We start from the raw sequence: 268,895 nt of genomic DNA, 5'->3' as shown, positions 1-268,895 counted from the left end.
AGTTCAATCTCTGTGTGGTTCAGGTAGCCGGCTCAAGGTTGACTCAACCTTCCATTCTTCTGAGGTCGGTAAAATGAGTTGCCAGCTTGGTGGGGAGTAATAAATATAAAAAGGTACCTAAAAGCACTGTGGAACAAGTTGGCACTTTACAAAAAACAAGATTTATTTTATTTAAATTTTTTTGCACAGTACTGTATATCACTTTCACGATGAAGAAGAAAGCGGAACATAAAAGTTGCTAAATTTGTTGCAAGCCTTGTTTGGGCCAACATTGTGTGACTTTTTGCTGTCTGCATCATCCAACAACACTTTTCAGAATAAGGCACATGGCTTTTCGGGCGGGGGCATGGTCACCTTAACCTGACAGACTGATGTGTATCGAGGGTACCATTTCTTGCTGTCAAAATCCTGGAAAGTCACTGGCGGTTGTCAAGAGTTGTTGAGAATCATTTGAGAACAGATGTCGTTGCTATGGCTGCGCTGAGTGTTCCGAGCGTAAATGCTGGGATTCTGCTTCCAGTCTTTGTAGAGCGCTGAGGAACACGTTGGCGATCTGTAAGGAGTAAGGAAGAAATCCTGGGAATCTTTTACATTGTTTTTACCATTAACTGCAAACACTGAGGATCCCTCATAGCGGATGAGCTGCGAACACCACATAGATGTACAAGGCCGCACGTTTTCAGTTTGACTGTTTAAAAACCCATTATTTGATTGTCGATTGATATTGACCAGGCGGTAGCTGCAAAACTGTGCGTCCGCTAACAAGTAACGATCAATTAACAGCTGTGCTGCGTAATTATATGCTATTAAGACAAAGAATAACTGCAATCCGCAGAAGGCCCACATTGCTCATAAATACACGGATACATTTCCTCCATGCTAAATCCTGTAGAATACAATGTAAAACCTGTACAAAACCTGCATTATTTCCATAGCTCCTTCTGAGTTTGGCAGGATCCATTGCAAGTCTATGTAGCCCTGGGGGGCAGTGATGTGGAGGGGACATGAATTGGACAAGTGTGCTCAATCATAGGGAGGTAAGTGGTACCAGGCAGGACTACATGATGAGATGTGGAGGTCGGTAGGCAAAATACTATGTATGGGATCCTTATAGAACGAGCACATCTCATGCAATCTTCAAAGATAAACGTTGGGTCATACTGAGAAGCTCTGTGACTTTAAACGTGGCACTGACATAGGATGCCAACTTTGCCATAAGACCAGAGATGTGTTCCTACCCCCAAGAGCAACAATCCACTTTATCTTCCCCTTCCTTTTGACACCCCCTGTATTAATAACAGTGTGAACTTTGTGGACTGCAGTAGTAGTAATAGTGCTTCCTCTGTTATCCCCAGTGGTGATAACAGTGCTCCTTTTGTGACCCCAAATAGTGATAACAGTGCTGCCTTAATGCAATTCACAGTGCTGCAGTCAGTACTGAGGGCCAGAAGGAGTAATGGGGGGGGGGGGGGGGGGATAACCAGAGTGATAGAAGGGAAGATAGTGTATACAGAGACATGGGATTAAATAATGTGAATGGGGTGAAGCAGTGGGAGGGCTTAGTATAGTTAGAACTGGCAGAGCAGTTAACCCCTTAAAGGGGTTGTCCCGCGAAAGCAAGTGGGTCTATACACTTCTGTATGGCCATATTAATGCACTTTGTAATGTACATCGTGCATTAATTATGAGCCATACAGAAGTTATTCACTTACCTGTTCCGTTGCTGGCGTCCTCGTCTCCATCGTGCCGTCTAATTTTCAGCGTCTAATCGCCCGATTTGACGCGCTTGCGCAGTCCGGTCTTCTTCTTTTCTGAATGGGGCCGCTCGTGCCGGAGAGCGTCTCCTCGTAGCTCCGCCCCGTCACGTGCCAATTCCAGCCAATCAGGAGGCTGGAATCGGCAATGGACCGCACAGAAGACCTGCGGGCCACCGAGGGAGAAGATCCCGGCGGCCATCTTCACAAGGTAAGTAAGAAGTCACCGGAGCGCGGGGATTCAGGTAAGCACTGTCCGGTTTTTTTGTTTAACCCCTGCATTGGGTTTGTCTCGCGCCGAACGGGGGGGCTATTGAAAAAAAAAAAAAACTGTTTCGGCGCGGGACAACCCCCTTAAGGCCAAGGCCTATATTAGGTTTAAGGTCACAGCAATTTTTGGGGGAATTTTCACCTCCACTTTTCGAAAGCCATCACTTTTTTTTATTTTTTGTCGACATGGCCGTATGTGGGCTTGTTTTTTGCGTGATGAACTTTATTTTGTATTGGTACCATTTTTGGGGGTAAATATAATGCATTGTATAACTTTCATTAAAAAAATTTAAGGGTTTTCAACTTGCAGTCGATATTGATGCAGATATACCAAATGTGCATTTTTTTTTGTTTGAAAAGCAGGCAAAAAAGTTTTTCTTCACTACTCATTTTGCACATTTTTTTTCCCCACTATTTTTATATTTTGTTAAACACTTATTTATATCCCTATAAGGGACTTGAACCCACGATCATAAGGTTGCTATGATAATACATTGCTGTATGTCAGTACCGCAATGTATTATTGCTATTGCTAGCAACCCTTCGGCCCTCCGCATGTAAAGGGTTAACAGCAGGGATCGTGTTCTCATCAATCCATGCTGGTGCAGCCCGGAGGCATGGGCTCAGTTGCTCTGAGCCTGTGCCGTGCAAAGGACGTAAGTTTATCTCTTGTTAACTCTTTGCAATTCAATTTTGGATTCAGGGTTTCCTAGGGCGCTGTCTCTTTCTGCCATTATACAATGGCGCCATCTGCTAGCTAGAGCCAGTACTGCGGTATGGGAGTTAATAGGGATACACTTAAAATAAAAAAATAACCAAAACTTTCAAAATTGTCTGGTGGTAATGCTAGAAGTCTGCCGAATTAGGTTGATGAATTGGAAGTGTAGTGGCCTGATGTCTATATTTCTGACCCCTCCATACAATGTCATACGTGTCATGTCTTCAATGTGGATGCACTGTGCAAAATGTCTTGTCTGCTGTTATGTGTGTTGCACAGCTGCAGCATGTGAGAGGATAATGTCTGAAAGTGCCTGGGATATGTCTGGGAAAGTATCAATTTATGTCCTGTAATGTGGTATGTTTGAGATTATAAATGTGAGTGTCTAAGATCGGGAAAGGGTCTTCTGTTTTCTTCTATGGTTGAGTGTGAAGTGGAGTGCTGGCCACATGGGGGTACCTTTAACCCTCATGTGGTGAAGTGATAGAGGAAGAGGAAAGGTATCCTGGGATCTTTTAATCCAATTACCACCTCTAAGGAGTGACTGCTGTGAAAAGTTCGCCATGCAGAGCTGCCTGCAAATACTGAGTGAGTGTCTGTGGAGTGATCCTACCCCTATCCTCCTCCGAAGTGTTCCCCTTCCAGGAGCTGTACCCTACAGATAACGTGGACTGTAGGGCCGGTGTCATTCTGTGTCTCCTCCTCACCTCACATTCTTCGTCTTTCCTGCACTAGTGTGTGTAACGTTGTACTCTGACAAGCTTCCAGTAAAGTTCACCAGTCATTGCCCATTCCCAGTGACCAAGTTTCAACAGTGTGTGTGGACTCTTCTCATTTATTTGCCAGGTACAAGCTGCAGTGAGAAGGAACGATGCCGTCACACGTGACAAATCTAAAGTCTACCACACGTACAGATAACAACTGTCCCAGCATTGCCTGGAATAGGCCTAGTGGTACTTGGGCCGAGGTTGCGTGCGTCTCTCTGGGGAGGAGTCTGGTAGAGCTACCATGACAAGTACCAACTCTACCCTGCCAGCTCCTCAGTGTGGGCCTCGTCTATGAGTGACCGCTGGGACGCTGCAGAAGTAATAATGACTAAGTAAAACTATAACATAGTGGCAATAACTGAGACCTGGTTGGATGGAAGCTGTGACTGGGTGGTGAACTTACAGGGTTTCAGTCTGTTCAGAAGGGATCATAAAAAAACACTAAAGGAGGGGGGGGTTGTCTTTATGCAAAATCCTGTTTAAAGCCCACATTAGGGGAATATATATTTGAAGTAGATGAACATGTGGAGTCTCTATGAGAAATACATAAAAGGAAAAAATTATAAAATCTGTATGCCACCATATATACCAGAAGCCACTGAAAATCTATTACTGAGGCAAATTGATGAAGCAGCAAATCACAATGAGGTCATTTATTATGGGGGACATGTGGAACTCATAAAGGTAACACATTTCTGTCAATAACTAATAATAATTACCTTATCCAACTTGTACAAGACCCGACTTGAGGGACAGCCATTTTGGATTTAATATTAACCAACAAAACTGAAAGAATAGCAAGGGTGCAGATTCATTGGCACCTAGGAAATAGCGACCATAATTAGGGGCGTAGCTAAAGGCTCATGGGCCTCGGTGCAAAAGTTTATCTTGGGGACCCCCAACTTCTCTTAACCCCTTAACGCAAAGGCATAACTTGAAGCTCCTGGGCCCCAATGCAAAACCTGTAACAGGGCCCCAACTATAATGCTTTCTTTCATAGTACTGGACTCTCTACATAGGGAAGAGAGGACCCCGAAGGCTCCTGGGTCCGGTGCAAACACATTCCCTATAGTTACGCCAGTGACCATAATATAATAAACTTCCACTTTCAATAGGGAGTTCTATTGGGAAGTTATAAAAACCCCTAAAATTTAGGAAGGCAGAGTTAGATTGGCTTAAATATGTCTTTACTGACTGGAACAATATCCTCAAAAATAAGAGTACAGACAATAAATGGGAAATGTTTAAAAACATCTTAAATACTTACTGTGAGCAGTTCATATCTTACAGGAATAAAAGGGTTAGGCCTCATGTCCACGGGTAAAATAAGATTTTAAATCCGCAGCGTTTCTCCTGCACGCGGATCCGCGCCCCATAGGGGTGCACTGGACACCCGCAGGTAGTTAAATACCTGCGAATGTCATTTTCCCTTCAGGCGCGGATTGCATCTGCGGGAAAACACCCGCAGCATGCTCCATTTTAGTGCTGGTCTCCCGCGGGGATGGCTCCTGCAGGCTTCAATTGAAGCCTATGGAAGCCGTCCGGATCTGCGGAACACCCGTACCTGACATTCTGCTCTCCGGCGCGGGAGAGCAGCAGTTTAAAAAAAATGGAGTGCCTGGCGCATGCGCAGTACGCTGCCGGCGTGCTGAGCTCATCCACCGGGCCGAAGAAAGAAGATCCGGCTGCGACGGAGGAAAGATCCGCAGCGTCCGGACAGGTGAGTTTAATCTTATTTTCAGGCCTCATGTCCGCGGGGCAGGAGGGACCCGCTGCGGGATTCTGCATGGAGAATCCGCGGCGGGCCTGATTTTCCCCGTGGACATGAGGCCTTAGTAGTATGAAAAAAACGGAAGAGAAACTTATTGCCAAGGAGAGTAAAACCAACCCTTAACTGTTTTTCAACTGTGTAAATAGCAAAAATATTGAAACACAAAGTTTTGACACTTTAAAAAGTAATGAGGGAAAAATAGAAAAAATAGGAGAAAGCAAATCTGTCACATAACTTTTTGCCAGTGTATTCACTTAGGAAAACGAAATGACAGGTGAAATGCAGAGTGATAAATTAAACTCTCCATTAATCCCCTTCCAGCTATACATTTACGTCATACAGCGACTTCTTTTCATACAGCGCGGACGTCAGCTGTTTATTACAGCTGACACCTGCGGATAATAGCTGCAATCAGCTGCACGGCCGAACCCATCTGTTAACCCTTTAAATGCCGCTGCCAATTCTGACAGTGGCATTTAAATCCCCCAAACGATGTTCGGTGGTCCCCTACAGCCCCCCACGGTGAGATCGCAGGGAGCCTTGTGGATGTCATGACAGTCGGGTTCCTCCTGAAAGGCCCCAGGGCTGTCTCGGCAGACTGCCTATCAAGCCATCCCCGTGGGGTGGCTTGATAGACTGCCTGTCAGATTGCAATATGATGTAATGCTACAGCATTACATCATACAGCTAAAGCAATCAAAGCATTGACAGTTGTGGTCCCCTAGGGGGCGCTAAAAAAAAGTAAAAATCAGATCAATAAAGTTTAACTATTTGTAAAAAAAAAAAAGGAATAAAAGTTTAATTCACCCCCCTTTTCTATCTAAGAGATGCTATCCTGGAGGACGTCAAGGAAAATAGAAACTAGAACTTTATGATGGGTCGCTCCTGTCAAACAAACCTGGTCAGCTTCTATGAGGAGGTAAGTTCTAGACTGGACAAAGGAGAGTCACTGGATCTTGTATATTATGATTTTTCCAGAGCGTTTGATACTGCGCCGCATCAAAAGGTTAATATATAAAAAAGAAAATGCTGGTCTGGGTTAGAATGTGTGTAATGGGGTAAGTAACTGGTCAGTGATAGAAAGCAGAGGGGGTTATTTATTAATGGTACATACTCTGCTTGGGTCAAGGAAAATATATGTCACCATTACATGCTAAGTAGGAAAACACTGGGTTAGGCCGGCTTCACACGAGCGTGACGGGCTCCGCCGCGGAATACTCCGCGGCGAAGCCCGTCACCGCGCCCCCCAGAGACCCCATACTTACCAGCAGAAGATAGTGTGAAGACGCTTCCCCGCCCACCGCCGCCGTGTCACGTGACGCGCTGACCGCGTCATATGACGCGGCGGCGGTAGGCGGGAAAGCGTTTTCACGCTATCTTCCGCTGTGTTACAGCGGGAGATAGCGTGAACGGACTGCTTCCATTGACTGCAATGGAAGCCGTCAGCGCGTACACCCGCGGCAAATAGAGCATGCTGCGGGTGAGGACGGGAGATTTCACGGTGCGGAATTCCGTGGTGGAATTCCGCATCGTGAGCATTGTGCTATTAGGTTCAATAGAACCTAATAGCAGCGGGCAACGCAGCGGATTTTCGCCGCGAATTACGCGGCGTAAATCCGTTCGTGGGAAGGAGGCCTTACACTAACATGAAAAAGGACTTGGGGATTTTTGTTATATGTAAGCTTAAAGGGGTTGTCCCGCGAAAGCAAGTGGGGTTATACACTTCTGTATGGCCATATTAATGCACTTTGTAATCTACATCGTGCATTAATTATGAGCCATACAGAAGTTATTCACTTACCTGCTCCGTTGCTAGCTTCCCCGTCTCCATGGTGCCGTCTAATTTCAGCGTCTAATCGCCCGATTAGACGCGCTTGCGCAGTCCGGTCTTCTCCCTTCCGAATGGGGCCGCTCGTGCCGGAGAGCTGCTCCTTGTAGCTCCGCCCCGTCATGTGTGCCGATTCCAGCCAATCAGGAGGCTGGAATCGGCAATGGAGCGCACAGAGCCCACGGTGCACCATGGGAGAAAACCCGCGGTGCATCGTGGGTGAAGATCCCGGCGGCCATCTTACTAAGGTAAGTAAGAAGTCGCCGGAGCACGGGGATTCGGGTAAGTACTGGACGTTTTTTTTTTTTATAACATGCATCGGGTTTGTCTCGCGCCGAACGGGGGGGCTATTGAAAAAAAACAAAAAACGTTTCGGCGCCGGACAACCCCTTTAAGTGGAGAAACCATTGTCAGGCAGCTGCTGCCAAGGAAAATAGGATCATGAGGGCATCAGAAGAGGTCTAGGGGCACATGAGAAGAACATTGTTCTTCCTCCTTACAAGTCACTGGTCAGACCACACATGGAATATTGAAGTACAGTAAATCAAAGTTGCATATATTGCAGCAATAAACACACGCTGCTGATGAAGCTTGAGCGAAACGTGCGTCGTGGCGCAGATCATAAGGTTGGCACTATTGTTATGTTCATGTTCCTATTATTGTCCTGTACATGTGAATATGTACTATTAAACCACTTAGCGCCTGTTTGCACCTTAATGACCAGGTCAAATTTTGGAAATCTGACGTGTCACTTTAACATATAATAACTCTGTAAAGGTTTTGCATATCCAAGTAATTGAGCACGTTGACCAATCAGAGGCAGTGCTTCCAGGAGGCAGGGATTTTTTAATCCCCGGCCACAAGAAGGACAGTGGCGTGGGCCTGCTGAGAAGACTAGTCAAAGCCTGACATCGCTTCTAGGTGATGTATTATTTATTTAACTTTTTTTCACCAGCATCTAGGGCTAATTTAAGGGATGTTTTTGTGCGAATCGCAAAACGCAGTCGTATTTTTTGTACTTTTGAATGAATCTAAGAAAGCAGATGGAAAAAGTACGAAGTTCATTTTTTCTGGCAATTGTGTAATAATTACAAAAACAGGGGTTTTTTTGTACAGCACACATATGAATGAAGACATTCACCCCAAAATGGATCCACTTGTTTGTCCTGTGTTCAGAAACATACCCCTCTTAGCCCTAATCCACTTACTACATGCATGGCTATGCCTATAATGGAGGGAACACCCATTGGATTTCAGGGCCCAACTGAAAAAATTCCAGACCCAATTGCTCACTTGTGCAAAAAAAAAAATTGACTCCCTAAAAAAAATCCCCCCAGCTTTTTGGCATTTCTTGAATCTTAGATAAAAGTGATAATGTAAACTGTGTGGTATGTCTGAAGACAGGGGTAATTACAGAAACTGGTTGGGATGGGCACATAGAGCAATAATACCAGGTATCCCTCCTCCTCCCATAATTGCTGCAAACCCAACACTTTTTTGGGGGGTATTTCTTGACCTCAGCGGTAGGGATGAGGTGTAAAAAGTGTCGCTCTATGAGTCTTCGCAAGCTTGCTGAGGTGCGTCGGTCTCAAACAGAAGGTTCAACAAGCTGCTACTGGAACTGCAGAAAGGCGAGCATTCCTGGGGCTTCTTGTAAATTACGTATTACAGGTAGCGGTCTGAATAACACTTGGCTCACACAGCCAAATGTGGAATCTGCGTGCGAAGGTTTGCAACAGATCTGTGACGGGAGGTGAAACTTTAACTTTTTTTAACTTTTACATAACTCGCTGTTGTCCAATGGATCAAGTGACCAGCCAACCGCGTACCGCCGCCAACCGTGAAATCTCCCAGCTCTCAGGTATGTTTGGTAGCCAGGAGCAGGGAGATTTTGAATTACTGAAGCAATTCGCAGCCTTTGCGCATGCGTTTGCCATTCTGGTGACAGGTGCGAGCACAGAAGCCCGGGTAAGGTCCAAGGATAAATTCGGGGGCCTTACGTATGTAATTTCATCTCAACTTTTGGATATGATCCATGAGAGGAGATCAAACTTAAACTTTTTACACTTTTTTTTCACTTTTTTTAACTTTATATGATCATGTCACTGGGAACCACATAGCGCAGCCCCAGGTAACATCTGCCTGCTCTCGGCTACTCAAGCTAACTGGGAACAGGGAGATTTCAAATCTCGTGGGCCAATTCCGTCTTCTGTGTATGCATCGCCATTTTTCCTTCGGCATGTATGTGCAGAAGACAGTGGCAGGTCCTTATCAGACCAGAATGTTGTAGGACATCATGGAGGACGGAGGTGAGTAGTTTCAGTTCCCCTCGTGCATTTGATCAGTGAGGGGAGCTGAAACTTTAACTTTTTTTGACTTTTTATTTACTTTCATGCAATTGCCGTTATTCACTGGATTGCGTGACCGAGGGTCGAATATCCCGGCCCCTCGTGAAAGCTCCAGGTTGTCGCCTACGTACGTCTACAGTCCCCGTTTATACAGCCCTGGGGATTAAAGCCCACAAAGACAGGACGTAAAAACACTATGGGGTGGTTACTAAGGGGTTCATATGCTTGTTGTATTATTGTCATCATTGTAAACCTGACTGTGATAGCATTGGATATCTCTTGCATACACATTTCTCTATTAACATGACATGCTATATGTCTTCTTTTTTTGATGCATTATTTATTTTTATTAAGGCTTTTGCGTGCTGCTGAACTCTTTTTTTGTCCATACATGAAATACTGTCTACAGTTTTGGCACAAGTACTCAAAAATAATGCTACTCATCTTGATTAGCCAGTAATAAAATTGTCTTAATTTTCAAAAAAATCATATCAGATAAGCCAAACCAATTTTTGGTGAAAATCACGGAACAATCTAATTTCCCATAATGCCTGTGCAGCTAATCAACAGCCAGGGTGCCTTCCGGATGTTACCAAATTTGTCCTTCACCTTGCATATGGGCATCAGTTTCATTGGAAGCCTGCATCACATGGCCTAGCCGTATATAAAATCGACATAGTTTAACCAGCACCCATTTTAGAGTTGAGCACAGAACAGACAGGCTGCATCATGTTTATATGCCTATATAACATGTGATCTGTTGTTGTTAGGGACAGATATTCTACAGAGGTTAAAGGGGTTGTCCCGCGAAACAAAGTTGGGGTATACACTTCTGTATGGCCATATTAATGCACTTTGTAATGTACATCGTGCATTAATTATGAGCCATACAGAAGTTATTCACTTACCTGTTCCGTTGCTGGCGTCCCCGTCTCCATGGTGCTGTCTAATTTTCAGCGTCTAATCGCCCGATTAGACGCGCTTGCGCAGTGCGGTCTTCTCCGTGTTGAATGGGGCTGCTCGTGCTGGAGAGCTGCTCCTCGTAGCTCCGCCCTGTCACGTGTGCCGATTCCAGCCAATCAGGAGGCTGGAATCGGCAATGGACCGCTCAGAAGACCTGCGGTCCACCGAGGGTGAAGATCCCGGCGGCCATCTTCGCAAGGTAAGTAAGAAGTCACCAGAGCGCGGGGATTCGGGTAAGTACTATCCATTTTTTTTTTTCAACACATGCATCGGGTTTGTCTCGCGCCGAACGGGGGGGCTATTGAAAAAAAATAAAACCCGTTTCGGCGCGGGACAACCCCTTTAAATTACTGCTGGGTGTGAAAGCTTATAACCAGCAGAGAACTTAAATGGGGTTCTATTGGAGGAAGCAGAGAAAGAAGCTTTATCGTGTTTATATGCCTATAGGAAACATGGTCTGTACATTGGGAGAGGGGATATTTCTGCTGCTGTCAATGTATATAGCAGCAAAGCAGACAAACAAACTATGCTTTGGCGTGTGGAATATTGGAGTTTTTTGTTTGTAGCCTCAGACGTCGTTCACTGTCACCAGTCTGTGTTTCAGTGTTTTGTTCATCTTGCAGAATTTATCCTTGTACATTTTATGACATTACTTTTAAAACAAGCAGAACAGACCTGTTCACTGGATCAGGACCGTGCTTGAGTATTGCCTTCATCCGGCAGTATCTCTACTTTTAAAAATTATGACATTTATTTTTTTTAAAAAGGCACACCTGCTGTTTTGCATAGTGACCTTTTTGGCAGCTCTACAGCTGTACCTTGGAGCAGGCCAGTGCTTGAGTGTTTTGTTCATCCTGCAGAATTTCTCCTTGTGAAATTGATAACATCGCTTTTAAAACAAGCAGCACACCTGCTGTTTTCATTGGTTCAATTTTTGATCTAGGAGACCTTATGTGGGCTTCCTTTTGCTTTTAATGACACCAAGAGTCTGACTGTTCGAGTCCTGGAGCCGATGCATATATTTTTTGTTTGGATGAGGAAGTGGAAAAAAAAAATCTAATATATCACCTGTTTCTCTCCTCCCAGTTCCTGGCCTCTGCAGTATGCCCGACATAGGTCCAATGCATCCTTCCGCATTGCACCGTCATGTGATCAGTGCTTCCAGCATGGCAGTGCACTGGACATAGCGATCACCTGATGCGTGGTATGACGTCACAGGATGGGTCGGTGCTTCATGATCACAAGCAAGTCTATTCTAGTCAGCTCTTGATGAAGTGTCTAGAGTTGCTAAAGGGAGGATCTGACAGGAGGAACTCTATTCTAGACTCAACCATGCAGCACGGACTGCAGAGACCGGAAGTAGAGACACAGTTGAGTTTTTTGAGTTTACCGCCCTAAAGTAGAGTACAAAGGGGAAGGGAGGGGGACTAACAGGGGTAAGAGTTAAACATGTTGAAATAACTCAAATCATGTTGTTACACAACCTCATCAATAGAGTAAAATAAACAGTATAAACAAGTACGGGGGATTTGTAGTGAGGTATTCCATCCGGAGAGGCGAAGAGGAAAATGTAAATAGAAGTGTAAGACGAAAATATTCCTGCGCTCAGAGAGTCTATCCTACTGTCTGTACTATATTGTAAATGCAATAAATCAAACAGACTTACTTCAAGGGAGGATCTATGGAAAATACAGACCCTCCCTATGTTCCAGGAGGCTTAAAATCAAATGCTGACATGATAATGTGTGCAACTGTGTAATAATAGTAAAACGAAAACATAAAAAACAAAAAATACATTGTGAAAAATAAGTCCTATATGAACAACACGTTTCGGAGCTCCTGCTCCGTCCTCAAGCATAACCAGCTAATTGTGTTTGTTTAAAGCATAAAATGTGGAGGCCTTAGTAGCATGTCCATAGGAATATACTTCTTCTAAATGGAACAGAAAATTGATAGATATTAATAAATTCGCAAAGTATGCCTGAGGACTTCTATTGCCAAATGCGACACGAGAAAATATGAGAAACGGTAACTGAATAAAAAGGATGGCAACCAAATTCATATACAGAAAACAAAGAGCCAGTGCCAGGCCGGGGCTATGTAATGACATGTTACAGTACAAACCAAGTAAAAAAATCAGATTCCAAAAAGAATCACAGCCCCTCCAGCATGTTTCAAAATAAAGTAATTCATTTTAGCAAGTCTAGCGGGAGTTCGGTATCAACACATAAATATTTTCTGCAGAGACTCCCAATGTTTAATTCAATTGGGAACTTTTTTAGTCCAGATGAGAGCAGATCTCCCATCTGCAAATTGAAATTGTTGTCTAAAGTCTTGCTCCCGCAGTAGCACATGTGGAGACTTACTTTGAGAAGCTAAAACAAAAAAAGAGTCAGCATAGAATATAGAAATATGTCTGGATGCATGAGTGTACAGGGAGAAAAAGGTAAAAGCTGAGCGGGGAAAATGGGCTTGTGGACATCAAGAAAATGCAGAGTAGGCTGCAGCCTTAGGGTGGACACTCACTAGCGATATTTTCTCTCTTGCGCTGCGAGAGCACAAGAAAACTCTTGCCTCGCAGCGCAAGAAAGACGCTGAACCGGCATAGAATGTATAGAACCAGCATATCGCTAGTGGTTTCAATGGGGCCAGCGGCAGCAGCGCTAGCCCCATTGAAAGCATAGGGAGAATGCCGCGGACTTCTGTCGCAGCTGTGACAGAAATTCGCGGCATTCCCTCCCATTGCTTTCAATGGGATCGGCACTGCTGCCGATCCCATTGAAAGTAATGGTTTCTGGCAAGCCCCGCAGTAAGATTATCAGGGAAGGGCTTGAAATATAAGCCCTTCCCTGAAAATCAGTAAAAAGTGTGTGAAAAATTTTTTAAAAAATGTACTCACCTCTCCGGCGCTCAGACGCGTCCTCCTGATGGCTCCCTGCACTGCTATTAAGCTCTTTCAGCAGTCGGGGATTTAAAAATCCCTGCCTCCTGAAAGGGCTGTGCAGATTGGCTGAGGGCTCAGCCAATAGCAGCTACTGCTTAGCTATTGGCTGAGCGCTCAGCCAATGACACACTGCCCATAGCTATTCATTCAGCTGTGGCAGAAGTCCCCGGCATTCTGCATGTCTTTTCAATGGGGCTAGCACTGCTGCCGCTGGCCCCATTGAAAAGACTGGCGATATGCTGGCGTCATGCCGATATCCCGGCGTGATGCTGGCTTTTTTCTCGCACCACGATGCGAGACTTTAACTTTACTCTCGCAGCGCAGTGGAGTAAAAATCGCCAGTGTGCGTCCACCCTTAAGTAGACAAAAAAAAGCTGCTAGGCAACTGGAATGATTTACATAATTTAGAAAAAATCCAGCATGGAGTTATTTTCATATAGATTACAATTTTTTTTTTTATGCCCAGAGTTTTCGTAGTACCAAATTCAAAGTCTGCAAGGATGGGAGAAAATAATGTAGAGTTAAGACGAAGACTGGAACCGAAGGGGATGATGAAGAAGCAAATTACTTCCAAACAGAATCAGAAATTTGCAAGATCAATAGAATGCAAGTCAGCAAAAAGGGAGGCCTGACCCCAAGGAGAGAGATGAAGGGAACTTCTAGGGTAGTTGTCTCGATTGAAACCCATTTTTGTGATAAAGAGGTCCACCAGTTTTCATTTGATTTAGAATCGCTACAACAAAATAACACTTAATGTCATCTGCCTTCATACCATCTAATTTATAGGGCTTAGCTAGTAGGGAAAGCTTAATTCTGGCATGGGAACCATCGCAAATAAAATTGTAAAACAATGGTTTGACGTCTAATAAAAAAAAGGAATTTCGGATGGGAATCGCTACAGTTCTGAAGATATAAATAATATTTGGGTTATGATCCAGGGTTGGAGTCTCTTATTATAACCAGTGTGGATTGGTAGGATGGTCAGGGAAAGCGAGAGGTCGGTATACTGGTAGGTATCGGTTCGCAGTACTAAGGAGCAAGCAGGTAGCATAGTCAGGGAAGCCAGAAATCGGTACACTAGTAGATATGTCAGATAGCAGTATGGAGGAGCAGCAGGTGAGAGAGCTTGACTACTGGGAGCACAATAATCACACAAAGAGGAAGGCCAGGGTCAGGTTTATATAGAGTAAGGTAGGGTAGGGGAGCTGTCCAGCAGGCTGAATAGCTCACTAGGGAGAGACATCGCCTGGAGCATGGTTCGAACCCTGATCATTATTTTAACTGCTGCTATCCTTCCACTCCAAATGAAGGGTTTATGAAAGTTACTTAAAAGTTGTGGCATGTAATTAGGCAAGGGCAGATAATTTGTATTAAATGTATGGAAGCTAGGGCTTGTTAAATAAATAGCTAAATAAGGTATGGAATAATCATTCCAGACATATGGAAAAGAACATGCTATCTAGTCTTATCATCAATACCAAACTGAGCAATTGAGATTTTGTGTTGTTTACCTTGCAGTACAAAATTTTCCCAAAATCAGAAAATACAGATTGGGCTAGTTTTAGAGAGAAGATGGGGCTTGTAAGAGCCCAAAAGGCATCATCTGCATAAAGCTCTATTTTGTGTTCCTGGTGGCTCAATTTAATTCCCTTAATATCTTTATTAATTCTGATCTGCTCCACTGGGGGTTCCATATGGAGAGCAAAAAGCAGAGATGAGAAAGGACAGCTCTGACTATTGCCAGAGAGAAGACCCGTGCAGATAGGGTTAAGTACAATGAAAGAAATTGCAGTCCTAATTGGCCCTGAAAAACAGAATTCCTCCAAAGTAGCTTCTAAATAGCCCCAATAGATTCTGTCAAATTGTTTCTCCATGTCCAGGGCTAAAAATAAAGAATGTAAATAAAGAAGGTGTCTTAATGAGATTCAATAACCGGCAGGTGCCATCAAGGGCCTGTCTCTTTGTAATGAATCCCACCTAATCCATAGTAACCAATATTGGGAGAATAGAAAAAAGTTGTCTGCTTCGAAGTTTGTCGTACATTTTAGCATCAGTGTTCAATAAGGAAATGGGGTGATAATTAGCTGGAGCGATAGCACTCTTTCCAACTTTGGGTAAAGTAACGAGAAATGCCTCCAACATTTCCAATCATTATCTATTGCTGCATTGAACGCCAATTACAGATATGGGTCCAAAAGGGAAAATTTATTTTTCATAATAGCCATTAGAAAAACCATCTGGGCCCGGGAATTTGAGGGGTTTTAGTGCTTCAATGACCTCTGGTACTTCAGACGTAAAGTTCGGTGCAGAAAAGGGAGGCTAATTGGTCTGGTTTTGGACGGGGAAGATTAATGTTTTGTGAAAAGCTCAGAATTTCCTACGGTTGTTGTGTATTTATATGTTGTTTTAAGGTATGAAAGGAAGAGTAATACGAGGCGAATACATTAGTGATTTATTGGAGGTGAGTAATCTTTTGCCCTTCAGAATCTAGAAGAAATCAAATTCTCTCCTTATATTTAAGACTTTGAAGTCATTTAGCTAACAGCACTCCAGTACGACTATCATGGGCATAAAATTAGATATTTATGTTCTGAAAAGTAATGTCATGCTTCACAACCAAAAGACTTTGTAGCTTGGCTCGCAAGTTAAATATTGCTTCAGTTCTATGGGGAGTGGGGTTAATATTGTTTATAGAGTCAATAGTGTTAATTTGGGATATCAGGAGAGTTAACACCTCTTACTCTTAGCTCTAGAATGATATTTTATGAAAAGGCTTCTCATATAGGCTTTGTGGGCACCGAGAAAACCCTAGGAACAGATTTATATTCTGGGTGTGAAAGAACATATTCATTGAGTCTCGGCGCTCAAAAAGAACAAATCAATATTTGAATAAGAAAAGTGAGGCAATAAAAGAAAGGTGCAGTCTCTCTCAGAGCCATGAAGACAGTGGCAAGCATCATGTAGTTCCTCTCTTTGTAAAACCAGGATAATAGAGAAAGTTGATCAGGATCCACAGGAAGAGTCTACAGACGGATCCATAAATTATTTAAAATCATACACAATTATCAAGGCATCCTTTCAGATTTCAGCTATTTCTTTCAAAATGTAGCTAAAAAAAATCTAACTTGCCATTTAGGAGGGAAATCATAGAATGGTAGAGTTGGAAGGAACCTCGAGGGTCATCGGGTCCAACCGCCTGCTCAATGCAGGATTCACTAAATCATCCCAGACAGATATCTGTCCAGCCTTTGTTTGAACACTTCCATTGAAAGAAGGACTACCCACCTCCCCTGGAAGCCAGAAAGTTTTATTTAATGTGTGTCTTCACCCTTTCAGTTTAATCCTATTGCATCCCAAGTATAGATTTACTAAAGTAAAAGGGGCATTGTTAATTTTGCAGACAAGAATCATAAAACAACCCACAAAGTCTAAGTTCGAATTTTGTTGGGATATGACCCTCATTTAGGGTGGCTTCACACGACCGTGTTTTTGCGCGTACATAGGTGTGCACCCATGTAGGTGCAAAAACACGCGTGAATGCAGGTCCGTGCATTGTTTTCAATGACGGGCGAAAGCTGCCTGTGATTGGCTGAGCACCTCAGCCAATCACATTCAGCTCTTTTAGCAGCCAGGGAACCACAGTGCAGGGAACAGCAGGAGACGATGCAGCTGAGCCCCGGCAGCTGAAGCAAGGTATCTTTTTTTTGTTTTTTTTAAACCACTTTTACTTGATTTTCAGGGAAGGGCTTATATTTAAAGCCCTTCCCTGAAATAAATTGCCGGCAGCAGAATCCTTTACCACAGCTGTCATGTGTGACAGCTGTAGTAGAGAATTGAAGAATTCCTCTGCTGCATCTGTCACAGATGTGGCAGATGTAGCAGCAGGGAATTCTTTTAACTAGCGGGGGTGAAGGAAACATCTGCCGCATGCGAAAAATATGTCAGCGTGTAGTTTGAAGGCCTCGCGCCAAAGTAAGCTGCACTTAAATGGGCTGTTCAAACCCTTAACATTTAACAATTTATATGTAAATTTATACCTTCTTGGTAAATCAAAGGTGATGGACACTTAGCAAGAAAAGAAAGCCTCTCAATAATATGAGAGGCAAACAGAAACAAAATAGCAGAAGAACAAATAAGAAAACTGAACAGCAATATAATAGCCTTCCCCTGGTGCAGACGGCACTGAAGGTGAATAAAGATTAGGAGCTATTAACATAACTAAATGTCTTGAATAGCTCCGCTATCTATTCTCCTTAGGGAGAGCAACTATAAACTAAGTAAGGAGACTCAAATGGTCATGCACACTCCTCTGGGTAATATGCAAATAAGGGAGATGGAATAAATCCTCCACAGGCCAATAGGTGGCACTGTGGAGGATTTATTCCATCTCCCTTATTTGAATAGCTCCATAATGAAAATAAGAGTCAAATAATGAAAGCAATGACATCATAATCAGAATATCGATTAATCAGGAATAACGACAATTCTTAGCTGCAGAGGACCAATCTTGAGTAATCCAAGGTGGAGAGTTCCATGTTGAGGGGAGTGCAGCTCGGACGACAAGGATATCCTATGTCTTCAAGAGAGACAAACCATCTGCTACAGACGATGCAACATAAGACACTCCATTCCTAGAAATAGGATGCTTAGTAGGGAAGCCCCATTTGTACTTGCTATTGGCACCACAAAGATCAGGGGTGACTGAGGAGAATTGTCGGCAGAGTTGCTGGAGAAAGGTCAGGAAACATCAATATGTTGTCCTATGGGGCTGATAGAGATCCTCTTCGCCTCCCCTCAAACTACAGCCTTTCCTTCATTTAATAAAAAATGGATCCAAGACAGGACATCTCTTGGAAGGGCATCTGGAACAAGAAAGCCTCATGAGTCCTCTGTCTTCTGTCAATGGCATACTCCGGTGGGGATAAAGATGGAAGCAAAGTTTGAAAGAGATTAGGTAGATTTTGAGAAAGGTCAGCTGGTGACACTGATTCCGGTGTACCTCGAAATTTGATGTCTTTTCTTCTCAAACTGTCCTCTAGATCTGTAACTTTTTCTTGCAGGCAAGAGACCTCTTCTTCCAGGACATACGGAGCGTCAACTTACTTATGTGCAGTGGAAAATTCTCCCATTTTCTGTTCGATATGAGCTGTACGTGTGGTGAGATGATCAGTATGGGACTGTGATTGACTGAAGATCTTCTGCATATCTTGAAAAACATCCTTCTGCAGTGATAGGAGAAGCTCCTTCACTGTGTTAGTAGTTAAGGGGCTATCTGTACCTGGATAAGATTGAAGGTTGCAGGATAAATCTTCCGTGTTTAAGTCCTCAGTATTTGGGGTATGGGATCCTTGCTTAGACGAAGGCCCTTTAGAGTTGGGAAAGGTCTCCAAGGAGCCAGGAGCACTTATTTTAGTAACTTCTCTGGAGATGAGACTGTGGTCTGTTGTTCCGGGTGAAAAGGAGCGTATCTAGTGTAAGCAATGAAAGAAATTCTCATTGATCAGGACTGATTACAGTCAAACCTCTAGTTTCATTGTCTTCTAGTTTAGCTGGTTTCCAGTTTCACAGATTTTTCAAGCCAGAATTTTGCCTCTAGTTTCACTGGGTGCTTCTAGTGTCATTGGCGGCTGCCGGATCCCGTGGCCTCGCTGCTGACGCGGCCCACATGATCTCCTGCTCAGCGTCTCCTCCTCCTGACGCTGAAACACTCCCCACCCTTCTCCAGCGTCGCTGTGGCTGCTTGTAAAACAGTACTGTAGTGTAATATAAGTGGCCACGTTTGCCCAGATAACACAGTGATAACTTAGGACAGAGTCACCTGCAGTGCTATGTAACACCACAGATAACACACAATGATAATACTGAGGACAGATAATGATGCCACCTGCAGTCCTATGTAACAACACAGAGAACACAGTGATAATACTGGGGACAGATAATGATGTTACCTGCAGTCCCATATAACAGCACAGAGAACACAGTGATAACGCTGAGGACAAATAATGATGCCACCTGCAGTCCTATGTAACAGCACAGAGAACACAGGGATAATGCTGAGGACAGATAATGATGCCACCTGCAGTCCTATGTAACAGCACAGAGAACACAAGGATAATGCTGAGGACAGATAATGATGCCACCTGCAGTCCTATGTAACACCACAGGGAACACAGTGATAATCTTTTTATTATAAAAGTAAAAAACATTACAGGGCGTAATAACAAAAATAGCAAAATAACAGAAACATTTGCCAAATACAATCGCAAGAAGCATATATATATACACACACACATTTACAAAACAGAAATATTTGCAAAAATAACAGAAAATAACAGAAATATTTTCAAGAAATAATAGCCAAACATTCGTATTTACAAAATTTTACAGAAACCGTACAGGATTGGAAAACCGGTCTGGCCGCATCCCCAATCTCACACGTCCCATTTACACTACAAAACATATCACAACAAAAACAAGACAACCTATTCCATAATCCCGTCGTGCTGCATATTCCAACCTACTAAACAGAGAAAAACACACATTAGTAAAACAAGAATATATATAAATTTTTTATTGTTATGTTTTTTAATTTTTTTAATATATATATATATATTTTTTAATTTAATTTAATTTTTTATTTTTTTTAAATTTTATTTATACCCCCCCCCTCCCCTCTAAACTACACACGCATTACCCTCTACCCATCCCCTGGTCCGCTGCCAATACCTGCCAATCATGCTTATGAACATATAGTTTTTATTTATTTTTTTATTTTTTTTAAATACACAGAACGTAATACTAACCCCCCACCAAAACACATAATACCACCCATAAAGATACCACCCACGAAAACACATAATACCACCCATGAAACATGATACCACCCACGAAAAAAACAAACATATTATACCACCCACAAACCCATATAATGCATAATAATCCACAGCCTAAATATACAGAAAAATAAATAAATAACAAAAATATAACCATTACCTTCAGCCCTGGTTCGGGTCCCGTAAGCCTTTTATTCAACTTTTAACTTAAAACAAAGCAAAAAGCTAGGGTGAAAGAATCCAGCCCCCCCCCCCCCCCCCCCCCCACGGGAAACAGTTCTCCAGGCTAGGGAAACCCAAAGCAAAAACCCCTCCAAAGGAAGGCTGCTCGAGGCCTACCGAACCTTTCGAACTCCAGAGAGCGCACCTTCACCAGGTCACCGAGAATATTCCTACTTACCTCGATCTCGAGGAGTATTTTATGCTGCGTCGATACTACACACCGTGCGCGCCACGTGTGATACCTAACCACTAGACTTACTAAAAATAAAGTGCAGCGGTCCCTGCCACCCAGATCTCTGAATGCTCCATAACACCACTCGGCGTAGGTAAGGTCAGCCAGCCAAGGCCAACCGATGGAAGCCCCTACCCTCTTGTATACCTCTATATTAAAGGGACAATGAAGCAGGAAGTGGTCCATGCTCTCCAGAGTGTTGCCGCATGCCTCCCGGGGACAACCTCTGTCCTCGGTGTTCTTGTGCTTCAAGTTGTCCACCACATACAGCTTACCATGGAAGCAGCGCCAGGTCAAGTCCCAATACTTTGAGGGGATTCTTACCGAATTTAAAAGAGACAAACCCCCCCTCAAATCCCCACCTGGGCAGACTCTGAGGGCCAATGGATTCTGAAAGTGGGTTGCCAAAACCCTCTGGTCCAGCACACGCCTGGCCAGCGTCCTGACTTCCCCCACGGTCAGCCCCCATTGGCGTAAAACCTTCAGAAGCGGTGCAACATAAGCCGGAAGATGTCCGTGGTGTGTACGAAAGTCCTTCACACGCCCTCCTGTCTCCCACTCCTGGAAGAACGGCCGAAACCATCCCTTACAGGAGGATACCCATGGAGGAGCCCTCTCTTTCCAGAGGTTTGCGATATTAGCTTTCAAAAAGGTATTCAAGAGGAATACCACTGGGTTGACCATACCCAACCCGCCTAGTCTCCTCGTACGGTAAGTAACCTCCCTCTTGAGTGGGTTCAACCTATTCCCCCATAACAGCTGGAAGAACAGGCTGTAGACCCGTGACCAAAGAGGTTCTGGCAAAATGCAGACACTTCCCAGGTACATTAACAAAGGGAGCAGGTAAGTCTTGATCAAGCAAACCCTTTCTCTCAGGGTCAAAGACCACCCTTTCCATTGATCCACCTTTTGAGCGGCATTCCTCAATCTTACAGGGTGCTTAAATAATGCTATCATACTATAGAAATAAAAGATGGTAATATACAGCATAAAAAGAAAACCCCAATACAGTAAAACCTCTACTAGCATTGACATCTACTAAGGCAGATTTCAAGTAAGGCTGCTTTTTTAGCCAAAATTTTGTCTCTAGTAACATTGGTTGCCTCTAATAACACCGGTATGTGCCGGCCCACGTGACCTTGCTTCTGAACCCAAGTGATCTCCTAATCGGTGTCTCCTCCTCCTGCTGCTAATACAACCCGCCCATCTCCATCATCGGCGACGGGTAATACACTAGTACAGTACTGTACAATTGCACTCCAATGTAACAGCACAGGGAACACAGTGATAACACTGAAGACAGATAATGATGTCACCTGCAGTTCTATGTAACACCACAGAGAACACAGTGATAATGCTGAGGACAGATAATGATGCCACCTGCAGTCCTATGAAACAGCACAGAGAACACAGTGATAATGCTGAGGACAGATAATGCCACCTGCAGTCCCATGTAACATCACAGACAACAGAGTGATAACGCGGAGGACAGATAATGATGTCACCCACAGTCCTATGTAATAGCACAGACAACACAGTGATAATGCTGAGGACAGATGATATAGTAGATGCGACCTGCAGTCCTATGTAACACCACAGATAAAACACAGTAGCATGTTTAATAATATGTTAAATGTTCATTTATTCTTTACAGCAGTCTTTTTATATTCATTTATTATTATTGTTATTGGTTTTGGTATTTAAAAAACATATTTATTTTTTATTAAATGTGGTTTGGTGTGTTTTTTGGAATGTCTAGAACAAATTAATTGGATTTACATTGATTCCTATGGAAGTAATTGCCTCGAGTTTCATTGGTTTCAAATTTGGCCAATTGCTTCCAGACAGATTACCAACGAAACTGGAGGTTTGACTGTATTTTAGATTCATATAGATAATTGTTTATGGGGAAAAATTAGAAACTGCTGATGGGAATATATTAAAGGCGTTGTCTAGTTGTAAACTATTGGTGGCCTACCCTCAGGACAGGTCATCAATAGTAGATCAGCAAAGGTTCATCACTCAGGATCCCCACCGATCAGCTGTTCATCAGGCTGGTGTGCTTACATACTGAGCTGATTTTCTGCAGAAAGCAAACAGCTCCATTCTTACAGCAGTGGTCAGGCTTGGTATTGTAAATGGTGTTGAAATAAATAGGAACTTGGCTTTCAATACTCAGTTTGGCCACTGTAGTAAGATCGGAGCTGTCCACTTCTGGCAAAAATCAGTTCAGTGTACAATTGCAACAGTCCAGTGAACAACTGATCGGCTGGGATTCCGGGCGACAGATCCCACCTATGTACTATTGATGGCCTATCCTCAGCATAGGTTATCAGTAGCTTACAACTGGGGAACCCTTTTAAGTTAGAAAGCATCATACTGAGGTATAGCTGCCATGCTCGTTGGCATGTACAGAGATTGGAGGAGGTGAGTTGTTTCCACCATATTGTCAACAGTGGGATTCAGGGTTATCTACCTCCGACTTTATAATAGAGGTCTTACCTATCATTATAATCCAGCCTGCCATTATAATGAGATACCTGCTCCTTGACATGTACAGAACAGAAGCTAAAAACTGGCATAAAATCTGCATACAAAGATGTGATTAATGGGGACTATACAAACCATGGTTCGGAGGTCATCTTGATCTTGGTATATGCGCTCACCAGCACACATTAAATATACAATCTGTAGTAGGTAAAATACCGCCAAAAGAGACATCTGTTCTCTAATTATGTCATTGGATGACTCTGGTTGTGTTGGATGACATGAACGTCGTAACGAAGAAAAGTCTTGGAAAATCAAGGCCTCTGTACGGCCGAATTACAATAAAATGGCATTCTGGAAAATGTCAAAATATTATGAAGATATTAGGTCTACATTTAATTGGCATTAAATAAGACTCAGCAGATTGACTAAAGCCATGATTTATCCACAGCCTTTTACTGGTTGTGTAATTTATTCAGTAGCTCCGGGCCTAAACTGATAACGTAATTTTAGCTTAAAGGGAATGTTCACCCGTAACACCATTTCTTTTTAAGTGCAAAATTTGATTAGTTATTTTTCTAATTAGAGATGAGCGAGCGTACTGGGAAAAGCACTACTCGCTCGAGTAATTTGCTTTATCCGAGTATCGCTGTGCTCGTCCCTGAAGATTCGGGTGCCGCTGCGGCTGACAGGTGAGTCGCAGCGGGGAGCAGGGGAGAGCGGGCGGGAGAGAGGGAGAGAAAGATCTTACCTCCGTTCCTCCCCGCTCTCCCCTGCAGCTCCCCGCTCCGTGCCGGCACCCGAATCTTCAGGGACGAGCACAGCGATACTTGGATAAAGCAAATTACTCAAGCGAGTAGTGCTTTTCCAAGTACGCTCGCTCATCTCTATTTCTAATATATCTTTATGGCTGTTGAAACTCTATTTGTCTGAAACAGAGCCTTTATATTCCTTGTATAGACATCTAGTTACAAGATCCAATCCCGGCTACCATCAGCCACCACTAGGGAAAGGCTACTGCATGCAAATTAACCCAGTATGCAGTAAACTCCTAAGCCTTATGGGTCATCAATTGATTGTTTGGTTGTCAAATGTTCCGATGATGCTATTAAGCTAAATATCGAAATAACACACTGAATAATGTTGACAGAAATTACAATAGTTAAACACAGTTACCTTTACCCTTTTTATACTGAAGTTGGCCCACCAGTTGCTGATCGCCACAAGAACAATTTCAGAAACTCCTGCTGGCTATACATCTCTCCTACAATGACAGCTGCAGAGTAAATATAGTATTGCATGGCCAGCTATTCAAATGACTAGATTGACCCAATGTTCGCTACACAAAATGTTTGGAAAAACGATTGTTGTGACTCTCCCCCCTCTTTCTCTCTCCATGCTGCTTCTCTCTCCCCCTTCCCATGCTGCTTCCTCTCCTCCTCTCTCTCCAAACTGCTTCTCACTCGCTCTCTCTCCATGCCACTTCTGTCTCCCCCCTCTCCACGCCACTTCTCTCCTTCTCCCCCCTCTCCATGTTGCTTCTCTATCCCTCTCTGCCCCTCTCTATGCCAGTTCTCTCTCCTTCTCCCCCTCTCTTTCTCCATGTCACTCCCTCTCCCCCCAATCCCTGTCTCTCCATGCCGCTACTCTCTCCCTCTTCCACCTCTCAACTCCCCCCCTTTCCATGCATCTTTTCTTGCCCTTTCTGCATGCCGCATCTCTCTCCATGCCTCTCTTTCTCTCCATGCTGCTTCTCTTTCCCTCTATGCAGATTCTTCCTCTACCTCCATGCCGCTTCTCTGCCGCCCCCTTTCCACAATGGTATTCTCTCCCCCCTCTCCATGCTGCTTCTCACCCCCTTCCCTCTCCAGTGTGTGTGTGTTTGTCTGTCTGTGTATGTTTGTTTCTCCCATGGGCGCTTCTGTCTCTCACAAGTGCTTCAGCCAGCTGTGACATTCATAGCCTCATGATGGTGAGGGAGAAACGTCGCAAAACTATGAATCTCCATAACACTGCTCGCTGCTATACTTAACATGGGGAACTTTGGCATGGCCCAACGGGTCACTCAATGTACCTACCTCAAATTTTTGGATTTTGCAGCGAGGCTGAGGATCTAAGAAATCAAATGACACCAAAATCATCCTCTTAAGGTGAGGCACAGTGGTCAAAGACTGGTGCAAGAAGAAGCATGTAGGATTTGGTGTCCATAGAAATTAGGGATAGGTGAGTTTGCTTCAGCTCTAATCTCCTGGCTCAGAGCAAGGTATCCTGAGCAAGGAGATCTCCTTTATGAAATCCTTAAGTCTTAACAAAGCACGTGAGAACACTACTTCGAACACTCTGCACCGTGAGGCCGCCCATGCAACATTGAAGGTGATATTCAATATTGAGCAGGGTGTCCATGCAGAATGCATGGAACGCTTTGTCAATTCTGATAACTTTACTGAGAAATGCGGCTAACAGTTTGGCAGAATTTGTTTGCTCAACTTCACCTGCAACCCCAGGAAGAAATGTTCATGAAACATCTACAGTTGTATTTGCCTCCATAGATGGGACTTTTATTATGCTATCTCACTCTGCCGAGCAGGTTAAGCATGACCCTGTTTTATATGCTTCATCTCCCTTTGCAAATACTATTATACAGGCCTTTTAGCACAAGTTAGCGCTGCGAATATGCAAAATGATGCACAAAATGAACCCCCTTTATACAATGCCTTACTAGCTGTGACTAAAAGTAATACTGTTTTGGCTTCCCTCTCTGCTCAGGTTGCTAGCGTGAAAGAAGATGATGAATTTATAAGACATGATTTGCAGAAAGTTACTGAAAGATTATCTAAAGCAGAAAAATAAATTAATGAAGTGGAAGAAAAAATTGTTTCTCTGCAGGATACAATTAGTAGATGCGTGCAGTTTATCTGTACTTTGCAATATAAAGCCGAGGATCTGGAACATAGATTAAGGAGAAATAATTTGCTGTTGGCGGTTGTAGGTGGAAGAATTGTATCTGGGAGAGCTTTTTGAGGGATGACTGAAATCAACTACTGGGGAAGATACTTTGTCAGCCTTCTTTGCTGTGGAAACGTCTCATAGAGTTCCTGCTAAACGACCTCCACCGGGTGCCGCGCCGAGAATTGTTTTAATAAAACTCTTGCATTATAAAGATTCGAACATTATTTTAAAGAAAGCAAGAGAAATGAAAGAGTTAACTATGGAGGTCATCGTATGGCTCCTTCCAGATTCTTCAGTGGACATACAAGAAAAACAGATGCAGTTTCAAGATGTAAAGAGAAGGTTATGGATTTTACAGTTTCCTTATGCTAACTATTTGGCATGACTGGGAGTTGTGATGCAGAAGACCCATTTTCTTTGACAATTCTAGGGATGCTGCCTATTAATGAACAATATTTATATAACATTAATAAGTAGTCCTTTTTATTGACCTCTTGCAGACGGCCGGGTCAGATCCCGCTGCAAGAATTCTCGCAACGGGATGCATGCCGTGCCCCAGCAGTGACCAATGCGGCTCACCTGCACTGCTGTCTCCTCGCTCTGCTATATGCCGGCTGTCACCCAGCCGACGCATGCGAAGAGCAGAGCCGGCGCGTCAGCCGTGACGTTTCTGTGCGGGCCTCTGCGAGGCTAGCACAGAAATACGGCATGCCGCAATTGTTTACCGTGCGGTCAAATCGTGGCGGTCTGCATAGGATTGCATTATCTAATGGAATTCTATGGCAGCGGGCACGGGCGGAAATTCAGCATGAAATCCCATCGCAAAACTTCCGCCCGTGTGCAGGGGGCCATTCATGGATTATTGATAGAGTATTTCACGGCCTGATATTAGATTATTTGTTAGATGGGTGGGAGGTTCCTGGGTAGTGTTCCTTAGTATTAGTGCATAGGTGATTAGAGCCCTAGGGGATATGGGTATGTGTGTATGGGTTGAGTGTGGTGGGGTGTTTTTCCCCTCCGCTCTCCCTTTCTGCTCCTCTATCATGGAATGCAGCCAGCAGTTTGTTAGATGTGTAAAACATAACTATTGAACATCACTTAACTCAAGCGGTTAATATCATTTCATGCAATGTGCGGGCTATGGGAGACCAAACTAAGGCTTCATGTCCACGGGGAAAATCAGGCCTGACGCGGATTCTTCATGTAGAATCCGTAGCGGGTCCCTCCTGCCCCACGGACATGAGGCCAAAAAATAAGAATAAACTCACCTGCTCCGGACGATGCGGATCTTCCTTCCTTCCCTGACGGATCTTCTTTCTTCGGCCCGGCGGATGTGCTCGGCACGCCGGCAGCGTGCCGTGCGCATGCGCCGGGCACATCCGCCGGGCTGAAGAAAGAAGATCCGGCCGGGAAGGAAGGAAGAACCGCAGCGTCCAGAGAGGTGAGTTTTAATTCTGGTACGGGTGTTCCGTGGATCCGGACGACTTCCATAGGCTTCAATAGAAGCCTGCGGGACACCCGCACGAAAATGGAGCATGTAGCGTTTTTTTTCCCACACGCGGATCCGCACCTGACAGGAAAAATTACATCCGCAGTTATTTAACTACCTGCGGGTGTCCAATGCATCCCTAGGGGGCGCGCGATCCGTGTGCGGGAAATACGCTCCGGATTTTAAATATTAATTTACCCATGGACATGAGGCCTAAAGGATACGCAGTTTTTTCATCTATTCAACAATTTAAACCAGTTATTGTTTGTCTATTAGAAACACTCCTAACAGGAGATCCTGTGCACTTGCTTCACCATTCTGTATGGGCACATTCTTTTTACCTTGTGAATATCTCTTTTAAGTATGAGCCATCTTTTATAGATTCCACGGGGAGATTTGTTTATCTTAGATGTATTATTGCACAAAGAAATATTTTTTTGTTGGCAATAAATATTCCTCCTTCGTATTCCAATGAATGTAATAAGATGGAATGATGGATTTTGTGGCTATATCTCCTGTTGTTCCTACATTAATTGTGGGCGATTTTAATAATTGTCTGGATCCCTGTTTGGATAGATTTAATAAGTCCCCCATATTGGCTTCTCCTTCGCCAATGGATTAAGGTTTGTGTGATCTGTGAAGGTTGAGAATTCCAGAAATTCGACAATACTCCAGTTGACATAATACACTTTCTAGAATAAACCTCCTAATAGTTACTTCATCTGTGCTTCCTTATGTTTGTAGAGTAGCATATCCATCACGAACTGTGTCTGATCACTATCTATTTCTGGTTGATTATGGATGGTGGGGTATCTGGTTTACATAGAGTTTGGAGGTTAAATCCTTATTGGGTGAACCTTCTTGGTGGTAATGCTACAGCGGAGGAGGCTTTATCGGAATTTTTTCAGATTAATATTGGCTCTTCCTCAGTATCTATAGTGTGGGATACTATGAAGGCATTTATATGTGGTCATTATATACAGAACATTAGCCTACATAAGTCTAAATCTTAGGATGCAACGAGCCTTGGATGCAGAGCAAGTGTATAAATATTCTCCCACGGATCAGGCGGAAAAACATTGGTAAGAGGCATAGTCTCAACTTGCGGATCCTCGGAGAGATGTTGCAAAAAATGTGCACCTCTTTATGAAGCAAAAGATCTTTGAGGAAGGGGAAGCAGGGGGTCATTTTTTTGTGGCTCCTATAATTAAAGGGGTTGTCCCGTGCCGAAACGGGGTTTTTTTTTTTCAATAGCCCCCCCGTTCGGCGCGAGGCAAACCGATGCATGTGTTGAAAAAAAAAGCGGATAGTACTTACCCGAATCCCCGCGCTCCGGTGACTTCTTACTTACCTTGCGAAGATGGCCGCCGGGATCTTCACCCTCGGTGGACCGCAGGTCTTCTGTGCGGTCCATTGCCGATTCCAGCCTCCTGATTGGCTGGAATCAGCACACGTGACGGGGCGGAGCTACGAGGAGCAGCTCTCCAGCACGAGCAGCCCCATTCAACACGGAGAAGACCGGACTGCGCAAGCGCGTCTAATCGGGCGATTAGACTCTGAAAATTAGACGGCACCATGGAGACGAGGACGCTAGCAACGGAGCAGGTAAGTGAATAACTTCTGTATGGCTCATAATTAATGCACAATGTACATTACAAAGTGCATTAATATGGCCATACAGAAGTGTATACCCCAACTTTGTTTCGCGGGACAACCCCTTTAACCCTTTCCAATCCAATTTGTATCCTGGTTTCCCTAGGGGGCTTACTCTTTTTTTCTGCCGTTGTACTGCATGAGGTGACACATTGGATAGGCTCCGACAGCAGAGAGGCTGGCAATATACAGTAAGAGAACTCAGATGAACGTCTTCCAACATCGGAGCTGTACAGCCTTAAATCATAATGTCTTCAGAGGTCAGACAGTGGATTGGAAAGGGTTAGGACACAGAAATCATTATCTTATGTTGCAGCATTGAGGAGGCCTGATAATTCTTTGGTTATAAAGGAGTATGAAATTTTGGAGACATCTTTCTCTATCTTATAAACATGTATGCTTTCAAGTGTGGACTGTGAAGATCTTTATGAATATTTGGCTCCGGTACAATTGCCAATTTTGACTAATGATCAGAGAGTGATGTTAGAGTATTTTGACACTGAATGTGTTGCAGAAGCAACAGTTGCTAATGAAAAGTCGCCAGAGTTGGATGGACTTCTAAATGAATTGTTTAAGCCCTACTATGATATGCTTCTGCCATATTTATTGATGGTGTTTAAGGAATCATCACATGAAGGCATACTTCCACCATCAATGAGAGATGCTATAATTGTCTTAATTCCTAAAACCTTGAAAGGATTTGTTTCTTCCCCATTCTTATAGTCATATATCTCTGTTGACTACTGCTGGTAAAATCTTGGTGAAGGTACTTGCGAACAGTTTGCTTTTGATAATGACTCATTTAATACATGGGGTTCAGTCCGGCTTCATGCCCAAAAAAATTATTTAGATCCTTTGCCAGTGGACTGGTCATTGGAACATACGCAACTACAAATAGTGAAGGAATTCAAATATTAGGGAGTTATGGTATATTCTAAGCCAAAAGAATATATTTCTTCCGATCTACTTCCATTGGTACAAATGTTTGAAGAGAAGGTCAAAGTCTTCTCCAATTGTTAATAATTAGTAGGAAATCTTATTAAAATGTTTCTAATGCCACAACTCCTTTAAATATTTCTAAACTGTCCAGTTTGGATTCCATGACAATATGTTTCTAGACTCCATAAGTTATTTAGGAGTTTATTATGGAATATGAACTCTTCTAAAATTAAATTGGAGATTCCTCAAAGGGATGAACGGCTGGAGGAATGGCAATTCCAAATGTTTGAACATATTTTTGGTGTCTCAATTGCAACAGTTCAATCGGTAGGGAAAAAGAAATAGGATGGGGTTAAATGGTAGACTGGTTTCTAAAATGACAGGTTGTAGCTTCCCCTATAACAGTATGTTAGGGAGGGATGAAAGGAGGATAAAAGGGATTACATCCAACAATTCTTAAAGGGGTTGTCTCGCGAAAGCAAGTGGGGTTAAGTACTTCTGTATGGCCATATTAATGCATATCGTGCATTAAATATGAGCCATACAGAAGTTATTCACTTACCTGCTCCGTTGCTGGCGTCCCCGTCTCCATGGCTCCGTCTAATTTTGGTGTCTTCTTGCTTTTTTAGACGCGCTTGCGCAGATGGGTCTTTTCCCTTCGGCTCGGCAGCAGCTGTGTTTTGGCTCCGCCCCCTTGCACGCATCATCGCGTAGCTCCGCCCCCGTCACATGTTCCGATTCCAGCCTCCTGATTGGCTGGAATCGGCACATGTGACGGGGCGGAGCTATAGGAGGAGTTATAGATTGCCAAAGTTTAAGTTGGAATGATTTTCACCGTGGGAGAAGAGAGGGGTAATCTTTTTGGAACTTTGGGGGTCTTTTTTATAGTTTTGAACAATTTAGAGAGCTGTATGATGTTCCCCATAGCTATTTTTTCCAGTTTCTTCAGTTGTGACATGCTTTTGCTGCTCAGACCCGGTCAGTAGCTGTGGTTACGGTCCATCAAGACCCTTTGGTGAATTTTCTTGGGTGTTCTGGAGCTATGAAAGGTTAATATCGTATTTATATAGACAGATGCTTTCTTACAGCAATTCCCGATAAAGGTAACAGTATTTACAGTATTACGTATAATTCCAAGGATATCCCTATCTGAAAGTCAATGAGTATCACAATTGTATTTAGCGTAGTTTATTATACTCCATTAAAATTGTTTAACATGGGTTTTAGATTAAATTCAAGACTGTCTGAAATGTTATATGGATGGTGCAGATTTAATGCATATAGTCTGAGATTGTGTAAAATTGCGTAAATTTTGAAATGGAGTACTAGAGGTATTTAAAAAATATATTATGGCTATATTTGTCTTAATCCTAGAACTTGTATATCGGGTATTGTTGATGGGCATACTTTTGGGGAATTTAGAAAGCATTGAATCAGGTGCCGATTACTGCCCGTTGTATGCAGCCTCCCAACAGTAGGAGATTTTGTCACAAAGATAAGAGCGATTTGACGGTCTTCTTCAAAAGGAGGATATATCAAAAAAGAGGCTCTTTGACTAAGTCTGAGGAAATTTGGGGAAGATGGTCTGATATATTAGGTAGTCTATATCGAGTGTTGGTTGCATGTCATAGAAAAGCCAATGGGATTTGCAGGGGATGAGGTAGAGAGGAGAAGGTAAAGAAGAGTTAGGTCTTTTTATGTGTCTACATTTTTTTTTTCTGGGGAGTGGGATAGGGGAGATCATGATATGCTTAAATATAGTTATGATTAATTGCATTGTTTGGGTGGGTAATGCTATGTTCTATGTATATGATGCTTATACATGTAGAAATGTGTTAAAATAAAGGAGCAATTGTATTCAAAAATCTAATAAAAAATAATATACTAAATTATCATCCATAAGCCATAATTCTCAATTTGAAAACCAAGGTAAACTTTAAGAAAGTTCAAAATCTTCAAAAAACTTCTACAAAGTTAGATATTTCACACTTCACAACCTTTCCTCTGTAATTAGTAATAGGAACTCTAACCAGACAGATTAGTTTACTCCACTGGTCACTGTAAATGCCAGACAACTTGCAGGAAAGCTTAAATGAGATAAAGAGTAATTGAATTTGAGAAGGGTTGAGGCAGTCACTGTTACATATGGCAGGAAAGGAACAGCATTGGGAAATGATCCAAAAATCAGAATAAGGATTTGTTGACTTTTCTTTATCCAGCAAGAAAGCTCAGTAGAGGGATGATATCAATTACATAACGCAATGACATCCAGACAGCCGGTCACTCAGGTCAGTACAGGTCAGTACATTTGGTGATAACAGTGATAGAAAATAATTGCCATTCCACGGCACATCACGGGAATTGATAAATATGGTTGCTTTGCCATCTACAAAAGTAAAACAGTTTTTAAAGAACCACCGTATAATACCCAACAACATAAATTAGCAAGCAAAAAACAAAAAAAATTCTAAATTACTGACATTACTGTGTCTTAGTGTAGTCAGAAGCCCCTATTATCTGTCTGTAGTGGTCTAATCTACAATGCAGTCATTTGGATCGATACTTTGTATTTTGGAACAGACCAGTTAACACACAAAAGTAGGGGTCCTGACTACACTGAGAAAGAATATTCATAATTCAAACACAAAGGAAGTAAAAAGCCACAATTATTCACACATGCAGTAGAGTATCTATCCTTCCTCAATTAGACATGAATGAGAAACAGCTTCTTTTTAACTTGCTTTTTTTAATCAATAAATGCAAGAATATTAAAAATAGCAATATTTCAGGCTTAATCACCCAAAGTGCAGATCATTGTCGTATCAACCAAAGCCATTAATTCCAAAACATCTGATCATCCTCACAGCAAAGTTAAAAAGGTATTCCCATTTAGGCTTCTCATAGCCAAAATGGGAAACTGCTGCCATGGATACCAACCACCCAGCTGGAGCCTGTGTAAAGAGCCGAGAACTTAGTGTAGTGCAGTTTCCGTAGCTCTCATTAAAGTGCTTTGTGGTTTCTGTAACTACCATCCACTTCAATGAGGGCCATGGAAACAGCATTTCTCTAGCCAACTGGTGGTTGGGACAGAGCGTCCAGTTTTTCCTATTTTGGCCATTAAAAGCCAAGATAGGAATACCCCTTTAAGGGAATTGGAATAAGGCTGACCACATTTCAAAGAAAGAAAATGTCCCATAAAAGCATTTGTCTAGACATTTTTTTAGATCTCAGATCCGCCTGTACTGGTTGGTTGGCTAAAGATTTCTCTCTCCTGTAAGCCTGTTTGGATGATGCCCAATTTTTTTCCATATCTAGAGCCTGTTTTTAACATGTATTCCCCACCAACTCCGAATGGTGGTCATGTGTGAAAGTAAAGAATTTATTCTCCTTTCTTAATATTTCTTATTTTCCTGATATTCTCATGGGGTATTACACCTTCGTTAAATCGTACCCTTTCATCCTCCTCCTGGATGCCAATGGTCAGTAAATTTTTCAACAAGTTTTTCGATCTGATTTGAATATTCAATATCATTACTTCATATCCTACAAACCCCGACAAACTGTCCTTTAGGGATCCCTCTTAAAGCATCGGGGAGCATGATAGCAAACATATCTTGGAAAATTGTTCGTCTGAGTGTAGAATACATGGTAGTGGACAAACCATCAGCATTATTCTTCATAACCTCAACATCCAAATAATGGATCTTCTCTGGATGCATTTCCAGAGAAAACGTAATTATGTTGTGACAGTCAATTAGACATGTCATGAACTCTATCTGCGATTCTTCACTGCCACGCTACAGGATGAAAATATCATCCACATAGCCATAATTGTATCTGTGTACAAGAAAGTAACATCTGAGGTCTGTGTTCTATGCAAATAAAAGTCAACATACATTACAAGCAGATGCAATACAGAATTGACTCCGAAAACCATTGGACACCTAGAGGGAGTTTGCAAATCCTTTAATACTTTAGGTAGGACATATAAAAAGGTCTTCTTAGGTATTGATTATTCTCTCAAAGCATCAATATTTCCACTAATACACCATCAATTTCACATTTGTTAATATGAATAGGGTCTCCTATCAACCTCCTACATACATTGCTATGAGTCAATTGATCTAAACCTTCCTTACAATATTGACTCTTACTCATGTTAACAGTCACATCACCCCTGGTCTTTTAATGTAATAGTCGCATCATCATTCTTTAAAGTGCTGACGGCCTGTTTCTCCTGTGGGGACAAAGTTTGCTTAGCGAATTTAATACTCTCTTCCGATTTACTCCTAACATCACTCAACACAACTTTTTGGAATTATTGGAAACCTCTGGGTCAAACTGGCTCTTAGACCACAAACAAAATCAAGTTTCTAAAGTCTCTGGGTGGACACAAACCCCAATCCTTTGTTGATAACTGATAATTAACTATTCATTAAAGTCCTTGATGAAATGTTAATAGTGATCTCACTTATTACTTCTTATTCTTTGATCTTGCTCCTCCTTGACTAAAACTGCCCAAACACCTTCAACAACTGTCAGGCAGGCGAACCTTTGGCCAACAGCGGTTTCCTTCGGTTACTCCTTACAGATGAACACTTGACTTGGTAAACTGCAGCAAAACAGCACTAGAGTTGGCTTATCTTCCTGGAAACGAAAAGAATGGGCGCTAAAAATGTAATGTCCCCGATTCTTCTATCCTCCAACATCATCTGTCATTTCCTAATTTGGATGACTAAACACTAATGAGTATGTGCCCTTCACCTTTTGTGTAAATAACCCTTCATTTGAAGAATCTGTATGCTACTGAATCTTTGTGTCTTCAAAAAATTGAGAACTCTTGATCTTTAAAAAAAAAAAAAAAAATTAAAAATCAACCTGTCTCCTTTTCACCGATGATACCGTATGCATTGAGAATCTTTCAGCACTATTGTAAAAGTTCTTCAGCCATCAAATTCTCTTGTCCGAAGTGTAGACATGATTAAAAAAATAATAATTGTAAACATCATGTTCAAAATTATTCAGTTTTCCTTCCAAAGTAGAGAACTTCAACTTCTCAATATTAAAGGGGTATTACCACCTCTTTTCATAGCAGAGATGAGAATCTACTGCTATAGTTACTGGCCACTACGAAAACAGCCGAGCGCGTCAGTGAAGCACTATTTGTATAGCTCCCATTGAATTGAATGGAAGCTAAGGAAACAAAGTACATTTTTCTGTAGCGCTCATTCACTTGAATAAGAACACTGCACATAGCTGTTGTGACAGGTCATTGGGAACAGGGAGCCAGGTTCTACCTTCTCGGCTCTGAAAAGCCAAGATGAGAACACCCCCTTTAAGTTCTTCTTGTACAGGACTAAACTGATCTACTGATCCCGCTTCCAACTTACTTATGGCCATTTGTGTATTAGTAATGGCAATTTGCAGGTGCTGCACAGTCAGTAACGTAAGATCAAGCGAATCTAGGACACAAGCTACTCTACGCAAGAAAGTTCAGTAAGAGAGATGATATCAATTACATTACACAATGACAGAGAGTCACTCAGGTCAGTACATTTGGAGATAAACTGGGAGAGGTGATAACATATAATTAGTATTCCACAACACACCATGGCCATTTCTAAAAATAATCATTTTTCCGGCAGTTTTCCGCCTACAAAAATAACTTCTCCAGTATTGTTTGTCCGAGATACCAAAACTGATATATACACTGAATAAACCTCCTTTGGCCTTCAGAGGTGTAGCTATTCATGGTGGTGCCCATCCACCACATAATATCTAAGGTGTGCCAAGAAAATGCTCCACCTCCTCAACCTGACAGGAAGGGTTCATCGATTCATGCTGCTTGCACCAAATTCTGATTCTCCCATCAGCACGGTACAACAGAAATCTGGATCCATCTGATCAGATGTTTTTCCACTGCTCAGTGACACAATTTTTGGACACTTTTTTTTCCCCCACTGGAGTCTCGTCTTTCTGTTTCTCTCGGACAGTAATGACACTGGAACTGGTTGCCTGCTGTTATAGCCCATCTATGTTAAGGAACAATGAGTTTTGCAGTTGGACATGTTAGTTGGAGCAGCAGCGTTGTATTCAGCTGCAATTTGCATGACTGTACACCACCTGTTTTTCAGAATCATTTTTGACATCTTCTTCTGACCCCTTTCATTGATGACTTGTTTGCGTCCACAAGATCTTCCTCGATCATGCCATTCTCTGCATATAGATAGCAGAGTAGAGGTGACAGCATACATGGTGCAGTTAAAATACTTCCTTTATTCCTCCAAACGTTAGAAAGACATATAACGTTTCGACTCGAGAGTCTTTCAAGTATAAAATCATGACACATACATGCACATTTATATAACAATCAAACATAATGAGTCCACAAATCAGAATGCAGTATCCAAACTAGGTGTCCCCACCCTCCATAGTTAGATCCACCTGGACCCGGAGTTGTCATGGCGCCCGTCCCTTTAATCTGTGTGTCCATAGCTCGCTATTGCGCATCCGTGGCATCCCGCAGTGCATAGCGTGATCACGTGATCCACATAAGGTATCGCAATGCTTTGGCTTGGATCCTTGCCTTTGCAGAAACATTCGGTGCATGATGCAGTACACTCCATAGCAACACCAATATACAAACGCTCCACCGGAGTACCGCGCATGCGCGAAACATAAACCATCCCCAAATGGTGCAAATGGATTCTTACAAGTCTTTTTGCAGCAGTTCTGGATCACTTCCTTTCTAAATAATCTGATACAGGTTTTGTATGTGTTTCTCTATTTTCTGGCTCTGGTGGGAGTGATAGTAGGTGAGACATGCTTAGTATCACCTATGGGTAATTTGTCAGGACTATTTAGCCTGGCCTTGTGCTTAGCTCAAGTGCTGTTTAATTTTCAGTCTTCCTCTGATTGTGACAGAAGTCAGAGCTTGGAGCTGGATGTCCTGTTTGCATGAGTCTTTTCAAAGCTAAAGGCCCTTTTACATGGGACGATTATCATTCTGATCATTCAAACCCCTGCGCTCACTGATCAAGTATTTATATAGAACCCAGAATCAATCTATTTTCTAATTTACTCCTAGTGTACTATCTTACTAGAATTAGGAGCATCTACCGGTCTTTAACTCGTGCCCTTTTTTCCAGTAATGTTCTGCAAAGCAGCATCAGTCCATATGAGACAGTGCCACATCAGTATGACGCTGTAGTGTCTCATCCCCTTTTATTAGAGACTATTAACGTTACTGAAAGTCTCTTTTTTGGAGAATGCAGATCTACTGTAGTGTCAGGAAATAAGAACCTCTTAGACTGGTGCTACACCCTTATGACAGACAATAAGCATTTTTGAGGGCTGTATACTGAATCTTTCCATGGGTGACGTGATAATCACCTTCAGTATTTGAGAACCTCAGTATATTGTCATCTAAGGACCCCTCGCTAGTGAAGGTGGGGCCTTACATTATTACATTGGACTACAACCTCCCTGTTCTATTGATCTTACAATTAGTGTATATGCAGGCAGGACACATGGAAAGTATGCTTGGTGTCTGAAAGTTTTATTCGTCACATTGGTGTTTATTTCTGTAGAATTCAGACACCATTGGCGTTCTTTATATTTACATTTCGTGTTTAAGCCCTATATATATTATAGAATTATTGTATTAATAAAGGTTAAGTTTTAGGAGTCTACTCAGTGAATGACTACTACCACTACTGGAACCACATTGGTCTTCACTTTCCATCTCCTCTATAGTTCTTCTTTCCCTTACGCCCATGACAGTACCAGTAAAAGACTGCCTCTCATCCAAACAGAAACTAGAAACCTCCCAGATCGCTTTAGGCAGGCACACTCTTCACCTCCTCAGTTTCTGTCCATAAAACAGGTTGGAGGAGGTAGCTGCTGCTTGGCTGCCTCTACTTTTTCAAGGATTCTTTCAGATCTCTGTATTTGGGCTTTTAGTCGGTGACCTCTGATTTTGACAGGTGATCTTCAGTGGAATGACAATAGACGAAGGCTTTTTTTCCTCACCACATATCTTCAGTAAGGTATCTATGGTAAAAGTAAATCTAAGGTAAGACTGTTCTGATGATCGCATAAGATGACAAATAGATTGAGGTCACAATTTATCTCCGATGGGGAATTTTTATATAAGAATCTTTCTTCCTGAAGTTGCATCCTTATGTGGAGTAGTGATAGGATGTTTTTATACTTTGGAACATTTATTTTTGATAAGCTACATGGATCCTCCTAACTTTAAAATCAAGTACTCAAGGTAGAATTGTGGTGTGGATTCATCCTAAGTACAATATATTGGTATAAATAGTGTGTTCCTTTTTGGCAATCATACTTCCTAAGAAGAGTATCATAGTCTAGTTGGCTCTAATAGAGAAACCAGTGCAGTGGGGACAAGTTGGATCTAGGGGGCTAAAAAGCCGTAATTTATAAGATCTATTTGGTTGGCAGTTTTAGTCATCAGAAGAGAATGCCGATACTTCAAGGCTACAAGTCAGTTTTGGAGTTTCACTGGTACTTTATTGGTGGATTCTCCAATTCAATGGTTTATTAGCCATCGGTAGAATATTATTTCAGACAGCACCACTAGTTTTCCCTCTACTGCAGTATTTGAGTTTATCTTTATATAAAAAATGTATTCATTTTTAAGTGTAAATAAAAAGGGATAGGTTCAATTAGTCCATGAATCTTGATACGGAACTGAGGAGGTGAAGAGTGTGCCTGCTTTAAAGAGATCTGGGAGGTTCCTGTTTCCTGTCTGGATGGGAGGTGGTCTCTCACTGGTGCTGTCATGGGCTCATGGAAAAATGATGACCGATAAGTAAACGTATGTTTCAGGCCCTGGTACTTCTCCAGCTTCTCATCGTAGTTCTTCCTGATGTTGCTTAGTACCGCTATATCTATAACCTCTGCTGTCTTCTGTTCTTAGTCAATCACCACAATGTCTGGTTGGTTGGCAAGTATCTGTATGTCCATCTGTATCTGGAAGTCCCACAGCATCTTAGCTCTGTTATTCTCCACAACTTTCTGTGCAGTCTCCCATCTGGATTTAGGAGGATTAAGCCCATATGTTGCGCAGATGTCCCTGTACATAATGCCCTCTACTAGGTTGTGCCATTCAGCATATGCTATTCCTGCTTGCATCTTGCCATTTAGTGTTGGACTGTCTCTGAGACCTCTCAGCACCTTGGATTCTGTCTAGTATGGTAGATTTCTGTATTTATGGATCTAGTACTTAGTGCCTTTTCTATTGCTACTATAATCAGTGCCTCAGTGCTGTCTTTGAGTCCTGCCTTCTCCAGCCACTCGTAGGACTTCCCAATGTCAGCCACTTTAGCTGTCAATGGTATGTCCTAGCAGGGGCTTATCTTGCCACAGTCCTGCTTCCATTTGTTCTTCCTTCTATGTCTGCTGCTGCAGCCTCAGGCATTCTCTTAGCAGTTCATCTTTGGATACCCTCTTATTTGTGTACTCCTGGATGCTCTGAGTTGTATTTAGGAAGGTGGCTTTGAACACCATCTGAGCTCGTCCCCCCTCTTTAAGCTTGGTGTACAGTCTCTGGGTATGGCATGAATAATGACCAGGACCAATAAAATCAGTATAACAAACTTTTATTAAAACAAAAAACTTTTATTAAGAAAACATTTGAGCAATTTACAGAATCTAATAAATTGCAGCCCTGACAAAGCCTATTCGCTACTTACATAAGATGTAGGCTGACACACACCAAACAAAACAAAAAGTTGTGTACTATGAAAATGACAAAACAAACTAAAATCCCAATGTAACATGTAACAGCATTTCTACATTCCAGGGAGTTAGGATGAATCATGTATTGGGTCTCCGCAAACAACCTCCATTATATTTAACATTTCTCGCAGCAGATCTGCAGGAATACGATGTGTGTTTATTGAACGCTTATTCAGGAAATAATAGCTGGAACGCAGGACTCTGCTTCCATAGAAAAACATATTGCTTGCATCTGACTCATTATTGCTTTTATATTTACAATACCCAGGGCTAAGTAAATGGGGCGGAATAAATGCTTGTTTAAAATGTACCAATCATGCCAAGGCTGGCCATCATGTTGTGCATCGATTACTGGTAGATTACTAAAGCTAACAAATCCACAGAATAGCAGATTCCATTATGTACATATAATTGGGGGGAAGTACTAACTTTAAGCTTTGGTCAAACAAATGTATCATCAGTGTCACGTCCATGCAGGGTCAGTATCTGGTCTTAGGTATCCATATAAGAGCTCTCACCTCTCCAATGGCATCCATGGAAGTTACAGTACAGTACATGAGGGGCCTTACAGGCTTCCATAGCACTCATTCACTGCAATAGTGAAGCTGCACTCTGTATTGTGCTGGTGGAGTCACTGTGTACATACATTACTTATCCTGTACTGATCCTGAGTTACATCCCGTATTATACTCCAGAGCTGCACTCACTATTCTGCTGGTGGAGTCACTGTGTACATACATTACTTATCCTGTACTGATCCTGAGCTACATCCTGTATTATAATCCAGAGCTGCACTCACTATTCTGCTTGTGGAGTCACTGTGTACATACAATACTTATCCTGTACTGATCCTGAGTTACATCCTGTATTATATTCCAGAGCTGCACTCACTATTCTGCTTGCGGAGTAACTGTGTACATACATTACTTATCCTGTACTGATCCTGAGTTACATCCTGTATTATACTCCAGAGCTGCACTCACTATTCTGCTGGTGTAGTCACTGTGTACATACATTACTGATCCTGAGTTACACCTTGTATTATACTCCAGAGCTGCACTCACTATTCTGCTGGTGGAGTCACTGTGTACATACATTACTTATCCTGTACTGCTCCTGAGTTACAGCCTGTATTATACTCCAGAGCTGCACTCACTATTCTGCTGGTGGAGTCACTGTGTACATACATTACTTATCCTGTACTGATCCTGAGTTACATCCAGTATTATACTCCAGAGCTGCACTCACTATTCTGATGGTGGAGTCATGTAACTCAGGATCAGTGCATTTAAGTAATGTATGCACAAAGTGACTCCACCAGCAGAACAGTGAGTGCAGCTCTGGAGTATAATACAGGATGTAACTCAGGATCAGTATAGGATAAATAATGTATGTACTCAGTGACTCCACCAGCAGAATAGTGAGGGCAGCTCTGGAGTATAATACAAGATATAACATAGGATCAGTACAAGATAAGTAATGGTATATACACAGTGACTCCACCAGCAGAAAAGTGAATGCAGCTCTGGAGTATAATATAGGAACTCAGGATCTGTGTGGATTTTATAACAAATGTACACGACTCCACCAGCAGAATAGTGAGTGCAGCTCTGGAGTATAATACAGGATGTAACTCAGGATCAGTACAGGATAAGTAATGTATGTACACAGTGACTCCACCAGCAGAATAGTGAGTGCAGCTCTGCAGTATAATACAGGATGTAACTCAGGATCAGTACAGGATATGTAATGTATGTACAGAGTGACTCCACCAGCAGAATAGTGAGTGCAGCTCTGGAGTATAATACAGGATGTAACTCAGGATCAGTATAGGATAAATAATGTATGTACTCAGTGACTCCACCAGCAGAATAGTGAGGGCAGCTCTGGAGTATAATACAAGATATAACATAGGATCAGTACAAGATAAGTAATGGTATATACACAGTGACTCCACCAGCAGAATAGTGAGTGCAGCTCTGGAGTATAATACAGGATGTAACTCAGGATCAGTACAGGATAAGTAATGTATGTACACAGTGACTCCACCAGCACAATAGTGAGTGCAGCTCTGGAGTATATTACAGGACGTAACTCAGGATCCGTACAAGATAAGTAATTATATATATATATATATATATATATATATACACATACATACACACACGCACGCGCGCACACACACACACACACACACGCTGGTGACTCCACCAGCAGAATAGTGAGTGCAGCTCTGGAGTATAATACAGGATGTAACTCAGGATCAGTACAGGATAAGTAATGTATGTACACAGTGACTCCACCAGCACAATAGTGAGTGCAGCTCTGGAGTATATTACAGGACGTAACTCAGGATCCGTACAAGATAAGTAATTATATATATATATATATATATATATACATACATACACACACGCACGCGCGCACACACACACACGCTGGTGACTCCACCAGCAGAATAGTGAGTGCAGCTCTGGAGTATAATACAGGATGTAACTCAGGATCAGTACAGGATAAGTAATGTAATGTATGTACATAATGACTCCACCAAAGAAAACGCCCACATCCTATGCAGAAAAGTGCAGGTACAATCAGAATTCTTTGGGTTCGCACTCAGCAGCCATCCACAAGCTGGCATTTCTTTGCTACAGTAAACTGTATAAGAATGCCAATGACCTCTGTGGTGTTTACATGCAAGTTAATAAGGGTATGTGTTAATCAGCCATCATTTTGTAGCTGGATGCTGAGTGGCAGAAGAGTTTTAAACATTCTTGCGTATGTGGAGTTTACCCTTAAGTAATGGCAAGGTGAATGCATAGAAGTAGCTATCATCATGGTGGCATGTTGTACAGTATAATTTAGGGCGTGGGATATACGATGCACACCCCGTAAACCGGTCTAACATTAGAGGAGTTCTATGAAGACGTGACTGCAAAGCTCATGGCACCTGAGTGAGAAGACATTCTGTGCCATTCTTAATGTATTGTCTTTGGTTGGAGGAGTCACCGGTGATGTGGAAATCAATGGGAATAATGTTAAAAGCGGTAGTCACATCTTGTTGGGAACAGTCATAACATTCTTACTGGTGCACATGCGACCTCTGGAACCCACAAAAATCTGCAGAAGGAATGGGTAGGGTTAGGCCGCCTGCACACAAACAGGTCAGATACCCCATGGAGGAGTCTGTAGCGGAATCCGGCCCTATGTCCAGCCAGCAACCGCGCGTACCTGTCTTCTTTCTTCTTCATCTACACTGTGGATGGACCCGGCGTCTCGCCGTCGGACATGCACAGTACAGAATTTTTTTCAAATCTTTTATTCCCCCATGCAGTCGCTAGGCGATGACGCAAAATCTGCGACCTTTCAGCAATGTCAACTGCGGATGGGCTATGGGTCGGACAGCTATCCATTGACTTCAATATGCTATGAATCGTATTTGCTGCGGAACCGCGGTGCAGACGCCGACCACGGATTCCACAATGCAAATCTGCTCGTGTGCAGCCGGCCTTAATGAGACATGGTAGAAAAAATAAACAACAATGCTAAAACAGCATCTCTCTTACTGCAGGACCCACCATGTTCAGGTTTCACGCGGACAGCCGATTGATCTGAATTGGAAATTGTGTAATACCTCAATTAGCCTGCAGAGGCACTATAGAGGGAATCAAACACCTGTCAGTTTTCCTTCTGGTTTCAAATGATCATTGGGAATAGCAGCAAACCAACCTATGATCGGCGTATTTTCAGGGGGGCAGTTCTAACAAAAAGGTAATCAGACAAAACATCGAATGAAGAACCTCTACGGCTTTTGTCAGTGTTTCTTACTGCGAAGTACCTGCCTTCGAGTTGCTTCAAGTCTACATCATGGTCAACTAGTAGTTTTAAAGCTGTTGTCAATCTTAACTATTGTCAATTATGGGTTCTTTAGCTGCATATTAGTCTTGGCTGTTGTCAACTATCAGCTGTACAGATATTAGTATGGGCTGTTGAGCCATTTCTACAGGCAGCTTCTCTGCACTCACAGGCTGCAGGCTGACAGAACTACATACACTGATATGTATCTGCACAATCCTTGCCTCTCCTGCTGTTAGAGCATGTGGGTATGTGTGTGTACACATATTAAAGTGCGTTTACCAACCATTTGGCCATCATGCAACTGAATGCCTGAATCATCCTGGGAGAGCGGAGGCGTGGGTATACCGATACTGCATCCCTGCTGATTGGACCAGAAACAGTGCAATGCAGCATGGAAAGTAAGGGCAAGGAAATCAGGACAGTGAACTACTGGCAGAATGCTAGGCTTGCTATATGCCCCCTCTCTGAAAGTCGATTACGAACAGCAGAAAAATGGGGAAGACCACCCAAACACCAGAACTTACAGACGTGAAACAGGGTGCAAACAGCAGCAAATGAGCAGGTAAGAAGCCATGACGGCCTCTCCCTGCTCACATCATGTACAGTGAGAGTGTTTGTATATAGGGAGAGAGCTGTTACTATGCATGATGTATGTTCATTCTGAAATTCCAAAGCACTTCAGAATCAATCATACATGGGGTGCAATGTACATACCTGTCTCAGGTTCATGCTTTTCATGGTTCGGGCAGCATGACCCTAGTGACAGGTTCCCTTTAAGATAATTTGTTACAGCATGTTATCACAGTTAAGCTTTGCTATATCTGTACAATCAGTCTTGGTTGTTGATAACTACCGGTTCTTCAGCTGTCCCGAGTCTTGGTCATTGTCAGCAGTTCTACAGCTGTTATTAGGCTACATGGTTGTCAACTATCAGTTTGTCAGCAGCTGTCAGTCGTGGTTATTGTCAGCTATCAGTTCTGCAGCGATTGAACATCTTTAGCAGCATCTTCTAGATACATTGTCTCCTGACGATGGAAGACAAAGAATGCTGAAAATATAATTTGAACAGAAGCTGTAGAGTATCGGGTTGTGCGGTACACATTCAAGAGTCATAAAGGAATAAGGCACAGCAGGAATATGAAAAACATATCAAGATTTATCATTGAAAACCGATTATAGACTAATTCTATGAACAGTTCGCTACAGCTTAGTACAGCAGAGAAGACCGTACTAACAGGCTGTGGGTAGGAGATGACTTGGGCTTAAGATCAATACCTGTCAAGGCAACAAAACCTTCATAATAATAGTGCATACTGGAGTGAAAACTGTTTAGAAAATGACTGGATACTTCTCGGATGCCTCTTGTTATTGTATGAAAGCCTTAATGGGGCTAATAACATCTACCGTCGATTTCTTCTAGACGATGCAGTGTTCTTGAAAGGATCAAACTCATCCTGGAATGAAGAAGGAATAAAAGGAAACATTATAATCCAAGTTTTCAGAATGCAGAGTTACGGCTTGCCTCCAAATCATAAATCTATACCAGATTTGCAGAAGAGTTATCAATCCCCTTAATTTTAGGCCTTAATGACCAATCAAATTTTTTGTTTTTTTATTAAATTTTTGACCATTTTTATTAAAGTTTTTGTTTTGATTTTTATTTTTTGCCTTTCTAGGGGACTTGAATTTCATTAGGAAGAATCTGTTCCTTTAATACACCGCAATACATCAGTACTGCAGGATATTATATTCGCCTGAGACCCTGACTGGGTCTCATAGGCCACTGTAGTTGGCAGTCCTGAAGGGCATTTTCAAGATTTCCATAGCAACCCATTGGCACAGCATGAAGAGGGTTAAACAGCTGGGATCAGAGGTTTCTCTGCTCCCAGCACATAGAGCTGGAGCCCGGCTGTCAGATATGTGACCCGTGCCCCAAGGGCACGGGAGACATGTGCCAGCCTTATTCCGATGCGCCGTAAAAGGGGGCATGCATCAGAATAAGGCCCCTTAGTGACCTACATAATGCCTTTTTACAGCGGTGACAAACAGGTTATGGTTTCTGTACCCCAATGCAAAATCTTTACCATCTCCACATGATTTACAGATGATATGCATGAATATTGCATATCATCTGTAGTATTGATCTCCACATATGGGGCAAAGAGAGATTTTAGGACCAAGTGTGACTGCAAGCTCTACACCCCCTGCATATTAGTAAATGTATTACACATATGTATATGCAGAAGAGAACTTTGATGTCCAGGGCCTCTCCTGAAGGGCCTCGTGTGGCGCAGAGTGTTAAGGCAGAAGAAATACAGTCCTAAGCTCTCTCTCACAGCCTGAAGTTCAATCCCCACTTGGTTCAGGTAGCCGGTTCAAGGTCGACTCAGTCTCCCATCCCTCCGAGGTCGGTAACATGAGTACCCAATAAGAGATGACTGGGGAAGGCAATGGCAAACCACCCCGCAAAAACAGTCTGTCAAGAAAACGTCACGATGTGACGTCACCCGCGAAGTCAATCATGACTTGGTGCTTGTACCTACTTACCAGCTGCTATGCTAATCCATTAAGTGGGACATCTACCCACACTGTGCAGCTCAAGAACATTTGAAGAAGAGTTTCTGATTAGCTATCCTCTTCTTAAATATTACTGCCCTTCGCAGTGTCTTGCTAGTAAGCTATAGGCATTTAAATTCCAGTATTATTTGTCTGCTAGTATCTTGTTCATGGCTTGGCCTTGTGATTCTTTGTATGTTTCTAGTGTTTTGTTTTAGCCTAGCTTTTCACTCATCAGAACAGCTTGCTCCTGTGGGCATTTCAGGTCCAGCGCTTGCTCTTAGCCTTGTAACTTCTTTATTTTCCCTGTTTGCACCTACCTGAGTTTGGTTTTCTTGTCTCTGGGTTCTAGTGCTCTGCCATTGTTTGTCATAGTCAGGGTTTCAGTTAGGGCTGCTACTACTGTGTTTCCCAAAAAATAAGACACTGTCTTATATTAATTTTTGCCCCCAAAGAAGCACAGTGTCTTATTTTCGGGAGGGGGGGCTTACACACACCTGGTCAGTGGCGTCCCGATGCCTTGCGATGGTCTACTGCGGCACGGGGCAAACCGCAGTGTCCTCACTGTCTGCCATCTCAGCTTCTTCTGGTGACAGGGCTTTGAATACCCCACCTCCAGCAAAGCGAGCGCTGTGACTGGCTAATCGATTGCTAGCAGCCAATCACAGCCTGCGCTCGATGAGCCAATCACAGCCATTCAGTTACGTCATTCACAGAATGGCTGTGATTGGTTGCTGGCACTTGATTAGCCAATCACAGTGCTTGCTTTGCTGGAGGCAGGGTATTTAAAGCCTCATCACCAGACAGAAGCTGAGATGGTAGACGAGGAGGACACTGTAGTTTGCCGTAGGAGACCATCGGGACACCGTGGACCAGGTGAGTATTGATTTTTTTTTGTATGTAGGTTAGCTAGGTCTTATTTTCGGGGGAGGCTTTATATTTCAAGCCTCCCAAGAAAGCCAGGGTAGGTCTTATTATCGGGGAATGACCTATTTTTGGGGAAACGCGGTATGGATATCTTTGGATTACTCAGGGATAGGGGTGGCTGATGTTAGGGTCAGTGTCAGAAACAGATTAGGAAAAGACTCAAGACACTTTTACGCGGCCCGATTATCTGGCACGGACGTGGTCTCAAATGTCCACTCATCTGGCCGTGTAAAAAGGACAATGATCAGTTGAAAAATAAGCATGCATCAGTAATTCTTGGCCCACATAAAAAAATGTAAATATGTGCTAATCTATATATTTTGTCAACTGGTGCTCATTACATCGGGCTGAGAATCAGCCTGTGTAAAAGGACCTTTATAAAGAGCCAGCATTAGGGTTACATATTGTCAAGTTGGTATTTCTCTTCTAACCATCTTTTTCATTATCTGTTTGTGATATCATCTGGTAAAATCAGAACCTTGTTCCTGTCATCAACTGAGGAGTTCTTATTCCTAGTAATCTTGATACGCGCTTTACATATTTGTTCATTCAGCTGATTGTGGCTGTATCACAATCTGCCGTCAATTAATATGCTGGGGTTCAATAGCCAAAAAGTGACAAGGGCGCTCCTAATGACCGAGTGACATTGCCAACAATGACATGAATGGACCTTGGACACATGGCAGAAGGTCATCTGCAGTGATAATCTCAATTCCTGCTGAACCGTATGGATGGCTGAGTCTACGTCTGGCATAAGCAGAATGAAGCCGTACCCCATGGGTGCACCATTAGGGTTCAACAGGCAGGTGGTGGCGGTGTCATAGTCTGGAGAGTGTTTTCTTGGCATCGCCTAGGACCTTTGGTTATCATACCACAATCATTGAATGGTGAACCATACAGATACTGCTTAGCAGTTAGCATCCATAGGACTTCCTAAGTACAATCCTTCAACAAGGCAATGCCGCTGTGTCGTCAAGGTCGAATCACTAGGGAGTGGTTGGAGGAACACAACAATGAATTCTCAACACTGCTTGGGTCCTCAAACTCATCAGACTGTAACCCCATTGAACATGTTTGGGATATGCTAGAAAGGCCTACGAGATCTGCTCCCACTCATCTGCAAAATGTACAAATAATGGAGCTGTTTCAGTGGACATTCGTCAAGTTTAGTATGGAGGAAGTTAGTCACTTAGTGGAATCTGTTCCCCAGCATCTGAAAGCCAGGACTGCTCAAAAAGGTGGACCAACTCATTTTTAAACAGGTTTTCCTAATTCAATAATTGTTCAGTATATATGAGTCTGACATTTTATTACGCAGATGGCCCCTCGTTTGATATTATATTATCGGGAACTAAAGTTTTGAAAAAGTTTTCTGCCCTAAAAATGTGCAGCACAAAAAGAATACCTTAAGAAACCCAGATAACACTGCCATTTAATTCCCAAACCATATCATCGTGCAATACTAGATAACAAGGGATGGTTTAAGTTTGCTCCCAAAATTCCTGTCCTCAAAGAGACTCTTAGGAAACAGGGACAATGCCACGTCCTTAAAATGGGCTTGCACATTTCAATTCTGCATTTTTTATCTTACAGCTACAGTAAGCCCAATATCTGTACAGAGTGATGAAGGTGCGGAGGGAAAAAATGGTTGACAATGAATACCCCATAGGGGGTGTGATGCTGCGACGAGCAGGGATTAGATTTAGGCTAGTATATTAAAGAGGTTGCTGCCAACCTAGATTATGCCATACTATCAGTAGTGGGTGTGGTAGTTTGATGAAGAAGCAAAAACCATTGCGTAGTGCAAATGAATAAAAGATTTAAAGACAGGTTAAATTAGCCTGAATTCTCTTAAATTTAGTAGAAATGCAGATAAAAAAGATGCGTTTCAAGGCGCAAACCTCTTCCTCAGAATATGCTGGAGGGAACACAACTATGGCGGATAAAAGGAATTAGCTGTGTGACCAGTTACATAGGAGAAGTCATTTTTGGCTCGATTTATAACCAAATAAAAGAGAAGTACGACTGACTTATCTTGTTATCGAATCCTCAATTTACATCGCATTTGAATCTCACGTTTGCATCGCACACCAGTTTTTGCTTCTTCATCAAGTCTAATACGCTCACTGGGAAGAACATAGTTTCTCCTTAGGGAGAACACCTAGAAGGTGTGAGGAGACTTCTAAGGCCACGCAGGCTTTTCTGGGAAATGTATGTAAATAGGAAAATGGGTCTATGCCTCTACAATGCCACCCAGCCAAGATAGCAACCTATTAAACAGGTAGCGCCATCCAGCCAAGACAGAAACCTATTGAAGAGGCAGCGCACCAAGCCAAGACAGCAACCTATTGAACAGGTAGCGTCACCCTGACAAGACAGCAACCTACTGAACAGGCAGTGCCACTCAGCCAAGACAGCAACCTATTGAACAGGTAGCACAACCCAGCCAAGACAGCAACCTATTGAACAGGCAGTGCCACCCAGCCAGGACAGCAACCTATTGAACAGGTAGCACAACCCAGCCAAGACAGCAACCTATTGAATAGGCAGCGCTACCCTGCCAGGACAGCAACCTATTGAATAGGCAGCGCCACCCAGCCAAGACAGCAACCTATTGAACAGGCAGCGCCACCCAGCCAAGACAGCAACCTATCGAACAGGCAGCGCCACCCAGCCAAGACAGCAACCTATCGAACAGGCAGCTCCACCCAGCCAAGACAGCAACCTATTGAACAGGCAGCGCCACCCAGCCAAGACAGCAACCTATCGAACAGGCAGCTCCACCCAGCCAAGACAGCAACCTATTGAACAGGCAGCTCCACCCAGCCAAGACAGCAACCCTTTTGAACATTGATGAAGGACAAAAACCATGAAGCAGTCTGTCCGTATCTTTCCCTCTGGCTTTAGCTCATATTCCTAGTCATTGTTACAAAGCTTGTTACATTGACTTGCAGAAATGCTGCCCTCTAATTGGTGGCGCTGTAAAGGTATTGTTCCTATTTGCAATTTGGCCACCTTCACAAGATCCTTGGTAAAAGCACACTTGTAATTAAGGACATGACTTTAAAGGGTTACATAGAGCAGACATGACACAGTGATAGAAGTAACACTATGAATTTAAAGCTCTATGACTCGGGGTCACTGAAGCTGTAAATGACTTTAAAATATAAGAAATTAAATTTGGCTCCCTCAAGCTGTGGTTACGAGTGTGTCTGATATCCATCATGGATTGCTGAGTCTAAACCTACGTCACACAAACAAAATCTACGTGACATGAGTACATAATGATGCATGTTAATAGCTGGCACTCCTCAACAGGTCATTGTGTCCAGGGCAAACTGGGATTCTTAGTTCTTCACCTGCGTACTAAGTAGCGACTAACAGCATTCATGTCGCCTTTTTAGAGTATTATGTATTTTTTAAGAATACTGAATGCCCACTTTATTAGAGGCCCCCATCTTGCAGCGCGTTGTGTGGTGGCAACCCCAATATATAAATCTTTATGTATTGGGGTTTGGTGGGCCTTACGGGGAAATTTGTCAATTCAAATGCTTTAATTCTGTTTTGATTCAACTATAGAAGTGTACGTACAATTATGCAATACTTATATTAGGCAATGCTTATATGAAATATCTGTTTTTCATAACTCTGCTGACAAAGATGGAATTTAGCACGCAACCAAGATATATAAATATCTGTTTGACCAGCTGCATGTGTGATTAAGGGAACTAGAAATTAGACAATTAACCGCATCTGAGACAAACTACCGTTTTCAAGTTACCGCAGAAGTTCCCCCAGCGATTTTACTGGAAACAGACGCAAATAACATGGGCGGTCTATGCTATTACTAACTCATGATGTAACAGCCAATTATATCGAAGGAACCACACGTGGGCCTAAGACAACCCAGTCATTTCATCCACCACCTGATGGCCAATCACAGATGACCGGAGGATGGAAGAATTGCAAGATGCTTATCCAATAATTAAACAGTACGTTGTATCTATGTAATCTTTTGACCTGCCCAGATGTTAAACTCTTAAAAGAGGCTACACGCCCAACATTAAAGTTAGAATTGAGGAAGCTATACATGCTGAACCTTGTGTCAGTGTGAAAACTTCTTATGCGCATTATCAATTCAGAGTTAATATGGAAGGGTGTAAACATTCCAAATTGAGTAAGCCGTGGTTCCACAAAGGAATGCCACGACAGCTGGACCTGGGTGATGAAATCGCTCTGCAGGAATATCGGCCCCTGTGGACAGGAAGCTTCTTGCAGTTGCTGCGAATTATATGAAGGTGCTGACATGCTCTAACCAGCTGACAGGAAGGGGTCATTCTCCTTGTGCCAAATTTTGACCCTCCCATCAGCACGGTGCAAAAGAATTCTGAATTCATCTGACCAGGAGATGCTTTTCTGCTGCTCAGGGATCCGATATTTTTGTGCTCTTTTGCCCCCCTTTCTGTTTCTCTTAGATACAATGGCGGTGGAGCTGGTTGTCTGCTGTAATAACCCATCCGTCCTAACGAATGGTCAGCTGTGTATTCAGGTACGTTAGTTGGAGCACCAGTGTTGTATTCGTCTGCAGTTTGCTCGACTGTGCACCCCCTGCTCACCGCCACCTCTGACCCCTTTGGGGGATGAGTTGATTAGGTCTACAGGAGCCCCTTTTGGTTTTCTCATTTAAACGTGAATTTACACTGAAACTAATTCAACGAAAATTTGGTCATGGGTCTGATTTTCATACACGGAAGCTCCAACCATGAAAGGGCTGGGAGGGGGGCATTTCTAATAATGTGTCCATTCAGTCTACAATCAGTTGCAATGACTGGGGACTGTTGAACAACAACACACAAATGACTAATTGATCTCCGCAGCTTAGGGTTCATTGTGATGAGGTGGTCATGATGCACCAACCAGTATTTCTTTTTGCCTAGAAAACGGTACAAAAACCGATATTGCTGCCTCCTTGTCTCCTCCTTCAGGTGATGCTGGAGGTACTCTCATCCTGTAGACACAGGCAGTACTGCCGGCGGTGAAATATGTAGGCACAGATAAAACAGTCTCTCTATAAATTCTGTAAGAATAGGTAGAACTTGTTCCCACTCTTTTCCTGTAAATCCCGCATAAACACATAGCACTGCCTTCCTGTAAAAGTTGTAGGCACAAACAGAACTACCTCCCGTCTCACCCAGTTCAGTTGTGGCCAAAAGTTTTGAGACTGACACAAATTTTGGTTTTCAGAATGTTTGCTGCTCCAGTTTTTAGGGTGGTGATTTGCATTAACTGTAAATTGTTGCATTACCGGCGAGGACATTGCTGCTTATAAGGCTCTAATCATATATAGGATCGTCAAGAACCTCAAGGAGAGACGCTCAATGGCTGTGAAAAAGGCCTCAGGGAGCCTAAGAAAGTCCAGTAAGTCCCAGGACCGTCTCCTATAGAGGGTTCAGCACCAGTGCGGAGCTGAGGAGGGGCAGCAGGCGGGAGTTGGTACGTCCAAACGCACAGTAGGACGAAGGCTTTTGGAGGCCGACCGGGTGTCAAGAGAGCAAAGAATCCACTTCTCTCCAAGGCAAACAACAAGGACAGACTGACATTGTGCAGGAAGTACAGGGACTACAGAGGACTGGGGGGAGGGGGGCGGGGGAGTTATTTTCTCTAATAAAGCCCTCTTCATAATTTTTGGAACATCTGGAAGAATGATTACCCGGAGAAGAAAAGGTGAGCGCCACTGTGAGTCCTGTGTCACGCCAACAGTAAAACATCCTGAGACCATTCATGTGTAGGGCCGCTCTTCATTCAAGGGAGCGGGTGCACTCACAAATTTTGCCTAAGAACGCGGCCATGAATAAAAAATGGTAGCTAAACCTCCTCCAAGACCAACTCCTTCCGAACACTCAGGGGCAACTCGGTGATGAACAATGCTTTTTCCAGCATGATGGAGCTCCATGGCACTAGGCAAAAGTGATAACTAGGGGGCTTGGTGAACAGAACATTGACATTTTGGGTCGATGGCCAGGAAACTCTCCAGATCGCCATGCCATTGAGAACCTATAGTCAATTCTTTAAAAAATAGGTGGACAGACAAAACCACAGAGATTGTGATAAACTTCAAAAGCTGATGAGGCAAGAATGCATTGCCATCAGTCTGGATTTGGTCCAGAAGCAGATATCCAGCACGCCAGGGAGAAAAATAGGACATGTTGTGTTTCCTCTTACGTGAATGATCAGTCCACAACACCCCCCCCCCTCCTCATCTGAACAGACCAATGCAAATCAATGGTGGTGTATGCTGTCCATTTTACTTCTGTAAAAATACGGACAAAATACGCCTCCTGTAAAAGAGCCCCTTACTCACGTAGGCACAGCCAGTACTGCCTCCCTGTCTCTCTCCCTAAATGATGCACCCTAGGCACTTACAGTACTGTTTACCAGTTCCTCCTGATGCAGTAAATGATTCAAGCAATACTAAGAACCACATACAATGGACAACATGTGATGACTCTGGACAGAGCTGACTGCAAATGGGGGGGAAATAGGCAAGTATCGCCCAGTAAGTATAGAGTATGTTACTTTTAAGCTTACTGACATTCCCGTAAACCCTTGAAAATGGCAAATGATTGTTCATAGAAGATAAGCGTCTAGCAGAAGACCAAGCTACATGTAATAGTCGAGGAGTTTATGTACTTTAACTATTTGTGTTTTACAATACATATACTTTTTATTACATATAGTACTGTCCCCAATGGACAAAAACAGTGTTCTCAGTATACGGCCCCCCCTACGAATGTAACTACAATAACTACTATAGTTCTCTCCCCATGTAAGTATGAGAATGTGTGCCAGAACTTTCCAAATTGCCTGAACTCATGAATATTCTTCCCACTATTATTTATTATCTTCTTTATGTTCGCTTTATGACTTTCTGGAGAAGTGATAAGTGTTTTGTTAATTTCCACTTCTAAACTGTTTATTGCTAATAATTGCTGACAATAGCAGGCAGCCGGGTAAGATAAGGCTTATTTTTCTTCTGGGCTTTTATTGCAAAACTAATTTTAATGCAAAATTCTTCATTTTTTGTTGTCAGATGTCTAATATGAGAAAAGAAAAGCATTCAAATTAATGAAAAAGGGGAAAAGCAGAGGAAATTAAATACCATAATACAGCTCTGAGTACACTTCTAAAAACATGTGTTTTGTATGTATCTATGCGTGCATCTTTTGTATGTGTGTATATATATATATATATATATATATATATATATATATATATATATATATATATATATATATATATATATATATATATAGGGCTTTTATCTATCTAAACCCTGACCTCTGGTTCCAAAGACGGATCTGCAATAATCAAGGCTGTTGCCAATAATGTTTTTTTCCCATATCTATCCATCTACAACCCCAATTCAAAAAAAGTTGAGACACTGTATAAATAATTGTTAAGAAAAAAATATTGTATTGATTTGGAAATCTCATATAACCATATTGTATTCAAAAAGGAACATAAAAGACAAATCAGAAGGTGACTTAGGAAAAAAAAAAAAAACTCATTTAGAAATTGATGGCAGCAACACATCTCTAAAAAGTTTGGGCACGGTTAACAAAGGGCTTGTTAAAGTAAAGGCCCTTTTACACACAATGATTATCGCTCAAAAGCCATCTTTTGAGTGATAATCGTTCTGTGTAAATGTGTGCCCATCGTGCACTGTTCGTCCATCGCTGAGTTCAGCTCAGCATAAAATCCATTGGGACTGATAAGACGGACCGCACGCTGAGTCCTCAGCGGGCAGCATTGATAACATTCTTTCAGCAGCTGTCCAGCTGGAGAATAGCAATGTATTATAGAGAACAGACCACCTGCTGTTCTTTAAATATATGCAAATAAAGCTAGTTGGCTACTAATGGGCTGATTATTCCATTAGTATCTAAAGCAAAATGATCACTCAAAACTGTCAGTTTGTGACGAATGTTGAGCGATCATCTGTGTGTAAATGCACCTTAAGTGGTACTAAATAAAAATAGCTGGAAGATCAATTTTCTACTGAAGCACATGACTGTATAAAAAGAGCATGTTGTAAAGGCAGAGTCTCTCAGATGAATCAAAATTTGAAATCCTTTTTGGAAACCATGGACGCCGTATGGTCAAGGCTCAAGACGAGTGGAGCCATTCAACTTGTTTTCGGTGCACAGTTCAAAAGCCTGCATCTCTGATGGTATGAGGTTGCATTAGTGCCTATGGCATGAGCAGCTTACACATCATTAAAGACACTATTAATGCTGAGCAGTATATAGAGGTTGTAGAAGCGCCACATACTGCATCTATCACAACAGCATGGCTTCACAGAAAAAGAGTCCGAGTGCTGAACTGGCCGCCTGCAGTCCAGACCTTCCACCAATACAAAACATTTGGTGCATTATGAAAAGAAATCGGTCAAGGAAATTCCAGGACTATTGAGCAGCGAGAATTCTACATCAGGCAAGAATGGGATGACATGCTTCTCCCAAAACTCCAACAATTGGTCTCTTCTAGAGATAAGAGAGCAGACTCGGTTAAGGCAGCTACTCGAGCAAGCATCGCTCTTCTCGAGTAACTGCATACTTGTCCGAGAAAATGCGCGCCCGCGCGGGGGAAGGGAATGGGGCGGCGGGAAGAGAGAGAGAGATCCCCCCCCCCGCGCCCCCTCATTTACTCGGACGAGTATGCATTTACTCGAAAAGAGTGATGCTCGCTCGAGTATCTGCCTTAACCGAGCGTGCTCGCTCATCTCTAGTCTCTTCATTTACCAGGCATTTACAGACTGTTAGAGAACGATGGGATGTTACACAATGGTAGACAGGGCTCCGGCCCAACTTTTTAGAGGTGTTTTGCTTCCTTCAATTTCTTGATGTTATTTTTTAATTAAATGAAATGGAAAAATGTCTCCCTTTCACCTTCTGATATTTGTTCTATGTTCTACTGTGAACACCATATGGTTAGAGGAGATTTACAAATGACTTCATTCTTTTTTTCTTTACATGCATTTACGTAGTGTCACAGCTTTTTTGTAATTGGGGTTGTATATCTAGTTATATCCATCTCATATCTACTGTATCCATCTATATTGATCTATCTAGACTGTAGATACATTTGCAATCACAATTATTCAACCCTTGTTGCAAATTACGATTATTTGCCATACTTACAAACTTTGAGCTGTTTGCCAAGAAACAATCAAGCAAGAACAATGTAAATATCTTGCCACAACTTATATAACAAGTGGCTTCTTCTAGCTATGGAGCACTCTACAAAGCCTGTTTGGTAAACCCGCCCAAACTAGACATGTCCCTCAAGTGGTTCACACATCTTGAAATGGGCAACCCCACTTTGGGAGAGACTGAGACTAGGGAAACAGTCCGAGACTAACAGGTGTCTATTATGAGAATAACAGAGCCTTAGAATCTACTGTAACTGAACCACACATACAGAACTAACAAACTCTGTAGGATGACCTTGTGACATCACCATGGACCAGAGTCCACAACCCAGAGGTCAAGGTGCAGCTGGTGCTGTGACAACAACTATATAAAGAGAGTGGTCCAAAAAGTTACAAGATTATTGCCTTGTACAAACAAGGAAAAGGATACAAAAAGATAGCAAAGGCGCTGACTGTCCTAGAGATACAGCTGGGAGCAGTTCGCAAGTTAGAGGCACATTGACTACATTACCTGGACGTGGCAGACAGCGGAAGCTATTACCGTCTGCCACCAGATTCCTGAGGCGGCAGGTGATCAAAAACCCTCAAGTGACTGTAAAAGACCTGCAACAAGATTCGGTGGCAGCATACACTGAAGTTTTCATTTGCACACTAAGGTACATACTAAATGCTGAGGGTCTTCATACCCGAACTCTAAGATGTACACCTCCACTGACCCAGTAGGACAGGAAAAGTCAGTTCCATTATGCTGAAAACCATATAAATAAGCCACAGAGGGTTGGGGATTCTGTTCTGTGGAGCGATTCAACAAAAATTGAACTTTTTGGGCATATGGCTCAGTGGTATGTCTGGAGGAGGAAGAATGAACCATTGGACCTTTCAAGAGAAAAATGATCTCAAGCATACCTCAAACTCCACCAAAGCTTGGATTTAGAAGAAGTTCTGCAATATTCTGGAGTGATCGTTACAGTCACCTGACTTGAACCCTATAGAAAATTTTTGGTGGGATGTGAAGGTGGTAGCTGTAGCACACAAACCCAAGAACATTAGTGACCTGGAGGCCATTACCAATGAGGACTGGGCTAAGATTCCTAAGGAACGCTGTCAGAAGCTATGTGTTACATCTGCTGCTTTACTAACTACTAACGATGCTGGTCATGAAGGGATGAATAACCCTGCAGTAGGCAGTAAAAGTGATATTCTGTGGTGGATTTGGAGAAACCGCTTGCTATATTAGTTGTGCTGAGATATGTAAAATGTTCTAGTTTTATGGTTTTTTATTTTTATTTTTTGCAAACAGCTGAAAATTTGTAAATCCAGCAAATAAACCAAATTTGCAATAGGGGTTGAATAATTGTGATTGCAACTATATATATATTTCCTGCATGTAACAAATAAGAACAATAATTTAGATAAGACACTACTATTAAGGTTGCTATTCAGGAATCAATCTATTTCACTGCATCTCTAATATCTTCTGCCTCATGTATCTATCTTATATCGGTCTCATGTCTGTTTCATATCTCTCCATCCATCCAAATTGAATACATGCAATATATAAATGAATATTTCAATAGGACATTGCTATTATGGGACTCTGAGAAAATGAAGTCTTCTGTAAAGGTGCAAGTCATAACTCAGACTGCAAATAGTCTAATTAAGTCGGGAGGCTGGGTGGAAGGTGAAAAGTTATATTTGCCATTGAGTCCGTGCTCAGCTCCAGACTTTTATCAATTTAATTTAGTCTAATATCTGGAGCTGTGAGGGAGAAATACAGTTCATTAAAGTGACAATCCCGCTGAGCGACAGAGGTGATAAAAGATTAAGAAATTCAGCTGCAGGAAAAAAGAGAAATCCCATATTTTTTTGGATTACAAGACATACCTGACTATAGGAAAAAGCTGGAAAATAGTAGAACCCCAATTCCAAAAAAGTTGGGCGCTGTGTAAAATGTAAATAATTGTAAAGAAATAAAGAACGCAGTGATTTTGAAAGCGCCTCTAACCATATTTAATTCATAAGAGAACATAGAACATATCAGAAGCGGAAGGGAGACATTTTTCCACTTCATCATAAAAAATTAACTTTTTTTAGAAATTGATGGCAGCAACACATCTCACAAGTTGGGACAGGATTAACAAAATAAGTGGAAAAGTAAATGGTACTAATAAAAACACCTGGAGGCTCAATTTTCAACAAGTCACATGACTGTATAAAAAGAGCACGTTAGAGAGGCAGAGTCTCTCGAAAGCAAAGATGGTCAAACATTCACCAATCTGTCAAAAACTGTGTCTAAAAATTGGCAGTCACCGGAGTGATTCTAAAAGTTAGCTTTTAATAATATAGGTTAAAAGTTGTTTCTTGCACTTTATAAGTAGAGTAAACATATACACTATTCCCAGCACTCTACGTATGGTCCGCTAAGTGAGAGAAGGCAAATGAAATGTAGAACAAATACTTTCTAAATGATCAGAGAGCCTAATACAATCAATAGTCGTATATTAGATCAATAGGGGTTTCCAAAATAAAAGCTTTTCATTTAAAACCCGGGTAGGGAATAAAGAACCCCTCGGATAGTTAGATAGGGTAAGATGGACAGGGTATCGGTCCTCGAATAGGAACAGAGGCATCCAACTAATGCTAGAGTAGTTATGGCCTGTTAGGTGCTAGTGCATTCAGTTTATTGAGGACCAGTGACCCACAACCCCTATGGTGACCAATGTATCTTAGTGGAATATAGTGTTGAGTGTAACTTCAGATAGTGTTTCACGATATACAACTGATAACGATTTACACATAGATCCAAGAAAAGCTTAGATTGTGGGAGGAGCTTCTCCGGAGTATTGAATTGCTCTAACAGAGCAACCATCTATGATGATGAATTGATCTATGGTAATACTACAGAGCACTAGCATTTTTTTTATTGTTATGTGATTCTAGATCTACAAGATCAATGAAGATAACTGCCAGTAGCTTAAATAGTGCCACTAGCAGCTAGGTTCTTTTAGTTTTTTTAGTTCAGGTTCTTTTGGTTCAACGCAGTTCTGCTGAACGCTCAGCTTCATCAGGAACCAAATTAATGTGAATATACAGTCATCAGATAGATAGAAAGGTGGCTGTATGTTTAAAACCATAGGTGAGACAGATACAGTCACCAAATAAATAGTCATGACTGTATACCGCACATCCTACGTAATCACAAGACAGAACGTAAGGTATTCATAGGCGTCTAAATCTCTAAATACTAGTCTAAAATAGATCCACAAACAGGATCCTACTCTGATAGAGGACTACCTAAATAGATAATAGCAGTCCTAAATTAGATCAATATCTACCGGCTAAGCCCCTAAATGGTCATGGTATAATAACCGCAGCATCTATCTAGAACTCTTCTGGTGAGAACAATTTCCTAACTAGAGCTTAAAACCACAAAAACCATAAAAATAAATGAAAAGAAAAGAGCCTAGCAAAACTTCCAGCCTGGATGGTAGGCTGGAGACCAAGGGTGTATATGTTTACTCTACTTATAGAGCCCAAGAAACAAATTTGAACCTATATTATTAAAAGTTAAATTTTAGAATCATTCCGGTAAAAGTTACTATAAATATTTGATCTTTCTGCCTCAGTGAATTGGTGTCTAAAAATTGGGGAACAATTTCAGAAAAATGTTCCTCAACGTAAAATTACAAAGACTTTGCACAGATTATTCTATTATCTACAGCACATAATACGAGTCATGGAGAAATTCATGTGTACAAAGGACAAGACTGATGGTCAATATTGGATGCTTGAGATCTATGGGCCCTGAGGTGACACTGCATTAATAACAGGCATGAGTCTGTAATACAGATCACTGCATGGGCTCAAGAATTCACGGGAGGTGGCGAGTTCTCCTTCAATGGAAGTCTTCAAACAGAGTCTGGACAGACATCTGTCTGGGATGATTGAGTGATCCTGCATTGAGCAGGAGGTTGGACCCGATGACCCTGGAGGTTCCTTCCAACTCTACCAGTCTATGATTCTATAAGTACTTCCAGAAAACACTGTCTGTGAACACAGCTCACCGTGCAATCCACAAATGCAATTTAAAGCTGTATCATGCAAAGCAGAAGCCATAGATCAACATAAATGCCAGCTTCTTCTCTGGGCCAAAGCGCATTTATAAAGGACTGAGACAAAAGGGAAAACGGTTCTGTAGTCAGATGAATCAAAATGTGAAATTCTATGGTTCTATTCTGAATAAAATATGGTTGTATGAGATTTCCAAATCGTTGCATTCTTATTTTTTTGTTTACATTTATTTACACGGCATCCCAACTTTTTTGGAATTGGGGTTGTAAAACAGTAGTAGGCTGCAGGGCAGGAGTGAAAAAGAGTGCATAGTGATCATTGTGTATTCGACTGTGGCATCCTCCTCGCATAGGGGATGGCAGGCGGGACTACAACCTGTGAGGGTCAAAAGGTTACAAAGTGCCCAGGAACTCTGAAATGGGTTCAAAACAAACTGGTACTATACTGGAAAAGAAAAAAGGAGGAAGGGGGCTGGGTGGACAGAAGAAATGAACGGCGACCGCTGTATGCAATAAAGGCATAGCCCCAGTAATGGATGATAGGACAGTAAGGATGGTAATCGGTAAGTACGCTCAGACTTATTTAGACCTGATTGTATTTCAGCATGCAGGTATGAATCCAGACATGAGCATAAAGTCTACAGGCACTGATGGACTGACAAAGGTAGCTGTTACATCACCATGGAGGAGATTGCTGCGGCTCTCATGTCAAGCAGCGCCGTTCCCTTTGTTGCTTTCATAATGACTTCTGCACTTAGGCACTACTGATCCACTGAGGCTGGCAGCAGCGTTATTGAATGGCTTTAACCACCTGCTACTCCTAATTGAGGATTGCGTGCAGAAGACTTTAGCGCTATCAAGTGCCTTTTTAATCTTTATTGTAGTTACATCATTGTGACATTTAAAGGGACTCTGTCGACATATTTTTGCAGCCCTCACTGAAAGCACCATAAAGTAGAGCCTATTACGCCGACTACAGTGACATATCTGCTTATGTATCTGTGCAGTAGTTTTGGAGAAACTTGCATTTTATTAGTAGCAGAACTAGTCTTAGATCTTCAGGGGCTGCAGCCTAGCCACACCCAACCCCACCCTCCAGCCAATGATTGGCAGCTGTGTCTCTATTCACAGTAATATGCAGACAATAGACAATCAGTGGTTGGAGAACAGGGTGGGTGTAGCTAGCCTGCAGCTCCTGAATATCCAGGACTACTTCCTGTAGTCCTCTATGCATGTGCTGCTACTGATAAAATGCACGTTTCTCCAAAACTACTGCACAGATACACACAGCAGACATATCACTGTAATCTAAGCTTTTAAAGTAAACCAAGATCAAAGCTCTAATTCTTATATTTAGGGATCATTTTAAAGTAATGGAGCAAAGTGAAAGTTTTACTTCCTGGTTCTGTGTCTGTGTAGGGGAGGAAGGAGCTACAACTGAGAGCAGGAAGGAAAATCCCAGACTATCATCCCTCTCCTTGTCCAGCCTTGCAGTTATCCTAAGGGAATGATATGGGGACTTTTTGTGTTCAGGTTATGAACATCGTACCAGTCAGAGGTGATCTATACTGAAGGCTCACTTTATCAGAGACAGCCATCTGTAAGCATGGGACCTCCTTTGTCCTTTAGAACTGCAAGAAATAACCATGACATCCACCCATCCATAGGTATCAAGAGGACCCAAGGTGTTGCAAAGAAAACATTGCCATTACTCTACCTCCACCAGCCTGACAGGAAGAGGTCATCGATTCATGCTGCTTGCGCCAAATTCTGACTTCCCATCTGCCCGGTGCAACAGAAGTCTGGATCCATCTGACCAGGAGATGTTTTTCCACTGCTCAGTGATACAATTTTTGTGCTCTTTTGCCCTCCTGAAGTCTTGCCTTTCTGTTTCTCTTAGCAATGGTGCTGCAACCGGTCACCTGCTGTTATAGCCCACCCATGCTAAGGCAACTCTCACATTTTACCGTATTTTCGAGCTGAGTTTTTGAATGCATAGTACGGCACTTGACAACACTCTTTAACACATCTAAATCATTGTGATAGGATGCGTTAAAAATGTGAAAACGGTGAAAAATAGAACAGACAGTGTTTGAAAATCGCAGCATGAGAAACGCCAGATTCGAGCACAGGTCTGCGAGGCCCAATTGAAAGTAATGGGAGCGTTGTGCCACGCTTATTGCAAAAAAAGCGTCCAGTGTGCGAGCGGCCTAAGGAATGGCAAGTTTTGCGTTCAGACACGTTAGGCGCAGTACTAGCGCTGGATTAGTTTGCCGTTTCCTTGACTGTGCAGCGCCTATTTAGCAAAATGATTGTTATTATCCTGTTCTGATCACTTTTGCTGACGAGTTGTTTACATCCACAGGACCCCCTTTTTCTGGATTTTTTCCCGCAATCACGCCATTCTTTGCACACTCTCCACACCATAATATGAGTAAGCCCCATAGGATTGGCAGTGACATCCCGGCCCCGGCTAGTCCAGCACTGATGACCCGGCCTCGTTGGAAGTCGCTCAGATTGCTGGATTTCACACTAATGTGGATTCACACTGAAACTCACTTGTTCCGAGATTTTATGCCGCACTCCGGGGTCACGGGGACAATCTCCATACAGGGAAGCTCCAATCATGAAAAGAGTCGGCATCTCTAATAAAGTGGGCATTCACTGTGTTCTCCCCGATTGTCACATTTAGGTCTTTTTTGTTTCCTTCTGAAGGGGAGAGCAGATGAGCCATGGCACAACTAATCACCTCCTGCAACTAATCAGGCCATTTGTTGACTTGGTGACTCGGATGTTTACTGGCATCTGGACTGCAGAGATTTTTGGCCTCATTAGCAGGGATGTTAATTTTAGGAAGTGTAGTGCATCACAGGCTCAGCTTGGCCGAGGCTTCGCCAAACACATGATTCTTTATAAAATTATTATGCCTTAATGCAAAATTGCATGAAGGCGCCCAGGAATATAAAAGGAGTAAAATTTTCATAATGTACCAGTGAAGGGGCTAAAGTAGTAATCTGGTAGAAAACCAAAAGAAAATATGGTAAAAAAAAACTACTATCAGATCATTCATTGATAAAACAAAAATAATCAAAAGTTTTCCTGTCAGTTTATTCCTTGGGTGGTATTAAACAGAACGGGTCACGGGACTGAATCAGTAGGGTTGCCTGCGTGGGTCAGTGAGTTGCTGAGGCCCTGCTGACTCTATAATGCCCACACCGTCTAAACGGGCTTCTCTTAGGTCCAGCTCCTAGTACTATCAATGTGTCAAGTGGGCAGTGTCCTACATTCACTTTTAATAGGTGAATCTGGACTATCAATCAAGTCTGACATCATTTTTTTTCTTGGATACATGGTGACCAATAAAGCGCAATTCTGGCATGGCGGTCATTTTTTTTTCTGATGGTGTTCACTGTGTGGGATTAATAGTGTGATGTTTTAATAATCTAGACTTTGGTGGATGCAGTGATACCACATACCCGTATGTAACTTCAACCTGCTCATACAGCATAGTGCAATACCATAGTATTGCATTATACCATATTGCAATACTATGGTATTGCATTATATTGCATTCTGACGAGCAGTTTATCAAGAGGTGCTACAGGCACACCTTTATAGACAATCATTCATGGCAACGTTAGGGGCCTTCTGAAAGGATGCTAGGGCTGCCTTGACAATCGAACTGCACTCCGCGGTCACGCTGTGGAAGGCTGCTTGGGAGATTGGGGCATTTAAAGTGTTAACACGCCGTAAACAGTGTGAACGCTGATTGTGGTTGTTGTCAGTGGGTATCAGCTGTTAAAGATGGCTGACACCCGCTATGTATGGAGAGGCCTCAGCTTTCAAGCCTAACTTCATACACCTGACGTGTAGAGTACATGTATGACACACGTTGGGAAGTGGTTAACAAGACCTTGACTCTGCAATATGTGGACTCTCTACATCCCCACCTCCCAAACATACTGGATCTGTCCTATAATTTTGGAATATTTCACCTCTCCCTACTTTGTACAGAGTTGTCATCTCCAGGTGGGAAAACCTACAGTAGTGCCAGAAGCCATGATGGTGTTTGTGAAGACGACATTGCTGTTTGTCATTGTTCTTCTCACAGTGACATTCATTATATGTAATTGCAGAGTAAACTTTGTAACTTTAGACTTTTACTGTGTCAATCAGACGTCGGAGTTGTTATTATCATCCAGTATATCATATTCGAAATTGTGACAATGGAAGATCTCACCTCATCATCATCATTGTCAAGAAAGACAGCTCCTCGAGAGGCCAGGCTTTGAGAACTTTGCTTGCCGAAGCTGGATGAGGCGCTGGAAGATCTGCAAAGAGAACAACAAGGGGTTGTCACATTAAAAGATGGCATCAAAGCTAATATAGCGTTTCTCATTCAAAGCGGATCTATACATTATTGAAGAGGGAGACGAAACAAAACAAATTTAATTAAATAATTAAGAATCAATTGGCACTGTACGGATGCATTAGGAAATGACGCACTTACTGTCTGTGCCGGCTGATGGATAACGGGTAGAATACATAGAGTGGTATTCTCAGCACGCTCTACTGATGAAGAATAAATGACTATATATTGGGTGATGTTCGAAGAGATTCAGGCAAGTTCAAGGCAACGCAAAGAAAAGCTCAGACAGTGCGCCCATCAGCTCTACCTAAACTGCAATTTTCATCTTCGTCGTGCCAATAATGCACTCCGGGGTCACAGAGTGGTGTAGCCTAAGCTGTTGCCTTATGTGTATAGTGCCCGTTACTGAGACCTGCAGGCAATCCTTCATATAGCCATTAACCTTTTCATGCACTTGGGCATACATTTACATCCTGGGTGTGCAGGGATTGTATGCTGCTGACATCGGCCTGCAACACCCGTAAACACTGATCGTGGCTGTTAAGCCTTTAAATGCCACTGTCAATGGTGGGTCAGAGTTGCTATAACTGTGGCATGGCTTCATAGACTGCCTGTCTGAACACAGTATGATGCAATACTAGGTTATTGCATTATATTGTGTGAGCTATCAAACAAGTCCAAGTTCCCTAAGGGGACAAAAAAAATCTGGAAGGATGAGGTTAAAAGAAAATGTTGTTAATTACTAGGAAGAATAAAAGTTAACAGTTAAAAAAAAAAAAAACTTTGCCCATACATATAATAATAAAAAAAACCCAAATAAGTAAAACCTCTACTAGCAGTGACATCTACTAAGGTTGATTTCGAAAAGACAGTTTTTTTCCCCAAAATTTTATCTCTAGTAACATTGGTTGCCTCTTATAACACTGGACCCTGCGGCCTCGCTGCTGAACCCACGTGATCTTCTGCTCGGAGTCTCCTCCTCCTGCTGCTGCTAATACAACCCGCCCTTCTCCATCATCGGCGACAGGTAATACACTAGTACAGTACAGTACTGTACAATCGCACTCCAATGTAACAGCACAGAGAACACAGTGATAACACTGAGGACAGATAATGATGTCACCGGCAGTCCTATGTAACAGCACAGAAAACACAGTGATAACGCTGAGGACAGAGAATGTAGTAGATGAGACCTGTAGGCTTATGTAACACTACAGAGAACACACAGTAACATGTTCAATAACATGTTAAATGTTCATGTATTCTTTACAGTAGTCTTTTATATACATTTATTATTGCCATTGCTTTTGGTATTAAAGACCACATTTATTCTCCATTAAATGTGGTTTGATGTTTTTTGGAATGTCTAGAACGAATTAATTGGATTTACATTGATTCCTATGGAAATAATTACCTCAAGTAGCAACGATTTCAGGTGAAGCCGATTGCATTGGGACGGATTACTAAAATTACTAGAGGTTTTACTGTACATATTTGAGATCACTGCTTCTGTAAAAATCTGATCAACCAAATAGACACATTATTTACCCCGCACGGTAAACATCAGAAAAAAAAAAAACACAACCCCAGAATTGCACTTTTTTGGTCATCCCAACTCAAAGAAAAATTTACTAAAAAGTGATGGAAAAGTCTTATGTACCACAAAATGGTACATATAGAAACTACAGGATGTCCCACAAAAAAAATGAGCCCAACTATATCTGCAGAAAAATAAAAAAGTCAGAGAATGGGGACGGAAAATAATTTTTTCTTCACAAAGATATATATATATTTTTAAAGTAATACAGCAAGAACAAAACAAAAAAAAGGGTTGCATCATTAAAGGGTTAAAGTTCTTTTAGACGAGATGAAAAGGGTCGAAGGTTCCTTATAATGTTAATTTGACATACAATTGGGCCGCATAAAAGAAAATGAAGAGTTCCACTTGACACTTGTTACATGAGGTTGTGAACTCGCAATATGACCCCTCCCACAGATTGAGGAAAACAGATATAGCTTCCAGTGTGATCATCACCCTAAAAATCTCTGAAACGGCAGTAATGTATACATTCTTAGTAATAAGCCAAATCTGGCATAATAAGGAACTTAAATGAACTGCTTAAATGCATCACACAGAAAGCTAGTGGCCGGTACACAGAGCTGTGGCCGGTACATACACTTTGCAATCATAGGTCCTTCATCAGGCTTTAACAAACAAGCAAGATCCATGACCATCTGTATACAAACAGCAGCCTTTTCACTCTTTATTCTCGGCTGTTACATTTTCTGGTATCAATCTGTGTTTTTATCCTGATGAAGGAACTCTGTGTCAGAAACGTTGCCTGGCAGCAGTTCAACTTTTTTAAAATGACCCTCATGAGTAGATGGCTCTAAAAATTAGGACTTCTGCAACTGTTACGAAACTTTACTACATGAAAAAATTAATTCTTGGTTCAGGAGTCCAGTGGGCGGTCCTATTCAGTGACTGACATTTTTTTCTTGTACTGTGCATAACTGTCAATCAGTGGGAGGATGGCCTACTTGACTACCAAGACCAGAAAGAGCAGCAACTAAAATGAAAAATTACAAGCTCTTCCTGCTCTATAAAGTGCTGCCCACAGATTGGACGGCATGTTCGGAGTAACAGGTTCCCTTTAAGACAGTGTTATTTCTTGAGCAGTCGTCTTCTGCGTACTGTTGACTAATTTAGAAGGACTGAAAACAAGTCTGTGCAGAACATGAAAGCAGACTGTTGTATGCCGCAGGGGTCCCCAACTCCAGTCCTCAGGGACCACCAACAGGTCATGTTTTCAGGATTTCCTATGGTAAGAACACCTGTGGCAATGTCTGAGGACCGACAATAATGACATCACCTGTGCAACACTGAGGAAATCCTGAAAACATGACCTGTTGGTGGTCCCTGAGGACTGGAGTTGGGGAACACTGGTATACTGGATAGAATTTCCCGTGACCAAGTCAATTCACCTATAAGACAACTGGTGGTCACCTAGACAGAAAGCCAAGTGCCCTCGAGGCAAATACTATTGCCTATCCTATCTATTGATAGTTCACCGGGGCCCCACCGCTTGAGATCCCTGGCCTGCTGTCAGTATAATGGGGTCTGACGTCGTCATCAGGTGCTTCACTCGTCATTATCAGGGACTCCACTCCCATTTAAATCTATGGGAGCACTGTCTCCTATTACACTTCCCTGTCTGACTCCGGTTTCAGAGCTGGAAGTGTAAGGCTGGATTCACGCTTGGCAGAATTGCTACAAAATTTCCGTGTGGACTCTCCACGCGGAAATTCCAACGGCATCTTTAAACCCGAGACTAAGCAGCGAAATGGATGAGATTTGCAAAACTCTTGTTAACACGCTGCCAACAGCCTGCTGCGGACAAGCTGTGTGGGAACAGACATGTGGCGCGAAATTCAAGTCCGCGACATGTCGGTTGTATCGCCATTTCTGCTGCAGGTGCTCTTATCTAGATGGGGAAAGTTTCCCGCAGTGGAATACAGGCGGAAAAGCAGCTTTAAACCCGGCCCAGAAGGTGCAGGTTTTGAAGCAGCCTTTCTGCTGCAGTCTTTCCGTCCCGTGGGAAGCCAGCCTAATAGGAAACTTCAGTTCCCATTGATTTCTATGACACTTCCGCCTCCAACCCTGCTGCACGGACAGTGGGCTTGGTGATCAGCTGAGTGCTGGGAATCCTGAGTCGTGGGTCCTCGGCAAGCAACTATCCTGAGGATAGGTCACCCAACAGCATATGCCCGTAAAACCACTTTAAAACAAAACTGCAAGACGATAAATAAACACAGACTCTATAAAAGCAATATTACTCCCACCCCTCACTGCAACATACATGTATGGCATGAGCAGGAAGTTGCAGATGAGTTACCAAAGCAGCAGAGGCCTAACAAAGGCTTCCAATGTCTAAACCCATTAGGCCCCGAGGAAAGACCGAATAGGTAGCCTGCTAATGATATACTGCAATATGGAAGTACTGCAGTGTACTATAAGAGTGACCGGATGATCCCAGGTTCAAGTCCTGTAGTGAGACTGAAAAAAACCCAACATATAATAAGTTTACAATAGGAACGTATAACTTGGTATAGTAGTAATGGGGGATTTGCTTCTTTTTTAAATAAAGCAAAATACTAAAATTAATCAATAAATTATATGTTCCCAGAAGTGGCACCATTCAAAAATACAACAGTTACCACAAAAAAACAAGATGCCCTACTGATACATTAATAGAAAGCTAAAGAAAAATGATGGCTCTCAATTTGCATTGATTCAAAATTGAGAAAAATTGGTTCATCCTAAAGAAACCTTTTTACACGGGACGATTATTGTGCAAATCGCTCGTTAAACCAAGAGGTTTGCATGATAATTGTGCAGTGGGAACGTTAATTGGATCTTTCATGAAGACTAGAAAATCCTTGTTGGTCTGCCGCTGCGTCGTCCTGTGTAAGCAGGCAGTCGTTCTTCTATGAATGATGGCCCGTTTATCGTGAACGGAGGTAGGCGGCCGGAGCGATCTCCAACCTGCTCCGCCTCCATTCACGACGCCATCATCCTTATGTCTAAAAGCACAGGAGTGATCATCGCTGGGACAGCTGTCAGGGGCTTCACACCCAACTGTCACCTAAAAAGGGGGCTTAAATGGCGAATTAATCTAATTCCCAACAAGTACTGCTCCTTATACTGACATAACCAGTGCAGATCAGTATTTTTCCACTATTCTTGTAGCTAAATACACCCTGTATTTGCTTCGGTATTCATTTTTCCATGAGGGATAATACTGCTGGTCATGGAGCACACACCATTAGCAAGCTTTATGCCGACTCAGCTCAGTGAGAGGATCGTAATAAGGCAGTATTTTCCATAGATAATTACTTCTACTACTTTGTATTCTGCTTTCTTGGGTTTGGAAAGTCAAATTCAAGTGTATTTACTCCTTGATAAACAGTGGCCACCAGGACAACAGCGGTTGCATCTTGTTAGAATCGTGGTCTACAATGAAACTACTGACCTTTCTTAGACAGGCTATACACATTAGATAGCGGCCGGTCTAACACTTGTTCAGTCGACAGGCTTTCCCCGCTGGCACACACTTGCCTCAACCAATTGTGCACATGTTCACATTGAGCAGAGAGAAGAAAGCCGCTGCCAGATTCCTCTGGCGGCAGCTTATCTCCACAACGAGTTGAAGTCAAACAGCTTATCTCCACTGACAAAGTCGGAAGGCTCCCATACATGTTAAATGATTGGTGGATTTGTCTAGCATACATGAAATGCATGAGGCCAACCTGTCATCTCCGAACAGTACCATTAACTAAGCTATGGTGTAGTTGGGGGAAGAGACGGGAAGCCGGGGGATGTAGTTTTTATACTCACCCGCTCTTCGATTTCTGCGTTGTCCCCGATGAAGTTTGTGTGTAACACAAAAATCGGACTCTTTTCAGATTACAGTGTGCGCACTCTCGCATAGAAATCTGAAAAGAGTAAGCAAGCTCCTAGTATTGCATTTGCTTCACATCGCCTCTCCCATCATCGGGTCTCAATAATTCAATTCCCTGGAACTTGAGTCATTCAGGGTCCCCGTGGTGTTTTTCCCAGACCTGGTTCGCTAGGGGGGGTTCTTTCTTTTCATCGGACATTGCCCACATGTCCTAAGATGCGACATCTGAACTGTGGCCGTGTCTTACCCACATACTGTTTAGGGCAAGGGCATGTTACCAGACAATATTCATAGTGCGGCAATTTATGAAGGCTCTCATTTCGTATTGTATATATGTTGTAATTGAGGTGAATGAGTTACTTTTCTGTAGGAAGATACAGGCCGCACAGTAGGAACATACAAAAGTGCCCTTAGGTTTAGAACTAGACGACCAGTCCTTTAGAGATTCATTAGTGCGTAGGAGACTTTTGACTAGATGATCCCAGATGTTCCGTCTAAATGTAATACTAGGAGCTTGATGAATCGTGGTTTGTAAATCTCTGTCATTCTTCAGAATGTCTCAATATTTTTCTAAGATGTTTCTAACCTGAGCATGCCTGGTGTCGAATGTTCCTATAACTCTTAGCTCTGTTGACGGTTCTTGAGCCTGGGGTATTAAGAGCTCGGATGTCTGCTGCTATCTAGCAAACTCATATGCCTGATCCAGGATCTCTGTAGGATAATTCCTATTCTTGAACCTTTCTGGTAATTTCAGTATGGAACGATTGTTCATCTGAGCAATTGCATCTAGTGCGCAAAAATTGTCCCTTCGGGATACCTTTTTTGAGAGCATAAGGGTTGAAGCCATTCCATAGTAGCAAGCTGTTTGTAGCTGTCGTTTTGCGGATTGGTCTCTGCTCTTCTGTGATGTCGTCACGTTACGTCACTGGGCGTCCTACGTCATTACCCCCACTAGGAGAAACTAACTCCCTGCCGATGTGCAGCCGGATTCCGCCCCTCTCTGACACTGTGTGGTTTTGGACCCAATCTCAATCTCTTCGCTGATTTGATTGGCGGTCACCAAGACAACTGTGAAACGCCCACTACAACTACTTAATAATCCACGGTATTTATTTCAACATCTATACCTGAGAGTACATTGTCTCTACTGTGTGTAACTGTCTAAGGGTCATCCTGGTGTTTTACTATACTACGGGGGCCCAATTAGGCACCCCATAAGTTATCTGTGGAGTAAAATATAAGTGAGGTCATTAGCATACTAATTGTTTCTCTCCTCCTGCCTACAGCTGATAGGATCACTATTATATCTACCACTCTGGGGGTGTGAATGAACACACTATATATTCTGGGCTCGCCTGGACAGTTTCCCATACCCTAGTCTACCATCAAGACCATGGGTCTTTTCCTTTCTTTTTTTTTTTTTAAATTCTTTATTTTCTCGTTTTCAATTTTCATTTTCAATGACAGTGACATAGTAACGGAAAAATATGACATTTTCATTAAACATCTTCAAACATTTGTCTGAACATAACTTGGACATCCTGTACATTGTCTCGTCTCAGCTGCTATTATGTAGCGTGGTGTTTTAGGGTTCTTCTGCATTCGCCTCTCCTCAGGCGGAGTACCGCCCCGAGGACAGCGAGAGCAATCATTCTCTTATTATTAGAACCGTTTTCTGTGGTGCTCTTTGCCCGGCTGTTAGGCGTATAACCATTGGCTGGACGGAGTCTTTTTTTCCTTGATATAGGACACTCTGGACAGGGCGATCATGCTCGCCATTTACCTAGGAGATTAGATACTAAAAAGCTTCCTCTATTGAGGGAACCTGAGGATAGCTTACCTAGTTAACCTGATCTTTGCAAGCACTCCAGCATAGGGGTTGAGCAGATCAGGTTACTGCACTACAGGCTGGGGCCTCTGGCTGAAAGTTGCTCCCGTCTATGACCCTATTTTTAGGTGGACGGGTCCTGTGCAGCGAGCCCGAACATTTCTCTGGCCTCAGAAGTTACAGATCGACTTTCTATTATACTCTGTCTGGGCCAGGTGTATTGCATCTGAGGAAACTAGAATCTGAGGCTGGCAATCTCTTAGGTCTTATGCTCTCGGGTTATTGGTCCCACATGCTTGCTGCAAAATATTTTTTGCAGTTAAGCTCTCAGACTTGATCTGACTATATAGTTGAAGACCTCTTGGATCTATCTTACAGTAATAGGTTCTCAGTATTGGCTATGGAATTTCCTGATGAACCGCATAATTTGCGGAGAAACGCGTCAAATATAATGAATGTAAATCTGACTTCCAACTACCTACCCAAGTTCTGAGAATTTTTTAATTGAAGCTCAAAATGACTTCGAGTTCTGATATGTTTTACCTGGCGCTCTGTGTTTCTACTAGGGTCATGGCAGGGCTAATGACATTTCACTGTAGCCCTGGACAGACTATTGCACCCTCGTAGAACCAAGGCACTACAAATGTTCCGTTTTTCTACTCTCCTGTAAGGTCTAGTTGTATTTGTATCATCTTAGACCCACAGAAGAGGAGGCAATTGCCTTTGATGTTAGCTCGTCTGAGTGTTTGTATTGTTCGTTGACGTACTGTTCTTAGCATATCTTGTCACCAGTTGGACAGTGTGCCCCTACGATGTGCCACTGGTGCCCTGAATGTGTGTGTTTTTAAGTATTTATCTTAATAAAAGTTAAGTTTTTATATTTAGGTCTACTCTGTGAAGGGAGGGGGGGGGGGGGGGGATTAGCAGAAGTGCCAAGTGTCAGTCCCCTGCCAATTTGATACTGAGGACCTATCTTGAGGAGAGGTTTAGACAAGCCACATGTTTAGCTAAGCTTAGCGAAGCCATATTTAATTTCATTGAGGGACAAAGAATGCTGTCAGAGACGTCTGATGGCTGTTGAGGGGAAATCGCTATGGAATTAATGAGTTTGGCCAACAGCTACATTAAGGTACCTTTACATGGGGTGATCACCTGAATACCACCACCAGCTGTTCATCTATAAACAACTGCCTGTTTGTAGTGAATTGATGCCGGCGGAAGAGTTATCCACTGTACCCCACCTCCATTCTACCAGAGTATTGCTCCTGTGTGAAAGCATGGGGGTGATAGTAATCCTATGTAACGGTACCATTACTGTATATGCATTGACAGCTTAATCCATTAATCTCTTGACTACCATTCAGACCGTGTAGATATCAAAGGTCAATTATGACTGTTTTGGCCAACATTTGGTAGAAAATGTAACGAATATAGATGAGCGAGCATGCACAGATAAGCCAGTTACTCGAGCGAGTCTCACTCTTCTCGAGTAACTGCAAGACATTCAATGTGGTATTCAAAGGAACTACATTTTTTGTTTTTCTCTCACTCGTCAATCAACTCTCCTACAACGACAATACTATCTAACATTTAGTTTTGTATGTCAATTTGCATAAATTTGGTTTTCTTACCACATGTAGTTCTGCGGTGATAACAAGACAAGCGGTAATAACTGTAATCCCAACATCTAGCAAAGATTTTCCTACTTCACAAATTTATTTTCTTTTCCATTAACTATAAATACTACGAAAAAACCATTTCCATGTGCAGCGTTGTTTTGACAGAGTTTCTTCTGCCTCCTACTAAATCACAGCATACAACCCACGGATTATCTGCCGGGAGCTGCAGCGCTGATTGGCTATACCCGTTTATGGCACTTAGAATGCCATTTACGTTTTAAAGTAATTATTGTCGATATTTGTTTTGTATTGAGTAATCAGTAAAAGCGGTTTTACAAAATCTTCTTTCCATTACAATGAGCTTTACCTAGAGAAAAACAAACATAATTAGAAAGACAAAGGCGATCTTAGGAGGATCATCTTTATTTATGGAAACAGCACCTCTCCAGTTTAGGGGCTATGTCTGGTATTGCAGCCTGACCTTAAAGCGACTGTCGATTTCCAGGAAATTATTTATCCAGGGACCGGAGGGGGGTTGGGGAGTTATATTACCTACTACTAGAGATGAGCGAGCATACTCGCTAAGGGCAATTACTCGATCGAGCATTGTCCTTAGCAAGTACCTGCCCGCTTGGAAGAAAAGATTCGGCGGCTGGCGGGGTGCTGCGGGGGAGAGCAGGGAGAAATGGAGGGGAGAGCTCTCTCTCACTCTCTCCCCCCTGCTCACTGCCGCAACTCACTTGTCATCCGCGCCGGCAGCCGAACCTTTTCTTCCGAGCGGGCAGGTACTTGCTAAGGACAATGCTCGCTCAAGTAATTGTCCTTAGCGAGTATGCTCGCTCATCTCAACCTACTACTATCCTTTCTCCCTGTTCTGCTGCCGTTGATCCACATTGGAAGAAGAAAAGTTTTCTTGGACCACAAAGTAAATTCACAAACACTAATGAAATCTGATAAGCCAAGCAAAAGGTCCATACGTAATTTTCGTGCCACCACAGATAAGCCCAAAAAAATCCTCACATAATTATCATAATCCGCAGTCCTCCAAACAACCTCATCGTTCTCCAAATATCCACATTGTTCTAGATTCCTCCAAACAACCTCATAGTCCTCCAGTTCTTCACACAACCTCCATCGTTCTGCTCAGTTCTCTAAATAACACCCATCGTCCTCTGCACTCCTCCAAGCAGCCTCCATCATCCTCCAATGTACCCCCAAACAAACCCCATCTTCCTCCAAATAACCCGTGCCACCGGGCAATATGGACTCCAGACCGGAGTCAGTGTCTGTTTCTGCTTGCAAGTCTGGACGCAGAAACCTGTAAGGGCTCACGTGCAATTTACCGCCATGGGCCCGTTTTTGACAGCAGGGGATGGGGACACTCTGTTGGCTGGTCGAGATGAGACCATCTCTAGTCCTCACCTCAACACTGGAAAGGAGCGGTCAAAACTAAGGAGGGCAGGAAAGTTGAATCGCCTCCGCATGCTGAACTCAGAGTGACTAAATAGGTCAGGTAAGTTCTGCCCACTGCCTCGTCATCTGTATGAGCCTATCTGTGAGCAGAAGCTCTCATCCTGCTGCCTGGTACAGTCTGCCGACTCAACCCCTCCATATTCAGCCTCCCCGCTGTGTTGGGCTGCATTCATAGCCATCTTGGGCCACATGTAGGCCGTGGGTTGGACACCCCTGATCTAGATGGTCTACGGATGCCGGATTACAGGATTTCTCCTAGTTAGAATCACCAACATCAGACTGATATCTGCTCTATATGTAAGAAAGGACGAGTGGGGCAGTTTATAGTATATATGCACAGCGATGCCATACGGCTGCTTTCCCTTCAATGAACTCTGCCAATGTGAGATGTGTGGCAGTGCGGAGGATGAAGTTCTAGATTTAGTACCAAAATGTTTATGCAGATTCCGGTGTCACAGGGGAACATGGAAACGGAGCCCAGGGTTATAGCACTCCAGGGAGATGCCAGGCGGGCCTGCCAAATGTCCATTAGTTTGTACACATTGTGTGTCGTTTGTATCAGTGATGTTGGAAGTTTATAATGATTAGTCAGGCTGTATCCTCACATAACAGGAGACAACCTTGACTACTGTTGTGTCGTTGACCATAGCCTAGCAATGAGGCACTTAATGTGCCTCATTAATCAAACTCATTTAAAGGGAATCTGTCACCTACTTCTAGCCCTATAAGCTAAGCTCATGGGCTGAAAATAGGTGACCCGTGGAGTCTGGGGAGGTAAGTTTTATACTTACCTGCCCCATTGTTCCCCCCGATGTAAGCGGCTGCTATAGTGCATTGAACAGCACTGCTAAGGTGTCCAACGGGCGGACTACTTAGCCTTTGCATTGTGCAGTGGCTTTCACACTGCAGAAATTAAGGAGGAGGTAAGTCTTTAACTTGTATCCACGGACTCCACGACTTACCTGCTTTCAGCCTAACAGTAGGTGACAGATTCTCTTTAAAGGAAATCTGTCACAATGAAAATTCCACAGGGAAGGCTTATTCTTTCAAGCCTTCCAAGTTCAAGTCCCCTATGGTGACTCCAAAAATGTAAAAATGAGTTTAAGACCTGTTTCACGCAAGTTATTGTGTTGACGATTTTCTTGCGTTGCGACAATGCTACAAATCGCACATATGTGAATCCCATGCTTTCCTATGGGTTCCTTCACATTTGCCATGTTTTGTAGCATGCAACATTACAAGTCAAAACCCTTGTGGGTTTCGCGATATGCCAGCAACTTGCGAAGTTTTGTAGCCCATGTTTCCCTATGGTGCCTTCCTCTATGTTGCATCGCATGAAAACTCAGTTTTCGTGTGGGGCGATGCAACTTTGACAGTAGGAAATCCTACTGCATCCCCAAAAATAAGCCCTAGCTGCAGAAAAGAAAAAAAAACATACCTAAAAAGCGCTGTCCGGCTCCACAGTATCTTCTCCCCGGTCCCCAGCAGTTGTCTTCAGCATCTTTTCTGGGCAGGAAATAGAAAATCCCTGCCTCCTGGAAGTGATACCTCTGATTGGCTGAGCACCACAGCCAATAAATGGCTGTGATTGGTTTATCAAGCACTGGCTCTGATTGGCTGAGTGCCACAGCCAATGAATGGCTGTGATTGGTTTATTAAGCGCTGGCTCTGATTGACTGAGCGCCAACGCTTTTCTGAAATTGGGGGAAAAAAATTACAATGCAAAACCAAAAAGAGGGGTTAATCTGCCAAGGTCCTCCTGATCTATAACATGAGGCTGCGATACCGAAGATTAAAGACGGTCCAATACGCTACTCGCATAGCCATTCCTTTTTTGTACTGTACGAGAAAAGAGCCATTTACATGTATTGTCAAGACAGTTAAAAAAAAGGCACAATGTACAAACGCATTGTATGCCAAAAGCAGAAGACTGAATAATAAAAGTCTATGAGGATGCGTTTAATATATATATATATCACATGACATAGACCTAATGCCTAAAGGCAGAATAAATCCTGCATGAAAAGCGCCAGAATAATTCAACATATATTACTATTCATAACTGCAAGAGCCGATGCTACTAATCTGTTTATAACAGAATACAGGATTATCAACGGTTCCCATAATCCCTTCCACCTTCAGCCCCCGCCATTCTATATAGCGCAAGTCCCTGCAGCAAACTTACAAAAACTTTGTAAGAAAATAGAAAACAAAAAACAAGAAATAAGTTTTTTTTTCCAGGTCACTGATCTGATAAATAATTAGCGCATGTAATATAGAAAGAGCATTCCCCTTTGTCACGCATAGTTTAGCGCATATTGGTGTAATCAGAAGTATGCAGGCTTCACGGGCGAGTACATATCTTCGCTGCACGTGGAGCAGATTGGGGTCTTGTGTGTAATTGGCAAATTGGAGAATTCAGATAAATCTGGCAGGAATCCCTGGCAGGTTGTATAAAACTGTAATCTTATTTGTGAGGATGAGAACGAAGCCGCGCAATATGTTGCTGGAATAACAACCAGCTTCTGTTAAAGGGAACCGGTTACCATTGTCTCACGCCTGAAACGAAGTTCACTGGCTGGCAGGGAATGAACAATCAATCCCTTTTAATGCCATCTCTTTTCCTAATGAGCCCATGTACCTATACAATTAGGTTCCAAGGTTATCCTGCACCGTATGCAAATGAGCAGAGAAGAGTCGTGTAGGTGAGAAGAGTGATGCAAATTCATGAGCTAACCAAGCCACTTTCTCTTGACTGAGGATTTGCGGGGGATGTGTGGAGCTGTCTATCAAGGGAAAGGGGTGAGGTTGGTTTATGAATTAGCATGACTCTTCTCAGCCAGATGACTCTTCTCTGCTCATTTGCATACAGTGCAAGATAAGTTTGGGACCCAATTGTGTAGGCACATGAACTCTTTAGGAGAAGAGAGGGCATTAGAAGTGATGCTTCCTCCTCTGCCGGCCAGTGAAGTTTGTTTCGTGGGTGAATTGTTGGGGACAGGTTCTTTTTAGGTAGGATTTATAATGCTATATAAGACTTGGCGGTAGAAAGTACTGAAATCAGCACAGAGTCAGGCGATCTTCACATCTTCGTTCTTTTATGCGTTTTTAGCGGAGCAATTGTTTTTCTTTTCAAAATTAAAAAAACTGATATCTAACTCATGCAAACTGAAGCAGAGAGATCTGGTATTTTGATGGATCCATTAAACAGATCTGTCAAAATGCAAGCTTCCCAGATAAAGGCAAGCAGGTGAAATGCACATCAGGGAGGACGCCATCTACACGAGTCCCTTTTTAACTGGTTTATATACGGTTTAATAAAGTTCTATAACTTTATATACTCATCATTTTCTTTTGTACATATCTTTTTGGGGGTATATATTTGTGTTTTGTGCAGCCAATGATTTTATTGTTGGCCTTCTGTTGACCCCAGACATGAGCTATTACTATACACTTGGGATCAAACCTACCTATTGGTTAAATATCAAGTTAGAAAATTGAATAAATGCTGCTAAAAACGTAACTTTTTTTTTCCTGATTGGAGAAGGTGCTTTTCCCTGAATCCCATTGGTCCTGACACTTTCTGAAATGGCACACAACATTCGCGCTTTCAGAACATCTTGTTACAGACACTGGTGCCGTTTCTGGAGGAAAGCAGCCATGTTTTTCTGATACAAGTCCTTTAAAAGGGCTGTACCATGTGAAGAATTTACACTGGATATAGGATAGGCGAAAAGTATATGATCTTTGGGGTTTAATCGGTGTCCCCCTGATCAATTTGGAGAAGGGTCCCGAATGACAAGAGTGGCGTTCATATGGCTTTTTCTAGCAGCCCTGCAGAAATCTTGTTATTTGTATAGCACCAACTTATTCCGCTTTCAGGTAATTTACTACCCCGTCACATTTTACCGACCTCGGAAGGATGGAAGGCTGAGTCAACCTTAAGCCGGCTACCTGAACCAAGCAGGGATTGAACTTGCAACCTTCATGTCGTGAGCGAAAGCTTAGGACTGCATTTCTGTTGCCTTAACATTCTGCGCCACACAAGGAAATGAATAGACAGGGACATCCAAAATTGGTGGGGGTTCCAATGGTCGTACCTCCACCCATGAGCAATTTATCATGAATCCTGTGGATAGGTGATACGTTTTTTTAGTCAGAAAACCCTTTTAAATTATGAATTGTGTACAGAAAGTTGGGAAGTATGGATCCCTTTTCAATAATGATGCATTTTGCATCAAGGACTTTGGAGGAGGTAGTGGGTGAGAAATTCACCTAATTCACTTAGGGCCCTTTTACACTGAAAGATTATTGTTCAGTGTAAACGCCCGAGCAATCAGAACAATTAACTATGATTCATTCCCCGTTTGGATCGTGTCAGCACGATCAGATAGTCGTTCATTTCTGAATGACTGCCTGTTTACTGTGAATGCAGGCAGGCGGGCCGGAATGTAAAAGCACAGGAGCGGTTATTGCTGGGACGACTGTCAGGCGAACCTGGGCCAACAGTTGTCCGGTGTGAAAGGGCCCTCAGTTGGAGCAGTCGTGCACTGGCGTCACTGGCGTGTGCTTTCTTTACCTTTGTCTTAGATCAAGAACTCTAGAAGGACCTTTACATCCTGGCCACGCTCACTGTTGTTTTATAGTGAAGTTTGAAGGTTGCAACTTTTTGTGACATTCTGAGTATAAATTTTAAAAGGGAGTCTGACAGGTGGAATACGCCAACCAAACGACTCAGAAGCCTGGTAGGGCACGTTCAGACAGGACAGGCTCACTTTAACCTGCGCAATTTATGCCAAAATCTAATGGAGACTGAATAATACATCTAGCCAAGTGACGGTTTTCTTGCAGACTGCAGCAGGTTTTTGTTTTTTTGCCGATCGGTGTCGAATGAGTCTTAAGGGCCCTTTTAAATAGGCCAATGATCAGGCAAGAATGTTCCTAGAAATATTTGTTTGTCCAATTATCAGGATATATGAAGGTCCTGCCAATAAGCCAACAGGTGGGCAAACATTTGTCGAAGATTGCATCTTTTCTGTTGCACAAAATAATCCTAGTTGTCAGCAGCACATCCCCCCATGTGTGCGGCCAACAATGATGAAACTATGGGGGATGAAATGGCAATATGAACCATCGTTCATCCCTTATACTCTTAATAGAATCGTGAAAAGTCCAGGTAGATGAGAACCGATCTGGTTGATTGGCGCTCGTCATCTGCAGCTGACTGCATTGTGTAAAAGGACCCGTGGCCATTTATTGTTCTATAGTAAGACAGCGGAATATATTGAGGCACTGCATTTGTTAAAAGCTACAAAATGATGGCCATTTACTAGGCAGCATGCCCCTTAAGTGCCTCCTGTGCTAAAAAGAAGAAGAGGAGCAATACTTACCTGTTCGTTGCCGCTGCGATTCAGTGTTGCAGCCCGGCTGTAGTCCCCGAATACATTGTGACAGATGTCATCAATGCAAGTCAGGTGACTGCTGAAACCAATCAGATCACAACCTATTGTCCTATCCTGAGTGTCACGATGCCAGGAGTTTTGGATCGTGACGCTGGTGCGGTCACCTTACGTCCGGTGACATCAGCAGGAGCAACATACACCAGGACCATGTCAGGGAACACTAAGGTGGATATGTTGACTAATAACGGAACAACCCCTTTAAATTTAAGCCCATAGTCCTGATGCCTCTTACACCAAGGACTAAGAAGCAAAAAAACAAATTTTAGCATGCAAATGGCTACCATCAGTAGAACCTGATGAGAGAAGAGACCCAACACGAATTATTCTTTAGTTCTATATCTTCTACAGACCAGGACATCTGATTGTACAGACATATTTGAGTGCTATTTTTCTTTAAGAGTCTGGGCTCAGGAGTACTTAGGGGCTACTTTAGACAAACTTATAACCTGCCTTATTGCTGATGTCATTCAGCAGAGATAAATAAAGCGTATTGCAATCAATACTTTATTGGGATGTTGAAAAGGAATGAAGACTAGAAGCCCGCGGCTATGGATGGAATTGCATTAGAGACTTGGGAAAGACAACGAGCAGTGAATGTCATGGTTATGTGGAAGGTTTCGCCGAGCTCAGCTAATGTACTATGACAGTGGTGAGCAAAGGCCGGTACCTTCTTTACAAATTTTGTTCATAAGGCCTCCTATTACTCAGCTGTGCCCTTCTCCCCTGACGAAAAATCAATTCTCTAAAAATTAGCCAGATGATTCTTCGTTAGGAAAGAGATATTCTGCTAGACTCAAAATACAGAGTGGTCTGATGGTATGGAGGCACCTGAACGAATGGAAAATGGTGGGTGGAATGCCATCCTGTGTGTGGCATGGTGCTAGGGGAAGGAGAGATATTTGGGGGGGCGATGTCCATCATGGTGGCCATTTTGAAAGGTGCCATCATGGAATCAAATGGGAAGGGGTGCATGTGACATGTGTATCTGATGATGAATCCAAATTGTTACCAATTTTTCTCTTTGTTACAGACACAGATATTAACACACGAGGAGAGGACAGAGATTGTGCAGATCTCCAGGGAGCGCGGTACCCAAGTCATTGCAGTGGACTTCTACAAATGGCACCCTAACAGACCGCCCATCAGCCATGGCACAGTTGGCAAATGGCTTGACGAACTTCATGAAACAGGTTCTGTCTTGGAACGGCTAAAAAGTGGATCTACAAAACTGCTACAGATGAAGCAGCAACAATGTCCGTCTTGGCATCCTTTTGCAAGAACCCACATTGTAGCACCCGGCTTCTGTCACATGAGAGCAGAGCAAGTCAAACCACCATTGGGCAGACATTGGCTACGCACAAATAGCACCCGTACAAGGTCCAGTTGCTGCATCATCTCAATGAGGATGATCCTGATCGCTGTGTTGAATTAGCGGAATGGGTTTCCCAGCAATTGCAACTGGACCCACATTTGACAGAGACGGTACTGTTCAGTGATAAAGAAAACGTCTCCGTGAACGGGAAGGTGAACAAACCAAATCATGGTGTGGTGCGATGTGTTTGGTGGGAAGATAGCGGGCCCATTCTTCATCAACGGTAACCTTACTCCTGCCAAGTATTTGCAATTGTTACGTGATGAGGTGTTCCCATTCCTGTGCAACGAAGATGGTAGATTCCCAGTGTTCTTCCAGCAGGATGTGCCGCCCCACATTATGGACATGATGTCTGTAAGTTTTTGGATCAGCAGTTTCCGGAGTAGTGGATTGGACGTCGTGGAACGGTGAAGTGTCTCCCGTGCTCGCCAGATCTCACCCTCTTGGATTTCTACCTGTGGGGTGATGTCAAGTCCAGGGTTTACACAGTGAAAATCCAGCGTGTGGCGCACATGCAACAATCGATCCTGGACGCCAGTGCAACCATTTCTGCTAAGGTGTTGCTTTCAGTGCATCATGAATGGGAGAAGAGGACAACCATGACGATTCGAAACAAAGGGGAGCACATTGTGCACTTTGTGTAGGGTATCATCGCTGTGTCCCTTGTCACAGACAAATTGTTAATAACTTTGGTAGGAATAAAGGTGTGTGACATTTAAGCACAGATACATATGTCACATGCACTCCTTCCCAATTCAAAATATCGACTTGGTTCCAAGATGGCGGCTTTCAAAATGGCCACTGTGTTGGACACCGCTCCTCACATACTTTCCCTTAGCAACATGACACATGCAGGATGGTGCTCCCAACCACCGTTTTCCATTTATTCAGGCGTCTCCTTTGGACCACGTCCAAACTGAACGCACAGGATCCGTAATCATGAAATACTCATGGGCTGTGGACAAACAGACCGCAACGACACACAAAACAATGGTAAAGAGTAAAGACGACAGACAACAGGAAAACAAACACTCACTATAAACCCCTTACCCAGGAAAGGGACCTGCCTATACGCAGATAACGCACCCAACAAGGGCGAACCTGACCACGTACCTTGGCCAACGTGGAACGCAGCCCCTACATGGAGAAAACCACAGAAAACAAGATATAAATAATAGTAACCACAGAACTTAGTTTTGTGGAGAATCAGGCCCACAGGAGATCCAGCACCAAGCTCTACCTTCCACCACAGTCAGAGGAAGACTGAAAATAAACAGCAAAGCACAAGACCAGGTTAAATAGTCCTCCAAATCACCCACGGGTAATTCTGACCTAATACCACTCCTACCAGAGACAGAAGATGGAAAAAGAAATGCAAGACCAGAACCAGATTACTAAAAAGGAACAGATCCCAGAACTGCCGCAACAACTCTGTATAGGAGCATAGTTAATATAAACCCACTAAAAGGGATCTTACAAAGCAGGGGTGCACAAACTTTCCCGAGAGCCACATTCTAGTTCGTACTTCTAACAAGGGTCAAAATAAAATTTGAAGGGATTATCTGGTTCTAAGTGTCTTAAAATAACAAAAGGGCAGTGCATACCCGTCCTCTAGCGCTATTGCCCCACTGTTCTTCCGGAGATTGTTGTGAAGATGATGCCATAGGAAATCACCTGACCGCTGCAGTTACCTGAACTGCTAGCACCATGATGCCCAGGATGTTAGTGCCGGTTGCCAGGAGGGCAGGCGGTGACGGCTTAAGCAGTGAGGTGACATTAGCTGATGTCATCCGCCACAACAACCACTGGGAGGACGGTGGAGCAACACCACTGGATCCCTATGACAGAGGAGGGTTAAGTACTGTGCTAATAGAGATTTAAAAGTTTTTTTTTAATGTTGAATGTGTAATTCGTTCATGCCTCTGCTCGCTGGTGTCAGCCATATGAATTTGTAAGTATGTGTTTCATAGCGAAAGGATGTGACCAAATCCCAGGCTACAGTATGTAACTTGGCTTGCCATTGCCAGTCATCTTTACCAGCAAGCTGAGTACTCCTTTCACCGAAATCGGAAGCATGGAAGGCTGAGTCAACCCTGAGCCGGCTACCTGAACCATGCGGGGATTGAACCCACAACCTTCAGGTCGTGAGCAAGAGCTTAGGACTGCATTCTGCAGCCGTAACATTCTGCGTCACACGAGGCTCTTCAGCCACGTGATATTACTTTACAAGATACAGACTGACGCCTGCTATACTTAGCAAAATGTGAAATCACGTGAACAGGAAAAGTCGCTTGTCCTCCAATAGCAATGTGACAGAATGCAACTCGTGTAGGAAACCACAAGTGTAAAAACGGTGTCAACTTCCTCATTAAGGCACTCGGGATTCGGACAAACTCCCGAGTCAGCCGGCTTCAAATAAACCTGCAAACATTCCTGAAGAATCTGTCAGTATTTCTCTTTTTGCCATTTTAAGACAATTGGAGTTATAGCAGGAAAGTTGTCTGGTAACTGGACAAACCCTTTAACCCCTTAAGGATGCGGCACTTTTTTTTTTTCATTTTCGGTTTCCCTCCCCACTTCAAAAAAATAAAAATAACAAAAAATCATAACTCGTTTTTTGCGGGACGAGTTGTATTTTTCAGTGCTGCTATTCAATGTACCATATAATGTATTGAAAAACTTCAAAAAAAATTCTAAGTGGAGTGAAATGAAAAAAAGACGCAATTCCGCCATCTCTGAGTGTGTCTTGTTTCTATAGAGTACAAACGGCAGCAAAAATGACATAACTTTATTTTACGGCTCAGTAGAATTACTGTTTACTTCGTGTTTTTGTTTATGTACTACTTCTTAAAAAAAAATATCTTTGGAAAAAATAAAATGATTTTGTGCCGCCATCTTCTGGCAGCCATAACTTTTTTTTTTTTTGTCGACATAGTTGTGCGCGGGCTCATTTATTGTGGGACGTCCTGTATTTTTTATTGGTATTGTTTTGGAGTACATGCGACTTTTTGATCGCTTTTTATTACATTTTTTTTTTGCAGACAGGGTGACCCAAAAATTCTGACGTGCAATTCTGCCATATATTTTTTTTGACGATGTTCACCATGTGGGGTAAATAATACGTTACTTGGATAACTCAGACCTTTGTGGAAGCAGCAATACCAAATATGTTTGTGGGGTTTTTTATTGCGATTTTTTAAATATACTGTAAATATGGGAAAACTTTTTTTTTTTTTTTTTTTAAATAATAAATAAAACTTTTAAACTGATTTTTACTTTTTTTAAAGCCCCCATAGGGGACAAGAACTTGCGATGGTTTGATCTGCTATTGCAGTATGATGTAATAATACCACAGGCATGGCTTGATAGGTAATCTGCAATGGTAGCCCTGGCAGCCAAACAGCACCTTAAAATCTCATAGCGGGGGGGCGTTCGGGCCCTCCGAACTCCAATCAGCGCATTTAAATGCTGTTGTCAGAACTCATGGTGGCACTTATAGGGTTAACAGCTGCAATCCCTCTCCATACAAACCCCGAACCTCTATAACGTAACTGTACGTCATGGAGTGTTAATGGGTTAAAGAACTTCTTCGGGTAAAACTGATAAACAGTATTGTGCTTAGGCCTTAAATAGCACAAGAGAGAATTTCTGTGTGATGCAGCGCTCCTTCAGGTCAGGAGGTATAAGTGCTGCATTCTGCGTTGAACAGAACGGTGATAGAAATCGTCATCCCGTAGCCGCGAGCAACAGAAAGATGCAGCTGTTTTTGAAAAAACCGCTTGTGTTCAGAGATTTATAGGTCATGCAGAACAGCCGTGGGCCATGTTATAAGACTATTATTTATTATAAGACTGACTCAGTGTTGGAAAACTGAAGATTCTTTTTTGATAGCAGGGTTCACGGATGCTAAGTGGATCACTTGGACCTCCAGCAATCAGTTGTGGGTAATCGGGCAGTAAGTGTTCAGTTCTTCTACAGCGCCCCCACAGTAGAAATGAAGTATTGCACAGCTTTTGTTAAAATCAATCAGTTATCTATAAAAAGCCTGAATGTGCCAAGTCTTCCAAAGTGATAAGTGCTCTCTGTTCTAGTTTATAGATTAGGGTCCTTCTTTTATTTACCAACAATTCCCAAATAGGGGGTTCAAAATGGGTTCTCCAACCAGACACTCTCTTTAAATTAAACATATGTAAACTGCCCTAATACATTTTGCAAATGCCATTATTTAATCCCGTTGGTGCCATCCACCAGAAGAGAGACGTGCGCCTGGTTGGAAACCAAGCCCGCTCCATATGTGGCGGGTGCCAGCTGTCAAAAACAGCTGACACATGATTGCAGCGGCTGGGATTGGAGAGAACTCTGATCCCGGCTGTTAAACCATTAGATGCTGTGGTCAGCGCTGACAGTGGCAAATAAGTGGCTTGACAAAGTAAAAAAAATCATATTTGATACGGATTTTAGTGTGGAGTTGCTACTGCGGAAAATTCACCATATGAACGCACCCTAACAAAAGAGGATCCCTGTATAAATCACATGTAAAGTCCCGACTTCCTCAACAAATCAATTGTCTATTTAAAAATGTTAAAAAATTAACCGGAACAAAACATGAAATTTGCCTTTTTTTAGTGTCAAGTCCCCTTATGACCATAAGTTCATAAGATCAAAGAACCCGGAGCTGAAAATCAAAGTTGCAAAACACTACTTCATTTAAATAGAAGTTACAGTCTGAGTGTATACATCAAAGTAAGTGCCCCCCACCGCAGATTGATAGGGGGCAATCGTGATCTTTATACATTATTAACTTCATCCTAAGAGGAAGCAGCTGTCTCGTTAAAGTCAACCTCTTCACCCGCATACAACAAGACATGTGGCTTGTATGTAACGTGACACCCCGCTGTACAGGACCAGGCAGCAAACATGCCAATTACCGTACATTAGACTCATTAAACGCAATTACACTATGCTAACAATATGGAAAACAACATTCTATTATATGACACACTGTATAGCACTAATTACGGTTATAGTCAGCATATTTAATACTGTAAGCTGCATGCTGCCCCCAGAACCCATCTGTCTATATGTCCTGTTAGAGCAAATGGGGACCTTGGAGGAAGGAGTTCCCTGCTTAAAGGTGATGTTTATCTTCATTTCCAAAGATACATTGACTTTAAAAAGTGCAGACTTTTTGTAATTGGATTTATTTAAAAAATTCTGATAATTTGATTTGTATGCTATTGTTTTCCAATGTTCTGTAGACTGGAGGACTGAAATCTTAGCAAATTCTGTCTGGCTGTTTCTCAACTCCTCCCGTAGCCTGCTCTCTGCTGTACAGGTACATTTACGGTCTTTCCACTGAGCTATTACAGAGGGCTGCATGACAGTGTCAGGGGATGGTGGAGGAGATCAGGAGAGAGAGCAGGGAAAGCTACTATTACAGAGGGCTGTATGACAGTGCCAGGTGATGGTGGAGGAGATCAGGAGGAGAGAGAGCAGGGAAAGCTACTATTACGGAGGGCTGTATTACAATACTGAGGATGGTGAAGGAGATCAAGAGGAGAGAACGCTACTATTACAGAGGGCTGTACGACAGTGCTCGAGGATGGTGAGGGAGATCAGGATCTCTTTATCAGCAGTGAAGGGTAACAGACCCAGCAGCCACTTGCAGAGAAGATGAGAGATAGCTGTGTAGTAGAGTGGGTATGGTTATAATATACAGCTCGGAAAGAGACCAGCTTATCAGTGCTGGGAATGCCCCGATCCAGAAACTTCAATCCGAAGGTACTGATCAGCCATTTTCACAAAGCGTTGTAGCAGCTGGACCCCTTTAGGCTGGGTTCACGCAGGGAGGAAATCCTGCAGAAATCTGGTGGAATGTCCGCAGTTTGACAACACGGAAATTCCGTGAGATTTCTGCAGTGGAAACGCAACTTTCTGTGAAGTGGCTTGTATTCTGCTGCCGGAATCTCTTCCCGTAGACTCGTCAACTTTGCTGCTCAGTCTCAAGATTTCAGGTGGAATTTCCGTGCGGAAAGTCTGTACGGAAATTCCACTGCAATGCCGCCCCGTGTGAACCCAGACTTAGGGTCAGTTAAGGAGGCTACAGTCACTAAGGAAATTAAGTGAACCCTTTAAAATTTCCTGGATTTCTGCATAGATTACTTAGAAAATGTAATCTTCTCCACGAGGTAACTGGTCACAGGTGTTTCAATAAAGGAGAGATTAGAAGTGCAGGTTTCATAGCTACTTTGCCTATGAAATAAGGGCACAAAAGCCTGGTTAGTGTCAAATCTGTTTTTCTCAAGAAATATTGATTGTCAGCCATGCCTCGATGCAGACAACTTTCAGAAGACCTCAGAAGATGTTATAGAGATTTATGAAGCTGAAAAAAACTGCAAAAGCATTACTAAAGACCCGAGTGTCCATAAAACCATGGTTAGACAAAATGTCTACAAATGGAAAAAATTCAGGACTGTGGCTAATTCCCTCGGAGTCAGCATCCTTTTATCATCAATTCAAGAGCACAATAGCCAATCTTTAAATAGGTTATAAAGAACCCAAGGGCAACAAAAAAAGACCTACGGAAAACTCTACAAACTGCAAAAAAGACGGTCATGTGCCCGCTATTAGAAAAGCACTGACTAACAGTGTTCATGGAAGGGCACCATATACTGGAAGAGGTCGCTGCTGTCCAAATAAGCCACTGCAACCAGTCTCAAGTTAACCGAGACCACCTGGATGTTGCACAATGCTTCTGGGAAAGTGTTCTATTGGAAGATGAGACAAAAGTGGTACTTTTTAGCACAACGCTATATATAGAGAATGAAGAATACTGCACACCAACACCAAAACCTCACCCAAATATTGAGCGCAGCATGGTGGAGGGAGCTCTGCTGCCTCGGGGCCTACACGCCTTGTAATCACTTAAGAAACGATGAATTCTAAGCTGATCAGAACATCTAATAGGAGTATGAAGGAGCAGCCGTCCATGGCCTCAAGCTGAAGAGACAATGGGTGATCCAACAAGACAATGACTCATACCAGCAGTAGCCAAGTAAATCAAATAAAGAATGGTGTAAAAAATGATTTGTGTTTTGGAATGACCGAGTCAGAGTGGATTTGAACCTTTCTATAGGTGAACTACTTTTTCTCATACGGATGTGGCGTACATATATTCTTTGGATTATTTCAGATAGATTGTGTTTCTCTGTATGATTATAGATAACAATCAGACCACATTTTATTTATCAGTGCAGAAATCCAGGTTGTTGCAGAGGGTTCACTTACTTTTTCTTCCAATGTCACCTTGGAACAGGGCATTGTCTGTGATGGACGAGCTTTTTAAAGGGATAATCCAACTGAGAGAAGCCTGTTTCAGTACCTCCACTAGAGTTGTATGGCTGTCTGTGCACATGCTCAGCCAGACTTAACACAACTATACGGTGAAGTGATACGAGGGGCTGGGTTTGATACATTGCGGTGATTTGCGGGGGCTCAGAGCTCAGATCCCCATGAATGTAAAACGTATCATCTATTCTGTGGATTAGTTATAAATATTAACAGATAGAATACTCCTTAAGGGTGCGTTCAAACTTCCCCGATTCGGCGTGGATTTAGGTGCAGATTTTCCTCCTTCAATTTGAATGCATTGAAAGGGTGACGTCTACCGCAAATCCACATAAAAATCTGCGACATTCACACAGAACCTAATTTGGATTCACGTCAAAGTCAGCAGCATATTTTGCGCTGCGGATTTTGATGCAGTTCTGCATCAAAATCCACACCATTATGGCGTATTGTGACGCAGATCCGGAGCAGATTTCACCCTTCCACTGGAGCGAATTTGGAGATTCTGACATGGGTTTTTGGGTACGTTCGAATAACGGATTTACCATGGTTAACTGTAGGTTCACATGGCATATTCCACCATGCGGAATTTTCGGAATGGAATCTGCCTGTAAAACCGTTTCAGAAATCCGTGTCTACTCTGCAGTGGTTTTTGCTGCAGATTTAGCCCTGTTAATGGGCAAAATCCGCATGCAGAATTTCTGATGCATTTTCGTGTGGATCCACATGAGTATTACCTCTTTATGCAGATCCATGCAGAAATGTGTCACAAATTCCGTACAGGAACGTGGATCCACCTCAACAACTGCAGCAGAGTAGCTGAGGGTACTCACATTTAGCCGATCTTGGTGCAGATCCACAGCAAAATCCACACAGTTTTGTGTGGATTTTGATGCATTTTTTGACATGGATCCGCAGCAGACTTTATCCTTTGGATTGCAGGGGTGAAGTTTGCTGCAGTTCCGTATCAAAATCCGCACCAATGGTGCCCTTTTTGGTGGGGATTTTCCACAGCTTAAAGTGGCCTCATGAAGACTGACTGTTTCCTTATTCCCTATTAGGACACACTGACATATAAGGAGAGGGGGTTCCACACACTTGGGAGCCTCCTCTAGAAGGTAACATTGAGGATTGCTAAATAGCGGAGGAACTCAGTTGAGCATACTGGACCCATCCATGGAGTGCCTGTATTATTATATTTCTCCGGCAGTGGCCACAGATTTGCCATTGATCTGCAGCAGATTTTACCCTTTCAATTCAATGAGTGAAGTTTGCTGTGAATCCGCATCCCTGTGGAAAATCCAAAGCAATTTCCCAATGTGTGAACATACCCTAAGGGAGACTTGTCTAAAACGCATAGTGCCATACTAACATAGTATATTAGGCTGAAGGGAGGCAAAGCCGTGGAAATCTTGTAAGGGCCATTCCAACAAAAACACATTTTTCCATGTCTTTCCCCCTCACCTGATTGCCTCTCACACTTTGGGGGTCTTCTGTGTATAGTGCAGTGACTTCCATGCACTGCTGCCTCCTGTCTGATGCTTATCAGGCACCATCTTGATGATGAGATTTTTTTTACTTTCACATATCCAATGATTCACCAGCACAGCATTAGCTAGAGGCTATAACATTTCTGCCTGCTGGGCGGACAGTTTAATTATCATGACCTGAATAAGATACAGACCTTATGCATACAGTCAGGAGGATGAGCTGTGATCTCCTCTATTATACCTGTGTGACAGGAGCTCTAATCATCAGTAAACTAGAGGATATTCTGTGTCCCCCCTCTAGTTTCTGTGGTAGGGTCCATGTAATATCATCACTCAGACTGAGAAATTGACTCGTTTCAGACAGCATAACCTCAAGTAAAACTGAACTGGTCAAAAATGAGATCACATGACTAAATGTGGAAAAGAGAACAGGAATTTCTGATAGCAAGGAATAACTAACCAACATAACACTATACTGGGGGATATCTGCATAGTGAATGGGGAAAAAAGCTGGAGTGGCCCTTTAATACCGAGATTACTAATATTTACAGCATGCCTCCATAGTTCTATACGGAAACACTATTATTCAGGCTGCATTATTTGACATATATAATACATCACTGATGTTTATTTACATGGAAGGAAAAAATGAATTCTGAGGGTGCCTTTCTAGTAGAGAGAGCACCCAGCGAGTGAGCACGGGACCATGGCTGATAGCCGGCAGGGCTTTCTTGCATTATTTATTCATGAATTACTCAAGAACATATATAATGTACATTTTCTAGGGGACGGAAACGGCTATAATATAGTGCTATAATATAGTAACATGGCTAAGCACGAGGCAGCAGTAGAGGTTTCAGTCAAACTAACAACGTCGATTAATTACTTGTAGGAAGTAGGGGCTCATTTGCATTCATAGAAAGCCAAAAGAACGCAACAAAAGAAGCTGTAGATGGTCTATTATAACGAGGATAGGCCATCAATAGTAGATTGGTGAGGGTCTGTCATCTAGGATTCCCGTCGATCAGCTGCTCAAATAGCCAACATACTCAGGCACTGAGCTGATTTATGCAGGAAGCAGACAGCTCTGTTCCGACTGCAGTGGTGAGGCTTGGGATTACATATAAAGTTTCCATTAACGTAAGTGGGATTCTGTGTGTCATACCAAGCCTAGCCACTGTTTTTGGTATGGAGCTGTCTGCTTTCTGCAGAAATTACTTCCGTGCATGAGCGTACTTGCCCTGTGCACGGGTGATCAATGGGTGTCCTGGGTGCAGGACCCCTGCTGATCTACTATTCATGGTCTACTCTAAGAATAGGCCATCAGTAGTTCATAAGTGGACAACACCTTTAAAGGGTATGTATACTTACGCAACCAATTTTTTAAATTGTTTCAGTGCATTTAAAATTGCATATGAAGCAACTTTGCCAATAGTCTTCCCAAAAAGTTTGTATCCAGCTGTATAGTATGCTGACCTATGTGTCTCTATGGTTAGAGACCACAACAAAAACCAGTGCAGTCTGATCCCGCAGTCAAACCGCCTACTTCCCTGGGTCTGCTCACATTTGTGCTCGTTTCCATTGGTCGGCTCTAGAGGAAAAACAATGAAAAATAACAAAAAGGCTGGCGGCACAGGCACGAACTTAAAGGGGCTACGCCAAGATAGGCTTCTAGCACCTGTTTTATGGATAGGTGATATCAGACTGGTGGGGGGGGCTCACCATGGAGATCGTCTCTGATCCCAAGAACGGACATCCTGTAGAGATTGAATGGGACGGTGGTTGTGCGTGTTGAAAAACGAAAGCTGTGCCGTAATTGGTTGCAAAGGGCAGCTAAGCTGTCTTATCGTCAGACACGCCTCCTTGGCTGAGCTCTCTGCTGCACTGCATTGTGGGAGAGTTAGTTTTTTTCATACATAACAATGAATTAAACTTAGAGTATTGTATATTTGTCCGGTGTAGGGATTATAGCTCGGGCGGTACGACGACGGCACAATCACGTGTTTTGGGGTCGTGCGCTGTCCACATAATTTAACACACAGAACTCGGACCTATTAAGCCTGTGGGGCTCTACACATGGGCGTCTTTTCCCGTGGACCAACGGTTCGGATAAAATAATCTCATGGCATGTCCTATCCCTGTCCGTATCATAGATGACAAATCGGACATCCCAATACATGTCAATGTGTGGTCTCTGAGTATATCGGACAGCAAACAGACCGGAGTCTCCTGGCTACTATGCACCGAGCCTGAACAGTCATTGGAGTGAGGAATGGACATCCCAAAATACAAATCACCCAAAAATGGACGGTCTTGCCGAAAGCGCCATCCACAGACTATTAACTTCCATAAACAGACCTTGCTTATCGCTCTACAGATATCTTCCTCATACACTAATAATGTGCTATAAACTCGGTGGGACTTTAATTTGGCACACTTCCAGATTTCTCTTAGTCGCGCCCCGTCCTGCTGACACTTTTTAACATGCTGGTGACATTAATAAAATAAAATACATTTAGCGCATGCCATGTACTGCGTGCCCACACAACGCGCAGCGTACCTCTTGTTCACAACTGAAGACGGGGTGAAGGAAACCTCAAGATCGGAGTCGTCGTCCTCGATCTCCTAAACAGATGAAGCGGAGCAGTTATTAGAGACGACTGAGCGCTGGACGCATCCATACAAATCTCAGTCGCGTCAGTGTTTGCATGGTCTTAAAGCGATAGTCCACGTTTCTAAAAATGGCGCTACAATACATAGAAACAGTGGGGAAAATTCACTAATTTTGTCAGAGAAGTTTAAACTAGACAATCATAAAATGCGTTATGACAGCGGCTCATACAGCGACTGTCAACAGTCGTGGCCAAAAGTTTTGAGACTGACACAAATTTAGGTTTTCACGAACATTTGTAGTTTCTTTTAGAGCTTCAAGGGCGGGTTCCACTTTCCTGCTCAGTTCTGAACAGCGCCGGATGGACCCCACTGACTATAATGTCTGCTTTCCGCTCAGCTCCCTGGCTTTTGCAGCGCTTTCTCTTACGTGACAGAACTTCTGACCGGAAGTTCCAATGCAGATGTGAAACCGGCCTTATGCGTAAAACGTTGCGTGAGTCACACATCATTTTACCCCCATGGAGCCAGTGGTGACCTGGCCTATAGCCGCATATGTAACTCAGGCACGGTCTTCCATGGTTTCTTCTGGTCAAAATTTCCTGCGCTGTCGCTTCACATGGCGCGTATATAGGCCGCCCATAAAGGAATCTACTTGCGTATGGGCGGCATTGATTACGGCTTTGGGTCATTTTCTTTTTTATGTAAACATTTTTATTTTATTTTGTCATTTTTTAAACTTATTTTTGTAACTATATTTTTTTCAACATCTATGTCCCCCCATTGTGTCATATAAGACCTCTGGGAGTCATTCACATGGTCCTTTATTTCCCCCTTTCCCACTATTGCTGGGGCAGCCATAAGAGCCGCACCCATAGGAGCCCCCTGTTACAGGCGAAAACATCCCCCTGCAGTGACAGTAGTCACAAACAGAGCCAATGAGAGTCTTCTAGGACCCTGCAGCTGTGCTGTAACAGGGGGACACTTCGGTCACGTGATCGGCGGGGCGCATTGTGGTAAAAAAATACTTCCTCTTTCACTCTTTAGAACATGGCGCTCATTGAGCAATATGTAGCTTGGAAAAGAAAAGGCAGAAGTGGTTAAAAAACGCTTCGCCCTTCTCCTCCGGGTTCTCAGCTGTGACAAACGGCTGAGGGCCCGACCTGCTTCTGCTTGAATGCAGCAGATGTTTTAACCCTGCGCTGCTATCGGCAGGGATTAAAGCCCAGGACCGAGTGCGGTATATTTACAGCACTTGGCCCATAAGGGGTTGAAATTTGCCACATGCGAACACACCTCTGCACAGAAGCACAGGCTTTACTGTGTGAAACGGTGACCACTCTGGTCTCCGCTTCACAAGGTTTCAGTCTACTGCCTACTTTTCCGAAGGATAATAAGGCGTCGTCCACTTCTCTATTCCTCTAAAAAGACTAAAAATGCACAGAAACCTTGTGAAACGGGCCCAAAGCCTATGCTTCCATTCAGACCCCAGATGGATAGTGGGGGCGGGGGGGGGGGGGGGGGGGGAGTGAAGGCGCACTCACAAAAGAGCCTAACACTCAGGCCTAATGCTCATGCCTTACTATAGCTCTTTGTTATACGGAGTAGTTACAGGGTCCTCATATGATAGGGACCTACTGCACCTCCGTACGTCTTCGAGAGAATATCTGAGACGTTTAGCACCTACCGGAAAGTCATGTGCTGATTTCCTTACAAGCGCGAATCTACATAAGGGTCCTACCCACCTCGGAATACTTCTTTGCAGGGACGTTTCTTGAAGAAGGTTGTCTTGACGACGAAGATTTAAACGCTAGAGGAGAAGATAGACATAAATGCTTGTTTAAGAAGTCATTCTCTTACAGACACGGTAAAACCGCCTAAGCTCAGGTTATAGCATGGACAGAGTTAAGCGCTGAAGTTCGCGTACTTGTAAAGTGAATTTAATCTCAAAATGAGATTTTCCATGAATGGCAATCATCTGAAGACCGTATGTGGCGCACAATTAACTCTGCACAATGGTAATTACAGAGGCCAGCAATAATGAGTAATGCGTGCGGCTGGCTCAAGAATACTTCAGACTATAAAGAACCTCGCTCTATGTGGTTACCATCGATGAGTAACCATGAAGTCATGTTAGAGGACGGAACAGATGACGTCACAGAGAAGATTGGACCGCCGCCGTAAAAAGAGAACAAATAATAGGGCTAAAAATGACAATAGATGACAGTTCAGGTTCCTCCAGTCCACCATTGGGCAACACTTTAAAAGGATTGTCAGACATAAGGACACTCCTGTCACCAGGTTCCCAATGCTTTAAAATAAATAATCAGTGGTTACTCACTTCTTCTCGCTCCCTTGTCCGTCCTTTCCTTAGGATAGGCCATCAATAGTAGATCAGAAAGGGTCTGCAGTCCAGGTCCCTGCTGATCAGCTGTTCACTGGGCCGGGGTCCTCATGCACTAAGTTGATTTCATCAGGAAGCAGATAGCTCCGTTCCCGCTGCAGTGGCGAGGCTTGGTATTACATTCCAAGTTCTCATTCACTTCAATAGGAACTTTGGCTTTGTCCATGGTGCTGTGTGGGGACCCTTTTTCTGCAGGGCAATCTGTAGCTTTTATTGGTGCCATTATGGGGAACATATAACTTTTTGATCACTTTTTGCTCAATTTCTTTTTGTAGCGGAGGGGCCAAAAACAGTGCAGTTCTGGAGTTACAGAATTTTTTCCCTAACGTGCAGGATAAATAATGCAATACTTTAATAGCTCAGACTTTTAAGGGACATGATGATACCAATTTGTTTTTTTAATATTTTGATTTTTTACATGAAAAATGGAAAAGGTTTTTCAACTAAATATTTTAATTTTTTTTCTAATATTTGAAAACTCATCTTCACTTTCTTTTTTAGTCCCCATGGGGAACTTGTACTTGCAATCATTTGAACACTCATATAATATACTGCAATACTTCAGTATATTGTATTTCAGAAGGCGTTCTATTTAGTCCTGCCACAAGCACGGTTTGATATGCTGAAACACGTGTCCTTCACAAGGCCCCAGGCTGCCATGATGTACAAATGGCGCCCAACTCCTCATTGTGGTCGAACCATTCAGGAAACAAAGGGAGCTCTTTATGGTTAACGCTAGCTCCAATGGAGGCAGATGCCAGCTGTATGAAAAAGCAGTTAGCTGCTGGGTATAAAGTGGACTTGGCTTCTGAGTCCACTCCATACTCACCCTGCAGATCAGTAATGTACATGTACATCACTGGTCGTGTTAAAAGGGTTGTCTTATCAGAAACTGATGATTATGCAAAAGGAAGCCATGGCCAGCCAGGCTACTGCAGGACAAATGTAGTATTATGTGGCAAATATTCAGATGAGTGGTCATCCAGCTTAAGTGTGCAAGAACTGAAGCTGCACACTCAGCTGCAAATGTCAATATGCCCCAATAAGGCACGCTTTAAATTTGGGTTTCTTCAGTGCACTCTTAGGCAACCATTTACTAATATTAAAGTGGTTGTCCTAACAATATCAGTTATGCCCTGTCCGCATGACAGGAGAGAACCACTTGATCAGTGGGGATCCTACCACTGGGACCCCTATCCATAAAGAGAATGGGGATCCTGAAGGCCTTCAAGTAAATGAAGCGGTGGTCACACATCTGTACTATTTCAGTCAGATAACCAAGTTCAAGTGTATGGTTATCTCCGGTAATCTCGGTAAAATCAATGAAGTGATGGTGAGCATGCTCGACCACAATTTTATGCATTTGGATATCTCAAGGGCCCCCGTTCCCCTAATCAGTGGGGATCCCAGTGGTCAGAGCTCCACTGATCAGATAGTTATTCCCTATCCTGTGGATAGGGTATTCTGTTTTTCATGGACAACCCCATTTAGGGTTCTCATAGTCATATTTAGGTAACCGTTAAGTTTTGTTTCATCAGTCTTCCATTAAGCAAACCTTTATTAAATATAAGGTTCTCCTAATCAACACTGGCTATGACTGATTGTAAATGGGTTCCTCTGGTCTTCCTTTGGTTCATGTGATTTTAAAAGTAAGGTCCCCCAAGCCAAATTTGGAAAATGAATTAAAACTGGTTCCTGTAGTCTACTATTTCTGAATATCCACCTGGAAACATGGCATGTACCCCCCGAAATACACATAACACAGATTGAGAACCTAGATCTAGTTCACCATTGGGCCACTCATCATTAAAAAAATTAGGGTGACCTTTTCCACATTTGGCCAACAACTAGTTGAAGTTGGGTCCTTCGAATCCACTGGGACTACTTCACTTGGGATACCTCACTTTCAACAGCTGACTCTTTCTGTTAAAACAAAATCAGTCTTTGTGTGTGTCCTCACCATCATACCTCTAAGGAGATACCTCTTGTAGGGCTTGTGTAAGAGTTGCCATACTCATTAGATTGCTCGAATTCGCCGATTTTGGTGGTGTGTGGCGATCTCCCAACTCTCCCCCTATTCCAGATGTTGAGGGAGATAAGGATTGCACAGTTGGATTTCAGCTGCCCGATTCTTTGGTTCTTGGGAGATAAGCCACTGCCATAGGTGTCCAGCAGCAGCTTTCTCCCTTCAATACACATGCATGTATATTGGGGGAGTGCGAACTGTCCACTGAATGAACGAGCCTTAGTCTAATAGCCATCTTGTCTATGGGTAACTTAGGAGTCTGATACCTTCCACGAGTCACAGGTAGCGAAGGACGGCCATGATAAAGTGTGTATATAATTTTATGTTCAGTGACTATAGTACACGTAATAATACAAAATTGCAGGTATTATGTGAGCATTGTAAGAGCCCCTTAAAATTCAATCTTTAAAAGCTGTTTATTTCACTTGTCCCTTCCGCCCATCATAATGCAATATGCTGCCAATTACCATCCATCAATGCACACTATGTTGCCATGACAGAGGCGATTACAAGCGTTGAATTACAAGTATTACTTTTACACACGTGTGCTACATTGCCAGGCCGCACTCCATCCCAGTAAACAAATGCATTTCGGAGTCATTACTGAGAGAACAGTACATTGCAAATCGGTAGAGGTCATTATCTTCATATTTTTGCATGGGAACATTTTCAATTTAACGTCACATAATAGTGAGATATGGGTCCCGCCAGTTAGGTTTCTATATTATGAAGTTCTTTTTTTTTTTTTTAAATCTCCATGCTTTTGGCATTTTCTTAATAGCGCCATAGGAATTTTCAGTAAGGTAAAGATGGATAATGTAATTGAGAATTTAAAGGGACATGGAACCTAAAGTATCTCCATTGCTAAACCAGGTATGTCTGTGCTTCAGCTCCCCCCTACCCTTTCACAGCATAACTTGGAGCAGGGGTCCCCAACTCCAGTCCTCAGGGACCACCAACAGGTCATGTTTTCAGGATATCATATGGTAAGAACACCGGTGGCAATTTTTCTGGATATGGATTAATAAAGAAACATCATAAGATGGACTTTTAAAGCCTACCACTTCTGGCGCTGCTCAATTTCCTTCTTTCACCTGTGGCAATGTCTGAGGCACTGATGATAATTACATCACCTGTGCAATACTGAGGAAATGCTGAAAACCTGACCTGTTGGCGGTGCCTGAGAACTGGAGTTGGGGAACACTGACTTAAAGGGGTTGTCCCGCGAAAGCAAGTGGGGTTCAGCACTTCTGTATGGCCATATTAATGCACTTTGTAATATACATCGTGCATTAATTATGAGCCATACAGAAGTTATTCACTTACCTGTTCCGTTGCTAGCGTCCCCGTCTCCATGGTGCCGTCTAATTTCAGCGTCTAATCGCCCGATTAGACGCGCTTGCGCAGTCCGGTCTTCTCCCTGGTGAATGGGGCCGCTCGTGCCGGAGAGCTGGTCCTCGTAGCTCCGCCCCGTCATGTGTGCCGATTCCAGCCAATCAGGAGGCTGGAATCGGCAATGGACCGCACAGAGCCCACGGTGCACCATGGGAGAAGACCCGCGGTGCATCATGGGTGAAGATCCCGGCGGCCATCTTAGTAAGGTAAGGAAGAAGTCGCCGCAGCGCGGGGATTCGGGTAAGTACTAAACTTTTTTTTTTTTAACACATGCATTGGGTTTGTCTCGCGCCGAACGGGGGGCCTATTGAAAAAAAAAAAAAAACCCGTTTCGGCGCGGAACAACCCCTTTAAGAGAATCTGCAGCTGCATCCCCCTCTTATTCCTCTTCAATGTGTTCTATTTACGGAATCATATTAAATGGATTTTTGGGGGAACAGAAAAGCTTTCTGAAAGATTAGGGCAGGGGTGAACAACATGCAGCCCACAATACCATTCTGTGCAGCTCCAATTACCTGGACACAGAAATATCTATGCAAGGTACGTTTGCTCACATGTAGTTTCTATGTCAGGGTGATTGGGAGTGGCACATAGCAAGAACAGACAAGTACTAAGGGTGCACTGTGAAGCCATATCTGGGCCTCCTATATAATAGGACATCTACTAAGGGTGCACTGTGTAGCCATGTCTAGGTCCCCTATATATTAGGACATGTACTAAGGGTGCCCTGTGTAGTCATATCTGGGCCTCCTATATATTAGGACATGTACTAAGGGTGCACTGTGTAGCCATGTCTGGGTCCCCTATATATTAGGACGAGTACTAAGAGTACACTGTGTAGTCATATCTGGGCCTCCTATATATTAGGTCAAGTACTAAGGGTGCACAGTGTAGCCATGTCTGGGTCCCCTATATCTTAGGACAAGTACTAAGGGTGCACTGTGTAGTCATATGTGGGTCTCCTATGTAATAGGACAAGTACTAAGGGTGCACTGTGTAGCCATGTCTGGGCCCCCTATATATTAGGACAAGTACTAAGGGTGCACTGTGTAGCCATGTCTGGGCCCCCTATATATTAGGACAAGTACTAAGGGTGCACAGTGTAGCCATGTCTGGGTCCCCTATATCTTAGGACAAGTACTAAGGGTGCACTGTGTAGTCATATGTGGGTCCCCTATGTAATAGGACAAGTACTAAGGGTGCACTGTGTAGCTATGTCTGGGCCCCCTATATATTAGGACAAGTACTAAGGGTGCACTGTGTAGCTATGTCTGGGCCCCCTATATATTAGGACAAGTACTAAGGGTGCACTGTGTAGCCATGTCTGGGCCCCCTATATATTAGGACAAGTACTAAGGGTGCACAGTGTAGCCATGTCTGGACCCCCTATATATTAGGACAAGTACTAAGGGTGCACAGTGTAGCCATGTCTGGGTCCCCTATATCTTAGGACAAGTACTAAGGGTGCACTGTGTAGCCATGTCTGGGTCCCCTATATATTAGGACAAGTACTAAGGGTGCCCTGTGTAGTCATGTCTGGGTCCCCTATATATTAGGACAAGTACTAAGAGTGCACTGTGTAGTCATATGTGGGTCCCCTATGTAATAGGACAAGTACTAAGGGTGCACAGTGTAGCCATGTCTGGGTCCCCTATATCTTAGGACAAGTACTAAGGGTGCCCTGTGTAGTCATATGTGGGTCCCCTATGTAATAGGACAAGTACTAAGGGTGCACTGTGTAGCCATGTCTGGGTCCCCTATATCTTAGGACATGTACTAAGGGTGCACTCTGTAGCGATGTCTGGGCCCCCTATATATTAGGACAAGTACTAAGGGTGCACTGTGTAGTCATATGTGGGTCCCCTATGTAATAGGACAAGTACTAAGGGTGCACTGTGTAGCCATGTCTGGTCTCGTATATATTAGGTCAAGTACTAAGGGTGCACTGTGTAGTCATGTCTGGTCCCCTATATATTAGGACAAGTACTAAGGGTGCACTGTGTAGCCATGTCTGGGCCCCCTATGTAATAGGACAAGTACTAAGGGTGCACTGTGTAGCCATGTCTGGCCCCCTATATATTAGGACAAGTACTAAGGGTGCACTGTGTAGCCATGTCTGGGTCCCCTATATATTAGGACAAGTACTAAGGGTGCACTGTGTAGTCATATGTGGGTCCCCTATATATTAGGACAAGTACTAAGGGTGCACTGTGTAGCCATGTCTGGGCCCCCTATATATTAGGACAAGTACTAAGGGTGCACTGTGTAGTCATATGTGGGTCCCCTATATATTAGGACAAGTACTAAGGGTGCACTGTGTAGCCATGTCTGGGCCCCCTATATATTAGAAGCATGAAGTATCTTGACCCGTTTGACACTTCCGAAATGAGTATATGAGTTAGAGGCATTGCATAGGTATGCAGCTCTCTCCATTGTAGTTTATAGGAAGAATGCCGGCCCGTTACCTCGAGATCCATCATCTAAAATGCAGAGAGCTACATGCGTTGTCTACTCTCTAGAGAGCTGATTGGGAGCGGGAAATGACCCCCGTTCTTCCAATAAGTGGGAGTCCTGGAAGTGGAACTTACTTCAATCTATTTTGGCATATCCTTAGGATATACTAGAAATGTCTCAGATGGGAATACCCTTGTGGCCCTTGGAAGTGGATCAGTATGGTAAGGTGGCCCTTACACCAGAAAAGCTGTGCACCCCTGGTTTGTGGTGGGTTCAGAACGGGTGGATATGCTGTATTTTTCCTTCACAGTAGTGGTGAGCGAACTGAAACAGTAGACCCTTTGCTAAAAGTTTGGATAGGCTCGAACCCGAATCTTAGACAGTTTGTCTCAGCCGAACCACTAACATGGTTTCTTCTTATTCCTTTTTCTTGTTTCTCTTCCTATTCCTTTTCCCTCCTCTTCTTCCTTTTCTTTTTTCTTCTCCTTCATTAAAGGGGTTGCCCAAATGTAAAAAAAAAGATCAGGATTGATGGGGATCTAAGCGTGGAGACCCTCAATGATCAGACTTTTATCCTGTGGGTAGGTGATACAATCTTGTTAATACCCCTTTAAGGGAAATGCCAGTGCAGTACTTGGCACCTTTGTAATTGTCAGTTTTGCGCCAATCTGATGCATGAAATGGTCTTCATATTGTAAAAGAACAATAGAAGAGGAGGTTTTAGGATATTAGAAACAAGGATTATCTGTCCAGAAACAGCGACTCTCTTACTCACAGATTGTATGTGGTATTGCAGCTCAGCCTCATGTGCTCGAATACACTGCAATACCAGACCAAGCCTACAGACAAGGGGGCGCTGTTACAGTTTTTAAAAAAATAATAATAATAAAGTGCCTTTCTTTCTAGTCTCATACAAGGAAGGTACAGTTGTACCATCAAGAAATCCCTGCTCAGAAAGTCAATTGTAAATTTGATTTGCATTTGGCCATTTTGAGTGGGCATGCAGTGTGAATTCTGTGAATATCATGTACTACTATGGCCAACAATAGGTTAAGCTAATGGAAATCACTTACCACATGTAGAGATTGAAGAATCGGCTAATTCACCAATTAGGGGCAGTATTGAAGTGAACCATGGGGGGGGATGAAAGCAGAGTGATTAGGCAGAAGCTGGCTGATGAATGACTAATACACTATTAAGTATAACTGGCAGCAGATCGCGCCCATACGATGACATATGCCCGCGCTCTCCGAGAGGCTTGTAGACAGATATTACAGCAAGGTCCCCAATTACATAACCACTACACAAAGATGAGAGAACAACTACAAAGCACCCGGTCAGGGATATCTTACTGAAGGTCTCAACATCAAAAGCGGACCGATCCTGCCAAATGGGAATGTAACAAATATCATAAACAGCGGGCAAATATTAAACAAAAGTGAGCCCTCTTAACACGCTGCAACCGGCTCGCGGAAGCTAGTCTGCTGGTAACTGTACCGGTAATTAGCCCTCGGCACAGACCTTTGCCCCACCTTCCCCCCAGTAGTCACAACAGTGCTGCATCCAACTTGCATTTCATTCGAGCCTTAACCTTCCCCATAGCCAAATTAACTAATACGCAACTGTTCCACAAAGATGAACCCCACTACATGCTTCAACCTGCTTGTAGAAGCTGGTCTGCCAGTAACTGCACCAGTGCTTACCCCTCACCACTTCCTCTAGAGTAGCATCTTATCCTCCTGTTCCCCCATAGTAGTCACAGAAGTGCCTGAACTTTTTATGTCCAAAGAAGTCTATAACCCCCTAATGGTGCCGCTTTCAATATTGTAATAGTCCCTCGCCTCTCCTTCATTGGCCAGAGCACTAAGGATGCTTATCCCATCTTCTCCCCAGTAGTCACAACAGTGCTGCATTCCACTTACATTTCATAAGTGTCTTATATCCTCCGTCATGGCAATATTAACAAGTAACTGCAATTGTTCCACAAAAACGAGCCCCCATTACATACTTCAAACAGCAGGTGGAAGCTAGTCCCCTAGTGGTTGCACCAGTGCTTACCCCTCACCACTTTCTCTGGAGTAGCGCTTCTTTAGTGCCATATCCTCCCACATAGTCCTATTAACAAACAACTAGGATTGTTTCACAAAAACATACCCTTAGTACATTCAGCAACCGGCTTGTGAAAGCTAGTCTGCTAGTAATTGCACCAGTACCTACCCATCAACACTTTCTCTAGAGAAGTGCCTTATCTTCGTGCTCCCCCCTCAACCCCCCAGTAGTCACAGCAGTGCCTCACCTTCCTACGCCCAGAGCAGTCTATAAGCCCATAATAGTGCCTCTCCCATATTGTCGAAGACCTTTGGCAAAACCCCTTTACTCGCCAAAGCACTAACAGCAATGGCTTCTACTCCTTTCCTCACAACAGATGCTTGTCCCATCTTCTCCCCAGTAGTCACAAGTGCTACATCCCACTTCCATTCCATTATCCTCAGTCATAGTCATATCAATAAGTACTTGAAATTGTTCCACAAAAATTAACCCTTACTACATTCTAAAACCAGTTTGTAGAAGCTAGACTGCTAGCAATTGCATCAGTGCTTACCTCACTACTTTCTCTAGCGCAACGCCTTATCCTCCCGTCCCCCCCACAGTAGTCATAGCAGAGCCTCACCTCCTTAGGCCCAAAGCAGTCTATAGCCACACAATAGTGTCACATACCCATATCCCATACTGTAACAGTCCTTTGGCTCAATCATTTGCCAGGGCTCTAACACCAGTGGCTTTCCTCGCAACAGATGCAGACCCGATTCTTTCCCCAGTAGACACAACAGTGCTCTATTACACTTCCATTTCATTAGTGCCTTATCCTCCCCCATAATTATACTGACAATCAATTGGAATCGTTGCACAACAATGAACCCACACTACATATTGCAACCGGTATATGGAAGTTAGACCGCTAGTAATTGCGCCAGTGCTGACCTCAACACTTTCTCTACAGCAGTCTATTTCCCCAAAGCAGTGCTTTTTCTATCTTTCTCATATTGTATTAACAGTAGTCTCTTGCCCGCCTTAAGCCACCAGAGCACTAACAGCAGTGGTTTATACCCCTTTGTAACAAACGCTTGCCCACCCTCTTACCCCCAGTAGTCACAATAGTGTTGGATCACCACTTTCCCTTCAGTGGTGTCTTACCCATTCACATAATTGTTAGATTATTGCCTTGAACGAACTTTATATTAAGCGGGGTTCTAGTGTACTATGTCTCCACCGGAAGTATGAGTTGGCCGGGCTCAGTTACAGGTAATGCAAGGCCACGCCCAAAGCTGCCAAAAGCTCCTGATTGGCTCCCGCACACACCTTCACAGATTCCCGAGGTCTGAGGTAAGCTGCCGAACGATCAGCTTCGAAGCCACAGCCACGGCAACCTCTGAGCTCCCGACCCAAGCAACCAGCCCCAAAGCTATAGCCACGCCAACCTCCAAGCTCCCGACCCAAGCGATCAGCCCTGAAGCTATAGCCCCGCCAGCCTCCGAGCTCCCGACTCAAGCTCTCGAGCAGCCACCTCCCGAGAGCCAGCGAGCTAGTTTCGGCAGCAAAGGAAACGTTGGCTAACCGATGGGAGCTCGGCTGTAGCCTCGGGACTGATCGATCGTCAGCTCAGAGTGGAGCTCGTGTGGGCGTGGCTGTAAATAAATTACCTGAAAGCTTGCGGAATAAGTTGGCGCTGTACAAATAACAAGATATAGTTTACTCATCCTCTGATATCGGCTTATGGCCGCCACAATGAATTGCTGCAGTTCTGAAGGTCAAAGGACGACCCATGTGCTACTAGATGGCTGTCTGGAGTGGCTATTGTTGCTATATAACCCATGTAATGAAATAAATAATAAATATTTTTACACAAACCGGTGGTGACCGCTACACATTTACGTTTTGTAATGCCGATGGATATGGCGCTACAGCATTCGTGGAGCAAACAAACTGGCTGCAATCAGAGGATGAACCGTTATACACAGCTCTATGTCGCTCTATGTCACTATTTATGTTTACTGCTGCTTGCAAATGTCAAGAATGTTGTGCCTCCTCAGAATCACCCGCTGATCCCATGCCAGTACGCCATACACGGGGCTGTTAGCGATAATTATGGCAGAGGACAATTAAGTGTTTATCAGAGCTTCTATACAGAGATGTTCTTCCCCATTTAATCTCCGCGAAGCTGAAAAATAGATTTATTGATGTTCTAGGACTAGATTAGAGCTTAACTGGGGAATTCAAAAAGCAAAAAAAAAAACAATTTGCAAACTTTTAAGTCAATGCTACGTACAAGAAATAAAAAAAAAAAAAAATCAATAAATGTGATGCGCTGCAGCCGAGAACTCACTGCCACAACGAGCCGCTACAATAAAAGCCTTGATGAAAGAACAATTATTGAAAGCGTACATGTTGTCTACAATGATGGCTCCTGCGAACTCCGATACCGCAGCAGCTTTCCTCCTCATCTCTTCATGGATTGATGCACTTACAAAAGGCCTCTCTGTGCCGCCAATTTTCTGATATGATTTGCATTTAGAATTTTTTTTTACAGGGTTCTCGGTTGGCGGTCAGCAAAAGATGTGTATCACCAGCGTAAAACCACGATAAGGCGGCATCATCTGCTGTGGATTCCATAATACGCTATCCTCCCAAAAGGTAATTGGACACCTGAGCAGGAACCAAAAGTAGTCATTATTTCCATATGCTAATACTTAGTGGGGCTCCTTTGGCCCTAATGACATTGGATACTCTCCGTGGCATACTAACGTCTTATACACTTCAGATGTTATTTCCTTCCATGCATCCTGCAAATGTCTGGCGAGTTCTCTCAGAGATGCTGTTGATATTTCCTGACCCGATGTTTTAGTTCATCCCAAAGATGCTCAGTAGGTTCAGGTCGGGACTCTGTGCAGCCGATCCAATCATCCATATCCTCAAACCAACGTAAAACAGTATGGGATCTGTGACAAGGCTCTTTGTCTTGTTGGAAGTATGGCCGACCATTCCTAGAGTATTGTCACATGGTTGGCAGCACATTATTGTCTAGAATGTCAAGGTACACCTCCATGTTCATGGTGCTTGTCCCTATAACCAACGGGCGAGACCATGCCACGTAACACATCCCCAGACCATAACGGAACCAAGATGCGTTCCCCAGCATCCCCCACACCCACTGTTTTGAAGATGGAGTAGTGCGATTTGGCACTCCATAGACCGTTCTTCCATTGCTCAACTGTCCAATGACGACGCTTCTTGCACCATTTTAGATGGGCTGATGCAACCCTTGTATCCAATAGTGTGCAGTTCCCATCACAGACTATGGCAGACACCTCCAAGGGTCGGCACCTCATGTAGCATGGTTTAGGACATGTGACTTGCAAATTAGACATGATGATTTCTAATGATAACCCCTAGCAGCATATATGCAATAGTGTATTAGCACGGAGGAAGACTGCACCACAACCCTGCTGCAGAACATCTCATCTATATATATATAAAGACGAAAGCCCTCACTGACTCACTGACTGACTGACTGACTCACTGACTGACTCACTGACTCGCCAAAAGTTCTCCAACTTCCCAATGTCGTAGAAACGTGAAATTTGGCGCAAGCATAGATTATCTCCAAAATAGGAAAAGAAATTGGGTCCCAACTCGATTATTCAATTCTAGCGCAAAAGAATTGGCGTCGAAATTTAACGTACATAATCTAAATCACTCACTTCCCAATTTCATAGAAACGGGAAATTTGGCACGAGCATTGATTATGTCATAATAGGAAAAGCTAATGGGTCCCAACTCGATTATTCAATTCTAGCGCAAAAGAATTAGCGTCCAAATTTTACGTGCGGAATGTAATTTCCTCACTTTCCGGTGTCATAGAAACAGGAAATTTGGCACGAGCATTGATTATGTCATAAATAGTAAAAGCTAATGGGTCCCAACTCCATTATTCAATTCTATGCGCAAAAGAATTAGCGTCCAAATTTTACGTACGGAATCTAATTTTCTCACTTTCCGGTGTCATAGAAACGGGAAATTTGGCACAAGCATTGATTATGTCATAAATAGGGAAAGCTAATGGGTCCCAACTCCATTATTCAATTCTTTGCGCAAAAGAATTAGCGTCCAAATTTTACGTACATAATCCAAATCTCTCACTTCCTGATGTCATTTTATATGAAGGAAACGTCGCATGGTTACCTCCACGTGGTGTTTCCTCGGTAACGCAGAGAACTATGCAAAATGGTGAACATATGTTTTTCCTCAGTATCTCTAAAGTAACCACGACTTCATAAGATTTTCCGTGTGAACACCAGATAAACACCAGTACCAAATTAACTCGGGCGAAGCCGGGTATATCAGCACTATAGTCCTAGTATAAATGAATGCTGATGAGCTTCAATTTGCAAGTTATCGTGACCTCCAACCGACCTTCACAAGAAATCCATCAGGTTTCCAATTGAATCCATGTCTGATTTTTCCAATGTGCATTTCCCATGAGAAGAGAGCTGACTGTATGACAATGCCGGCACATTGGGGACCTGCAAGTTGCCACGATCACAACCCAAGAATCACAAGAAATCGATCAGGTGTGGATTTTTTTTTCAAGAGACGACACCACTACATTTACGGCCTGAACCTCTGTGCTCTGATTTTTTCATAGTTGTGCGAGATTTGTGCGTCGTGCAATGCCGAAATTGCGCGCTATTTACTCGCCGGTGTGAATCTGGCCTAAGGTCACTCTCACATGAGCGTATTCTTTTTGCTGTGTATGGTACATGTGATATGCGCACTGAATCTCTCTGTATTCCAATGCGGCCTCTCACACTCGTGCTTTTGTGTCGCGTATTTTCCGGTTTTCAGCATTTTTGTGCGAATTTCACACATTAAATCGCCGACTTAAATGAATACGGTGTGTGAAAAACACAGTAAATACGTAATTGCATGCATAAAATGTATTTTTTCTACGCAGGTTGCTATGCCACCGGAAGGGGGAAAAAAGTTGTCACATCAGCTTGCTTGTCTGCCTTTGTAACCCGAAAAAATATGCATAAAAACGCAGTTTTTTCACACACGTTGGTGTGAGAACGGCCTAAGGGTTTATTTACATGGCGGGTCCTCTACCCGTGTGTTTCACAGACGGCACATCAGCCCATTACAGCCTACGAGGCTATACACAGCACAGCAGCGATCACACGGACTGGCCGCCACACATTTCCTATTCTAGTCCGTATCATGGGTGAGAATAGGAAATGCAATGTTCCCTGTTCCTGCAGATTGGACAGCATGCCGATGGGCGTCTGTTCGCTGTTCAATGCAAGCTGCTCCCCAAATCCTTGGGCGCAATTCGCACTTGTCCATCTGAATAGAGCCTAGAATTTCCCAGTGTTTCTAATTTAAGTACCCCATACTCATCGGATTGGAAAGGGTTAAAAGGACTACCAGAGATAGTCGAGTGGTAAGTGTTCGGGAATCTCCGCCAGCCCCATTCAAATGAATGGAGCGGTAACCATGCATGCTCGGCCAGCACTCCATTCATTCTGATGTGACTGAGCGGGATGAAGCGAACCTGCAGTGATAGGCAGATGGGGACCTCTGTTCTCAAGATTGGCGGGGGTCTCAGATCAGCAAGTTATCTCGTTCACAAGATGGGGAATAACTTGTAATCCTGGTACAACCCCTTTAAAGTACCCCCAACACTATGAGCACGGTGCAAGAAATGTAGCTCCGACAGACAAGAAATGTCCCCCTATGTAGATGTGCATTTAGGTCTCCCAACTGCCCCCTAATGGCAAACAAAGAAAGAGGAAGCTATGGGAATAGCACTGGACATAGGGAAAAGCCAGAGGGCGGTGTATTGTGTGCGGACCCCCCTCTATTATTTCCTTTAGCCCTAAAAGGGCATACGATTGCTCCTTTTAGTGATTCCCCATACATTTTCGGGCTTTCCCATGGTTCCCAATTGGCTGAGGTATTCCCGCACACTGCACCATCTACTTGCAGTTCTATATCGACCCCATGTGTACAAATCTGTGTATTCTGATGAGCGAATATCAATTCATAAATTCTAATATAACCATGACCGTGAAATCCAAGAGCCGGGAGCAACTGTATCAGGGCAGGATCTACCAGAGGATATTGCAGGTTTGAGTAAACACGCAGAAATATTTTGGCCCCGTTTTTAATATCCGTCTCCTGATTTCACTTATCGGAGGTGTCGTCACTACGAGATCCGCTGATCACAAATACGTCATCATCCAGATAACCTTCCCCCCGGCCGCACAGAGGACAGCATCATCTCTCCACAGTCTGCGCAGGTCGCCTCTCGCATGGCCTTTATAGGCGATGTACGTTGTGTTCCTGCTGCCTTTATTAGGTGGTTTAGTGTATTTTCTCACGTCTTTATCGCAGTTCTTGTAAATGGCCTCGGAGTCAGTTCTCTGGATGCCCATATCTGCATTATTCAGTCAGCACTAAAGCTGCACGAATGTGGCCGAGAAAATGAGAAAACAGATCCGTTCATATTTTTAATAAGTTTTAAATGATCCTTAAGGGCATGTTATGATAGAGAAGGAATCTGGGCATAAGGCGAAAGTTTTGGTCTACTCGCACCCCCTACTGCCCATTCTGCGTCCTTTTACATATTTGTCCGGGCGACAATGCTTTTAGTAATGATCGTCTACCCATCACCGGGCCATGCCAAGCTGCATCCCATCAGTCTACGAATGAACACAGTCATCAGCTGAGAAACATCATCATGGTGAGCAGCACATCTCCCCGCATGAACGGGGGATGTGCTGCCAACAGCAATGAACGAGTATGGGACACGACTTATACAAAAGATCGTTTGTCCCTCATATAGCCAGAACTGACCTGTGTAAAAGGCCATTTAAATGAACGTCAATCCCGATGACCAGGGTGCCCGTGTAGAAGGGCCCTAAACGTGTTCCTGTGAGTTTTTCAAAGACCCATCAAGGGTCTTCCTCTAACGGAGTGCAAGATACTTCTGCTTCTCTGCACCTATATTCTCCAACTGCGCCCATCGTGACTTGTGTACCCATTTCCTCTGATCAGCTTTCCTGGACGTCTGTCATGTGACTCAGGTACAAGGCAATTTTACGGTCATGTCCATGCTCGCTCTCATCTGCGGTCTTCCGATCCAGTCTGTGTCTTCTTACATCCAGTTGAATGCACATTCGGAGGATGGATAGGACTGGAAATGTTAGCATACCCTGAGCATGCGCAGTCACATCTGACAGAGTACCAACTGCGCATGCTAGTTTAATCACGTATTGGTGGAGATGTGGAGCGTAAACAATTACAGCAAGTGGCAGGAACAATTGGCAGAGGGATAACATTGGCGGGAGGCAATGGATACATGTACTAGCAGAGCTGATGGAATACCTTCATGAAATTTGGTCAGAAAACCCCTTTAATTGTTTACTTTTAGTGGATAAAGACGTGTCCCGGGCATGTGATAGGCACACAGGTGCTCAGCTTGTTACAGCCCCCATATACGTCATTCGATAATGGGGGGCCGGAAGATTTTCTAATGTGTATGGGGCAGCTCAACTTTCTCAAGACAGATGACGTTGGTGGGAAGAGAGTATTGGGGAGGTTGAATTTCAATGCCCGATCCTTTTGTTTCCCAGGAGATAAGCCGCTGCCAGAAGATAAAAGTAGGGCGTACCCACCAGCAGGATCCGCGACTCTGCTGACTCTCCCTGGCAGATGTCGAGGCAAAGAAAGATTGAGCAATGTTGAATTCCATGTTCGGCAGCCATGAATAGTCAATTGATGAAGCATTTGGACATCCGGGGTGGTCTCAATCTGGTTGGACATCAAGAACATCCAAGACCCCGAAATATCGGCCATCTGGCCAGTCTTGAGAAGGTAGACTGCCGGTCAGCATCAGTTGTAAAACTACAACTTTGGCTGTCAGATAATGCTGGGAGTTGTAGTTACACACCAGATTCCAGATCACTGAAGTAGATTGTGAAACGATGAAATGGTTAATAATAGCGGGCGCATGACTTACTGTGATCGTTCACCCCTGCAGACTCATTACTAGGAGGCAGGGAGCCATTAGTGCTGATTTCACAGCGTGTGACCAGACTATCAATATTTCACTCACTATCAGAAGGAACGTCTACTGATTGGGGTGACCCCTGAATATGTGTGATGTGTGTCATAAGGCAGCGGCGATGAGGCTGCTAAATATACTCCGCCGGGAGCGGAGGGCAGACGGCCGGCTGTCTGACTACTGATTTCATTATTTTTAGAACTTTGCAAGAAAGTCAGTCTTACTACAAATCATCCCAAAAAGTAAATGAACCCTTTTATATAACACCTGTGTGTACTGTAGGCTTTGAAGTAAGTGTCCCCCATCAGATCCAACATTCTGCGCCGATTTACGTCTTTATGCATTTTTATAGCAGGTACCGGAGTTCTATTTTTCTGACACGGAGCTCCAAATCCTCTGCATAGGAAGTGTAAAGCTATTACTGTGCACTAAAGCTCTTAAGGGGGTTTTCAGGGTATTACAATGAAGAACTATGTTTAGAGTAGGCCATCAATATATGATCGGTAGAGGGGCCAATAACCGAGACCCTCACTAAAGCCCCATTTACACGCAAGGATCATCGCTCAAATTTCATTCAAACGATGGCATATGAGCGACCACCATTGCGTGTAAACGTTGCCATCGTTTACTGTTCGGCTGAAAGCTGATTTTAAGATGAGCATAAAATCCATTGTTTAGTCAGAGAGTAGATAACAGGGACCGCAAGCTGTGTTCTCAGCGGGTGCTGGAGATTACATTGTATTCAGCTGACAGCCCAGATATCTGGATCCATCTGACCAGGAGATGTTTTTCCGCTGCTCAGTGATACAATTTTTACGCTCTTTACCCCCTGCAGTCTCGCCTTTCTGTTTCTCTTAGGCACAATGGCGCTGGAACTGGTCGCCTGCTGTTATAGTCCATCAGTGGTGATTAACAGCGAGTTCAGACATGTTACTTGGAGCACCAGAGTTGTACTTATCTGCAATTTGCTTGATTGTGCAGCCCGTTTGTCAAAGCGATTCTTAACATCCTCCTCTGACCCCTTTCAATAAAGAGTTGTTTCCGTCCACAAGACCCCTTTTTGCTCCAGCACACCATTCTCTGTATACTCTCCATACCGTTATATCGGTACACGCAAAAACCTGCCTGAGCAGGCAATATCCGCAAGCTTAAGTGGTTTTCGGTTGCGTAAATCCGCTACATATAGAACTGAATTACACTTACGCCCCGCGTTAATGAGCGCTAAAAAACGGGTGGGCAGAATATATAACAAGCTGACAGAATAGACGAAGCGAGGAGGTTCTTTGTTGCTGTTGCTTTAAGCGAAAAATCCCCTTTAACGAGAACTGGAAGATGTCTGTTGCATACAAATACAAACTTGGGGAGAGAACGCCGGTTTGTGAGAGAAAACAAAAGTTTGAATTGATTGCTTAGAGAAAAAAAAAAAAAAAATCGATGTCAGCCTCCTATTATACCGAGAGGGAAGAGGCGCGTTATCTGCAGCCAGGAGGCCCTCGGGTGAGGTTAGACTATTCACTAATGATCAGACATATGTAGAATATCTGCGGAGCAACGTACAGCCAATAGTTCTTTCTATATGATGTGAAAATGCAAACAAATCTTATCTTTAGGCCTATAATACAGGGTGGGCCGCGGCCCCCACCACACTGTTCTACATGGGAGCAGCTGAGGCGTGTATTATGATGTCCTGCAGCAGCTGAGGTGTGTATTATGAGGTTCTGCAGCAGCTGAGGTGTGTATTATGATGTCCTGCAGCAGCTGGGATGTGTATTATGTTGTTGTGCAGTAGCTGAGGTGTGTGTTATGATGTCCTGCAGCAGCTTAGGTGTGTATTATGATGTCCTGCAGCAGCTGAGGTGTGTGGTATGATGTTCTGCAGCAGCTGAGGTGTGTGGTATGATGTTCTGCAGCAGCTGAGGTGTATTATGATTTTCTGCAGCAGCTAAGGGGTGTATTATGATGTTCTGCAGCAGCTGAGGTGTGTATTATGATGTTCGGCAGCAGCTGAGGTGTGTATTATGATGTTCGGCAGCAGCTGAAGTGTGTATTATGATGTTCTGCAGCAGCTGAGGTGTGTATTGTGATGTCCTGCAGCAGCTGAGGTGTGTATTATGATGTCCTGCAGCAGCTGAGGTGTGTATTATGATGTCCTGCAGCAGCTGAGGTTTGTATTAGGATGTCCTACAGTAGCTAAGGTATTATGATGTTCTGCAGCAGCTGAGGGAGTGTATTATGATGTTCTGCAGCAGCTGAAGGAGTGTATTATGATGTTCTGCAGCAGCTGAGGTGTGTATTGTGATGTTCTGCAGCAGCTGAGGGAGTGTATTATGATGTCCTACAGTAGCTAAGGTATTATGATGTTCTGCAGCAGCTGAGGGAGTGTATTATGATGTCCTGCAGCAGCTGAGGTGTGTATTATGATGTCCTGCAGCAGCTGAGGTGTGTATTATGATGCTCTGCAGCAGCTGAGGAGTGTATTATGATGTTCGGCAGCAGCTGAGGTGTGTATTGTGATGTTCTGCAGCAGCTGAGGTGTGTATTATGATGTTCTGCAGCAGCTGAGGTGTGTATTATGATGTTCTGCAGCAGCTAAGTTGTGTATTATAATGTTCTGCAGCAGCTGAGGTGTGTATTATGATGTCCTGCATCAGCTGAGGTGTGTATTATAATGTTCTGCAGCAGCTGAGGTATGTATTATGATGTCCTGCAGCAGCTGAGGTGTGAAATATAATGTCCTGCAGCAGCTGAGGTGTGAAATATGATGTCCTGCAGCAGCTGACGTGTGTATTATGATGTCCTGCTGCAGCTGAGGTGTGTATTATAATGTTCTGCAGCAGCTGAGGAGTGTATTATGATGTTCTGCAGCAGCTGAGGGGTGTATTATAATGTTCTGCAGCAGCTGAGGTGTGTATTATGATGTTCCGCAGCAGCTGAGGTGTGTATTATGATGTTCTGCAGCAGCTGAGGGAGTGTATTATGATGTTCTGCAGCAGCTGAGGGGTGTATTAGGATGTTCTGCAGCAGCTGAGGTGTGTATTATGATGTTCCGCAGCAACTAATGTGTATATTAGGCTCTGAATTGAAAGGGCTGACTTTTAGGACTAACTTCTAGTGCCCGGACGGCACCAGAGACGGCGGCCCTAACACTGTCATGTCTGTACAGTGACTCCCAGATGACAAAGGTAATGCAAAACCTCTGAATCTCCTGGTCCGCACCCTACAGCCAGACTACAACTTCCAACGCGGCCTGACAGCCTGTGACTGTAAAGATAATAAGTAAGCCTTTCCTTCCAGCAGCCCGGACGTCTCTGAGCGTCCATGTAGAGTTGGAGCTAAAGCAGCACGAAGATCTGTGCATCCTCCGGAATGACTGCCGAGAGCAAGAAAGCGGCTAATGACACGCCGCCGCCGCTTCATCTAAAACCACATATATCCGGGGATTAAAATAAATCCCAATCATCCACTTCTGCCAAATCTCTGCTTGTTCTGGAGTTTTATGCAGTCGTCTAACAAAAAGGTGGGGGGGGGGGGGGGAGCCCAGACTGCGCGACACGAAGGAGCGAGTAAAGGGCTTGAAGAGGAAAATCGCCGGCGTTTGCGTCAATATCTTTTATCAAACCTGTTAATCTATAGCAAGCAGGGTAAAAACCCATCAGGACGGCCATATTGGTTGTCAACCAGCCTCGACAGAGCAAGATGTAACAGGAAGGGTTGAGTTGTTCCCAACGTGACAGAAGAGAAGTTTATGGTATGGTTTCATCAGATGTGGGACTTACCATCTAAGATGGACATGTTCTTGGAAGGGGCTTTAGAACCTCGACCGCTAGAGGGGACATCGCTGCCTGCACCTCCTAGAAGACACGACATGAGAGAATAAATGAATCTATCAGATCTATTGTGGCAAGAGAAAGTAAGTGAACCCTTTGGAACGATCTGCATTTCTGTATTAATTAGTATTAGATAACAATAAGGACATACTGAATTTTAAGTCAAAGTTATAAAGAATCACAATGTAACTAATAATACACAAACAGTTGAGCAATTCATCTCTTTAATTTAGCACATCCACAGGGCACGGAGAAAAAGTAAGTGAACCTTTGAATGTAGCCGTCTGCAGATCCCCCTTTTCCCTACTTTCTGTTGTAGGATGTTTTGATCAAAATTAGAATTCTTTGCTGCCTCAATGATCACTAGGTTCCAGTCATCGTGGAGGGTGTATCGTCACGTATGGAGAGGGTTCGTCCTTTGGAGCGAGCGGAGGGGTTTTCACCTTATGTGTTTTTCCTTGGCCCGCCTCCAGTCCTTCCTCCAGGATGGGCTGGAGACGGGGCTCAGCCTCAGTTCCCTCAAGGGACAGATTTAAGCCTTGTCTGTCCTTTTTCAGCGCCCCTTGGCATCCAGGTCGGCTGTACGCATTTTCCTGCTGGGAGTCGCTCACACCGCCCCCCCCCCCCCCATTTTGCTCCCCGTTACCACCTTCGGATTTGAATCTGGTCTTGGGCACCCTGCACGCCCATCCGTTTGAACCATTAGCATGGGTACCATGGTGGTTGTTATCCTGGAAGATAGCCTTCATGGTGGTGGCTATTTGCCTCCGAAGGGTCTCCGAGGTCACGGCGAAGCCACCCTTTACAGTGTTCCACCAGGATGGGGTTGTATTGTGTCCAGTTCCCTCTTCAATGTGGTGTCGTCTTTCCATATCAATGCGGACATTGTGCTGGCGTCGCTCTGTCTGGTGGCAGTCCACCCAAGGGGACGGGCTCCGCACGCTTTAGACCTAGTGCGATCTATGAAGATCTATTTGGAACAGATTTCATAATTACGACGCTCGGATTCTCTATTCATGATACCGAAGTGTCCGAGATGTGGTCTTGCCGCTTCCAAATGTTGTCATCTCACGCTGGATCGGCTCGGTGCCAGTTGAGGTTTACCGGGCTATTGGTAAGACACCGCCGTTTCAGGTGACAACAAACTCTGCTAGGGCAGTGGGAGCCTCATGGGCGGTCGGCAATGATGCCTCCACCTTGCAAGGGTGTAGGGGGGCTCCTGGTTGTCTACCGAATTCACACTGTTTGCGTCAGCCGACGCTTCGCTAGGCGGAAGGTGACAGGCCGCTGTAAACTGACCGCGTGCGTTGGGGATTTTCCTTACCCCTCTCTCGGGGACTACTTTGGAACGTCCCACAGTCTTTGCTGTGTCCCCCAATGATGCGAGCGAGAAAAGAGGATTTTTTACTCACCGTAAAATCTCTTTCTCGTCTCACCATTGGGGGACACAGCACACACCCTTTCTTCCTTTCTATAGGACACCGTTCTTTTGTCCTGGCCAGGACCCCGGTTCCGTAAGTCGCACACGGTGCTGTGTTTTCATTACAGTCAGAACCTTTGTGTCGTATTGCTAACTATTGTTTTTCCCGTTCCCGCATGGCTGCTCCTACTGCTGGCATACAAACTGATTAGCCATGTGTTGGCGGGGAGGAATCTAGTCAGAGTACGGAGCTGTTGTTTGTGCTTAGTGTCGCCTCCTAGTGGCAGTAGTTATATCCCAGGTCTTTGCTGTGTCGCCCAATGACGAGACAAGAAAGAGATTTTACGGTGAGTTAAAAAATCCTCTTTTTTCACCAAATATAATGTTGTGAATGTGTGTAAAAAGATTTACATTTGTATCATCTGCCCATAGAACATTTTCCCAGAAGCATTGTCGAACATTGCTGCGGTCCTCAAATGGGACACGTTTTGTTTTCGGCAGCAGGGGCTTCCTCCATGTCTTTCCAAGAACTCCATTTCTAATGGTGGACACATGAACAGAAGTTTCTGCAGTTGGTTGTCTTCTGTAGGTCTTCTGCTGTTCTCTTTGGGTCCCTTCATATCTTTTGCAGGATCGCCCGCTACTAGGGAGAGGAATGGTCCTGAATTTTCTCCATTTATAGATAATGTTTCTAACCATGGATTGATGTACATCCTGGTCTTTAGCAATGCTTCTGTAGCCTTTTCTAGCTTCATGCATGTCTATGACACGTCTTCTGAGGGCTTTGAAAAGTTCTTTACAGGAAGGCATAACTCACATAAACAACCATTCCTGGGAAGAACAGATCTGTCAGTAACCAGGCTTTGTGTGCATTTATTTAATGGGCTAAGTACCTATGAAACACGCACTTCTAATTTTTTCTTCTTAATTGAATCATCTCTTTCCAGTTAGTTCTTGAAGAAGAAATTAAAATAGAGGTTCACTTACTTTTTCTCTGTGCTTGAGGATGATTACTCAATGTTCTCAATAGGAGATATGAATTGTACAACTGTTTTTGTATTAGGGCTCCTGTCCACGGGTGTAGTGATATTCTGCGGCGGATCTCCGCTGTCGGGAAGCAGGGGGGAGCTGACTGCGATTTAAAACCCATTAGCGGAGAATCGCTATGACTGTCCGCTCGTGGACAGCAGGGCTGCGCTTTCCATAGTAGTCTATGGAAAGCGTTCACTGCATTTCTCGCGGCTGGATTATCACCGTGGGAAACGCAGTGAAGAATCGCCTGTGGACAGGCCGCCTTATTATATTGAGTTGGTCTATAATTGTGACATAGATAACCATCAAGCTACATTTTACGTTCTACGGCCTCATATGTTGACGGGGCGGATCAGATTCCGCATGCAGATTTCCGCAGCGGGAGACCTGCGGAAACCATTTGCGGAAGATTGCAGATGTACCTCACCTCCAGCCTTTTCCCCACCTCCCTAATTGATTTTAACCTTCAAATCCACAGTGCATCCGCAGTTCTATTTGCGAATGCACTGTGGATCGTCCGCACCCATTGACTTATATTGAGCCCGTCAACAGGGAATCCGCACTGAAATGGAGCATGCTGCAATTTGTTTTCCTCACCAAACGGTACGGATCTTCTGCGCGATCTGTATGGATTCCGCAAATTAAAATCTGCCCATGGACATTGGGTCTAAGGGTTCACTTACTTTTTCTTGCATCTCTATCTATCATATATATCCAATAATCTTCAATCAATGGGAATTCATAGGGGCTGGATTAGCTAATATTCTGGATTATTGAAGCGCTCCTCAGGTCCCAGACAAACAAAGATGGCTGCTCCGCTTCTCGGACTACCTGATGCACACTGTGCATTGGTAGTGCATGGGTAGCCTAAGACACTAGACCCTGCTCTGATTGGCCAGTGCTGGTCACGTGAGCAGTGTGGCGTGTCTTAGACTATTAATGCCTAGTATATTAAAAATTTAGGTAATATTATAAGTAATCTATTAACACACAGACTGGACACCATGGACTCCAACCAATCTGTCCCCTTGCTTTCCCTGGGATAAGTAGTGTACGGTAGCCGCTCATCTTATTCACCTGTAGTTAAGCAGCAATACCAGACACCGCCTATAGCCTAGAGTGGTGCTGTTTGTGCGAAAGAAACAACCCAGCCCGTTTTCTGCTAGCATAAGGACGCAATCATTGGGTTGTATGGCTTCCTGGAGAGTCTCGAACCATGAGAAGTAATGAATCAGATAATTGCGCAGCGGGATAAGTGGATTGGGGAGCGCTCCTCCAAGCAGATCTAATTAAATACTGCAGCGTTCCCAGAAGAATCTGGTAAATTATGATATTATCACAGAATGACATCCCCCTGCGGTGACAGAATGGATATTCTATAAATCCTCCAAGCTTCATAGAAATGACAGCAGTGATTGTGTGACCGCTATGGATATGAGCAACGGCTAGAGCGCGAATCGTACGCATCAGACATAGGATGGGACTGATGCCGCGTGTGTTCTGCATTTACACATGAGATGAAAGTAAAATCTGCGGCATTTATTAACACTCTAATCACCAACTACATTATGGGGTTCAAAGGTCAGGCCACGCAGAATCCAGGGAGCTCTGTTTTATACTCACTGGGCACTCTGCACCACTCAAGTCCGCAGGGGCCACAGCACAGGAACAGGGCGCCTGGTGAGTATAAAAGACAGCTCCCTGTTCCCTGATCTTTGAGCCCCCTAATGTAGTACATGGGTATCGAAGGTCAAGACAAGTTCCCTTTATCGTACCGTATAATGTACTGAAAAAAACTTTCAAAAACTTTCTAATAGGGTGAACTGGAAAAAGAAAACAAAATACAGAAGTGCGCCATTCACAGTGCAGCACAAATGACATAACGTTATTCTGCGGGTCAGCGCAAACGTGTTTTTTGAACTTTTATGATTTTTAAAATATTTTTAAAAATTGTATTACATTTATTTTGGTGTTTGTTTTTTTTTAGTCCCCCACAGCGGACTTTAATTTGCAATTATTTGACAGTTTGTGGAATATACTGCAATACTTCTGCAGTATATTATGCATTTCCCTGCTATGGGAAGGGCTTAAAGCGACTCTCCAGGCCTGGAGAAACAAAGATGGCCGAACCACTTCTATGACTACCTGATGCAGACTGTATATTAGTATACATTGGGTAGTGTAAGACACTACAACCTGCTCATGGGGGCAGCACTGCTTAATCAAAGCAGGTGTAGTGTCTTCGGCGAATGATGTATACTAATGCACAGCCTGCATCAGTCAGAGAAGCGATACGGCCATCTTTGTTTCTCCAAAGCCTGAAGGGTCGCTTTAACGTTTTGCAATCTAATTTTGGATTTAGGTTTTCCTAGGGGGCTTTCTCTTTCTGCCATTTTACAATGGTGCCATCTGCTGGCTAGAGCCAGTACTGCGGTATGTGACATGCTGGAGAGGCCCCCAACAACAGAGCAGCCAGTAATATACAGTAAGAATACCCTGCTGGACGTCTTCCGACATCGGAGCTGTACAGCCTTCAATTAGAATGTCTTTAAAATTAGACAGTGGATTGGAAAGGGTTAATATACTACAATGCATGGCATACCTGAGAGCCATCTGACCATGTTGCCAGGAGGCGAAGGACTAATGGAGGATGCCCCCATTCCAGCTAGCTGCTTGGTTACCGCAGCCAGCAATGACCATGGCATCCAAAGAGTTAAACAACTAAGCTTGGAGGCCGCTGCAGGCAGGTGTCAGCTGTCAGAAACAGCCAGCATCCACCCAGTAGAGAGCAGACGTAACTCTCCATACAACCCCTGCTACAGATTTACGGGGGGTGGTCGAAAGGATGTGAAAGGCGGTCTCCTTTTTTGACGTTCCTTACTTCTTAGAAGTATTTCTTGACAATAAGGTCATCGCAAAGTATGGGATCCCCAGTGATTTTGTGGGAAACCTGGCAGTGAGTATGCAGTTTCCCTACAGCGCCACCACAGGTGGCACTAAGCATTACACAGTGCCCATCCACATCAATGGGGTGTCTGTAAAATGCAGGACAGAACAGGTCCTCCAGCGAGAGAGACGCTCTTTGTAACCGTTCCCCACTCTGGCCAAGAAATGAGGATCCTAAACACGGAACCTCCCTCTATTAACCCGGAATTCACTAATGGGGTGTATGGAAAGCACTGGTGGATGTTAAAGAAGAAATAGCATGCACACCTCTTCCTCGTCTTGAGGTCCCCCTAGTGGTTGTGCTCTGTCCTCTGCCCCCTCTGGCGCGGCCCCTTCCTCTTCCTCTTGCTGGTGTTGGGGTTGGACCACTGTCTTCATCAGAATCATCAATAGTGGGACCTGATGTTCTCCTCTGCATGTTGTCATCATCACTCATATCAACGTCCTCCATCTGAGATCTGTGCGCTCTAGCCCGGGTCATCGCCTGGAGACCAATATAAGTTGGCAAGTATGTATTGGAGAACGTTCTTTAGTCTATATGTAGCATTCTGTACTGATTTCAATTTATTGCCTGAATTATACTACAGAGCTGCATTCACAATTCTGTAGGCTTCAGAGCTGAAATCTCATTGCTGGTGCAATGTCTGCAGAGAGTTAGATCTAATGATTTTTAATCAAGGATATGCAATTCTTATACCTGGGACTCTTCACTAATCTGAGGTGGGGAACGGTAAATCCCCCACTGTATAATAGGAGCTCGGCTCAGCTGTGATGTGTGTGTCTGACAACACATCTGTTGACTGTTTCCAACAGAAACCAGTAGAATTGTGCATGCAGCTCTGGAATATAATATGGGATGTATCTGAGGATCAGTATAGGATAAATAATATAATGTATGTACACAGTGACTCCACCAGCAGAATAGTGAGTGCAGCTCTGGAGTATAATACAGGATGTAACTCAGGATCAGTACAGGATAAGTAATGTATGTACACAGTGACTCCACCAGCAGAATAGTGAATGCAGCTCTGCAGTATAATAGTATAATATAGGATGTGACTCAGGATCAGTACAGCATAAGTAATGTATGTACACAGTGACTCCACCAGCAGAATAGTGAATGCAGCTCTGGAGTATAATACAGGATGTAACTCAGGATAAGTAATGTATGTAGACAGTGACTCCACCAGCAGAATAGTGAGTACAGCTCTGGAGTATAATACAGGATGCAACTCAGGATCAGTACAGGATAAGTAATGTATGTACACAGTGACTCCACCAGCAGAATAGTGAGTACAGCTCTGGAGTATAATACAGGATGCAACTCAGGATCAGTACAGGATAAGTAATGTATGTACACAGTGACTCCACCAGCAGAATAGTGAGTGCAGCTCAGGAGTATAATACAGGATGTAACCCAGGATCAGTATAGGATGCACAATGTAATGTACACAGTGACTCCACCGGCAGAATAGTGAGTGCAGCTGTTAAAGTATAAATGTATCTTTACACGGGGCTATTATCTCTGAAATCAGTAAATTCGGGTGAGAATCGTCCCATGTACACTCCACTGCTGACAGGGTACTGAGTGAGAAATCGCTCACTTGTTGGAGTCACTTGCTTTTCAGCATAGCTAAAAACCAAACAACTGTCGGGCCGTGTAAACAGGAGCTGCTCAATGTTTGATCGACTCCTGTTTCCTGTGAATGGAGGTGGACAGCCGGAATGATCCCCAGCTGCTCTGGCTCTACTCACTTGAAAGACTATCACTCCTGTGTAAAGCCCCGGAGCGATAGTTGGGCAGTAGTCCATGGGACACCCTTATGCACCTGACAGCTCTCCTGTGTAAGGCCTCTCTCACACAGGCACTTTTAATCATGATTAACGCGGCATTGTGAACGCCATGGTAATTGCGGTCCAACGCTACCATTGAAATCAATGGGGCCTCGTAGACATGCGTTCAATCGCGGCGCTGGATGGCGCTTTCCAGCACCACAATATTTGTGCTCAGTCTACTCTATCTTTGGCCAAAGAGCGCACCTCATCACCCTCACAATGATGAGGTGCGCTAAAACACGCTGTAGGCCGCAGGAAGCTGCAACCGAAAGCGAAGGTAGAGTTGTGGTGCTTTACCGCGTTCATGTGTGAGCCTAAATGGACCTTAACACAGGATGCAGTGTGACTCCGGATCAGCACAGGTTAACAAGAGAAGAGCACCCACCTCTCGGACCTCCTCATCTTCTACATCTGTATTCTCTCTTCTGGTCTGCCGAAATTTTCGCACCTTCAAGGCAGTTAATAAAGCAGATACAAGCGTAAGAATAGCTTTTTACATGCGGAAGGTCTTAGAAAATATTTTTGGTAACTTGTTAACAAAACAGAGTATAAAACTACAAAGGCATCATATAATACATATCACCGGAGGGCTCCATGACCAAGAATCAAATCAGATGTTAGAAGAAATACAATATTCCCTATCTCTAGTAAATGCACCATACTGCTGGATGTCCATATCGACAGGAGCAACATTTTTGGCAGGGGAATGGCTGAGGGGGAGGGGCTTAGTGATCTTTTTGTCCCACTGGAGACAGGGAGGAGGCTCCTTCTGCAGCCAGTTGTCTTACAGTCAGACATGGTGGAGGAGAACATGGTGGATCCCAGGGACATAAACAGAAGAGGTCTTTATACTATAGTTGGCACCATGGAGACAGTTTTCTTCATGCCGTAGAATTACATTTTTGCATAATTTTCCCAGGATGCCTTGCCCTAAGATTGGGTTTCCATAAGGAAAATCAGTGTCTTTCGAGAGCATCTACATCTGGATACTCAACAGTAAAAATGTCCACTCACCTCCTCATCAATCTTCTCCTCTTCGGCATCAATGTTCCTTTCCTTTAAGAACCTTTGTGTTTTCTCTAGCTGGAACTTCACCAGTTCTTCTATAGCATCTTTTTCTTCTTTATCCACAAACTCTTGCACGGCCTCGCCCATCCCTCGCTCGGTGAGAAGAGAAAGCTGCACATTCTGGGGACAAAAAAATCTAAGAGTAAGAATTGGGAAACCAACGCTGGGGTCAAATAAGGTCACATTTAATCAAAAATCTACCCTTTAACATGGGGTCTGCCCCCTGAGATCCACAGAAAACAGCTGATTTTGACAGCGAAGCTGCTATTATCTGTTCATTTGGAAATACTAGTACCAGTGTTTCTTGCACCACTTGCTAATATGGCATAGTGAAAGGATTGAAGTCGGTCACAAGTCTTAAACCAGCAGAGTCGAACAGCAGCTGTGTGCTTACAGGACCTGTGATTATGTCACCAGGGCTCTGAGCTTTGCCCCTGATCACATGACCGTGAAATGATCACAGGTCCTGTAAGCACATGGCTTCTGTCAAGCTCTGCATGTTTTAGGACCTGTGATGACGTCACCGTGATGTGATCAGGGGCGGAGCTCAGAGCCCCAATGACTGATCACATAATGGTGACATCATCACATGTAACTCGCACAGTCACTTATAGACAGGTATTTTGCATTTATGTTATGCTCAAGTTTCTCAAACTGAGAAGGGCTACTGGTTAGCTTTCCAGTTCACAGAGGGGGATCTTTAATGGTAGGCTTGCTATGAAATCCCTATGCCCAAATAGGGCATTTCAACAGTAGTTGTCCTGATGATACATAGGTCAAACATATACCGCAGTGTTGTACACTTGCATCCAGGATCATAGATGACAATCTAATTCTCTTACAAAGCCTAAACACATATTGGATGGGAAACTAAATAACCTATTAGTATTTCTTGGAGTGTGGGAGGAAACCCAAGGAAAGCATAAAATAAACTGAATGCACAGGGCTAACCACCGAGTCACTTAAAGGGGTTGTCCACTTGTAAACTTTTGTGGCCTATCCTTAGGACAATCCCTTTAACCGGACAACACCTTTAACCATTTACTGCCAATGTTCCAAAGTTGGAACTGTTGTTTCACACAGTTGCCGCCTTGCTTTGGACAGGTAAAAGGCTTTAAGCATACTGTAAACATGTTCAGACTTTTGCCAACATTATTGACGGTAGGTAGCGGTCATGTCAAAGGTTTTTTTTACTGCAAAACCATGGCAAAATATTGCAGGTTTGCAGTGATTTGGCAAAAAAAGTGACATTATGTGTTAGTCTTGCAGTAAAAAACCACAACATAATCACTACGTCCGAATATACCTTGAAGCTACTTATTGCTGACTGACACCCTAGACGTGTCCAAGTCTCTTCTGGAGTGCTATAGACCCTGTCTAGACATGTTCAATGTCTTTCAGACCTTGCCTGGACATGTTCACATTTCCTAACTTGTGTGCCGGACCTAGTCTGGACATGTTTAAGCTACTTCTACCGCAGCCTAAACCATGACTGAACATGTCACAGCGTCTTCTATTGTAGCAACGTCCCTGTCTGGACACGCTCAAGCTTTTTCTATTGTCTTTCAACCTGTTCAGAAACACATTTCTTGCCAAGAAACGTTCAAGCTTCTTCCAAAGAACTGGGGTCACTATGAAGACATGTTCAAGCCTTACAGAAGTTGTGCCAAATACATTAAGGGGTGTAGTTTTTAAAATGAGTCATTTGTGGGGGTATCTATCATTCTGACACCTATGAGCCTTTGCAATCTTGGCTTTGTGCAGGAAAACAAAGTGTTCCTCAAAATGTTGATGCGTAATGTTACATTTGTACGTCTCCTTAATGGTTAAAAAAAAAATAATATATATATATATATATATATATATATATATATATATATATATATATATAAGTTTTTCAAATGTGCATGCAGAATACAGTAAACAGATGGAAATACATATCTTAGCAAAACTTTATACAGTATGTTTGCACATATTTGAGATATTACAGTTGAAAATGTGAGAAAAAAAAACTTTTGTTTCCCAAATTTTCCCAATTTTGGCATTTTTATTAAATATTTACAAATTCTATGGGTCTATTTTTACCACCTAAATGAAGTAGAACATGTGGCGTAAAAACAATGTCAGAATCACTTGGATATGCAAAACCTTTACAGAGTTATTCTATGTTAAAGAGACATGTCAGATTTCCAAAATTTGGCTCCGTCACTAAGGCGCAAACAGGCTTTGGCACTAAGGGGTTAAGCCCAGTCTGAACATGCTTGAGCTTTTGCGAACATTATTGACGCCTATCGAGGCATACGGAAGCGTCTTATGGTTCACTCCTGCCTAGACATGTCCAAGTTTGTACCAGTGTGCCATGGACCAAGTCTAGACATGTTCAAGCTCCTTTTTTGTGCTCTGAACCTTGCCCGGGCTTGTCAAGACGTCTTCTATTGTAGTAAGAACCTTGCTGGACACACTTCTGCTGTATCTGGAGCTTGTTAGACATGCTCAAACTATTTCCATTCGAGTCTAAACATGGACTGGTCATTTTCAAGCTTCTTCCACTTTGGTCTGAATGCTGCCTGAACACAATTAGGTTTCTTGCTCTGCCGAGGAACCTGTCTGAACTTCTACAGGCATCGTCCAATGTTGTCTGAACACGTTCCAACTTCTATCATTATGTAGCGTATCCGGACTCCGTCTGTTCTCCCTCTTTTCTGTTCCCAGTTCTACGGCTGCATTTTTCAACTTCTCTAACAGTGTTTAATCCTGTAAGGATGCAAGAACTAAAACCATAAGCTATTTACGAATCAGTGCATACAGGCGAATGCAGGTGGGGCTTGATGCTCGGAGGAAGAAACTGCGTTGACTAAGAGAACCAAGAGCATAAGCGACAGCACTGGGGTACAACTACTATCGCTTATGATAACTGATAATACTTTGACATAGTTTTAGGCACAAGGGGCCCAAGTAAAAAAATTAAGTTGGACCACCCCTTTAAGGAGGCAGCCAGTTTAGGCCCTAAGAAGGCAGTAATTTGTTCATTTCCTTCCATCTCTGCATTTCAAAAGCCATAACGTTTCTTTATTTTTCCATCAACATAGCCATATGCGGGCGTATTGCTCTTTTGCTGGATGAGTTGTAGGATTTAATGGCATCCTTTTGAAGGACATATAACAAAGAACGATTCCGACATTTCTCAGGCTTCGTCCATTATAGCGTTCGCTTTGTGATATAAATGACGTTAGCCTGCGATGCCACATTCATACAGTTTATGTTTTACTACAACAACATTTGTGTTCCTTCCACTACGTTCCAAGGCCAATAACATTTTTATTTTTGATCAACAGAGCTGCTTAGAGGGAACCTGTCACGATGGACTAGCGCCATAAACTAAGTTATGTCGCTGTTCCAGTGTAGTGGAAATCGAATATATCTATATTTTGGATAGTGAACATGTGTAGTGGACAGTGGACCTGTTTTTATATGTTAAGCATTTTGTATACCAAATGACAGTACTTTTCCATTGTTGTCTGTTTTCCTACTAATATAGATATTCTTTCATGTATCCAATATATCTACTTCCTCATATCATGAAACTTTCCGCTTACTAAACTCTGTTAACAAAGCTGGCAGTTAGTAACTCTAGAAGAAGTAAAATCAGACATAAATAACCGCAGTCTGAAACAGCTACCGCAATAATAACCCAAGCAGTTTTACTGGAAACTTATGCAAATAACACGAGAAATTTATGCAATTAATAGTTCAAGCTGTAATATCCAATCATATCGGAGGAACTACACGTGGGTCCAAGACAACCCACTCATCTCGTCCTGCTACTGTGATAGACATGATGATTAGTTAGTATAAAATGTCTATCGATTTGTATAAACCAAATGTATTATGCTGTTGTAATGACTCTTAGCTCTGTGGAGTTTAAAAGGACACACACAATCTAATCATGGTATTTGCTAGACAATGGGATGGTGAAGGATGTCTGATGTAATGTTAGCTAAGTACATAGAAATTGCACAAGAAGCCTCTAAGAGTTAAGGGCCATAGTGGTATGTGTATATCTGTGTTCAACACTGAGTGTTTACCTAGCCCCCTTCCACTCCCATCCTGAAGCTAGTTAAACAATGATTCATCACTACACGGAGGTGACTTCAGCTAGGGCAGAGTCCATGCCACATCAGCACTTGGAGAGGGTGGGCAGAGAGGTGGGAGATTCTATATGATCCGACAAATGAGAATCCTATATGTTACTGATGTAACCTGCTGCACGCCCATTGTATGTCTTTACAATAAAAAGGCCCTGTCTGGCTGTTTCTGGGCAGAGAGCCATTTTGGATATGAGACTGATCGCTTGTGTCTAATCTGCTCGATGATGTGTGCACACTATACAATTCGGAAGCTACAAAATACCCCAAAAACCTGCTGGAGAAAACTATAATCCAGATCAGTGGCGTATCCTGGGTGGACCGAGTTAGAGATTTTGATTTCTTTCATTCTGGAAAAATACAGAGATCGGCGGATGGCACGCAGAACTCAGGGGCCCGAAAATCTACAGAACACGGTAAGATTGCTTTATGTAAATCTACCGATGTGATCTGGGTTCTGACTGCTTTTCTGCCTGTTTCTGATCCAGAGTGATAAATCAATGAAAGGCAGGTAATATAGTTCTTTCTTACTCGGAAAAAAGACCACCGTTTTAACCTGCTTAAGGGGTATTTTGTATGCTGTGGCTGCTATGTCTGAGACGGTTAAAAATTGTGTATACAAGACCAAGAGACAAATTCTGTGAGGGTTAATGTGTCAGAAGGGCGGACTCGGCTGTTTAAGTCTGAGGGAGCACGCCAGAGAGAGAGAGAGACACTTACTCCTAGGTAAACTAGTGTGAGGTTAGGAAGATTTATGATATGCATATTTACCTTTATGATTGAGCGTGTTATGTTCTCATATGTGAAAAGGTATATACGCGGGAATATAGCCGTGGTGTGACGGCTGATGTCTCCAGAATATTGTTGAGGTTTTGGTCATTGAAAATAATCGTCAGTCTCTGTGTATAGCTAAATGTCCTGTCTAGATCGTGTACAAGGAGTGCTCTTGGCGATTACTAGTAGACGGTGGGCTGTTATAAAGGTAGATGAGATATATACCTTGAGCCATTGTGGGTATTCTCCAGTAATCCCGTCTGTTTGGTATTATAGAAAGAATGTGCAGTGTTTATTATTGGGGGAGGGTTGCTGGGGGAGGGTTGCTGATAAGAGAATGGACTGAAAGCATTTGCCAATTAACCCTTTCTGTTCCCTTTGTCTTGTGTTTTGTAGAATTAATGTGCATTGTAATCTGAGTGGGAAAGAGAGGTTATATTGGAAGGATTTGAAGAAAGCAGATTTTACAAGAGGAACACTACTGTGTCCAGAAACTTCGGATAGGATAGAATAAGCAGGTAGAATAGAATGAGGGATCAGTGCAGGATGTTTTGGAATATGCAAAACATGTAGAAATGTTAGACAAAGAGAAGGACCAGGAAAAGTTGCAGAAAGAAATGTCAGGTCATGGACAGATAAGCAGAAATGAATATGGATAGATAAGATAGACTGTAGAAAGTTTTCAGAAGATGAGCAGGAAGCCTAGCAGAAAGAAAGGCGTTTTTAGCTAGTTTTTTTTGGTATAACGTAGTTAAGAGAGTCAAGAGGAGAAAGCATGTAGTGGGGTATGTGTATTGCTAATGAACAATGTAATGCCTTTGTGTTGACTACAGCCCCTCCCTGTAATGGCGGCCGCGCTTGCAATGTTTACAACTCCACATAGTGTGACTCTGCAGCACTTCCCCCCCCCCCATGTGCTCACTTTCAGGGTGTGTGATGTTACTTCCGGTCCCTCCCCATCCGGGACAGGACCTGGCCCCGCCCCTTCCTCCAGCGGCCATTTTGCCTCACCTGGGAGTGCTGCTGCCCCTGGCCCCGCCCCTTCCTCCGGCAGCCATCTTGCCTCACCTGGGAGATTTGTAGCTCCGCCCCTTTCTGCCTCTTGCGGCCATTTTGCTGCACTTGGGAGGCCTATATTCCCCAATGCCACTGTATCCAGTGTTAACATCATGATTGTCTGAAGTAAGGTTTTGTTTGACCAGACTTTGTTACGCTCCAAGATGTGGCCACTTTGGATGTGTGATAAGTTCAGGGAAACAAACCTTTGTGAAGATGCAGCTTGGGACATAGTAGATGACTAAGCTGGTTTATAGTGCATGGAAGATTGGAGTTGAGGCATGGGAGACAGAGGCCGGGAATACATGACAGGGGACGCTCTCTCATGTTCCCAGGGGCTCTGTTTTCCACTGCCCGCTTCTCCAATGGATGCTCAGACCAATGATGTTATGGAAGGCTCCTACAGATGGAATAATTTCCCTATAGTCACCCAGCAAACTTTTTCACGCAATTTGGTGAAGTAATTTTACTTTTTATGTGAAGAAAGAGGGACCGAATTGCCCAGAGTAGGATGTTAATTCATCCGCATTCTTTAGTTTTTCCTTAAGTCTTTTGTATATTCTAGTGTCAGTCTACACTGAAGCTATAATTATATTCCGACAGGAGAGTAAAAGCTAAACGCTGGCCATTCCCTGAAATACTATTACACTGGGTGACGTAAAATTTGAATTGTGTGGCGCCCCCTTGTGTTAAAAAATGCTAACTGCAACCTGAAAAAAAAAATCTAAAGGATATTTTCGCTCAGACTTCGCTGCATATAATGTCACCTTGACCTACAAAGTGCTTGTTTTTGTGCCTCTTGGTTTACTAGTTTGAACGCAATTACTCTTTTTCCATTGAGTATTCCGGTTCAAAAGGGGGGAGGCATAGATGATCTAGGAGTTGTAGATCAGCTGTTAGGTCTTTTTTTAAAAAAAAGTAAATAAATAAATGGAATAAGATAACAAGATTCCGAGCCATGTGAAATAGAACATCAACATGATTATTTAGTACTAATACAGTAAGAAACTGCAGGTATGCAAACAGTTACCAGAACCCCTGTTGATAATGCATATGTTGAGCTTTTTGCAGATGGTACCAGGGTGAGGATTGATGACTCCACATCGGATATGCAGTGGTCACACAACAAGATGTCCTAGAAGCAGAAGCTCTGCCTCCGCATGTCACAGTACAAGAAGCGGAATTGAAGGCCCTCACTGAGGCGAGTAGAGTGGCGAGAGGTAAGACGGCAACCCTTTACACTGACTCCTAGTATGTATTTGGCATAGCTCATGATTACGGCCCAATATGGAAGGCCAGACAGTTTTTACCTTAGCAGGACAACCAATTGAGAATGGTGCAGCGGTACAGAGTCGCATGAAGGCCTTACTTCTACCTGACAAAGTTGAGAGTTCGCACCGATTCCTACACTGGAGAGGCGAGAGACGACACCCTCGCTGACAGCATAGCAAAGGCAGCGGCCCTCAAGCCGTGGAAGAAAGAAGAAAAGATACTGACGGCATGAGTCAGTGGTAAAAACTTTGTACATTGACAAAAATTTGGACTTTGATATGCTAAAGACTTTTACAGTTACAAGCCAGCAAGGAAGGAAAGAATAAATGGACTAATATGGGAGCAGCAGAAACAGGACAGCGTGTGGTGAACAGTCAACAGCACTTGCCCACCACAGTTCCTGTATCCCATGATGGCCCAGCTGATGGACGGAAAGACCCACCTAGTAAAGCAGCAATGATGACGACGCTTGAAAGAGGATGGGCGACTTCTAGGTTCTCTGTAGCTGCTGCATCATTTGTCCAGTTTAGCATGATCTATGCCATGGGTAAGTCAGGGCAGAAGTAAATTTGCCACATCGCACTTGCCGGGACCACTCTACCCATTTCAGGGATTGCAAATTGACTACGTTCAGCTCCCACTTGTTGGGAAGTATGAATATGTGCTTGTTGTTGTTGATGTCTTTTCAGGTTGGAGGCTGACCCTGTTACCAAGGCAAACAAGTAGGTAACCGCAAAGAAGCTCATGAACAAGGTAAACTGTGAATATGGGGTACCAGAAGTGATTCAGAGTCAGACAGAGGTATAAACTTCGCAGGTGAATGTAACATGTCATGTCTGCTCTGGGTGTATCCCAGGCCTTTTACATACTGTACAACCTTTAGTGTAGTGGAAAGGTGGAGAGACGTAGTGGCACGCTAAAAAGTAAGATACTTAAAAATGACGCCACTTTGGAAAGACTGTCATCCAATAGCCTTATACAGTGTTAGATATGAACCCAGGGGGGGATTATGCATTATCTCCCTACGAGATTGTTTGGGCTAGCCCCAAGGCTAGGTCGTTACTATCCTCAGTAGTTACAATTACAAACTGATGTGTTGACTGAGTATGTGATTTCCGTTGTTAAAGAACTAACCAAAGCCTATGCACAGGTGTTCTCTTCCAGACTCAGAGGCAGACACTGGGACACATATCTTGCAGCCTGGGGATTGGGTGTGCGTCAAGAAGTTCCCCAGGAAGCACCCTCTTGAGCCCCGATTTGATGGCCCCTACCAGGTGCTTCTGACTACTGTCACAGCTGTGAAACTAGCCGAAAGACTTACATGGATCCATGCTTCATACTGTAAGAAAGCTTCAGATCCGGGAGACCAGTCTTAGTTGTGCCAAAGACATTACTCTGGTTAGGGCTAGTGAGAGAAGAGGGTGGCAACTGGAATCCTTAGTCGGAAGAATATGAGGGTATGGTTACCTTCTAGTATAACTCGTTCAATGCTCAAGTAGCCGCATATTCCTTCGACTATTGTACTGTGGTCCCGTGTCTAGGCGCAAGATCCCACCGCAGACCAGATTTAGCCCAGTCCAACTGGTTATATGACTTATATACCCGGGGAATACAATATGTTTGTGCCACTAATAACGTCTGGGGAGAAGACTGCCGTTATTGGGGATTAGTGGGATGTAACACAGTAATAGACTGGTCCTATAAACCGCGAAGTGCCTTAAATAAGAAAGAGCGGGAAATCCCTAATTAGTCGTATAACCCTCCTTGAAAATAATAAGGACAGCAGGTATTGGAAGGCTGAACTTAGTATGTTGCTTGGTTTTAATGCGGTTTTTACACTAACCATGGGAGATCCAAGCCCGGGGGACGGAGGGACTTATAGTCTGGAGACATACCGGTACGGGAGGACAGATCCCTTAGGGAAGTTTAAAATAAGGGATATGGTAGATGCACCCGAATGGAAGCCTTCACTTAGTCCCGTGCCCATAATTAACCCCCTCCGCCGTGAGATAAAGACCTTGACGAACATGATGATCATAGCCGACCCTACCTTTGAGGACACCTTGACAGTAGCGACTGGCTACTCTGACCAGAATCTCTGGTTGGAGTTGATGAGGTACAATGCTAACAGGAGCAACAAGTCTAACTGTTGCGTGTGCGGTAGTGCCCGACTACACTCGGGGATGGTCCCCCTAAATCTCCCTCTAGATGCTGAAGAGTGGTTTATTAGTCTCTTCACGAACATTTCCACTAATTACACTGTCCGTGAGAAGTAGAAGAAGCAATACTCTATAACTACTTAAGTGTTTTGCACCGGAGAGAGTATTACTGACTACCCTGGAAACTACACCTACCGGGCAAATAGGCAGGGTGTAGGGAGATTTTTGGGGAACTCACCAACGGGTATTGCTCCTCCTACGGTACGATAGGAGGGGAATGGACACAGAATCAGGTCCAGTCCTTAGGAGACGTTTACTGGCTTTGTGGAGACATGAGGTAGAGGACCCGCCTGGAGGGTAATTGGACAGGGGAGTGTGCCTTAGTAAAGCCCTTATGCTCCTCCACATCCTGTCAGACAGCATTGAGGATAATGAGGTTACCCCCAATAGTTACTTTATCTCGATCCATCTCAGTCTGTGTTTTGTGGTTATCCTGTCATGTTGGTCTATCCTTGTTTTCCGCATAGGTACGGCGGTTCCTTCCAGTCTTGTCACTAGGTAGTGTAGGGTCAGGGTGAGGCGACCTGGACGTGTTCACTATTAGGACTATCTCCAGGAGGGACACTGGTGTGGGTGAAGATTAGGGAGTCCCAGGCCGTGCGTACCTGTGCCCACTACTAGTATTGTAACATTATGCTAGAGCGAGAAGAGAGACCCCTGGTGGTAGTTTTGATCTACACGTATACATTGACGTCATAGGATAGCCAAGTGGGGTACCTGACGAGTTTTAAAAAAATTAGAGACCAAGTTAAAACTAGATTCGAGTCCATTTTCCTGATCATTATAGTAAATAAACGTTGATTGGATTAATTATGTTTTTTATAATTAGCAGTGGTTTATAAATTATACTAGAGACGCCTTATAGGGACTAGTCGACCAATAGGACCTACCTCGACTATGACTTTTCAAAATAGAATGGCCTTAGATATGACTTTAGCTAAAAAGGAGAGTGTCTGTAAGATGATAGGGGAGACTTGTTGTACCTACATCCCAGACGACACGTGACCCGCAGGTAAAGACGCACTTGCCATTAAGAAGCTGACCGCGCTAACTAAAAAGAGCTAACTTTTGGGACCAGTACTCGCCATGGATGAGCGGGTGGTAAAGGATCCTGGCACAGACGGGCGTCGCTGTTGTATGTGAACTGATGGTTACCTTCTCTGTTCTAGTCTGCTGTGTTATCCCCTTTGTCAGAGAGACCTGCGAAACTGATGCTGGAAAAGCCGCTCCCACCATGAGTTCGCTGGATGCATCCCCAGAAGGAGTGGACAAGTCCTACACCCCCTTGAAGACTCTAAAACGAACCTTCAACGCGCTCCAGTTATAGGCTCATGCGCAGAGAACTGTGAAAATCACATGGAGAGTTAGAGGATAGACATTTTATGGGGGGATTGTGATAGACATGATGATTAGTTAGTATAAAATGTCTATCGATTTCTATAAACCAAATGTATTATGCTGTTGTAATGACTCTTAGCTCTGTGGAGTTTAAAGGACACACACAATCTAATCATGGTATTTGCTAGACAATGGGATGGTGAAGGATGTCTGATGTAATGTTAGCTAAGTACATAGAAATTGCACAAGAAGCCTCTAAGAGTTAAGGGCCAAAGTGTTATGTGTATATCTGTGTTCAACACTGAGTGTTTACCTAGCCCCCTTCCACTCCCATCCTGAAGCTAGTTAAACAATGATTCATCACTACATGGAGGTGACTTCAGCTAGGGCAGAGTCCATGCCACATCAGCACTTGGAGAGGGTGGGCAGAGAGGTGGGAGATTCTATATGATCCGACAAATGAGAATCCTATATGTTACTGATGTAACCTGTTGCACGCCCATTGTATGTCTTTACAATAAAAAGGCCCTGTCTGGCTGTTTCTGGGCAGAGAGCCATTTTGGATATGAGACTGATCGCTTGTGTCTAATCTGCTCGACAATGTGTGCACACTATATAATTCGGAAGCTACAAAATACCCCAAAAACCTGCTGGAGAAAACTATAATCCAGATCACTACCACATGATGGCCAATGGCAGATGACCGGAGGATGGAAGAATTGCAAGATGCTTATCCAATAATTAAACAATACGTTGTATCTATGTAATCTTTGACCTGCCCAGATGGGCAGATATGTTAAACTCTTTAAAGAGACTGCGCGCCCAACAATAAAGGAGAATTGAGGAAGCTTATACATGCTGAACCTGTGTCAGTGTAAAAACTTCTTATGCGCATAATCAATTCATAATTAATCTGGAAGGGTGTAAACATTCCTAATTGAGTAGGCTGTGGACACAAAAAGGAAATCCACGACACCAGGAGGTGACATGGATCCGGGGAATGTAATGTCGGGCTCACACGGTCATAAGAGTAAAAAGTTACAGGGCTCCCACAGATTTTTCAGCTGTGAACACGGCATGACCCCGCGTACAGATGTGAAATTGTGTAGCACGTGACCATGTACACACGCGCGCGGTCATGTGCGGAACACTTGTTTTGGTTGTCTGTTTATATTTCTCGCGTCGCTACATAGCAATGGCGCATGAACAGGCAACCCATACACAATGCAATTGATATGAGAGCGTGTATATACACGACAACAGAGAACAACGGGCTCTAACTTGTCTATATACGCAACAGAATACAACATGCTGTGTTCTATTTTGCGCTCTCGCGTATTACACAATTGCGACATGTTAATGTGAGCAGAACTGCATAATACAAAGTAATGGATTTCCTGCGAGTTACTGCATATCACACAGATGTACAGAGCTGGCGTAATACGCGGTGAATATATGGTCGTGTTAGCCTGGCCTAAGGGTGGTTTTACATCTGCGTCAGAACGTTCCTTCACAGAAGTGGCCTAAAGTACTGGAAGAAAAACGCTGCATGCTGAGCTTTTTCTTCCATTCAAAAGCTGTCCAATTGGGTGGAAAGTGGGCGAACCCCATTATAGTCAATGAGGTCCACCCGGCACTGTTCCATTCCGTTCAGAGACAGAACTGTCCAGCCTCGGGATTCCCTTTTCCTTGGAAAGGGAAAGTGAAATCCCCAGCACTGATGTGAAAGTACCCTAATTTTTTAAAGCCCCTACCCAGACCTGTGTCTCTCAATGGTAATGGACTACGAATAAGCTCTGAGTAGTCCGAACTTGTAGTCCTAATTCCTTCTTTCTACCCCCGACTTCTTGCTAACATATAGCAGAGGAAGGAATTATGACTACAAGATCAGACTACACAGGGCTTGTTTGTAGTCTGTTACCATGGGGATACAAAGGTCGGCAGAAGAGTTGCAAATACAAAATAGTAGGAGGCTTTTAATTAAGACTAGTAGTCAGTTTGGTTCATTTTTTTGGGGGGGGGGGAACCCGAGGTTTCACTCTTTACTTCTCCAAATAGGATTTTGCCTTTGCTGCCGGGTTCCAAAGCCATTAGGCCGGCTTCACACGAGCGTGACGGACTCCGCAGCGGAATATTCCGCAGTGAAGCCCGTCACGGCGCCCCCCAGAGACCCCATACTTACCAGCGGAAGATAGCGTGAAGACGCTTCCCCACCCACCGCCGTCGCGTCATGTGACACGCCCACCGCGGCGGTAGGCGGGAAAGCGTTTTCACGCTATCTTCCACTGTGTTACAGCGGGAGATAGCGTGAACGGAAGGCTTCCATTGACTGCAATGGAAGCCGTCAGCGCGTACACCCGCGGCAAATAGAGCATGCCGCGGGTGAGGACGGGAGATTTCACGGTGTGGAATTCCACGGTGGAATTCCGCATCGTGAGCATTGAGCTATTAGGTTCAATAGAACCTAATAGCAGGGGGCAACGCAGCGGATTTTTGCCGCGAATTTACGCGGCGTAAATCCGTTCGTGGGAAGGAGGCCTTACTCGCAGAAATAGTCTCAGTGGTGTGGCTGCTGACCCTACACTGGGTCAAGGCACAGTACCTGAGAGTATAAACACAGATGTAACTAGTAGACAAGCCGAGGCCAGGGGGTATACTTCAATGCGACAGACAGGGCTGGAAGAACAGGTTCAAATATGATAAATAGTCCGGGTCAGGGCTGGCAGAGAGCAGACAGCGAAGCCCAGTAAACGTCACCAAGGTCAGGAATGGAGGGATCAGAGTAGTCAGAAACCGGCCAGAGTCAGGAAACCAATGGGGCACACAAACATACGCGGAGCAGGCTTACACAGCTGAAAGACCAACCCCCTTAGGCCAGTTTAGCACGGCTGTGAAACTCATGCAAGAGTTGTGCTTTGCGAGAAACACAAATCTCGCACAAATGAGAACTCCGTTCTTTTTAAATTGATGCATGTCCTGTCTTTTCACGTTCCTTGGAACACATCGCCCATTGTTTTCAATCGAACGGTGACACACATCGCAGGGCGTGCGATGTGCATGCGAGGTTTCCTATTGACAACAATGGGAAACACTTGCTGATCCTTTGACGTAGTTGAAAGCCGAGCGGGAGGATTGCTGCTCTACTGAAGTGATGGGAGGCGGTTTTGAAAGAAAAACACCTCCCATCGCAGTAAAAAGGCATGTTGGCAAGCACCATATTAAGCCGCGTTTCTCGGACCAATATCACGCTCGCCTGTGTGTAGGTAGCCTTAGGGGGAGGATGTCTAAGGGCTCATGCCCACGAGTGTTGCGGGATATGCCCATGGATTTATGCCGCGGGAGTACCGGGATTAAAAACAAAGAAGTGCCTGCGAGTGATCACGGAATTCTGCGGTCTCCATTAATGCTAAATTAATGAAGACCTCCTGCGGCGTAAATCTGCGGCAAATAGAACATGCCGCGATTTATGTCCCGCTGCGGAAATCCGCGGTGGAATTCCGCGTGTGAGCATTGGCAGGCAGAAAGCTATTAGGTTCAATCAAACCTAATAGCGGCGGATTTCCGCTGCGAGAAATGCGATAGAAATCTGTCTGTGGGCATTCACCCTAAGGCTGGGTCCACATGGGGCTAATTTCCAGCAAAATGTCCACAGCGGGCATGTCTGCCTCCAAATCTGCACCGTTTGGTGTGGGTTTCATTGCGAATTCCTGTGCGGAATTCACCCCTTCATTGAGAGGGTGAATTCCGCTGCGGAGACAGCGATAAAATTGACATATCGCGGTTTTGTATTCTGCGCTGCAAGTCAATTTCCAAACATGTTTTGCGCGGGTTATTTCCACAGTTTGTAGATGAGATTTTCAAAAACTCATCCACTTTGCCATTATTGGAAATGTAGCGGAATTTCCAGGCGGAAGGTCTGCACAGAAATTCTGCAGCAATTCTGCTGCATGTGAACCCAGCTTAACATAGCCAGAACTGACAGAGACCAGGGTGGTAAGCAATAGAAGATGCTGTGAATTCTCCTTCTCGTAGCATCGCTGTGGGGGGGATCGCCCATATAAATACATCCATTGCAAGCACTGAGTTGTATTTCCGTGCAAGTTTTATGCCTCTGGCAACGCCTGTGTGAATGAACCCTAAGGCTACATTAACACAGGTGAGTGCGATATCAGGTGGAGAATACCCTGCCCTAATTTTGCGCTTGTCAATGTGCGTTTCCCCCATGTATATGAGGCCTTGCATCGCTACTGTGAAAAATCGGGATATTCCACCGCTTCTTTCACGCAAGTCGGAGGAACAGCAAGCGTTTCCCATTGACTTCCATGAGCGCTCATGTGAATGTAGCCTGAGACACTATGATGCAGGGGGGCAGTTAGTTAGTTTTGCCTCCATCAGATGACTGTATAGTCTGTGGTGTAAGGATTACCCTTCGCATAATGTAAATCAACAGAGCAAATACTGTACAGATACTGCGCAAACAATAACTCCCGGCGATGTCAGCTCTGAAGCCTGCAGCCCTGTGAATACAACCCCGGAGTCAAACAATCAGGATAGGCACCAGATGAGTGATGTGGAGATTCATTATACATGTAAAATGAAGTTCCAAATTAAACATACGCTTTAATTAAAATTTTATTGCAATCCCAAATATAAGCAGTGATCTCGCCAATGGTAATTAATCCGAAGCTTCATGCCAAGAATCCAATTTAACCCTATAAGGGTGCAGCTAATTCTGGCCTATAGGAATGATTTTTTTTTTACCAACTCTTCTCATTCCAGTATTGATATTTTTTTCATTTTCCCCCGACATATATTATACAGAGCCTATAAAAATTGTTGGCAGAAAAGCATGAAAAATGTTAACATTTGTGGAAAAGAAACAACCACATTAGGAGGAAAAAAAAGCATAATTTGCTATTTTTCCTTTCAGCCCGGAGTGTAACGCGGTCAATAATTATCATGTTCCATCCATATAAATGAACAGCCAAAAAAGGTATTAAAAGAGCCAGCAGGGGCTCTAATACAGAACTAACACATCGTCTGCCTGAAGGGACGGAACGGCTGCACTCCTGCCTGGCGGATAGTTCAGGAGTGTATAGAAAACAGCACAGAGTAATTAAGGATCTTCTGAATTACGGGGACACTTGGCGAAGGGTGTGAAGAAACCGCCACGTAGCGCACAATATGTAATTACTATAAACACACTGCACTGGAATAAACCCGCAGAGCTCCGGAGGCTGCGGGGCGGTACAACGTAGCATTTGTGTTGTAGAAAGTTTCAGCCACTTAAAGTGACCCTCCAGTTCTGGACAAACAAAGATGGCCGCACCGCTTCACGGACTACTTGATGCACACTGTATGCACCGGTCGTCTGAGATAGTACATGCTGCTTTGATTGGCCAGCACTACTGATTTGGGGAGTTTTGTTCAATCAAAGCAGGTGCAGTGTCTCATACGAATGATGCATACTAATACGTCAGGTAGTCAGAGAAGCTATTTTCGGCCATCTTTGTTTGCCCAAGTCCAGAGCTTTGCTTTAACCCTTTGCAATCCAATTTTGGATTCAGGGTTTCCTAGGGGGATTTCTCTTTCTGCCATTATACAATGGCACCATCTGCTGGCTAGGGCCAGTACTGCAGTAGATGACATGCCGGAGAGGCTCCGACGACAAAGCGGCCGGCAATATATAGTAAGAATACCCTGCTGGACATTTTCTGACATTAAAGCTGCACAGGCTTCAATCAGAATGTAGGAAGACGTCAGACAATGGATTGGAAAGGGTTAAAGGGGTTGTCCAGTGGCAATTTTTTGAAAATTCTTCATAAAGTCTGTGACTGCTGACAAAATAATAAAGAAGCCTGTACTCACCTGTTGTGTCCCAATGCCGCTCTAGTCCTCGCCACTCCGAGCCTCTTAGTTACTGCACGTTTTCGGATTCAGTAGATCATGTGCTGTCTAAGCACATGACCGCTGTGGCCAATCACTTCAGTTCTGTGTCGTTTTTTTTTTTCAACCTGTTTTGTTAATGTATTTTTATATTTAGTTTTTAATCGCATTTATTTATTTTTATTGAAGGGGAATCTGTCAGCTAAAACATGCTATCCAAATAGTAGACATCAAGTTATAGAGCAGGAGGAGCTGAGCAGAATTATATATAGTTTTATGGGGAAAGATTTAGTATAACTTGTATTTTACTTATTTAAACCTCTGTACATACTGAGCTGAGGTCCAGTGGGCGGTCCAATCATACATAGATAGCTGTCAATCACTGATAGGACCGCCCACTGGACCCTCAACGCTCAGCATGAGCAGAGATGTAAATGAATAAAATACAAGTTCTACTGAAGCTTTTCCCATAAAACTATATATCAATCTGCTCAGCTCCTCCTGCTCCTTAACATGCTGCTTGCAGTTTCGACAGCATGTACAAGCCGAAAGATTGCCTTTAAGGGGATTTTTATAACTAGGAGGTCTATGATCTGTGGGGATCCGACGCCTGGGACCCATGCTAATAAAGAGAATGAGAAGAGCACAGCTAGGAAAGCTCCTGACACATGCGATAAACATTCCCCCAGGGATCCATTTGTAAACTGGAAGCTAAAGAGTGTTCTTTTGGACTCAGTCTGGCCATTATGCATTAGTGTACTACAAAAAAAAGTTATGGACTAGGCTGAAGTCCAGTAAAAAAAAAAATTGTACGTTATGCTTACACATTTTTGATATAAAAGACTATGGGTGACAGATGCACTGTATTTTAAAAGCCTTTCAAAACATATCCAGTAAAAAGGATGTCTATATAGCCTACTAGCTGATATACCCGGCTTCCCCGGAGTTACCTTGGTACTGGTGTTTACCTGTTTGCACGGAAAATTTTATGAAGTTGTAGTTACTTTAGAGGCGCCGAGGAATAAAATATGTATACGCATAGAGAAGCATTAGATTCTCCTCAGACTGCATGTACCGATGTCCCTCTGCAGAGTGTGCCACCCCTCCCACTCTTTACCCTTAATCATAACGCCCCTTTTATTCAAATTTACCCCCAGACTGGAGGTTGCAGCCCCGTCTTAGCCTTAAGGCATGCTCCATCACTGTAGTCCATGTCCACTTCCTTATGCACTTTGCAGCCTTTCAGTATATGCACACAGAGGTCAGTTAGATTGTTCTCAGTATATACACATAGAGGTGAGGTAGAGTCTCCTCAGTATATACACAGGGGTGAGGTAGATTCTCCTCAGTATACACACATAGAGGTGAGGTAGATTCTCCTCAGTATATACACATAGAGGTGAGGTAGATTCTCCTCAGTATATACACATAGAGGTGAGGTAGATTCTCTTCAGTATATACACATAGAGTTGAGGTAGATTCTCCTCAGTATTTTACACATAGAGGTGAGGTAGATTCTCCTCAGTATATACACATAGAGGTGAGGTATATTCTCCTCAGTATATACACATAGAGGTGAGGTAGATTCTCCTCAGTATATACACGTAGAGGTGAGGTAGATTCTCCTCAGTATATACACATAAAGGTGTGGTAGATTCTCCTCAGTATATACACACAGGGGTCAGTTAGATTCTCCTCAGTATATGCACACAGAGGTCAGTTAGATTCTCCTCAGTATATACACATAGAGGTGAGGTAGATTCTCCTTAGTATATACACACAGAGGTGAGGTAGATTCTCCTAAGTATATACACATAGAGGTCAGTTAGATTCTCTCTAGTACATACACACAGAGGTCGGTTATATTCTATTCAGTATATACACATCAAGGTGAGGTAGATTCTCCTCAATATTTACACTGAGAAGCATTATATTCTCCTTAGTAATCAACTTGCGACCCCTTTTCCTATTTGGACGTAAAGTATGGTCGTGCCAAATTTCATGCTTGCACGACAACGGGAAGTAAAAAAATTAGTGGCAAGTCAGTCAGTGAGGGCTTTTGCTTATATATAATTAGCGGATATACCCGGCTTTGCCCAAGTTAACTACAGGTGTTTACGTGTTGTTCGCATGGAAAACTTCATGAGGTCAAGGTTACTTTAGAGGAACCGAGGAATAAAATATGTATACACATAAACAAGCCTTAGATTCTCCTCAGGCTGCATGTACTGATGTCCCTTTGCAGAATGTGCCACGCCTCCCACTCTCCTCACTTGGAACCTAAAGAATGCTCGCGCCAAATTTCATTCTTGTAAGACACCGGGAAGTTACATTGCATAGGGGTGCACATATTTTTGCACTTAGCATTGAATAATCGGGTTGCCACCCTTTTACCTGGATGCGTTAACGCCTGCATCCATCATCCATAGGCTATGCAGGCATCTGCTTAATGGATATGTCATGAAACCCTTACGACGGATTCGATAAAATGGACACCATAATATGGTGACAGATGTTACTATTATACCTTATACAGAGGCTGTGATGGATGGCTAAGTCGGAATCACTCCTGTTGTATGAAGACAAAAAATGTGATGTGAACAGGACCTCACTGGATTTTTTCCTGCAGTGCGGCCTTGGGTGGTTGCAATTCCTTGCAAAGCCCGATAGCACTGTCATATATCATTTGTCAAAGAGCATAGTAGATACACTAGAACATGAACCTGGAAGAAGCACGATTCCCATGTGTGTTGACACCAGCATAAGAACGGCCTGTAAACTCCAGTCCTCATGGACACCCACAGGTCATCTTTTCTGGATTTCCTCAGTATTGCACAGGTGATGTAATTATTGCCAGCGCCTCAGACATGTTCTTACTGCGGAATATACTAAGGACCGGAGTTTTGGAAACACTGCGCATTTGTCTAGTGTGAAATGTGATTGTTCTCAGTAAGAGAAACCAAGTAATCCTGTAGATCTGATACCTTTCGGTGGCTAACAAAAATACATGATGTTACAGTGAGCTTTCGGACCTCTCAGGATCCTTCCTCAGGCATAATGAAACAGATTTGGATGGAACATGTATATATACACACAAACATGAAAAGGCCCAGAAATCAGAGATTGATTTGTACTTAAAACAATACCAGGCAGGATAAGCAGAGAGGTAAATACACAATCAGTCCACTGATAGGAATGTTACAGTTTTAGAATGTCTACATTGGTGCTAGGATGTGACAGGCCAGCGTGTTATCTCTCCTTCAGACCTGCACATAAGGAAGGTGAACCAATACCTCTGTAGCGCCACCTATTGGATGGCAGCATTCCTTCAAACCAATGAATGAATTTTTACGAAGTCTTTAAAACAATGATTGGGAAAAGCACCCCTCCTGGGTGCCCGAGGTCAGGGAGCACAGAAATTAGGATAGTCAGTACACAGGCAAGGGTTAGAAGCTAGTGGGTGGATGCCTAATATAGACAGTGCAGGGACAGGATTGGAGGTGGACTGGTGTCCGGCGCATGCGCTAGCCCTTTAAGAGGGGAATGGCAGGAGCGCACGTAAGTTCTACGAGTAAAAGCCTGGGAGTGAGCACAGGAGTGTGAGCATTGTGCAGAATGTGGATGGCACCGGCACCCTAACCACAACCCCAGCAAGCAGGTAGGCTGAGTGGGCAGTGGTGGAGAGCTGTGACAATGGTCCTTTGTAAAAGGAGGGGGTGGCGGATGACTTTAAGCTGAATCTTCCTTAACAATGACTGTATTCCTCCATGTAGAACAAAAACGCGGTAAAATAACAAACAGCACAACCGCGAAACCCATAAAAAACAGCGGACGACCCATTGACCAAATGTCCTCCAGCGCTTCTTACAGAAGCTCAATAAGCCGCAAACAATCAGCGGTATGCAATGTCAGCATAGACGGTTGTTTTTCGCAGCACGGAGTAGCAACATGATGACCCTTCTCGGCCCCGCTGCTTGTATTAAATCCTCTATAGTTTATCATGCAGGAACACTGCCCCCTGCATAATACAGAACAAAGGAAAGTGGCGACTGAAGGAACCGTTTGAGCATTAAGCCTGCGGGATCCAGGCGACAAATCCCTTGTAAAGCTTCCACTGGTATAAGACAAGGCGGCTTCCACAGTGACATTCTGAAGTTACGATAAATACACTGCACATATAACGGATGCTTATTACATTACAACCTGGGTACTCCGTTTAAAGGGGTTGTCCCGCGCCGAAACGGGTTTTTTTTTTTTTCAACCCCCCCCCCCGTTCGGCGCGAGACAACCCCGATGCAGGGAGGTAAAGAAAGCTCACCGGAGCGCTTACCTGAATCCCCGCGCTCCGGTGACTTCTCTACTCACCGCTGAAGATGGCCTCTTCCTCCGTGGACCGCAGCTCTTCTGTGCGGTCCACTGCCGATTCCAGCCTCCTGATTGGCTGGAATCGGCACGTGACGGGGCGGAGCTACACGGAGCTACACGGAGCCCCATAGAAGACTGCAGAAGACCCGGACTGCGCAAGCGCGGCTAATTTGGCCATCGGAGGGCGAAAATTAGTCGGCACCATGGAGACGAGGACGCCAGCAACGGAACAGGTAAGTATAAAACTTTTTATAACTTCTGCATGGCTCATAATTAATGCACAATGTACATTACAAAGTGCATTATTATGGCCATGCAGAAGTGTATAGACCCACTTGCTGCCGCGGGACAACCCCTTTAAGTCCGTGGGCACTAGTGTTTTTTTCACATGCAGAAATATAGCTATAGAGGTGCAGGGAGGCTATGCCTCATGGGAAGGAGTATAGAGTGGCACATATAGCAAAGTATACACATTATGCCACCATTAGCTATACCCATTGGATACATACATTAGAGCGGTTTTCCGAGCTTGGAGTGCTTTGAAAATCTCATCTAACCATATGTTGTTCATGATAGAACATAGAACACATATGAGAAGGTGAAAGGGAGACGTTTTTTCATTTCATTTCAAAAAGTAGCTCATTCAAAAACTAATGGCAGCCACACATCTCCAAAAAATTGGGACAGGGTAAACAAAAGGATGGAAAAGTAAGTGGCACTAATGAAAAACAGCTGGAAGGTTAATTTTGAAAGTCACATGACTGTGTATAAAAACAGCATGTTAGAGAGGCAGAGTCTCTCAGAAGCAATGGCGGCCAGAAGTTCACCAAACTGTGGAAAAAAACTGCGTCTAAAAATTGTGGAATAATTTCAGAAAAATGTTCAATGTGAAACTGTGAAGTCGTTGAATATCCCACCATCTACAGTCATAATATCATCATAAGATTCAGAGAATCTGGAGAAATTCATGTGCAGAAGGGAAAAAGCTGACGGTCAATATTGGATGCTGGAGATCTACGAGCCCTCAGTTGTCACTGCATTAATAATAGGCATGATTCTGTAATGCAAATCACTGAATGGGCTCAGGAATACTTCCAGAAATCATTGTCTGTGAACACAGTATGCTGTGCAATCCACAAATGCAAGATAAAGCTGTATCATGCAAATAGGAAGCCATATATCATATAACCCAGAAAGGCCGGCGTCTTCTCTGGGCCAAAACACATTTATAAAGGACTGAAGCAAAATGGAAAACTGTTTTGTGGTCAGATTAATTCAAATTTGAAATTCTTTTTGGAAACCACAGATGCCGTGTCCTGTGGAGGAGAGGAACCATCCAGCTTGTTATCAGAACATGGTGCATTAGTGCCTATGGCCGTGATGGCGAACCTATGACACGCATGTCAGCACTGACACGCGTAGCCATAGTCGCTGACACGCGGCCGCTCACCCCGTTAGTGAATACTGGCAGGGGCCGCGGCTCCCCTGCTAGTATTCACTAACCAGCACTTCTAGCAGCGCTGATCCCAACGCACACTGTTATGTCAATCTGTGCTGGGATCCTCCTTCCGCCTGCCCTGATGTCTCCGCGAGAGCATCCAGGGTAGGAGGTGTCCAGCAGCACACTGACGTCACAGTGTGTGCTGGAGATCATCGCTGCTGGAAGGCGCGGAGTTCAGAGGAGGAGGGGAGCTTCCAGTACGTGAAGGAGGTAAGTGCATGGGTCTCGGGGGGCACTGTCATTGCTGGGGGTTGCTGTGGGGTCACTGTGACTGCTAAGGGCCGCTGTGAGGGGCACTATTACCGCTTAGGGTCACTGCTGGGGGGGGGGGTGCTGTCGCTGCTGGGGGCTGCTGTGTGGGGGGGGGGGGGGGCGCTGTCGCTGCTGGGGGCCACTGTTGCTGCTGGGGGCCACTGTAGCGGGCACTATCACCACTGGGGGCCGCTGTGGGTGGCACTGTGACTGCTAAGGGCCGCTGTGAGGGGCACTATCACCGCTGGGGGTGGCTGTCACTGCTGGGGGCCACTGTGGGGGTCGCTGTCACTGCTGGGGGCCATTGTGGGGGTCGCTGTCCGGGTGCTGAACTGACTGCCTGCAGTCCAGACCGTCCACCAATAGAAAATATTTGACGCATTATGAACAAAATATTTGGCAAAGACGCCCCAGAACTGCTGAGCAGCTGGAATCAGACATCAGACAAAAATGGGAGAACATTCCTCTCCCAAACCACCAGCAATTGGTCTCCTCACTTCCCAGATGTTTACAGACTGTTGTAAAAAGAAGAGGCTACACAATGGTAGACATGGCCCCGCCCAACTTTTGGGAGATGTGTGGCTGCCATCAATTTTTAAATGAATTAAATTTTTAAATGAAATGGACCAATGTCTCCCTCCCCCCCTCTGATATGTTCTACTGTGAATAGTATATGCTCTACTTTACTTTATATGTTTTTACATTTTACACAGCGGCCCAACTTTTTTGGAATTGGGTTGTATAACTGTGACTTAGATAACGATAAGAAAACTTTTTATTGAATGAAGAAATATATACGGTATAAGACGACCTTTTACCCTGAAAAATCTGCTGTGCAGTCGGGGGCCGTGTTACACGCTGGGTATGCAGCGCCGCCGGAGGAGAGTATTGGGTTTTTTTTATTCACACTGTATCTCGGCATATAGGACGAAAAGTCAGGGGTCGTCTAATACGCCCCGTCGTCTTATATGCCGGAAAATACAGTAACTAATTCCAAAGTGTTCACTTCCTGCAATTGCATTTATAAGGATGCTAATTTGAATCTCCACAATTAACCTGGATTAACACACAGTCATCGATATTATAGATATATAAGTCTACCAGTAAGGGTTAAATTAATATTTTTAGTGTTTTGCAAAACTATCCCCCCCCCCCCACACACACTGCTACCCCCCCTAAAAAAAATCTATACAGATTGGCATCCAGACAAATATATGCAGAATAACACCAATGTTATAATCGCACTGCCTGATTATGTATTTGTCAGATCAACACCATCTGCAGCTCGTTCTACATTTACCTTCTCTGCGGTTTGGAAATATTGCTTCACCAGATCCTCCACTCTCAGCGTTGCGACCTCTGAGGACGATTTGCTGTCAAGTTTCCCAAAATTAATTGCCACAGGGTCTGGAATGAAAACAGAGGAGGTTGATAAGCGCTGAGCAGTAGGCGTTCTGGACGGGGGACACTACACAAATCTGCTTCAGAAGTGCAGTGCGGACCTGGAACCGACTTCACACGCTCCCCACTGTACATGCAGAGGATGAGGACATGAAATCCTAGTTCTAAAACCCCAATGCATAAAACATGGTATCTTAGAGAGGATCTGTCATGTCCCCATGTCAGCGGAGCGAACGGCATAGCTTTTCATCTGCGGCCCTGCTGACTCCAACTGCAATACATTTGGCAAGTCTTCAGACCCTTTCCCTTTTTTTTACATTTTGTTATGTTGTGGCCTTGTGCAAATTAAAAAAAATTCTAGTTTTCCCCCATCATTCTGCACTCGATATGTAATAGTTTGTGGCAAACAGCTCCTTGCCTTGGCTGCCTCATTGTCTGGAGGGAGTGAGGTGACAACCCCAAAGGATTAACACAATTGCAACAAATATTGACAATTTTCCAGTTTTTTTTTATTGTATTATAGTAGTTTGTGATGGAAACAAGTGCTGGACTATCAGACTTTCTGGATTATGGGATCTAGATTAACCCCTTCCCACCCCATGGTGCACATGTTCATCATGTGAGAGAAGGGGTTCCCGCAAAATGAAACAAAAGCAGGCTGTAGCTGATAGGCAGGGACTTGCTGCAACTGTGGGGATCGCAGAGAACTCCAATCCTTGCCGTTGACACCTTACATGCCGCAATCAATGTTGATCATAGCATGCATGAGGAGGGAGGAAATGCCCACTGTGACGTCGGTGACCCTCTGCCATCCAATTGCAGACAGACGATGGCTTGCCATAGCAACCAGACAGCAGACATTGTCCTCCGGGTCTGCCACAGCTTGTAATTGTAAGAAATAGCTTTAACACACTGCAGCACCGAAGTACTGTAGTGTATTATCTGAGCAAGACCGGGAGATAGAAAAAATAAAAACAGTCAAAAAATCCACATTTAAAAAAATGTAAAAACTTGATGCACACTTCTTTTATTTTTTGATTAATGAAAAGTGAATACAAAAAATATATATATGTTTGCACACCTCTACAATAAATCAAACACGCTTTTTAGTTTGCAAAGCAAATATTTAAAAAAAGCAAAAAACACAAAACACTTTTTTTTGTCCACTTTGTCCCCCAAAGAGAAAAATAAAAAAAGATCAAAAAAGTCATATGTAGCACCCAAAAAAAACTGCAGCTTGTCATGCAAAAAAAAAAATTATATATTTTTCCAGAAAAAGGAGTTTATTATGCAAAAATAGAAAAACCCAGTAAGAAAATCTATAATTTTGTATTGTCGTAACTGTACGGACCTGCAGAAAAAAAATCTATCATATCAATTATGCCACATATTGAATGTTACAATATTGAATGCTGTAAAAAAAAGAAAAAAAAAAGAAAATGATTTCTACTGAGGACCTACAAGCGGGGACTCACTGCTCGGATCCACAAGGCCGCTTGCGAAGTGGTTAGCGCAGGAATCAGAATGTGCTGACCATAACGCAGCAGCCTGGGTTGGGATTGCAGGCGGAGCACCCACTGACTTCAATGGAATCTCTACCTGCAATACCAACCTGGGCCGCTGTGCTATAGTCTGTGCGTTCTGCTTCCTGCTCTAACAGCGGCCCCTGGAATCAGCTGATCGGTGGGAATCCGAACAGTGGGGCTTTGTCAATCATCTACTGATGACCCATTGGTCATCAATAGAAAAAGTGCACACAGGTCCAGAAAATCCCTTTAAGCATCAACCAGGCTATATATATAAGGCCCAATGTCCATGGGCAGGACAGATTCCCTGCTGGGGATCCCACAGGGAATCCAGCCTTGCCCATGGCCAATGAGCCCTGCATCATTGTATTTTCCCAGCAGCGGCGTCCGCACTGACCTCTCCAATTCCAGGTTCCCTGTACTGTGCATGGTCCTCACGCCTCTCTGTGGGACATGCGCAGTACAGTTTTTTTTTTTTTAAATCTCCGGCTTGCATGCGGTTCCTGGTGCACACTGCGATTTGTTTTCTGGACCGTAACGTCCACAAAGCAAATCTGCATGCTTTAATTAATTTGCGGACGTCCATGCTTCCCTATGGGCGGCTTGATTTGCGGATCTCCAGCGTGGATTCCGTAAATCTAAGACGCCCACGGACATTGGGCTGTAAGGGTTAAGAGAATTTCACTGCATATTGCTCTACTGTAGATAAAGTAATGTTACTTGTGAAGTTAAATGGCCTTTAAAGTTTAAGCCAATTCTTTTATCTTTTCATCTGGTCTTATAATTAGGGCAGAGAACATAAGTTTAAGGAGTAAGACCTCCATTAACTTCACAGACTGGCTCTAAATAGAGATCTGAGCAGCCAAAGAAGGTTAAAATGAAGCATTATAATAATTGGACCATTTAATAATTGGACCATTTATCTCCATCCCTTCCAGGCTTAGAAGAGGATTTGCTTAAACATCAATTAGTGTTTAACACATTTGGCCAAGAACGCAAATAAATTCTGTGTCCGATTCGTAGAGTCCATCTGTTATTTAAAGGGTGAGCTGCCACTCCAGTTTTTTCTATGTCTTGTTTAAGTTCGGGTGTCCAGAACTGGATACAGTATCCCAGATGAGGTCCGACTAAGGAAGAATCATAGAATGGTACAGTTGGAAGGGACCTCCAGGGCCATCGGGTCCAAGCCCCGGTCAGTGCAGGAGTCCAACCCCCCTCCCCGCTCAAGAGTAGAGGGGGATAATGACCTCATGTGATCTAGACTCTATGCTTCTCTTAATACATCCCAGAATTGTGTTTGCCTTTTTGGCTGCTGCATCACATTGTTGACTCATGTTCAGTCTCTAATCTATTAGTATACTCAAGTCTTTTTCACATGTGCTGCTGCTTAGCCCAATACCTCCCATTCTGTATTTGTTTTTTTCCTTTTTTTTGCTCAGATGTAGGACTTTGCATTCTTCCCTGTAAAATACCATTCTGTTAGTTGATGCCCCCTGTTCATTCTTGTCTAGATCTTTTTGAATCCCCTCTCTCTTCTCAAGTGTTACCTATCGCTCCCAGCTTTGTGTCATCTACAAATTTGATCAGTTAACCTTCAATTCCCTAATCTAGATCATTTATAAAAAAAAAAAAAAGTTGGACAACACTGGGCCCACTTGAGACATTCGTCTACTTGGATATGTAGTCATTTATGTTCCACTTTCTCAATAAAGGAATGGCAGCATCAAGGGTGTAATGCAAAACGATAATTTATTCCTCCAAAATCCTGGTACGTTTCGACCCTCTTGGGGTCTTTGTCAAGAAGGTCGAAACGTAGCAGGATTTTGGAGGAATAAATTATCGTTTTGCATTACGCCCTGGATGCTGCCATTCCTTTATTGAGAAAGTGGAATATATCTCTGTTGGGGTCTTTGGAGGCTCTGGCCCCTATACCTTTGGCGTGCATCTTATGGACTTATTAGTCATTTTCCACAGGCTTAAAAATCCTGAGGTGTGCTGTAAGTTAATCGAAGTGAATTATGTAGTCATTTATGACCACTCTTTGATTTGCCTTGTCAATCCCAGATTTGCTCTTTTTTTTTTAATACGGATGGCATGAGATACTTTGTCAAATGCTTTGCTGAAGTCAAGATACACTATATCTACTGCATTTTCCTGATGAACCCAATCCATGATTCAGTCACAGAAGGAAATTAGATGAGTTTGGCATGACTTGTTTGTTACAGATCCATGCTGCTGCTATTGTTAGCCGTTTACTCGTTCATGACCCTCGGTGACCCAACAGGCGAACTCCCACCATGTTTTTCGGTTTTGCATGGCTTCTTTCAGTTGTGTGGTATCGATGCCAGTTCAGCTCTGACAGTATCAGCCATCGTGTCCTTTGTCGGTAAAGTCTTCTTTTGCCACTGACCTGTCCAAGTGACTTTTCTAGCGACTCTGCTCGCATTGCATGGCCAAAATTCGTAAGTCTGAGTCGGGTCATCTTATCCTCCGTGAGTCCGAATCCGGTCATCTTCCCCTCCAGTGATATATCGGGTCTTATATGATTCAGGACTTCTCTGTTTGTTACTCTCGCCGCCCAGGGTATACGCAGCAGCTTTCGCCAGCACCACAGCTCAAACGCATCAATCGTCCTCCTTGCAGTCCAGCTTTCACATACACAGCTGTGGGGAAAACGGGGGTTTGCACTATCCTGTGTTTAGTTGCTATTATGATATCCCCACTTTTCCAGATTTTGTCCATGTTCAGCATCGCGCTTCGCCCCAGTGCTCTCCTATGTTTTTTCTCTGGCATAGATTCTCCAGCCTGGTTAATTTTTAAGCCAAGGAAGATGAAGTCTCGCACGCATTTTATGGACTCGTTGTTGATTTTGATTTGAATTTGTCCTTTTTTTTGCAGTTGTCATAATTTTAGTCTTCTTTAAATTCAGGTAAAGGCCCGTTTTTTCACTTTCAGTTTTAATCTTACATATCAGCTGCTTCAGACCGGCTTCTGTTTCTGCAAACAGAGTTGTGTCATCCATATAACGGAGATTGTTGATGTTTCTTCCACCTATTTTCACCCCGGTTTCCAATTCGTCTAGGTCCATTTTCCGCATGATCACTTCCGCATATAAATTAAACAAGACGGGTGAGAGGATGCAGCCCTGTTGGACGCCTTTGCCGATCCCAAACTGCCGATACGCCCAGCTCTTGTAGGGCCTGCCATAGCTTGTCATGGTCGACGAAGTCAAAGGCCTTGATGTAGTTGATAAAGCACATGCAGATATTCTCAAGCTTTTTCCATGGTCCACTGCAGGTTTGCAATATGGCCGCGGGTGCCGTGTCCTCGCCAGAATCCTTTCCTGTATAATTTGAGAAGGATCTTGCTTGCATGTGGAGTAATGGCTATTGTTTGGTAGTTGGAGCAATTCTGGGAGTTGCCTTTCTTTCGTAGAGGGATGAAGACAGAGCTTTTCCAATCCTGTGGCCATTGTATGGATGCCCCGTACTGCCTGGCACAGCGCTGTGATGGCTCTCACTAGTACTGGCAGCAATAGCTCTGCCGGTATGTTATCTAATCCTGGTGATTTATTTTTTGCTAGTTGTTTCATTGCCATAACCACTTCTGACTCTATAATGGAGGCTCCAAGTCCACAGGCTCCACCTCATGCAATGGTCCAGGTATGTGGTTGCAGGCATATAGTTCCTCTAAGTATTCCCTCCACCCATCATTGATACTCTGTTGGTCACTTAGTTCCTTCCCATTTTTGCCTCCGATTGTGCCATAGAATAGGCCTCGGGTATGATCTTTCATGGCTTCTGCTTTGAGTTCTTTCAGCGCTCAGTCCAGTCCATTTCCTTATCTTTCCTTGTCGCTCACTGAACATCAGCATTTAGTTGACGATCTTCATCTTTGTTGCCAGCCGCCTTTACTGCTCTTCTTTTATCAGCTATTCTGTGTGTTTACTCGGACAACCAATAGCGTAGTTTTTCCTTAAAAGATGTCAAATTTTCTCAATGGAGCACCTATCTTAATGCTGCAGAAGTTGATCTTAGCTGCAAGGAGTTCATGATCAGTGCCGAAGTCATCCAACACAGAGCCATGTCCACAATTAACATTTCGGACAGGTTGCAGATTTTGCTACATTGCCTAGCGACGGCATGGGGGGGGGGGTTGTTGAAAAAAACCCAAACTGTACTAAGCATGTCAGACGGTGAGCCGCCGGATCCATCCGCAGTATAGAGGAAGAGGAGAAATGACAGGTACACACAGACGCCGCTACTGTCAGAGTCAGATTCCAGTGCGGGCTCCCACATGCAGAATCCGTCTCTGCTGTGTGCAGGCGGCCTTTAAAAAATGAACTTTTCCTAGTCATTACACTAAAAAATAAACAAAAAATTGCTATAGCCGCATCTGTAAAAGTCCAATCTATTAAGATATCCCAATGCAGAACTGCACCCAGCAAACACACATCATACATCACACGGTGAACACCAGCAGAAGAAAACAGTACGCAATGCCAGAATTGCGCTTTTGTGGTCGCACCGACTCCAAGAAAACTTTCCTAAAAAGCGATCAAAAAGTCTTATGTACCTGAAAACGGTGTCTATAAAAACTACAGGCCACCTCGCAAAAAACAAGTCCTCGCACAATCGGAAAAGTAAAAGTAATTGGTGACAGAAAGCACTTTTTTTTTTTAAATATTTGTTTTTTTAAGTAGTACTACAGGATAAATATATAATTTTGGTATCTCTGTAGTCTAACAGACTCACAGAGTAAAGATAGCATGTCATTTTTATTCCACTGTGAACGTAAAAAACAAAACTCGCCAAAGAATTGCGCAATTCAGCTTTTCTCCCCCTTTCGGAACACTAAGAAACTTTTACAAAGTTTCCAATACATCCATAATAAGGTACGTTAAATGGTACCACTGAAAAAAACACCTCTTCCCTCAAAAAAAAAAACAACTTGTCATGTAGCTATGTCACCAGAAAAATTTAAAAGCGCTTTGATTTTTTTTGAAAGTGGCTAGAAAAAAATGAAAACGAGAAAAACAAAAAGGGCTGCGGCGGGAATGGGTTATAATATTATATATATATTTACACGTAATTGCGCAGATACACCTGAGGCTTACAGCTGGGCTCACACAGGACGGAATTTCAGCGGAATTCTCATGTTTTTTTGGTGTGCCCATTCTGCGAGAATTCCACTAAAATTCCCTCCTGTGTGAAACTGCAAGAAAAGCACAGATTTCACCGTCGGCATTCCGCTGCGGCTTCCTCTCCCCATAGAGAGGAGAGAGGCCACTGTGGAAATGAGAAAAGAATATACATGCTGTGGAATCGAATTCTTCTCCGCATGTCAGTTTTCGTGCGGCTTGGCCACTTTGCTGGCTAATCCCAGGATTAGGAGCCGCTCGTGGAATTGCCGTGTGACTTTCCGAACTGGAAAATCCACGGCAATTCCGCCCTGTGTGAACCGAGCCTACAAGTTCTATGATATGTTATTCAATGTCAATCATACCAGCGATCATATCAGAACTCACTGGTTATAAAGGATTAGGCCGCTATTACGCCAACAGTGTGTTCTACCAATAATTGCTGGGTTGAACCTGTTAGCTGCAGGTGTATCTGTGCAATTACTTGTATATCAGTAGCATTAGCGGTTCCGTGGAAATCCCGAGAATGTTATTGGCCTCGAGTACCACTAACCTTTCTTGTCCTTCTGCTCTTTGTGTCTGAAGAAATGTATTATATCTTTGGGATTGGCCGCTCTGTCCACAAACTTCTGGGAAAATCGAAGAGTGTTGAAGGGCTCAAAACCGCCCGTGTAATCCACCTGAGGAAGACAACGAAGTTCAGACCTTTAAAGGGACGTGGTAATCATCTTTGAACTTCATAAACAACGTTAATAATCACCCGTTTCTGCACCGTGTCTCCACAATGTCGTCACGCTCTTGTGCACGCGCTCTCCAATATAAATGAATGGCAAAGTGTGCGCACACAGCACCGTAAAGAGTCATGCTCTATCCCCACGCCAACTTCGCAGGGACACAGTGCTGCAACGGCAATGCTGGAGAGTGTGAAAGCCAGCTCCTCGGACTACCCTGTTCCCTCGTCTTTGAGCTCCATAACGTAGTTTTTGGGGCTCAAAAGCGAAGACCGGTCTTCAGGACCACACAAACTTTTTGATTTTTGCTATCCAAGAACTTTTCCATCAACGTAACAAAACGGGTCTTATTCTTTGCAGGAAACCAATGTAGCTCGACAAGGCGGTAAGAGAGGCAATAAATGAAAAAAAGAAAGCGTTCAAACTACTAAAGCAAAAAGGCAGCGAAGAAGCGCTAAAAATCGTACAAGGAAATAAACAAAATATGCAAAGATAAGATCAAAATTGCTAAGGAGGAGGCAGAAAGACTGATCGCCAAAGAGAGCAAAAACAACCCAAAACTGTTTTTCAACTATATTAACAGCAAAAGGATTTGCACTGAGAGCACTGGCCCTTTAACAAATAATGCAGGAGAATCCATTGAAGATGATGGAGGGAAGGCAAACCTATTAAATAGTTTCTTTTCAAGTGTATTCACAAACGAAAAGGAAATGCCACACGAGCTGCAGGGGAATAAAATTAACCCCTCACAAAATATCTCATACCTAACGCAGGAGGAGGTGCGGAACCGGTTAAAGAAGATTAAAATCAATAAATCGGCAGGCCCAGATAGAATACTAAAGGAACGAAGCGATGTGATAGCTAGGCCGCTTTATCTAATATTTGTGGATAGTATCAAGACCGGGGTATTACCATTGGATTGATGCATTGCCAACGTGGTTCCAATTTACAAAAAAGGGGTCCAAAAGTGAGCCTGGTAACTACAGGCCGGTAAGTCTCACTTCAGTAACTGGAAAAATATTCGAGGGGTGTCTGAGAGACGCCATAGTAGAATACCTCAAGTAGAAGAACGGAATAACTCCTCACCAGCATGGGTTCATGAAGGGTCAATCATGTCAGACCAATCTGATCAGCTTCTACCATGAAGTAAGCTCTAGGCTGGACCTGGGAGAGTCTATTGATCTGGTATATCTGGACTTCTCTGAAGCATTTGACACCGTGCCACATAATAGGCTGATATATAAAATGAGACAGCTCAGTCTGGGCGATAAGGTGTGTATCTGGGTAAAGAACTGGCTGAGAGATAGAAAGCAGAAGGTGGTAATAAATTGTTCATACTCTGATTTGACCACCGTTGCTAGTGGGGTGCCATAGGGTTCAGTATTGAGCCCCATTCTGTTCAATATATTTATCAACGACCTGATAGAGGGGCTGCACAGTAAAATATTGATATTTACAGATGATACAAAATTATACGAGATAATCAATGCAACGGAGGACAATATGCAACTACAAACGGACCTGGACAAGCTGGGGGCTTGGGCAGAAAAATGGAAAATGAAGTTCAATGTTGATAAATGTAAGGTTATGCACATGGGCAGGAGAAACGGATGTTACCAATATACACTAAATGGGGTACTGCTAGGGAAAAGTGATATGGAAAAGGACCTGGGGGTACTAGTGGATTGTAGACTAAACTGGAGTAACCAATGCTAGTCAGCTGCTGCAAAAGCTAATAAAGTCTTGGGATGCATTAAAAGAGGTATAGGGGCGAGGGACGAGAACATTATCCTCCCACTATATAAGGCACTTGTCCGGCCCCATATGGATTACTGTGTACAGTTCTGGTCACCGGTGCTCAGGAAAGATGTTACAGTGCTGGAGGGGGTTCAAAGACGAGCAACTAAACTAATACATGGAATGACTGGACTAGAATACCCAGAGAGGTTATCAAAATTGGGGTTATTTACTCTAGAAAAAAGACGGCTAAGGGGTGATCAAATAACTGCGTATAAATACATGAGGGGACAATACAAGGATCTCTCCCAAGATCTGTTTATACCCAGGACTGTGATGGTAATGAGAGGGCATCCGCTACGTCTAGAGGAAAGCAGGTTTCATCACCAACACAGAAAAGGATTCTTTACTGTAAGAGCAGTGACACTGTGGAACTCTCTGCCTGAGGATGTGGTGATGGCAAAATCTATAGAGGAGTTTAAAAGGGGACTTGATGTCTTTCTGGAGGGGAAGGATATTACAGGATATAAATCTTAGGTTAATTGTTAATCCGGGTTTACAGGCAGGTAGGAACTATTAGGGGTTGATCCAGGGAACAGTCTGATTGCCATTAGGGAGTCGGGAAGAAATTTTTCCCCAAAAGGGCTAATTGGCTCCTGCCTCTTGGGGTTTTTTGCCTTCCTCTGGATCAACAACATAGGAGGATAAACAGGCTGGACTACATGGACATTGTCTTCATTCGGCCTTACATACAATGTTACTATGTTTGCAGGACAATATTGAGCCATGTATATATTAGCATTTCATTTATATTAATTTCATCATAAGGGCACAACCAAAAAAGAACACATTTTGTCATCTTTTAGTTTCTTTCTCCTTTTTTAAATTGCTGATCTAAACTACAGTAACTAATTACATTTCTACTGTATGTTGTGATGTTTATAGCGATGCAAAATATGTAGGGGACCATGACCGCTCTGGAGACCTTTGTTTGCTCCTAGCTATTCTGAATAGCGATGCAAGCTCCAGCAATCACAAGAAGGGTCCCGTAGGATCAGGATTAGAGATGAGCGAGCACACTCGTTTAAGGCTGATGCTCGATCGAGCACCATGCAGGGGGGCGGCGGGAGGGAGATCTCTCTCTCTCTCCCCCCCCCCACCCCCCATGGTGCTCAGACGAGTAATCAGTTACTCGACCAGACCGATGCTCGATCGAGCATCAGCCTTAAACGAGCGTGCTCGCTCATCTCCAATCAGGATTGATTGTGGCACTCAATGGGTTTACTGCCAGGATCAGAAATTTCTTTAATTCAAACTGCTGAGAAGGCTGTGCAAGTAATTAAAAGGAAAGTGGTGACCCTCCTATTAACAACTAAATCATGATACACGGCAAGGGATAATTGATATTAGCTTATTATAACCATAGACATGCAGTAATAATAGATATTAGTTCATTTTAGCCCTAGACCTCCAGGGATAATGGATATTAAAGAATAACAGAATTGTAGAGTTAGAAGGGACCTCCAGGGTCATTGAGTCCAACTCCCTGCTCAATGCATGATCAATAAGGCTGCCTGTCCATGGGCGTTTTTGCATTGCAAATGGAAAGCGCAGCCCCCCTGTCTACGAGCGGAGAATCATAGTGTTTCTCCGCTGGCGGGCGGCAAATCACAGCCTGCTGCGAATTGCCGCAATTGTCCACGGTGAGCCTATCTGTCAGATAGGCTCACCACAGAGATCCGTCAGCTGGCTCCTGCTCCCCGGCGGCGGCTTTCGCGGTGGAGATCCGCCACGTTATATTGCAATGCCAGTGGACAGGCAGCCTAAATCATCCCAGGCAGATGTCTGTCCAACCTTTGTTTGAAGACTTCTGTTGATGAAGAACTTACCACCTCCCTGGCATCCTGTTCCACTCATTCATCACCCTCACAGTCTAATATCTAATCTGTGTCTCCTTCCTTTCAGTTTCATGCCATTGCTTCTAGTCTTTCCTTGTACAAATGAGAATAGGGCTGATCCCTCTGCACTGTGACAGCCCTTCAGATATTTGTAGACCGCTATTAAGTCTCCTCTCAGCCTTCTTTTTTGCAAGCGAAACATTCCCAGATCCTTTAACCGTTCCTCATAGGACATGATTTGCAGACCGCTCACCATCTTGGTAACTCTTCTCTGAACTTGCTCCAGTTTGTCTTTGTCTTTTTTAAAGTGGACACAGTATTCCTGATAAGGTCTGACTAAGGAAGAGTAGAGGTGGATAATTACCTCATGTGATCTAGACTCTATGCTTCTCTTAATACATCCCAGAATTGTGTTTGCCAATTTCCTGCTGCATCACATTGTTGACTCATGTTTAGTCTATGATCTATTAGTATACCCAAGTCTTTTTCACATGTGCTGCTGCTTAGGCCAATTCCTCCCATTCTGTATGTGCTTTTTTTTTTTAAATTTTTCTTGCCCAGATATAAGACTTTGCATTTTTCAGTGTAAAATACCATTCTGTTAGTTGGCGGCCGCTGTTCAAGCTTTTCTAGATCTTTTTTAATCCCCTCGCTCTCTCTCCTTTAGTTTTAGCTATCCCTCCTAGCTTTGTGTCGTCTACAAATTTGACCAGTTTACCTTTAATTCCCTCATCTAGATCATAAAAAAAAAAGTTGAACAGTGCTGGGCTCAGGACAGAGCCTGGTGGTACCCCACTTGATACATTCTTCTACTTGGATATGTAGCCATTTATGACCACTCTTTAATATGCCTTTTCATTCCCATATTTGGTCATTTTTTTAAAATAAGGATGGTATGAGATACTTTGTCAAATGCTTTGCTGAAGTCAAGATATACTATATCTACTGCATTTTCCTGATGAACCCAATCCATGATTCTGTCACAGAAGGAAATTAGATTAGTCTGGCATGACTTGCTTCTTTCAGACCCATGCTAGCTTTGGTTAATTATTCCAATCTCATCCAAGTACTTGCATACATGTTGTTTAATTATTATTTGTTCAGAGAACTTTCCTGGTATAGAAGTCAGGCTCACAGGCCTGTAGTTTCCTGGATCCAGATTCTTCCCTTTTTTTTGAAGATAGGGACAACATTTACCCTTCTCTAATCTTCTGGTACTTCTGTTCTCCAGGAATTTTCAAAGATTACAGTGAGTGGTTCTCATTCAGTACCTTGGGATGCAACTCATCAGAACCTGGAAACGCATTAGCTTCTTTGGCCTGAGGCTAGTTTAACAATAGTAAATGCCCGGAATAGGATTTTAAAATCTTGATTTTTTTTTTCAATCTTATTGCAATTTTTGATTTTAACCTTGATTTTTTTCTGCTATACAAGCTAAAAATACCAAAGCACATTTTCAATTAAAGGGAATTGCATACACAGCAGTTCTGTAATATACACTAACAGAATTAAATGGCACAATTCTGGTAATCAGTAATTATTAAAGAATTGCTGTGTATGCAATTCCCTTATGTAAAAGAACGAACTTTAGTTATACAGATGAAGGATAAGGTTCCTTTCGCAGTCATCCCAGCCCCCCATGTACTACGCACACATCCCATTACAGCCTCCATATACTTTCTTTCCCCCAGTTATCACAGCCCCAACTCCCTGGCGTTCTGCATGCCCCACTTTCCCCCAGCTTGATATAAGCCCCACCCATTGGAGGCAGGGCTAAGCTCAATTTAATGATTCAGACAAAATTTAGAATCGTCCCTCAGCAAAATGATTAATCTGGTTAATTACCCAGCCCTAGCCAAAGATAATAAATATGTCATGTTTGCCATGAGCAGGATGCACACCACGCCCAGGACAAACACAAATAGCAAACAGGACTTGCGAATAGACATCCAACAACAACTGACAAATGCCAAAACAGTCCCGAAGAATGCCAACACGCATAAACAGAAAAAATAGCTAAAGTACGTATGAGGTACTGGTTCATACTTTGGCCAAGATACTTAAGCTCATGAGCCCACGACAAGGGTCTTGAGTCCCTACTTTAACAAGACATCTTAACCACAAGGAGACCTGCCTGCAAGCGGGGCAATCATCCCAATAGGAACCTAGGGACCAAAGATGGTAAACGGCATACAAACAGAACAAAAAACAGTTCATACCAACAGATAAGGGAATTACAGATTAAGGAATACCAACCAGAACCTCATACATGCAGCAACACCAAGCAAAACATGCCTATCTCCAAACACCAGGATACTGAGAGGAATGGGGAGAAAGATAAATGACCAGCACCCTCTTGGAAGAGGGGCTAGCATTTAGGTGCAGCAGCCCAGTGGTGATTAGCTAACTGGATCAATACACACCAAGCCAGCTCAATCATCCCACACCTGTGGAAGTTTGCTACTGGAAACTCATAGAACTACAGGTTCCAGGAGCACAACATGACAAGATACTAGCCTATTATCACTCTATACCATCAGGGATAATTAATATTAGCTTATTACCACCCTAGACCACCAGGGACAATATATTAACCATCAGCATCTAGACCTTCAGGGATAATAGATATTATCCTATTATCAGAATAGACTGGCCGAGATACTAGATACTGTATTAGCTCATTATGCACTAGACCACCAGGGATGCTAAATATTAATTCATTAGTACCCTAATCTGTTAGAGATATTAGAATTTATTACCCCCCTAGACCACCAGGGATAATAGATGTTAGCCTATCAACAACCTAGACTTCCAGAAATAATAGATATTAGCCTATTATCACCATAAATAACCAGGGATGATAAATATTGGCCCATCATCACCCTACACTGGCAGGATAATATATATACTATCCTATTATCCGCATAGCTGACAAGATGTAACAGATATTACTATTAACCCTTTGCAATCCAATTTTGGATTCAGGGATGCCTAGGAGGCTTTCTCTTTCTGCCATTATACAATACCGCCGTACGCTGGCTAGAGCCAGTACTGCGGTATTGGACATGCTGGAGAGGCCCCCGACAACAGAGTGGGCAGTGATATACAGTAAGAATACCCTGCTGGACATCTTCCGGCATCGGAACTGTACAGCCTTCAATCAGAATGTCTTCAGACGTCAGACATTGGATTGGAAAGCGTTGACTGCCAGGCATGCTGAGTATTACCAATTAAACCACTCTAGACTACAAGCTAAACCAGGATAGAAATCACTAAGTCAACGGTCACACAGGGTGGATTCCCGACGGAAATGTCGCAGTTTGGCCGCAGCGAAAAACCGCGACATTTCCGCAGGGAGAACCGCGGGCGGCTTTGAAGCGGCCCGGCCGCTCGCTCTTCCGCTGCGGCCGGCTCTCCCATAGAGGAGAGCGCGTCCGCAGCGGGGGGAAAAAAAAAATAGACATGCTGCGGTCGGCAAATCCACGCCGCAGCTTCTGCCAGCTTAGCCGCAGCGGATTTGCCGTCCTGTGTGGATGAGATTTCTGAGTAATCTAGTCCACATGGCTGGCTAATTAGCGGCCGCCTGCAGATTTGCCACGGCAAATCCGCCCTGTCTGAACGCAGCCTAACGCTTAAGCCTCAAAATAGAAAATAAAAAACTTATGTAAAAACTATTTGTAGAAAGCTGATAAATCAGCAATATAGGGGGAGTATTTTGCCGACTCCACCATGCCCCCCTCTAAAAATGTGCCCGTTTCTGTCCTGTACTAGTTCTGGTAGGCAACGGGTGAGTGTGTACAGGTGTAATATATGATGATGACTGGCCATAGAGAATGCAATGGTTGCAATCCCCTACCCTCATGATAGGAAGGTAACTAGCAGCTCTGGAGCCCAAACTAATAATATGCCAAGTGAAATGCTGCAGACTGGGAGAACCGTCATCAGACAGGTACAATATATCATTTTTGTGCTCAGACAGTTCAAACAATAGCATAACGTCTGAGCGTGGGCTGCAAGGAATTGTTAACGCAGACACTTAACACCCGCTTTTCTATATTACGTAAATCCCTATAATCAACATGTCTGGATACATTCACCAAAGAAAACTAAAAAAGAATAATCCCCTTTTATTATCTTTATGTTTGTTTATAATCCAGTACTAAACTGCAATAAAGTTAAACTTCAAGAGGTCAACGAGTGACTGAGTCTTCCAGAAGGGCAAAGATAGACACCACGTCCTTCATTTCTGCATTGACAAAGTAACAACCCCCTCAGGTGCCACAAAATAGCATGCTCAACTGTCATGGCTTTGACCTCCGAAGTGACTTCTAGCTGTTTTCAGACAGCGCCATATGTTGTGTAGTGGCCCGGGTTGGTACTGCAAGCTGAGTCCCATTCAATAGAACTCGGCCTGCAGTACCAACATGGGACACTATGCAATGTACAATGCTGTCTGAAAACTGATATATTAGTGAGACAACCCCATTAAGTCCTTTTACATGATGACCTTTCCATTAAGGGGGCAGACCGATCATATTGCATGCTGCTAGGCATTCATTTACTTCCAATGAATTCTTACAATCGTTGATATGTTTGGAATTAGCGATTGTTCGAATGAGCAATTGATCATGTTCGGTGTCATTACCGTTGGCAGAACATTCCATTTATATGAGGGAATGACAAACGATTGTAGAAGAGTTACCCAGTCTATTTCATGTAAGGGCCGTTCAGTGTAAACGCATACCTAACTGAACGACGAATGATCATTCATTCGCTTCATGTTCGTCGTTCAGTTTCTGCAGTGATCCCAGTGATTGTTGTGACAGATGATGCCACCACTCTTTTTCCCAGCATCGGCACTCACATCCTGAGCAACATGATGCCAGGAGTTCCGAAACGTGACACTGCTGCCTCTCATTGGCTGCAGCGGTCACCCGATTTCTTGTGGCATCATCTGTCACAACAATCACCGGGACCAAAGCAGGGCTGCAGCACTGGATCCTGACGGACGCCGAGGGATGAGTATAGTTTACTTTATCATTCTAATGCAGCGGTCCTATTGAAGCGGGGTTGTCCAGTAACCTGACAACCTCTTTGCTATTCGCGTTTGTATTCCGCTTTTTTTGGTTATGTGTCAAAACCGGTAGGTCCTTGAGAGCTGAAACCGGGTCTAAAACCTTCCCAAGAGTCCGATTTAACCGTGGGGCAAATTTGGTGCAGATTGATCCAGTGGTTTGGCCGTGCATGAAGAACAGACAACAGAAATTCATATGATATACAAACACATACATGTAGAGACCGATTTTAAGAGGAGGCGATAGGACACAGATGCTGCCGGGTAGAAGTGAACATCTGCATGAGCAGCAAGGTTCCATTGGTCAGGGGTTCGAGCCACTGGGCAGCTGTCACCAGCCAGCTCCCCAAACCACCCCGAGCAGGGCAAGAGGCGAAGTAAACACAAATTTGGCAGAAAAACTCTTAGCCAAGCAGGGGTCAAAAGGGTAGCACAGCGCTAATGATTAAAGTTATGAAAGACTAGCTTGTTACCCGCAACTTTGTCCGTGTGGAATTTGCTTTTTTTTTAATCTAATCTGTGTATTGCTGTATATTGAAATATAAAAAGTTGAAATAGTGAAAGGAATGTAACTGCAATATTCTGTCAGCAGAGTTCTGTACACTTCGTTTTTGGTCTTGTCATCCAGGGTATGTGATTGGTTGTTATGGGCAACATAGATTTTCTTTAACATCTCAATCCGTGTTAATGTGTCTTTCATTCAAGTTTTAATCCCGGGCAACGCTGGGTATCCCTGCTAGCTTAATAATCACATATGTGCAGCAACGACGTCTGCCCTCACGTGTCTGCCCGCTTGGGGAGGCCTAGCTTATGATGTGCACCCCCTTCCCCTCCGCACTTCATAAATCGCATACATTTGGCAACAACATCAGCCCTCACGTGTCTGCCTGTTTGTGTAGGCATAAACCTATGATGTGCACCCCGTTCCTGTCCGCCACGTGGCATGGCGCCGTTGGCAGAGCGGAGGTGCGTCTGCGCATCACCAAATAAACCTGTCTTGTCCCGCTCCCTAGAGAACTCTATACATTTTGGGGATAAAATGTAGCCGATGTCCTTCCTCATGATGCAGGATTACCTCCCTGCCAAATTTCATCAGAATCGCATTTAGCCGTGAAAAGGTAACAAACAAATAAGGTCATCAAAGACAAACACCACTCATTTACCGTTCGGCGCCTCTGGACATATATGTGTCCCCCCTCTTCCTCCACCAAAATGTCTTGGATTGTGATGTACTTACCCGTAATCTTATCAGAGGTTTATCTGGCATACGAGTATTTCCCAGACGCTCCCTTTCAGCCAGGTCCAACATCGCCTCGAGCTGCAAGAAAAAAACAATCAAACCATTATGGGGCCACTTCTTCGTTTGGCAGCTTTCTATTTTCCTAGCTGTTCCTTACTAAAGTTTTCCTGATTTGTAGGGCGAGGCTGAATAAGCCACCAGTTGTTTGCTCAGGTCATTACATGACACTTCTTCATAGTATGGATGCAGTAAAGAGGTTGTGCCAAGATGTGATCAGCTGATTGCTCCAAGTTCTGCTCCCGACACCCAAACAGCTCATTTAGGTCTTCCTCAGACAGCATATGCTCAAACGCATTCGCCTCAGCGCAATGTAGTTGCACACTGAATGAAGTTGAGTTGCACACGTTCTGTACTTTGTATCTGTGCCCAATGCAGCATCCCCCGCCCCGATATAAAAGGTTGTTTAGCCTAATGAGGTTCAGATGTGTTCTCTTTTTCAATGCAGGGTATTGCGTGCACATTTGCGCACCTCCCAAAGACTTCTACGGGGCCCTTGGTGCGCAAATGCGCAGGAAAATTAGGCAGGTCCTATTTTTACGTGCACCCAAAAAATGTTAATGAGAATTAACCCACTGACATCAATGGGTTCTACTATCTGCGTATTGCGTACATATATTTTGCATCCGTCTGAAGACGCCCTTAGATATGGGAAGCCGCGCCCGGTCTGACACCTTCCCCACAGTGGTCGCTGCAGGAAAAACGCGGTATTTCAGGACGGCCATTTAAATGAATGGGACAGAGAGGTGGGATCCTGCTCTAACGTACATATACCCTAATAGGGTATATCACCAGAGGATACCATCGTGGCACAACCCCCTAAACATATACAGTGGGAGAATTCCCTTACTCTGAACACAGATGCCAAATGTGATGTCAACTTTATTGTCCTGTAATCTTCAATAATTTCTTCTGACTTGCCTGTTGTAGTACATGCTTGTATCAGACATGAAATAGCAATTTCACTAAACTTTTTTTTTCTAGTCCCCATAGCAGACTTGAACTAGCGATCGGTTAAACAATATACTGCAATACCTCAGGACTGCAGTATATGGCATTTCTCCAAGTAGTCTATTAAGACATGTAATAGGCATGCTTTACTAGACAGAAATACATAGCAATCCTAGGAGCTTTCACAAGGTCTCAGGCTGCCATGATACTGGAATGGCTCCCTGCAATCTCTTTAAAGAGGATGGAGGTAGGGGGGTGTTGAGAGACAGGGGGAACTCCCTCTCTCTGTCAGGCCATTTAAATGCCAGTGACAGAAGTGCCAGCAGCCTGTAAATCAGAGTTACCTCCGATTGTAGCTGAGTGTCAGCTGTCAAGGACAGGCTCCTGAGCCTGCTCCATACAAATCTTGCACAGACCTGCTGGCGGATGTCGCAAAGGGGTTAATGAGATTGTCTGAAATTAGAAGAATGTGGGTTTTTTTTTGAAACAGCACCACCCTTGACTATGTATGGTATTGCAGCTTACCCCATTTGCTTGGATGTAGCTGGGCTGCATTCCCATATGTAGCCCATAGACAAGAGTAATGTTGCATCAGGAAAAAGAAACAGACCTGTTCTTCTAAATCAAACAACCCCTTTAAGTGTTCTTCTCAGTTACTTCTGAGAAAAGACCTTGAGACTTGATTCACAGCTCCCTAGCACACCACAATATTTGCAGCGGTCTGATGTCTACAGCAGACTGTGCCGGTTATTATTCCGAGCTGACACACCGGCGGTGTAGTTAATGGTCCTTGTCTCTACTAGGAAGTGTCTTCCTGCTTTCCTTTAGAGGGAAAGAAAAAAGACTCTGCACAACTTTTTCAAGAATTTCTAAAGACATAGAAAAATCCACAATTATACGTATGCAATAAAAATAAGGCAACAAGGTAGTCGCGGGCAAATAAGGTAAAGCAGGAACGGGTGGCCACCTTCTCTAGGCAGAAGTTTTCTATGTCCTGAGTCACTTTGGGATTATCTGGGTTGAACAGATCTGGATGATCAGCCAAGACAAGGTCTTCGATGAAGAACTGACGGATGGTCTGAAGGGGGATTTTCTGCATGTTCATTTTCTTGTGTCTGATTCGCAGTAAACCCACGTGTCTGTAAGAAGGACAAAAGACATTTAGGTAGAGGTGACTGGGACTGGAGCATAATACAGGGCTATGGGACAGCAGGGTCATACCAAAGTATAAAACATTCCAGTTTTCATATCGACAACCTGTTTTTTCTAGTTCACTTGTTGGCTTTGCTGTATAGACTGGGATAGAATGAGCAGAGTGATCTCATTACCATTAGAGGGGAAAGGAGATAATGACAGCTCTATTGTACCCATTTGGGGTTTAAATAAGGTAAACCAGAAAAGGCCATTTTACATAAGACAATGATCGCCCAAACATGCGTACAAATGCTAGTTGCCAACCATTGTCCCATGAAAAGAAGTGGCGATCAGCCAACATTCAAGTGAAACGCCCAACTGTTGGCTGAATGCATTTTTAATGGCACATAAAAGTGGTGGTTTGTCGGCAGCACATTCCCTGTGTAAGAAGAGAATAGAGTTGCTATTAGAGCTGCTAATAGAGTTGAGTGAACGTACTCTGGCGAGCTTGATGCTCGTTCGAGCATTAGCGTATTCGATGGTACTCGTTACTTGAGCGAGCATCAAATCGTGTTCGGCCCCGCCCCATCTGTTGGCTCCTCCCCGTTGCGACGCAGCGCACGTCATCTGAAAATTTTTGGTGTGGCGGGAAGGAGAAGGGAGAGAGAGAGACGTACCAAGGAAGAAAAAAAAAAAACTCGGGACCCGACGTCCCACATACAAAAATGCTCGAGTCTCCCATTGTAGTCAATGGGGTACGTTACTCGAGTAGAGCTCTCGAATTTTACGAAAAGCTCGACTTGAATAACGCGGACCCGAGCATTTGGGTGCTCGCTCATCTCTAGCTGCTAATAATAATGAAAACCAATGCCACATGAATGATCATGAGTCGTGGATGATGCTTCATGCAGCTGCTCACCCCCCAACAATTGGCCAGAGTAAAAAGGGCCGTAAATGACTCACTATATCAGTGTTTCCCAAACTTTTTAGGCTTGTGTTATGAGGAAACTTTTTTTTCCAAGGAGTGCCTCCAGATAATTTAAAAAAACGACTAAAACACCTACCTTTCGCAGTATAATCACAACCACAGCTATACCATCCATCTTCAACATAATCACATGCACCACTTCGCCATCCCTTAAGTCTCTCTTACCCCCTCCACAGCAGTATATACGTGGCCAAACCTCTCTCCCCCTTCTCAGCAGTATGTGTGTGCCCGCGCCTCTTCCCTGCCTGCCACAATATACATGTACTGAAATCTCTCTCATCCCCCAGAGTCAGACGTCTGAGCCTACTCTTATACGTACTCCTGTATACTTCTGAAGATATCGACATTCGCATGCACCTTCCTGAGTGGAAGTTCTCTGTTGTGTCAGCTGCCAATTAATCCCTAATGCTGCTAATTCCTTAGCTAGGAGTATCACGGCACCCCTGGTGGGTTGTTGTGGAGCCGCAGGGTGCCATGGTACTCTGGTTGAAAATGATTGCACTAAATCATCATTCAATTAAGTCAATTTATCTACTGCGTAAAAGGACGTTAATGCTATGCACAAAGATATTGCTTTGTATGCAGCTCTCCTATCACTCATCCTTGGTCTCTGGGGAAGATGCTGTACTCAAAGACTTTCAAGAGACTGTTTTCCCTTGTGGAGAGCATCGAGTAGGCATAAGTAGACCTAGAGGCCAAGCAATGCTCCTCTGGGAAACTGGTATGCAAACAGGATAGGTGGTGCTGCAAAAGCATTGTACCATCTGCCATTTGCATAAAGAATTTCCCAGAGGAGCCTTGCATGGCCTTATAAGTATCCTTCTGTCTACTTGATGCTCTCCACATGGAGCAACTGTACCTTTCACGATCCACGTCACAGCCTCTCACCCAGTCAGCCTGAAACCTACCACTAACCCAAAATAGCATGATTAACTTTTTCTTCTGAAGACGACTCCAAAAACAGCATGGCTAGCTCTGATCCCAGTCTCCCCAACACTGCATCCAGCACCCACTTTCTATGTTAGAACCAATGACAGAGGAAGAAGTCTCTAGGCTGCTTTCCGCTGCTCGCCCCATCACCTGCACTAGCGACCTTCTCACCTCCTCAGGTCCCTTTCCCCAGCTCTCATTACTCACCTTACCACAATCTGTAACCTCTCCCTAACCTCTGGCACCTTCCCCTCCTCAGTGAAACACTCCATCATATTCCCTCTGCTTAAAAAAAACATACCCTTGACCCGACCAATGCCAACTACCGACCCGTCTCAAACCTCCTCTTCATCTTCAAATTACTAGAACGCCTGGTCTGCTCCCGCCTCACACGCTTTCTCTTTGACAACTCTCTCCTTGACCCTCTTCAGTCTGGTTTCCACCCCATACACTCGACCGAAACTGCTCTCACAAAAGTATCAAATGACCTGAAGACGGCAAAGTTGAGGGGTGACTACTCCCTACTAATCCTACTTGACCTCTTCGCTGCATTTGACACTGTCGACCATGACCTCCTTCTCACCATGCTCCGCTCTATTGGCCTAAATGACACTGCTCTCTCCTGGTTCTCTTCCTACCTCTCTGACTGCTCTTTCAGTGTTTCCTTTGCTGGCTCCATCTCCTCTCCACTTCCTCTCGCTGTTGGGGTCCCCCAGGGCTCGGTCCTTGGTCCCCTTCTCTTCTCTATCTATACTGCCCCAATTGGACAAACCATCCTCAAATTCGGCCTCCAATACCATCTCTATGCTGATGACACCCAACTATACACCTCTTCTCGTGAGATCTCCGAACCATTCCTCCAAAATATCACCGACTGTCTGTCTGCTGTCTCTAATACTATGTCCACCCTTTTTCTCAAATTAACTTCTCTAAAACTGACCTTCTCGTCTTTCCACCTTCCAACCGACCTCCCCTCAACATCTCCATTCCAGTGTCTGGCACCATCATAACCCCCAAACAGCATGCCCACTGCCTTGGGGGTCACACTGGACTCGGACCTCTCTTTTACCCCCCACATCCAATCTCTGGCCCAAACATGCCACATGAACCTCAGGAATATTGCTAAAATCCATCTGTTCCTAACCACGGACACGCTAAAGAGGTCGCCGTCATCCACTCCCAACTTGACTACTGTAACTCGTTATTCATTGGCCTTCCCCACACCAGACTCTCCCCTCTCTAATCCATACTAAATGTGGCAACTAGGCTCATTTTTCTATCCAGCCATTTCTCAGATGCTTCTGCACTGTGCCAGTCACTGCATGGCCTGCCCATCCACTGCAGAACTAAATTTAAGCTCACCCACAAAGCTCTCTACTGCGCCGCGCCACCATACATGGTTTCCCTCCTGTCAGTACACCACCCAGCCCGCTTACTCTGATCGGCTAACACACTCAGACTAAACAACTCTCTAATTTGAACCTCACATGCTCGCTTCCAGGAATTCACCAGAGCAGCACCCATCCTCTGGAACGCTCTACCCAAAGGCAGCCGGACAATTCACGATGCAAGAAATTTCAGATGCGCCTTAAAAACTCACCTCTTCAGGGAGGTATACCAAATCTCCTGACCTAGACCCCTGCCCCTCCCTATGGCTCCCCATACATTCCACCCTGCCTAATCGCTTACAACCTCTACCCCTGCACCTCCTTACCACCCCACCTAGTTTGCTTTCTAATAACTGATTTCCACATGAAATCCCCTATTGCCTGTGTTCCCCATGCCTCACTCCCCCCCACCCCCCCTTGTACCTCCTGTACCACCCCCACCCCATTTGTTTCAAACTGCCATAAAGCGCACACCCAAGACCAGTAGGGTTGTGTATGGTTCTGGGCATAGTGAACCCACATGGCCCACCAAGGATATACAGGCAGTGTGCATATTGTGCTGGGACCTGTAGTTCGCTGCAAGCAGTGTAGCTCAGAGTCCTGTTATTCTACTATTGTGCTGTAATAATTCAATGTGGCTGAGTTATGTAAAGTTTTATTTCACCAGTTTACAATTCTGCATAATTCATGTCCTTGGCTCCAAGTAACGGCCCCGCTGTGACTTACACATCAGTAAATGCTTTATTATATTTAAGACAGTACGGTAATAAATTAGCGCGGCGAGTGGGAGGTCATTAAAGGAGATGTCCCGCGCCGAAACGGGTTTTTTTTTTTTTAAACCCCCCCCCCCGTTCGGCGCGAGACAACCCCGATGCAGGGGTTAAAAAAACCACCCGCACAGCGCTTACCTGAATCCCGGCGGTCCGGTGACTTCAATACTTACCGCTGAAGATGGCCGCCGGGATCCTCTATCTTCGTGGACCGCAGCTCTTCTGTGCGGTCCACTGCCGATTCCAGCCTCCTGATTGGCTGGAATCGGCACGTGACGGGGCGGAGCTACACGGAGCTACACGGAGCCCCATAGAGAACAGCAGAAGACCCGGACTGCGCAAGCGCGGCTAATTTGGCCATCGGAGGCCAAAAATTAGTCGGCACCATGGAGACCAGGACGCTAGCAACGGAGCAGGTAAGTAAAAAACTTTTTATAACTTCTGTATGGCTCATAATTAATGCACAATGTATATTACAAAGTGCATTATTATGGCCATACAGAAGTGTATAACCCCACTTGCTGCCTCGGGACATCTCCTTTAAGTGTGAATTATAGATACATATGAGGCATCTCATTCCTGCGAGTGGGAAAAGCCACAGGGATGTACCCGACCGTAGGCCCAAAATAAGAGCTGAAGCTCAGCTGGATGAGTCATGATCCCCTGAGAGCATTAAAAAGTGAAAATAGGAAAGACAGAGGACGAAGAAAGTAGCAGAACTATCGCCGAAACTCCTTAAAAAGGTTGTACCAAGACTGACTTATCTCCCAGCCACAATTCCTGCATTGTTTTTGAATTTCATTTTTACGGAGTGATGTGATGACGACATTCTCTGGGCAGCCCCATTCTGGCGGTACCAAGTTCATACAGCTTTTTTATGTTTTTCTCCCGACGGAGCTCTACGAAGGGCTTGTTGTAGGGGGAGCTCTAGTTTTCAACGATCCAATTTTTAGAGACATATAACGTTTTGAGGGAAGATTGAGAAAGTCTGCGTTTTTGGCACGGTTTTATTTATTTTTTTTAGTGTTCGCCATGTGGTATAAATAACGTGTTAAATTAACCCTTTGCAATCCAATTTTGGATTCAGGGTTTCCTAGGGGGCTTTCTCTTTCTGTCATTACACAATGGCACCATCTGCTGGCTAAAGCCAGTACTGCGGTATGGGACATGCTGGAGAGGCCCCCCGACAACAAAGCAGCCAGTAATATACAGTAAGAACACCCTGCCGGATGTCTTCTGAGATCAGAGCTGTACAGCCTTCAATCAGAATGTCTTCAGACATCAGACAGTGGATTGGAAAGGGTTAAGGCCGGTCTCACAAGACCGGATAGGATTTGCGGATTTTGCGAGTGTTTGAGCCGCGATAATACGCAAATAAGCAAATGCATTGGATTGTACAATTCCACTTACATTATCAGGTCGGAAATGCGTAATCCGCTCGCAGAAGATAGAATGCAGCATGTTGTATTTGACCGCGGATATCTGCGACATAGCGCCCATTCTTCTCTATGGTCGTGGATATACCCGCAGACCGTACACAATTATATTGCGGGTATCCGTGTCCTCGCTAAGCAATGGCACAGGAAATATAGGAGAAAAAAAATGGTGCACTGCGCATGACCGCCTGCATGAGTAAGCGTTCATGCGCAGTACATTTTGCAGCCGTATGCGGGGTCACAGCTGGAATCCCCTGCAGCAAATGGATTGCGCATATGGCCGTGTGAGCCCGGCTCAAGTCTGCAGGTCTACAACATCACATTTGTGGGGATTTGCTTTTTTACATACTAAGAGGGGAAAGGCAGGGTCTTGATTTTATGTTTATGCATCTTTTGTATTTTTATATATAAACACTGCAATTTTTTTATTACCAAAGTCAATAGGAGTTTCTAATGTTAAAATCACATCACATGAAAATCGCAAGTTCGTGCTTTCCTATGCGATAAACAAGGAGGCTCAACAGGTAAACATGTGTGAAAAAAAAAAAGATATATATATATCACATCACAGAAAGACAGAGCGCGGCGCAATTTTTTTTCTCGCAACCTTGCATCAGTGAAAACATCACTAATGTGAAGGAACCTATTAAAAAGCATGGGTTTCACAAACTTGCATTTCATAGCGCCGTCCCATCACCGGACAATCGAGCAATTTTGTAGCCCGTGTGAAAGCGGCCTTAAGGCAACAAGATGCAAAAAAACCCTAAAGAAAACTGAGCCAAAACTGGTGATTGGCGCACCCAAATGCCCCATGTGAACCTACTGGGCAGGCAGAGATCAATGTGCTTGACAATCTCCGTCTGCTGCGTGATTGGAGATACCACCGCGCCATTTACATGGCACATCCAGGCGTGTCCGTCTCATGATCACTAGGTTGATCAGACATTTATTTCATATCCTTTGGCTTATATCTAAGTCTTGGCCATGCGGGGTTTGTATGCAGCGGGATCAGTAGCCGATCCCAGTCCAGATATGGCGGGCGCTGGTTGTTTTTGACAGCTGACACCGGCCAACAACAGCTGTGATCAGAGTGAATGCTAATTATGACCGTTAACCCTTCAAATGCCACTTTTAAAATTTCTCGATTCCGATTGGTATTCGGCGGTCCTGAACATCCTCTTCCGCAAGGTGCCGTTTGGTCCTCCATGGTAGACTGGGGCAGCCTGTCAAAAGGTGATATAATGCAATACTGTGATCACAAGTTCAAATCAGCTATGGGGACTTAAAAAAAAAAAAAAAAAAAAAAATTGGCTAATAATTTGTAGCATCAAAAAAAATGAAAGGTAATAAAAACTTTTTTTTTTTTTTTAAACTTTTCCCATATTTATAATAAAAAACTAAAAAAAATATTTGGCATTGCTGTGTCCATAAAACTCCGATCTTTAAGAGCAACTTATTATTTATCCCGCATGGTAAAAACGAGCCCCTATACAATGACGACAACTGAAAAATAAAAAAGTTATGGTGGTCAGAAGATGGTCCGAACATTTCTTTAGAAAAATTTTTTTAAAAAAACTATTTTTTAAAAGAAGTACAGCAAAAAATATTAACATAAATTTGGTATATAATCGTACTGACCCATAGAATGAAGTTATTGTGGCATTTTTGCCACAGTATGTATGCTGGGGGGGAAAAAACGCAATTACGCCATCTTTGGGGGATCTTGCTTTTGCATTTCACTCTACTAAGAAATTTTTAAAAGGTTTTTCAGTACATTACATGGTCCCATTGAATCATACAACTCATCCCACAAAAAAAAAAAGTCCTCAAACGGCTACATTGAAGGATGAAGAGGTTTTTGAAAGTGGGGATGGAAAAGCAGAAACAAAAAAAAAAGGGGTTAATACTAGAGATGAGCGAACGTGTTCGTCCGAGCTTGATATTCGTGCGAATATTAGGGTGTTTGGGATGTTCGTTATTCGTAACGAACACCATGCGGTGTTCGGGTTACTTTCACTTCCTTCCCTTAGACGTTAGCGCGCTTTTCTGGCCAATTGAAAGACAGGGAAGGCATTACAACTTCCCCCTGTGTTGTTCCAGCCCCATACCACCCCCCTGCTGTGAGTGGCTGGGGAGATCAGGTTTCCGCCGAATATAAAAGTCGGCCCCTCCCGCGGCTCGCCTCAGATGCCTGGTGAGTTAGATGAGGGACAGTGCTGTTTGTACCGGAGCTGCTGTAGGGAAAGAATTTGTAGTTAGTGTAGGCTTCAAGACCCCCAAAGGTCCTTATTAGGGCCACTGATAGCTGTGTGTTGGCTGCTGTTAGCAGTGGCAATTATTTTTTTTCTCAAAATCGCCTCTGCAGAGCGCTGCACCCGGCATTAGGGACAGAAGTGCTGCATAGGCAGGGAGAGTGTTAGGAGTGAGTGTAGCCTTCAAGAACCTCAACGGTCCTTTCTAGGGCCATATTTAACCGTGTGCAGTACTGTGCTGGCTGCTGTTAGCTGTGCTGCATTTTTTTTTTCTTCTCAAAATCGCCTCTGCAGAGCATTCCACCCTCCATTGATACTGCAGGGAAAGAATTGTGTAGGCAGGGCCACAACACAGTTATTATTCATTGAATATACGCAGTGCTGCCTTTTGGTGGAAAAAAACTGAAAATAATTCTATTTGTCCTGCCTCTGTCCGTCCTAAGGGCGGTGGACACGTGTCGGCTGCGTGTGCAACGTTTAAAAATCAGACGCACCCAGCTACGTTTTACTCCTGGCTTCGCCATTTGCTTTCCTTAATTGGGAAAAAAAATACCTGCTCTGCCAGAGTTAATAACTCTGCTACCCTCACGTTCTGTGACACATTAGCAGGGACACAGCACAGATATTAAACTTAGATTATTCATTCACAAGAGGCAGTGGGGCCTTTCGTTTTCAAAAAAGGGAAAAAATTATATTTGGCCTGCAGTCTTGCGCCAATTTATTTCCTACCTGTGAAATCAAATCACTGGTAATACAGCATGCTGAGGGGTAGGGGTAGGCCTAGAGGACGTGGACGCGGCCGAGGACGCGGAGGGCCAAGTCAGGGTGTGGGCACAGGCCGAGCTCCTGATCCAGGTGTGTCGCAGCCGACTGCTGCGCGATTAGGAGAGAGGCACGTTTCTGGCGTCCCCACATTCATCGCCCAATTAATGGGTCCACGCGGGAGACGGTTATTAGAAAATGAGCAGTGTGAGCAGGTCCTGTCCTGGATGGCAGAAAGTGCTTCGAGCAACCTATCGTCAACACGCAGTTCTGCGCCGTCCACTGCTGCAAATCCGAATCCTCTGTCTGCTGCTCCTCCTTCCTCCCAGCCTCCTCACTCCACTACAATAACACCTGCTCAGGAGCGGGAACACTCCCAGGAACTGTTCTCGGGCCCCTGCTTAGATTGGGCAGCAGCGGTTCCTCTCCCACCAGAGGAGTTTATCGTCACTGATGCCCAACCACTCGAAAGTTGCCGGGGTCCGGGGGAAGAGGCTGGGGACTTCCGCCAACTGTCTCAACAACTTTCTGTGGGTGAGGAGGACGATGACGATCAGACACAGTTGTCTTGCAGTGAGGTAGTAGTAAGGGCAGTAAGTCCGAGGGAGGAGCGCACAGAGGATTCGGAGGAAGAGCAGCAGGACGATGAGGTGACTGACCCCACCTGGTGTGCAACGCTTACTCAGGAGGACAGGTCTTCAGAAGGGGAGTCAAGGGCATCAGCAGGGCAGGTTGCAAGAGGCAGTGCGGTGGCCAGGGGTAGAGGCAGGGCCAGACCGAATAATCCACCAACTGTTTCCCAAAGCGCCCCCTCGCGCCATGCCACCCTGCAGAGGCCGAGGTGCTCTAAGGTCTGGCAGTTTTTCACAGAGACGCCTGATGACCGACGAACAGTGGTGTGCAACCTTTGTCGCGCAAAGCTCAGCCGGGGAGCCAACACCAACAGCCTCACCACCACCACCACCACCATGCGCAGACATATGATGGCCAAGCACCCCACAAGGTGGGACGAAGGCCGTTCAGCGCCTCCGGTTTGCACCCCTGCCTCTCCCCCTGTGCCCCAACCTGCCACTGAGATGCAACCCCCCTCTCAGGACACAGGCACTACCGTCTCCTGGCCTGCACCCACACCCTCACCTCCGCTGTCCTAGGCCCCATCCAGCAGTGTAGTTCAGCGCACCGTCCAGCCGTCGCTTGCGCAACTGTTGGAGCGCAAGCGCAAGTACGCCGCCACGCACCCGCACGCTCAAACGTTAACCGTCCGCATAGCAAAATTCATCAGCCTTGAGATGCTGCCGTATAGGGTTGTGGAAATGGAGTCCTTCAAAAGTATCATGGAGGCGGCGGCCCCGCGCTACTCAGTTCCCAGTCGCCACTACTTTTCCCGATGTGCCGTCCCAGCCCTGCACGACCACGTCTCCCGCAACATTGTACGCGCCCTCACCAACGCGGTTACTGCCACGGTCCACTTAACAACGGACACGTGGACAAGCACAGGCGGGCAGGGCCACTACATCTCCCTGACGGCACATTGGGTGAATTTAGTGGAGGCTGGGACAGAGTCAGAGCCTGGGACCGCTCACGTCCTACCCACCCCCAGAATTGCGGGCCCCAGCTCGGTGGTGGTATCTGCGGCGGTGTATGCTTCCTCCACTAAAGCACCCTCCTCCTCCTCCTCCTCCTCTGTCTCGCAATCAAGATGTGTTAGCAGCAGCATGTCGCCAGCTGTCGGTGTCGCGCGGTGTGGCAGCACAGCGGTGGGCAAGCGTCAGCAGGCCGTGCTGAAACTACTCAGCTTAGGAGATAAGAGGCACACAGCCCACGAACTGCTGCAGGGTCTGACACAGCAGACCGACCGCTGGCTTGCGCCGCTGAGCCTCCAACCGGGCATGGTCGTGTGTGACAACGGCCGTAACCTGGTGGCGGCTCTGCAGCTCGGCAGCCTCACGCACGTGCCATGCCTGGCCCACGTCTTTAATTTGGTGGTTCAGCGCTTTCTGAAAAGCTACCCACGCTTGTCAGACCTGCTCGTAAAGGCGCGCCGGCTCTGCGCACATTTCCGCAAGTCCCACACGGACGCTGCCACCCTGCGCACCCTGCAACATCACTTTAAGCTGCCAGTGCACCGACTGCTGTGCGACGTGCCCACACGGTGGAACTCTACGCTCCACATGTTGGCCAGGCTCTATGAGCAGCGTAGAGCTATAGTCGAATACCAACTCCAACATGGGCGGCGTAGTGGGAGTCAGCCTCCTCAATTCCTTTCAGAAGAGTGGGCCTGGTTGGCAGACATCTGCCATGTCCTTGGTAATTTTGAGGAGTCTACCCAGGTGGTGAGCGGCGATGCTACAATCATTAGCGTCACCATTCCTCTGTTATGCATCTTGAGAAATTCCCTGCAAACCATAAAGGCAGCTGCTTTGCGCTCGGAAACGGGGGCGGGGGAAGACAGTATGCCGCTGGATAGTCAGGGCACCCTCCTGTCTATTTCTCAGCGCGTACAGGAGGAGGAGGAGGAGCATGAGGAGGATGAGGAGGAGGGGGAAGAGACAGCTTGGCCCGCTGCTGACGGTACACCGGCTGATTGCCTGTCATCCTTTCAGCGTGTATGGCCTGAGGAGGAGGAGGAGGATCCTGAAAGTGATCTTCCTAGTGAAGACAGCCATGTGTTGCGTACAGGTACCCTGGCACACATGGCTGACTTCATGTTAGGATGCCTTTCTCGTGACCCTCGCGTTGCACGCATTCTGGCCACGACGGATTACTGGGTGTACACACTGCTCGACCCACGCTATAAGGAGAACCTGCCCACTCTGATTCCCGAAGAGGAAAGGGGTTCGAGAGTGTTGCTATACCACCGGGCGCTGGTGGACAAACTGATGGTAAACTTCCCATCCGACAGCGCTAGTGGCAGAAGGCGCAGTACCGAGGGCAAGGTAGCAGGGGAGGTGCGGAGATCGAGCAGCATGTACATCCCAGGCAGTGCAACAGTCTTTAAGGGCCTGGCCAGCTTTATGGCTCCCCACCAAGACTGTGTCACCGCTCCCCAGTCAAGGCTGAGTCGGCGGGAGCACTGTAAAAGGATGGTGAGGGAGTACGTAGCCGATCGCACGACCGTCCTCCGTGACGCCTCTGCCCCCTACAACTACTGGGTGTCGAAGCTGGACACGTGGCCTGAACTCGCGCTGTATGCCCTGGAGGTGCTTGCTTGTCCTGCGGCTAGCGTCTTGTCGGAGAGGGTGTTTAGTGCGGCTGGGGGAATCATCACAGATAAGCGTAGCCGCTTGTCAACCGACAGTGCCGACAGGCTAACACTCATCAAGATGAACAAAGGCTGGATTTCCCCAGACTTCTGTTCTCCACCAGCGGACAGCAGCGATACGTAAGCAATACGTAGGCTGCACCCGCGGATGGAAGCTACGTTCTCTCTCACCATCCAAAACGGGGACATTTCTGCTTCATCAATCTGTGTCTAATATTCCTCCTCCTCCTCCTGCTCCTCCTCCTGAAACCTCACGTAATCACGCTGAACGGGCAATTTTTCTTAGGGCCACAAGGCTCACTCAAATAATTTTTCTGAACAATTTTTATAAGTTTCAATGCGCTTAAAAGCGTTGGAACTGTAACTTGAACCAATTTTTCGTTACACTGGGCTGCCTCCAGGCCTAGTTACCACTTAAGCCACATTAACCAAAGCGATTCACCTGCCATTTTGGTTGGGCATGGCCAATTTTTACTGAGGTACATTAGTACTGTTGGTACACCAAATTTTTGGGGCCCTCACCTACAGTGTAATCATAGCAATTTGTATGTTCTTCGCCTGCACTCATGGTACAGAAAGGTGTGTGGGGTTGGCCTACACTTTAGCTACATAAATGTAACTTGGGCCTTGGCTATACTAAGGCTACTGAAATGGAACTAAGAGTGCGCTCCCGCTATACTGCTGCTTCGGAATTGTTACTGGGGCCTGTCTTGAGTGCTACTATTGCTGACATGGAACAAAAAATGCGCTCCCGCTATACTGCTGCTTCGGAATTGTTACTGGGGCCTGTCTTGAGTGCTACTATTGCTGACATGGAACGAAGACTGCGCTCCCGCTATACTGCTGCTTCGGAATTGTTACTGGGGCCTGTCTTGAGTGCTACTATTGCTGACATGGAACAAAAAATGCGCTCCCGCTATACTGCTGCTTCAGAATTGTTACTGGGGCCTGTCCTAATGCTACGGCTGAAATGTTACGAATTCTGGGCTCTGCCTATACCGCTGCTAATGGTATGTCTCTGGGGTGTGGAAACAGAGGCTTCCCAAAGACATGATGGCGGCGAGGCCATTTCCCACCAACGCGGTTACTGTTAAGGTGCATATAACCACGGACACGTGGAGAGGACACGTAGTGCCTCAAAAACATCCCCCTCCTCCTCCAACAGGGAAAACATTCTTGGCAAATGCCTTTGCATTGGTTCGTCTGGTGGCAGTCCAAGAATTTCACCTTTACCGACACAACAAGAGAGCCCCCACACCATCCCCCCGCCACGGCCCACATAATCCTGGCCGCATTCCGAAAACCAACAAAATACAACCGTGCTACTAGGTCCGCAGTCACCACCACATTACCACCAACGCGGTTACTGTTAAGGTGCATATTACCACGGACACGTGGAGAGGACACGTAGTGCCTCAAAAACATCCCCCTCCTCCTCCAACAGGGAAAACATTCTTGGCAAATGCCTTTGCATTGGTTCGTCTGGTGGCAGTCCAAGAATTTCACCTTTACCGACACAACAAGAGAGCCCCCCCACCATCCCCCCGCCACGGCCCACATAATCCTGGCCGCATTCCGAAAACCAACAAAATACAACCGTGCTACTAGGTCCGCAGTCACCACCACATTACCACCAACGCGGTTACTGTTAAGGTGCATATTTCCAGTCTGACTGGGGCATGCAGAGACACCTTGACAGAATGAATAGTGTGTGGCACATAGGTTCCCCATTGCTATGCCCACGTGTGCAGCTCCTGATGGCGGTGGCACAGGATTCTATTTCTCATTGCTTCTGTACAGCATTGTGGGCTATCGCCCCGCCACTTTTAAAGAGGGTCGCTGCCTAGCCATGCCAACCCTCTGCAGTGTGTGCCTGCGGTTCCTCCTCATGGCAGACGCACTTCTAAATAGACATGAGTGTGGCGTGGCATGAGGGCAGCTGAAGGCTGCGCAGGGACACTTTGGTGTGCGCTGTGGGGGGGAGGGGGGGCGGTTGGTCAGCATGTAACCCAGGAGAAGTGGCAGCGGAGTGTCATCCAGGCAGTGATTGTGCTTTGTTGTAGCTAGTGTGGTGCTTAGCTAAGGTATGCATTGCTAATGAGGGCTTTTCAGAAGTAAAAGTTTTTGGGAGGGGGGGGGGCACTCTTGCCGGTATTGTGGCTTAATAGCGGGACCTGTGAACTTGAGATGCAGCCCAACATGTAGCCCCTCGCCTGCCCTATCCGTTGCTGTGTCGTTCCCATCACTTTGTTGAATTGCCCAGATTTTCACACATGAAAACCTTAGCGAGCATCGGCGATATACAAAAATGCTCTGGTCGCCCATTGACTTCAATGGGGTTCGTTGTTCGAAACGAACCCTCGAGCATCGCGGGAAGTTCGTTCCGAATAACGAACACCCGAACATTTTGGTGTTCGCTCATCTCTAGTTAATACCCCAACCCCTTTAAATATTGCATGTCTCCATTAGATCAGGTAAAATCATTTTTTTCTCAATTTCAAATAAAATACTTCCAGGTCGCCATAATCCGTTAGATACGTGTTATGGCGCCCCCTGTTTTTCATTTGATTTCATCCCAATACGTCCATCTGAACGGGTTCAGCACCGCTGAGAAGAAGCCGCTTCTGCTACACTTTATTATATGGCTGCCATTACAACGGCAGGAATTAGTCTGTCGTGCACAAGGGGATCCATACGGTGGGCTGAAATGAACGTTCTTGGAGGAAAATTGAAAGACCAGCAGGGGGCGCTATAACAAGTATGGAACAACAATATCTAGGCACAGGAGCACTTTGTTCAATGCTTCCAGTTGCAAAATTGTCATGTTATGTGTGCTCTAACAGAGACATATATAATCACAGGCCGGCCCCGGCAAAGAGAATGGCTTTTTGAAATAAATGGCTGCGATTACTAGGAAGGAACCCCGGGGTCCGCAGAACCGACTGTCGGAAACACTTTTTGCTGCTACAAGAAGATAAAAGTATTATGTTGTTCCATTGAGCTGGGTAGGACTTGTGCTGGCAGAGCCCCTCCGCTTCGTGGTTACCACACCTCACGCTGTGTCTGGAAGGCGCCGGCGCATATTTCATAATAGGACAATACACGGGGATGGAGAAGGAAATAACGTTACAGAACATTACCAGCCATGCAAATGTCAGCGCGGACATAATGTCTCCGCAGAGAACATCGCAGCTGATCCCTACAGGGTTCCCAGACGGGGCTTCTATCTTCCATCTCATCAAGTAGAAAGACGATGCGATACGGATAAAAGGCAAGTAAATATCATTTACCTTACTGAGCTCAAGAGATTAGATGGCGGTGCCGCTGCTCTGTACTGACAGTCCCGGTACACAATGATCCTTATTATCAGAACTAAACAAAACTTTAGAAAAACTTTATTAACCCATTCCAGTCCTAGGATGTATATGTATGGAGCGGGATCAGGAGTGCAGCAATACTGAAGTATTGCAGTATATAGTAAAGGTAAAGTCCCAACTCCTAGGGTGACGTTTTCTTGGCAGACTGTTTTTGTGGGGTGGTTTGCCATTCCATTCCCCAGTCATCTGGGTACTCCTTTTACCGACCTCAGAAGGGTGGAAGTCGTGAGCAAGCGCTTAGGACTGCATTCTGCTGCCTTAACACTCTGCACCACACGAGGCAGTATATAGTACTAGAGCTCAAAAAATCCCATGTTCACATGAAGGGACTACTAAAGAAAATAGCAGTAAAACATAATGTATAGTGTAATATCAGAGTCTGGGGAGGGAAACGCCACGTCTATGTGGAGCATATGAACGACTCCTCCGCGGTGAATGTGTTTGGCGCTATAACCTGTAGGCAAGTGTTCAGCTCCTTCTTATCCCATGAGGAAACAATCCCGGGGATTTCGTACCTGGAAACGACAGATATGGCTTTTGCCGCAGCCGGAACATGAAGTCCCAGGTTTCATCTTCCAACTTCACAATGAAGTCAGAAGTTGGCTCAGTAGGCGACTACCAAACACATGGATTGGCGGTAAAGGTGGTGGCGATGGTGACCTTCTTCCTCAACATTCCCCGGACCTTACACCTTCTAGTGTTAGAGTCTACATACCCCCTTACCACCCACTATGTATGATCTGCGGCATCACAGAAGTCATCGGTTAGTTGTGATACCCTACAAAGTGTATGGCGGGAACTTGTCTACAGGCTCCATGAGTGGAGTGACAAAGGGGGCCACAATGATCACCTCTGAGGTGGAAAATATGTTTGGGGTTGTTATGCTTTTATAATTTGGGTATTATTAGGCCCGATGTCCACGGGCAGATTTTAATTACAAAATCGGCATGAGTCTCCCATGCGGCAGACCCGCACCTCCAGCCGCCCACAGGGATGCATTAGCATTCGCAAGGCAATTTAAAGCATGCGGATTTGAAATCGAGGAATGCTCCATTTTCCTGCGGATCTCGCAGGGACAGCTTCTATTGACGTCAATGGAAGCCGTCCGATCTGAATCACACCCGCAGCTGTCACTGTGGACATGCCGCTGATCAATGGGAAAGCAGGGGATTTAAAAACAAAATAGAAAGCACCGCGCATGCGCGTCGCCCGACGCTCCCACACACATTCGCCGTGCTGAAGAAATAACATCCGGCCGGCTCAGAGGAGACCTGCACTGGATCTGGAGGGGTAAGAAACTGTCTTTTAATGTCCATGGCCGCAGGGGAGCACGGTCACTACTGTGGGATTCAGCAGTGGAATCCATGCGTGCAAGAGGACATGAAGCCTAAGTGTTCGTCAAAAGAATGGAAATGTTCATGACCGCGAAAGTGTAACTCTACATTAGTGATGGTCTACTGAGCAGATCTATAAACCCAACTGACTGCTGTAGCCTTTTTTATAGTTTTCATTCCCTGTGACTTTATTACTCTCGCTTTCATTTACTTATTCCATTCACATACTCCAAAAGCTGAAAACCTTCCACTCCGGTTCATAATTCTAAAATTTCCTACACAACTAACAGGAGATGAGATATTTACTGCTGGAAGTGATCTAATAATCCACCCAAGTAGAAGGTTTTCAGCTTTTGGTACATGTGGGTGGAATAAGTTAAAAACAGCCATAAAGCTGCAGGGAATGAAAAACTGTAAACTATAAAAAAGACTGAAGCAGTCAATAAGGTTTAGAGCTGAGCTCAGCAATACAGAGAGAGCACTGATGGTAATTTCATGTATATATAGTATAGCCTAGAGGTATAAAAGTGTTCGCCAATAATCACACATAAGAGAGCAGGATTGCTTCTGGTCTATCCCTCTAGCACACCCTGATGAGTAACAGCATCATGGAGAACATTATACAGCAGTACTGAGCAGTGTGTATGTGAATCTAGCACTAGGGTAAGATAAATACTTATTACTAGTATTACATTCCCCCTTTCTAATCCATAGACATCTATGGGCAGCATGTGAGCAGAAAGCAAAGCCCCCCACACCCCACTTCTTGTAATCCATCCTGGTTTCTCTGTTCCTAGGGAAGGGCTTCACTTTTTTTAAATTCTCTATTTATCAGCGGGGTAAAAAAAACAGAGAGGAGGAACTTCCCCACTCCACCGTAACAGTATTTAATACCGCCTTGAAAAATACGTAAAAAAAGAGCGGAATACCACCTCCAAAAACAAATACGAGATAGGTGAATGTATATGTTCAGGTTATATTGTGCACAACCATTACTTTACTATTTACATACTGGCTTGTGTCATTTATATATGCTTGAAAAGGGCTCTATTACAGGGCCTAAACGCTTCTGCTTTTGTGTATCTTTGGCTCAGAATAAACCTGCAATTACTGGTATTTGATGTCCCATCCTACTTTACTGGAAATGCATTTCCACCTAGTAAGATGTGCCTGTGGCAGGGCTTAATAGAACACCTGCAGAAGTATTGCAGTATATTGTATAAGCAAGCAAACAATTGCTAGATCAAGTCCCCTATGGAGACTGAATTTAAAAAAAGGACAATTAAGTGGAATAAAATTTTGGCAATTGTTGTTAAAAATGTAAAGTACTGTAAGTTTTTTAAAAACCCTTTTTCCATATTTATAATTACTAAAAAAAAACTGTATACCTGGGCCTATAAAAGTCTAATCTATTAAACTAGTGCATTATTTATCCGGCACGGTGAACGCCATCAGAAAGAGAAAACAGCGGAATTATGCTTTTTAGTTTGCTTGTCTCAAAGAAAAAAAAAATAAAATGCGATCAACAGTCATGTGTATCCCATAATGGTACCAATAGAAACTACAAGTCATCCCGCAAAAAAACAAGCCTTCACACATCTGCTTCAACAAAAAAAATCTAAACGTTACGGTGGCCAGTAGAGGGCCACAGAAAAAAAAACATACATTTATTAAAAGATATTTTATTTCTTAAAAAACAAAATAATTTTGGTAGCTGAAGGGAAAAAAAAAATAGGGCCGTAAAACCGCCACATGGGTAAAATCCATAAAAAGTGTTGGGTCCTTAAAGGGGTTGTCTCGTGAAATCAAGTGGGGTTCAGCACTTCTGTATGGCCATATTAATGCCCTTTGTAATGTACATCGTGTATTAAATATGAGCCATACAGAAGTTATTCACTTACCTGCTCCGTTGCTAGCGTCCCCGTCGCCATGAATCCGTCTAAATTCGCTGTCTTCTGGCGTTTTTAGACGCGCTTGCGCAGTCCGGTCTTCTCCCTGGTGAATGGGGCCGCTCGTGCCGGAGAGCTGGTCCTCGTAGCTCCGCCCCGTCACGTGTGCCGATTCCAGCAAATGAGGAGGCTGGAATCGGCAATGGACCGCACAGAGCCCACGGTGCACCATGGGAGAAGACCCACGGTGCATCGTGGGTGAAGATCCCGGCGGCCATCTTGGTAAAGGAAGAAAGAAGTCGCCGCAGCGCGGGGATTTGGGTAAGTAATAAACTTTTTTTTTTTTTGACCCATCCCTTGGGTTTGTCTCGCGCCGAACGGGGGGCCCTATTGAATAAAAAAAAAAACCGTTTTGGCGTGAGACAACCCCTTTAAGGTACACAACAGCCTGGTCCTTAAGGGGTTAAAATTGCTTGCCATTCAGCGCTGTGTGGGCAAACAGGTGACTGGTTCTTCCATCATGACGCCGCCCCTGCCCATACAGCGCTGAGTGTTAAGCAAGTTCTGATAAAAAAAAACGTCATGACGCCCGTCTCTCCCAATTTTGCTCCATGCAACATTTTTTACGAGTGCTCGAAGCAGTGGAAAAGGAAACACAGAAGAGGGGAAAAACTGAACAACTTGTTGAAAAAAAACACTCACAACAGCTGAACGTCCCTTGTGTACCGCCTCAGAAGAGCTCCGCAGATATTACTCCTGTACTAGTAACGCCCCGCCACCAGAAGAGGATTCCGCTTTGCTTTGGGTACCCCGTCGCATTATGTCTAGTAAATGGCAAAGTGGTTAGAATGTGAACGTCTTTCTAGACGGCGCTGTGTGTTCAGCTCATCATTTCCGGCACAGAGCCCAAAAACAAGCACTTCTGATAGCTCCATTCATGTGTGCGCCGCGTCGCTCTCCGCGGTGCTGAAGTGACTGATGTCTGTTCTACAGTACAAGTGAAGGGAATTCAGGCTCATCATTATGATTGAGCGCTGCGACTTGCTGAGCAGATGGGCACGTTACTCCCTGAAGGACACCGCGCTTTTTTCACCTCTCCATTACCTTTCTGCCAGCGGAGCTGTAGGAGTTCTTGTCTTTTACAACATTTTTCAATGTCACCATTTCAGGGTACGTATAAAGTACTATCTGAGATGCCCGACTTCGCCCGAGTTAATTTGGTACAGTTGTTTACCTGTTGTTCGCATGGAAAATTTTACGAAGTGGTAGTTACTTTAGAGGAACTGAAGAATAAAATATGTATACACATAGAGGAGCGTTAGATTCTCCTCGGGCTGCATTTACTAATAATACTCTTCATTTATATAGCGCCGACATATTTCGCAGCGCTTATTTACCGATGTCCCTCTGCAGAATGTGCCAGCCCTCCCACTTTCCACTGTTAGAACCTAAAGAATGCTCCTGCCAAATTTCACGCTTGTACGACAGCGGGAAGTTACATTACATAGGGGTGCACTTACTTTTGCACTAGCATTGACTAATCGAGTTGAGACCCCTTTACTTTTCCTATTTAGGGCCTAAAGAATGCTTGTGCCGAATTTCATGTTGTATGACACTGGGCTGTTACATTAAATAGGGGTGCAAACAATGCTAGCTCAAATGCCCTATGGAGAATGAAAAAAAAAGAACAATTAAGTGGAATAAAATTTTGTCAATTGCTGTTAAAAATGTAAAGTACTAAAAGTTTTTTTAAAAACACCCTTTTTCGATATTTATAATTACAAAAAAAAAACTGTATACCTGGGCCTGTAAAAGTCTAATCTATTAAACTAGTCCATTATTTATTCCGCACGGTGAACGCCATCAGAAAGAGAAAACGGCAGGATTATGCTTTTTAGTTTGCCTGGTCTCAAACAAAAAAAAAAGGGGGGGGGGGAATCAACAGTCAAATGTATCCTAAAATGGTACCAATAGAAACTACGAGTCATCCCGCAAAAAAACAAGCCCTAAACATCTGCTTCAACAAAAAAATATCATCACTAGAGATGAGCGAGCGTACTCGGAAAAGCACTAATCGCTCGAGTAATTTGCTTTATCCAAGTATCGCTGTGCTCGTCCCTGAAGATTCGGGTGCCGCTGCAGCTGACAGGTGAGTCGCAGCGGGGAGCAGGGGAGAGCGGGCGGGAGAGAGGGAGAGAAAGAGCTTACCTCCGTTCCTCACCGCTCTCCCCTGCAGCTCCCCGCTCCGTGCCGGCACCCGAATCTTCAGGGACGAGCACACCGATACTCGGATAAAGCAAATTACTCGAGCGAGTAGTGCTTTTCCGAGTACGCTCGCTCATCTCTAATAAATCACTATGGTGGCCAGTATAAGCTCATGTAGAAGGTCCTTTGTTTGTCCCCTTTAAGTAATCCATTTTTGCTAGAAGGCTCCCTGGATTATTATCTGCTTACGGAGAGTCCCGCCGCCGAGCCCCTTAGCATTCAGCTTCCAAAAGTGTATGAACGGCAGCAGACGTCTCGTTGTGCATAAAGCCAGGTTTTTATTCCATCCCGGATAAAAGTACACGCGACGTTTCGACTGTTAAGCTGTCTTTATCAAGCTGTTCATACACTTTTGGATTTTGCAGTAATTGGGAAATTGGAGTCCATTCCCTCGAATCGGCTTGGCAGACATCCAGCCTCCCCTGAAAAGGGTGGAATATCTATTGTGCTGTTGGTGGACTTTTACCCTTAGCATTCAGCTGTCATCTGTAGAGGAACCCAGCAGCAAGTGTTCAATAACCCTGCAGCACCCCCACAGGAGAAATGAAGTATTACACAGTTCATATTAAAATGAATGCAAGGACAAGCTGAATCCTCTAAAGAGAAATGCTCTTTGTAACGGCTTTCTTCTCTAGCTAATAAACCAGGCTCCAGAATGAGGGACTCCCCTTTATTACCGTATATACCGGCGTATAAGGCGATGGGGCGTATAAGACGACCCCCCAACTTTAACCTTATACGCCGGGAATACAGCGGAGCAAAAAAAAAAATCATTACTCACCTCCCCCAGCGTTCTGCGGCGCTGCTGCAGGATGTCGCTCCCTGCTGGTCCCCGGCAGAGCATTGCTTTCTGGACGCAGGGCTTGAAATCCCCGCCTCCAGAAAACACACGTGCCTTCAGCCAATCACAGCCATTCAATGATGTCATTGAATGGCTGTGATTGGCTGACGGCGTGTGTTAGCTAATCACAGTATTAGCTTTCTGGAGGCGGGGATTTCAAGCCCTGCGTCCAGAAAGCAATGCTCTGCCGGAGACCAGGAGGGAGCGACAGCTTGCAGCAGCGCCGCAGAACTCCGGGGGGAGTAATGATTTTTTTTTTTTGACACTTTCTTTTTTTTTGTATTACCGGTGTATAAGACGACCCCCGACTTCAGAGCAGATTTTTCGGGGTTCAAAAGTCGTCTTATACGCCAGTATATACGGTAAGTCAGAATATCAATTGAGGGAATTAATGACGCACAAAAAGTGGCATAAAAAGGTCACAAATATAGTATAAGCCTTAATTGTACTAGCAACCTTTTACGTTTATGCCGCCTCCCACCAGTTTTAGCGGAAAGTAGGCATGGCTTATCAGAAGGAGGTAAGTTAGCTCCAGCCTAACAGATTTAAAGGAATCCTTTGGAGACGGGACGTTTATTTCAAGTTTTCACTGGATGGGCGAAAACTGAGAGATTGATGGGACCCCCTATCGATCTCGAAAACAGGGAGTTCGAATTTGAAAAATTCCCCCTCACTGCAGTTTCTGAGTGAGAAGGAGATTGAATGAAGCAGCGGTCTCGCATGAACAGTGCTGCTGCATCCATTTTCAATGGCACTACCAGAGACCGTCAAATACAAAGCAGTCGGCTATTTTCATAAGCCCCACTGAAATGAATGGAGCTACGGCGACACGAGCGGCCAGTGCTCTATTCAATGACATCACAGTGGGTGGGAGAAGCCATCCAGAATTAAGGAGGAATGGGGAAACAGGACCCCCATTCTCAGGATCTGTGGGGGTCCCAGTGGTCAGACCTCACTAATCTTTCAGTTTTCACCCATCCGTCCCTGGAATACCTCTAAGTATAATTTACGTCAGACCACGGCGTAAATTGTACCAGAAATTTGCTTTAGCTCATAGCTGGCGGAAATTACTTTTTAGGTACACGGACTGCCTTACATTCACTCAATATATGAAGAAGTGTTCACTTGTTAGGATCATAAATAGACAGCCTTTCACACCCTGTTCTTAAGGGGGTTGTGCGAAATAAAGTTTTTCTCAAAGGGGTCCCCCAGTGTGGAAACAAAATAAAGAGCTCACATACTCAGCTCCGAGTCTCCCTTCTGATGCCTTCTTTACAGGCTGCAGTCAGCCTGAGCCGTCTTCAAAGAGGCTGCTGCTGCCAGTGAGAGAGCTCAGCGATTGGCTGCAGCAGCAGGTTTACGGGGCATCACAAGGCTGACTGCAGCCTGTAAGCAAACAGCACAGAGGGGACCCAGAGCCGCTGGCAGAGGACGAGAGGGGGGTGGCGAGTATGAGTCCTGTGGGCTCTTTATTATGCTTACACGGGGGGACGCATTTGGAAAAAAACTTTTCTATCTCAGATAACCCCTTTAATAAATTCCCCCGCTGTCTTCTGTTGTAAGTTCCAAAGTAGTTCTGATATTCAATTTACATACTAAAAAACCAGGAGGATGAGCAGACTGGGAAGTGATCGATTCTGTGCTACGGGGCGCGAAATTGGTTTCTATTTTTGACAACTATGTAAATTCTGCACTTCCAATATTATTGCACCTGTGTAACGTTTTTGCTCCTCACAATGTAAGAGCATCCAAATGGAAACTATTCCTCACAGAGACACTAAACGCTCAGACGTATTCCTACTTACGGTTATATTGAATCTTAAGCATTGTTCCCCGTGATCAGCCGTTTCACGCTGGGGAGAGGCTCAATGTGGTTTCCATGAATGGAACTACTGAGTTTGGAAAAATGTCCCACAAAGCGTCTATGTCACAATCGCTGCAACTAGATATCTTAAAGGGACAAACACTTTAAGATACAGGGAAGGTTGTTATATCTCCACTGTTTACAAAACCAAACTTGTCCTATGCTGCCAACTACCGGCCCCTCTCCAACCTCGCCTTAATCTCCAAACTAGTAAAATACTATATTGGCGACTTCCTTAGGTTTACTCTCGCTTACATGTCATCTCTCAGAAAACTCTGTTCTTGACCCCCTACAGTCCGGCTTCCACCCCCTACACATGAGAGAAACCGCCCTGACTAAAGTGTCAAATTACCTCCTGACAGCTAAATCAAGGGGTGACTACTCCCTACTGATCCTCCTCGATCTCTCAGCAGCATTTGGAACTGTTGACCACAAACTCCTCCTCAGTATGCTTCTCTCTATTGGACTAAAGGACACTGCCCCCTCCTGGTTCTCCTCCTACCTGTCTGACCGCTCTTTCAGTGTTTCCTTTGCTGGCTCTACCTCCCCTCCTCTTCCACTTGCTGTTGGGGTCCCCCAGGGCTCAGTCCTCGGCCCCCTCCCCTCCTCTTCCCCTTGCAGCTGGAGTACCCCAAGGCTTGGTCCTTGGCCCCCTCCCTTCCTCTTCCACTTGCTGTTGGGGTCCCCCAGGGCTCAGTCCTGGGCCCCCTCCTCCCCTTGCTGTTGGGATCCCCCAGGGCTCGGCCCCCTTTATCTACACAGCTCCTATTGAACAGACCATCAGGAGATTTGGATTTCTGTACTATCTCTATGCTGTTGATACCCAGCTATATACCTCCTCCCGTGACATCACAACAACATTACTCCAGAACACCACCGACTGTCTGTCCGCTGTCTCTAAGGCCTCCTGCCTACGGCCGTGACAGACTCTGCCAGTGCAATATTGCAGCGGAGTCAGTCACAGTGCCCACCAAAGACACATACCAACCTCTCCGGATCCACTGTGCGTTTTCCGCCTGGCGAGCCAGTGTGCATGCGCAGTACAGCGCGTAACGCGCCAGCAGGGCGGTATGACGCGGCCAGTAGTGGGCGGGGACACGTAATCATGCAATACTTCTGCTGTAGCATGACGCAGCCAGCGGTGGGCGGGGACGTATATTCACGTGATACTTCCGCTGTGCGACAGCGGAAGTACAGCGTGACGGCCGCCTTCCATTGACTACAATGGAAGCCGGATGTGCATATTCCTGCAGCAATTAGAGCATGCTGCGGTTTCTTTAAAGGGGTTCTGTCAGTAAAAAAAAAAAAAATGTCTCTACTCACCTGTACCTCGCCGGGCCGTTCACCAGACACCTTCTCGTCTTCCCATGTCCGTCCTGCAGGCTGTATAAGGCACTGCAGAAGCTGGCAAAGTTCCAGCTCCGGAACTGCCTCGGCCACTGCCAAGCGGCAAGTACTTCCGCCCTGGTCAGTTGTCGGCAAGTGACGCGTCACTCCTACACCGGCTGTGCCTAACCTCCGCAGTCGATGGCGAGCATGCATGCATCCCTTCCCGGCACGCATGCGCACTCACCGTCGAATCCGGCAGTTAGACGCGGCCGGCGTAGGAGTGACGCGTCGTACGCCCAGCGCCACGTGCCGACCACATTTTTTTTTGCTGACAGAACCCCTTCAACGCTGCAGAATTTCGCAGCGTGAGAATTGAACATTGAGCTATTAGGTTCAATAGAATCTAATAGCTGCGGCTTAATCCGGCCGTGGGCATTAGCCCTAACACTATGTTCTCTTTCTACATAAAACTGAACCTACTGGTATTTCCGCCCTCTGTTAACCGAGCTCATCCGGACATCTCAATCTCAGTATGTGGCACTATTATAACTCCCAGCACGCCCGCTGTCTTGGGGTTATAGTCGACGCCGATCTCTCCTTTACCCCCCTACATCCAATCTCTCGCCCGAACATGTCAGCTGCACCTCAAGAACATCGCAAGAATCCGCACTTTTCCTCACCGTGGACCCACTAAAAACGCTCACGGTTGCTACCCTAAAACTATCCAGGCAATCACTAACTCACACAACTCCAGCCTTGCTCCAAAAACGCACCTCTTCAAGGAGGCATACCACATCTCCTAAACCAAACCCCTCTGTACTCCACCGTATAACATGCTCCCTGCCCTGCAATCCCAGCTAGCCGCCATCAACCTCCCCCTGCAGTCATACCGATTCAGCCACCACATGGCTTACGTCTGACCACTGTCTATAGCATCCCTCACTCCCCACCTCGCCATACCGTGCACATCTCCAGCCCCTTTACCTTCTGTATCCCCCCATTACTTGTAGTATGTAAGCTCCTTGGAGCAGGACCCTCACCCCTATTGTTTCCTGCAGTTGATTACTACGTTTTATTTCTGTTCCTCCTGTCTTGTAAGCGCTGCGGAATACGTCGGCGCTATATAAATAAAGATTATAAATGCCGTACAATTATAGCATGTAACCCACTTACCTGCTACAATCAACATTGATTGCAGCATGTACAAGGTTAACTAAGGGTAGGTTCTCCCTCTGGGACGTAATGGACCCTCCACCATGATATTATTGAAGGTCAAAGGTTTGCTATGGCAACCAGATGCCAGTCAATGGCATATAGGTCTGCCATGGCTTTGTCCTAGACAGAAATAGTGATAATAAACTGCAGTACAGAAGAACTATAATGCATCATCTGCATGATTGTCAGATTGCAGGTTGAAGTCCACTATTGTGAGATGCAGTGTAGACGCGGGAGCTGCCCTGGATCCGGGGTGCCTTCACCTTTCTATCGTGCATCACGATCCGCCCGCCCCAGAGTAGAGGATTCTGCTCATGTCTGCACCAACACCGTCCTGTCGCCCTGACGCATGCACAACGACAGAAGGTGGCAGCTGTGAACCAGAGCCAGTCCTGTAGGCATCCAAGACAAGCTACAGGTGTGGAATTTGCACCCAGATTAGGCGAAGCCAGGGCTGGAAGTAAAACTCCATGGTGGAGCTCAGGGGCGAGTTTGAGAACAACCCGGGTGATGTCGGATGCATCATTTATATTACCATGTAATGCAACAGTTGTATATATATTAGGCTGTTTAGCACTATGTACCTATAGGACAGCACTAATTGCGGTCTATGTGGTTGTAAGTAGATAGTCCGTCCCAGGACAGTGACTGTAATGAAAAATGCTTCCACTTAAGGGCAGAGTTTTTGTCTCAGGACAATGATTGCAACGGCAATCAATCTTTCTCTCTCTGATATTATATATACCTGCAGAGCACAGGGCACAGTGCAGTGAATTTGGATGAGACGGCTCGCTCCCCATGTTTGCTACCACCGCCACCATGCTGTACATTCCGGGGTGCTGACTAGTGTAGCAGGTGCCGCTCCCCGCTGCACTAGACAGTGGATGGCATGGTATCACACTCCTTCAACCCGTACCCCCCGGCTGCTGAGTGCGGGCCTCAATTACTACTTCGGTGTCTTCTACAGTATTAACAATTAGGTGTCAAGTCCCCCTCTATTGGCCCACGTATATAAATGCCTTAGCATGTTATGTGGTCATCCAAGCACATGGTAGCGGTATTTCAGTAACAAACTGACACTGGACACGCTGGTGACAGGTTTCCTTTAAGATTATATCATCAAGTTACCATATAAGAGGTGTTTCCTCCCTCACTTGAATGGAGCGGTGTTGCAGTTCCTGGCCCAGCGGGTGCTAGGAGCGCTGCTATGCAGGAAAAGAAGAAAATCCGTGAACCAGCTCTGCAGCCTTCATTCTTAGGATCGGTGGGTGTCCCGAGAGTTGGAACCAACTGATCAGGAAATGATGCATATCCTAGCAATACGCCATAATGTTCTAAGATGGATGGATGGAAGGAGTAGGAAACATTTTCTTAGTTAATGAAGTATCCAAAATTAAAAGGAAGCCGCTGTTCTCCAGTGTTAGCGCCTAAGGCTTGATTTGGCTCTGAGTACGTGGGAAGCCGGACGGGGACTGACAGTCACTAAGACAGCAATGTGTTTAGATTATTTTGCCAGGAGAAGTAAAGGGAAGCATCGTCTCAATGCAAAACGTAAAGCTCAAGTTAAAATGCTATATTGAATGTCAAATATATTAAAGCAGAATGAAACAGCATTGTGATATATATATACATATATATATATACATATACACGAATGTCTGTCTGTCTTTTATGCATTACTACTAGAGATGAGCGAGTATACTCGCTAAGGCACATTACTCGAGTGAGTAGTGCCTTAGCCGAGTATCTCCCCGCTCGTCTCTAAAGATTCGGGGGCCGGCGCCGGTGACAGGTGAGTTGCGGGGGGGAGAGAGGGAGAGAGAGATCTCCCCTCCGTTCCTCCCCGCTGTTCCCCGGCGCTCCCCGCCCCCCGAATCTTTAGAGACGAGCGGGGAGATACTCGGCTAAGGCGCTACTCGCTGGAGCAATGTGCCTTAGCGAGTATACTCGCTCATCTCTAATTAGTACACCATGCATCCGATCGCCATGAGACTTTGGGAAGTTAAGTACACTCCCCCGAAGGTTTCTGGCATAGTACATCTATCCTACGATAGGTGGCGTGTGTGCGAGCGTCTTCGACAGTTATGCTCCCCAAACGGAAATCGATTGGTCGATCTACTTCTCAAGCATGAAAGAAAAAGGCATTACGAGCTCCAGAAACAGACGAGCAACGGGATGCGTGTTCAACTACAAAATGATGCATCCGCCGAACGTTTCGCAAAACAATTGTTGGATATTGGGAATGGGAAGATGTCAATTGACAGAACTACACATTGTATCGCATTGCCAACAAACTATGGTAAGATGACATCAACCAAAGACGAATTGATTCAAAAGGTTTTCCAAAATATCGCGCGGAATTACACCAATCCTCAGTGGCTCAGCGCACTGCTATATTACATGAATTACAACAACCATCAGTGGCTCAGCGCACGGGCTATATTACATGAATTACACCAATTCTCAGTGGCTCAGCGCACGGGCTATATTACATGAATTACACCAATCCTCAGTGGCTCAGCGCACTGCTATATTACATGAATTACACCAATCCTCAGTGGCTCAGGGCACTGCTATATTACATGAATTACAACAACCATCAGTGGCTCAGCGCACGGGCTATATTACATGAATTACACCAATTCTCAGTGGCTCAGCGCACGGGCTATATTACATGAATTACACCAATCCTCAGTGGCTCAGTGCACGGGCTATATTACATGAATTACAACAACCATCAGTGGCTCAGCGCACGGGCTATAATACATGAATTACACCAATCCTCAGTGGCTCAGTGCACGGGCTATATTACATGAATTACAACAACCATCAGTGGCTCAGCGCACGGGCTATATTACATGAATTACACCAATCATCAGTGGCTCAGCGCACGGGCTATATTACATGAATTACAACAACCATCAGTGGCTCAGCGCACGGGCTAGAATACATGAATTACACCAATCCTCAGTGGCTCAGCGCACGGGCTATAATACATGAATTACACCAATCCTCAGTGGCTCAGCGCACGGGCTATACTACATGAATTACACCAATCCTCAGTGGCTCAGCGCATGTGCTATAATACATGAATTACACCAATCCTCAGTGGCTCAGCGCATGTGCTATATTACATGAATTACAACAACCATCAGTGGCTCAGCGCACGGGCTAGAATACATGAATTACACCAATCCTCAGTGGCTCAGCGCACTGCTATATTACATGAATTACACCAATCCTCAGTGGCTCAGCGCACGGGCTATAATACATGAATTACACCAATCCTCAGTGGCTCAGCGCACGGGCTATACTACATGAATTACACCAATCCTCAGTGGCTCAGCGCACGGGCTATACTACATGAATTACACCAATCCTCAGTGGCTCAGGGCACGAGCTATATTAGCAGCTACCAACAACGATGTCGATGCCATCAATTTCAGCATTCAAAATGGAATACCAGGCGAAGCGACAACATATAAGTCCATCGATACTGTGATGAATCAAGACAAAGTTGTCAATTACCCAACGGAATTTTTGAATTCACTCGATTTTCCAGGTATGCCACCGCACATTTTAACATTGAAAATTGGCGCGCCTATCATTCTTCTCCGAAACATCCACCCACCACGACTTTGCAACGGTACAAGACTGTCGGTGAAAAAGATGATGAACAATGCCATCCAAGCTACAATTCTGAATGGGAAATTGAAGGGGGAAGCTGTCCTGCTGCCACGGATTCCAATCATCCCCACAGATATGCCGTTTGGATTCAAACGTTTACAGTTTCCGCTGCGACTCGGTTTTGCAATGACCATCAACAGAGCACAAGGACAATCGCTGCAAGTGTGTGGGCTAGATTGGGAGAATCCCTGCTTCTCACATGGACGACTGTATGTGGCCAGCCAGACCTCGGAAAACCTCATGATTTATTCGTGTACGCACCAGACGGAAAAGAAAAAAATATCGTGCATCCACAAGCACTCAAATAAATACATAGAATTAAAACGACACTTAAAATGTTTTCCGTATGAAAATGAATAAGTTTCAATAAAAATGACACAATGTAAATTCAATAGTAATGAATGGAGGTGACCGCATCTATGGGGCTAAAACAGTATGGCCTTTATTCCTCCAAGCATAAAAGATACAATGTTTCAACAAGAAGTCTTTTTCAAGCATACTTAAAAAAAAAAAAGACTTCTTGTCGAAACGTTGTATCTTTTACGCTTGGAGGAATAAAGCAAATACTTTTTTAGCACCATATATGCGGCCACCACCATTTATTACTATTGGCGGAACATGGATCTTTTTGGGGATCAAGATCTAATATGGTGGCTTCGCATACATCCGTCCAGCCCTGAGTGGGTTGGAAGTGTGTTGCTGTGTGTGTGTATATATATATATAATATACACATACATACACACACACCCTTTCCAAACAGAGGAGGAGCAGGAGCATTACAGATAAGTTATATAAAGCAATCATAAGTGTGAGTGTGAGTGTGAGTGTGCGGTTTCTTAAATGTGTGACTTGGGATTAGTGACTTTGGATTCGGAGACTTTGGAAGAGTCACTTATACTTATTTACTGTTCATTTTGATTTTTGCACATATTACTTTCATCTAATCCATCTGTATGGTCCCCATTTAGAATGTGCTCCATCACTGACAATGCCATCCAGTGTACATCTTGTGCCATGTATGTATGAACAGCCAGTTACATACCGCTGTATGAGATGTGAGCGTGTTGCGCATTTGGAAGCCAAGATCCTGAATCTTAATGAGATACAACTCATCCTACCAACAAACAAGCCCTCAAACAGCTTGTCAATGGAAAGATTAAAAAAGTTATGGCTATTGGAAGGTGGGGACGAAAAACGAAAATGAAACACTCTGGTCCTGAAGGGGTTAAAAAAAGCTCTGAGGGTGTATTAGCGTTGCCATCCTGTGCCGCACTGAGGGTGGTTTAGTAACGCCAAGCCATGCCTGATCTCTGCCCACATTCTACATTGTATTCTGTAGAACTTGATTACTTAGACATGAAAGATTTGTCCTTACAAATATGAGTCAGTAGCGAAAACCGCCGTGTAGGTAACTACAAAGTAGATGTACCCACTGAACCCACTCGTATACAAAGTAGATGTACCCACTGAACCCACCCGTATACAAAGTAGATGTACCCACTGAACCCACCCGTATACAAAGTAGATGTACCCACTGAACCCACTCGTATACACAGTAGATGTACTCACTGAACCCACCCGTATACACAGTAGATGTACTCACTGAACCCACCTGTATACAAAGTAGATGTACCCACTGAACCCACTCGTATACAAAGTAGATGTACCCACTGAACCCACTCGTATACAAAGTAGATGTACCCACTGAACCCACCCGTATACAAAGTAGATGTACCCACTGAACCCACCCGTATACAAAGTAGATGTACCCACTGAACCCACTCGTATACACAGTAGATGTACTCACTGAACCCACCCGTATACACAGTAGATGTACTCACTGAACCCACCTGTATACAAAGTAGATGTACCCACTGAACCCACTCGTATACAAAGTAGATGTACCCACTGAACCCACTCGTATACAAAGTAGATGTACCCACTGAACCCACTCGTATACAAAGTAGATGTACCCACTGAACTCACTCGTATACAAAGTAGATGTACCCACTGAACCCACTCGGATACAAAGTAGATGTACCCACTGAACCCACTCATATACACAGTAGATGTACCCACTGAACCCACTCGTATACACAGTAGATGTACCCACTGAACCCACTCATATACAAAGTAGATGTACCCACTGAACCCACTCGTATACAAAGTAGATGTACCCACTGAACCCACTCGGATACAAAGTAGATGTACCCACTGAACTCACTCGTATACAAAGTAGATGTACCCACTGAACCCACTCGGATACAAAGTAGATGTACCCACTGATCCCACTCATATACACAGTAGATGTACCCACTGAACCCACTCGTATACACAGTAGATGTACCCACTGAACCCACTCATATACAAAGTAGATGTACCCACTGAACCCACTCGTATACACAGTAGATGTACCCACTGAACCCACCCGTATACAAAGTAGATGTACCCACTGAACCCACTCGTATACAAAGTAGATGTACCCACTGAACCCACTCGTATACAAAGTAGATGTACCCACTGAACCCACTCGTATACAAAGTAGATGTACCCACTGAACTCACTCGTATACAAAGTAGATGTACCCACTGAACCCACTCGGATACAAAGTAGATGTACCCACTGAACCCACTCATATACACAGTAGATGTACCCACTGAACCCACTCGTATACACAGTAGATGTACCCACTGAACCCACTCATATACAAAGTAGATGTACCCACTGAACCCACTCGTATACAAAGTAGATGTACCCACTGAACTCACTCGTATACAAAGTAGATGTACCCACTGAACCCACTCGGATACAAAGTAGATGTACCCACTGAACCCACTCATATACACAGTAGATGTACCCACTGAACCCACTCGTATACACAGTAGATGTACCCACTGAACCCACTCATATACAAAGTAGATGTACCCACTGAAACCACTCGTATACAAAGTAGATGTACCCACTGAACCCACTCGTATACAAGGTAGATGTACCCACTGAACCCACTCGTATACAAAGTAGATGTAGCCACTGAACCCACTCGGACTGCAGGAAGCACAATTAGTTGACTCAGAGAAGAATTGTGATTAAGAATTATCATCCAAGCTATTTGTAGTACTACATGAAATAATACTTCAGCAGACGCATGAAATCATATCTGTCCCCTCTAAACAACCATCATACAACCAGCTAAAGTAATCCAGCTTCTGTCTGCCACCAGGATTGTAGAAATAGCCTTCTGCGGGCTAATGCTCAGGGAATACCATGTACCATGATGCCTTGCCCAGGCACAGGGTAAGGCCAGATCACATCTATGAAGCTGGAGATGCTCATCTACTACCTTTTGTTAGTATCATCATTTCTCATTTACCCCTATAAATCATGTTGAAGTGGCTGCCACTAGGGGTCTCCCTTCCAGCTTCTCAGCCATTGGGAACAGAGCTTCTGCAGTATCAAGAGATGCTTCTTTAGTTATCTTCACTGTAAGCTCCTGACAGACCTGCAGACACTGTGATAGCAATCTCCAGAGTCTCTGTCTCTCCTGCTGATACAACACACACACACACACACGCACGCACGCACGCACGCACGCACGCACGCACGCACACACTATAGGGAGTTCATTACATATTTGGCCCAAATTTCTCTTGAATGCCTGGATCATTCTAGGAGAGCAGAGTTCCAGCCATTCAGACACCATCTCCCTGCTGATTGGACTATAGAGTGTGTAATGCAGCATGGGAAGTAAGGGCAAGGAAGTCAGGACAGTAAACTACTGGCAGAATACTAGGCTTGCTACAGATCCCCTTCCTGAAAGTGAATTCCAAATTGCAGAAAAATGGAGACTAATCCCAAAAAATCAGAACTTACATACATGAAATGAGGTGCAAACAGCAACAACTGAGCGAGTAAGGTAAAACTGGTGTATTATAGAAAACTTGTTGAAAACTCAGGTACACTTAAAAGGGTTATTCCCATCTCAAACATTTATGGCATGTCCAGTGGATATGCCATACGTGTCTGATAGATGTTTAGAATGGGGGTCCCTGAACCCCATCCTGCCTGATGCCAGGGCTATAATAGAGGTGGCCAGTATTACGGAAAGGGCAGAGTTTGCTATGCCATGTGGTTTCTGTTACATAATTCCTGTAGAAGTGAATCAGAGTTACTGGCGTAAGGCAGCTTGTTTGGCTGCTTGATTAGCTCCCAGCCACCCTAGCTGCAGAATACAGAGAGGTATTTTCAATGCAGCTATGATGGGCCGGGATGGGAATACCCATTTGAAGCTGGATTTAGAACTGCAAGGGCACAGAAAGTCAAGGGCATTGCCAGTTTTAGCTCATATTTCTTGTAAACTGACCCATTAGATGTCACTATTATCCTTGAGCGTATTCACATTGATGCATATTTTCTTGTTGGGGTTGAAGGGGTATTCCAGTCACAAAATTTTTTTTGCAGTTTTCACCAAACCACTGGATGGGTGAAAACTGATGGAACAGTGGGGGAATGGACCACACACTGATCCTGAGTGGATCCCATTGAAGCCAGGCACAAAGCTCTATTCACCTCAATGGGCTGTGAAAGAAATAGAGCTCTCTGCTTGACTTTTTTCGTTATAGTCCGCGGAAAAGATAAGAGCCCTGTACGGCTGCTCTCCATAAAAACGGACATAATACAGGTCGGATTGGCGCTGAACTATAGGTTGTGGGGAGAGTGAGGAAGATAGCACCCCCATATTCGGGAATGATGGGGGTCCCAGTAGTCCAACAGTTTTTACCCATACTATGGATGGGTAAAAGACTAGAAAAAACACTTAGTACTCGGAATACACCTTTAAGTAAGTACAGCCTTGTTGACAACATGTTAAAAGAAGATGTTTGGCTTATGCCATATGTAGCTATGGGTCCCCATTCAGCTAATGGAAGCCAAAATAGAGACCTATTGGCCAGTGTTGTGCTGATATAGGTTAGCATATCTTTGTTTTTTTCTGCCAACTACACAATGCAGAGACATCCCACCAAAAGAAGTATACCACGTGGAATAGGGCCTTCCCTATGGAAGATGCATGCCACTATATGCCCATCCAGCGGCATAGGAGAGAGCCTTCTGCTGGAGCTGTCACAAAATCCTCCAGACGTGCACCTCCGATAAAAGGCTTGAACGCAGTCAGGAACAGAGTTTAACTCTGATTGGACATATAGATGCAAAGAGCCTCCGTGTCCATTTTGCCAACTCTATTCTCCAATAATTTGCTCTTTAAAAAAAAATCTACGTTCGCAGAACATGAGCAAAGAGTTAGTTCTGCTGCCCGGCTCTGTGAGCATCAAGACGCACGCGGACGGCCAGCAGCTACAGTTGGCAATATGTAATTTCCAGCCGGGCACTCCTCCAGGATGTCGGATGACGTGAACCAGCAGGAAGCGGATCAAGGTGCAGTCATGCCTCCAATGTTTGGATTTGGGATTTAATTGAAACACTGTGAATCCACAGCTAAAGACTGAGCTGAAAGCTTTCCTTAAGAGGAGGCAGAGAAGTCAGGTAGGAGCGGAATTCAATATATATAGCGGACTAATGGTTCACTCACCTCCCTAGGCACCATGAATGTGTCCTGCACTGTTCGCACATATCAAGCATGGGCATACTACATTAGAAGGATCAAAGTTGAGGGGAACGGGGGTTTTATACTCACCGGACCCCCCATTGCTGAGCATTGTCCCTGTGAAGTCAGCACGCACCAGCAGCGCAACTCTTTCTGTGCGCGAACCTCCCATTCATCTCTATGGGAGGTGCACATGCAGAAAGAGGCAAGCTGCGGACGCCGACTTCACAGGGAAACCGCGCTGCATCTGTTGAGTCGGAAACACTGCTCCCCGGAGCCCATGATCCCTCAACTTTAAGCCCCATAACGTACTTTATGAGGCTCAAAAGGTGATGCCTGCATCTTTTTAACCCTTTCCAATCCAATTTGTATCCTTTTTCCTAGGGGGCTTACTCTTCTTCTGCTGTTAAACAACGGCGCTATCTGCTGGCTAAAGCCAGTACTGCCTGAGGTGACACGTTGGATAGGCTCGGAGAGCAGAGAGGCTGGCAATATACAGTAAGAGAACCCCAACAGACGTCTTCCAACATCGGAGCTGTACAGCCTTAAATCATAATGTCTTTAGACGTAAGACAGTGGATTGGAAAGGGTTAATGCTACGGCTGTGCAGAGGATGTGATGCTGTAAAGGTGCTGCTACAAGTTATTGCATCTTTGCACATCAAAAGCAACTGAAGAGGCAAGCAGAAGTTCTGTGCAACAGGTCAACTGTCCGTTTAAACTTCGCGACATCCATTAATACTGTATACAATAAATATATATATCGCATTAAGGTAAAAAAGCAGTGTGCGCAGTGTTAGGTGGGTTTCCTATCAATCAGTTGTGTCCACGCCGAAGCCGGACACAACAAATACCATTTGGGCGCACTATTTTGCACAGATCTGGCATCCATAGGAGAGCACTAAAACGCTGCATGCAATGGTTTTCTGTCCAGTGTGATTACTGTAGGCATCTAGCATTAAAACCGAGGCAATGGATGCCATACTGAACTATGGGGCGAGTTCTGGTATCCGTTTCTCTCTGGCATTTCAAGACAATGCTAGAAGTAAAAAAGCTGGCTGGTCAGGCATATGTGAACCCGGCCTGAGACCCAAAGATGCCACGAAAAAAAAAATGAGCATTCACGTTAATGTTAATTTCTATGAAATCTAATGGACATACTTCTTTACTGCCTCTCCAGGGGACAGCGACGTGGCCACCGAGCTGCCCGGCTGGGACACGTAGAACAACTGCTGCTCATTCCTCACCGGCGCTATCTTACACTCGTGTTCATGGCCCCAAATGACCAAATCCAAAAAGTCATCCAGAAACTGTTCAGGGATGTAATTTGTGGCTCCGTGTTTACTCCTGCAGAGAAACAAGACAGCAAATAGTTAAAAAAGACTATTTTTAGGTGAGCTAAAACTAATAATAATCTTTATTTGTATAGTGCCAACATATTCCGCAGCGCATACAAAGACAGGGGGATACAGAAATACAAAAGTACAAAAACCACGGTTACATAGTAATCAGTTGATGCAGACAGTAGGGGTGAGGGTCCTGCTCCAACGAGCTTACATACTACAAGTAATGGGGTGATACAGAAGGTAAAGGGCTGGAGATGTGCACTGTATGGCGAGGGGAGAGTGAGGGATGCTATATACACATAGACAATGGTCAGACGTAAGCCGTGTGATGGCCGAATCAGTGTGACTGCAGGGGGCGGTTGAAGGGGGCCGGCAGGGTTACAGTCAGTAGGACAGGAAGCATGTTATCAGGTGGACTACAGAGGGGTATGCTTTCCTGAATAGGTGCGTTTTTAGAACATGCCTGAAGTTTTGTGAATCAGGGATTGCACGGATAGCTTTGGGTAGCGCGTTCCAGAGGACTGGTGCTGCTCTGGAGAAGTCTTGGAGGCGGGAATGAGAGGTTTGAATTAAAGTGGCGCTCAGTCTGATTTAGTTAGCGGAGCGAAGAGCCCGGGCTGGGTGGTGGATTGAGATGAGGGAGGCAATGTAGGACGGCGCAATGCTATGGAGAACTTTATGGATGAAGGTAGGGAGTCTAAATTGAATTCTGTATTTGACTGGCAGCCAGTGCACTGGCACAGGGCAGAGGCGTCTGGACAGGAAAATAAATCTGGCTGCTGCATTCAGGATGGATTGGAGAGGGGAGAGTCTGGAGCAGGGGAGGCCGACCAGTAACAAGTTGCAATAGTCGAGGCAAGAGTGGATGAGGACAACAGCGAGCATTTTTAGCGTGTCCACGGTGAGGAAAGGGCGAATTCTTGCAATGTTCTTGAGGTGCAGCTGACATGTTCGGGCGAGAGAATGGATGTGGAGGGGGGGGGGGGGGAGGGGAGAGATCAGAGTTGAAATAACCCCAAGGAAGCTGGGAGTTATGGTGGTGCCACACACTGAGATGGAGTTGTCAGGATGAGGTCAGTTAGTGCAGGGCGGAAACACCAGTAGGTAAGTTTTTGAGAGGTTCAGTTTTAGGTAGAGAGAGGACATGGTGTTAGAGACAGCAAATTAAGAAGAGTCTATTATATATAACTTTTAATATCCCCGTGCCCCCTGTGTCCCCACCAGTGCAGGTGTTGTACTGCTCATATGCTGCTGTCCCCCAGCGGCACACTGTGAAGGAAAGAAGCCCTTCTATCCTGCAGAAGAAAAAAAAACACTGGGGATGGTGGGCCACAGGGCTATTAAAAAGAAAATAATTATTTTAGAGGCACTCGCGGCGGATCTGGACAGGTGAGTCTCTGGGGGGCACCGGGTCCGATTTCGCAGGCGGAATACGGCCCGGTCGTGAGCGGGAGACCTTTAAGAGTAGCAAAAGAACAAGCCATAAAACATATTTTTATACAGCTATATCAACAGAAAAAATTTTTTTTTAAAGTTACAGATCTTGAAAAGTGGGGAATGAAAAAAACGAAAAGAAAAATTTGAAAAAATTCTGGCGTTTAAAGGGTTAAACGGTACCGCTAAAAAATTCAACTCATCCTGGAAAAAAAAGAAGAAGAAAAAAAAATAAAAAAAATCAACCCTCCTATCGCTATGTATGGAAACAAAGTTACAGCTCTTGAAAGACGGACATAAAAAATAACAATGAAAACATTCCATGTCTGTGTTACATACGGGTCCAAGAAACCCGCAGGCAGAATATCTCCATGAGGCGGATTGGAAACATTCAAAACAAATGCCAAACCCACAAGGACTTCCCTGACGGACCAGCTGTCCGCGCCGTACCTGCAGGGTCTGCCGGAGGACATTACCTGTTCTGATGAATTACAAATAAGTTAAACCAGCTGGCCTCGTCCTCCCGCGGCCGTAACATCGTAACTTGCTTGTTAACAAACATTCGATAAAGTCTTTCATCTGGAATAGACCCTGGAGGGAGACAAAGCCGAACAGCGAATGACGATACGGAGCCGGTGACATGGACGCGGGTTTATGGTAATACGCAGTCATCTCTCATCATAAGCGTTACAGGGACAGGTGCCTATTGCAAAGTACAGTACAAAGCGCTGCTCGATCCGGGGCAAAGGCAGCACACAGCTGACTGTGAGAACCTTAATGGAGTAAAATGACCCATGAGTTCAGGAAGCATTACAAAGTGACTGTCCGTCCTGGAACAACGGTTAACTTTTAATTGTGCAGATTCATTTCTTTATAGATCTACGTTGGGAAAAAGAGAAGTAGAGTTACTAAGAGAGGAAGAGAAGAGGAAGACCAAAAGAGGGAAGAATTAGAGTGATAAAATGAGTAGTGTCAGAAAGAATAAGAGTGCGGAGAAGAGAGAAAGAAGAGTTAAAGGAAGAGTGTAAGAGGAAAAGTGAGGAACAGAAGGAAGGAAGGGGAGAGAAAGAAGCGGAGAGACAGAGAGAAGCGGAGAGACAGAGAGAAGCGGAGAGACAGAGAGAAGCGGAGAGACAGAGTGAAGCGGAGAGACAGAGTGAAGCGGAGAGACAGAGTGAAGCGGAGAGACAGAGTGAAGCGGAGAGACAGAGTGAAGCGGAGAGACAGAGTGAAGCGGAGAGACAGAGTGAAGCGGAGAGACAGAGTGAAGCGGAGAGACAGAGTGAAGCGGAGAAAAGGAAAGGAAGGCAGGCAGCTGAAAGGCTGAGGAGGTATCACCTATGCTACTGATTCATGTAGTCTGCCTGTCAAGATTAATTGACAATTAATTAAGCTTTGCAAGCTTTTATTTTTAAGCTGTTATATAATTGTGACTGTACAATTCTGCTTAATTGGAATAATTAACTTTTCAAAGTAAGAAAAAGACAAAATTACACATGAATATCACAACTTAACAAAACTCAAATATAAATCTACCATGAGAAGTGCTAGGCTAAAGGCTTCCCAATAATCTACACAATGCTATGGACAACACTGACAGACAAGCTACTAAGCCACAGTGGGGTAATAAGAGACAAACAAATCCACAGCATCTCCTATCAAACGCAAGGAGCCTGTAGTATTTGTGTAAGAACCTCAATGAATGAATAGGGAAAAAAGTATGAATCTGGTACTAGCAGACTCACAGGCAAAAATGGAACTTTAAAGAAAAGTTCTACACATGGAACTCGTGTATGAGATCATAAAAATGCAGAATAGGGAGATGTTCAGGACTGGGGGGAGGGGGGCAAATAATTTGTCCCCATAAGCAGATGTTCGGCCCGTGTAGAGGAATATGACACGAGCACTGATCGACATGCATATCAACCGACGCTCATTACATAGGGCTAAGAATTCATCCCGTGTAAAAGGACCATCAGTGTCCAATCAGTAGGGGTCAGACATTTGTGACCTGCACTGATGGCTAGAACACAGTTCAATGGCCAACCACAAAGCCGAGGGGAGCCACTGCATGCAGTCCCCACTAAGTGATGGTATATCTTAACAAGATCTATCCTGAGGCAACTCCTTTAGCCTCTTAACCCCTTCATGACACGGCCTATTTTGGTCTTAAGGACGCAACGATTTTTGGAGGATTTTCATCTCCATTTTTCAAAAGCCATAACTTTTTTATTTTTCCGTTGCCGCGGCCGTATGAGGGCTTGTTTTTTGCGTGTCGAACTGTAGTTTACATTGGTGTATTTTTGATACATAAGACTATATTGTAAAACCTTTATTAATGTTTTTATAATAGCAGGGAGAGAAAACACAAAGTCTGCCACAGATTTTTGTTTATTTGTTATTTACAGCATTAATCATGTAGCTATACATTTTTTCTGCGGGTCGGTACGGTTACAACGATACCAAAATTCTTATATTTCTTTTAGGTTTTTCCACTTTTCCGCAATAAAAACCCATTTTTGGAAATTGTTATTTTTATCTAATTCGCTGCATTCAAAGTCCTGTAACTTTTTTATTTTTCCGTATACTGAGCTCTGTGAGGGCTTATTTTTTGCGAGACGAGCTGTAGTTTTTATTGGTGCCATTTTGGAGTACATACGGCACTTTTGATCACTTTTATTGCATTTTTTGGGAGGCAAAATGAAAAAAATAAGCATTTTGCCTCCGTTTTTTAGGTGGTTTTTTTACGCTTTTTGCCTTGCGGGATAAAAAAAAAAAGAGTGTTCAATTTATTGAACGTGTCGTTACTAGAGATGAGCGAGCATGCTCAGTTAAGGCAATTACTCAAGCGAGCATCGCTTTTTTCGAGTAACTGCCTACTCGTCCGAAAAGATTTAGGGGGACGGGGGTGAGCAGGGTGTACAGGGTAACTTGCTAGATTCAAATATGGCGTCACTAACAGGTTGTAAGCCTGCATGGTGCACTACATGTACCATGTGGTCTGACACCCTGGATCTACTCTTTTGTGTAGAAATAAACGCTAAGCAGCCGCCCCCTCAATATAAGGCAGGTGTGTGAGTGGATGTATCATGAGTGTCCTTCACATGTGTAATCTGCTCCCCCATATGGCAGTCTGGCTGTCTGCATGTTTTGGACGTGGTTTATATGCCTACCCTCCAGTATCAGTATATCAGTATGTATATGGCCGCTTTCTGTGATTGTTTTCAGTGTAGGGTCCCACAATAAATGAGGACCCTTGACGATGGGTTGTGGGCTCACATATTTTGGCCAAAATATCAACTAATACACCATATTTATCAGTATTTATTAATAACGTGCAGTGCGGTTTTAAATGCTGGGGGAGCCCAGGGAGCCAGTGCCGGTGAGGTTCAGCTTTGGGGTGCAGGGCAGCCCCCCTCACTATAAGGAAGGTGTGTTAGTGGCTGTCTAATCAGTGTCCTTCCCATGTGTAATCTGCTCCCCCATATAGCAGTCTGACTGTCTGCATGTTGGGGGATAAGTTTTGTTATTGCCTGCCCTCCTGTATGAGTATATCAGTAAGCATCTGGCCGCTTTCTGTCATTTTTTAACCCTAGTTACTCAGTGCTGTCGGTCTAACTGTTTGGTACATTTGCTATTGACAAGTAAATGATAACGTGTACTTGTCATTTTATTTATGCATTTCCAGTGAATGACAAAGGACTGACACAATGCAGAGTTATAAGAAAAGATACCACAAACCTGTTATTTCATGGCGAATGCAAGTATTTACTAACACTGACAAGTCTGTCTCCTCATCATCTCCTGTAAGGCTCAGAAGATTCTACATCAACAAAAACTGCCATCAATTCCATTTCATTTTTTTTTTCACGTCTTGAAAGGAAAAGCCTTCATATTAAATTGGTGTCTGTTCTGCGGGATTAGACGTATTATGTGCTTGAAAAGGAAACTGATTAAATGTGAGGGATCAGCTTATAACGGCACAGGGGAGGAATGTATCGCATGACTTTGAAACATCTTTATAGGCATCATTTTGCACTGGTTACATATGATGTGCAAAAGGCTCAAGCACTACACCGATTTTAACCCGCGACCCGATGATCCACATGGAAAGAAACAACACAATATCCTGAAATATCTTATTTTATATTCAATGGATGGATGGAATCAAAGTTATTCCCATTGCAAATTAGATATGCCAAAGTTTCAGGTGTTTACAAAACAGCAATGAAACAAGAACAATTTAAGTAGCTCAACTCATCAAGCTGTTTCCCCAAATTTAATATGAAATGCCACTTTCATTGCCTACTGCAGTCTCAGAATTATGCAACAGAATCCCCCATGAGAGCACACATTTGCACAAATTAGGTGTTGTCTCAAGCATACCTGGTGCAACTAATCAAGGGCTTCAATAGTTGCGACAGGTGTGCTTGAGATAAAACAAATCAAATGCCAGGACTGTTTAGGACTATGTTGACTGTGATATGTGATTCCATATGGGACATCTGTCGGGCGCAGATGCATCTGTACCAGACAGCTGTCCTTGCAATGACTGATTGAGCCTCTGCTTTAATACAGAAGCAATTATCGCTCACTGAAAGGAGGTGGAGCGAGCCAGGGATTGTTCCAGGCACCCTGCCTCCATTCACAGTAAACTTTCATAGATGAACAACTGCCTGTTTACATAGGTAGATCGTCATTTAATTCTTTATGCCTGCACGATGTCTGGAGAAAGAAAAATGAAGCAAACACTGAAGATCCTCCTGCCTATAGTGAAGCATGGCGGTGGTGATGCTCTGGGGCTGCTTTGCTTCCTCTGATGCTAGAAACCTGTAGTGTGTGGAGGGCAAGATGGATTCAACCAAGTATTGGTGGAATCCTAGGAGAAAACATCATGCATTCTGTGAGGAAGCTGAAGCTTGGGGTCATTGGACCTTCCATGGGGACAAAGATCCCAAGTATAAAGACCACCAAGGTTTGGTTTCAGAAGTGGTCCTGGAATATTCTTTATTGGTCCTCACAATCACCTGACTTGAACCCCTTAAAAATGGCATGTGAAGAAGGCAGTTGTTGCATGCAAACCCAAGAATATTAGTGAACCGGGGGCTATTGCCCATGAAGAATGGGCTAAGATTCCTCTGGAATAGTTGTGTTGAGCTATTTATATTATTCTTGCTTGATTGTTTTTGGGGGGTTTTTTTGCAAACAGCTGAAAGTTTTTAAATTTGACAGATAAACCGAATTTGCAATGGGAGGGGGAGTCAATCATTTCAATTGCAACTGTAGATGGATAGACAATGCGACCAAGATGGACAGATAGATATGACAAAGATGAATAGGACAGAAGGGCAGACAAACTTACCTAATCCATACATGGCAATCTTTGTGCGGCCCTTCTGCAGCAGTACAGGGCTGATATCAATTTTCTCTACAGATGTGGAACGTCCAAAATGGTTTACAAGTCCGGCACAACTTAGTATATCCAGAGCGCACAGCCCATCCGCCTGTAAAGAGATAACACCAATATAAACCAAGTTACACTGAACCAAGACCGAAAAGTGTTCCCAAACTTACTGTTTCAAACGAACAGATTTTAAAGCAAGTATCCAGGTCCCTCATAACTTAGAGTCATTCCTTCACACATGTATGACAATCACCTGGTGGTTTATAATCTGGACTTCTATTCTGTTCTTGTTATAATAGTAATTTTCTCTCCCCGGTGAGACTGTAATAAACTTGTGTTATACACAGCAGCCAATCAGAAGAGGCAGAGCTGCAGAGGGAGGGATAGAGGAGCAGCCTGAACCAATGATGAGACAAGGGGTGTGTCTCAGACTATGTTAGACTTCCTGTAGCTAAACCCGAGTTACAGATCACAGCTCTGCACTAATAGCTATGAGCAAAAAAAAAAAAGACAAGGAATCAGATCTGAGGAAAATGAAGAACCGGCTAATCATCCCCCGTAGATTCTGACTTACATTTCATTTTTGAGGTCCTGACTGGACAGTTGCTTAGCAAAGAACAAGATAATGAAAAATGGGGCTACAATGGTAAAAGGTTGTATTTTCATTAATTTTTTGAAGGAGTGTCCCTTTAAGCAGACCAACACTCAGACATTTATACTATATTACCTTTTGTCATTGCTGCATTTAATTTGGATAATTACCCCAGTAGGATCATCATGATTTCCGTGGACACTGAATGTTGGAATAGAAATGTTTAGATTGTTATCCTGATAATTCACCCATGGAAATCTGTGAAAAATAAAAAGGCAATAAGTAGAAATGACCCCTTGGAACTACAGAAGTATTGAACTATGAAAGCCTGACTGTACAAGTATGGCAGATGCGCACTGAGTTTGTATGAAGTGGGCCTGGAAGCCAAGCCTGCTCCATATGCATCAAGTACAGGCTGTCAGGAACAACTGCCAACTCTCACCAAGGCCATTAACGCTTTAGATGCCGCGATCAGCACTGATCATGGCATTTCAATTGCTTTACAGAGGGAGGGGCTTCCCTCAGTCCGCAAAAAGGCCCAATCACAATGAGATTTTGAAGTTCCATGCAGTTGCTGTGGCAGCCTAAAGCCTTGCGAAGGTTCCCCTGCCATGGATTTCTTCCTATTAAGCCCTGCCTGTGGAAAGGTTAATTAGGATGTTGGCAAAAATAATACATATAAGTATTGCAGTATATTATACAAGTACTCAAATGACCAAAAGTCATCTAGTGGGACCAAAACAAATAAGTTTAAAAAAGTTTTCTTTTTTATTACAAAAAGTCTTAAAAAGGTTAGAGAACACCTTTTCCCCAATGACTATATCATCCCTTGGGTTTTGTCCTGGTATCTTGTCACTGAAGCAAGCAGAGATCTTGATAATTGTGTACGGAAGGATTATTTTGCCTTTTGTCCCTTTAATTTATGACCAGATGCTTAGAGGTATTTAACATATTCTTATACCTTGGAAAGTCCTTAATTTTACACGTAACTCTGGATAACACTCATGATGTTCTAGGACGTGCGCACTGCACACACCTGTTTTTAAGAACTCTTGGGAACTACGGGTTGACCTGGTTATCCATGTATTGTCAGTTCAGCTGCTGACCTGCGCAGAGCCTCTCTAACAGAGAAGAGGAAAGCTTTACCTTACAGCAGCTGACCGAATGGCCGTAAAATGTCTCATTGGATAATTTAATAGAAATATCATGTAGTGTTTATAAGTAGAGATGAGCGAGTATACTCGCTAAGGCACATTACTCCAGCGAGTAGTGCCTTAGCTGAGTATCTCCCCGCTTGTCTCTAAAGATTCGGGGGCCGGCACGGGTGGTGAGTTGTAGCAGAGATCTCCCCTCCGTTCTTCCACGCTCTCCCTCGCCGCCCGCCGCCCGCCGCCGCCAGCCCCCGAATCTTTAGAGACGAGCGGGGAGATACTCGGCTAAGGCACTACTCGCTCGAGTAATGTGCCTTAGTGAGTATACTCGCTCATCTCTATTTATACATTTACTGCAGACAAAGGCAGGGAACGGTCTACCATAGAATGGTATGGGTGAAGTCTACTCTCGACCTCTGGGGTTGATGAATGTCAATGGGGCTTCCTCCTACATTGATGTGCTCCACATATCATAGATGCCAAGTAGAATATTGTTTTGCTTTTCCGTATCTTGCCAATATACTATTTTGTATCCTTTGATCCTGTATATGTCTCTTTTAAAGAAATCTTTATTGATATCTTGGATGTCTTTTTATGTATTTTTACTTTTATTTGGCCTGTGCGTATGTGAACCTGTTTATTCTCACTGTGGAACTCACATTTAGGATACGGTCACAGTGGAAAATCCACACCAAGTTAATTTCTGCATCAAAAACTGTGTAGAAATCTGTACTGTTGGTGCGGATCCACAGCAACATTCCCCCCTGCAATTAAAAGACTGAAATATGTTGCGCACCAAAATCCACAGAGCAAAATATACTGCGGCTTTTAGTGCAGATCCACACAATAATGGCGTGGAATTGTAAAAACAACGTATATTAGAAAGTTGCAGAAAAGTTCACTAAAATGGTTAAAAGGGTTGTCTGCCTTAGACCAACCCCTTCAATCATTTTAGAAGGCTCCTCAATAGTAAGATGTTCACAGAATGTCCCACAGCTGGGACCACCAGCAATGAAGGACTATCTCTGGGGAAACCTGGCAGCAAGTGTACAATTTCCCTACAGTGCCATCACAGGAGAAATACAGCATTACACGGTGGCCAATTGGTTTTCTAGCCCAAACAACCTAGTATTGGTCAGAGGCATACTATTACTTATGACAAACAGTCTGTCTCAAATGACTCACCTGACAGCAGACCTACCATGTCAATATCATCTTAGTCAGTGGCATTAATTAGGCTTTTCTACAAATAAATATAGGTGGAGGAATCCTTTAAGTGCGTACTTGGTCAGCACTCACTTACCTGCTATAGCTAAAGTTAACAGACTGATCACTGAGGACCTCAAACTGGACCGGCCGATCCCCCATGCAGTACTTCCGTAGAAGCTCCATACATGTATGTAAAGTTTTCCTGGAAGGCTTGTTGTCATGGAACAGATCTCCACCGAGCAGCACAAAGTCCACCTGGAGAAAAGATGAAGAACATGTAGGATGATCTTACCGAAGGACGACGACTAATGTACTAAAAATACATAACAACATAATAAAGAACACAAACAATGTACACCGAGACCTCTCTGATAGACCGCCTCTATACAGAGGACCTGTCACATCCTCCGACAGCAGGATTCCTACGCTGGCTGATACTAATCAACTATCATGTGGGCGGTCTCCACAGCCCAGCTCCAATCACACATCAGGCATTGACACCCGCCTACTTGACTACTATGGGGCTCCAAAAGTAACAGTAGCTACTGCAAGCAAATGAAGGGGGAAGCTAGCATAAAAAAGTTAAAATAGTAGAGGAATTAGCAAAGGTACATCTGAAAAGGTATCCAGCCCACTCCGCTTATCATAGGAAAGTCTGGTTGTCTTTAAAGGGATTGTCAGGTAGTTTGACTGTTGATGACCTATCCTCAGGAAAGGCCATCGATAGGTGAACAATGGAGGTATGCTGCTCGGGATTCCTACCAATCGGCTGATCCCCGGGCTCCTTGTCAGTGCAGTCAATGTTGGAAGCAGGTAGTGCTGTCCGTATTGCAGTGGCCCGGGTTGATAACGCAGGAACCACGCTGATCAATAGTCAAAATCCCAGACAACCCCTTTAAGGCTACCTCTGATCTAAACCAGAGGGCTGCTCCGAAGTCAGCTGTGGATGTGGATCAGGTGATTTCGAATGTAAATCCGTAGCATGCGCTAAAAGAGTTATTTGCTATATTAATTTTAAAGGGAAGCAGCTACCACCGTCTCACCCTTAAAACCAACTTCAATGGGTGGTAAGAGGTTAAAAATCAATGACTTCTGATGCCCTCTATTAACTAACAACAGCTTGCCATATGCAAATGAGCATAATACAGTCATCTGGCCAAGAAGAGTCATGCTGGTTTTTGAGCTGCCGAGCTAACCAAATCCTTCCCTTTTTCTTGAAAGACAACTTGTCGCATCTCCCATGACACAACGAACCCCGTGTATCCAGAGAAAGGGAACGTTATTAGCGCAGCAGCTCATAAATCAACGTGACTCTTCTTGGCCAGATGACTCTTCTCAGCTCATTTGCATACAGAAAACTATAAGTTTTGACCTTAATTGCTGAGGCAGAGGAAGTCGTTATGAAAAGAGAGGGCATTAGAAGCCATAGATTTTTCATCCCCCAGTGATGTTAGTTTTAAGGAGCGACAGGTTCCCTTTAAAACAAGATAAAAAAAAGTTATCACACGCTGCGTCCACCTAATATAAGAAGGAAAATACTGCAAAATCCCATCGTCTAATACATAAATGTGTGAAAACCTATTAGACCTAAACGCTGGCCTAATAGTTTTGTCGCCAAGACCCAGAATGTTCTATTACACACACCGCAAGAGGTTCTTAGAGGAAATGATAATGCTTACAGCTTTCACAAAAATCACTGTCGGCTTTTACTAGACTGCAAAATGCGTCGAGGACAAGTAGCTAATGTAAAAAGCACAAAACACAAGAACAAACTATTCCGACAAAGCGATACGAAGACGTCTTGTCTATTCATCCCCTCGCCTCCCGCTCTACCAGGAAAATGACAAAAATTACAGGATGCTAAATGCTTATTTATCTTCAAACAGCCCGGCCTTGTAGCGCAGCGGACTGATTATAGCGAGAGCGCCGTGAGCACGCCAGCGCTGCAAAAAGATTCAATTAAGCATGGACACAAAAAAAAAAACATGGAAATGTTTGGTTTTTTTTACTTTTGGGCTGAATTGGAGAAGACAGAAAAAGTAAGAAAATAAGAAAAAAAAAGACTTTCATTGAATATTTCATCCAAATCATACGATGCCTGAGAGCTCATAGGGAGATTGTGGATGTCATCACGAACCATTTACCTTTATATGTTATTAATGTGGCCCGATGAGATGGAGTGGGGTGCAGCTCGAGTGCTATGAGCGCACTTCATGCTGTCAGCTTAGCATGTAGGCTGGACCGCTTACAATATCCAAGGTTACATCATTATAAGGGGACTTGTAGCCATTACAGATGTGATTTATTACAGGTATATATATATACCCCTGTATTCACCATAATAAAACTATTCTGGAACATCTGTGCATTGTCATGTTCCTCTCTTATTCCTCCTGGAAAGTCATTGATAACTCACAACTGAGTTTTACCAGTTGGAGGCGTGTCCCTACATATACTGGCCAATCAGTGTGAGACAGTATAGTAATAGTATAAACCCAATACTCACCAGTGATACTAGTCGTATAAACCCACAACCCACCAGTGATACTAGTCGTATAAACCCACCACTCACCAGTGATACTAGTCGTATAAACCCACCACTCACCAGTGATACTAGTCGTATAAACCCACCACTCACCAGTGATACTAGTCGTATAAACCCACCACTCACCAGTGATACTAGTCGTATAAACCCACCAGTGATACTAGTCGTATAAACCCACCACTCACCAGTGATACTAGTCGTATAAACCCACCACTCACCAGTGATACTAGTCGTATAAACCCACAACTCAGTGATACTAGTCGTATAAATCCACAACTCCCCAGTGATACTAGTCGTATAAACCCACCACTCACCAGTGAGACTAGTCGTATAAACCCACAACTCACCAGTGATACTAGTCGTATAAACCCACCACTCACCAGTGAGACTAGTCGTATAAACCCACAACTCACCAGTGATACTAGTCGTATAAACCCACCACTCACCAGTGATATTAGTCGTATAAACCCACAACTCACCAGCAATACTAGACCTTGGGAGTCATTCATATTGTATTTTTTTTTATTTCACAATTTCCACTGTAGCTGGGGCATCCATAGGAGCCGCATCCATAAGAGCCCTAGTAAAAGGGGGGAAAAAAACACCCCCCCTGTAGTGACAGTAGTCACTTACAGAGCTGATCTAGATCTGCTAGGACCCTGCAGCTCTGCCTTGACCGTGATCACCAGGTTGAATAGTGAAAGTAACACTTCCGCTTTCCCTCCTCCCTACATAGCGCTCAATGAACCCCATGTAGCTTGTAACGGAGAAGGCATACGCTTTTGCCTTCTCCCTTGGGTCCTTGGTTGTCACTTTCATCCAAGGACTTGACCTGCTTTTGCTAGATTGCAGGAGCAGAAGCTATAATCCTGTGCTGTATTTTTACTATCGGCTGTGATTAAAGCTCAGGACTAACTGCCCTAAATTTACTGTGCTTGGTCCTTAAGGGGTTAAGGCGCAGCAAATGATGCCTTATATTCGTCACTGCAAACAGCAGTTGTGGGGAACGGGATCTCCATGTGGGTGCCCCTCCAATAGTAGCGTATTAGGAAATTGTCCACCATGCAATTTTCTCTTAGACATGTGAAGGTCATGAAAGCATTAGATTATCGCAGGCTGATAGAGCGGTTTATTTATGTACGTTTTAGCCTTTCCGGCTGTTTAATAACTCCAAGACCAGAAATAAACCAATTTTCACTAGAAAAAAAAGGCTTGTCCAAATATCCACAAATCTAAGAACATTTTGTTCCAAGTGTCTCATTTTGTCATTTCTTCTTCTCACGGCGCAGCATACAGAGTACCCTTTTTTCCGTCTAGCACCGCCAACACTGCAATTTGAGTGATATCGACATATAAGTGTCCGGTGCATAGAATAACAAATGTAAAGGGCAAAATGTTCCACAGCGCAACAAAAAAACCAACAAGCGGCAAAGTATAGGAACCAAGGCTGCAAAATACAGAGTAATGGGCGCTGGTGAAAACAAAGAGTTCCGTGCCGCGTTCACAAAGTGTTACTGACTCAGTGAGGGAAACTAAATGATCTCGTAGATACAAAGCCGAGGGCACTTCACAAAGCCTGTACTACTACAAGGTCATTTTGTTTCTAGCACCGAGAGCAAAAACAATATGTCTCAGCTACTTGGGGCTTATGTGAAGCCTGCCCACTTCATGTGACCCCAAACTCTGGCCCCCCCTACTTCATGTGGCTAAGCTACTTTAGGGTTTTTGAGAAGCATGCCTACTTTGTCTGACCCCAGATGCCAGCACCCCATACTTCAGGTATCTTCAGACTGTGTGGCAACCTCTACTTCATGTTACTCCCGAAACTGTGGCACCCCATACTTCGTTAGCTCAGCTTGCGCTACTCCCTACTTCGTGTTACCCTGATACTGAGGCTCTCCCAACTTCATGTGATCCCTAGACTGTGTGGCACCCTCTACTTCATGTTACACCGAGAATGAGGCAACCCCTACTTCATGTTACCTCAGCCTACTTTGTATTACCCGGATACTGAGGCACTCCCAACTTCATGTGATACTCAGACTGTGTGGCACCCTCTACTTCATGTTACCCCCGAAACTGTGGCACCCCATACTTCATTGTTACCTCAGCTTGCGGTACCCCCTACTTCGTGTTACCCTGATACTGAGGCTCTCCCAACTTCATGTGATACCCAGACTGTGTGGCACCCTCTACTTCATGTAACCCCAAGATGGAGACACTCCCAACTTCATCTGACAAAAGACTGAGCACCCCCTACTTCATGTGATCCTCAGCCTGCAGCACCTCCTACTTCATGCTACCCTGAGACTGAGGCACTCTCAACTTTATGTGACCCAAACTGCAGTACCCCTACTTCACATGACCACAGAACCCCTTACATTATCTGACTACCCACTGCGGCACCCACTAGTTTATTTAATCCTTGACTGCAGCATCTGGTCATCATTTCCACCCCCCCATAATGACCCAGCCCTGGTGATGATATCACTTCCAAAGTGACAACCTCCATCAAGGTGTTAACTAACTGCACAGTACAGAAATATCAACCTAAAAACAACATGGTGCTAAAAGCCAGATGCTAATTTTAAGGAGCGGTCTAACTTACAGACTGCACAGTTTGTCCATCCAGGCCTCCACTACCCTTCATTATACAGATAATGGTCCTGTTATTAAATGGCCACTTGTGCTCCTGAAGTAGTGAGACTATCATCCGACCCCTGCGTCTACAGTAATTACACTGATAGTGAAGCCAGCATATTATTGCCTGACAATGGTATGGCTTCCCCACAGCCATATCTTTCATCTAGGAAGCTACTAGCTTGAATTATACGCCACTTACTTCCATATCCGCAGCCAGACGCAAGATCTCATCAAAAGTCACAAAACTATCATTTCCTCTCACGGCGTCTTTTTCCATGTAGCCCAGATGAATGTCAGTCGCCACAAGGATTTTAAATGTGTCCTCGTCATCGCTGATGGGAAGAAAGAGACGAGATCAATGTAACATGTATATACTTGTAGCCGCCGCTCCGCCGCTGTCCTCCTCATGTTATGTGCCCGCAAGTTAAATATACTATTACTCTTATAACAGGTCTAAAATATAAATAATACATATATATTAGTAATCATATTCTTGTACATAGGGGGCAGTATTATAGTAGTTATATTCTTGTACATAGGGGGCAGTATTATAGTAGTTTTATTCTTGTACATAGGGGCAGTATTATAGTGGTTATATTCTTGTACATAGGAGGCAGTATTATAGTAGTTTTATTCTTGTACATAGGGGGCAGTATTATAGTAGTTATATTCTTGTACATAGGGGGCAGTATTATAGTAGTTATATTCTTGTACATAGGGGGCAGTATTATAGTAGTTATATTCTTGTACATAGGGGGCAGTATTATAGTAGTTTTATTCTTGTACATAGGGGCAGTATTATAGTGGTTAAATTCTTGTACATAGGAGGCAGTATTATAGTGGATATATTCTTGTACATAGGGGGCAGTATTATAGTAGTTATATTCTTGTACATAGGGGGCAGTATTATAGTAGTTACATTCTTGTACACAGGGGCAGTATTATAGTAGTTATATTCTTGTACATAGGAGCAGTATTATAGTAGAAATATTCTTGTACATAGGGGGCAGTATTATAGTAGTTATATTCTTGTACATAGGGGGCTGTATTATAGTAGTTATATTCTTGTACATAGGGGCAGTATTATAGTAGTTTTATTCTTGTACATAGGGGGCAGTATTATAGTAGTTATATTCTTGTACATAGGGGGCAGTATTATAGTAGTTATATTCTTGTACATGGGGGCAGTATTATAGTAGTTATATTCTTGTACATAGGGGGCAGTATTATAGTAGTTTTATTCTTGTACATAGGGGCAGTATTATAGTGGTTATATTCTTGTACATAGGAGGCAGTATTATAGTGGTTATAGTCTTGTACATAGGAGGCAGTATTATAGTAGATATATTCTTGTACATAGGGGGCAGTATTATAGTAGTTATATTCTTGTACATAGGGCCAGTATTATAGTAGTTATATTCTTGTACATAGGAGCAGTATTATAGTAGAAATATTCTTGTACATAGGGGGCAGTATTATAGTAGTTATATTCTTGTACATAGGGGGCTGTATTATAGTAGTTATATTCTTGTACATAGGGGCAGTATTATAGTAGTTATATTCTTGTACATAGGGGGCAGTATTATAGTAGTTATATTCTTGTACATAGGGGGCAGTATTATAGTAGTTATATTCTTGTACATAGGGGGCAGTATTATAGTAGTTATATTCTTGTACATAGGGGGCAGTATTATAGTAGTTATATTCTTGTACATAGGAGCAGTATTATAGTAGTTATATTCTTGTACATAGGAGCAGTATTATAGTAGTTATATTCTTGTACATAGGGGGCAGTATTATAGTAGTTATATTCTTGTACATAGGGGGCAGGATTATAGTGGTTATATTCTTGTACATAGGAGGCAGTATTATAGTAGTTATATTCTTGTACATAGGGGGTAGTATTATAGTTGCTATATTCTTGTACATAGGAGGCAGTATTATAGTAGTTATATTCTTGTACAGAGGAAACAGTATTATAGTAGTTATATTCTTGTACATAGGGGGCAGTATCATAGTAGATATATTCTTGTACATAGGAGGCAGTATCATAGTAGATATATTCTTGTACATAGGGGGCAGTATTATAGTAGTTATATTCTTGTACATAGGGGGCAGTATTATAGTAGTCATATTCTTGTACATAGGGGGCAGTATTATAGTAGTTATATTCTTGTACATAGGGGGCAGTATTATAGTAGTGATATTCTTGTACATAGGAGGCAGTATTATAGTAGTTATATTCTTGTACATAGGAGGCAGTATTATAGTGGTTATATTCTTGTACATAGGAGGCAGTATTATAGTGGTTATATTCTTGTACATAGGAGGCAGTATTATAGTAGTTATATTCTTGTACATAGGAGGCAGTATTATAGTAGATATATTCTTGTACATAGGAGGCAGTATAATAGTAGATATATTCTTGTACATAGGAGGCAGTATTATAGTAGTTATATTCTTGTACATAGAGGGCAGTATTATAGTAGTTATATTCTTGTACATAGAGGGCAGTATTATAGTAGATATATTCTTGTACATAGGAGGCAGTATTATAGTAGTTATATTCTTGTACATAGGGGGCAGTATTATAGTAGTTATATTCTTGTACATAGGGGGCCAGTATTATAGTAGTTATATTCTTGTACATAGGGGGTAGTATTATAGTAGTTATATTCTTATATATAGGGAGCAGTATTATAGTAGTTATATTCTGGTACATAGGGGCAGTATTATAGTAATTATATTCTTGTACATAGGGGGCAGTATTATAGTAGATACATTCTTGTACATAGGGGGCAGTATTATAGTAGTTATATTCTTGTACATAGGAGGACAGTATTATAGTGGTTATATTCTTGTACATAGGAGGCAGTATTATAGTAGTTATATTCTTGTACATAGGGGGTAGTAACATAGTAGCTATATTCTTGTACATAGGAGGCAGTATCATAGTAGATATATTCTTGTACATAGGAGGCAGTATCATAGTAGATATATTCTTGTACATAGGGGGCAGTATTATAGTAGTTATATTCTTGTACATAGGGGGCAGTATTATAGTAGTCATATTCTTGTGCATAGGGGGCAGTATTATAGTAGTTATATTCTTGTACATAGGGGGCAGTATTATAGTAGTGATATTCTTGTACATAGGAGGCAGTATTATAGTAGTTATATTCTTGTACATAGGAGGCAGTATTATAGTGGTTATATTCTTGTACATAGGAGGCAGTATTATAGTAGTTATATTCTTGTACATAGGAGGCAGTATTATAGTAGTTATATTCTTGTACATAGGGGGCAGTATTATAGTGGTTATATTCTTCTACATAGGAGGCAGTATTATAGTAGATATATTCTTGTACATAGGGGGCAGTATTATAGTAGTTATATTCTTGTACATAGGGGGCAGTATTATAGTAGTGATATTCTTGTACATAGGGGGCAGTATTATAGTAGTGATATTCTTGTACATAGGGGGTAGTATTATAGTAGTTATATTCTTGTACATAGGGGGCAGTATTATAGTAGTGATATTCTTGTACATAGGGGGCAGTATTATAGTAGTGATATTCTTGTACATAGGAGGCAGTATTATAGTAGTTATATTCTTGTACATAGGAGGCAGTATTATAGTAGTTATATTCTTGTACATAGGGGGCAGTATTATAGTAGTTATATTCTTGTACATAGGAGGCAGTATTATAGTAGTTATAATTCTTGTACATAGGGGGCAGTATTATAGTAGTTATATTCTTGTACATAGGTGGCAGTATTATAGTAGTTATATTCTTGTACATAGGGGGCAGTATTATAGTAGTTATATTCTTGTACATAGGAGGCAGTATTATAGTAGTTATATTCTTGTACATAGGGGGCAGTATTATAGTAGTTATACTCTTGTACATAGGAGGCAGTATTATAGTAGTTATATTCTTGTACATAGGGGGCAGTATTATAGTAGTTATATTCTTGTACATAGGTGGCAGTATTATAGTAGTTATATTGTTGTACATAGGGGGCAGTATTATAGTAGTTATAGTCTTGTACATAGGGGGCAGTATTATAGTAGTTATATTGTTGTACATAGGGGGCAGTATTATAGTAGTTATATTGTTGTACATAGGTGGCAGTATTATATTAGTTATATTCTTGTACATAGGGAGCAGTATTATAGTAGTTATATTCTTGTACATGGGGGGCAGTATTATACTAGTTATATTCTTGTACATAGCGGCAGTATTATAATAGTTATATTCTTGTACATAGGAGGCAGTATTATAGTAGTTATATTCTTGTATATAGGGGCAGTATTATAGTAGTTATATTCTTGTACATAGGGGCAGTATTATAGTAGTTATATTCTTGTACATAGGGGCAGTATTATAGTAGTTATATTCTTGTACATAGGGGCAGTATCATAGTAGTTATATTCTTGTACATAGGAGCAGTATTATAGTAGTTATATTCTTGTTCATTGGGGGCATCATAGCAGTTATATTCTTGTACATAGGGGGCAGTATTATAGTAGATATATTCTTGTACATAGGAGGCAGTATTATAGTAGTTATATTCTTATACATAGGAGGCAGTATTATAGTAGTTGTATTCTTGTACATAGGAGTAGTATTATAGTAGTTATATTCTTGTACATAGGGGGCAGTATTATAGCAGTTATATTCCAGTACATAGGGGACAGTATTATAGTAGTTATATTCTTGTACATAGGAGTAGTATTATAGTAGTTATATTCTTGTACATAAGGGGCAGTATTATAGCAGTTATATTCCAGTACATAGGGGACAGTATTATAGTAGTTATATTCTTGTACATAATGGGCAGTATTATAGTAGTTATATTCTTATAAATAGGAGGCAGTATTATAGTAGTTATATTCTTGTACATAAGGGGCAGTATTATAGTAGTTATATTCTTGTACATAAGGGGCAGTATTATAGTAGTTATATTCTTATACATAGTAGCAGTATTATAGTAGTTATAGTCTTGTACATAGGGACAGAATTATAGTAGTTATATTTTTGTACATAGGAGCAGTATTATAGTAGTTATATTCTTGTACATAGGAGGCAGTAATATAGTAGTTATATTCTTGTACATAAGGGGCAGTATTATAGCAGTTATATTCTTGTACATAGGAGTCAGTATTATAGTAGGTATATTCTTGTACATAGGGGCAGTATTATAGTAGTTTTATTCTTGTACAAAGGAGGCAGTATTATAGTAGTTCTATTCTTGTACATGGGGAGCAGTATTATAGTAGTTATATTCTTGTAAATAGGGGCAGTATTATAGTAGAAATATTCTTGTACATAGGAGGCAGTATTATAGTAGTTATATTCTTGTACGTATGAGCAGTATTATAGTAGTTATATTCTTGTATATAGGGGGCAGTATTATAGTAGTTATATTCTTGTACATAGGAGCAGTATTATAGTAGTTATATTCTTGTACATAGGGGGCAGTATTATAGTAGTTATATTCTTGTACATAGGGGGCAGTATTATAGTAGTTATATATATTCTTGTACATAGGAGTAGTATTATAGTAGTTATATTGTTGTACATAGGGTCTGTATTATAGTAGTTATATTCTTGTACATAGGGGGCAGTATTATAGTAGTTATATTCTTGTACATAGGGAGCAGTATTATAGTAGTTATATTCTTCTACATAGGGGGCAGTATTATAGTAGTTATATTCTTGTACATAGGGGGCAGTATTGTAGTAGTTATATTCTTGTACATAGGGAGCAGTATTATAGTAGTTATATTCTTCTACATAGGGGGCAGTATTATAGTAGTTATATTCTTGTACATAGGGGGCAGTATTATAGTAGTTATATTCTTGTACATAGGGGGCAGTATTATAGTAGTTATATTCTTGTACATAGGGAGCAGTATTATAGTAATTATATTCTTCTACATAGGGGGCAGTATTATAGTAGTTATATTCTTGTACATAGGGCCAGTATTATAGTAGTTATATTCTTGTACATAGGAGCAGTATTATAGTAGAAATATTCTTGTACATAGGGGGCAGTATTATAGTAGTTATATTCTTGTACATAGGGGGCTGTATTATAGTAGTTATATTCTTGTACATAGGGGCAGTATTATAGTAGTTATATTCTTGTACATAGGGGGCAGTATTATAGTAGTTATATTCTTGTACATAGGGGGCAGTATTATAGTAGTTATATTCTTGTACATAGGGGGCAGTATTATAGTAGTTATATTCTTGTACATAGGAGCAGTATTATAGTAGTTATATTCTTGTACATAGGAGCAGTGTTATAGTAGTTATATTCTTGTACATAGGGGGCAGTATTATAGTAGTTATATTCTTGTACATAGGGGGCAGGATTATAGTGGTTATATTCTTGTACATAGGAGGCAGTATTATAGTAGTTATATTCTTGTACATAGGGGGTAGTATTATAGTTGCTATATTCTTGTACATAGGAGGCAGTATTATAGTAGTTATATTCTTGTACTGAGGAAACAGTATTATAGTAGTTATATTCTTGTACATAGGGGGCAGTATCATAGTAGATATATTCTTGTACATAGGAGGCAGTATCATAGTAGATATATTCTTGTACATAGGGGGCAGTATTATAGTAGTTATATTCTTGTACATAGGGGGCAGTATTATAGTAGTCATATTCTTGTACATAGGGGGCAGTATTATAGTAGTTATATTCTTGTACATAGGGGGCAGTATTATAGTAGTGATATTCTTGTACATAGGAGGCAGTATTATAGTAGTTATATTCTTGTACATAGGAGGCAGTATTATAGTGGTTATATTCTTGTACATAGGAGGCAGTATTATAGTGGTTATATTCTTGTACATAGGAGGCAGTATTATAGTAGTTATATTCTTGTACATAGGAGGCAGTATTATAGTAGATATATTCTTGTACATAGGAGGCAGTATAATAGTAGATATATTCTTGTACATAGGAGGCAGTATTATAGTAGTTATATTCTTGTACATAGAGGGCAGTATTATAGTAGTTATATTCTTGTACATAGAGGGCAGTATTATAGTAGATATATTCTTGTACATAGGAGGCAGTATTATAGTAGTTATATTCTTGTACATAGGGGGCAGTATTATAGTAGTTATATTCTTGTACATAGGGGGCAGTATTATAGTAGTTATATTCTTGTACATAGGGGGTAGTATTATAGTAGTTATATTCTTATATATAGGGAGCAGTATTATAGTAGTTATATTCTGGTACATAGGGGCAGTATTATAGTAATTATATTCTTGTACATAGGGGGCAGTATTATAGTAGATACATTCTTGTACATAGGGGGCAGTATTATAGTAGTTATATTCTTGTACATAGGAGGACAGTATTATAGTGGTTATATTCTTGTACATAGGAGGCAGTATTATAGTAGTTATATTCTTGTACATAGGGGGTAGTAACATAGTAGCTATATTCTTGTACATAGGAGGCAGTATCATAGTAGATATATTCTTGTACATAGGAGGCAGTATCATAGTAGATATATTCTTGTACATAGGGGGCAGTATTATAGTAGTTATATTCTTGTACATAGGGGGCAGTATTATAGTAGTCATATTCTTGTGCATAGGGGGCAGTATTATAGTAGTTATATTCTTGTACATAGGGGGCAGTATTATAGTAGTGATATTCTTGTACATAGGAGGCAGTATTATAGTAGTTATATATATTCTTGTACATAGGAGTAGTATTATAGTAGTTATATTGTTGTACATAGGGTCTGTATTATAGTAGTTATATTCTTGTACATAGGGGGCAGTATTATAGTAGTTTTATTCTTGTACATAGGAGGCAGTATTATAGTGGTTATATTCTTGTACATAGGAGGCAGTATTATAGTAGTTATATTCTTGTACATAGGAGGCAGTATTATAGTAGTTATATTCTTGTACATAGGGGGCAGTATTATAGTGGTTATATTCTTCTACATAGGAGGCAGTATTATAGTAGATATATTCTTGTACATAGGGGGCAGTATTATAGTAGTTATATTCTTGTACATAGGGGGCAGTATTATAGTAGTGATATTCTTGTACATAGGGGGCAGTATTATAGTAGTGATATTCTTGTACATAGGGGGTAGTATTATAGTAGTTATATTCTTGTACATAGGGGGCAGTATTATAGTAGTGATATTCTTGTACATAGGGGGCAGTATTATAGTAGTTATATTCTTGTACATAGGAGGCAGTATTATAGTAGTTATATTCTTGTACATAGGAGGCAGTATTATAGTAGTTATATTCTTGTACATAGGGGGCAGTATTATAGTAGTTATATTCTTGTACATAGGAGGCAGTATTATAGTAGTTATAATTCTTGTACATAGGGGGCAGTATTATAGTAGTTATATTCTTGTACATAGGTGGCAGTATTATAGTAGTTATATTCTTGTACATAGGGGGCAGTATTATAGTAGTTATATTCTTGTACATAGGAGGCAGTATTATAGTAGTTATATTCTTGTACATAGGGGGCAGTATTATAGTAGTTATATTCTTGTACATAGGAGGCAGTATTATAGTAGTTATATTCTTGTACATAGGGGGCAGTATTATAGTAGTTATATTCTTGTACATAGGTGGCAGTATTATAGTAGTTATATTGTTGTACATAGGGGGCAGTATTATAGTAGTTATAGTCTTGTACATAGGGGGCAGTATTATAGTAGTTATATTGTTGTACATAGGGGGCAGTATTATAGTAGTTATATTGTTGTACATAGGTGGCAGTATTATATTAGTTATATTCTTGTACATAGGGAGCAGTATTATAGTAGTTATATTCTTGTACATGGGGGGCAGTATTATACTAGTTATATTCTTGTACATAGCGGCAGTATTATAATAGTTATATTCTTGTACATAGGAGGCAGTATTATAGTAGTTATATTCTTGTATATAGGGGCAGTATTATAGTAGTTATATTTTTGTACATAGGGGCAGTATTATAGTAGTTATATTCTTGTACATAGGGGCAGTATTATAGTAGTTATATTCTTGTACATAGGGGCAGTATCATAGTAGTTATATTCTTGTACATAGGAGCAGTATTATAGTAGTTATATTCTTGTTCATTGGGGGCATCATAGCAGTTATATTCTTGTACATAGGGGGCAGTATTATAGTAGATATATTCTTGTACATAGGAGGCAGTATTATAGTAGTTATATTCTTATACATAGGAGGCAGTATTATAGTAGTTGTATTCTTGTACATAGGAGTAGTATTATAGTAGTTATATTCTTGTACATAGGGGGCAGTATTATAGCAGTTATATTCCAGTACATAGGGGACAGTATTATAGTAGTTATATTCTTGTACATAGGAGTAGTATTATAGTAGTTATATTCTTGTACATAAGGGGCAGTATTATAGCAGTTATATTCCAGTACATAGGGGACAGTATTATAGTAGTTATATTCTTGTACATAATGGGCAGTATTATAGTAGTTATATTCTTATAAATAGGAGGCAGTATTATAGTAGTTATATTCTTGTACATAAGGGGCAGTATTATAGTAGTTATATTCTTGTACATAAGGGGCAGTATTATAGTAGTTATATTCTTATACATAGTAGCAGTATTATAGTAGTTATATTCTTGTACATAGGGACAGAATTATAGTAGTTATATTTTTGTACATAGGAGCAGTATTATAGTAGTTATATTCTTGTACATAGGAGGCAGTAATATAGTAGTTATATTCTTGTACATAAGGGGCAGTATTATAGCAGTTATATTCTTGTACATAGGAGTCAGTATTATAGTAGGTATATTCTTGTACATAGGGGCAGTATTATAGTAGTTTTATTCTTGTACAAAGGAGGCAGTATTATAGTAGTTCTATTCTTGTACATGGGGAGCAGTATTATAGTACTTATATTCTTGTAAATAGGGGCAGTATTATAGTAGTTATATTCTTGTAAATAGGGGGCAGTATTATAGTAGTTATATTCTTGTACATAGGAGGCAGTATTATAGTAGTTATATTCTTGTACGTATGAGCAGTATTATAGTAGTTATATTCTTGTATATAGGGGGCAGTATTATAGTAGTTATATTCTTGTACATAGGAGCAGTATTATAGTAGTTATATTCTTGTACATAGGGGGCAGTATTATAGTAGTTATATATATTCTTGTACATAGGAGTAGTATTATAGTAGTTATATTGTTGTACATAGGGTCTGTATTATAGTAGTTATATTCTTGTACATAGGGGGCAGTATTATAGTAGTTTTATTCTTGTACATAGGGAGCAGTATTATAGTAGTTATATTCTTCTACATAGGGGGCAGTATTATAGTAGTTATATTCTTGTACATAGGGGGCAGTATTGTAGTAGTTATATTCTTGTACATAGGGAGCAGTATTATAGTAGTTATATTCTTCTACATAGGGGGCAGTATTATAGTAGTTATATTCTTGTACATTGGGGGCAGTATTATAGTAGTTATATTCTTGTACATAGGGGGCAGTATTATAGTAGTTATATTCTTGTACATAGGGAGCAGTATTATAGTAATTATATTCTTCTACATAGGGGGCAGTATTATAGTAGTTAATTCTTGTACATAGGAGCAGTATTATAGTAGTTATATTCTTGTACATAGGAGGCAGTATAATAGTAGTTATATTCTTGTACATAGGAGGCAGTATAATAGTAGTTATATTCTTGTACATAGGGGGCAGTATTATAGTAGTTATATTTTTGTACATAGGAGCAGTATTATAGCAGTTATGTCCTTGTACATAGGGGGCAGTATTATAGTAGTTATATTCTTGTACATAGGGGGCAGTATTATAGTAGTTATATTCTTCTACATAGGCGGCAGTATTATAGTAGTTATATTCTTGTACATAGGGGGCAGTATTATAGTAGTTATGCTTTTGTATATAGGGGGCAGTATTATAGTAGTTATGTTCTTGTACATAGGGGGCAGTATTATAGTAGTTATGCTTTTGTATATAGGGGGCAGTATTATAGTAGTTATGTTCTTGTACAAGGGTTATTGGTATAGTTCACAATGTAATAAAAAAAATAATAAAAATAAGATTACTTACAGGGTGCTACCGGATGAGCTCATGTCTACACTTGCACTTAGGTTGATTAAAAATGTAGGATGTAATATGCAAATGTTCCAAGCCTGGAGAAGAAATAAGACACATTGTTATTATCACTTCCTTTATAACTGCTGTCTTGTGCTTTATGAACAACATGCAGCAATAACGCAGAATTACAGCTCTACAATGATTTCAGAACCCGCTGAACAAAGAGAGGAGAAACAACATGAGGGATCTGGAGGACGAGGGTCTATTGTAGCACTTCAAACGAGCTGATTACATGATTGGAGAGCAGTAGATGGTGAGCCAGGAATCAGACTGCCATAGTACGGTACAAAGGATGAGACCATCCAGTCCTGCCACGGCTGTTACATACAGAATGCTCTTAAATCACTCAATATACGTTTAGACGTCCAATTATATCATCCGTGGAAAGGGAACAAACAACCGGGCAAAAGGAAAAAATACAGGCTCACAAGTCGCAGTAGTGTGTCACGTGGTCAAAAAAGGGAGATTTTCGTGAACTCACCGTAAAATCTCTTTCTTGTCTCATCATTGAGGGACACAGCAAAACCACGGGATATAGCCAATGCCACTAGAAGGCGACACTTAGCAAAAAAAGGTGTTAGCCCCTCCCACTGGCCAGATCCCTCCTGCTGACACTAAGCTGATCAGTTTGTTTACCAGCAGTAGGAACCGCCACGCGGGGGGAAAAAAGCAACGAAGGTCAGCAATATGACACGACAGTTACAAACACAACGTAAATACAGCATCACGTGCGAGATACGGAACCCAGGTCCTGGTCAGGACAAAAAACTGTGTCATATGGCAACAGAAAAAGATGGGTGGGAGCTGTGTCCCCCAATGACGAGACGAGAAAGAGATTTTACGGAGAGTTCACAAAAATCCCCAATGACACGAGCGAGAAAGGGAGAACACAGCAAAACCATGGGACGTCCTAAAGCAGTCCCTTGGGGGAAAGGGAGAGGGGGGGAGAAAAACGAAAAACCCTGCATGTGGTCAGACTACCGCCATTTGTAGTGCCCTGCGACCAAGGACGGCGTTAGCAGATGCAAAAATGTGAATCTGGTAGAATTTTGAAAAAGTCTGAAGAAACGACCAAGTAGCCACCCTGCATACTTGTGAGGCAGATGCTCCATTGCATACAGCCCATGAGGCCCCCACCACCCTAGTCGGGTGCGCCGTCACCCGAAATGGTCGGGGTCTTCCCCTTGGCCCGGTAGGCCTCCATCAACGCCAAACGAATCCAGCGGGAAATGGTCACCTTGGAAGCTGCAAGGCCGCACCTTGAGCCTTCAGGGATTACAAACAGGGGATCAAAGTGCCAAAAAGTAGCTGTCTGCCCAACGTAGATCCTCAGAGCTCGTACCAGGTCCAATGTGTGGAGAGCCCGCTGCATTGGGTGTACTGCCGCTGGGCAGAAGGAAGGCAGCACGATATCCTCATTGATATGGAAAAAAAAGAAGGCACTGGACGCAGGACCACCTTGTCCTGGTGAAAGACCGTGAACGGCAGGCATGCTGATAACACCACGATCTCAGAGACCCTATGGATGGAAGTGACTGCCACCAGAAAAGCCGCCTTCTAAGTGAACAGACGTCATGGCACACCATCCAAAGGCTCAAAAGGATGAGCCTGAAGGGCGTCCAGAACCAAATTCAGATCCCACGGTGGAACCAGCGAACGGATTCGGGGAGCAGCATGTGTGACCCCCTGCAGGAAGATGCACACCGCAGACCTGGACGCCAAAGGATGCTGGAGGAGGATAGACTTGCATTCCCTGGACAGGATCTTCTTGAAATCCTTATGAGGCAGAAAAGTCTTAGGGGGGAACCTGGGATGACTAACGGAAAGGGACAACGTCAGAGAAGGAGGAGCCTGTTCTGAGATATGGAACGAATCCCGTATCGCCAGTATGAGGCTGTCTACCATAGTCGACAGCTTTGATTCCTGCTTCTCCTCCAGATCGGAATTAGAGGATGAATCCGATAGCTCTACCCCAGGCAAATATCCTCACCGGACGATCGCTGCAATCTCATACCTGGGGAGTGTAGTAGGGACGGGGAGGACGGAGAGCTAGACGTGCCCCATGACCCCGACGGCCTCACCCGCTTCCGCGGGTGGGCACCTCTCCTGAAAAACTCATCCAACCCCGCATCCTGCGTGACAAGAGCCCCGTGATCCAACCGATCCAGGATCTGCACAGATGCCCGGTTGAGTTCTGATACCGCCTGGGACAGGGAGTGGGCCAACTCTGACTCCACAGAGGGAGGGGGCTGGACGAGAGAGGAAGTTTGAGCAGCTGCCTGCTTAGCCAGAGAGCAATCACTGCAACATGGCTCCACCTGCCCGCATGCGAACTTTGTTTTGCAACGAGAACAGGCATAGTGCGTAGCCCTGGCCAAACCCTGCCCGGACTCCTGGGCCCTGGGGTCGGACATGGTGCTGAAAAACGCCGTCCGCAACCATCACCTGGGTCAGCCAACCTTGACCTGCAGGAGCAGTAACTGGGCACCGCTTGGTCCTCTGTGCTGGGGAGCTGATGACAAACAGCAGCACTTCCACAAGGAAAAGAGGAAAAGGCAGAAGAGGCATACCTCTAAAAAGGCCTTTTAACCCCTTAAGGACACGGCCTATTTTGGTGTTGAGGACCAAACGATTTTTGGTATTTTTTCATCTCCATTTTTCAAAAGCCATAACTTTTTTATTTTTCCGTCAACGCGGCCGTATGAGGGCTTGATATTTGCGTGGTGAACTGTAGTGTTGATTGGTACCATTTTTGGTTACATAGACTACATTGTAAAACTTTTATTATTTTTTCTATGATCGTAGGGAGAAAAAAACCGCATCAATTCTGACATAGATTTATTATTATTTTTTTTAAGCATTAATTATGCAGCATAAATGACACAATACGTTTTTTTCTGCGGGATGGTACGGTTACAACATTACCAAATTTTTTTATTTATTTTTTTAGGTTTTTCCACAATAAAAACCCTTCATTTGGAAATTATTATTTTTTTCTAAATCGCTGCATTCATAGTCCTATAACTTTTTTACTTTTCCATGGGCGGAGCTCTGTGAGGGCTTATTTTTTGTGAGACGAGCTGTAGTGTTTATTGGTACCATTTTGGGGTACATATGGCTTTTTTTTATCACATTGTTTTTTTTGAGGCAAAATATTTTTTTGTGTTTTTTTAACGCTTTTTGCTGTGCAGGATAAAAAGCGTGTTTGATTTATTGTATGGGTCTTTACAGACATGACGATACCAAATATGTGGGATTTTTTATGCTAATATGAGAAAAAGCATTAAAAAAGGTTTTTAACATTTTTTTACACTTTTATTTTTTGTACATTATTTAGATTTTTTTTTTACACCATCTGTGTCCCTCTGAGGGACTTTTACTGCAGTACTGATGATCGCTATGATAAGGCATGGCAGGACTTCTCTCCTGCCATGCCTTATCGCTTATTACAGCGATTTTAGGCAATGGCAATACAGGACGCTGGTAGTGACAGCCAGCTCCCACTGCGGGATAGCGCGAGATCTGCTAGGAAGGTGAGGGAAAGTGCCGAGGTGATGCTCCCCCATCCCCCCACACCCTGCCACTGGTGCTAGGCCATCAGCTTCCACAGCGCTTCCTCCGGCGCATCCAGGAGAGAGAGATCGCGCGCTACCGCCGTCCAACGTCACCTATCGGGGGCGGGGCCACTGCTGACACCGCCGTGCCTAGGAAGAAGCCTCTGCTGCAAGCCTAGAGAATACTCGAGGACACAAAAGCAGGTACCCAAGAGACTACCCACCAGGGAAGGGGTCCATCACCTGCACCCAGCTACACAAGGGGAGGACGGAAGAGAAGGAGAAGAGAAGGGGGGGGGGGGGGGGGGGGGAAGGCACATACTCACCTAGCCGACCGAAGGGTGGCTCCCAGCTCCAGCAGAGCTCTTCCCCTAGCGTTGTCTGCCCTTGCACGGGGAGAGGCCGTGGACCAATGACCATAATGGGGGGCTCTATGGCTGGCGGGCTACATGCAGGAGACCCTGGATGTGCCTCCTTGCCTTCTGAGGGGGCTGGGCAGACAACAGAGTTTGCACATCCAGCTCTGTTCGCCCTCCTCGGTTAGGGTGATGGGGAGTGTCTTGTCTCCCCGTCAGCTCTGGCCAATCCAGAACACAACCCATGCAGGCGAGCCGTATGCCTCCTACGGACACTAAGCAGAAAACTGATCAGCCTAGTGTCAGCAGGAGGGATATTGCCAGTGGGAGGGGCTAACACCTTTTTTTTGCTTAGTGTCGCCTCCTGGTGGCAGTGGCTATATCCCATGGTTTTGCTATGTTCCCGAATTACAGGAGCGAGAAATTACATTTAACCAAGCCAATTGCCGAGCTACACCTGCACTTGTACGTTCACCCCGGCAATTGTCAGTAAGATGTGACAAAAAGAGCCCTTCTTTAAAATTAACCTCTTAAGAAGGCAGCCGTTTTTGGGGGGGTTTCTCCTCCCCACTTTCAAAAAAATCCCAATCACTTAGTTTTCAGTCAATTAAGATGTCTGAGGGCTTGTTTTTTGGGGGATGAGTTGTATTTTTCAATGGTACTAGTTGATGTATCATAATGTATTGAAAAACATTAAAACATTTTTTACATGAAGTGAAATGGAAGAAAAATCACGCAATTTTGTCAACTTTGGGGGGGTAAAAGGGGGACTCTTGTTTTTACTGCATACAAAATGACATTGTAACAGGGATTGAAGTTGCAGTATATTGCTTGATTACTTATAACATAGCCTGCAATAATACAGTATTGTAGCATATGGCATTTCTGTCAGTGTTGTATTAAGACATGCTACAGACCCATCTTAATAGGCAGAAATACACGGCGGCCGTGAGGGATTTCAAAAGGCCCTGCTCTGCCATGACAACTGAACATCATGATCTCATTGAGGTGGTGGTGGGGAGTCGTTGTCAGGATCCACGAATACCAATCTGGGCATTTAAATGCCACTCTCATTTAAAGTGTTAACAGCCATGATCAAGGTGACCACTGATTGAGGCCATTGTGTGTGGGTGTTGGCTGTGAACGACTACCAGCATTCGCTTTGTATGGTGCGGGTTCGGCTCCCGGGACCGCTCCACACAAAGCCCGCCATCGGAGGAGGACGTCCTTTAGCGTCAAGGGATGAAAGAAGTATTGAAAGAGGGAAAAAAATGAAAGGGATATTGAAAATTAAGGAGCAGCACAAGGATTGCACCCTCTTGGAACTTATTGCAGGGATGTTCTAACCCTTTATGGTGGTGGGGGATTCAAACTCTCAGATCCCCACATGCTGAAAATGAGCAGCCCTCCGTTCATGTGAATGGAGCCGTGTCAAAATTCCATGTGCAGCCAGCCGACAGGGGAGGCATCTGCACACGGCACGCCATTACAGGGGAAAGAGGACATCTGCAGACGGCAAGTCAATACAGGGGGGTGGGCATCTGCGGACGGCACACCATTACTCTGGGAGCATCTGCGGACGGAACGCCACTACAGGGGAAGGCATCTGCGGACGGCACGCCCTTAGAAGGGGAAGCACCCGCGGACGGCACGCCGTCAGAGGGGGGGAAGCACCCGCGGACGGCACGCCGTCAGAGGGGGGGAAGCACCCGCGGACGGCACGCCGTCAGAGGGGGGGGGGGAGCACCCGCGGACGGCACGCCGTCAGAGGGGGGGGGGGAGCACCCGCGGACGGCACGCCGTCAGAGGGGGGGGGGAGCACCCGCGGACGGCACGCCGTCAGAGGGGGGGGGGGAGCACCCGCGGACGGCACGCCGTCAGAGGGGGGAGGGGGAGCACCCGCGGACGGCACGCCGTCAGAGGGGGGGAGCATCCGCGGACGGCACGCCGTCAGAGGGGGGGAGCATCCGCGGACGGCACGCCATTACGGGGGGCATCTGCGGACGGCACGGCATTAGGGTATATTTACATGGGGGGTTCCATTCAATATTGATACGGACAGAACTGATGTGTTAATAGCATTGACATCTTTGTGTTATTCACACGGGCGGCTCTTCTCTTGCAGCGACGCTGCGGGACTAAAGAGTCGCTGCCCAACATGCAGGACATCGCCCGTTACGTCCTACGGGTCCTTGCTGCACCCCCCTCTACGCCCAGCCATCTGCATTCCAATAATGTCTACTATTGGAAGCACTTACAGAATGCGATGCGTTTTTGCAAATCCCACTTTTACCATCGTGATAGCGGTCCAGGTTTGTGCGCACTCTTGTGAACGCACCCTAATGGGGGTCATCCACGGAGGGCAAACCGAAGGGCCCCATTGGCTAGGACGGGGTGAGTTGGAATTCCAGCGTGTTTCCCAGACAAGATAGCGCAGCATTCTGTCCGCATTACAGAGCTGAGATGTGAGAACTACAAGAGCGGCATCTGTAATCACACAGAAGGCATACAAGTGAGTGAGTCTCCTGCCCCAGCATACTGACCAGCCACAGCTGCCCCCATTACCTCCTGTGCCTGCTGTGCCATGACCCAACACTAATACATGTAATTACCCTGCGTGCACCTACAGTCCAACTCTGCTCATTACCCACCTCTCCTCTTCACTGCAAGCTCCCGGGGAAACATGTGCATGCCGGGAGCTGCCGGCAAAACTACAAATCCCAGCATGCAGCGCACGGCACCACAGGGCTTTGGACTACAACAAAATGGCTGTTTAATAGAAGACGCAGAAGTGACAGAGCAGTTTGAGCTCTAGTGAGCGTAACGTAGGGTCCTTATTGGAGGACGCAGGCGGCAGTCGGTTGGCGTGAGATATGCAAAGCATGCTGGGAAGTGTAGTTTTTATTGGCATGCTCTTTGGAAAAGGGCTACTGAGCAGCGTGAAAGGTGAGGAGGGGCGGTGGATGCTCTGGTTGCTGGGATTGCAACTGACCCTGTTCTCTTGTGGGGGGAGGATAATGTGGGGGCAACAGGTAGAAGTCATGATGGTGGATGCAGGGACGCATTAGCATGATGCACAGGGGGGGTTGCAGGAGTTTCGTTCTAGCAGTAACAGGTGAGGGGTGTGTGTATGTGTATGTGTGTGTGTGTGTGTGTGTGTATATATATATATATAATATATATATATATATATATATATATATATATATATATATATATATATATAATACTGATCTGTGATCATATAGATCACCCTGAGATTCCTGATCATCACCTAAGCCTGGGCCCCCCTGCCATGACTGTATGGACCGCCCCTTTAATGAGCGCCATAATGCCCATTCGCCATCCTGCCCGGCTGTTATATAGGGTACATGACGCTGCTAACGTTACTCGGGCCCTTTTACACGGACGTATGTGAAACTGCGCCATAAATTGGGCTTTTTTGCGAGTGTGTTGGCTTATTTTATGTACTTATTCTTTTTTTTTTTTGTGTGTTCGGGACAAAAAGATGCGCTGATTGAAGTGGCTAATTAGTGTAATTAGTTCCAGATATGTTCCATCATCGGCGGAGTTACACTGCATTACACGCATCTCCTTGCGTTCTGCTGGCGAGCTGGTCCATCCCCATCGACTTCTATGGGGACTTTTGTTGCGCAAATACTGAGAAAAATAGACCGAAATGTGCGAACAGAAATGAGAACAAACCCGTTGGAATCAAAAGCGTCCGTGAGAAGCCGGCCTCGGGGCGCTTTAACACTGATTTTATTGGTCGGTAAACTGCTGGAATTGCACAAAACTGAACGCTAGTTATCTAGTGTAAACACGGCCGGAATGGAACAGCGAACTAGGATTCATGTGAACAGGCAGGCGCTCTCCTATAAACGACGGCCTGTTCACTCTGAATGGAGGTGGGTGGCTGGAAGAGATCTGCGTCGCGCTCCACCGCCATTCAGTGAGCCGTGAGTTTCACGCGCGCGATCCAATGATTAACAGAACAATATTCGCTCGGCATAGAAGGGCCCTTATTATCCAACACACCGGCTCAATAATGGACCTCAGCGGGGATCGGCTGTCACCGCCTGCGTCAGAATATTGGCCTACGGACAGCTTCACATGTGTTTGGGGAACAACGGTGTTTTTCTTGTGCGCGCATCGGCGTGTTTTACTGCGCCCACAAGTCATGTTCATTTGCGCACGGCAAACAAAGACTCTCTGATTGAAACAACTAATTAGTCTTAACGAGTTCCAAATGTGTTCTTTTTCTATTGGAATCTACGCAGCGTATCGCGCATCCCCTTGTGTGTTTTGCGCGCGTTTGTGCAACCACTTATTGACTTCTATGGGGATCTTTGGTTGACAGAAAAATAGAGCATGTTCTATTTAGTTTTCTTTTGTCACGTGACCAAAATACGGAAACACATCTGTGTTAAGCCAGCCCTACTGACTTAAAGGGGTTGTCCCGCGCCGAAACAGGTTTTTTTTCTTTTTTTCCAAACCCCCCCCCCCCGTTCGGTGCGAGACAAACCCGATGCAGGGGTTAAAAAAAAAACCCGGACAGTGCTTACCTGAATCCCCGCGCTCCGGTGACTTCTTACTTACTGGCTGAAGATGGCCGCCGGCATCTTCTCCCTCGGTGGACCGCAGCTCTTCTGTGCGGTCCATTGCCGATTCCAGCCTCCTGATTGGCTGGAATCGGCACGTGACGGGGCGGAGCTACGAGGAGCCGCTCTCCGGCACGAGCGGCCCCATTGAGAAAAGCAGAAGACCGGACTGCGCAAGCGCGTCTAATCTGGCGATTAGACGCTGAAAATTAGACGGCACCATGGAGACGAGGACGCCAGCAACGGAACAAGTAAGTGAATAACTTCTGTATGGCTCATAATTAATGCACAATGTACATTACAAAGTGCATTAATATGGCCATACAGAAGTGTATAGACCCACTTGCTTTCGCGGGACAACCCCTTTAATACGGACCCCATTCAATTAATTGGGGGTATTCAGACACGCATATTTTCCGTGTTATTTGGCCCAAGTTCATGCATCTACATTGGCCATTACAATCTCTGGGTATCCGTATTCATTGTGGTTTATTTTGCGCACCCAGTTTTCTGTAGATTGTGCCGAAACTGGTGTTTTTATTTTTGCACACGTGAAAAACCAACAACACACAGATGCAACATGGCATTAAAAAAAATCACCCATACGACTGGGGTTTGAAATTTACGGCAGGTTTCATCATTTGCAACACAAGTCATCAGCATTTCCAGTAGACTCGCTGCACATTTTCCACCTCTTATGGCCTAACCCCTACGTTCACACCGCGGTTTCATTATTTTAAAGCAGTTTCAAAATTAGGTGCGAATTTTCATCCTGCCGCTCATTTCAAATTCGTCCCTGAATCCACATCGGGAGCTGACGAGTCCCTTCGTGTTTTTTGTTTTTTTTCTCCACAATGAAAATTTCGAATTGACGTTGTATAAGGAAAAATGTGAAATTCCACTTGAATTCAATGGGAGGCAGATTTGGTGCAGAATTCGTGCTAAAATCCATTGTGTAGACAAGACCTAAGGCTTTTTCAACACTGGCCACATTGGCTTTCATGATGGGTCCCTATGGCTTGTAATGGGAGTTGCCATCTCTTCTTGGGTGGAGTAGAGCAGTAAACGGCGCTATTCTGTATTGCCGGGGGCGTGTGGCTGGTAAGTACATGTGGGGGGATGCGGTCTTGTGATAACCAGAAATCATAGGGATCCTGCTAGGACTTTTTGAGCCCTACTGTGCTGGTGGACCTACTAGGGAAACTATGGTTATGTCCCCGCTGTGACTACACGGGAGGTCGGGGCTTGGGCACTCCGCTGTTGGTTTTTTAAGGGGTGTTCCAAGACAAAACTATAGTATCAGAAGAAGAAGATAATGGAACGCCATGGCCTTTTCAATCAGCTGATTGGTCGGGCTCTATGAACTGCAGACCCCCACCAATCAGCTGATTGAAGAGGCGATAGCGGTCCATCATCTTCTGGGTCATATCACTTCAGATAAGCCTAGTTCCATTCAAGTGAGCTACAATACCGGGCACTACCGCTATATGCTTCAATCACTCGATCAGCGGGGATCCCGAGTGGTGGATCCCCGCTGATCAACTATTGATGACCTATTCTGAAGAGAAGTCCTTAATAGTTTAATCCCAGGAAACCCCTTTAACTTTCGGAGTTGGCACATAGATCACCATTTTCCCGGGCCTGTCTAAATGTCTGCTGTCTTTCAGATGAGCTCAGCACCAGAGAAGGACGTCTCCCAGGACCACGGCGCGGACATCACCGCAGAGGACGAGCTCGAACTGCAAGAAAAACTGGACCACTTTCCGGATGACTTTAACCAGTTCGATTTACTGGAAACCCACCGACATCTGATACCTACTGGAACCCAGAGTCATTGGCCGGGGGAGTCTGAGGAGGACGAGGAGGAGAAGAGCGAGGACTGGTATCAGGGCCAGGAGGAGGCTCTGAAGGACAATCTCAGGGAACTAGTACTCTTTGCTGCAGAAAATAACAGAGTAAGTGTATGCAGAGATTATAATGTACTGCAATCCCCTGCAGTACATGTACTTCATCAGTAGGGGAGGTAGGGAGCAGAGCCTGCTCCATATGCAGCAACTGTCTTTGACGGGGCCTCGTGTGGCGCGGAGCTCTCGCTCATGACCTGAAGGTTGCAGGTTCATTTCCCGCATGGTTTACTGAAGTGTTGCAGTATATAGTATCGCTGGTTTAAGTCCCCATATGGAGACTAAAAATTAGGCCAGTCTCGCACAAATGAGTAGGATTCCGCATGCTCAGTTCAGTTTTTTTTTTAAGCGCCAATTTTCCCGTGAAGACGCTAGGTGGGTACCCGCAGTCTATCCACAGTTTCAATTGCGGAGGGGCTGCGGGTCGGATGGCCTCCATTGACTTAAATGGAGGCGGTCCACAGCAAAATAGAGCGTACTGCCATATATATTTGTTTCTTTTCCTCCGCTTGCGGAAATTGCAATTCATTTCCGCGCGTGTGAAAGAAAAAGCAAAAGGACATACCTTTCAATGCTTGCTGTTAGCTGCGGATCCTTTAAGCGGACGCCAAAAGTAGATTGGCGTCAATAGAAATCTGGTAACTTTTTAGAATTTATTACAAAATAAAACTATCAAAAGTTAACCCATTTCACATTTTTAATATATATATATATATATATATATATATATATATATATATATAAACCTCACTGCGTCTATAAGGGCTCCTTCCCACGGGTGGATTTCCGCTGCGTTGCCTGCAGCTATTAGGTTCTATTGAACCTAATAGCTCAGGGCTCACGGTGCAGAATTCCACCGCGGAATTCCGCACCGTAAAATCACCCGTCCTCACCCGCGGCATGCTCTATTTGCCGTGGGTGTACACGCGGACTGCTTCCATTGCAGTCAATGGAAGCCGTCCGTCACGCTATCTTCCGCTGTAGCACAGTGGAAGATAGCGTGAAACCGCTTCCCCGCCAGCCGCGTCATGTGACGCGGACGGCGCATCATGCAGTCTATTGCGCATGTGCGCCGAAGCATCATGTGGGACGCCGGATCCGGAGGTAAGTATTTGGGTCTCTGGGGGGGGGGGGGGCGCTGTGATGGGCCCGTCACGGCCGTGTGAAGCAGGCCAAAGTCTGATCTATTAAAATAACATTATTTCCAGAGCGTCATCCCGACGGCCCCATTACATATGGAGGTTGCCCTCTGACCCAGGTAGGGACAGGAAGAGTTTAGAAGCACCTCCCTTTCCACCCGTGCTTCAGTGTCTTCCTGTCCCTACGGTGGGACAGAGGAGCAGCTCCAGAGCTGCAGGAGATAGGAAGCTGCGGAGGCAAAGAAGACTTACCGCACGAAACTTACCGCACGCTGTGCGGCCCCCCTGGAGGGGTAGAGGTCGGGGCCGCACACTCAAGAGTCCCTGCATCCCCGACCTGCGCCGCCGACGGAGCCGTCAGTCGCCTCAGTAGCGCTGGTCTCCCTCGCGCGGATCGCATGTTCGGGCCGCCGCTGCTGCGATGGGATAGTTCCTCCTGGCAGGGGAACGGCAGCGGCGGCCTCCCTGGACCTCGGGCGCATAGCGGTGACGTCATCCGGCATGGTGACGTCACGCGCACAACGTAGGGGGCGTGGCTACCGGCGAAAACCCGGAAATGGCGCCAAATTTGAAAATCCTCCCCATAAAAGCAGGCTAAACTCCATGGAGGTTCCTGCTGACTGCCAGACAAGTGTATGTGAGTATGTCTACCCGCGACAGCTCAGCACGTGAGGGAGAGATTGACACCCTACCAACTGTAAGTAGGCTATACGCCAAAACATGCGCAAATGGTCACTTGTACAGCGGATGCATATATGTTCCCTTTCTTGTCTCCCCTCTCCCCCACCTTTCATGGGTAGATGGATAAGGAGGGTCCAAAGAAAATGGACCCGAGGAAAAAATCGAAAAAATGCGTCCTCTGCAACAAAAGGCTCGAGGAGAGCTATAAAAAAACCCTATGCGAGGAGTGAGTGTATTACCGCAAGTAATGCTCCTGAATCCAACGCTTGCACTGCTATAACAGTGAATTGCTCTGCCTTCACAGATGCACGGGGAAAATTCTCGCAGAGGAGAAAGCAGCATTCAAATCCGATATCCGCTGCATGATAAGTGAAGAGCTGCAGGCTTCCATGGCGTCCCTTCCCCAGGCCCAGCCAGGTCCGTCACGGGTCCCTAAAAGACCTAGACAGACCGAGTCGGCGAGTTCGATCTCCGGTGAATCGCTGGAGCTCCTATCCGAAGGGGAATTAGAGGACCCACCAGTTCCCATAGAAGACGAGAAGAAATATTACTTCTCATCAAACGACATTGCGCACCTCATCAAGGCGGTGAGGGAAACAATGCAAATTGAGGAAGATAACCCGCCGAGAACAATCCAGGATGAGATGTTTGGCGGCCTCCGATCTAGAAGAAAGATCATGTTCCCAGTCAACCAGACGCTGCAGCAAGTGATCACAGATGAATGGCAAGAACCGGAAAAAAGGATCACTGTTCCAAGAGAGATCCGAAACCGGCTCGCATTCGCTACCGAGGACGTCCGCCTGTACAGGGAAACCCCTAAGGTGGACATCCAGATCGCAAAAGTGGCCAAGAAGACCCTCTTGCCCTTCGAGGACACCTCCCAGCTATCCGATCCGATGGATAAAAAAATCGACGGACTAATGAAGAAAGCCTGGGAGGCAACATCCCTCACCATCGAGGCTAACATAGCCTCAACCTCAGTGGCTAGATCCATGGCGCTCTGGCTAAACAGGCTAGAAGCCTCCATAAAGGATCGGGCCCCCAGAGAGGAGTTGGCCAGCTGTCTCCCCCTCTTAAAAATGGCTACCGCCTTCCTGGCTGACGCATCAGCGGAGACGGTAAGATACGGGGCAAAAACCGGAGTCCTCAGCAACTCAGCGAGAAGGGCACTATGGCTGAAGACTTGGGCCGCAGACATTACATCCAAAAATAAGCTCTGCGCCATCCCCTTCCAAGGGGAATATATGTTTGGGCCCGTCCTGGACAAAATCCTGGAAAAAGTCGGCGACAAGAGTAAAACCCTGCCTGACAGACAACCTTTCAGGAAACCATCCTTCCCGAAGAGGACGCGCCAGCCTCCTCCCGAAGTTAAAGGGAAAGGGAAGACTGGAAGATGGTCGTACCCCAAGGGAGGTCAGGGTAAGGAAGTCCAACCCTCCCCTGAACAAACAGGGGGTAGATTAGCGGGCTATCTAAGCCAGTGGCAAGGGGTAACGTCTAACCCCTGGGTACTCCGAATAATCGAAGCAGGGTACCAAATTGAATTCCACTCGCTACCCCCTAGGAGATTCCTTATAACCTCCCCGGGGTCCCTACAGGAACAAGGGAACCTCATAAAAGGCGTTCAGGAACTTAAGGACCTAGGGGTCATTACACAAGTCCCCGATTACGAAAGGGGTGAGGGATTCTATTCCCCCCTATTTCTAATAAAAAAAACAAATGGTTCCATTAGGACTATATTTAATCTTAAAGCCCTAAATAAATTTATCTCGTACAAAAAATTCAAGATGGAAACAGTAAGATCCATCGTCCCACTAATAGATCGAGATAGTGTAATGTGCACCATAGATCTTAAAGATGCATATTACCATGTCCCAATAACGGCAGCCCATCACAAGTACCTGAGGTTTGCTCTGCGGGAGGGAGACAAGATCCAACATTACCAATTCACGGCCCTTCCATTCGGAATCTCCACCGCCCCTCGGGTATTCACGAAAATCGTAATAGAGATGGTAGCCTACTTCAGGCGGAATCAGATCCGCATATTTCCGTATCTGGATGACTTTTTGTTGGTGTCAAGGACGGAGAAGACCATGCGTATAGACCTATCCATGGTCTTGTCCACCCTAAACAGTTTAGGCTGGATAGTTAACAAGCAGAAGTCCGACTTGAACCCTGGTACACAAAAGGTGTACCTGGGAGTATTACTAGACTCCCACATCCAGGAATCCCGGCTTCCATCATCTAGGAAGGAAGACCTCACCCAAAGAGTAAAATCCTTCTGTCAGGCTACGGCGGTTTCCATTAGAGAAACAATGAAGGTGCTGCGCATCCTGACGGCTTGCATTCAGATAGTCCCATGGGCACAAGCCCATACCCGGCAATTACAAGGATTTATCCTTGCCAACTGGGACAAACGGCAGACATCCCTGGATAAGAAGGTGAGCCTGTCCGTCCGAGTCAAAGAGTCCCTGCGCTGGTGGACCTCACAGAGGAACCTAAGCAAAGGTACCTCTTGGTCACAAGAATCTACCGTACCCATCACAACAGATGCCAGCAAAACGGGATGGGGAGCCCAAGTAGCCGACCAAAATCTACAGGGGATTTGGGACCCCCAAGTAGCTAAACGCTCATCCAATTTCAGAGAACTAAGGGCAATCTGGGAAGCCCTTCAGGCGGCAGAACCCCTTATAAAAGGAAGGCATGTCAAAATCCTAACCGATAATATGACAGCTCTGTCATTTGTTCGTCACCAGGGGGGAACGCGACACCCGCACCTGCAACGACTGGCAACAGAGATACTCCGCTGGGCGGAATCCAACGTACTGTCCCTCTCAGCGATCCACTTAAAAGGGTCCACAAACGTCGCTGCCGACTTCCTGAGTAGACAGAGCATTCATCCAGGAGAATGGGGACTGAATCAGCGAGTCTTCGACCAACTAATCTGCCAGTGGGGAGAACCGCAGATAGACCTGTTCGCCACGAAGAGAAATTCAAAGTGCCAGGACTTTTACTCGCTGAACCCCAGAGACAATCCACGCGGGGTAGACGCCCTGTCCCAAAGCTGGGACATGGACCTAGCCTACGCCTTTCCTCCCTTCCCACTGATCCCCCGCACCCTCAGGAAAATCCAAACCAGCCGGGCGTCAGTCATACTAGTTGCCCCTATGTGGGACAAAAGGCCCTGGTATCCCCTGCTAAAAGCCTTGGCGATCCGGGGTCCATTCCTACTACCAGCCGTAGAAGATCTTCTCCTCCAGGGCCCACTAATATACCCAGGGGTCGAGAAATTGAAGCTAGCAGCATGGATGCTGAAAGCATGATACTGCGTGGGAAGGGACTCTCCCATAATGTAATTACTACCCTAACAAAAAGCCGTAAACCTATCACGATAGCTATCTACGATAGGATATGGAAAAAATTCACAGAGTTCTGTAAAATAGAGCCAGGGAAAATCCCAGGAATTGACATTCCCGTAATCCTGGAATTTTTGCAGGCAGGCCTAGAAAAAGGCCTTAGTCCTAGAACCCTTAAAGTCCATACAGCAGCACTAGGGTCCTACCTAGATTTTCCCTTGGCAGAACACCGCTGGGTGCGTAGGTTTCTCAAAGGGGCAGAACGGCTTCGACCCTTTGTTAGAGAAACCTTTCCTACCTGGGACCTAAATATAGTCTTAACTAGCTTTTGCCAACCCCCCTTCGAACCCCTCTCACAACTCTCCTTGAGGCTGCTCACACTAAAAGTTACCCTTTTAGTTGCCATAACGTCGGCTCGGAGAATAGGGGAATTGCAAGCATTACATTGTATTGAACCATACATGGTAATACAAGACGACAGGATTACCTTCAAACTAGACCCAGCCTTCCTTCCGAAGGTAGTGTCAAAATTTCATAGGGAGCAGACGATCACTCTGCCCTCCTTCTGTCAAAATCCCCACAACGAGAAAGAGAGAGAATTTCATAGCCTAGACGTTAGGAGAGCTGTTCTAGCGTACCTAGAGGCCACCCGTTCTTTCCGTAAAAATAATAACCTCTTCATTCAATTTCAGGGGCCGGCAAAAGGAAAGACGGCAACTAAGAGCACCATCGCGAGGTGGATCAAGACCGCCATCCAAGAGGCATATAAAGCCAGGGGTCTCGACCCTCCGGGAAAAATTAGAGCCCACTCCACTCGCTCTCTCTCCTCCTCTTGGGCAGAAAAAGGCCAGGCGTCTGCCGAGCAGATCTGCAAAGCGGCGACCTGGTCGAGTATACATACATTTACCCGACATTACAGGGTTAACGTCCAGTCGGACAAAGACCTGAGTTACGGACGTAAAGTCCTTCAGGCAGTGGTCCCACCCTAGGGCCACGTATAATTTGGTATACTCCATATGTAATGGGGCCGTCGGGATGACGCTCTGGAAAGACACGGATTACTTACCGGTAGTCCCTTTTCCAGGAGTCATCACGACGGCCCATAGTTCCCTCCCCTTTAAGAATAATTTATGTTCTTCAAATGTAAATATGACCGAATAAAGGTAAAATTTGGTTTAGTAAACATTGTCCACCGTAATAATTTATAAGTCACTGAAGCACGGGTGGAAAGGGAGGTGCTTTTAAACTCTTCCTGTCCCTACCTGGGTCAGAGGGCAACCTCCATATGTAATGGGGCCGTCGTGATGACTCCTGGAAAAGGGACTACCCGTAAGTAATCCGTGTCTTTCTCCCAGACAATCAGAAAAAAAATACACAGCAGATTTGTGGGGTTTTTTGGTTTTTTTTTTTTTTTTAATAAACCTCTTTTTACCCCATCTTATGTACAGCAAAACGGTACCAAGAGAAACTACAGATCGTCCTTCAGGACCAGATTCCACATATGGGAGGAAGCCATATTCAAGTAACTGGGTGCCATAGCAACCCATTGGGAGCCTGCGATCACAGGAGTTTGATAGGTGAGAGAGGGAGCCCCCTCCCTCTGTCAGCGTTTTACATACTGTGATCGTACTGCCCACGGCATGTAAAGGGTTTAACAGTGGGGATTGATGGTTTTTCAAATCTCTGCTGTTTGAGCAGATGCAGTGTGTCAGTATGCATGGTCGTTAAGGTGTTAAACCAACAGTGTAAGCAATAGTGGGAAGGTGCTGCTCACAAGAGCTTACAATCTATGAGGAGGTAGCAGTGCTTGTTCTGTACAACAGTGCGGTCATGTTTTATATAGGTAGGGTAGTATATATAAAGCTGTTTGTGCCGTCACCAGCTGCTCTCTGTGCATGTGCAGATGTGAAGTATATGGGGTGTGGGGGATGCCGTGGGATAAAGTGATCAAGTTCTGAGGGAGAATATAGAAGCAGGGTAAGTGGAGAAGAGATAGATTAGGATAGACCTCTCTAAAGAGATGTGTTTTTAGGACGCGCTTAAAACTGTGGGAGTCTGGAATTATCCTGATTGTCCGGGGTAGCGCATTCCAGAGAACTGGTGCAGCTCAGGGAAAGTCTTGGAGACAAAAGTGTGAGTTCGGATTAAAAATACTGGCACAGGGTAGAGGCATTCTTGCAGTGACTGGCACAGGGTGGCAGTGTAGCAGTTAGAGAGGATGCATTGGAGAGGGGAGAGTTTAACCCTTTCCAATCCAATTTGTATCCTGGTTTTCCTGGGGGGCTTACTCTTTTTCTGCTGTTATACAATGGCGCTATATGCTGGCTAAAGCCAGTACTGCATGAGGTGACACGTTGGATAGGCTCCGACAGCAGAGAGGCTGACAATATACAGTAAGAGAACCCCGACGGACGTCTTCCAACATCGGAGCTGTACAGCCTTAAATCATAATGTCTTCAGAGGTCAGACAGTGGACTGGAAAGGGTTAATGAGCGGAAGACGAATTAGGTATGTTAGAAAGTTGCCCAAATTTTCTCTAAAGAGTTAATAAAGGGGGTTGTCCCACCGTAACCGGTAATTGTCTGATCACGAGACTGGGATCCTCTGTGAAGGGAGCGCTGGCCACACGAGCGCACTGCCACTTCATTCATGGTTGGGTCCTTCTAACAGGATGTTTTCCCAGTTTCTTCACTTCTTGGTTCTTTTCTCCGTACAGCTGAGCACCATTCAACGAATCCTCTCAACCAACCTGGATCTTGTGAACGTAACCGACGAAGATCATTACACCCCGCTGCACCGAGCCTCCTACAACGGCCACTTGGCCATCGTGCGGGAGCTGATCGCCCAGGGAGCAGACATTCACGCCGTAACCTTGGATGGATGGACGCCGCTACACAGTGCCTGCAAGTGGAACAACACGGCGGTGGCCTCCTTCCTGCTCCAGCACGGCGCCGACATCAACGCGCAGACTAAGGGCTCCCTGACACCGCTGCACCTGGCCGCCGCCAACAGGGACAGCCGGCAGCTCCTGGAGCTGCTCCTTATGAATCGCTATATCAAACCCCAAATGACCAATAAGCTGGGAGAGACGGCTTACGAGATCGCCCGGCGCACTGACGTCTACCACTACCTGTTTGAGATTGCAGATTATTGGACCTAAGCGCCATCTACTGCAGTAACGACCTTCAGATTTACCTCTGTGTACGTGTCTGGTCCTCCGCATGCCGTGTACTGTGAACCTATAGTACGGGAATGATGATGGATGAGAGTAAACCTCAGGGGCCGATTGATGGCAGCAAATGACATAAATGCGTCAACGTTACAGAATTTTATAATGTACATCCCAGGTATAAAGCGTAATATATATCACCTGCTACCGTTTACACTGACCAAGCCTTAAAGTGCACCTCCGCCTTTCAACATCACTTAATTTTGAAAAGAGTTTGCAAAGTTCTTGCCAATGTTTTCTTTTATTATGATTTTTACTCTAGTCGCATCCAGAGCTGCATTCACAATGCTGTTGGCTTCCACTTTTACATATACACTAGCAGGCTAAAGCCTAGCTTCAATGTGTTTTTTTTTTTTTGTTAGCATATTGGAGAATGTATGGTTCATACCAACAGCCAGGCAGACTGCACCACAGATACTCCTAGCAGGAAAAGGAAATTGCATGCGGATCTAGATGTGACTAGAGTAGAAAGTCTAAGGGCTGCAGAGGAGTATTTTGACAGCACCAACTTTATGTATAAACAGACGTTCTCTGTCGTCATCAGAACAAAGTAAAGAAAAAACAATCTAGCCTCCTTTCTAGCACTCATTGGGGTCTCTGATTCTGTACCCTGACATGTCAAAATGGGTTTTGAACCATAACGGTTCCATAATTTCCAGAAAGTCGACTCAAAGAAAACTTATCAACTCTTCTGAATCTTATAAACTAAAGTTATGGGCTAATAGGGACTGATGCACTTCTAGGAATGTGTTCCTCATACTTGCCTTCCGGGTCTCTCCCTCCCCCTTCTTTACTTTATGGGGCTCATAGCAGCTGGTAGATTCCCTTTCAAGGCTATGTACACTTCTGCAACCAATGCCACATCAAAATCCGCAGGTAGCCTGGTGCAGAATTTACCGTGGCCTGTGGTCAGTTTTGTGTCTTAATTCTGGCCTATGTATAAAGTTCCTTAAGATATCTAAAAAGAAACAATATTGCACTAGGCGTTCAATAAATTTTCCTGTATTTTTGTGTCTACAGCAGCGATGCAGAATATGCATCTGAGTGGCGGCAGACAAGTACTTTGCAGTGTAATCCTGCAGTTTTGCGGTCTCATATACCCCATTTACACTGACAGATGATTGCTCAAAAGACAGTTTGAGTGACAGTTTTGAACGATCATCTTTGCATACTTTATTGTAGCTAATTAGCTACTATAGAATATGCAGCAGGAGTGGGACACAGCTGCAGGCGCTAATAGAACAATACCGCTGCTCTGCATAAGCAAAAACAGCTGTAGTGTTCTCTGTGCTTACAGCCTGTGCCTCGCTGTGAATTCACAGCAGGACACAGGCACAGTGAATCTTATCAGTGCAGCAGGCTGATAACAGCCGATTGCTCAATTCTAGCAAGCTAGAATTCAGTGATTAAGGACTCATAAGTCAGCCTTTACTTTCTTCCACTTGTCCCTTTTATCTTATGCTAATATATATTTAGTAGGGGAGTCAAAGGTAGAGGACAGATAGAAGAGAATATGACTGCAAAAAACCAAAGCACCTCCAACAAGTAAACGAAATGTAAAGATGCACGTAAGCCACTGCTGCAACACGTGCAGTAACAGAAACCCATGCCTCAGCACTCATACACATTTATTATCTGCACAACTGTTGTATATACTAACCACATAAAAATGCAAGGTTCTTAGCGCACATTTTGATCGAAACATATGGGCCCATCCGCTATGTCTAGGCAAAACTTATTGGATGGGTTTCTAATTCTATAGACTTCTCTCTTTGGGTAAAACGCTTCCAAATAAATGGGAAAGCTGGATACCTGGCTCTATACTCTCACCGAAGCACCTGGGATAGGCGGGGGAATGCAAAAATGAAAGTCAGTAATTCTAAGAAATAAATTCTATGCGAAGGTGCACATAAGCCGTGGCTGCAACAAGTGCAGTAACAGAAACACAAGCTTCAGCACTCATATACATTTAATATCTGCATAAAATTGCACAACTGTTGTATATACTAACCACATTTAAAAAAAGCAAGGTTCTACACACACATTTTGATCAAAACATGTGGACCCATCCGCCATGTCCATGCAAAACTTATTGGATGGGTTCCTAACTCTATAGACACCTTTCTTTGGGCAAAAGGCCCCCAAATAAATAAGAAAGCGGGATACCTGGCTATATACTCTCACTGAAGCACCTGGGACAGATGGGGGAATGCAGCGCCTGACAATGCAAATGCAATAAAAAGTCAGTCATTCCAAGAAATAAATTAAACGTGAAGGTGCATGTACCTGTTTAGTCGTGCACTCCATTCATGACTCATCAGTCCCAGGTGGTTTCGTGAGAGTATATAGCCAGGCATCCCGCTTTCCCTTTCTTTTGAAGGTTTTTTGCCCAGAGAGAGGTGTCTATAGTGTTAGGAATCTGTTCAATATGGTTCACCTGGACATGGCGGATGGGCCTACATATTTTGATCAAAATATTACATTTTGCTGAAGCATGTGTTTCTGTTAGTTTATTTCTAGTCTGTTACCATGGACACACATGATCTCCATAGGAGCTGTAGGAAATTTTAAGTAACACCTATAGGAAAGTTACTTTATTTGTTATGCTGTAGTCACTGTGAGAACAAAAGATTGTTTGTGAAAGTACATATAGCCTTTCAATAGACCCCCCCCTCCCGTGTGTTAGACGCTCCCTTCATAAATATGTGTGTACTTGTCTCTCTGGTTCTCGAACACCCTTGAGGGTTCGGAACCTCTAATGTACCTGACCTGGCACATCTTCACTTACGCTAACTACACGGGCGAGCACGATATCGTGCCAAGAAACTCAGCCAGGTATCGCGCTCCGCAACATGTATTTTACCCACGGATCCGAGGCGATTTTTCAGGCAAATTCTGGTCCTCTCGCGTGAGTTTCTTGCCTGGCAGAAGTGTTTCCCATTGCTTTCAGTGGGAAACCTCACATGCACGATGCATGGTGTGCGAGAGCCATGCAATGTATTTAAGGGCCCATTGAAATCAATGGGCGATGCGTTCTAAGGAACGCGAAAAAATAGAACATGGTGTGATTTTTAATTTTTTTTTTTCCCCTCGCATGTCACACTTTCCCCTTCTTGCTCTAAACTGTAATAACAATCGGGTGGATTTTCAGCTGCAGCAATTCTGCTCCATGTGAAGGTAGCCTTATAGAAATACACCGAGGGCTGAGGTACAGCCCTCTAAAGAGAGAATTTAACCCAATAAGGACCAATTTACGGTCCTGGGCTTCAATGGTAAAAATACAGCACGGGATTAAAGCTCTGGCTCCTGCAATGTAGGTAGAGAAGGTCGAGGACGCGGCTGTTAGTCACAGCCGAGGACCCGGAGGAGAAGGCCTTCCCTCTTGCAGGCTACTTAGCGCTCAGTGAAGAGAGATAGTGGCAGTGCCGCTTCCACTATTTGATCACGGCAGAGCTGCCGGGGCCTAGCAGATCAGCTCTGTTACTACAGGAGGATGTTTTCCCTGTAACTGGAGCTCCTATGATGGTAAAAAAAATTGTTACAAAAATAAGTGATAAAAATTACAGAATAAAATACAAATGTATATATAGACATTATCCAAAGCCGACGCCAACCAAAACCGCCACCGTATGCGCCAAAACTATTCAGATTATATATCAAAACAATACGAGGAGCCCGTTCCTGTACTTTATTTTAGCGTAAATTTACACATTTTAGAAATGAACAACTCTACATTTAAAATAAATTTTTTTTTTTAGGTTTTTACCCCCCAATAAAATTAAAAAGAGAAAATTGCTCGAAAAAAGTTATTAAAAAAGCCCTATATGGGAAAGATTGCAGGAACAATCATTTTGGTAGCTGAAGAAAAAAAAATTGTATGGCTGTAAAACCACCCCATGGGTAAATTCCCTAAAAAGTGTCTGGTCCTTGTGGAGCGAAACATCCTGGTCCTTTAACGGGTTAAAACAGGGTGGGCCATGGAAACGTAGCACGGCACCACACAATTATGAAAGTTGTTTTAAGAAAATCTGTTTTTCATCCAATCACAGCGCAGCTTTCATTCTACCTGAACAGTGTGAGAAAGCTGCGCTGTGATTGGTTGCTATAGGCAGAGTTTGTTTTAGACAGCTTTCATAAAAGTGTGCTGCCGTCTACTTCTCCACGGCCGCCCGGGTGTCATCAGGTTCTTTTATATACAGAAATATCATTTTGAGTTGATGGAGATTCTCTTTTAGGGATGCTGATTTTCTTGCAGTTTTTTATAGGTTTTTGTACACAAAAGACAGTAAAGTGACGCTTTACTAAAACAATGCTGTGGAAACACGCCAAAAACTGTGAATATAGTCTTATATAACACTAACGATCTGCAGTCCCACACGGGCGTCTGCAAATCACCGCAGGATTGTAAAGGCTACACGATGACTTCAGTGCTTTGCTATGGCCTGAAACAGTCTCCAGTGACCCCGCAAACATCACGAAGGGTATCAAATGTATACATTTCCACCCAGAAAAGTACAATCTATTCAGGAGAGCTGCCATTAAAGGCCATTTTATACGAGTTAATAAATCATTAAGTGTAAAGGCACACTCCGACTGAACGATGATCGAGAATTTGTTCGCTTCTCGTTCATTATTCAGTTTCTGCATGACGAAACCTGAACGATGGATTGGCCTCTGTAAACAGGCAGTCATTCACTTATGAACATCTGCCTGTTTACTGTGAATGGAGGCGGGTCGCAATGATTCCCGGCCTGCACAGGAACGATTTTTGCTTGGACGACGGCCTGGCATTCATTGTCCAACGAGTCGTCCCGCGTAAAAGGGCCCTGAGACTGGCTGATACTAGAGAGACTGACCCATTACGTACTAGTGAGGCGCTGTCCGCACTGCTTATGGACTTTACATTTGTTGGAAAACTCTCATCATACAGATGTGCATATCATACGCAGGCGCAATGGGGATTTTATTTTGTGTATTTTTTGCAGTGGCCAAAAGTATCCCTTACGTGGGAAAAAGGCTACACTGGGCTGCTGGATGCCAAAAGGACATTATTTTGACACTTATCTGTTCTATAGAGGGCTATGGGGCTGTTCAGTATATGTCTGTGTGCATTCGCTGAGCGTACGCATTGAGCGCGCAAAAGCAGGTTCCAGCAGCGTCAGCCTGCCGGTGGTATTTTTTGGGTATAACTGTGTTTCTTACGTATGTATTTATTTAAAAAAAAATAATAAAAATTAAAATCTTTTGTAGCCTCCTTATTCTGCCATCAGTAGAGGTAACTAATAATGGGCTGCGTGCCACGGGGCGCTCACTCCATATAGATCTATACAGCCACCCCGTACTACAGATGAGTGTTCTGGCCCAACTGCAGATCTACTAACCCTGAACCCACTGCATCATAGATTCCCGGTTTCCCGATAATAAGCCCTTCCCTGGTTTTTCGGGAGGCTTGAAAAATAAGCCCTACCTCAAAAATAAGCCCTAGCTGCAGTACATAAAAGAAAAAAGAATAGATTACCTGGCAGACTCGGTCCAGGTCCCTCCTGCTGCTCTCCAGAGCTCCAATGCGCTTCTTGCAGTCCTTGGCCGCCCATAGAAGATCCCTTTCTAGTTACCAGATTCATAAATCCCGCCTCCAGGAAGCAATGCAGCGCTTGATGAATCAATACGATGGCTGTGATTGGTTCTTTGACACACTGCTCAGCCAATCGCAGCCGCGACATTGTGGATTTATGAATTGGCCAATTAATGTCGCGTCTCAGCCAATTCATTAATCCCACTGCTCGATGAACCAATCAAAGCCATTGCAGTGGTTCATCCAGCGCTGCATTGCTTGGCTGAGCAGCGCTCAAGAACCCATCAGAGCCATCTGAAACGGATCTTCTGTGGGCGGCTGAGGACTGGAGAGCAGTGGAAGACACCTGGACGAGCCTGCTAAGTATAATAAGGCATCCTCCTAAAACAAGACCTATCGCCTATTTTGGGGTCCTATTTTTGGGGAACCGCTGTACATGTAAGGCTGGACCAGTAGCCCCATGGTCAGGTCAGGGTCTACTAATTGGTAATAAAGATGCGGGATCCTGCGTGCCAGACATGAACAATGCCCAATAGACCCCATTGACTATAATGAGGTCCTTCAGCTTCCGGCATGCCACCCTGTTGAGATAAAGTACGCCCAGGGTTCCCATCCAGATCCTGTATTTGAGACTTCAGACGTAAGCCGGGACATAAAGGTTAAACACGATGTAAATGTACCCTTACGGCTCCGTCACACGGGCTTATATTCACACGCAATACACAGAGAACACAACCCATTGATTTCATTGAGTTTGTTCACATTTCTGTATTTTGCACTGCATGTACGCCGCACAAAATAACCCAACACACTATTTTTTTGCGCACCAAAGGTCTCCACAGAAGTCAATAATATCTCGTAATCGTAAGGAGATGCGTAATATACTGCGTAATTCCGCTGGAAAAAGAACACATCTGCAACTAATTAGCATATTCAAGTGGTGTGTTTTGTTTGCTACGTTCGCAAAAAAGCATTGTTCATTCCACGAAAACTCATGCGCAAATACACATATAAAGGAGCCCTCGGGGTGTCAATTTAAAACTGCAAGTTAATTGGAAATAAAAAACGGATTTAAAAACAGAGAGTGCGGCGGGATACAACTAGACGCTTGTCCTGTAGCGTCCTGGCAGCATAGTCCTGTCACTGTATAGAGATGTGCGGACGGTAGTAGAACTTCAAGTAATTATTAGGAAAATATAGTACCTGTGTTTCTGGTGTGCTACATGCACATCACACACACAGCACTGCTACATGCACGTCACACACAGCTCTGCTACATGTATATCACACACAGCACTGGTACATGCACGTCACACACACACACAACTCTGCTACATGCACATCACACATGCAGCACTGCTACATGTACGTCACACAGACAGCTTTGCTACTTGCACGCCACACACACAGCTCTGCTACATACATGTCACACACAGCACTGCTACATGCACGTCACACACAGCACTGCTACATGCATGTCACATACACAGCACTGGCACATGCACGTCACACACACAGGACTGCTACATGCACGTCACACACAGCTCTGCTACATGCACGTCACACACACACAGCTCTGCTACATCCACATCACACACACAGCAATACTACACACATTGTTCATCCCATGCAACAGAGATCAGAAAGAGCAATGGAGATGAAGGACCTGTGATGATGTCACTGTCATGCTCCGCCCCTGATCACATGACAGTGACGCTCATCCCGAGTGATTGACTTACATGCCCCGCCGCTGATCACATGACGGTGACGCTCATCCCAAGTGAATAAATTAAATGTTCAACCCCTGATCACATGATGGTGACGTCATCAAAGGTCCTGCATCCTTGTGCAGATTACAGGTCGACTACAACCCCCCTGCGACTTCAGTTGCTATGGAATACTAACGGACAGCAGCCACGTGCGTACAGAACCTGTGATGATGTCACCGTCATGTGATCAGGGGCGCAGCATGTAACTCCCTCACTGGGGATGAAGGACTTTTGATGATGTCACCGTCATGTGATCAGGGGCGGGGCATGCAAGTCCCTCATGCACGGACGGACAGGTTGTGGTTAGTAGTTTGGTGACTTACAGAAGTGAGTCATCTCTGGTCAGCCTCTAACAAGTAAGGTCCAAATGGTGATTACAGTAGAGGCAAACTTAGATAAGATGTAAATCCCATTGCGAATTGATGGCCCCCTTCAAAAAAATTACCAGATGTTACAATAGCAAAAATCAAACACAATGTGAACCGCACTGAGCGCTTCCTTTACATTTCCCATTTCTTTTTTATCTACTTCCAGCTTCTGGGCTTCTTCAGACGAGCGTATTCCAAAATATGCTCACTCCTGCAAAACTTTTTTCGCAGTGTATTTTGTGCACGCCTCTGTGCAAATAGTGCGCCCTGATTTAAATAGTTATTAAGCCAAACGAGGTGCCGGTGTTTGCGGGTATGCGCAGCATTTTGTGAATACCCACGTGCACACCTTCCTTAGAGAAGCCCTCTATGGGGCTCTTTAATGCGCAAATGTGCACAGAATAGAGAAATGGGGATGAACCCGTTGAAATCAATGGGTTCTTTTCTCTGGGTTTTGGGATTTTTCCGCATGCAAAAACGTCCAAAAATAAACTCGTTTTTGAGATAAATCGCCTCGCATCCACGGGTGATTCACGGCCAGATATCCCACTCGCCCATGTGGAATTAGCCTTAAAGGATCATCAAGTGTTTCCTGTTGTTTTCATTGCACTTGCCCGCACATCGCCCATGTAAGATATGCCAATTTATATTGCTTACCTTCGGCAGTGCAAGAAACAAAAAGAAACGCAGCACACTAGATTTTCCTGCACATTTAGGCCTCCTGAAGACGGCCGGGTTGGATCCTGCTGCGAGAATGCAAGCTGTGCCCCTGCAGTGACCACTGCAGCTCACCTGCGCCCGGCGTCTCCTCCGCTCTGCTATGTGTCGGCTGCCACCCAGCTGGCTCGAAACTAGGAACCTTTCTATGTGGGCCTCTGCGAGGCTCGTACAGAAATAGGACATGCTGCGATTTGTTTACCGCACGAGATTTCACACGGTCAAATCGCGGGTATCTGCATAGGATTGCATTATCTAATGCAATCTTATGGCAGCGGGCACGGGCAGAAAATCTGCTGGAAATCCCGCCGCAGAATTTCCGCCCGTGTGCAGGAGGCTTTACGAACGAAAACTCCCCGTGGAAGTCATTGAGATGCACAAATGCATGCAAAATATACTAGGGCATGCATGAAACACTACGGAATTGCGCAGGAAAAGGAACACATCTGGAACTCATTAGATTAATTAGCCATTTCAATCCGTGCCTTTTTTTTTTCCCTGTGCGCAAATCTACATACCTTGCATGCAAAAAAACCACATAAAATACGCCGATGTGTGTGCAAAAAAAGTATCATTCATTCCGCAAAAACGCTATTCTCATGCGTGCACAAATACACCTTACTAACTGAAAACAGACAGCAAATGCACCCATTGAATTAAATCGGTGTGTTCAGACGGGCGTTTTTTACGTGGACCAATGTTGCGTGTCGTACTTGGGTCCACATTCACAGACCAAAATCGCCCATTAAAGTCTATGGGTATGTTAAAAAAAACGCAGCGAACACGCATTAGACCCCGTACTCATTCAGCGCCTGTATTTCCCGCTGTAGACGAATTCTCAGCCAGTCTGCGCACCCTGTGCTCTGTGGATCGTGAAAAAAACGACATCACTTGGCCCTTATCGCATTTTTTTTTCTTTTTTGCATGTGTGAAAAACGAATGACACACAGATGTGACATGGACATTAAAAAAAAGCACAAACGTATCGAAATTGCATGTAACATACACACATACACACGCAGTGGAAACGGTGCATTCTCCACAGACCGAAATTGCATCCGTCTGTCTGAATAAGCCCTAAGAGGTGTCTTTTGGATGGCGTTTTTTTCTTACACAATTTTTATATTCCCTTTTTTTTCTGGCATTTTTGCTATATAGTAATGGCCAGGCAAAAAAAATAGCAAACCAACAACTCACTGTTATTGCAAAAAAAAAAAAAGACAACGGATATAAAAGAATACACAAGTGGAAAAAAAAACTTAAAAAAAGAAATGCGCTCATCCCAGTCCACCTACAGCTCACATCTGGCCGCACTGTTTTTGCAGCGATAACACCCGGAAAATCACTGCGAGAAACCACTGTGGGCAGAAGCTGAATCAGCAGCTAAGCTCTCGGTTCCTTTCACCTTCTCTGAAGCAACTATGAAAGGGTTAATGGCAGTCTGCACAGGTGGCTCATTGCTATATAAGGGCTCCTGGGGTTGGCTGTAGTCATGCTATCTCTGAGGTCAGGATGGGCTGGTGGAAGTTGCTCTTCATTGCTTGCCATGTGCTTGGGGCAAACTCTGACAGCCATCATGGCCTCCCGGGACAGCTGGAGATTCAATGTGGGATGGAGAACATGCAGGTCGTTGTACCCAAACAACTGAAGGGGGACTTCAAGTTGAAGGTTTTAAGTAAGTGTTCGGTGTATCTAATTCACCCTGTCTTCTGATGCTCACTGGTCCATGACTGACACCAAGAACCTGCTCAGTCTGAATGTAGACCGGTTTGTAGACCACTTGTGGTTGAGGATGGTGGATCAACTGGAGTAGCAATACTATCCTCTTCACTGCTCTGGACTACTGTGGGGCTACTATCAGAGTTGCAAGGCTAACCAGGTGCCAATACCCATGTGGCCCATTATCTGCACAGCCACATGTGATATTACTTCTAGTGGGCATCTTCTTGGACCCTCAGTATGCTAATATATCATTGATGCAACTGGTTCTGGGTTAGTGTGGTGCCACCATGTTCAGTCAACAGCTGTTATATGGAAGGTCCAAGTAAAGCATTTGTGCCTAGGACTTTACAACAGATTGTTATGTCTGTCTTCTTGTTTGAACTGGCCATGGTGGAGACCGGTACACTGTTAAGCATCTACTGGAGTTGTCCAAACTTGTTTTCATGGGAGTATAACAGACAAGGTCTTAAACATGTACTTTTGCCTTGCAGTGTCTCTTCAATTGTGGAAACTTCAGAATGCAAATGAACATATTCCTAATGTAGCACATGTGACTAATTTGTCCTATCTAAAGCAATATTGGTGCACAACATCTCCTAGGAGACCCATTCAAAATGTTCCTTGCAGAAACTGAGTGTTTTAAGACCCTCGGCTCAAGGGCATAACGGTAGACCATGCAACTGCTATGGGGCCCTTGGAGAGAGGGGGGCCCAGCCCTGATCGCACCATCCCTTTTGCTACTGGGTAGTGAGAACATATGCAGGAATCCCCCTCCACCTGCAACATATGGTGAAGACTTGGATGTGGATCTGCCATTGATTCCATCCCATCAATTGAGGTATAAAATACATAGCAAATCTGTCACATGTGAATATGCCTTTAGCTCATGTTCATATGGAAAATCTGCAGCAATAATGTGAAAAAAGATTTTGAACGTTTCAATCGCACTTTGCAGAAAAAATACGCCCAAAATTAAATGCAGGAACTGATGTGGTGCAGAAGTCAAATCTGCTGCCTTTCATCCAGCTGGTGTGGATTCTACCCCTTCCAGTGAGGGAGTAAATTCCGCATCAAGCAGTGCAGATGTGCTGATACACAATACCAATCTGCCATGGACACGACCCTAGAGGGTATTTCCAGATCCAAGATATCAATGACCTAACCTCAGGATAAGTCCTCAATACTGGCTCTATAGTGGTCTTCTGTTCAGGACCCCCACTAATCAGCTGTCCGAGGTGAGCATGGCTCTTGGGTGAGCACAATGGCCACTTCACTGCATACTGGGCATGGTACACTGTATAGTAGTTCAACTATAGACACTTGACTGGGACAGAGCTGCTCTTGGGCTTTGTGACCAATGAATGTGACATCGCAGGTCTGAGCAGAGGCCTTTTAAATTAGCTGATCGGTAGAGAGGTCATCAATATTGGTCCGGGAAAACCATTTCATGGTTTTGCATAACCACAAGTTTACCATTGATATCTCCACCACTGATCTACTGACTGAAGGGTCTGTGCTATGCCTGTTCACCCATCTTCCCTCTACCCTACTTCTAGATAAAGATGGAAAAATGGAGCTTCTGAGAAGTAACCCATCTTGTGGAATTTGGCTGGTTCAGAAACTGGAGGGTTCTGTGGTCATTGGTGCCTCTTATGATGGCTGCTATGTCTCTCAAACAGTAAGTGTATGAAGCGATAATCCTTGGGTCTCATGTACATTGTTGGGTTGTGGCTCTGTAGACCTCTCCCTTCTGGAATATCAGGTTTGGAATATATATTTGTTTTTAGGATACTGACTTTGTATTGACCCTCGGGTTCCCCACAAAAGAAAATGGTAAAAGGAAAGTCACTAGAAAGGCGATGACTTGTGGCATGGAAACCTGTGAGTATGAACAAACCTTACTTTAGGATATTCCTAAACTCTAAAATATGCATTATGGAGGGATGAGACTGTTATAGAAGTTAAGCTAGTATGTACCATCCATCCTAAATCATACTTTCTGTAGGTGGCACTTGTGTAAGTGCTGGTTATTGGCTTGGCCTATTAGGATGGAGAATCATAGCCTAGGTATTGCTAATAGAAGCCCTTCTGTTTTCTTAGAGGACAAGCCACTTTGTAAAAGGCAATATAGCAACTTGGAATGGGACTTGCTTTAGACAACTACCTATTTAGTCATAGTGTAGGTGATGAATTCGCTCACCTAGTAGAATCCCTCTTTAGTTGCCTGAAATTACCCTTGTAATTGTAAAGCTGCTATTTTAAAAATGCTTTTTATTAGGTCTACAGCTGCAATGTTACCTATTAAACTAGGTATGTCAGTCTGACTGAGGCTGCATTCACATAAACGTATATTGGCTCGGTTTTCACGCCGAGCTGATATACGTCATCCTCATCTGCAGGGGAGGAGGCTGGAAGAGCCAGGAGCAGGAACTGAGCTCCCGCCTCCTCTCCGCCCCTCTGCACTATTTGCAATGAAAGGCGGCAGGGCTGGGCTAAGTTCAGAGAATTAGCCCTGCCCCCGTCCCACCTCTCGCCATTGCAAATAGTGCTGAGGGGCAGAGAGGGGGCGGGAGCCCAGTTTCTGCTCCTGGCTCTTCCATTCCCCCCGCCCTGCAGATGAGGATGACGTATATCGGCTCGGCGTGAAAACCGAGCTGATATACGTTCGTGTGAATGCAGCCTAAGGGCCTGTTCACGTTTCATTTCAGCCTCCATCCCCAAGTTCCATCTGCTTAAAATGACATTTGCATGGAAACCTGGACTGAACGCAGGCTTCCATAAGGAGGTGTTCGCATACAGCAGACTTGCAGTAGAAAATCCACACAAATATGCTGTGGCTATACATCAAAATCCACTGTGAACATGCACTTAAAGGGGATGCCCAAATGTAAATTAATGATTTGGCATTGGTCTGCTGCCAGGGACCTACTCTGATTAGTTGTTTGCTGGGCAGCTCTGTTCTCACTGCAGTGGCCTGTCTAGGTATTACAGGCAGACTTCTCAGTTGCTACAATGAGAATTCTGCCTGTAATGCCAAACCTCACCACTACAGAGAACAGAGCTATCTGCTTACTGCAGAAATCAGCTCCGTGCAGAAGCACAAGCTCAAAACGGCTAATCGGTGGTAATCATGGGTTGTAGATCATCACTGGTCTACTATTAATGGCCTATAATTGGGATAGACCAATAGTTTACATCTGGCAACACCTAATCTGCTGACCAACCAAGAGTACTAATAAGGTCTCCAGTTATGCTGAAAAGAGTGGCATAGCTGATTACTTTGACAGAGGCCTGTTCATCTTGTTTCCACTTACCTCACAGGGTAGTTGATTACGCTATCTCCAGCACAAATGCTGCAAATGAACACAACCCAGCTCAACTAAACCTCATTTGTGTTCCATTAAGTAATGGAAGCTCAGTTCCATCCAGATGCCATTTTTGGCAAAACCTGGGAATGCAGGCTGAAATATGTAGAGACCCAAATTATGAAGATTCAAGACTGTTAGAACTCCGTTGCAGTTAAATGCCAACTAGTTTCATACTAAATCCTTTTGCCAGATCATGACTCTCCAGATCCGGATCAGTGCGATGCTATCACAAGGCCTAATAGGCTGAGCTGTGTAGGTTCCCAGGACTCGTGTGCTACTATGGGCTGCTGTTATGACTCCTCTGATAGGACTACTCCATGCTACTATGGGAACAAAGGTGACTAACTTTTTTTTATATATTTTTTTTTTATACTGTAAATGGGGGAAGCTAAGCCTAGTCAACTGCATCTAATCTTGGCTTTATTGCATGCTTACAACTTTTCCAACCAGGCCTTTCTGACTGAGGGGGCCATCGGAACTCAACCATGGCCCTAACTTCAGTGCAGGCTTCATATGTCTTACAGAATAACTTAATATCTCATGTTAATATATATATATGGTGGCAGGTGCTACTTAACTGCTTACTACCACAAATCCATTGGACACTTCCAGCTGCTGTGATGAGTACAGTCATCTAATGTTATAACGCACTATGGTCTCCCCAGTGACTGCCCGCTGCACACAAGATGGCCTCTTCTCCATTGCCATTCCAAAAACTCTGACCCTGCCAGAACTAGATCTGACCTCTGTGCAACTGTTGGGACAAACCAGTGCGGAATGTAATCCAGTAGCTAGAAACAACTTCTTCCTCCTGTTCCAGTTTCCGGTTTCTTCTTGTGGAACCACATTAAAGGTAAACTGTAGTATGGGTTATGTAATCTGTGCAAACGCTTGGGGAAAAGGTTAACCTCTCCACATGTCAGACTCTAAGACTCTTTAGTTGAAAGAATTCTTGTATTTGGCTTGTACTACTCTAGGGGAACCACAGACAAGGATGGTACTTTGTTGGCATCAGTATGTACAATTTGCTATATTACCAGGTATAAGCTTCATGTGGTCAAGTGCCCAGAACCTCTACAGTGTGCAATGCTGTACATTGCCATAATGTACTGAAATGCTGCTATACAGTGACCTCTAATCTATAACATTCCTCTGCAACATTAAATACTGTTATCATTAATACTAGTGGTGGTGGCAAGTCTTGGGTGCCATCTGTGGCAACCCTACAGCAAGGTTGGCAGATGTCTTGAGCAACCGCATACTTCTAAACCCAGCTCTGACTACCAGGGCTATAGTGACAAATGGGCAATGCTAATATTTGATCAGAATGGACAAAAGACTGAAATAGACTTGTAGTACAACCTCCATTCTTAAGCAGTAAATACCACTTAAGTCACCTCTACAGGTAACTTGCTTGTATTCAGCAGAGTTGGCTGGGGTGAATCATAGAATAGTAGAGTTGGAAGGGGCCTCCAAGGTCATCTGGTCCAACCTTCAGAATGTAAAGCCTGTGAACATGGCTGTTCTGGGCAATCTATGTATTGATACACATACAGTGGGGTCTAGAGCTTATTTTGACATGCAGTCCCATAACTTAAAACCAGGTATGAAAGCTTCAGAACTTCTAGCCCCTGTCAGAAGACCTGGCTTGACACAATGTCAACTCCACTACACGATTGTTCAGACTTGTTCCATAGAACCTTTTGTAGTTTGCTGATTGCAACATTTTGACTACTGAATTTGTCTGGTAGGTGATCAGAGAGCAGATGGTCTATGAGAATCAGCTGGTGGGTATCAAAGACCCCTTGACATGGAGTGGAATATCTGTTTCTAGAGACAGCACCTTTAGGTAAGTGAACTGATGGAACAGAGCCTCCTGAAAACTTGTGAATGCATTGCCCAGTTGTACTGGGCGAGTGTCACAGCACCAGTCAGTAAACTAAATGGTGCATTCTGCTGTGCTACATCTGTCTAGTCTTGACTACCATTGGGCTTTTGTGAAACCAGAGCATTCTGAGATAAAGGAGGACAAACTCATTCAGGGCAAGCTTTTCTGTCTGGAGGACCCAGCACATCCATGTAGTAAACTTGCTTGCAATATGTAACTTTTCCTGGGGAGGTGCTGTAGGAAAACAAAGTACTTACCACCAGGCTCCTCACAAGGAGGGAGGGGATAAGGGCAACAAGGCATCCTATCACTAAACTGGATGAGGCTGTCCATGATTGTCAACCCCTCTAAAAGGGTGGCTTAACTGCACATTACACTATATGCCTAGAATATCTAAAACCTTGCAGTAATAAGATGAGTCTTACTAGTACTTCATGTTCTTGTGTTCTACAGGTTATTGATAAAATGTGATCTTGGTAAGATAAACCAAGTAATGTAGCTATGATGCCTTTTTAATGGCTAACGACATGATATAAAGCTTTTGAACCTACTTGTGATTCTTCCTCCAGTTTAATGGAATAGATCTGATGAAATACAGATGGTGTGATTAATCTGCACTTATAGAACAGGATGAGTAAATGCTTAGTCCACTGACTAATTTAAGACTTTTTTTTTCTCTACAGGTTATTGGTTCGCTGTAGCTTTGCATTCAGTGGCTTCCTCCCATTGAAGGTGGATGTAGTGACCCTACCACCCCCTCCACCTGTATCAAGCGAGGGACCTCTTGAGTTTGAGTTAAGAATCAGTTTAGGTAAGATGTTTCCTGATTGCAATGTGATTGGGGCAAAATGAACAAAACTGATTGAATGTGGGGGATTTATCAAAACTTATGGGAAAATGGCTGTTGCAATTCAAAACCTTTTATCTACGAGACTTGCATAGAGATCATAAGATAGTAACATGGCTCTTTGCATTAGTTACATCTTGTATGGTAGATCAGTTACTAGAAGAACCAGTGAAGTCTGGCAAAACCTCCACTTTCCTTTCTGAATCTGCAATTTGGTGTTGTGGAGAATCTATACACTGTAGACTCTGAACAAGCAGGGAATGCTGGTTGTAGACTTCACTGTACACACAGCCCGAGATGTGCCTCCTAAAGAGCCATACACATCTTATACCAGTGGGTATCATAAGGCCAATGTGTGAAATAATGGCATGCAATGTCTCCAGTTCCATATTACAGACCTGCAGGTGCCCCACACCTTGTGAGTCTGACAAGGTTTTCATATAGGTTAGTCTCTTTCAGTAGGTCTATTTTAGTCCTCCTAGTTTTCTGACTACAGTGCATAATTTTTTTTTTATTCTTTCAGACTCCACCTATGCTGAATATTATACAGACTATGATTATCCAGTGACTAGAGTCCTGAGGGAGCCAGTATATGTGGAAGTCAGAATTCTGCAGAGATTGGACCCGAAACTTGTCCTTGTCCTACACCAGTGCTGGGCCACGCCATCCCCTAGCCCTCTGAATGCCGTCCAGTGGCCAATACTTATCAATGGGTAAGTAAGCCCTTGGGGTCATCAGATTCTGGTGAGAAATTACATCTAGACCTGGGCTGTCAGGCCTTTCTGCAATACCAGCTTTAGCCCAGAAATTGATATGGCAGCTTTTGATGCCAACTTTTTTCTAAATCCAAACAATCTAGGATCTTACAAGTAAATGTTGTAAACCTAGCACTGTTTTAAAGCAACAGTATCAGATAGTTAAAGGTTCTCAAATCCCTTTCCCTATTCCTGATTGGATGGGAAACAAGCGGCTGTATGCTGCTTTATCTAGTGATCACTCTTGTTGCTGGCATTAATGTTAGGGATGAAGGGTAGGCAGAGATGTGCAATCTTGTATTGAGCCAGGAAGGGTGGTTTTTTTTTTTGGTTTTTTTTTTTTTGGGGGGGGGGGTGTGCACTAGTGACTGCTTCCATTAGCTGGAAAGTGCTTATTGGCCTCTGCATAAGAGTATGCCTGAGGCTCCTAGGAAGTGGGTGGGCAGGGCAAATGGTGGCATGAGAAGAACATTGGACACAGTGGGTGGGCAAGTGCTCATACTGGGTGAGGGAGCATAAGGAGAGGGTATAAGTGGTAGCACAAGGGGAGAAAGAAAGCCATTGGGAGCATGGGGATTATTTCTTTTTGGATTAGGTGTGCTTCTACAATGAGTGTCTCAAAGTCACTTTGGACTTGTTTTAAAGGTGCAGTGGCCCAGAGTTGGAGCCCCACAGCACTTGCATAGTATGTGTTTAATGATCACTTGTGTATTGGCCTAGGCAGGTTGCAAAAAAGGTCAATGTCTGTTCCAACTAACATGGGCATGACTGAGCAGAGTTCGCCCAAACCTACTGTCTTGTCAGTCATCCCTAGCTAGCCCTGGGATTGAGGAGAGGATTCCCTCTAGCTCAGGATTACTTAATGAGGAGATGGTCAGAGTTTGGGTTTGGTGGAAAGTAAGTTCAAGATGTGGTCTAAGAAGCAGCCAAGGAGAAGGCCAAGCCTTGTGGTAATCGAGCTAAGTCTGAGCTTACATTGAGTCCAGCTTCACCTAGTCTGGATCAAGTCATGTAGAGTCTGAGGAATTCAAGTCATGGAGCTGGCTACTGGAGTCAGTGCAAACACCGTGTACCTGAAGAAAATTTGGCCCTGCAACCGTGAGTTTACAATGTCCCTGCTCTGTCAGTGTGTCCACGAGTGAGCCTGCATGATGTCTCGTGTTCCTTTCAGGTGTCCTTTTACTGGTGACAACTATAAGTCAGCACTGATTCCCGTTGTCCCGCGTTCTGCTGTAGATTTCCCTTCTCACTACTCCCGGTTTGACGTGAAGACCTTCACCTTTGTGGATCAGAACACGCAGCAGCCTCTTGCAGGACAGGTACTGCCATAACACCAGTAATGCATACTACCTTAAAGTAGGTAACAAATATAATGGAGGTTGACATGACATGTGTCCACATGAGATGGTATGGAGCAAATGCATACACTTCCTTGTCCTCACTGATATAAATCTTCTAGGTATACATCCACTGCAGTGTTTCAGCCTGCGTCCTCTCTCCCAGCGACAGCTGTACTACCATGTGTTCTAGAAGTAAGTAAATGTTACACTACTGGTCAGCTAGGTTTCTATATAATGGACATTGTGGTAACATCAGCTCTGTTGCCTAGTACAGCAGCAAGCGGAGAATGTCTGCAACGTGCAACTCGGATCACACCGAAAACCAGCACTAATGAACTGCATGACTAGACTGGTTCTAAAATGATCAGAACTTTGTGCCCAAAGCAGTTGGCCCCCTACTGCCCCATGGGTGGATGCAAAACTGAAGCATTCGCCAATATGGTATCTTCATATTAATTAAAAGGATCCCAATGACACTATACTATCAATGTATTTGGGCACACCTATTGGTAGAATGGACTGTCTTATTAGCATGTAACATAAAATGCAGACCTTTAGAGGTGTCAGCCATAGTTGGATGGAAATGGCACTACTGGATATGCAGGTTATGCCACTACAAATAAGCCGTCCATCACAAGGCTCAATACACTGGCTCATCTACAATGGTGCAGAGGGTCATTGGACAGTTGAACAATGGAAGAATGTCCTATGGAGTGGTGAATCGCACTACTCTATCTCCATATCAGGTGGATGTACCTGGGTGTGGAGGATGATAGCACAACACTCAGGCAAAGGCGTTTCCCCAACAGTTAAGTGCAGTTGAGGTTTTGTTGTCTGGGGGTGTTTTTACATGGTCTTGATCCGTTAGTTGTAGTGACGAGAACCCTGACCACTGAGGTGTACCCTGACATCCTAGACAATGTGCTGTCAACAACTTGACCATACTCCTGGGAATGGTCAGCCATAATTACAACAAGACGACGCATCTTGTCATAAATCCAACGTGGTTTGAAGATGCAGACACTCCACAATTAGACTGGTTTGCAGAGTCCCGACCTGAACCCTACTGAACATCTCGGATGAACTGGAATGTTGGCATCAGAAAAAATATAATGCGCATCCATCTTCAAGTGAGAACTCGCAATAAACTTGCAGGGCTGAATGTAGGGAAATAACAGCTGAAGTATATCAGTCAGTAGAAAGTGTGCCACGGAGTTCCTGCT

General features: G+C 44.1%; 3 protein-coding genes across 3 annotated transcripts in view; 2 read left to right on the top strand and 1 right to left on the bottom strand.

Annotated features, from left to right (window-relative positions):
- Positions 1-44,923: 44,923 nt before the first annotated feature.
- MRE11 (MRE11 homolog, double strand break repair nuclease) lies at positions 44,924-237,113 on the bottom strand. Its single transcript, XM_066586845.1, has 20 exons — positions 237,065-237,113; positions 230,456-230,538; positions 219,523-219,655; positions 214,230-214,390; positions 211,946-212,033; positions 211,142-211,283; positions 206,256-206,370; positions 204,161-204,346; positions 167,645-167,816; positions 165,667-165,747; positions 155,543-155,669; positions 148,223-148,329; positions 124,061-124,234; positions 123,432-123,494; positions 121,478-121,694; positions 115,762-115,836; positions 95,329-95,393; positions 93,534-93,598; positions 64,792-64,882; positions 44,924-45,241 (listed from the first exon to the last, which is right to left on the bottom strand). Exons 2-20 carry the CDS (start codon positions 230,476-230,478, stop codon positions 45,188-45,190), a joined length of 2,139 nt encoding a protein of 712 aa, XP_066442942.1. The 5' UTR covers positions 230,479-230,538; positions 237,065-237,113; the 3' UTR covers positions 44,924-45,187.
- A 183-nt stretch (positions 237,114-237,296) lies between these two features.
- ANKRD49 (ankyrin repeat domain 49) lies at positions 237,297-254,543 on the top strand. Its single transcript, XM_066586833.1, has 3 exons — positions 237,297-237,359; positions 240,682-240,969; positions 248,811-254,543. The coding sequence occupies exons 2-3, from the start codon at positions 240,682-240,684 to the stop codon at positions 249,252-249,254; spliced, it is 732 nt and encodes a 243-aa protein (XP_066442930.1). The 5' UTR covers positions 237,297-237,359; the 3' UTR covers positions 249,255-254,543.
- Positions 254,544-259,326: 4,783 nt separating this feature from the next.
- LOC136606677 (zona pellucida sperm-binding protein 4-like) overlaps positions 259,327-268,895 on the top strand; it is an 11,331-nt gene continuing 1,762 nt past the window's right edge. Inside the window, exons 1-10 of the mRNA XM_066589013.1 lie at positions 259,327-259,427; positions 261,031-261,152; positions 261,262-261,355; positions 263,033-263,179; positions 263,508-263,695; positions 264,594-264,691; positions 265,414-265,541; positions 266,101-266,290; positions 267,504-267,651; positions 267,792-267,864. Of these exons, the coding sequence (XP_066445110.1) occupies positions 259,364-259,427; positions 261,031-261,152; positions 261,262-261,355; positions 263,033-263,179; positions 263,508-263,695; positions 264,594-264,691; positions 265,414-265,541; positions 266,101-266,290; positions 267,504-267,651; positions 267,792-267,864 (1,252 nt within the window). The 5' untranslated portion in view covers positions 259,327-259,363. The remainder of the gene's footprint in view (positions 259,428-261,030; positions 261,153-261,261; positions 261,356-263,032; positions 263,180-263,507; positions 263,696-264,593; positions 264,692-265,413; positions 265,542-266,100; positions 266,291-267,503; positions 267,652-267,791; positions 267,865-268,895) is intronic.

Source organism: Eleutherodactylus coqui, chromosome 1, assembly GCF_035609145.1.
Source record: "Eleutherodactylus coqui strain aEleCoq1 chromosome 1, aEleCoq1.hap1, whole genome shotgun sequence".
Classification (NCBI taxonomy): domain Eukaryota; kingdom Metazoa; phylum Chordata; class Amphibia; order Anura; family Eleutherodactylidae; genus Eleutherodactylus; species Eleutherodactylus coqui.
Note: the sequence above shows the minus strand (reverse complement) of the source record. Positions and strands in the feature narration are given on the sequence as shown.

Bases quoted from the DNA above. Each gene is read 5' to 3' on its own strand.
- ANKRD49 (XM_066586833.1), top strand. From the start codon at position 240,682: ATGAGCTCAGCACCAGAGAAGGACGTCTCCCAGGACCACGGCGCGGAC. The intron at 240,970-248,810 runs GTAAGTGTATGC...TTCTCCGTACAG, and splicing joins TTGCTGCAGAAAATAACAGA to CTGAGCACCATTCAACGAAT.
- MRE11 (XM_066586845.1), bottom strand. From the start codon at position 230,478: ATGAGCTCATCCGGTAGCACCCT. The intron at 204,347-206,255 runs GTAATGTCCTCC...GTTTCTCTGCAG, and splicing joins TTTGTAATTCATCAGAACAG to GAGTAAACACGGAGCCACAA. The intron at 123,495-124,060 runs GTGAGTGGACAT...ACTGCCTTGAAG, and splicing joins AGGAGAAGATTGATGAGGAG to GTGCGAAAATTTCGGCAGAC.